The 283443-nt window shown below is 49.5% G+C and overlaps 4 protein-coding genes across 17 annotated transcripts in view; 3 read left to right on the top strand and 1 right to left on the bottom strand.

The window, feature by feature from the left end:
• The window catches only part of SYNJ2 (synaptojanin 2), an 87022-nt gene extending 31048 nt beyond the window's left edge, over positions 1 to 55974 (top strand). Inside the window, exons 3-27 of one of the 2 annotated variants that reach the window (XM_037520599.2) lie at positions 1343 to 1613; positions 4487 to 4712; positions 10218 to 10301; positions 18700 to 18761; positions 23843 to 23939; positions 26118 to 26290; positions 27183 to 27264; positions 27909 to 28058; positions 28145 to 28310; positions 30568 to 30759; positions 32240 to 32321; positions 33110 to 33250; positions 34902 to 35094; positions 37022 to 37180; positions 38169 to 38325; positions 39322 to 39439; positions 42738 to 42956; positions 43050 to 43128; positions 43699 to 43867; positions 44267 to 44440; positions 46829 to 46963; positions 48345 to 48457; positions 49610 to 49718; positions 51511 to 51662; positions 53015 to 55974. In XM_037520599.2, the coding sequence (XP_037376496.1) occupies positions 1343 to 1613; positions 4487 to 4712; positions 10218 to 10301; positions 18700 to 18761; positions 23843 to 23939; positions 26118 to 26290; positions 27183 to 27264; positions 27909 to 28058; positions 28145 to 28310; positions 30568 to 30759; positions 32240 to 32321; positions 33110 to 33250; positions 34902 to 35094; positions 37022 to 37180; positions 38169 to 38325; positions 39322 to 39439; positions 42738 to 42956; positions 43050 to 43128; positions 43699 to 43867; positions 44267 to 44440; positions 46829 to 46963; positions 48345 to 48457; positions 49610 to 49718; positions 51511 to 51662; positions 53015 to 53758 (4247 nt within the window). In that variant the 3' untranslated portion in view covers positions 53759 to 55974. The remainder of the gene's footprint in view (positions 1 to 1342; positions 1614 to 4486; positions 4713 to 10217; positions 10302 to 18699; positions 18762 to 23842; positions 23940 to 26117; positions 26291 to 27182; positions 27265 to 27908; positions 28059 to 28144; positions 28311 to 30567; positions 30760 to 32239; positions 32322 to 33109; positions 33251 to 34901; positions 35095 to 37021; positions 37181 to 38168; positions 38326 to 39321; positions 39440 to 42737; positions 42957 to 43049; positions 43129 to 43698; positions 43868 to 44266; positions 44441 to 46828; positions 46964 to 48344; positions 48458 to 49609; positions 49719 to 51510; positions 51663 to 53014) is intronic. The other variant, XM_037520600.2, reaches the window with a different exon arrangement.
• The window catches only part of SERAC1 (serine active site containing 1), a 131893-nt gene extending 31478 nt beyond the window's left edge, over positions 1 to 100415 (bottom strand). The window contains exons 1-18 of one of the 8 annotated variants that reach the window (XM_037520597.2): positions 100353 to 100415; positions 95021 to 95152; positions 93378 to 93469; positions 91014 to 91050; positions 88562 to 88698; positions 87294 to 87383; positions 85517 to 85648; positions 84137 to 84258; positions 83062 to 83190; positions 78352 to 78465; positions 75900 to 76062; positions 72358 to 72508; positions 69812 to 69953; positions 68720 to 68814; positions 66994 to 67091; positions 65705 to 65887; positions 64505 to 64648; positions 60186 to 63098 (exon numbers count right to left, since the gene is read on the bottom strand). In XM_037520597.2, coding sequence (XP_037376494.1) covers positions 62962 to 63098; positions 64505 to 64648; positions 65705 to 65887; positions 66994 to 67091; positions 68720 to 68814; positions 69812 to 69953; positions 72358 to 72508; positions 75900 to 76062; positions 78352 to 78465; positions 83062 to 83190; positions 84137 to 84258; positions 85517 to 85648; positions 87294 to 87383; positions 88562 to 88698; positions 91014 to 91050; positions 93378 to 93468 — 1965 coding nt within the window. In that variant the 5' untranslated portion in view covers position 93469; positions 95021 to 95152; positions 100353 to 100415 and the 3' untranslated portion in view covers positions 60186 to 62961. Of the gene's footprint in view, positions 1 to 60184; positions 63099 to 64504; positions 64649 to 65704; positions 65888 to 66993; positions 67092 to 68719; positions 68815 to 69811; positions 69954 to 72357; positions 72509 to 75899; positions 76063 to 78351; positions 78466 to 83061; positions 83191 to 84136; positions 84259 to 85516; positions 85649 to 87293; positions 87384 to 88561; positions 88699 to 91013; positions 91051 to 93377; positions 93470 to 95020; positions 95153 to 100002; positions 100179 to 100352 lie in introns of those variants that run through there. The other 7 variants (XM_037520598.2, XM_037520592.2, XM_037520595.2 and 4 more) reach the window with 7 other exon arrangements.
• A 129-nt stretch (positions 100416 to 100544) lies between these two features.
• GTF2H5 (general transcription factor IIH subunit 5) lies at positions 100545 to 115315 on the top strand. The gene is made up of 3 exons (XM_037520589.2): positions 100545 to 100602; positions 101440 to 101512; positions 114885 to 115315. Exons 2-3 carry the CDS (start codon positions 101478 to 101480, stop codon positions 115063 to 115065), a joined length of 216 nt encoding a protein of 71 aa, XP_037376486.1. The 5' UTR covers positions 100545 to 100602; positions 101440 to 101477; the 3' UTR covers positions 115066 to 115315.
• Positions 115316 to 124984: 9669 nt separating this feature from the next.
• TULP4 (TUB like protein 4) lies at positions 124985 to 283176 on the top strand. Of its 6 annotated transcripts, XR_008552818.1 has the most exons (17): positions 134921 to 134983; positions 181581 to 183773; positions 228523 to 228651; positions 234379 to 234540; positions 246623 to 246803; positions 249153 to 249287; positions 252558 to 252724; positions 262808 to 263032; positions 263169 to 263403; positions 267015 to 267159; positions 267550 to 267694; positions 268835 to 268928; positions 271457 to 271600; positions 273663 to 276106; positions 277529 to 278125; positions 282304 to 282537; positions 282877 to 283176. XR_008552818.1 is itself a non-coding variant. In XM_054697930.1 (16 exons), the coding sequence occupies exons 3-16, from the start codon at positions 183522 to 183524 to the stop codon at positions 277643 to 277645; spliced, it is 4575 nt and encodes a 1524-aa protein (XP_054553905.1). In that variant the 5' UTR covers positions 124985 to 125444; positions 131064 to 131115; positions 181581 to 183521; the 3' UTR covers positions 277646 to 282295. The 6 variants fall into 6 exon arrangements, 5 of the variants coding, with proteins under 5 accessions (XP_054553905.1, XP_054553904.1, XP_037376485.1 ...); XM_054697930.1 differs by lacking the exons at positions 134921 to 134983; positions 282304 to 282537; positions 282877 to 283176 and adding exons at positions 124985 to 125444; positions 131064 to 131115 and having other exon boundaries at positions 277529 to 282295; XM_037520588.2 differs by lacking the exons at positions 282304 to 282537; positions 282877 to 283176 and having other exon boundaries at positions 181581 to 182131; positions 182944 to 183773; positions 277529 to 282295.
• The last annotated feature ends 267 nt before the right edge of the window (positions 283177 to 283443 follow it).

The raw sequence follows: 283443 nt of genomic DNA, 5'->3' as shown, positions 1-283443 counted from the left end.
GGCCTCCCAGCCCCCAGCAGGTCTTCACTCTGGGCTCCCCGGCCTTCTCTTGGCTTCTGCTTCTCTTGCTTCTCTTGACTTTTCTTCGGCTTCTCTTTCGGCTGCTGCTGGCGTCCCCGTGACGCCGCCCTTAAAAGCCCAGTCTCAGCCCAGGTGGATCCCATCTACCTATGCCCACACCCTCCTCCAGGTACCCGCCATCAGGCATGCATTCAGGACCGCAAGGATCCATCATCTGTCCTGATGGCGGGAGGGCAGAAAAGCCTGACATTTTTCCTTACTCTACATGAGGGCTCAAAGCACTTGAGCTGCGGAACACAGCCTGTGAGCTGCTGGACCGTGGTGTCGTATGTGGGTACAGGTTGTGGGCAGGGCTGGGCGGGAGACCCTGGGGAGTGGAGCTGAGGGAGGATTTAAGCAGAGGAGAGCGCACTGCCGTCACGCAGATCTAGAAGGTCACTCAGTGAGCCCTTGGCGACTGCCCCTTGGAGGGTTGGGGCTCTGAGCCAGACAGCAGCTGAGGGTTCTTGGGGAGGGCAGATCTGAGAAGCTTTTGTGATAGAAACCTGGGGGGTGGGGGAGAGGCTGGGAAGGCTCCAGGCAATCCCAGACTCAGCTAGCAGCAGTAGAGCCCTGTGTGCAGAGGGCTGGCTGGGCTGGGCATTTGCATTTCTGACCTCCCAGGTGGTGCTGATGCTGCAGGGCAGGAGCTCTGAGATCCTGGGCCTGGCTCTAGGTTCAGGTGCAGGTCAATCGGGGGTGGGGCTGCCACTGGGTGTGAGGGCCTGAAAAGTGAAATGGGGCTGTCTACGCCCCTGCGTTACAGCAGGTCCTTGAGTCACGTCATTTCATTCCATGTCCTATCCTTATACTGTTGATGAGGAAAGAAGTTGGTTCTAGCTGGGGGCCACTGCATGTGAGGGGCTGGTCCTCACACGTGGGCTCCTCCCACGTCCCAGGGATGTGCACCTGGGGTTGATTGGCCTATCGCCGTCATGCCAGTGGGAGTGAGTGTGGGGTGTGATGCTCTCCGCCATGGGAGGGGCCGTCCAGGGTGGGGCCTCCCTTGACCCTGAGCTGCCGGGAGAGGTTCTGGCCCCCCATCTCCCGAGAGCTCCTGACCAGAATAAGCAGGTGGGAAAATGAATGAATGAACGAATGAAGACAAATCATTGTTTCACATTAGAATGGGGTTTTTATTTAGAAGTTTGGTGACCTGAAAAATGCCTGCGGAAAGTAACTCTTGCTTACATCAACTGGCCCGGTTTCCAGGTGCCCGGTGCACGGCGGGTCAGAGCCGCCCCGCCCTGCCGCATGATCACCAGTCTGGCTTCCCTTCCAGGTGGCGCCTCCCTGAGCTTCCTGGTTTTGGTGACAGGCTGCGTCTCCGTGGGCAGAATTCCAGAGGCTGAAATCTACCAAATCACCGCCACCGATTTCTACCCCCTTCAGGAAGAGGCCAGAGAGGAGGACCGCCTGGCCGCCTTGAGGAAGATCCTGAACTCGGGGGTCTTCTACTTCTCCTGGCCCTGCGACGGCTCCCGCTTCGACCTCACCGTCCGGGCGCAGAAGCAGGACGACGACAGCCATGAGTGGGGGGACTCCTTCTTTTGGTGAGGCCCCCAGGCCCACGGGCATGGGCAATGATGGGGATCTGAGCCCGGGACCCTGGGGTACCCCTGGGAGCCAAGGTGCCGGCTCAGCACAGTGAGGAGAAAACCGACCCCAGTGACACCCTGTGCCCCTCCCCCAGGGTCAGGGCCCCCGGGTCCTCCTCCTCCAGGGCCAGGGGTCCCCACGTCCCCTCCCCAGGGTCAAGGCTGTGTTCAGAGTCATCTGATGTAGAATTAGGAAAGGAAATCACCCCCTGTCTCCTGCGCACCTGGCCTTACCCCGGGCAGGGGGATTGGCCCTCTGGGTGCTCCCCGCAGCCTCGGGCATCCTCCTGTGGACAGATACTCGCCCCTGGCGTTTATAAAGCACCCATAGTGCGGGCGCTGCTCTGAGCTCTTCACGTAACTTCATGGTAGTGGGGGTGGGGCCGGTTCTGGACAGATAAGGAGACTGAGTCCCCCATGACATTCTGGCTCCAGCTCCTGCGCTCATATCCCAGAGCCCCATCCATGGGGAGTGCCTGACCTCCAGTTGGAGAAAGGGGAGCAGCATACACCCCACCTGTCCCCCCACCTCCTGCCGCCAGATGCTCCTTGTTTCTCTGATGTGGCCTAATGCACGTGGCCCCCTGCCAATCCCAGTGCTGATTCTGATTCCACAAGTGCAGCTCAGGGCCCAAGAACCTGCATGTCTGGCAGGTGCCGTGGTGTTGCCGAGGCTGTGGGCGTGAGGCCCACACTCAGGGCCAGGCCCGGGTGGTGTTTCTGTGAGGCACTGGCTCCACTCTGCAGGGACCAGCTGGCCCATGTGCCCTGGAGGCAGCCGAGCTTGGGATCGTGGCTGAGCACTAGGCGGGGCCTCTGCGACGGCCGGCCACCACTGCCAGCCCTGACCCCGGACGCGGAGGCGAGGGCTCAGGCTGGGACATTTTGGGGGAACCCCTGAGCACCATCTGAGCATCAGGGTGCCTGGGAGCTTGATTGGCCCCACACTGATGTGACACCCCTTTTCAGCCTCCCCCAGCTCTGTGGGGGCGATTCGAGGCAGATGGGAAACAGTAAGATGAAGCAGAGGACTCAAGGCGTCTGAGGAGGAGGCCGCCAGGGGACTCCGGCCTGAGGTTGAGGGGAGGAGGCAGTTCTGGCGGCGCCAGGCTGCTGGCCGGCTTCACTCCAGGGTGTGGTGTTTGGGCTCAGGGCGGGCCCCTGGAACTGACCAGAGTTGAGTCAGCTGGGCCTAGTGGTCATGGGCTTGGTGACCATTCACAGTCTGGGCCACGTCTGCAGCCAGAGAGGTCAGTGCTGAACGGGCTGGAGAGCGAGCACGCAGGGCTGCTGTCGCTCCGCCATGGTGGCTCGCGGCCATCACATCCGGGGGGAGACGAGGCTGCCTTCCTGTCCGGACCCAGGTCGCCTCTCCCGACAGGGGCTCTCTCCCCAGAGGGTCAGGGCGGTGTAACTGTAAACAGAACTTTTTCCACGTTGTCCTCCTGACCCCGGTGATGAGGGCCGTCACAGTGGCTAGAAGACAGGCACGTTTGGCGGCTTTGCCAGGACATCACGTGAAGGTTTAGTTGACTGTTATTGCAGCTGCTTTATTTTATGTTTAGAGGGTGGTGCAGGAGAGGGACGTGTGTCCGGGTAAAGCTGCGTGACCATGTGCTCCGGCAGACCGTCGCCGTGGCCTGCAGGAGCCGACAGTCGACAGTCATAGCTTGCTCCAGCCGTGAGGGGAGCTGGCCTCCCAGAGGCCAGCGGGGGCAGGGATGTTGCTGCCTTTTGTAAACAAATAGGGGCACTTTGTGGTCTAAACTCACTTGGTGCCCTGCCCCCGAAGGCCCCCTCCCTGGGCACTGGTTAGAGGCCTGACTCTGGCATTACTCAGGTCCCCTGGGTGCACTGTAGCTTGCAGTGTCCGGATGCCCACGCACCCCCTCTGAGCCCTCCTCGCTCCTCAGAGTGGCCACTCACCCAGCTCAACAGACCCGAGTGGGCGTCAGGGAACCCGAAGAGGGGCAGGTGCGCCTTGCACAGGCAGGGCCTCACCAGGACGGGCTAGGGCTGGGTGGAGAGCTCAGATGCTGAGCGCCACACTGCTCTGTGACCTTGGCCACATTCTTTGTGTTTCTGTTCTTGGTTTCTTTATCTGTAAAATGGGGCAAATGAGAATACCTTTTTCATAGAACCACTTGGAGATGAAGTGAGTCAGTCCATCCCAAGGCACTTAGCATGATGTGGGGATGGGTATCAGCCCCGCCCCTGTCATTGTCGCATGGACACCAGGGGTCTCCAGAGGCCAGAACCACCCCCTGATATGGGGAGGAAATACTACAACTTGCTTCTATTTTCCTGTCATCCTTTTAACTTATTTGGGATTGCTTTGTGATGCTCTAATTATATTCACCTTAAGGATCGTGTAGTTAGTTTAAATAAGCACGCATATATTAATGGGATCGTTATCATTTGTCACTTTATTACTTGTTGTTATGATTTAGTCACGAAGCAGGATTGTTTTTTACTGATGGGATTTACCATCAAAAACCGTGAGGCTGTGGGTCTAAACGGAGGTTCCCTGAGATTCCCTGACAGCTGTGACTCCCTGGCTACACCTGGTTTCTATTCCCTGGTATTGATGCCCGGAAGTAGCGCTGGGGAAGGACTCTTCCCTGGCAGCCCTGCTGTCCGGGTCCTCTCCAGAGCCCAGGCTGCCCCATGTCCTGAGTGCAGAGTTTGCAGGGAGCCCAGCAGGGAGCTCCCCTCGTCCTAAGCAGGCAGCTGGCCCTGCGGGTGCCTTGGCCCCGCCCCGCCTCCGGACACTGATCTCCTTGGAGGATGGGACGCCATGGGAGTCGCTCTGGGGTTCTGTCTTGCAGGAACCAGCTGCTGCATGTGCCCCTGCGGCAGCACCAGGTGAGCTGCGGTGACTGGCTGCTGAAGGTCATCTGCGGGGTGGTGGCCATCCGCACTCTCTACGCCTCGCACAAGCAGGCCAAGGCCTGCCTCATCTCCCGCATCAGCTGCGAGCGCGCCGGGGCTCGCTTCCATACCCGCGGCGTCAACGACGATGGCCACGTGTCCAACTTTGTGGAGACAGAGCAGGTCAGTGCCCAGGCCATGGCGTTTCCCTTCCGGCACCTTCTGGGTCCCAGCTTCTGACGCCAGGTGCAAGCGAAGGGGCCACTGGGCCTCTGGTTGCAAGTGCAGCTCTGGGTTGCAGGTGCGGCTCCTCTGATTCACTCCTGCCTGGGAGGCGCTGCCTCCCTGGTGCTTGTTTGGGTCTAAGTGAGCAGGAATTTTTGCTGTGGTCAAGAACTGTGACAGCAGCTCAGAGAGCAGCTGGTGGGTGAACCAACAGGGCCTGAAAATACATTTTTTAAAAGATTTGTTTATTGTTTATGCATTCAAGAACCGGGGTACAGGCCAGAGATGCAGGTGGTGAGAGGATTCGCTAGAGACAGAGTGGGGAGCAGAACAGGCAGATTGACTGAAATACACTGTTGAGGGGAGCAGCAGACGAGTCAGGAGAGGTCTGCTGCGCCATGTGGGTCACCTCCCTGGCCGGAGATCGAACTTGTGCTGCAGAGGCTGTGGAGAGCTTCATAGGTTGCGTCTTAATCCCTTGTGCCACCAGGGAGGCCCTGAGAATATTTTTTTTTTGTAAGATTTATTTATGCATACAAGAGCTGGGGTACAGGCCAGAGATACAGGGGGTGAGAGGATCCACCAGAGACAGGGTAGGGAACAGAACAGGCAGACTGACTGAAACACACTGCTGAGGGGAGCAGCGGGCGAGACAGGAGAGGTCTGCTTCGCCATGTGGGTAGCTCCCTGGCTGGCCAGGGATAGAACTCATGCTACAGAAGCTACGGACAGCTTCACAGTGCGGTGCTTAACCCCTTGCTCCACCAGGGAGGCCCAACCTGAATATTTTTAAGACCTAAGCACGTGGATCGGTAATGGAGAGTGAGAGAGGAGGCAATTACTGTTCATTCTGAACCCGCCGAGGCTCTTCCTAGAAGCCCGTCTTGCACCTGGGACGTGTGAAATCTTGGGCCTCGGTGCCTCCAGCGCCTGTGGAATACAGCCATCTGCTGAATTCTCGTTGATTCTTTTTCTAAATTCTGTCTCATCCCCAGAAATGCTGTTTTACAACTGTTTTTCTCCCAACTTGCAATCTGTGGAATCCTGCCCCTGTGTCAACTCACAGGTATTATAAATCGTGAGGCTGGAGAGCCCCATGAGCACAGGTGCGACCTTGCTGTGCTGCAGGCTTCACGTGACCTGTGTGTGCCTGGTGGGAGGTCCGCCTGCCCCAGCCATGAGTGGTGTCCCACGTGGACGGCGGCCCCTTTAGATCAGCACCTGCCCTGGCGTGAGCAGCTGCTTGCTCGGGCTTCCCAGGAGTGCCAAGGGGAGGGGTGGGCTTCCCGGGGACACAGGGGTGAGGGATGGGCTTCCAGCCTCATTTCCCCCAGCCCTGGACTGGTTGCCACCTCACCTCCACCCTAGCTGCATCACCCCTTTCCCTAAATTGTTTGGGGAGGCAGGAAGAGCAGAGGCGGCAGAGCGCAGCGGCTGCTCCCAGAGCCGGGCGCCCTCCTCTCTCCCGTGGGGTTACGTGCGCAGCCCTGCTGTCTCTGCAGTCATGACCATTTTGTTTAGGACTCTATATTATAGGGGTGCTGAGGTTCACCTAAGGTGTTTTTTTTTTAAGATTTATTTATTTTTATGCATACAAGAGTTGGGGTACAGGCCAAAGGTGTGGGAGGGTGAGAGGATTCACCAGAGACAGAGTGGGGAGCAGAACAGGCAGACTGACTGAAGTACACTGCTGTGGGGAGCAGTGGGTGAGACAGGAGAGGTCTGCTGCACCATGTGGGTTTCTCCCTGGCTGGAAATCGAACTCGTGCTGCAGTGGTGCTGATTGCCTCATAGGCTGCTTCTTAACCCCTTGTTCCACCAGGGAGGCCCATCTAGGGTGTTTTGTAAACACAAAATTCTCCCCTTTGTGGTATATGTGCACCAGGTGCTTCTGCCCAGCGGCTGTGCCCACGCCCTCACCCCTGCTTTACATGGGGAGGAGGGGTAAGGCCTGGCAAGGATCCGCCTACAGGTGTTTTCGAGCCCGGGAGCAGGCAGGAGGGTGGACGTGCTGTGTGAGCGCCCATGCGTGCTGGACCACGTCCGCGTGCTGGCTTCACCTGCGCTGAGGACGGGAGCTTGGGGGGGCGGCGGCGGGTGCCCAGGGTGTCTGACGCCTGTGAGTTTTCAGAGACACAGGGGTCATGCTGTGGGATGGAGGGCACCCTGGGGTGAAACAGCAGATTGTGTCAGCCTGCTGAGACCTTTGATCAGCATGAGCCACTAGGAGAGGGGCTAATGGCCGTGCTGGCTTCCTGACGTCTGAAGGCACGGCGGCCTTTGGAGCTGGTCTCAGGGTGCTGGGAGCAGGTGCTGAGCCCCAGGGGAGGAGGCCTCATGGTGCAGCCTGCCCCTCTGGGCCTGGACCCCCGCAAGGAACAGAGGTTCTTCTTCCCAAGCCTTGTAGGCAGCACGTCCTTCATGCACACATGGTGGCGTTAGACAGCGCTGGCCTGTCTGGACCTCGGGTGGCAGCGCCTCTCCTAAAGAGGGGTAGGGAGCCAGGAGAGGGAGGCCCTCTCAGCACCAGCTCCTTTCTGCCTCCCTGGAACATCTTCCCACAGAGGAATGAACACCCCTCTGAGGGGGGTGGGGTGGGTGTGTGTGTTGAATTAATCAGGCTTTTTTTGCCTCCGTGGCTATCACCTGCAGCCGTGATTATGCTAATGCAGCAGGTGCTTGGGCGTGGGCACGTGTACCTGTTTGTGGACACTTGGTGTGTGGTGTGCACACTGGAGCCTAGAGTCAGGTATATAAGGACAGCATCAGTCGGGATGGCTGCGAGGGGGAGACAGCTCTGAGAGGACAAGTGACTATGACAGAGGTGAGACCACGAGAGCATACCAGAGGAAAGAAAGTATTGAAGATTCATGGTGGGGCTGGGAGGCTTGGTTGCTGTCAGCCTCCCGGCGCCCCCGCCCCCGTACCTGGCCGCCCCACTACAGCATGGTGTGTTGTGTACCTTTGTGTGTACACGTGTGTATATGTGGCGTATGCTCATGTGTTTTGTCTGTGCCTGTGTGTGCCGGTGTGGACGGCAGGTCCCTGGAGAAGGAGCCTCGAACCTTCCGCCCCTGGAGTGAGTCACATCTGTTGGACTAGCTCCCAGCCGTGAGCCTCACTGTGTGCAGAAAAACCCACCCCAAAAGTCCCCTCAGTCCACCGAAAGCAAAAAGGACACAAGATAGATATTTGGCTGTTGAAGGTAAGGCCACAGGTTAACCGAGGGAGACTGGAGAACGGGCGTCCGCCCCAGAAAGCAGGCTTGGAAGGAATCGGCCTGTGAATCCCTCATCCAGAGTGAAGTTCCACAAACACCGGAAATGAAAGTGCCCTCCAGCCTCGAGGACCCCTACCAAGCCCTTTCATGGTGTTGGGGTTTCTGCAGCCACTGCCCTGTGAAAGGGGCTCAGAGGTGGCAAGTCCAGGGGGACTCCAGGCTGCTGCACCCCACCTTTTGCCTCCGCCTGTCCTGCCATCAGCCCCTCCTGCCCTGTATGACCACTCCCCCCCCAGTGTCTCTTCCTCTTTAGTGCCCAGGCCACATCGTGGGGCAGCACTGACCCGTGAGCCTGAGCTGAGGTCTTCAGGTCTTCACCTCTCTGTGTCCAGGTGGCATTAATTCCATCGAGGAGGGGACACTGAGGCCGAGGGTGTTATGGGAGGTGCCAGGGTCACCCTGCTGGTTAATGGAATCAGGCCCAGGCTGCCTTGCCCTAGTGCCCACACATCAACTGCACCCTCTCCCCTGGGAACCCCAAAGCCTCCTGTTAAAAGTACATCCAGAGGTGACGCATTGCATCCCCTGCTGGGGTTAAAAGTCGGGTTTTTCCTCCCTGAAAGGAAAGCACCATTATCCACTGCTGGTGTTTGAGGATCAGATTATGTCCTATCAACTTGGTGACAAGGAAGGTAGTCCTGTTTCTAGGATGGGACGGTGTTTTCATGTGGGAAGGAGGAGCTCAGGAGTTTGAAGGCACGTTTCCTCTGTCGCCCGGTGAAGTCTGAGCAAGGGCTGTGTCCATTTCAGATGTTGATTCTGTGTGAATTCAGCTCGAGGAATGTGGTCTGATGCTGGAAAGGCACTGGGAGCTGCTATCCCCTAGGGCAGAGGGTTAATAGTTGTGTAGCTGAAATCAGATCCTGGGCTCTGTCTTTATGTAGACATGGTGGCCAAGTGGGTTATTTCTCAGCCATCTGGACCCGAGCAGGCAGCTCAGGGCAGTGCATTTAATCTCCCTGTTGCCGGCGATACCCGCAAGAGGTTAAACAACCAACTGCTTTGTCCTGCAGGCTTAATAGGAGAACGGAGGGTAAACAGATGTGCTGGTGGTCGATATCTGGAAACAGACAGCAAGTTTCAAACCTAGTGTTTTTTCCTTTGGAGATTCAAGGATAAAATTTCAGCTCACCAGTACCGATACCAGGATCGTGTCATTCCTCTGGTCCAGGCAACCTGCGGGTCTAATGTTCAGGTCCTCCACTGCAGAATTACTAATGCATGTGAGATCTGAGTGTGATCTGGCCGCTGTGGAAAGCTACCCTGGAGGGAGCAGGCTGGTAAGAAATGGAAAGGACCCGCAGCATCGCCTAGGCCAGCCCTGCCAGGCCAGGGTAGAGTTACTCAGATAAAGGGCAGAACATCTGATCCTTGCCTCAGTCCTCCCCTCGTGATGCTCAGGACTGTACTTTTTGTCCTTTTAAAACTCCCTTGCTCTATAGTATCCCTAGGGGCCTACAGACAGGGATGTGATATATCTGAGATAATGGGGGACCAAGGGACGGGACGCATGTTTAAAGTGTAAGTAGCACCTGGTCTGTGCAGGTGCCCCATCCACCACACTGGAAGCTCAGGGACACTGTTGTGGGTGTTAACTCAGTGGCATGTTTAAGAACACAGGCATGGGGTCAGGACCAAGTTCAAGTTCAAGTCACATCTTGTTTTACACAGTCAAGTTCAGGCCTAATCAGTGCAGCCAAGCAGGTCTTTTGGCTCCAACCCGTTCACTTTGTCCATGCCATCCTTTCCTGGTAACTGCTGCCCAGCTAGTTCACAAAGTGAAGATAGATGCCTCCTAGGGGTCTTCATGAAATGCCCAAGCACACTTGCTTCTATTCCTGAAATGGGGTTAGGAAGCATTACAAGCCTTTAAGGGAGCTGGGTAAGCTGGTGCCAATCTCCAGCCAGCTGCAGCAGACCCAAGGATCTCAGGCCTGGGAGGCCCCGTGGCTGCAGCCGTCACCCGCCAGGCTGGTCGGCAGCCAGCAGGCCTGTGCACTGGGCCAGCTGTGGGTCAGGGAGCGGCAAGGCCAGGCTGGGGAGAGGAACAGAGGGCGCTGAGGGCCGCGGGCCGCCTGCGTTCTGATGGTATCGGGTCTCAGGCAGCTGGATCCCGTTACCAGCCCCAGGACATTCAGTCTCATTGAAGAATACCCTTCTCTTTATGTCTCCTTGTGGTGCAGACCATTTACCTGGATGACTGCGTGTCGTCTTTTGTCCAGATCAGAGGCTCCGTTCCACTCTTTTGGGAGCAGCCGGGGCTTCAGGTAGGTAATAACAAGAAAAACATATGTCCGTGTGTTGTTTCTCTTCTAAACAATGTGGTTTGTGGCTTTAACCTCTTCTCTTTTGTGGCACACTTTCTGGGTTTCCCCCCCGCCCCCGTCTGATTGTGTGGAGCTAAGCTGTCAAAGTGCATGCTTGTGTGTGTGCATGTGTGCACACGCCTGCATGTGTGTGCTTATATATAGGAAACACGTATAGTGGGCGCAGTTCTCTCATGATGAGCTCACTGTTGACGCAGGTAAACAATGGGGTGGGTCTGCTGATATGGGAGACCCGCAGTGGAGTGGGACCTCTCAAGCCAGACCCCAAGCGCAGGGAGTTGAAAATGTGGCCAAGGGCAAAGATTTTTGGGAATTTCAGAGCCCTCTCCCGAAGGGAGAGGAGGTTTTGGGAAGTTTTGGGGGCTCTTGTGGCCATGCAGCAGGACTGGTGTTTGGAGGGGCCCCGTGAGAATAGCTCGGCGCTTTCCCATGATTTCTAAAAATACACCTGGCTGTCCAAAACTGAGCTCTGGGCAGTGCCAGCGGCATTTGGCATCCTGTCTCCTGGGAAGAGTTTAGGGTGCAGGGCCCGGTCCAAGGACACATTTGTCGTCAGTGGGAGGGCGTGATGCTTCACTCGAGGAGCTCCTCCCAGGGGGGTCATGGCCGAGTGGGCTTGGCGGCTCCTCGGTCCCGGATCTGCTTCTGGGTCTGCTGGGCCTTGTCTCTTCACTCCTCTCTGAGGCCTCTGTGTCTTGGCACCTGGGTCCACAGCAGTGATGGAGAGGCTCAGGCTGGGTCTCACCTGCCCTTGACCTGCCCCGGTGTTCGCTGTAAACGCTTTGTCCTCATAGGTGTCTTCTTGCTTCACTTGACTGTGGTTGGCCCGGGAGGGATGAGCGGAGGAGAGTCTCACTGGGCTCGAGTTCTCTGGGAGGAGAAAGCCTCACTGGCATTCAGCCTTCCCGGGGAAGAGCCATCGGAGGCGTGTGAGGCTGCGGCCGCAGGTGGAGACGCCCTCCTCGGGCGATTGTCACCTGGATGATTCCTCTGGCGTGCAGCCCAGACTGTTTTTTAAAGAATTCTATTGATGTAATTTACATGCTGTAAACATCACCCCTTTAAGTGTGCAAATCAGTGATTTTTCGTGCACTTACAGAGTTGTGTAACCATTGGCAGAGTCTAATTTTAGAACATTTTCTTCACCAACAGAAAGCCCCTCTGCCAAACTCCATTTCCTCCCAGCTCCCCCGAAGCCTGCCAGCTGCTCTGTTTCTGTTTCTCTTCTGGACATTCCCAAGGGGGTTTGAAACTTGGTTTTCATTAGCTTGGAGTGTTCATTCCGAAGTGCTGTATTGAGGAATAAGGAGCAAAGATGAAGTGCAGAGGGTACAAAGGAGCCAGCCTAACGGTGCGTCACATAGAAGCGTGTCAGAACGTCAAAGTGTGATCACGGAGGTCGTAGAGCTTGGGAAGGACCCTTTAAAGTCGTTCCCCACACCCCTTCAGGGGTCCTTCTTCCAGGATACCTGCGAGGCTGGCCTCCAGACATCGCCCTCGAGGCCCTGACCTGGGAAAGCTCTGTCAGGGAGTCCCCACCTCTGTTGTCCACGCAGTGACCCAGGATGCGCCAGCCTGAGCCTAGTTCTGCAGGTCTTTGGGGAGGACACTCATGGTTCTCCCTTTATTTTGTCTTCTTTAGGAACTTCCAGCCCCTACCCATCTTCTATCATATTTCTAGAACTTTCCCTGTTCTGGTCTCTCCAAAAAAAGCCATTGTCCTTCGCCTCCTTAATTTTGGCTCCAGCCTGACTGCCTTACCACTCCAGACGTGGCCTGAACCTGCCTGGGAGCAGCCATCTCTCTGTTTGACAGGGGCTGTGTCCGTGGGACATGGGTACCTCGGTAGCACCGTTTAGATGCCCAGCACGTGAGCATCTCTGCTGCCTCCATCAGAATTACGTTCCAAAAGGCATTAGCACTGGTTAACCTTATTGTGGACTAACTAGCCTCTGGGCCTGACACCCTTGTTTATCTCTGAACACTGTCCTCTGCAGAGGGGGCGAGGGGGTAGTCTGCAGTCTCCCTGCCAGAGCTGCCAGTAGCAAGCCCGACACATTGACTTTCTCATTTGGAACCTTTTTCCTTCTCCAGTTTAGTTGGATGCAAAGGACAGGTCTTTGGGTAAAGAGCTTGCATTGTAAGTTGTGACGCTGCCTCCTCTTGGGGCTGCCCCGGGGAACCCACGAGCCTTCCAGGGTGGGGCTGGGGCGCTGAGGCGGGCAGAGAGGACAGTGGGGTGATGGTGCGTCTACAGGTTTGCTCAGGGATGGTACCTTCATTGCCGACAAGCACGGCCCTGTGACGGGTCCGTCTTCCCCTGCAGGCGGCCACGCTGAAACCTTACCCTCCCTTTCTTGCTATCCTGTGAGCTCCAGCATCTGTTTTTTACGCCCTGTGAGTCTGCTGGAGATTTTGCTCCCCCCCTAATATGCATTCACGTCTTGTAGAGGTGAGTTCCGTGTGTTTTGAAGCTTCCTGTGACTAACCAGCTAGGGGAGGACGCTGAGCAGACAGCGCCAGGCCCGCCCGCTTTGCCCGAATTCACCGCCCCCGTGTCAAAGGCTGTTCCCTGAGCTCTTGGCTACAGCCTCTGCTCGTTTTGGTGGCTGCAGGTCCTTTCCACAAAGGATGGGAAGCGGCTTCTGGTGCAGCCATTTCAAGAATAATGACAAGGTTGCCGCAGCCAGGGTTCAGCGGCACCCGCCGGGCACCCGGGTCTTTGGGGGCTTGCGGGGAAGGAGCATCACGTTTTCTCCCTGCAGCCCTCACAGAAAGAAACCCAGTGGTGGCAGCTCCTCCTGTGGCCCGGAGCATAAGCTTTGACATCACCCCTCCGGGTTCCAGATCATGAAATAGCCCCTCCACCCCACCCCCGCTCAGGAACCAGATGCTTTTGAGAAGTTCTTTATCTCAAAAAAAAAAAAAAAAAAAAGGTCCTTATTTTGCTAAGCCTTAGTTTCCTTTTCTGTGAAAGGGGCTAGCACTGCCAACCTCACAGGAATACAGGGAGGATTAAATATCATCTCTACGAGGAGCTGGCATAGGAGCTAGGGACTAAAAAGTGCTGGAAAATGGCAGCTGTTAGGAGTGATAACGTGACAAGAGGCTGCTGTGGGACACGCGCGCAGGCTGCACCAGGACAAGCGTGTCTATCTGACAGCTGTGCTCCCCCCAGTGTCCTAGGCCAGCCCGTCCCCCAGTCCTGGGCCTGCAGTAGTCCCTGCCCCCAGATCGGGCTGTGTTGGTCCCACAGACCTCCTTGAGCACCTCGGCCACCCCCAGGCTCCTGTGGTCAGCTTAGCCTCTCCTGCTTGGAGGAAGCGGCAGGGACGTGGCTGGGTTGGGTGGTCGGGCTGTGCGAGAGGAAAGCCAAGAGCTGGCGAGGGGGCTCCTCCCCGAGGCTGGGAGGGAGTGGAGCGGCCCCTTCCCCAAGCAAGGAGGTTAATTACAGAGTATGTTTCACCTGAGGCCGAGGCGGCCACCCCTGAGATCACCCGTGGTAGGCTTGGGGGTCCTGGCGAGAGGCGAGGCCGGGGAGGGCCAGATCAAGATGTGCCTTGTTACCCCAAGCTCCTGAGGGAGCAGCGCCCACATGTGGCCATACCTTAGACTCACCTGGCAGCTTAGAGCCCCAAGACCAGGTGGCATGCCTTCCCCCTAACACCACATCTGGGGCTGAGCCAGGCAGCAGGGCTTTGAGGCCCCCAGGTCACTCCAAAGTGCAGCAAAGCCCGGGACCTCAGGTGTGCCGGGGCCGGGAGGGTTCGTAGCACTGACCATTCCTGGCCAATTTCAAGTAGCCGGGTGACGCCCCTGCCCTTGGTGCTGGGGAGCGAGTCAGGCATCGGCTTGCAGCTCAGCACATGCCGCGTGCCACGTCACCCAAGGGCCTCAGGGTGGCTGACGCCCTGACACATGCAGGTGGCAGCTTTGATTGTGGGAGGGAAAGTACGGAAGGCAGCACCCCCGGTGATGACCCACCTGGAAGGTGCTGGGGGCCTTCTCTGGGTGGGGGCAGTGGGAGGTTGGGGTTTCCTCGGTGGCCATGAGCTCTCAGGTGCAGGTGACTACTCTGCCCGGCACAGCCAGGCCTTCTCCCCGGCTCAGTCGGCCGTCAGTGGGCTCGAACTGATGACTCAGAATGGACAGAGCGGTTGGCCAAGGGCCCCCTGCACTGGCGGAGGAGGAGGAGGGAGACCCAAGGTGTCTCGCTGTGCTCCTTCCAGCCCCACCAAGGCTCCTAGTTGAGGCTTCTGATGCTCAGTGGCCTCAGGACTAAGTGACCCAAGGCAAGAGAATTGTGTCCAGATCCAAAGAGGAGGCAGGGGCCGCAGGAGGTGAGGCCTAAGGCTGCTGACCAAAGGGATGCCCCGATGCTAGAGGAAGGAGAGGGGTATGCAGCGGAGGCTGTGACGGACAAAGCAGCCTGGGCGGCCTGGGCCTAGCCCTGGCATGCTGCTCGGTTGACCAGGTATGGACTCAGGCCTGCAGAGCCGCTCTGCCTGCTGCCTGCCCCTCACAGGCATCTCAACCTGAGCAAAGGGAGCAGGGGAAGATGAGTTCAGGGTCCCAGCCTCACAGGGACCCTGAAGATGAGTTCAGGGTCCCTAGCAATTTTCATTTGTTTCGCCTGGGGTAGGGCCCAAGAATTTGCTTGTCTGACACGCTCCCCTGGGGGTGGGGACCTTGCTTTGAGAACCCCTGGACTTGGGGCTCCTTGGCACCCATGTGCTGCCCTGGTCATTCATGGCAGTTGGTGCCCTTGGCTCTGAGCGTCCCCAGGACGTTGCGGTCAGCAGTGACAGTGGGCTCATGCTGTGTCCTGCCCTGCCCCCCCACATACAGTGGTTGTGGAAATCGGAGAGGGAGACCAGGAGCTCTGAGCCGGTCTGGGTTCTGGCGGGTCTGGGTTATGCCTGCCTGCTGCTCCCACCTATCCCCACCCCGAGCCCCACCGACGTGGTGAAGCCTCTGCCTCCCACCCTCTCGAGCCCGCGCTCAGCACATCGGTGTGTGTGGGCACTTCTCCATCTGTCAGCGTGCACTTGTCTTGCAGGCCTGTCAGAAACATCCAAGTGTGTTTCTAGGTGTTTCCGCAGTGATCCATTTGGGCAGGAATCGTGCAGGGCCGAATGCCAGGCCCCCCCCCCCTTTGTCACTTTTCCATAGAATTGGGTGCTGTGTCGAGGGGCGTCTGGGTGTGCTCACTGATCCGTCAGAGGTGCCATTTGTAGGGCGACTTAGGTCTGAGGCAGAGTCTGGGCACTCCTGAGTCTAGTCACCTGAGTCTAGTTTCTACCTGCTCAGGAGTAGCTGCGGGTCACGCTCAGAGAGTTGCGTGTCGTGAGAGACTAGTCACAGCTGGACACCAGCCTTCTGAGCCCTGGACTTTTTTTTTTTCCCTCCATATTTCAAAATTAATTTATTTGTTTTTAATTGAGGTAATATTAGGATCCCTCATCAGGCATTGCCACTGTGGCACCCCCACCACCAAGTCACCCATAATCCACCAGCAACCCTTGTCTTCTAGTCTCTTCTTTTTTTTTAAATTTTTTATTTTTGTGTAGAAGAACTAGGGTATAGGCCAGAGGTGGGGCGGCAAGAGGCACCACCAGAGACAGAGTGGAGAGCAGAACAGGGAGCTACTGAAATATACTGCTGAGGGGAGCAGGGGGTGGAGCAGTGTGGAGATAAGGAGAGGTCTGCTGTGCCCTGAGGGTCAGCTCCCTGGCCCAGATCAACACAGCCATAGTGGTGATAGCTCTGAGACTTAGCCCCTAGGCTAAGTCTAACCCCTAGGCTGCCAGGGAGGTCCCCTTCTAGTCTCTTCTTACTATGTTCCCATGGGAACAAGTCTCAGAACAGCTGCAGCTTATCCCTGAAGCTGGGACAGGCCCCTGGCTAGACTGACCCTACCACACCAGGAGCCCTGATCTTGGGTCTCAGCCTTGGGACGCTCTTGGGGGGTGGCTGAGAGGGACACAGACCCCCTTCTTGGGAACCAGAAACCCTCCTTGCAAGTTCAGAGGACAGACAGTTGCTGACTGGCCTTGGCTGTCTACCAGGCAGCCTTCTCCGAACTTAGGGGATGTACAAGTCTGGAATTGAGTGTCTGATGTCTCTTCAGTCAGGTATTGAGGCCACGAGGAAGGAGGGCAGAGGAAACCAGCAGCAAAAGGAAGGCGTCCTGGTTGAGACGATCTCAGGAACACCCACAGCTTCTTGGGACCAGAGGGGATTTGAAATTCTCTGGTCGAATCACTTATATGGACAAATCTATCCCCAGTAACTTCTGAATCTGTTGCTGAGAAACTGTCATTTTTCTAGATGGGCACTTCTGTTGCGTGTGAAAGGGACAGATGTATTCCCTGTGGCAAAAAGACTCACAAAATAGCACATGACGCATCTTCTGTGACACCCACATCTGGAGGTGGGAGCCCAGACCTGGAAACCATGCCCAGGATTGTAAGCCAGCGTCCTCTCCAGGAGAAAGAACATAGTAAAAAAAATCAGCCGGACAAATTAAAATAATCGATATTTTTAAAAAAAAAAAAAAAACCTCCGTCTGTGAATAGGGACAAATCCAAAGATACCACTTTATTTTTTTTTTAAGTTTTTTTTTTAAGATTTTATTTATTTATTTATTTATACAAGCACTGGGTACAGTCAGAAGTGCGAGGGGGTGAGAGAATTCACCAGAGCCAGAGAGGGGAACAGAACAGGCAGACCGATGAAATACACTGCTGAGGGGAGCAGCGGGTGCGGCAGGAGAGGTCTGTCATGCCATGTGGGACCCTCGCCTGAAGTTGGGGATCGAATCGGTGCTGCAGAGGCTGCGGGCAGCTTCACAGGCCAGTGCTCAACTGCTGCGCCACCAGGGGAGGCCCCAAAGATACCACTTTAAAGACACTCCATAATGAGCAAAACTAAGTCCTACCTTCCAAGAAACTGGAAGTCACTTCAGACCTCCTGGAAGGCTGTAGGACGGTGGGGAGAACCCTCGGTCTGAGCCGCTGCTCCGAGCCTGCCTCCATGCGTTCTGCTGTAACAGGGTGTCCTGTCCCTCGAGGCTAGGGTTAAGGTTTTTGTCTCCAGAGCTGGTCTTTCCTCTGCAGTACGAGGCACAGGTCTGGCTCACACACTGGCCTGCAGCCCACGCCGCCCGGTAATGTCTCAGCGGTGACCTCTCAGCCTCCCCACTTCACACCAGGGTCACCTCCTGGCTGTGTACCTGTTCTGGATCAGTCCCGCGCCGTCCTGTCTCTCACGATACCGACACTGGACAAGGCGGCCTTCTTCATCTCTCAGCTGCACATTCCTCATTTGGGGGTATCCTGGTGTTTCCTTGTGATAGGATTCAGGCTCCAGATCTCCAAGCATGACGTGACTCAAGTGACCCCATTGTTTTGAGGTGCCCCCCTCTGGTTCCACTGTGCTCATCTCCCTCAGGGGTGTGGCTCATTTTGAGTGGAGTCACCCACTGGAGACACTGAGACCACGTCCAAAGCCGTTTCTCATCCAGCTTGCCCCTCGGATGTGTGATGAGCGGACGAATTTTGCAGAATAGACTTTACTACAAGGGCTGCAGACTGGTGGTGTCCCTCCAGGGCTGCCTCCATGTCCTCAGTTGATTTCCTACTACGAGGAGGGTCTACCCCCCACCCACCCAGCCACCTACCTCTCTACCCGTCCCCATTCCCCACCCCCCTCTGGCCATCTGTCCCCCAGCCAGCCATCATCTTGATGGAGTCATGGATTCCTATTTTATTCACTGGATTAGAATCCATTACCTCCTTTCCAGAGACCCATGCTCAAATCATCCCCACTTTGTCCAGAGAGAACCCTTTAAGCTGACCCCAAGAACAATGTGCAGTTTGAAGTTTGTTTTTAAACTTGCAGTGTTAAATAGGTAATTGTAAATAATAAAGCAAATTAGTTTGCCAGTATTTACAGCAACTCCAATTTTAGGAGTGGTGAAGATGCCTGAAGAGACGGGGAGGCTGGGGAGCCTTCTCTCTCTCCCCCACTGGCTTAGCTGCTTCTTTGCACCTTCAAAGGGTTTGAGGATCTGACTCAGGCTCATGGTCTCACCCTGAAGCGTCTCTGCTAGTGGTGGAAGATTCCACTCAGCATGGTCCATGCTGCAGTTAGGACTGGGCAGCAGCAGAGCCAGAGTCCAGCCTCAGGACCAAGCTCAGAGCTTGGCCTTGCAGAGCTGTCTGCGCCGTGGAAGGGGGCTGGGGGGCTGCCATGCCCACCTGGCTGCCAGTGACAGGTGGGGAAGCCAGGCTTGGCAGAGCAAAACGGTTACATGTGTTTCTCCTCTCGGCTGTAGGTGGGTTCCCACCATCTGAGACTCAACAGAGGCCTGGAAGCTAACGCCCCTGCTTTCGACAGGTAGGAACTCTGATGTGCCCCTAAGCCACTGACCCCACACCTAAACCTGCCTTTGACTTTGGGCCTTTCTGCAAGAAGGGAGTTTACAAGATGGGGTTTTGACCTGCCCTTGGGTTTCCCTGAAGGTTCATTAATAAATGCCCACTTAATGCTTTTATCTTGTTTTAGCTTAAATAAACTTCTCTAAATGGTCAAGTATTCCATCTTGCCATTCCTGCTTCAAGGGCACTTTATGCATTAATCCTGGTCACTAGGGGGGTGACTAAATTATAAAGTACTCATAGCTGTATGTTTTGTTTTAAAAAGAATATATTCCCAGAATTTAAAAAGTCACAATGTAGAAGGGTATAAAGTGAAAAGTAAAAGTGCCCTAACCCCCAATTCCCACTACTACAGGTTTTATTATTTATCAAGCCATATTGTTTCTTTATATCATTCTGGGGAAAAAAATTGGCATACATATGGTTCATTTTTTAAAACAAATTGGATCATAACACAGTTTTGCAACTGGCTTTAAAAAAAGCCGTAGCTAAGCTGAACTACATGTACTTGAAATAGTAAATAGTTTTTGAAATGTTTGCTTTTTAAATCTAGATGTTTTCAGTGATCTTAGTGACTGTTATAAAGATTCTCAAGAGTAATTTTTTAAGTGGTTTAATCAGTCTACCCCAAGTTTGACTTGGACTTTGAATTCACTTGGACCTTTTGTTTATATTCGGTGACCCTAGCCCCGGGCCCCTCACTTACGCAGCACAAATGGTGGCGTCTACTGTAAAGAGAGGTATAAACTACATGCACTGTTACTGCCTCTTTTCCAGAAGACTCTTCATGTGTTCTCTGCAGTGTACATGTGGAGTTATTTTAGTTGACATTGATCTCCATTTCTTAGGAAATGGTAAATTTAACTGAATATGAAATTTTTCCTTGAACTGACCAGAAGCAAAAGAGAAGGGGCATGCTGGGCTTGTTTAAAACTTTCCTATGTGGACGAGTTTATTTGCTTTTTAAAGTCCTGAGCGCATTTACAAAGACTTAAAGTTTTTTTAAAACCCTGTTGAGAGAGAGAGTAGGTGTGTGTGTGCCTGTACCTGGACGCGTGTGTCTGTGCCCAAACAAATGAGCCCTCTCTCTTCTCACATGCACCCCTTCCAGTTAGATCTCTCCTGCAAACCACCCAACAACTTCCTGAGCCCGTAAGTCCTTTTACGGGCAGCTGCTGCTTGCTGTGGCCGACAGTTTCTTTTCTCATGCTTCCTAACCTGAAGTTTCATGAGAGGGGTGTATTCTCGTGTGAACTGCCCATTTTCGTGTGCATGGCTGACCTGATGCTTTCATTCAAGATAAGTATGCAGAAGTGAGATAACAGCTTGTCTAGTAGAACAGGAGGGATGCTCACGGCCACCAGAGGAGCAGGGGTGACATCACCTCCCAGGTGCCCCCCATCTCTGGACCACCATGGAACTCAGGAGTTTTCCAGTTCTTTAACAGGTTTGGGCCAGAGTAGATTCCTCTTTCCCTACCCTACCCCCTTTACACAGATAGTTTTATTACCCATAGAAGGAAGCCTTGTTTTCCAGTGTCAGCATTGGACAGGTTAGTGCTGTTGCTCTTTGACTATCTGTCCAGTGTCTGCAGGAGGCAGCTTTGGAGCAGACCTTTGGCTGTGGCTGATGATGGGCATCTTGCCTGGCTGAGAAGTGGTTTGATGGGGTGGTTTCTGGTCTCTCTTTGTGGCACAACGAAGCCCTCCAGTCACCCTCTGTCATCTTGTAAAAGTGCTGTGTCAGATCCTAATGTGGACATCAGGGTGTGTTTCATTGCTGGCCTCCCAGGATGCACCACAGATGAGAAGGAGTGGGCCAGGTGGAGGTGTGACTGCTCCATACTGCCCCTGCCCCAGTTTTCTTAGGCACTCTGTGTGACAGTAACAGATGGGCAGAGAGTAAAAAGTCCCTCAAAGTACAGACCACCAAGGCAGGATGAATCTCCCTGTTAGAGGGCAACCCCAGAAATAAAAGGGGGTACCCCAGTTTGTGATTCCTCACTAACGTACTTAAGAACATGGGACAAGACCCAAAAGCAGATATATAGAGAGAAATTTTAAAAAGGTTTATTTGCAAGAGGAGTAGAAGAGGGAGAATATATAGAGGTTAATTGACCAGAACATGGCTCGATGCTGTCTGTGTTTCTTGCAGCACCAGGATGTGAATAGGAGCAGAAAAAGCAAGAGAGCCAGACTCATCTTTGTTTTAAAGGTCCGTCTGGCTGCTCAGCTCCGCCCCTAGTTCCCAGCACCTGCCTCCCTTATGCTGGGAGTTGCAGTCCAAGGCGCTGAGATTGCATCTGCATGGAATCTGTTCAAGATGTCTTTCGCTGGCTCACAGTTTGCTCCTCACTGTTTCTCTGACATTCCTCTTACTAACCTTGTGGTGGATGTCCTGACTCCCTCAGAGCCCATGAAATGAACCTCTTAATCTACCAATAATAAGTATAATATCTTATTTTTAAATGGAAAGAAAATCCAGCTCCCATGTGCAAGTGCTGGGCGTGCCCCTGCTCTCGTCTTTCAGTCCTCTTGGCTATTTGCAGGAGGATGAGCCACACGGTGCAGGTGAAGGAACTAGCTCAACAGCGGTGAATAGTTCCATCAAGGGTGTTTAGGGCTGTGACGTGACCAGTGAGTCATATCGCTCCCCTCCCCTCTTTGGAATCTGGAGCCTGTTGAGATGCGAGTGCAAGCGTCAGACACAGGAGTTCAGATATCAGCCTCATTTCTGATAAACTGTGTTGTGGAGTGTGGCTTGCTTGTGTGGCCATAATGGGCTCCCCACACTTCACCCCCGAGTCAGAGGTACTCACTCCATGACAGACTCCCCCCTGGAGCAGAGCCTTTCACATCTGTAACCAACATTTCACATCCCAGATCAGGACTCCTTCTCAGGACAGGCAGATCCAGAGCTGCCCAGACAGGCTGAGCTACGCATTGGTCGATGGTCCTGGACCCTTGCCCACAGCTGCCTCTGCCTAGCTCTGGGGACATCTCAGTGACCCTGATTTCACCCAACTCTTCCCTGGAGGAGGGGCCAGGGGGAAGGTGCATTGCTCCAGCAGAATTCTTCCACGCAGAGACAGGGTCTAGGGACAAAGCACAGAGGAACCTACTAGGGGTGGGGGTGGGGAATACTCTCTTAAATTTTTTTTAAAAGATTTATTTATTTTAATACAAGAGCTGAGGTACAGGCCAGAGGCGCAGGAGGGTGAGAGGATTCACCAGAAACAGAGCGGGGAACAGAACAGGCAGCTTGAGTGAAATACACTGCTGAGGGGAGCAGCGACAGGAGAGGTCTGCTGCACCATGTGGGAATCTCCCTGGCCAGCTGGGAATCGAATCCATACTACAGAGGCTGTGGACAGCTTCACAGCGCTGCGCTCAACCCACTGTTTTTGATAAAATTTTGTAGAATTGTTCACTAAAAATAAAATGTCCACAATCATTAGGCAGAGTTATTAGATAGTCAAAGTGAGGTTTCAAACCCAGCTAACAGTCTAACAGATTTTACTCTGTGAGAGCTGTTCCAATAAACACAAGTTCGAATTTAGTTTATATAGGTAAGAACAGTGAATCATTCAGAGACATGAATAACAGAATTCTTGACAGGAGAGGCTTCCGGTTCTGAGTTGTCCTGACCTAGAGGTGTGCTGATGCTGGAGGAGGGCGTTGCAGGAGCACTGCAGGACTTAATCTTCCTCCTTTCTAAAGCATGCCCTGCAGAGATGCACAGGCTGAGCACCTGTTGTTAAATCTTTACCTGGCTCCTTGGGTACCAGTGAGTGTGAAAAGAGTGACTTTGCCTTCAGGTAGCTGATTCCTGTATACAGGATGGAGGCCATGAGGATGGCTCTCCTCTCTCACCTGCTAGAGGAGGTGGAGGGTGTCTCAGAAAATTTTACAGTATGTCTACTAAAGAAATGTCATTGTAGAAATTTAGAAAATACAAAAGTATTCAAAAGAGAAAAGAATTTTCAGTCACATAAAACACCACTTTTAATATTGTGGTGTATTATCTTCTAGCCTTTTTTCTATAGACATAAAGATCACATTTAAATGCCAACTTTATGCCAATTTTTTGTATTGCCTTCCAATTTTTAAAAAAATTTATGCATACAAGAACTGGGGTACAGGCCAGAGGTGCAGGGGGTAAGAGGATTCACCAGAGACAGAGCGGGAAACAGAACAGGCAGACTGACTGAAACACACTGCTGAGGGGAGCAGTGGGCAAGCGCCTGGTGTCACCAGCTGTCCTGCCGCGCCATGTGGGTTGCTCCTGGCAGGCCGGGGATCAAACTCGTGCTTCCGTGGCTGCAGATTGCTTCATCGGCCACGTCTTAACCCCTTGCGCCACCAGGGAGGCCCTACCTTTTCCAATTTTTTAAAATTACGTTTAAATATTTCTAACATTAAAATTGTAAAATTACTTTTCAAGAGCCAAGGATAAAGGATACAAGAGTCTCTTCTAATATTTCAATGTACATATTTTAAAACTAGTTTGATAGACGAGTATTTTCCTAAAGCCTGAAATTTTTTTTGCTGCACCTCCTTGTCTGGTTTACGTGTAATGATGTTGGTGATAAACCGGACCCTGAGATGGCTAGAGCTCCTCCTGGTCTTTCTAGTCTTGAGGAGGACGGTACCAAGTGACATCAGCCCTTCATTACCGCGGGGACCTGGGGCAGCTGCAAGTCCCTGTTGGTGGGGGGTCACACTGGCTCTTTCGGGTGCACGCACAGTGCCTCAGGTGTCAGGCTGGCGAGAAGGCGCCTTACAGACAGGGCTGGCCTGTTTCCCCGGCCTCGGCGTGGTGAGCAGTGTGGTGGCTACCGGATTGGTTTTCTCCCTCCCCAGTGCTAATTTTCCCACATTTTGGGTTTTGGGGAGCTGTTCATCCAGCCCTTGAAGGTCCCTTCTGTACCTTCCCTGTTTCCTGGTATCTGGGCCCTCAGGGTGCTCCTGGTCCCTGCCCCTACTGCACCCTCCCCGGGCCCCAGAGCCTGGTGTCATGCGCTGTCCTGCCCCATTGCAGGCATATGGTTCTTCTGAAGGAGCAGTATGGCAAGCAAGTGGTTGTGAACCTGCTGGGGAGCAGAGGCGGAGAGGAGGTGCTCAACAGAGCCTTCAAGGTAAAGGATCCCGCGCTGTCTTCTTCACGCCTGGGAGGGGCAGGGGGCCCTGCTGCGGGGCGGGCGGGGGTGGGGTTAGGACACACTCAAGCGGTATCTGCTCCCCTTCCTTTGGGAGCTCCCCCATCAGTGCTCCAGCTCACATGGCTGGACTCCTGAGGCATGAAGACTAATCCTTATGAACTCATCCAGACAAAGCATCTCTCATCTCCTGAGGTGTTTGGGGACCCAGGACAGCCCCACCCTCCCCTCTGTCTTGGGTGGAAACAGAGACGCACGACCACACGTATGTTTGCGCTTCTCCCTTTGCATCTCTGCCCTGCTCAGGAAGCCCGAGCTCCCCCTTCCTTCCTTGCTCTGACTCACCTTGGCCAGCAACCTCCCAGCACACGCAGGGCTGTTATGCTTGGAGGCGGGTAGGGTGTTAAAGCCAGGAGTCGTACATGATTTCCTCCTGCCTACTTGGAGCCTTCAATTCTTCTATGCTCGCTTGGGCTTCCCCCTGAAGCTGCTCCCTGTACCTGCTGCACCAAGCTCCCCAGGGCGCATAGAGGGGAGGTAAGGAGGAGAAACCCTAGACAGGGGGGAAGCCACCAACAGAAGCAGCACCTGCTTGGAGTCTCCTCTGGGGTCCCTCCTGTTCCTAGTATTCCGTGCACCACTCAGTCTGCTAGGGAGGAAGCTCCAGAATGAGCTGTGGGCACCTCCCATTCCTCTTCCTTTTGCCTCTGTCCCTTCTAGAGGAAAGTCCTCTGGTTGTTGGAGGCTCAAGGAAGCAATTACAGAGAGGCAGCAAAGTCAGACTTGACCGCTGCAGGGAGAGCCACCCCAGACCCCTGGCCCTTGGCCAGCTGTTGACTGCAGCTGATGCTCTTCTCACTGTTTAGAAGAGCCACATGCCAGAGCAGGCACTGTCTGGTTGCCAGTTTCATTTGGCCAGACCTGCTTTTCCTGTTTGGTTTGTTGCTACTAGCAACAAGCTGGGGAAGTATCTCCCTCCCACCCACATTGGCAAAAATGCCAGCAGCTTATTTTGAGGAAGCAGAAGAAGAAAATCCAAGAATCTTTTTCCTCTTATTCCTTGAGTTATGCGGAAAGGATGCCCTCAGCCCCCCTGTGGGCTGGCGGGGCCCTGTGGGGGCGGGGAGGGTGGCCGGCGCAGGAAGCGGGTAAAAGGAGGACCCTCTACCCAAAGAAGCCCTGATGGGGTGTCACATGGAACAGCAGCTCCCTCTGCCCGTGGCTCTGCCACCCTCGGGCCCATGGCCAGCAGCGGAGTCATCAGGCCGTGGCTGGACCAGGCGTGGCCCCAGAGGAAGCCGCCAAACCACACTCTGTTCCCTTCAGACGATTTCTTTCTCGTAGCAAGACTTTCTGGGTGATTTGCTTTCTGGCGCCAGCATCATCCACACACCAATGTCTTTCTGGCCCTTCTTTTTAGTCAGTATTCTCTGGACCAGTCTGGCCTGGGGCAGTGCAGATGGGTGAGGCCTGAGGCCGGGCCCCCGAGGCTGCCGTCCACCCTTCCCACAGCGCTCTCTGGGGAGCGTGAGTTGTTGGCCTCAGTTCCTCCTGTGGGAGGAGGTCCCTGTGAGTTGCATCCCACTGCCCAGTGCCCACCTCTTCACATGTCCTGGCCACGGGGGTCCCCCCTCCCAGGAAGGGTGGCTGAGTGTCCTGCACCCCTACTGAGGCACAGGCCAGAGGACCTGGGCTGGAACAGGGCAGCACAGAGCACTGCCACCAGAGGCAGGCTGGGCAGGGTGGCATGGTTACCAGGGCAACGGTGGCTGGATTATGAGCTCCACAGCTGGCTGCCCCGCTCTATCCTGGCAGGCTGGCGGCACTTGGGTGCCTAAAGAACAGAGTGGGCCCTCCCCATCGCTGCCTCCAAGAGCGCTGTAGAAGGTGATGTCCATCCTGGGCTGTGGGCTGCCCAGGGAGCCTCACCTGCTCTGGCTTGTCCTGTGCGTGAGCTAGGCCTTCTGCCCTCTGCAGGCAAGATGCTCTTGTGGTTTTGTCCCTGAGGCTTCCCTTCCAGGATGAGGTCTGATAAGCTGCTAGGACCCCCCAAACCTTGACTCTAGACCGTGTGCTCCAACAGGCACCACGGTTAACCCCTTGGACTCAAGACATATGAGGTTCACGACCCTGCCTTCCTCCTTGTCTTCCTTCTAGAAGCTGCTCTGGGCTTCTTGCCACGCCAGCGACACGCCTATGATAAACTTTGACTTCCATCAGTTTGCCAAAGGCGGGAAGCTAGAGAAATTAGAGAACCTGCTGAGGCCCCAGTTGCAGCTGCACTGGGATGACTTCGACATCTTTGCGAAGGGCGAGAATGTGAGTCCACGGTGAGTCAGCGTGTCCCCACCTCCCTCCGCCGGGTCCAAGTCCCAGCCCCCCGGGCACGCCCCCTCCCTCCCCACCTGCTGCCTGCTGGTTCCCAGGCCCAGGCTCAGGTGCTGGGCTTCCTGGGACCATCCCACAGCCACTTGTGTATTTGAATTTTGTGTTATAGATGGGAAAGTGTGGTTTTCTGGCAAAATGAATCTGCTCAAGAGACCAAGTAACTGTGGAGTCGGGTGACTGTATAGCTTTTCATCCAAACGGATAACCCCCTGAGAGTGAAGGGGGACAGCTGGCCTGCACCCCATAGTCCAAGAGAATGGGGATGTGGCCACCCCACTCAGCTGAGAAGGAAGGGCAGCTCCTTTGGGTTAAATACCCTCAGTCTTCATTATTCGCAGGTTGAGTCTGGACTAATCTGCCCACTTGCTAAAACATATGTGTGCCCCTCGAGCCAGTGCTGGTGGGGCCTTGGCTGTCATTCCCAAGTGATCTCAGAATGGAATGACCCGAGCGGGCCAACAGGTGTGTCCCGCTGAGGGGGCCCAGGAGACGGCCCTGTCCCAGCTCCTCCCATGACTAGTGTCCTCGTCACCCGCCCTTTCATGCCCCCCAGTTCTCACGTGTGTGCAAACTATTCGAGGTTGGGCGGGTAAAGATGCCTCCATGCACAAGCTCAGAGGCTGTGGCCACGCGCCTATGGAGAAGAGCACGCTGGCCGTGAGGTGGGTGTCAGTGAGCGAGGGTAATGTCAAATGGGGTGTCGCTAACCAAGCACGCATGCGGCGAGTTGCACGTTGATTAGCTGGTGGGAATGCACAACGGGCTCCCGGAACGTGACCCGGCATTCCCAGGAGTGTCGATCTGCTAACTGTCCTCTGCAATTGTTTTCTGAAGCTTCCAGAAAGGCACTCTGCGGATGAACTGTCTGGACTGCCTGGATCGAACCAACACAGTGCAGAGCTTCATTGCCCTCGAGGTCTGTCCTGCCCACCCCCGGGCCACTGCGCCCCGTCTGGGCTCCAGCGGGCCAACTGGGCTCCTTTGACTGCAGGGGTGGGCAGCACCCAGGCACTGTCTGAGTTGGGGGTGGGGGCCCACATGGTTTCCCTGGCGACCGGCTTGCACATGCCACCGTTTGCCTCCAACCTGTCATAGGCACACTTTTTCTCACACTCTTTGGGGCTCGTCCCAGGCATGGGGCCCCAGAGTGACAGGCATCGGCATGAGAAACAGCAGTTCTGTGTAATGGTTATTGTGAACATGCGTTGGGCAAAAGCAGGGTGAGGCTGGATTTGAGGCCCAGGGGAGACCCGAGTGCCTAAGTGGCCACTGCCTGACTGACCGCTGCCTGGTTGGCCTCCCACGTTAACTGGGAGTGGGAGAGACTCAGGGATGGGGTCAGAGGAGGCCATGTGAAGGGCAAAGTGAGCTATAGTTGGGGTCCACTCTGTAGGAGCCCCGTTCTGTGCTACAAGGGCTGCCGTTCTCTGGAGGACACAGGGTGACCTGCAGCCGTGAGAAGGAGCTCACTGGCAGGGGTTGCGGTCACCCCAGGCAGCTGGGGTTGGGGGCCGCAGCTTCTGGTGAGAAGTCAGTGACGGCTGTCCCTTCCATCACCAGGTCCTTCACCTGCAGCTCAAGAGCCTGGGGCTGCATTCGAAGTCCATTGCTGACCGCTGCGTGGAGTTCTTCAAAGCCATGTGGTCTCTGAACGGGCACAGCCTGAGCAAGATGTTCACGGGCAGCCGGGCCCTGGAAGGGAAGGCCAAGGTGGGGGCCGGCCGCAGGGGTCGGGGGGGCCTGGTGGTGGGCGGCCTCCTTGGCTCTTCCTCACAGCCTGCGTTCTGGCTCGGCAGGTGGGGAAGCTCAAGGACGGGGCCCGGTCCGTGTCCCGCACTATCCAGTCCAACTTCTTCGATGGCGTGAAGCAGGAGGCCATCAAGCTACTGCTGGTTGGGGACGTGCACAGTGACGAGGCCGCCGACAAGGGCAGGATGCTGTTGGACAACACGGCTCTGTTGGGTAAGGGGTTGCGACATCTCCTCTTGGGGACCCAGGATGGCAGGGCACACACACCCCTAAACAGCAAGGGGCAAGCGGGTGCCCTGGACTTGCCCCTGACCTCTGCATGGGCAGTCTCTTGGGCTGACCAGCTGACCTAAGCAGCTTGCAGCTGTGCTTGCATCTTGTGAGCTGCGCTGTCAAGGGCGGCCACGAGAGGAGGCAGAGAACAGTCTATGGTGCTCACAGGTCCTGCAGGCGGGAGGCAGTAGGGCTGAGTGGCAAAGGCTGGCGGTCAGGAGGCAGGGAAGCTCTTCCTGGGGTTACTGGCGGGTTAGCAGTTTAGGACTGGCCAGATGCTTTGGGGGTGGTTGGCATCTAGCCCTGATGATTAGGTGGAAGGATCAGGCCGCCAGGTGAGTGGCCAGGTGGAGGTCAGTGGCTCCGATGGCCTGTTTGCATTTCAAGGGCACTGGGGTCTCTGGGATGAAGACCCTCCTCTAGGGGCAGGACCTGTCCGCTCCCTCCATTGCTCGCTCCATCATAGGGACAGGGTGGTTTTCCACTGAGATGTGATTGACACATAACATCATCTTCCTTTCGGGTTTAGACCCTAATGAGTCACTCTTAGTACCTGTGGTGATGCGATCCTGGCAGCTAGTTGCCATCCGTCCCCTCACAGAGCTTCCTCGCTGCTCTGTACTTGTCACCAGAACTTCTCAGATCTATCTTCTCAGCAGTTTTCCAGCATGCCACACTCCTGCCCCCAGGGCTCACCCACAGCTGGGAGTCACAGTTGCCTCTGGCAACCCCCATCCCTTGTCTGCATCTGTGAGTTTGAAGTGTGCTTTGCTGGAGAGGGGACTGGGTTTGTTTGTTTGTTTGTTTGTTTTAAGAACCTGAAGAGTGTTGACATTACAAAGCTCATGGACAAGAAAGGGAAGTCTAGCATTTTCTTACAAGAATGTTGTAAGAAATTTGTTCCAGAAATTTTTGGCATTTTTGAAAAATTCATTGCCCATGGCCCTTTTCTGTGGTGGCATAGCCCTTTCTGGCATCATCTGGGAACTTCTGTTCAACCTCTAGTAATAGGTGCTTTTTTTGTCCATCCTGGAACTGAGACCACTTGGTCAAAGCTGAAAGCAGCTGAGGACTAGTGAGTCTTAGTGAAGGCAGGAGAGTTGGGTGAAGTCACTATTCAGACAGGAGCATGGATTTTGGATATCTAGACAGTGGACATGGTTGAAAATGGACAGTGGAAAATGCAGAGATGGGCAGGTCCGTGCTCATTTCCAGGGTGGGGGCCTTCCCCACCACCCAGCAACACTCCAACACCAGCTGGTTGCCCTACAATTCCCCGCCATTCTGACACTGCCCCCCCAGACGTAGCCTCAGTCCTGCCAGACTTCCCTGCCCCCTTCAGACACCAGTCCCGGTGGCCATAAGACTATACGTGCCCACTTCCCACCACCCCCTCCTCGGTGTGATTAATTTGCTCTAGCAACTCACCCAGCTCGGGGAGATATTTTCTTACTGCATCACCAACTCCAATTAAAGGATTAAGTCAGAAGCGGACAGGTGGAAGTAGTCATAGGGCAAGGCCTGTGACTTGGGGTGTGAAGCTTCCCTGCCCCACAGGGGGGCTGCTCTCCCTGCACCTCCACATGTCCAGCAACCCAGATGCTCTCCAGACACCATTCTTTGGGCTTTATGGTGGCCCCACAGCAGAGGCAGGATGGATGAGCTCACTGGTTACTGGTAACAAGACCCGCCATGCTCAGGGTGGAAGGTGTTCAGAGTCACCTTCATGGTTCTCATCGTTGGGAAAGTTCCAGGGGTTTTAGGGACTGTGTGTCAGAAGTGGAAGGCCAAACTGTATTTCATACAAATCTCAATATCCCAGCAGGCATTGACAGTTTAGATGCACTTGTCTAAACACATCCACATGTGTCAGAGTTAGGTACCGTGTGTGTGTCGTGTTTGTATCATATATGTATCACGTATATATTCTGAAGTTGGGAAATTGCAGGTAGTGTCCCCTCCTTGACTTGAGGGCTCCCTGTGGCCTCACAGCCTTGACAGCTCTGGTCAGGTCCTACATTTTTACACAGTCCAGGGGATGTGACAGTCCCGGGGTGTTAGCCCTTCTTGTCTTCCTGAGGCGTTTGCCTTGCTCCCTAGCTCTGGGGTCAGGGCCCCCTGGCCCTAACAGGCGGCCCGTGCTGGGGGCCTGGGGTATTGGAGCCCAACCAGATGAGTGCCTCCCATCTCCCCCCAGTGAACCCCCAGATCCTGAGAGCCATGCTGGAGCGCCAGGAGGAGTTCACGAACCTCCGGCAGGTCCGCGTCGCCACGGGCACCTGGAACGTGAATGGGGGGAAGCAGTTCCGGAGCAACCTCCTGGGCACGGCGGAGCTGACAGACTGGCTGCTGGATTCGCCCCGGCTGTCGGGGGTGGTGGAGTCCCCTGGTGAGCGGCGCCGGGGGCTAGGTGGCTGGGTGGCAGGGTGTTCACACCTGGCATGTTGGGAAGCACTGTCCTGACTTCCCAGCAAACTCCCGGCACCTCGCACTGCTCGGAGGGGTGGCGGGCTGGGTTCCTGACGCCTCCATGCAAGGCATGACGGGGTGTTGCGACGAAGCGAGCCTGGCGGGATGGTGTCCGGTGCCTGTGGAAGGGTTCGCAAGGCAGGGCGCCTCCATCTGGCAGGTGTAGGGCCTGGCCTGAGAGCCTTTTGTCAGGAGGAAGGTGCGCCCCAGAGCCCTGTTCCCGCCAGGAGCTGATGCACTGGCCTCGCCTGCCCCTGTCCAGCTACCTCCACTCACTTTCAGCGGCCCTGAGAACCTGTGTACATTTGAAGAGTAAATTCATTCCAAGAGTAAGTTAAGCACCTTACAGGGCTTATATCATATGACGTAATACTTAATGGCCCCAGAACCCAGGGATTGAAGGGTGATGTACATCCAGTCAACATTTTTTCAGAGGCTCATTCGTTTTGTTCTTGAAGAGACTGTGAACCTCTTCTTGGTCTGCTGATGTGCAGGGGTCTGTGCTTGTACCCCAGGCCTGCCCTGCTGTGCCCTGTGCACTGTCATAGCCCCTTGCTATCAGGGGGGTGGTGTGTGCACCCCCTTCCTGCCTCAGGCTAATTAAATCCAGTTGGGGTCCCCAGTTTCTCCATGTCCATGCTGACCCTTCTAGCACCAGAACAGACCCTGGGAGCCCTGAGAACATCAGGTCAACTTGACTGGAGAAACTTGAGCTCCTCTGCTTGCAGGATGGGGGGTAGCCTGGCTATGTCTGCAGGGGGGCTGATTGCAGGGGTCTTAGTGGGTGCCGGCTCACCTGTGTGTACATCAAATCTGAAACTCCAGATTCCAGGAAGGAAGCCCTGTGTTACTGTTGTCAAGTAGGTCAACCCAAGAAGCAGGTGTTTTTTCTTTAGAAAAAGAAAAAAGAACCTTGGAAAGGCCTAAGGTTTCCTCCAGGGAGGAGGAGTCACTTTCTGCAGCCCCTGGGGCCACGCTGGGTGGGGGGTTGGGACAGGACTGAGAGATGAGCGAGCTCTGATTCCCTGGAGAGGGACAAGGGGGGGCGGGCCTCCCCTTTGAGCTGCCTGCTCCCTGCCAGCTGGGCGTTTGCTTGGCCAATTTCATCAGAGTGGACCCCAGGCAGGGCCACTTTCCCTGCCCTGTCCTCCAGTCCCCTGGGGTGGGACCTTAGTCCCGCATTAGTAGGGGAGAGGGGAAGTACAGTCCTTGGAGGAGAGGGCACTGCCCCATGGAAGTTACCAGAAAAGCGAGGCACACAAGGTATTTCCAGGCAGGGCAGGGACTTGATAAGTATCATCTGATTGATGCTCCCCAACCCCCACGGAAGGGTGGGGCTGTGGGCCTGGGTCCCTGCCAGTCAGCACTCAGGGGTGCCTCACTCCTGCCTTGCTCCCCAGATGACAGCAGCCCAGCTGACATATTTGCTGTGGGGTTTGAAGAGATGGTGGAGCTGAGCGCAGGGAATATAGTCAATGCCAGGTAAGTGCCAGGGAGTGGGGGTGCAGCGTGGTGCCCTCGGACCCCCCAAGCTGTCCTGAGCTCCCTCTGAATCTAACCTTCTGGCTCTTCCTTTCTCTGCTGAGGAAGGCCCTGGCAGGCGGGGCGGCCCTCACTACATTCTCACGGCTGCCTGCCTGGAGCTGGATGCTGGGTGTGAGCCTGGGGGGCGGCACCGGGCGCCGGGCGGGAGGCTGAGCCACTTTCCTGGGCGGGCGAGAGAGCGCGAGTACCGGGAGGAGGAGCTGCTGTCCACCAAGTGCAGAGGAAGGAAGCCCGCGGTAACCTTTGGTTAAAGTAACGGAATTTTTCTTTCCTCAACTTGTTTTTCATTCAAGGAATTTTGAACAGAAAAGCAGAAGGGCGCAGCTGGTGCCAGGCAGGGCGGGGGTTTTCATACCAATGGGTAAAACCGATTCTGTAGGTGTTTTTTTAAAAGATTTGCAGACCAGCGAGAAGTTTCTAATTGGATTTTTATGGAGGTGATGTTGGTTTACAGCGCCATGTATGATTCAGGGGTGCAGGTTCACACCTCGCCAGATGGATGCGATGGCGTTGCCAGGAGCCAGGCCCTGGAGGGCTGGGGGCTGACCTGTGACGTGTGTCACCCAGACAGAACCAGATGGGGAGCCCAGGGCAGGAGTGAAGACGGGACACGAGGAGGGGAGGGCAGGCAGGGTGACGTGGTTCTGTGACAAGAGGAAACAGGCTCAGGGCTTCGTAGAGCCCCAGCTCCCCACACATGCCATCCTCTTTCTTCTCATTCCCAGCACCACCAACAGGAAGATGTGGGGTGAGCAGCTGCAGAAAGCCATCTCACGCTCTCATAGGTATATCCTCTTGACCTCTGCACAGCTGGTGGGCGTCTGTCTCTATATCTTTGTGCGTCCCTACCACGTCCCCTTCATCAGGTAAGGCCACGCAGTCTCTGGACATTTGGGGGGACTCCGGGTGCCTCCTCCAGGGCCTTTGTTCTGAATTCCTCCCCACCCCTCCTTGCAGCAGGAATCACGAGCTGTCATTTTCCAAGGGCGATGTTCCAGTGTATCAGGGAGAAAGGAGGCTGAATAGAATATTGTCTAGCAATTCAAGGGCCACAACAGAACCTTCTAGCTCAGGAAGCTGAATGCTTTGGGAAGGAGTGTTTCGTGATTGTTCTCACCCATGCTCAGCTTTGCTCAAGGAAAGGGATTGAAATTTTAGACAGGAAACCTCTGACCAAGAGCTGAGTAATTCACCAGGAAATGCCAACTCTTTTGTCTTTTTTTTAAAGAACTCAAAGATTTGTGGGCAGAAAGCCTCTATCCTGTCACCCCATAATTATGTCTCCTCAGTGGCAGCTTTGTGAATATCGGAAAGGGAAAAACTTAGAGAGTCATATCCTTTTAGGAAAGGGTCTGTGTGTATATGTTTATGTGTGTGTGTGCACAATTTGAATGCAGAGTGTAACGTGTGTACATGAGTGCATTGTGTGTGCATGGGTGTGTGTATGAGAGCATGTGTGTGTTTGTGTGTGTGCAGCATGAATGCATTGTGTGTGTGCATGAATGTATGTGTGTGAGTGTGTGTGCAGCATGAATGCATTGTGTGTGCGCATGAATGTATGTGTGTGTGTGTGCAACATGAGTGTCCTGTGCGTGTGATGTGGTGTTTTAAGCTTGGGCGGCGCTGCCCTCCCCTCCAACACAGGCGCCTGTTGCCCCCAGCTTACACTCATTCACTAGAATTCCCTCTTTGTCCTCATTCCGCACTGTCCAGATGGGCCTCCCAAGCTTAGGTAGTCATACCTGAGCGAGCACCCCCAAGTCTTCAGGGGACCACAGCGGCCCCCGGCATACTTGGAGGGCAAGAATGCTCTGTGCTCATGACTCTCTTCTAGGATTCCGGGGGAACAGTCACATCCATCTCCCCGGGTTGTGTTGTGCTGGCACTTTGGCTGTGCCCAGAGCGAGGGGTTAGAATGAAGGGAGGGTTAGGACGAGGGTCAGCTGAGGGGAAAGGTACAGATGAACCGTGAGAAAAAGAGCCGCTCACCGTCCCGGGTGGATATCCGTGTCCTTGACCTCCCCTCTGGCCCTCAGCTGGCTTAGCCCCCACCCTGTCTGCTGATGGGACCCCCTGGCCAGGCACAGGTGCCGTCCATGGCAGGCATAGCACACAGGACCAATGCTTCTGTTTCTAGAATGTGCTAATTCCCTGAAGGTGCCTCCTGTGTGGCAGGAAAGTGGGTAGGGGGTGGGCAGGTGGGGTCCAAGCTGCTGGTGTGAGGACATGGAACGGAGCCCAGGGGTGGACTCTGAGATGCCACACCAGAGCCCCGGAGAGCTGTAGCCATGCAGCTCCCCCCAGACCTCCCAGCAGGCAAGGCCCACAGAGTAAGGGGGTCTGGCGGGGACTTGCCAGCCTGCCCGTGGGGGAGATGTGAGTGACCAGCCCTGAGCCGAGGCTTTCAGGGTCCTCAGAGCCACAGCCCCCTGCTGCCCCCGCCTTGCTCTGCCTCAGAACAGCTTTCCGCTTTTCCTTCTCGCCACGAAGATGACGCCTGTGCGTCCTCTGTTGCAGGGACGTGGCTGTGGACACGGTGAAGACGGGCATGGGTGGAAAGGCTGGCAACAAGGGCGCCGTGGGCATCCGCTTTCAGCTGCACAGCACCAGCTTCTGCTTCATCTGCAGCCACCTGACGGCCGGGCAGTCCCAGGTGAAGGAGCGCAACGAGGACTACCGGGAGATCACCCAGAAGCTGAGCTTTCCAGCGGTGAGCCCCGTGGGGGTGGCCGGCGCCGCAGGGGGCCAGGCTGGGCGTGTGCACCCTGCCCCGTCTGCCCCATCTGGCTCTCTGGGCTGCAGTGGCGTCAGGCCTTGGGGCTGGGGTCGTCCAGGGCCCCTGCCCTTGGGGGCTCAGCATTGGGGGAAGGGGATGGCCTGGACAGTGTAGTGCAGAAGCTCAGAGGGGTCCAGCCAGAGTGTTCTGCCCCCTTGGCTCTGCACACTTCCCCCACGCCCTTTCCCTGGTGGGCTCGGGTGCGCGTTCTGATTTTCCGAGTCAAATCAGGAGAATGGAAGAAAACACTGAGTCGTGCGCTGTCCAGGCTGGGCAGAGCGTCTGAGTCCAAGCGCTAGAAGCCTGGTTTTTCTTGAGATTCAGTCTTTTCTGTGTGCGTCTGTGGCTGCGACAGGAATTCTCACTTTCAGTTCAGGGAATCCTGCCTGACCCGGCGCCAGGTGGTCAGTACCGCGCCTCGCGCTGCCCTCTTGTGGTCAGAGCTGATGGTTTTCTTTCTAAATGAAGAGCTGAAGGTTCTCCCTTCTGTGCAGAGGTGGGGGCTGACCTCACACTTCAGCCTAGACCGGACCGCCTGTGTCCAGCCTCGAGGGTGGACTCCCGTGGTCCTTGCCACATATCCAGCATTGCCGGGGACCCTCCCAGGGGTGCCGAATCCCCTATGAAGAAAACCCTATTTCCTATGATGCTTGTAGGGCAAAAACGTTCTGGTTTGAATAAATGCCATAATCCTTGTTTGTGTTTCTTGGATTAAAGAAGAAACAAATAGTCGTGTTGGGAAGTTCACGCTGTGCAGTTTCCCAGACCGTGTGGGAAGACAGCGAGCTCTTCCCTTCGAGCATATATGCAGCTTAGAAAGTCCACCCCCCCTGCCCCCCACTTAAAACGGGCTCTTTTGAAACACTAAACTTGGGGTATAGTCAAAATAATCACAGCACGTTTGGGTTTGTAACAGCTCTTTTCAGCACAGCAGTGCTGAGGGCCTGCGTGTTGCTCTGTGTGGCGCTGCCCAGAGGTGGTCACCACACTTTGCAGGTGCCCAGCGGCCACATGAGGCTGGTGCCTCTCGTTTCATTTTGCCAACGAAATTTGATCTTCTGCCCAGGTTGTTGTGGGTCCAGGGCAGGGGAGAACTCCAGGACTAGGACAGAAACAGCTTCCAGAGCCAGGCAGAGCTGTGTTCCAATCTCGTCTCCATGCACTCGGGGGATAACCTCTAGCAAGTTTTTCTGAGCTTTTTTTGTGATGGAAAAGCTGGGTGAGTGCTCCCCAGGGCTGCTGAGGTCCAGGTTCCCCGGAACAGCTAGCCCCGCTGAGCTGCTAGGTGGCAGCTGCCCCAAGGTCATGAACCCTGGGGTGAAGTGGGCGAGGATCCCCAAGCACTTGCAGGCTACCGTGAGGGACTTGGACAGGGTGACCTCAGAGTGACTGGGGATGGTCGGGGAAAAGGAGGAGAGACAGTCTGATGGAGGGTCCCTGGATGAAAATGAAGTCCATAAAGTCCCACAAAGTTGCATGTCCTGAGAATTTGTAACTATTTTCCTAAACCTCATTTGTCCAACACGGAATGCGTGGGCAATTTTTAGGAATCAACATCAAAGCAGGAGCGTGGTCAGCTGGGCAGGGGAGATATTGATGGTCGTGCTCCCTAGTGAGATCTAGGGCTTCCTCCAAACCATCTTAACAAACACAATTATCATAAAAAGTGAGCCATGAAGAAGTTCCTCAATGGGTCTGTGGGGTTAGTGAAAAATGAGACACTCTTCTAAAGGGCTTTTCTCTTAAGTAACGCTGTAGGAAAAATGTGTCTGCTGGTCATCTGCACGTGAACTTGCTCTCCCCCCTCTGCCCCCTTCCTGCAAGATGAGCCAGAACGATGATGCTTTTCTTTCCACCTTAGGGCAGAAACATATTTTCGCATGATTACGTGTTTTGGTGTGGCGATTTCAACTACCGCATCGATCTCACTTACGAAGAAGTCTTCTATTTTGTTAAGCGCCAAGACTGGAAGAAACTTCTGGAATTTGATCAGCTACAACTACAGAAATCAAGTGGAAAAGTAAGTTGTGCATTTAAAGCACTTCAGCAGCTGCTGTAATATAGAACAACTTCTGCTAAATATGTGCATTAGAGTGTCCAGCAAATTAAGCTCCGTGAGTGGACTTCACAAAGTCTCCGATGTGGTGGAAAACACATGGCTTGTGAAGTTAGAGACACATGTGTTTCCAGTTGCTCTTTGGATGAGCTTGTGTGGTTTTAGACTCGGGGTTCATGTGGCTTTCTGTGGCCAGAGGGACCATCGCTACGTGAAAGGACGTTGGCCTCTGCCCACTCCAGTGCCTGTGGCCTGTGCTTGGAAGTGGGTGTGCTGCCCCTCCCCTTCAGACTAGCTGGGCCCTCTGTCCTGTGTCCTCCCAGCCTAGTCAGCCCGAGTCAGAACTGCCCACGAGGACCCGGTCAGCATCTGGGCACCTGCCATGTCATGCCCGCAAGGCCAAATACCTTGAGGTCACATGTCTGCTTTGTAGGGGCAGCTATATTCCAAACAGATGGGACCATGAGGTGACACTGAATACTTTATTTTGGTGACAGCATGGTTGCTTGTTCCTGAACATACTAACACACTAACATACCTAATGTACTTTACACTCCAATGTGTGCTTGTAATCCTCAAGCCCATCCTACAAGTTAGGTATTATACCCATTTTATGGATAAGGAAACCAAGGCCAAGGTCAAATAGCTTGTTCAAGGTCACATAATCCCCAGAGCCATGAAGCAGTCCAAGACCATCAAGTTTCAGGACTCATAGTTGGCCCCTTGATGCCCCAGGAATAGATTCTTAGAGACTTCTTAGGCTTTGGCATAATAGGAAAAATGCTCATTAAGTAGCGCACATATGTCCAGTTTTTGGACACATTTGCAAATGCAGCTCAGACCCTGACTTACTAGAAGTGAAGCATGTGGCTTTTTTATGTTTTGCTTTTGCATGTAATGTACAGAATCTAGGTGGACTAAAGTAGCCTTGGGACTTCTTTTAACCCCATAGATTTTTAAAGACTTTCATGAAGGTGCCATTAACTTCGGACCCACCTACAAGTATGACGTTGGCTCTGCTGCCTACGACACCAGCGACAAGTGCCGCACCCCCGCCTGGACAGACCGTGTCCTGTGGTGGAGGAAGAGGCATCCCTTTGACCGAACAGGTGGGTGGGACAGGTGCGCTCTCAGAGCCGTGGAGGGTGAACAGTCAGCACCACGGGGAAATCACCTGATTTGGCCCAGTGCTTTTTGCTGTATAAATAACAATCATCTCCATAACCCAAAACTGCACAAAGTCATCCCACTTGTTAGCATCCCAGCTACGGAAGTGCTCCCTGCTGGCCTCTTTCTAGGGAGTCTGATCTGCAGATGACCCTGCTCCTGCCTCCCCACCCCTGGATCAAGGCTGTCCCTCCACAACACCCCAATGCTTTCTGTTCCCAGTGGGGAAGGAGCGGAGAAGCCTCAGCTTTTCCTGCAGCTCCGCTCCCCATGTGCTCCTGCACTGTATGCAGCCCTTATGTTCGACCAGACTCTTACCCACTTAAAATCCCAATTCCAAGTCAAACCCGAGCGAGACACCATAGAGAATAGAGTTGTCTCATTTGTAATCAATTAGTAGACTAATCCGTTCTGATGCCCAGCCGGGAAGTGCAGTCTGCTTCAAATTAGAACATCTACATACTAGAACATAAACGACTTCACCCTCCTGGCGACCTGTATGCTGAGCTCTCAAGGCCAGGAAATCTCACATTGAAAAGATGCATTTTTGTGCAGCTCCTGTCCAGTTGTGGACGTCTGATGACCCAGACCCCAAGGTCCCCCTGCCCTGAGCCTCTGCGCCACCTCCTGTAAGGGGTGCAGGCGCCACTCCTGCCCAAACCCCGTGCTGCGATGTCAGGTCCCTGCCCAGTCTGCCCACAGGTGAGGTGTCCACTGCTCTGGCCTCACATCCTGGGGTTATCGTGTGGAGGCATTTTTCCCCCAGGCTCCCATGGCACCTTGGCATAGTTGCCAGGCCACGGGGTAGCGAGATGAGTCTGAGACAAGTGATGCAGGTACAGCGGTCCCTGTCGTAGAAGTCCCATCAGTGGCGTGTTTATATGTTGATGCTATTTTGTGTCATGTGTGGGTCTCTCAACTGGAATCCCTGTGCGTAGCTGGAGAGCTCAACCTCCTCGACCACGACCTGGATGCCGACACCACCGTCAGACACACGTGGTCTCCCGGCGTCCTCAAGTACTATGGCCGCGCCGAGCTGCAGGCATCTGACCACAGGTAGGGTTCTCGCCATTGCTGGGTGCTTTTCCTCGGCAGAGGAGGGCACAGCAGCTGCTGCTCACAGCCAAGGGGGTCACAGCAGCTGCTGCTCACAGCATGCTGGCCCCTGGGTGTGTGCACGCATGCGCACGTGTGTGTGAGCCAGGGCATATTCTGGCCCCTGGATGTGTGCACGCTTGCACATGTGTGTGAGCCAGGACATGCGCTGGCCCCAGGGAGGGTGCATGTATACACATGTGTGTATGAGCCAGGGCATGCAGTGGCCCCTGAATGTGTGCATATGTGCACACATGTGTGAGCTAGGACATGCGCTGGCCCTGGGGGTGTATGCATATGTGCACATGTGCGTATGAGCCAAGACACGTGCTGGCCCCTGGGGAGGGTGCACGTGTGCACACATACATGTGAGAGATAGGGCAGTGCACTGTTCCCCCAGTGTGTGCTTGCTTGCCCGCCTGTGTGAGTGTGAGAGACAGAAGTGTCAGTCAAGGGCAGAGAGCAGTGCTGTGCCTGTGTGCCTGTCACCAAGGACGGGTTGACGCCAGCATGTTTTGTACCACATATGTCATTCTTGATGAAAATATCAAAGACAACCTATTGGATTTGCCAGTTAACATCTCCTAAGTGTGTCACTGGGCCTCTTGCTTTGCGTTAAACGTTTGAAATGCCATCATGTTGATACTAGTGATCTGGCTCATTCATTTATCCACTATCCAGCGTTCTGTGGATTTTCGACATTCACCTACTGATGAGTAGTTTTTCTAATATTTTGTAGGGTGTCTGGGTGTTGGATTGAGGACATTGAAATGCTCTGAACTGTTGCCTTGGCCTGGCGTGTCCAGCATTCAGCAGGGGTCTGTGAGCTGGGGCCGCCCGAGGAACACCTCAAGGGAGGGAACTTCCTCTGTACTTGGGGGTGTAGACAGGGCAAGTGTGACTCTCCCAGGCTCCTGTCAATTTCATCCTTACAGGGAAAGAAATTATGAAGACTTGGTGGGTGTCTTTAGGTGTAAATTCTTTGGAAACCTGTTATCACAAATACAGTTAGACATGGAGTTGGGGGTCTTGCATCTGTGCCCCCAGGTGTGCTGGGTCAGTCAGTGCATTTAGAAGTGTTCATATAATCAGTGTCTGTCAGAGGCCTTCAACAGCAAGCCCAGCTTCTGGCCCTGAGGGTGCACAGTGAACAAGACAGAAGAGGCCGTGCTCTCATATGGAATTTTCTAGTGAGGCAGACAAACAACAAGCAGAGAAATGCTACGAAAGGAAGCAAGCAGCGGAAGGCTCAGACAGGGGTGCGGTGTCTGCACCCAGTGTCCAGGGAGAGCCTCTGATAAGAGGACCTGGAGTAGGATCTGAAGGAGGCAAGGCTGGGAGCCATGTGGAGGGGGGGGCAGCATTCCAGGGCGGGGGCCTGCAGCAAGCACGCAGGAGTCTGGAGGACAGACGGCTGGAACTGAGCTCAGGGAAGTGTCCTAAGGTGATGAGATGAGCAAGAGACCAGGCTGGATGGGAGCCCACAGGCTTTTGCTCATTGCTGAGGAGCAGCATCATGTGACTAAGTTAACAGAGTCAGCCCGTGAGACCAGGCAGGAAGGCAGCCAAGAGGCCAGGGAGGAAACGGAGTCGGCTTCAGGCCAGGGTCAGGGTTGGGGTGATTAGCATTGAGTGGATGTTGTAAGAGGAGCGAGCAAGCCCAGCTTCCCTTGAGGGTGCGCACTGGGTTGGATGGGGGTTGGCTGATGGGTTGGATGAGGAGTGAGGGAAGAGGACTTGAGGGTGACCCCAGGATTTGGGGTCAGCAGCTGCTTGGCTGGGGTGACTGGAAAGTGTGCATTACACACGCTGGTTTGGGAGGCACCTCAGACACGTGTTGGCTTTCTAGTCACGGAAATGGCTCATCTAGGTACTGACAATTAGGGAGAAACATGTCCATGAACATCAGGCAAATCATCCACAGCCCTGCCTCGGAGACAGCGTCAGAAGTGGCCTGTTGTCCCCTCTCCCTGCCTTCTCCACCCCATTAGGAGCTTCTACCCCAAAGTGTAACTGTGTGTGGCGTGTTCGTGTGCACATGCTTGTAGACGGGTTATTATCATTTGCTCTTCTACTTGCTACCTTCGTGTTCTTTAATGAAACGCGTTAGCTTGGGATGATTGTAGCTCACATGCAGTTATGACCTGAGTACCCTGCACCCGGCGGTCCCCCGTGTTCATGCTGTCCATCTAGTACGGCGTCCTGACGATGACACTGGCGTTGACATAGGCAGGAGGACACAGGGGGCCTGTTTCCCTCGCCCACCCCTCCCTAACGCGTCACCCCTGGTCTTTTCTCCCTTTGCGTCATTTTGTCATCTCCAGAATGTTCTCTCAGTGGAATTAGGAGACAGGCTTTTCTCAGGCAGCGTAACTCTTGGGTGATGCAGTGGTTGGGGTCATAGCGCCAGTCTCCCTGGGTGACTCCAGCGCTGTCCAGCTCCACAGCCGCTCTCCAATACGAGGGCTGTCTCCAAAGTTATTATGCTAAAGGAAGTTTTTAAAAAACTCAGTCATGCAGTTCCTTCTATCAGATTTTTCTTTGTCTTTTGTTTTGCTTCTACATGCAAAAAAACTACCAACAGTAATATAAACCCGGGGGCAGGGGCTGACTACTCATAGTGTCACCCGTGTCTCTTAATTTTTGTAGCATTTCCCAGCTTTAAGGGTTGTTACCATTTTGTATATTTTGCGCTCTACTTGGCGTTTCTACTTAAAGTTGTAAATGTCTTCAGTCAAGATACATTATCTTCCTAATAAAGTTCCTATAAGCACCTGTTCTTATGTCAAAATTGCGGTGATGGCGCACCCTTTCCCTCCGACCTGGTGTGTGTCCAGTACATTTCCACAAGGTTACCCTGGATGGCGCCAGAGCGTGTGCCCCTGTGGCTGCGTCTCAGCTTTCATCCTTTTACAGAAAAGTCAGACTGTTTCCCCCTCTGTACTCCCACGAAGGTGCTGGCAGCATCTACCGTGTATGTAAATCTTTGACTCTGGTCAATTCCTCAAAACAGAGTCCTAGAACTGAGGTTGGGAGGGCCAAAGAGAGGAACGTCCTTTGAGAATCTTAACACAAATGCCAGCCAGCCCCCTGAAAGGCTTGCACCCCTCGCCACGGGAGACTGCCCCTCCAGATGGTTTGTGGGATGGTTTGTGCGAGCTCTGGAGCCCCAGGCAGATGGTGAGACTCTAGGCCAGCCCACAGGAGGGGCGTCCGCAGGGCGTCTCACCTGGGCTCACTCCCACCCGTGTCGCTGCAGGCCTGTGCTGGCCGTCGTGGAGGTGGAAGTGCAAGAAGTGGACGTGAGTGCGCGGGAGCGGGTGTTCCAGGAGGTGTCCTCCTATCAGGGCCCCCTGGACGCCACCGTGGTCGTGGACCTGCAGTCGCCCACCTTGGAAGAGAAGAGCGAGTTCCCGGAGGATGTGCGCACCGAGCTCATGCAGACGCTGGGCAGCTACGGGACGATCGTCCTGGTCAGGTGCCGCGGCCAGGGCCTGGGCGGGTGCATGATGCGGCCCTGGGTGCTGCCCAGTTGCCATGCGGTTGACATGGCGAATCTCGTTCATCCCAGGATCAACCAAGGACAGATGCTGGTGACTTTCGCCGACAGTCACTCGGCCCTCAGCGTCCTGGACGTGGACGGCATGAAGGTGAGCGCGCTGATCGCCGAGATACAGGCTGCTGGCCCCAGGGCTTGCTTGAGCTCTCCTGGGGCTGGGTGAAGGCGCATGAGGGGTCCCCTCCTTCATGCCTTTAGGGGCGGGAAGCTATGGGATCAGGAGCAGGGATGCCCCATTCCCTTATCTCATTCTGCAACGTCCAATGAGGTATCTAGTGTGTGAATTTAGGAGAAAGCACTTTCTGGAGGGCGGCGCCCACCACATACTGGCCTGTCCCCGCGCTCACGTCCATGTGGGAGCACCTTGCCTCCTCCTCTTCAGACAGCATCGTCTGGAACATGTGGATTCCATCGTTCCCATCTTGATGATGATTCTGATTTCAAATTCCCGTGAATGCAACCGGGAGACGAGAGCTCACCTCCCCTTTAGGCCGGGTGGGAGCGCACTGAGTGTGTCTGGGCCCCGACCCTCAGGTTTTCTTGGCAAAACGTGATGATGGGCATCGCTCTGGTGATGAGTTTGCGCAAGAAGTCCTTGGAGATCAAAGGGAGTGGCCGTGCCCCCTGCATTGACCCTGGGGTGGCCCCTTTGCCCGCACAGGTGAAAGGACGTGCCGTGAAGATTAGACCCAAGACAAAGGACTGGCTGAAAGGCCTGCAAGAGGAGATCATCCGGAAGCGGGACAGCATGGCCTCCATGTCGCCCACTGCCAACTCCTGCTTGCTGGAGGAGAACTTCGACTTCACGAGTTTAGACTATGAGTTGGAAGGTGAGTGGCTCTGGAGGGTCCTCCCAGGTGTGGCGAGGAGGGCAAGCAAGGAGCTGTCCTGGAAACTGGCAGGGGATTTTCACCATCCTCCTAAGCCCTGCCCAGTGAGGCTTTCGAGGCTTGAAGGCAGGGGAGGTTGTGTAGGCTGGGCTGGGCAGTTTTCCTGTGCCTGAGATGGTGACGGGACCTGGCCTGGATGGCAGTGGCTGTGAGGACTCAGGGCTGCGGGCCTGGTCAGGTGTGCCTAGACTTGGGGACCAGTCACCCCAACACGTGGTGTCTGTGGGCTGCAGAGGGCGTCCTGACTCGAGTTGTCATTTCAGTGCTGAAACAAACCCACTGGCAAAAGGCTGTGCTGTTTGACCCTAATTGTTTGCTGTGACTCATTTCCTTCTCAAGGGGATATCATTGAAGATGACGAAGACGATCTGGTGGATGAGCTGAGTCAACCTGTGATCTCAGATGGCGAGCTGGGGGCAGACGAGCTTTGCGAAGCCCCCTGCACCACGGCAGCAGCTCCCCTCAGCTGCTCACCTGCTCTCACCAAGAAGAAGCAGCATCCGACCTACAGAGGTAGCCGGGACCTTCCTCTTTCCCTAGCCCTGGTGTCGAGGCCCCTCTCTCAGCTCCCGGGCACCAGAGCTCAGTCACAGGCTTGCTGCCCACAGGGGCTGCTGCCAGGTGTTGAGAAAAGAAAGAGGCAAATCTACTGGCAAGGAGAACAGATGATGAACTCAAATCCGCCATCTTGATTAAGAGAGAGAATGCAGTTAAATAGGTTTTAGGGACCAGGGTTGAGAACAGAGGAGCTCTGTTTTGTTGACTACAGAGTGGGCTGAGGGCCAAGAAGCATGGCCTTGGCTCAGTGGCCAGTCAAGGGCAGTTCCTACATGGACAAGTATGAAGAGGCTTTCTCCAGATAGCTGGGGTGTGAATTTCCATTGGTGGCCCCCCAGCTGGTAGCCCCCCGCCTCTGCATCTGTGTCTCCCAGCTCCAGCCGTCCTGGCTCAAGATTAGTTGAAGGCTAGTCTGAAGGCGAGTCCTTCTACTTGCTTAGGTGCATCATCTGCAGATAAGCTCCAGTTCTGTGAAAGCAAACTCGGGGAGAAAGTTACTTCTTCCTTTTGTGCTTGAGGGTTTGAGAGCAGTTTGAACCTATGCCTCAGTTACAACACCACCAATTGGGGCACAGATCCCGGGAAGGGCTAAAATGGGGGCCCTTGCCAGTGGTGGGGCTAGGCCCCCAGAGGCTGACTTTCTAATGGTTTTAATGTATATATTTTTTAGAACTGGTACCCCTAAAACCTACCAGCTCATGATAATTCCTGTCTCCTCTGTATTTCAAATGACCACCTTTTTTTTTTTACATTTCTGAGTATTATTTTTCCTCTCTAAAGTTTTCTGATTCAATCCCATAAGAGACATTTAATTTCAATGCGCTGACTGCCAGGGTGATGTGAGAGCCCTATGACATATTATTACACAGTAATAGCCTGCATCAGTGTTGTCGTATATCATTGTAGATGTAGGAGCTGAAGGTCATGTGGATTGAATAGCAGATGGCCTGCTGACTCTCAGAATATGTTTTAGGCCCACCTAGTTCTATGAGCTGGATAGGACAGGGTTCATATTTCCTTGGGTGCAGCCCCGTGGCCCTGGCCCGCCTGTCCTTGGGCCTCCCCATGAAAAACAGCTATGATTGGCAGGTTCAGGTGCCGCCGTACATCAGGATCCTTTGAGCTGGATCTGAGAACAGACAGCAGGGGTGAATGTGAATTAAGATGCCTGCAGGGAAGCCACGTTGAGAGGTGCTTGCTCAGGCCCCCAGGACTGTCTCCTTGTCCCACAGCTGGGCTAGAGCCTGGCTGTCTTGAACCACCTGGAGCTTTTAAGCTTAGAGCTTACTGAGCCCCATCCTGGAGATGTGGGCTTGGCAGGGCGGTCTGGGGCCCTGGAATTCTGGCATTTCAGAAGCTGCCCAGGTGACAGAGAACCACAGCCATCTCTGGGGGCAGCTGCCAGACCCAGGGATGGTGCCTCGGCCAGCCAGCCAGCCCCAGGTGGTCCTGCACGTTGCTTGTCCAGTGGGCAAAACCCTGAGGTTGGCAGCTGAAGGGACATGTTCCTCAGACAAGAGGTGGCCCTTTCTGTGGCAGTGCCAGTCACTCAGGCAGCCTCTTGGGAGCAGGGCCACTGAGAGCACAAATCCTCTTTGGATGAAGTTAATAGAGCCCCGCGAGGTTACATGGTGGGCACTGGGGGAACATGGGGTGCGCTCCATGCCGTGGATATGTGGACTTTCCCCTTAGAAAGGTAACTCTTCTGTCCAGCTCCGCCTCAAGATACACGGGGTTGGATTTGAGGGATCGGTGGTGTCTGAACCAAGTGAAATGAGTCAGGCTGTGCTATACTGCTGGAGAGAAGACCTAAAATTGTACTGAATTGACATGTAATTCAGTAATTTCTGTAACTTATATGTGTAATAAACAGAAGCAGTGCCCTCCTGCCCCCGCTTTGGGACTACCTTAGAAGGTATTTGCAGGACAAATCAAGATGGCGAAGGCATGGGACGTGGCTGGCTGCTACCTACATATGTTGGACTCAGAGCAGGGAGACGCCATGTTGGGAGCTGGCAGAGAAATGAGAATATTCTCAGCTTCCAAAATAGTTGGCCCTTTTCAGTGTGAGGAATTAAAAATGAGGGACTCTGGTTTCTGCTGCCTCCTCCCCTCTGTGCAAGTGTTGTTGATTATTTCAGAAGGAAACAGAACTACACTCGAACATACCCCAGTGTCTCTCTTGTCCGCACGACAAGGCTTCCCATGATGCACTGACTTCCAAGCAGGCATCGGTGCCCCCAACCCCACACCAGCAGAGAGGGACGAACGGCTGCCCCGGGAGCTTGCCTCCCCCAGCCATCCTCCTTGCTGACCTGACTTACATCCCACCATGTCCTCCAGATGACGCTGACCTGGTGGAGTTAAAGCAGGAGCTGGAAGCAGTTGGGAATCCCCGCCACCGTTCTCCAAGCAGGTCCCTGTCGGTCCCCAATAGGCCTCGGCCACCTCACCCACCGCAGAGACCCCCCCCTCCAAGTAAGACTTGCTTGCTTTCAGCTTGCCGCGATGCCTGCTGGGAATAACAGCCTGTTTCCTGCTGCTGAGCCGTGGCTCTCCACCCCTGCCACCTAGCCTCAGCCCCTGCACTGCCTCCTCCTCGGCTCCTTCTTATTTCGCATCCAGGACGGGCTCGCGATGAGAGATAGTTGGGTTGCTCCTGGCAAATGAGGTGACTCGTCTCTGGGGCTGTCCTCTGTGCTCCTGGAGCTGTTTTGCTTTAAGCTGCTTTTAGTTTAAGGACCCAGAGGATGGAAAACTGGGGCCGCACAGCCAGGCAGGGATTGTTTCGGCTCCTTCCTCCCCCTGGCCTGCAGCATCTCACAGCATCCTCTGCCCTTGCCCGCGACCTGCCTTTTTCCGACTCGTCAGGACTCACGGAGCCCACGGGCCCCTGTGAGCAGGCACGTGCGGGCTCTGGGCCCTGACCTGCAAGCCTGGGCTTCCTCCTCAGGTAGTGCTGCTCTTCCCAGCTTCTAGAAAATCGTGCCTTGTCTATCACGTTGTGCCTGAATCAGCAAACGAAGTGAGGACATGCTCTCCACAGATTCTGTCCGCCCCTGCTGTGTGCTCCTCTCTGGGGGAGGCCCATCAGGCAGATTCCCTCAGACCCAGGACTGGCCTTTTTCCGACCATCTGGCTTACATCACAGGAGTGGAGAAGGGAGCACATGGCTTTTTCAGCATATTTCTTACTCTTCTGAGTTGAGGCTCAGAAAATAAAAAGATAAATCAGAAAATAGAATTTGTCATGGCTAGAAGATTTACAAAAATAGATAAATATAAAGAAGAATCATGATTTAAAACTCATTGGCGATAGCAATTGTTAAAAGGCATCAGCTCTTTTCTAATTATACATGCATCTGCGCAGTTGTTACTGTGTGTGTTTGGTTTGGTTTACAAAATCAGCCCCCGTTTTGCTTGGTCATTGTCTTTCATGTAATGTCTTGTCACTAAATTGGAAAAATGTGATTTGTTAATGGTCGCAAGTATAATATCATTTATTCCCAGATGTTTAGATTCTGTCCACAAACATTTGAAAAACATAGTCCCAATAACATTGGGGTATTTTAAACCACTGAAAAAAATTAGTTCGCTGATCAGTTTCAAACCTCCCAGGTTCAGGATTTAGATTAAAATTTATGTTCAAATGATGTTTGACCAGAGAGTCTCCAGTAACAGGTCCAAGCAGTTAGAGCATCAGGAGACAGTGGCGTGGATGCAGGGCGGGGTCAGTCACCCCCTGGCCAAGACTGGGGCCAGCCTCGTCTGCCCTGCTTGCTCCCGGCTGCTTGAGCATCTGCCCCAGAGCAACCAGCGACTCCACTGCGGTTGAGACACTCCCTCCTTGGTCTTTACAGCTGGCTTAGTGGTGAAAAAGTCGGCTTCGGATGTGTCCATCTCCTCAGGCACCCACGGGCAGTACTCGATTTTGCAGACAGCAAAACTTCTGCCAGGAGCCCCTCAGCAAGCGGTGAGTTCTCTGTATTTCAAACCCAAGGATCCGCTCCTTAGTTCATCCACCACCTGAGATCACCCGGAGCCACCTCTGTTCTCTCTCTTCAGCCCTGTGACTATCCACCTGCTCATCCCCAAGCCCCGCCCCTCAGGCCCAGGACTGGCCTTTTTCCGACCATCTGGCTTACATCACAGGAGTGGAGAAGGGAGCACGTGGCTTTTTCAGCATATTTCTTACTCTTCTGAGGTCCCTTATGGGGCTTTCAATGGCCTATAGGCAATGAGAGAGAAAAGCCACCTTGATGGAAAGTTCCAAGTGCCCCTGCAGGCGGGGCTGCTGGTTTCCTTCCTCACCTTCTTGTCTCTCTTCCAGTGCTTGGCTGTGACCTTGGCAAGGATTGATCAGGGGAAAATAGGAGAAATTCAAATGTCATAGGAGAAATTGGGTGTATTGATGAAATAATGAGCTTTCCTGGGGTAGAGGTAGTTGAGAGAAGGAGCTGAAAGGAGATCTAACGGGCCTAGGTCAGGTAGCAGGACACCCTGGGCCTGGTGACTCCGCAGATAGTCAGGGCCGTGGTGGACTGGAGAGGCGGGGCTTGAGGCAGACATGGGCTGCTGAGGAAGATGTAGGTGGGGATCCGAGGAGCAGGAGGGAAAGAGGTGTACCAGGAGGGCCTGGAGGGTTGGGCCCTGCCCAACACTTACCATTCACAGCAGTAGTGGGCACTGACTAGATACCAGCGGTTTACAGTAAAGAAGACCGCCCATCAAAGGCGACCCAGAGGTTTGGCTCCAGAGATAAGAAGGAGAAGAGCTAGAAAAATCACTTTTGAAGAAACACACCGCTCCTTTGGGGGGTAGAAGGTGTGGCCGCTGATGGGACTTTCTGGTTTTTCTCTGGTTATTGAATTAAAGTCAGAGGATGGCTTGTCCATATCACAAAACTTCTGACCACTGGGAGATGAGGCTGGCAACTCTGAACAGGATGGCATTCCTCTTCTTGGCATAAGACCGCCTGGGATGGGGAGGCAGGAGGGAGGGATCGAGACTGGAGTTTGCGCTGGATCACCTTCCGGTGGAGCTCAGTGGCAGCCGTGGCTAATGCGCCGGGAAGGCTCTTTTCCTGCGGGTACTAACACGCTGCCCTTCTGAATCTGTCCTCAAGCCCAAAGCTAGGACTGGGATCAGTAAACCATATAACGTCAAGCAGATCAAAACCACCAACGCCCAGGAGGCGGAAGCAGCCATCCGGTGTCTCCTGGAAGCCAGAGGAGGTAGGTGTCGCGTGGGCTGCCTCCCCGCGGGGAAAGGCCACTCTCCTTCCCAGCCAAAGGGGCCTAGGAGTGAAAATAACTTTCTTCTTTTCCCCAGAGGCAGGATTAGATGAAAGTGCCCTTCAGCAACATTTTGTAAGATTCCACTAAGATTTGTCTATTTAAAATTATGTTTAAAGTTCAATAAGTACATAAATATAACCCCAGGGTTATTAAGCAGCACTTAAGGGAGAGACTAAAGTGAAATAAAAATGAATTTTCAAAAAGGTTCATGTTCTAGACGCTTAACTCATTCTGTTCTGCAAAAAGAAAAAAAAAAAAAAAGAGCAGCGAGACTGAGGTGTGCTCGTCCTATTTCAGGTACAAAATCTACTTTTTAAATTTAAGGCAGGGACCTCTTCTCCACTGTACCTTTTCATTTCTTCTGTAGTTGTTACTTGACTTAGCCCATGTTAACCATGTTTTAATATGGAATCTTCCCCATACCTTCAAAGTCACTGGTAATTAACTTTTTTTTTTTTTGTAGTGGGCTCTCTTTTTTAAATTAGTTTTTTGAGGTAACTTTGGTTCACAAAACTGTATGATTCACACCCACACCAACATACCATGACCCTCCGCCTCAGTCCCTGGGAGACTGTCTTTTGAAGCAGGGAGATTATGCCTCTGAAAAGCCATGTGCCTGAAAAGCCTCATTAGCTTTTAGGCAGGATTTTAAATTTATTTCTAATTTGAATAAATAGTATTTAATGAGGGTATGGATTAGGAGGTTGTGAAACACTCTTGAAGGGTAACACTATCACAAGTGGTTTCTTTATGGGAGGAAAAATCCCCTAGAGTTGTATGAATGTAGCAACCCAAGTGCCCTTCAACAAGCATGGATAAGCAACATATGCAGCTACAGTGGAGTGTTACTCAGCCATAAAAAGAACGAAGTTCTAATACCTGCTGTATCATGGGTGAGTCTTGATAATGGTATGCAAAGTAAAAAAGCTAAGAAGAAGTACCTCCCTGGTGGCACAGGTGGTTGAGCACAGCGCCGTGAAGGTGAAGCTGTCTGCAGCCTCTGCAATGCAGGTTTGATCCCTGCCGGCCGGTGAGAATCCCACATGGCACAGCAGACCTCTCCTGTCTCGTCCGCTGCTCCCCTCAGCAGTGTATTTCATCAGTCTGCCTGTTCTGTTCCCCACTCTGTCTCTGGCTAATCCTCTCACCCTCCCGCGCCTCTGGCCTGTACCCTGGTTCTTGTATGGATAAATAAATACATCTTTAAAAAAAATGAAGTACCTAGAATAGGCAAATCCATGAAGAGAGGAAGCTGTTAGTAGTGCCTAGGCTGGAGAGGAGGAGACGGGAGCAGGTGGTATGGGCACATGTGTGAAGATGTTCTGGAATTACACAGCAGGGATAGTTGCGCAATGCATATTTATTAAAAACCACTGAATTATATAGTCTTAAGTGATGGATTTCATGGTATGTGAATTGTGTCTCTGTAAATATATAGAGATTAGAAGAGGTTTGAAATTTGAAATCTCCTCTGGGCTCCAACTTCACATTTTCTTGGTCATGGACCCTGCTGGGTCGGGGCCATCCTCGGGGCCATCCTCGGACCCCCATGGGGAAGACAAGAATGAGAAGCTAGGACTGAACCTCGCTCAAAGACTGCTTTTTTATAAACAATGAAAGACATTGCGCTGACTCATTCCTTCAGAATACAGATGGGATGGTCCCAAGACTAAGTCCCACAGCAAATTGCCTGGTCTTTTACACTTGAGCCTGCAATTGTATGTTTCAGGTGCCCTAGGGGAAGCCCTCAGTGCCTCAGCTCTGAGAGACCAAGGCTCCTCCAAACCAGAGCCACCAGTGGGGGTGCCCCCCATCCTGCCCCGGCGCCCTCCACCCAGAGTTCCTGCCATCAAGAAGCCAACCTTGAGGAGGACAGGAAAGGTAAGAACCTTCCGGCCGAGCCTCCTCCTCCTGGGTTGCCCCAATGTCCTGTTGGCCGGCACTGTCCCAGCCAGGTTGGGGCCTGTCCACGCACCTCCCGAGTCCCAGATACAGCCCCGCCCTGGCGCTTTCCCCTGTGTGTCCCTGCTGCCCTGGCTGAGCAGGAAAACAGGACAGGAACAGCTTGGCGGTGTCACACTTCCTTCGTGTTCTGCTTCTGTCCTGAAATCAAGCCACGTGGGTGCCTTTGTCCAGGCGTCCCCATGCGTGCATGGCCTGTGTCTCGTGCACACGGCTTCTCCTGGAGATTTTGTTGGTGTCAGAGAAGCAGTCATGCTTGCTGGATCAGGGTTTGATGGCCCTTGGTGACCTTGGACGCTGGGGCTGTTCTTGCCACTTTTCTTGCAGGTTGTCTTTCGCTCTCACGCCCAAGCCCCCCAGCCTTGCTTGCTGCTTCAAAGGCATGAGTTGGTCAGGACAGTGGCCGCCCACAGAATGGCGCCCGTAGAGACGGCTGGCTCTTCCGTGTGATCTCAGGGCTCTAGTGGCGCGACCCTCGGTAATGGTGCGCGGCCGTGGCGTGACCGCGCTCCTGCAGCCAGTGTGGGCTGCCGTGGCTGCTCTGTGATATGTTGCTCCTGCCCATCTGTCTTCCTGCCTTGCAAAATAGGCCGCCTTCCTCCTCCGTTTCCTTGCGCTTGCTGTGTCTTGGGTTTTAAAAGCTGGGGCAGGAATGGACCCACCTGTTGGTCCCACCGCAGGGCCATTTGCTTCTGCAGTTTGTTTTCTAAAGAGTTGACAGACAGCGCCCTGGAGGCTGAGGGAGGCTGCTGCTTGCCACCTGTGCGGAGCTGCCCTCCCCCAGCACTGCTGGCCTTGGTGCTGGTTTTGAAAGGGTGACGTTCCAGGGTAAAATTTGCACCTTCTGTATTTAAATAGCGAAGATTCAAGGAGCAAGTGTCTCTGCTGCTCCTTCCCTTGCTTCACGCTGTCCTGTAAGTTGTCAGGTGCTCCGCCCGAGCCTGGTGCAGACTCTGTTACCAAAGCGGTGGCCTCCGGAGAGGTCTGTTTTGAATCGGGAGAGAACATAACCCCATGTCTTAAGGTAACAAAGAAAAATGTTGTGATTCTCTGTGGCCCTGCTTTTAAAACGTCCATTGAGCGTGGGCGCTGTGGTTGGTGCACTTGCCTGTGCTTCTTCGTTCCGAGTCACGTTTCCGCCTCCCAGACATTGTCAGATCTTGAATCTGGGAATGTCGGCCCGGCTCTGCCTCCTGGCTGACTGTCACATGAGCCCTGACTCCCCACGCTCTCGGCCTCACACTTACACTCTCTGTCATGCCCTTTCTCAGCCCGAGTCACCAGAAGAACAACCCGCTGTCCACTTTACCATCGGGCCCCTGGAGACCAGCCTCGAAGCCCCTCCTGCAGCTGCTGTCCCTCCTGTTCCCAAACCAAGGACACTGCAGCCTGGCAAAGGCTCCCAGCGGAGGCCCAGCGGCGGGAAGCCAGCGCCAGGCCACGGTCCTCTTGTGACCGGAGCCACCACGCCGCCCCCTCTGGAGGTCCCACCTCTTGTACCCCGGGTCCCCCCCAGGAGGAAGAAGTCGGCCCCAGCGGCCTTCCACCTGCAGGTTCTGCAGAGCGGCAGCCAGAGCCTCCAGGGCCTTCAGCACCCCCAGGAAAGGGGCAGCCCCAGCGAGGGTCCCCCTGCCCACCAGCCCTCTGGGGGCGCGTTCTTCCCACAGCCAGCTCCTCCTGGCACCTCACCTGCTACCAGCCCTGAAACTGATGGCCCCACGGAGACCAAGCCAGGGGCGGCCTCCCTGCCCAGCAGTCATCAGGATCCTTTCTGGAACCTTCTCCAGCATCCGAACCTGTTGAATAATGCCTGGCTGTCCAAGAGCTCCGAGCCCTTGGACCCGGGGAGCAGGCGGCTGGGAAGAGCACACACAGTCCCCCTGCAGGGTGGTGCCCTGGCCACTGAGGACCGACCGCCGCAGGACAGGCAGCAAGACTCGGGTCCCTGGGTGACCATCAGCGACAACGACAAGAGGACGGTGCTGCAGGTGTTCGACCCCCTGGCAAAGACATGACGGGCCAGCAGCCATGCTCTCTCAGGCTGTCCTTGTTCCCTCAGGCCTCACTTAGAGGGAAGATCCCATGGGCCTCCCCGACCCAGTCAAAGAGACATCTATTTAAAGGCCCTGAAAAGACCTGCCCACTTGTCACTCTTTGTAGTTTACAACAACTGGGTCTCTTATTCAGTGAGATTGTGACTCGACACCAGGATGGGTTTCGCTCCAGGGTTGTGCCTCTCACGGTTCCCCTCGGGTGGGGAGCCCCCGTGAGATCAGGTGTGTGGCTGAGAGAAGGCGGGTGCACTGAGGACGCCCACGAGGTCACGTCTGTTGAATTTAAAAGGCTGCTCAGTTTATGTGTGTATGCGGTGGCGTTTCTTTTGCATTTTGTTTGTGTTACGGATTTGGGATGACTTTTTGATGGCACTGGAGGCCAATGCCTACAGCAGGCTGGTACTCAAAGGCACGGCAGCTTTCACATCTGGGTTGGGCCCACTGACACCAGGTTGAAACAGAGCAAGTGGGTCAGCCAGACGACTGGACCGTACATTCCCATGGACCCATGTTCAGCAACATGGGGTGCAGTGACCTCGAGTCTGTGTACACCCTGGGGACTGCTCTCATGTACTGGAGCTTCTACCTGTAATTTACTCTGAGCTTACCCAGCTAGATTCCCGTACACGTCTCTGACATTCATTGCATGCCACGTAAATCATGACGCTCCCGAGCTGGAGTGCTACTTAAGCCAACGTTTACACTCTGTTCCCTGTCCAGTGAAACCTCGTGGATTCTTTGTTCCCCTTTTATTCCATACCCGGTAAATAACCACACAGCATGTGAAAGCTCAAGCTGGTCCAGAATATTGATCCTTCCTGGTATATTACACAAAGAATATTTCTTTCTCCTGGCCTGCCTGGCTGTAGCTTCAGGGAAGAGCACCCCACGGCCCTGTATAGAATCCCCCCCCCACACACACAAGGCAGCTTCTCAGGTTTGCTTATCTGCAGGTTATTAGGCTTAGTTGTTATCAATGTCTTTCCTATACATTTCCAGCACCCCTTCTTGCTTACTCAATCACTGAAAAAGACATCACCATATTGCTTTACATTTTAAAAGGAGTGTGACAGGCCTGCAATGTGTTTGCAGAAGAAGATAGCGTATTTTTGCTAGTAAATTCACTGGCGAAATCTTAGTGTGTCACATTTAGTAGTATTTAGTAGTCCTGCGTGTTGTTGAGTCATGCAGCAGTCTGACCCTGGGTGGCTGGCACTGCTGTGTGGATGCAGGTAAGGTTGGCGAGGAGCCTGGCCCTCGGGAGCATCGCCTCTCCTGGCCACACTCTCGGGGAATTACCTCCCATCGCCACTGTCAAGATACGTGGCAGATGAGTTAAATCTGGTGCACAAAACTCATCACTTGGTTGAAGTTCAAGACATCTAATAAAATTCTCCTGCCATGTATATAAGCATAAGCAAAGTAATGTATTAAAACACTCACTTTATAAAGAAGCAATTTCCTTAGAAAGGAAAGCTGCGAAAATGATGTATTGGGTGACTAGCAATTAATGAAAGCCCTGTCATGTGTATTTGAAGTGATAATTTATACTGAAATTGTAAAAAGTGCCTATTAAATGTTGTGTTTCTTCTTAATTTGACTAATTTATTTTCAGATGTGGCGAGAACCTTGGGTACCTTCTTTGGCTAGCCTTCTGTTCTGGATGAAGTGTGATGACTACTTATTCTGCTGAGTTTTTGTTTAGGGGACTGTTTTTTAATCGTCAAGCTAAGTTGGAAAAAAAATACAGAAAATTAATAATTCGGTTAAAACGTATGACTTAAAAGCTGCCATTTGAGACCACGACCCCACCCTAGATAATAACCTTATGCCAGTGTGTCTTTAAGACTCCAGAAATGCCGAGTTCATTTCTCCAAGATCTTGTAGAGAACTTACGAAGGCTGCTGTGGTTTGAGTACCTTCAACCCAGAGGCAGGAGAGGCGCACATGGCCTTCAAGTTGTGTTCTGGTTTGTTCTTAGCGGATTAGCTCAGTGCAGGTCCTGAATGTTCTCAATGACCCCCAGGAGGGAGGACAGCTAGTCCAGGCAGCCCTGGGGGTTGCATGGGAAGAAGGACACTGCCGGACCTTCCCTTTCCAAGGAGTGAAGAGAAGGGTTTAAGACTCCCTCTCAGCAAGGCAGACCTGTCTCAAGGTAAGAGCACAAATGACCAAGCGGTGAGTTAACCGAGGGTCAGGGGAGATGGGGTGGGGGTGGGGGAAGAGGGTTAAGAAGCTGATAAGTAGCACAAACATTCATGTCCATGGAATGGATGCCAGCCAATGCGAAAGAATTTTCGAGGACTTTACAGAAAGAAAGATAAATACCGGATGGTCTCACTTATGTGTGGAATATAGAGAAACCCAGCAAAAGGTCAAGAAAAAGACAAAATTTTCAAGCTGACCACAAAGTGAGGCACACAGGGGGTTGGTGCGGGGGGAGGCAGGATCAAAACAGGGATGGAAAGAGCACAGGGGCCTGTGGTAATAGGTGGCAGGTGACGTGGTGGCAGCAGAACTATGGGGTCTACACCTGAGGGGAGCAACCAATGACTGCACAAAAATGCACAATGTTGTAAGAAAATTTAAAAAAAGAATTTTAGAGGACTTTAAATGACAAGGATTTTATTCTGTCAGCAACAGAAGTAGCAGGTAATAGAAATACCTAAATAAATCTGTGTTAGATTGTTCTTCAAAACATCTGGAATGTTGTTTGTAAGTAGCGTGAGGTAAGGGTGCAACATCTTCGTGAGGGGTAGTTAGAATATTCCATTTACTAAGGAAGAAAACCATCTCTCACTTCCTTCACTAGGTTCTTAGTTTCATAATTAGGTTTCTCACGGGTTATTCAATTTTATTGGCATTTTCAAATAACACTGGAATTTATATATCTTTTTCTATTTTTTTAACACTTTTCATTAACTACAACTTATCTTTAATTTGCCTTCCATTTTACCTCTTCTAGTTCCTTTCATTTTTTAAATTAAAAGTTGCACTGGGTTTCATTATATTTAGTCTTCACAATAAAGATATTTAAAATTATATGTTTTCCCTTGATAATAACTAACTGCACTTTAGACATTTTGCCATGAAATATTCTTTTAATTTCTGGCTTGTGGTTTGCTGTATTTTTCTCTTTGAGCAAAGCAAGGCTGTGTGATTTCCCGGAGAGAGAGAGGAGAAATCTGATAAGACCCCTCTGTATCCACGGGGGGCTAGGTCTTTCCTCAAGGTAGATTGTGGGAGATTGGTTCAGCCTCATGAACGAGCTCAGTAACCTTCTACAAGAAACCCACAGTGAGAAGCTGCCGGCTGTGATCCACCCAGGAAGAGAGCCCTCTTCGGGGCCCAATGGTGCTGGAGTCTTGATCTTGGACTTTCTAGCCTCCAGAACTCTGAGAAATGAATGTTGATGTTGCTGGGCCTCACAGCCTGTGGTGTGTTGCTAACACTGCCTGGAATAGACTACGGAGGAAAGCTTACAACAAAATTATGACTCAGCATCTATTGTGAGATGCAACCCAGTTACACAGATTTTAGTTAAAATACTTCTAATGTGCTGGGGCCTCCCTGGTGGCACAAGGGTTAAAGTCTCAGCGCTATCAAGCTATCTCCAGCCACTGCGGCCTGAGTTCGATTCCCAGCCAGGGAGCTGACCCACTGTGTGCAGCAGACCTCTCCTGTCTCACCCTCTTCTCCCCTCAGCAGTGTATTTCAGCCAGTCTGCCTGCTCTGCTCCCCATTCTGTCTCTGGTGAATCCTCCCACCCCCCCCACACCTCTGGCCTGTACCCCAGTTCTATGCATAAATAAATCTTTAAATAAAACACTTTTAATGTGTCTTAGAGTTGATAAAATATGGTATTTGGAAATTTTTTTGGATTCTTTTGAATAATCTGCAAAGTGGGTTTTATTCATTATATTCCATCCTTGTGTCTTTCTTTCTCTTGCCTTATCAAGCTGGCTAGAGTGTTAGCACTGTGTTGAAATGTTGCTATTAGGCATTCTTCTGTTATTTTTTTCTCAAACAGTATTAATATTTTTGCCATTAAATTTAATGTATATTTTTTGTTCTGTAGACACCCTCTCTTAGATTAAGGCAATTTTCTGACATATAAAATTTATCTTTTCTATGAATGGTTGTTGACTTTTATGAGATGTTTTCTGATGTATTGAAATTATTACAAATTTTTCAAAACTACATTGATGGACTTTTTGCACTGGTAAATACAACCTTGCATTCTTGATATGGATCCAACTTGGACAGGTTATATTGTCTTTAAAATATTGCTGGATTTGTCAATATTTTTATTTAGGATTTTTGCAACTATTTTAAATGAGATTAACCTGTAACCATCCTTGTATGTCTTGGGTATCAAAGTTACACTAACCTTATGAGTGGGGGGACATTCTTTTCTATTAACTATAAGAATTCAATAATACTGGCATTAGTTCCTCTATTAGTTTACCAGAAAAGTCAACTCAATCTATAGTTTCTTTGTGAGAAGACTTGTAATTGCTGGTTCTTTTTCTTTTTTTTTTTAAAGATTTATTTATGCATACAAGAGCTGGGGCACAGACCAGAGGTATGGGGGGTTGAGAGGATTCACCAGAGACAGAGTAGGGAACAGAACAGGCAGATTGACGAAATACACTGCTGAGGGGAGCAGTGGGTGAGGCAGGAGAGGTCTGCTGCGCTATGTGGGTAGCTCCCTGTCAGGTCGGGGATCGAACTCATGCTGCAGTGGCTGCGGATTGCTTCATAGTGCGGTGCTTAATTCCTTGTGCCACCAGGGAGGCCCTGGTTCTGTTTCTTTAATAGTTAGGGCAAGCACTACATCCTGGATGGTTCTCCCCTCCCTGCCCGAACAAGCTGGGTAAGCTCTAGTATTCGTGGAATTGTCTATTTCACATAAAATTTATGTTGGCCTACAAGTATTCAGAACATCTTCTAATACCTGCATTGTAATGATACCACCTTTCTTTCCTCACACCGGTAACCTGCACCCTCTCTTGATTGGTCTCACTACAAGATTGTCAGTTTTATTGTCCTTCCTAAGAATCGACTTCCAGTTTTGCTGAGACTCTGTTTTCCTTTGTATTAATTTATCTGTTTTTGTTTCTTCTATTTTTTTTAAAAAAGATTTATTCATATAAGAGCTGGGGTATAGGCCAGAGGTGTGGGGGGTGAGAGGATTCACCAGAGACAGTGGAGAGCAGAGCAGGCTGGTTGACTGAAATACAATGCTGAGGGGAATAGCGGGCGAGTCAAGAGAGGTCTGCTGTGCTATGTGGGTCAGCTCCTTGGCCGGGGGTCAAACTCGTGCTGCAGTAGCTGCCAATAGCTTCATAGTGTTGAGGCTTAACCCCTTGTGCCCCCAGGGAGGCCCCAAGTTTTCTAAGTATGTAAAAAGTCTTCTTCCAGAGAAATACCGTGAGGTGAGCAATTCTGCTGGTTAGAAATGCTGACTGAGCCTTGGGGCGTAACCAGTCCTCTCAAGCTCATTAAATGCTTTAATTTTTTGCTATGGTCTTGTGGTTTTAGCATATGCAAGTCCCTATAAGTTCCAAAGCTAGGTGTTTTGTTCATCTGTCCTTCAGATGGAAGTCTTAAAAATGGGGGTATCAGATGTTGGGTGCAAACCCTTCATTCCTCAGAGAGAAACTGGCAGTTTTAAGTTCCCTTCCTGTGGTATCTCATGTGCAAGGGTGGAGCTTATGGGGAGAATTTGTCTTAGCCTGTCTTCCATGTTCCAATGTGGGCATTTTCTCATTCACCCAATGTGTATAGTCACTCAGCCAGATTCTGCATTTCTTTCAGGAGATACTGGCTCCACGTGTAGCTATAGACTCGGTGTCTGTGGAAGCAGGTGAGTTCAGTAGACTGCAACGTCACCATCTTGGACCAGAACACTTAAAAATATTTTGAAATCTAAATTACAGACACTTACACGACGACACCCTTTTATGCTTGGAGATTGCATTCACATCCAGGCCCTCTCGTGGTTCTCGGTATCAGTGCATATCTGGCTTTATTCCAAATTTGACTTAATGATCCTGATGTGAAGTCTGCATTAAACTAACAAACACTACTTACCTCAGCGTCTCCCTACTGGGGACCAGAACATGGGCTCTGTGACATTCTTTCTACACTCTGCAGCAAAGCTGAAAACAGTATAAGAACTAGAACTTTTACAAGAATGGCTTCTTCTGAATCTGGGGGATTTACTTTTTGGATGTTACACTGTCATTTTATGTCTTCTACTTGATTACCATAATTTATAAAATGCCACTTTTCATAAAGCAAATTTCCAATCGATTTTAAGTGATTATCTTTTGGGAATGCTCAACATCTCAATATAAGGGCACAATCAGTGGTATTAAGTATTTCAAAATGACATTTATTCAGCTTTTTTTTTCATAGACATAATATTTTATACCAAAGGTCAATAAAAACCAAGTCATACACGAATATATTCAATATTACAAAGAGATGAAAATTCCAACAGGTGTGTCTAAAACTCAAATCCCAGGAATTAAACTTTAGGGAGATTGTAAATCATGAGCCAAGTTCCAAAGAGACATACACACCACTTCATTACTGTGCTGTTTTTCTCACTAGGAATCGGAGCTGGAACCCCTGCCTCGGCGCAGCCAGCCAGCAGAGCTGCTTCCTCCCTGCCTCAGCCTTTGGTGGAACCTGGGTGAGTGGCCGAGACAATATGGAGAAAGGGCTCATGGCCCTCTGTTTTGTGTCTGACTCTCTGTAGTGACATTTAATCGCTGGGGTAAAGTGGGATTCAGTGTCCCTAAGTTTCAGGGTTAACAATGTGATCTAAAAGGTTTGGGGCAAATGTGATTAAGGAACGAGATTTATAAGTAAATATAACTATCTTCACTTCCAAATGAGTTTTATTTACACTTGGTTTGGGTGATAGGCTCTATAACACCTATATTATGTTTAATTTCTTCTTGAACAAGATCATTTAAAGAGACTTTCACATAGAGGAAAAGCAATATGAGGTTTCATTACAAATTTTTTTCCAGAAAGGATATATAAATAAGGCTGACTGACGTAAGAAAACCACTTTATTGATGGTCTAAGTTTAAAACTATTTCAAATACTTGTTTTTCAACTTTGTGTCCACAAACTGTTATTCAAGTGAGGATTATTTTAAAAACATTATTGACTTAGATCTCAAATTGCTGAAGTAATGCGTGCATTCTATCCATTTCACAGAGAAAAAGGAATGTTAAATGACTTGCAAGAAACACTAGATACCTTTGTGATACACAGGCTCTCTCTCCCAGACCTTATTTTTAAAGAATAGTTATCATGACGACATTAGATTTTAAGGAATGGTGATTCATTCATTACTCTGTTAAGTGAACAGTCATGTCAACAATGATTAATCCGTCATGGTTCTTGGCAAATAGAACAAGAAAAGGAACCAGCATGTTTATATGATCTCCCCATGTCATCCCAATAGCGAGCCCCCATTGTTGTTAGCTACCATTACATTACTAAATCTACGTAACAGATCACGTGGTTACATTACCTGTGCAATATGACAGGACTTACTCAAGACCCCTTTTACACTGAGATGCTGTGCTCCAGGTGTACTTTTGACCTATCCCTTCTACAGATGTCCATCACCTTCCAAGTAAGCACAAGCTTAACATGATCCGGCAACCCCACTCCTAGTGTATACCCACAAGAATGGAAAACACATGTCCACACAAAAATGTGCACATAAATGTTCAAAGCAGTGTTCATAGTAACTAGAAAGTGGAAAGAACCCAACATGGCCATCAACGATGAAAACAGACATAAATGTGAGTCCACACAATGAAACATCTGGTCATAAGAAAGAATAAGGTGCTGATGTACACCACATCCTGGAGGAGCCCCGAGACATCATGCTAAAAGCAGCGGCCAGACGCAAAAGGCCACGTGGCGTATGATGCCATCCCTGAAATACCGCTGCTGGCGTATCCCCACAGAGCTAGGTCAGTGTCTGCCAGGGACGGGGGTGGGGAAGTGAGAATGTCCGCCAGCAGGCCTGCGCTTATCTGGGGGATGAAGGTTCTGAACTTGGGTAGTGTTGATGTTATACAGCTCTGCAAATACACTAGAAATCAAAGAACTCTACATTAAAAGGGGAGACTTTAGGGGGGTGTGAGTTATGTCATCAGTAGTGCTGTATTTATTTTTGTAAAAGGCCTCAATAGATGTTCCTATTTCCTACATGCTGGAGGTCAGTTATTACCACCTTCAAATGGGCAAGGTATCCAGTAAGTCCTCACTTAATGTCCTCGATAGGTTCTTATAAACTCGGATTTTAAGTGAAATGACATATTATGAAAGCAGGTCTTTGAATAAAGTCATTTCCCAGAGATTGCTTTTTTCCTCATTAACCTTATAATAAAAGACATGGAACTAATAAAAATTATTCAAGGACCTGACCAACTTTATTTAGAGAGAATCCAAGAATCTTGATACTAAATGCAGCTAACACAGACAATGGATTAGCTACTTTACCTGGGAAAATAACAACCGTACTACAGGCTGGACAGAATACAGGCTAGTTTTTTTTTTAAAGAGAAATATTTGTTCTCAAGCAATGTGAAAATAAAAATTCATGAGGAGGTGACCCTCACTGACAGCAGGCCTGGCAATGCTAACATGCTGGGCTAAGATGACGCGGACATGTTTTTCAAAACACAGGGAAGCCCAAAACAAAAAGTCTTTTCAGTCCCAGTTCATTCTCCTCCATCCCAGGTGCTCTCCAAATGGCACATGGATGGGGGCTGATGGCGGCTCCTTGTAGAAGGCCCCTGCATGCCCCCTGCATGCCCTCGCACGTGACAGGCCAAGATGACACAGGTCCTCCTCCACCCGCACTGCTGCTCCTGTTGCCAGGGGCAACGCTGCAGCAACAAACAGGCACACACGGGAGTCCCTTTAAGACAGAAGAATCCAGTCCAGGTCTTCCATCTGTGTCAAGCTGTGTTTGTGCTGTACAGGACACATGCTGCCGCCTGCACGTGCTCCAGACACACTGGCGTCCTAGTGAAGGTGCATGATTGCTGAAAGCTTACAAAAAGAACGAGAACGCCACGTTTCTTGCACTGTCTTCACGTATGAAAGACAGAAGACAACTGTCAGTTTTCAAGGTCTTTGGCTAAAGTTTCACGGATGAATTGTAAGGTGCGTTGGTACAAAAAAGCATCCTTTCTCTTTGGCTTACAAATGTCCAAATGATTAACATCCACAGGAATTAGATCACCAATGCCTATATCTGAAGAAAAGAAAAATGTCAAGAAAGTCTAATAGAAGGATCCCCTCTGTGAATATTGAAAGAGGCCGAAGGGGTAGTGGCAGGTGCTGACAGGGCTGAGACAAGGGGCTCCCGAGAGATAAAGGACTTGCAGTTTGCGGCTAAACTACATTGCACTGGCCTGACTGCAAGGACAGATTCTCAGCAGGAATAATTGTAAACTCAGGCGTTTCATAAACTCCTCATCTATGTCTGCATACCTTCCTAACAGTGAGCAGAGCCGGAGCACTATCTTCTTCAAAACCTTTACACATTTTCTCTAGACTTTGTATTATAAACCTCACCATGAGCTCCCGTGCTGATGACCTCACATGGGGTCCAGTCTGCCCCTGACAGACCCTGGCTCCAGGGTCTCCACCAGCAGTTGGGGGAGACGATTTTGCACTTGAAAGATGTGGTGCATTTCTGCTGTTTCACCTAACAGTGCCCTGGGGGCAGCGCAGGCGATGGTTATGAAGGAAGACGCGCCTCCAGGCGGCCCAAAATGGCACGACAAGTGTGTCATTCCAAGCAGTTGGCCCACAATGTTACCTGCATTTGCTTTAAGCTTCCAAAGTCCTTTGTTTTTTAAACATCTGTAACCCAGTAACTCCTACTTAAGTTTCCATACAGAGTAATAAGTCCTTTTCACTTTATTTAGATAATACATAATGAGTCAGACGAGACTCCCTATGCAGCCTGAAGAACTGCCTGGTGCTCCAGGGACCCCGAGACACAGTGTCCCTGGCGGCAGGGAGCTCTCAGGATGGCAAAGCGCTACCCCATCAGCAGCCAAACTGGCCTCCGAGGTGACAGGCAGAGCCAACCAGGTGAGGGAAAAGCATTTCAGGAGTGAAGTGTAGCGCCACCTGCCAGGCACACAGCAACAGAAGAGGCTGTAAGAGAATGAGGCTCTGGGCAGGGGTAGGAGGTGCTGGGTATTTCCTCCACCTGGGATTATGAAGAGGCTGTTCTTTAATACTAGTTTTCTCCATCGGCAGCTCTGTTGTTTGAATATTCCCATATATCTTCCATTTACTAAAGTGTCCACACTTTAGCTGATTGTTTGGGTCTCCACATTCAGCTATCTGTTAAATGCCCCTGTCAAGCCAGCTGAGGAGGACTTCCTGCTCTTCAGCTCTGCGGCGGAGTCACACTGATGTCAGGCTAACTCAGAGCGAGCCAGTTAATCTGTGCTCAATTCCGTGAAGGCTGTGGAGGGGCAATGCAAGGTAAGCTATGGCTGAAAAGACTAACAGAATTAGAATCTAGATGTTAACAAAACTATCTTCTAAAACAATATAAAAACGGATGTTTACGAGTCAGCACTAGGTACCACCAACCAGGCATCTCACAGCCAAAAAGTTTCCGAAGAGGGAATTGAGTACCTGCCGACTCCACGGGCACCACGTGGAGTTTAATCATGCTACCAATGCAGGTTGGCAGTGTCTCTACAAAGTTCAGCACCTGGAAGTTTTTGTCTTTAGCCAACTCCAGAAAGTCATCATGTAGTGTTTTAAGTGCAGGAGAATCTGTTAATTATAGAAAACAAGACTGTGACCAATTCTGTTGACCTGATTCATTTATAGAGAAAAAATTAATGATCTGATTCAGAATGGTAGCTTGTTTATTTACCCCCTTCCTAGGAGGCCATTAGGATGAGGGCAGAGGCTAAACCCAACTGAAACTGAAAGGCGGGCACAGAGGGAGACTTTTCCCACGTGGCTGACTGACAGGAAGCGGTGCCCAGGGTGTTTGGTGTGTGGGGACTGGGGGTCCCTCTGTTGGCCGCCACCCCATCCTCTAGCACTCACAGAGTGGAGGTCCTTCCTGTCCCCAGCCTCCACCAGGAAATGGAAGCCAAAATCAGAACCAGAGCAGCGGAGGGGAAGCCACGACCTGAAGACAGACTCACAGCTTAGCACAGAGAAGCCCGAGCACGGGAGAACCAGGGCGAGATAGAAAGGGCGAGATAGAAAGCAACTTTGCAAAACTTCTAATTAGTGTCTTCAGAATAATTTGAAATGACCATCTCTGATAATGGGTCAGAGAAAAAGGAAAGCTTGTAGAAAATAAAATTTGATGGCAAAATAATAAAATTCAAGAAAAGATTTAGGAGACAGTCCAGTAGCTCTCCATAAAGCAGAACAGAGAAAATATGAGCAGAAAGACAAGGGCAAGTTACAGCCCAAAGCAGGAGTCCAGGTCCTAATAAACAGGTGTCCGGAGAAAGAAAAAAGGCTTTGTCACTGATGTGCTAAATATCTTAAAAGTGCGTGTATATTTTAACCACTGATAATTTTACAAACCCATAAGAATAAACAGTTTACTGGTAATTTGGAATAATGCGTAAAGCAAAATATTAAAATAATATTAAAATTATCGCCACATTTGAGCAAGCAATGGCTCACCAATAAAAAAGAGGAAGCATCAAAGAAAAATCAAGCCCAAACCAAAATATGCCATGATAGTCTAAACACAATTCTTATGCAAATGATGACATAATCAAGTTAGCCTTTTCCCTCCTCCAGTGTTACTCATGTTACTACAACCCCCGTTTCTTTCATGACAGAAAGTAAAGTAGTTACCCTTGCTGAGTTCTTTGACTTCCAAAGAGGGAAAGAGAAGATAGCGAATATTGACAGAGTATTCAGCCAAATGGGATCCGTGATGAGGGACGCTGTAAAAAATCATCCCTCGGGTATTATTTATAACCGCATTCATTTCTGGCTTCTTAGAGGCTTCCAGCAGCATCTTTTTGACAAGAAGACCTAGCCACAGAGAAGAAGAAAACGCATAAGCAAGCTATTTCCCTTCCCTCTTCTATTCTAAAAACAGAGGCAAGACAGGAAATTCAGAGAAAGGGATGCCTTCTTTAAAGACGCCTAAATGCTAATTCCCTATAATCTAATAAATGAGGCTTTCAGTATGGTGAATCCTCCTGCTCCTCCAGAATGTACAGTACAAGCCTATCAACAGAAGAAGTTCTAGAACTTGTCTGTAAAGCGGACTTTCTCTCAGAGCTTCCCTGTCCATACAACGCAAGCAGGGTGTCCATCCCCAAAGTGAACATGCAGCAGTTGGGTCCCCCTGCTGCCCACACAGGACACCCCGTCAGGACAATGCTAATCAAAATCCAGCCCATGGAAAACAAAGCTTCTGTGGAAAACTGTACCTGAGAAGGCACCTCATCTTCTGCCCACCCCAACCCCCACCCTCTGGGCTTGGAACCCAAACTGAAACATGAGGACCAGAGATGGCCACAGTATGTCTTAGAGGACACGGGACTGTATCCACCTGTCTCAGCAAAATGGCCTGACTCAAGCCAGCATCCTGAGCATTTCATCAGCTAAGACTGGGCCAGGGGCTTAGCAAGGCCCTCAAGGACCAGCCTGGGGAGAGGGCCAGAGGGTTGGTATGTCGCTCAGCAAACAAGCATTAGGGCCTAAGGTGTGGACACCAGGGGTCACACTACCTCAGCAGGCTCCCAGCCTGCCACCCCACCCCCCTTCACACTGGAGTGATAATGGACTCTCTGATGTGGGGCAGGGAAGAAAGGGGAGCCCCTCAGCAGCCAGGAATGCTGAGGGATATTTACAAGTTAGGCTAATGTAAGCAAGGCTGCTGTTTGCTCATTACCACTTGAAAGCACTAAGCCACCCACTCATACCCCTTTTATGTGGTTTGTTACTAGTCATTCCCTTGGAGATAAACATGGAAGGAGACCAGTAATGTTTAACCCCCCTGTTCATAGTCAAAAACATTAAATTAAGAGGAAAAAGGGGCACCATTAAGTAAAACAGCTACAGTAGCTTCAGGAGCCCAATGGTGGACGATACACTCAGGTGCTCGCTTGGCAGAAATGAAGCAGACTTACCCCCCATGCTGTGGGACACCCAGATCACCGGTCGGTCCCCGACTCCAGCGGCTCTGAGCTTTCCTAGAAGTTCGTTGCTCCTGTATGCAATGGATTTCCTGGACACAATGAGAGCTGGCGTGAGGGAGGTTGCTGGCCACCCCGCTGCCGCCCAAACTGCTTCCAGCGAGGCAAGGGCTCTATCGGCCCGTGCTGGGCCTCCTGGAGGAGTGTTCCTACTCGCTTGCTGGGCCCTTATTTCTAATAGTAATCGGCATAAATAGGAACAGCTACTCCCAGACAGAGCCTTCCATTTACTAACAAACATCATTTGAGCATTTAATATGGTCTAGCAATTTCCACAGGTCCAATTTGGAACTCATACCAAGTGCCCCCAACACTGGCAATGGAGACCAGGCTTTTGTGAGTTCACCTATGTGAAGTCAGCTGTCAGTGCTATTTAGTTCTACTTGCATTTATGCCACCAGCACTAAGCTTTTGACATTTTTTTAAAAAGTTTATTTATTTATGCATATAAGAACTGGGGTATAGGCCAGAGGTGTGTGTGGGGGAGGTGAGAGGATTCACCAGAGACAGAGTGGGGAACAGAACAGGCAGACTGACTGAAATACACTGCTGGGGGGAGCAGCGGGCAAGTCAGGAGAGGTCTGCTGTGCCATGTGTGTAGCTCCCTGGCCGGGGATCGAACTCGTATTGCAGTGGCTGCAGATAGCTTCACAGGTTGCATATTAACCCCTTGCACCATCAGGGAGGCCCTAAGCTTTCACCATTTTGGTTTGTTATTTAGAAATACTAGAAACTGGGCCTCCCCTGGTGGCACAGCGGTTGAGTGCTGGACTGCGAAGCTGCCCGCAGCCTCTGTAGCGCTGGTTTGATCCCCGGCCGCCGGCAAGGGTCCCACATGGCACGCAGACCTCTCCTGCTGCCCGCTGCTCCCCTTAGCAGTGTACTTCGGTCCTTCTGCCTGTTCTGCTCCCCGCTCTGGCTCTGGTGAATTCTCTCACCCTCCCGCGCTTCTGACTGTACCCAGTGCTTGTATGAATAAATAAATACATCTTTAAAAAAAAAAGAAATACTAGAAACCTGTTAAAATCAGAATTCAAAAGAACTAATGCTCACACTAAAAGGGAACTTCAAAACTGTCTCCTCTGGTAGTTTCAAACTGTTTAGCTGTAGAATCCTTTCTTCAAAATAAAGGCTTGTCAGAGCACAGGACAATGGCAGGCCCCGGGGCCTGCCTGCGGCACTGATTTAGCGCAACTCTGCTGCCAGGCTTCCCAGGCCATCAGGTGGTTTGTCTTAGATGGTACAGTGAGGCCCATGCAGCTCCGGCTACAGTCTGGGCTGTGGTGCCTAGAAGGTCAGTGTCCTCCTGTATTCAGCTGGCACATGGGACCTGCCAGTGCCCTGCAAAGCTCATTGTGTTTTCTCTGCTCCCCTAGTGGGTGTGACGGGACATAAAAGCAAGAGGCTCACTCTGACCCTGCCATCAGGGACACTGTGCTGTGGTCACCAGGGTCCACTCTGTGAGCGGAGCAGGTTAGGGGCCTGACTCCAAAACTCTAAGGCTTACACTATCCCACTCCTGGAAGGAAGGAGAAAGGCTAAGTCCATTTTTCATATGAAAATCCTGTTTGTGGCACCAAAAGACAAAACTCCCTTCATCCCAGGCACCCACTGTGGCCCAGGCCCTGGCCCTCCCTCCTAGCCCAGAGCCCCCCATTACCTCTCCATAGGGCACCTCGCTCTCCAGTCGCTCAGGCTGGTGTCATACTCCACAGATATAATTCGGAGAGCGGGACAGTCTCTTGCTAGCCATGTCTAAGTCGAACGGAGGTACAAAAGAACACATGAATTTCCGACCCCAAATATGTCCAAGTAATAGAAATTCGTCACAAAGGCCTCATGCAATATGGACGACTACTTAAAGATCCCACTGGAATAAAGTTTGACAGAGATTAGAAAAACCATTTCAGCATTTTGTATTTTTATCTCTCTGGTCACAAGGAGGATCAATATTTATAGCATAAGGCCAATGCAGGTTTAGAAGAATATTCTGTGTTAGTCTGCTAAAGCCAAAAGCAAAAGCCTGTTTGGGGGCCTAGATCAAAATGGGTTTTTGAAATATTTCATGGAAAGTTCCGCCCTCAGGTCAAACAGCACAATCAAGCAGATTCGGCCTGAGGACGCAGGCACTAGTGACACTCTCAGTACTGTCCCTGTAGACCAGGGTCAGCTGTCATCACACACTTCACTGTCACCAGAGAGAAAGTACAGCCCACTCTTGCTGCTCGCGGAGGCTTTGTGAAGGTGACTGAGCAGCAGGCAGCCAAGACCTGGAACTATTCACACACATGTGCAGCCTCCGCTCTCACTGACTTGAGGTAAACTCCGTTCAATGACTTCCTCCCAGAGTTAAGGCTCTTTAGAAGAGAAAATGTCAAGGAAAGCCAAAAACGAATTCTTCATGGACTGTTTTTATAATTATTAAATGAGCAAACTATTATAAATGCAATGCATTATTTGTTGTACTATATTTTTAATGGAAGTGAACTATTACTAGCCCTTGCCCCTGTTTCTATTTCCTGGAATATTCTTTTAGAATCTTGACCTGTGGCCCATCTGGAGGTTCCAGCACCGGGTGGTGAGCGCAGCTGTTTGTGTAACACAATATAGGTGTCCCAGAGAGATGGGAGCACTGGGTGAGAAAAAAATCAACCCCAGTCCAAAGTGAAAAACAAGCAAGTCCCAGTGAGGCTCCATCTGCCAGAGGCTGCGTGTGGGGACGCGGGTGGCCTGCCAGAACCGGGCTGCTCACCTTGGGCCAACACGTTGTATACTTGGCTTCATCCTCCGAAATCTTCTCAAGCAAAGTTCTCTCATTGTCCTGCTGGCGCCATGTTTTGAATGCTGCTCCCATAAGGCCATGAATAAAAAGGACATCTGCTTTAATGGGCTGACTGATAGGGGAGAGAGTTTTAAAAAGAAGCAGAATAAATGCATTATTGCTCTGGTAAGACTCTGCACAGCATTCTGTGGTTGGCGCTTAGCAGGCTTATATGGCATAAAATAGAACTTGACTAAGGCAGGTTTTATAAGCACTGATTGCTGAGGAATCCTATCAGGAATTGTTTCAAAGACTTAACAGCACGTGCGCTGCTCTCTAGACACAGAGGCATAACTAGCCAGACGGACCAACCCACGGGAACTGAAATGCACGCAGCAATGGTGATGTGATGGAAGCCAGAGATTACTCTCCACTGAATCCCTGAGAATATTCCCCAAATCCATACACATATTTCAGAACTTAAGTAAGAACATGTTTAATAGTTCCCAAATCTGTATGCACGAAAGAGACTTCAAAAATTTATCAAAGAAGGGTCTCCCCCGTGGCGCAGCGGTTGAGCGCTGGGTTGCGAAGCTGCCCACAGCCTCTGCAGCCCCGGTTCGATCCCCGGCTGCTCCCCGGCCACCGGAGGAGGGTCCCACATGGCGCGCAGACCTCTCCTGCCGCCCGCTGCTCCCCTCAGCAGTGTACTTCGGTCCTTCTGCCTGCTCTGCTCCCTGCTGTGGCTCTGGTGAATTCTCTCACCCTCCCGCGCTTCTGACTATACCCAGTGCTTGTATAAATAAATAAATAAATCTTAAAAAAAAAAAATTATCAAAGAAAATTGAAAGTAATACAAATGACATTTAAAAGTAAACGCATCTAAAAATATTACCATATTAGTTTATTTACAAATTTGAGTTATTCAGGAATCCATGTCTCAAATTAGAAGGATCTGCTATTTTCTGAGGTATTATTTTAAAGTCTCTGACAAAAATCTAAGAACTCTAATACTTTCATTGGGTTCCTTGCTTTTCTATTTACTACATCAGCAATGATACAACTGGAAACAGTGACTGGAAATAACCATAAGATGCATGAGTCAAATTTATCACAATTTAGGATTTGACTCAACAGCAACAAAAACAAAAATGAAAATGAATGAGAAGAAACATCAAATATTTCTGCAGAGTGAAGGGAATCATCAAAATGAAAAGCTACCAACTGAGTGGGAGAAGATATCGCAAATCAGACCCAAAAAGGAGGTCATATACAAAATAGGAAAAGAACTCATAAAACTCAACAACATATATGATTTAAAAATGTTAGATGATCTGGACGTTCACCAAAGAAGACACACACAGGGCCAGCAGGCACATGGAAAGATGCTCAATATCACTGATTATAGGGAAATGCATATGAAAACCACCATGAGATTCCACCTCACACCTCAGAGAAGGCAAGGAGATGGAGAACAGGGAACCCTTGTGTACTACTGTTGGGAATATAAACTGCTGTAGCCATTGTAGAAAAGAGCCTGGAGAGTCCTCAAAAAGTTAAGAGAAAGAACATGTGATCCAGCAATTCCACTTTTGAGCATTATCCAAAGACTATGAAAACACTAATTCCAAAAGATAATGCATCCCTATTTTCACTGCAGCATTATTTACAACCCTGAGTGTCCATCAAAGGATGAATGGATAAAGAAAATGTGATAAATATATGTTTATACACACATTTTTATATATCTATACACACACAATGGAATACTACTCAGTCATAAAAAAGATTACATCTTGCCATTTGCAACAATATGGATGGATCTTGAGGGCTTTATGCCAAATGGAATAACTCAAAGACAAAGATTATATGATTCCATTCATATGTGGAATTTTTTTTAATGAAAAAACAAAACAAAAACTCACAGAAAACAGACTGGTGGAACCAGAGGGAAAGTGGGGTGATAGGGCAAGATGGGTAATGGGGGTCAGTTGTATGGTGACAGCTAGAAACTAGTCTTTTGGTTGGAAACGTGCTATAGTGTATAAAAATGTGAAATTATAGTGGTGTACACCCAAAACTCACATGATGCTGTACACCAGTGTTACCTCAATTAAAAAATCTTAACTTTTTTCCCCCAGTGCACTGAGTCCCGTGGGTTCCAGGCCCAGGCTCATTCGGTTGCCTGCAGAAGATAACACCCTATTCTCCTTCTGTTTGACAGATCTCTAGCTCACTGACAGATCTACATGAAAAATGCAGTGAAGCAAGAAATGCTCACTACAAAGTTTAAGCAGGACGCGATATAAGAGTGAATGAAACCTCCCTGAAGGTAAGTCTTTCGTGTAAATAACCTGAATGATTACCTTAATAATTTAACTAGTTCCCATTATCACGAAAGCCTTCAATTCTTCTGAGGTTATTTCAGACAAGTTGTTTCAGTAAATATGCCACTTGGCATCTTTGTTAGGTTTGTAACTTATCTAAATGATACAAGAATGAATCCAACCCCAGGAGGAGACCCCTTGTGCTCTCACCTGGTGCGGTACTGGGGGTGCAGCACATACACACCGTCCGGGTACTTCTCTCGCACGGTGTCTCGGTCCAGATTAGCCAGGGTCCTGGCAGCGTGCGAGGCCTCCATAATTTGGGGAGATTTCATGGCTTCTGCCAGAATGGAGACCCAGCCTGGTGAAAAGCACACACCTAAATAGCAACACTTATCCACCTCTGATTGGTGAGCGGCTCCAGGCTGAAAATAACGGGAGCCAGGAAAGCTCAGCAAGTCTGTCTACACAGAAGGGCCAAGGCACTCCAGTCCCATCTGTCTTGGGGCACACTGGTCCCATGGCACAATGTCATGGTGTCCCCAGCCAGGTCCCTCAGTGGTCTGATGGAAGGTAGGGAGTGTTCAAGAGCCATTTTCTTTAAATAATCTAACAAACTTTGCAGTTACTAGAAATTGGGTCACAAGAGGTCATAAAATATTTTGCTTTAAGCAAGAATTATTAAACTCAGTGCATTAAAACACTGTATTTCATCTGACAGGTAGTCACAACAGCAGCTTTTAATATACATGAGGAATTCTTTCTTAACAATGAGCTTGCTGAAGAGACAGAATTCTTCTTGTAAAACCTGAAGTTCAGAAAGGAAAACTATTTCTTAAGGGAGACAAAGTATGAGTGCAATTTGAGTCCATTTATTTTTTTGTTATTTAAAACTCAAGTAGTAGAGCAAACATTACTGAAATTTGTATGAAACCACGAAAGATCCTAAATAGCTAAAGCAATCCTGACAGATAAGAATGAAGGCACTACACTCCCAGACCTCAAATTATACTACAAAACAATAGTATCAAAACAGGATGGTACTGGAATAAAAATAAACACACAGATCAGTGAACGGAATTCAGAGTCCAGAAGCAAACCTACACTTACATGGGTTGTTCATTTACAATAAAGGAGACAAGAACATACAATGCAGAAAGTAAAGACTCCAACAAATGGTGCTGGGAAAATTGGACAGCCACATGCAAAAGAACAAAACCAGACCACTCTCACACCACACACAAAAATGAACTCAAAATGGATTAAAAATTCATATGTAAGACCTAAAACCATAAAATACACACAAGAAAAAATAGGCACAACACCCCATGATATTGGCTTCAGGGATGTCTTTGGGGACTTGACTATAACAGCCAGGGAAACAAAAGCAAAAATAAACAAATGGGGCTACATCAAATTGAAAAGCTTCTGCATGGTGAAAGAAACTGGCATTAAAATAAAAAGACACCCTCCCGAATGGAAGGAGATACTTGGACATGGTACATCCAACAAGGGACTAACAAAATCTACAAAGAACTCATACAACTCAACAACATGAAAACAAGTCCACCAAGAAACAGGCAGAGGAGGTAACACATCGCCAAAGAAGATGTACAGAAGCCAACAGGCGCAGGAGAAAATGCTCATGGGCACTTACCAGGGAGATGCCAGTCCCAGTAAGATCCCTCTCCCCACCCACAATAACGGCCCACAGCATTTAGACCACACACAAGTGTTACCAAGGATGTAGGGAAAAGGAACCCTCAGCTACTGTGGTGGGAACAACGTAGACTGGCCTAGTCCCTGCAGGAAACAGTATGGAGGGCTCTCAAAACATTACACACAGATCCACCAGATGATCCAGCAATCCCTCTCCTAGGCATCTACCTGAAGAATAAAAACACTTTCATTCAAAGGGATGTCCGTGCTCCTACGTTCACTGCAGCACCACTGACAGCCATGCTATGGAAACCACCTCAGTGCGCAAGGACAGATGAGTGGACCGAGAAGATGTGGTGTATAGCACAATGGAGTCCTACTCAGCTATTAAAAAAAGATGAACTCTTGCCATTTGCAACAACGTGCATCAACTGGAGGGGATTATGAAAAAAATTACATCAGAAGGAAAAAGGCAAACAGATGATTTCACTCATTTTGGAATGTAAAGAAACAAAGCAAAACAAACTCTAGAAATCTGACTGCAAAACTAGTGTACAAGAGGGGGACGAGGGAGCAAAGTGGGAAGGGGGTCCAATGGACTATGGAAGAGAACTACTGGGGCTCTGCTGCTGGGTGTAGTATGGTAACACACGTTTGTAGAGGTGTGAACCTCACCCCTAAATCATACAGTGTTATAAACCAATCAACATGATTTCAAATATCATGTGGATAGAAGATTCTGGTAGAGAACAAAACCAATCACGGGGAAAAAAGCTTGAATGAGAGGAGGAGGGTCAGAGAGTAAAGTTGCTGCTCTGTTTAGGTGAAGGGTTTCAGGCGATGACTAGGCCCAGGGCATGGCTCAGAAGCAGAAGGCCAGCCAGGGGCACAGGAAGGGGTCACCAAATATGAGGAAGTCAGGGACTGATAGGACAAGGTGTACAGTGGGCGCTTGGTAGCGCTGAAATACCCAGGGAGCCAGGTTTCAATTAAGGGAAAGGTGAATATTTTTAATATAAAATACTGACTTGATCAAGTCTCTGTTCTGCTTTGAATCCTATCAATGAACTTGAAAACAGGGAAACAGAAATCACTTAAAGCTAAGCACACAGAGCAAAAACATATAGTGTCTCAATGACTCATGGAATTAAAAAAAGAGCTGTATCATAACTGAAGTCTCTGAAAAAGAGAAGAGAGAAAGGAACAGAGAAAAATATGTGAAGATGTACTGGCTAGAATGTTTCCCAACTGGACGAAAACCTCAACCCACAAGTTCAGTTAGCTCAGGGGACCCTGAGCAGGTAACTATTTAAAAAAGACATCTAGGCAGTTGAGAGTCTAGTTGCTGAAAACCAAACATAAAAATCTTAAAAGAAGCCAGAAAGATAAAAAGGTACATTCCCTATTGGAGAACAAGAGTGGGAATAAGAAGAGACTTCCCAACAGACCACAGTCTTTAAGGAGAGAGTGAAATGAATTTTAAAGTGCTGATGGGAAAAATAACACAGAATTATTTATTCTTGGGGAAAAAATCTTTCTCTGGATAATAAAAGGGGAAGTAAAAACATTTTCAGAAAATAAAATGTGAGAGAATCTTACCAGTAGACCCAGGCCTTTGGGCTGATGGGAAATGATTTCAAATGCAAATTTGACATATAGAAAAGAAGGAAGAACACTGGACATTATAAATATGTAAAAAAAAAAAATCAAAGTAACTTTTTCTAACCTTCTTTAAATACCACTTGAATGATACAACAGCAATAAGATAGCACAGTCTGTAATAAATGCAGGAGTAAAATAACCAATGACAGCACCACAGAGGATGGAAGGAAGTGAAAATTAAATTATACTGATGTAAGAATCTTCATGAAAGGGTATAATACTCATTCGAGGTAGACTGTGGTAAGTTATGGACAGAACCACTACCTGAGTGAGGCATGTCCACGTCACCAACAACTCCTTGGCCCTACTAACACAACATGCTCTGAGAACCCACAGCTCCTGGAAAGAAAGCCTCAGTCTATTCAAACACCATCGGCACGGGGAGAGGAACAGGGGACTGGAGCCAGCCAGTGAGTTCAGAAAGGCATTACCTGAGCAGAAAATAGTAGAGTGGAGATGCTCATTCAGGGCCATATTTCCAATGATACGCAGTATATTTCTCTGGACGCTGGGGCAGTCCTTGTGAAGCCGGTACAGCCTCTGCAGCAACTGCAAGCCTCCACGTGCTTCGATCTGATCACAGTGGGTGGCTATCTAGCACAACAAATTAACAAAAGCTCACTCGGTGCTGCACAAATTCATGCACCGGGTGTCACAGTGTGCCGATGGGCAGAGAAGCAGGGAGAGAACACAAAGCTCTCAGCAGCTTAAATAAACAAGCAAACCCCCACTGATCTGCACAGTCCACCAAAATCACTGAAAACAGGCATAACTTACCAGGACTTGTGAAATTTCTATTACGTTATTCTGCTTAACTCTTGGTTGGATATAACCTGATAATGTCATTATTACAGAATTGTTAACATTTTTTTCCTAAAGATTTATTTATTTATGCATACAAGAACTGGGGTACAGGTCAGAGGTGTGGGGGGGTAAGAGGATTCACCAGAGACAGAGTGGGGAGCAGAACAGGCAGACTGACTGAAATACACTGAGGAGGGGAACAGCAGATGAGTCAGGAGAGGTCTGCTGTGCCATGTGGGTAGATCCATGGCCGGGATCGAACTCGTGTTGCAGTGGCTGCGGATAGCTTCATATGTTGCATCTTAACCCCTTGTGCCACCAGGGAGTCCCCAGAATTGTTACAATTTACAGTGATACTTTGATTGGCGTGAACAACCTTAGAACAGTGCGCCCTGAGTCTGCCCCATACAGAAGAACACACACTCTGCCACACACCACCTTACACAAGCCCACAGCTGCCAGGTGGGCTGAAAACTCAGGAGGTAGAAAAATTTTTAAAGAGAAAGATCAAAGGAAAAAGCGTGGTGGTGGTCGGGGTGGGGGGCGGGTGGTGGTTGAGTTTCTAATAGAGAAAAAGAGATGGAGGAAAGCCCAGGGAAACTGGTGTGTGGGGGCAGGGGGAGGGGGCAGGTGGCAGTGAGTCATTCCAGTCCGTCAGTCATCGCAGGCCCCACCTTGTCCCATCACCTGCTTTACTATCCGACTTGACACCATGGCATGTATATGTGATGACTTTCATGCTGAATTTTTTATGAAATTTTGTCACATTTTAAATACAATGAAAAGAATGCCTTTCAGATGTACAGCAAGTGAGTATAAAACTTGAGAGGTTTGTGGAGAGGTGACTTCCATTCACTGAACTTTCTCCTGGAGATGCATCTACTGCTTCAGAAACTAGTCGTAAGTCACTTAAATCCACTCTAGTTTCTGAACTACAACACTCAGCTGACTCTGCTTTGTGCACAACTCCTCATTCCACTGTGGGAACTGAAAATGGCAAGAAAGCACCTCGCTTCTCAGCCATGACCAATGATTCCCAAAATCCAGCTGGAGAACGTTGCCTCTCTGAAGGCCAGTGCTGCTCAGGACACGCACCGACCCCAGCAGGGATGCCTGTTAAAAATGCAAACTCCTAGACTCACTCCACATCTGCTAAATTTAAATTTCTAGAAGCAAGCAGGAAATATGCATTTTTAATATGCTTTCTGGCTGATTTTTATGCACTGATGTTTGAAGCTTCTTTTTCAAATCAAACTGTGATCATGACTGGAAAGTTGTCACAATGCCAAAAAGCTTAAAAGTCATTGATAGTGGCCAGAGTTAAAAGCCAAGAGTATGGTCATTCAAATATTTCCTTTCTTTTTGCTATCTTGCGACATCCACATGTTTTAACTGGAATTTGCTGCCTGACATTACTTGTAAAAGTGATCTGAGAGGTAGACGACAATATAACTGAAAGGTAAGCGCATATTTAGACAGCAGATTGCTTTCTTTATGTGCAACCAAGATTAAGTCCATTTTAAGAGATACTTAACAAAGTGAAATGCATGCATTATTATCCCTCATAACAATTAAATGGAAGGGAGCAGATATTCTGCAACAAGCAGGAAGCTTTTTTTCAAATAATAAATGAGGGGCCTCCCTGGTGGCGCAGCGGTTGAGCGCTGGGTTGCGAAGCTGCCGGCGACCTCTGCGGCGCCGGTTCGATCCCTGGCTGCTCCCCGGCCACCGGAGGAGGGTCCCACATGGCGTGTAGACCTCTCCTGCCGCCCGCTGCTCCCCTCAGCAGTGTACCTTGGTCCTTCTGCCTGCTCTGCTCCCCGCTTTGGCTCTGGTGAATTCTCTCACCCTCCCGTGCTTCTGACTGTACCCAGTGCATGTATAAAACAAAACAAACAAACAAATAAATAAATAAAAACATGCCTCTATAAATTAAAAAAAAAAATTTAAAAAATAAATAAATAAATAAATAATAAATGAGAATTATTTCTTTGAATAATAAAGGAGGGTTATTTCCTGGTCTACAATTCTTTCCATGCAATCATAGAAAACAAACCACATTTCAAAAATGTAAGTTACCTCAGAATGTTTTACTAAAGCTTCTAAACAGAACATTTCCACTGTAACTGAAGGAACTTCTCCAAAACTTTCGGCATAAGGAAGTCCATTTCCTCCAAAACACCATAAGCCACCCTAAAAGACAATTAAAATTTTTACTGAAAAAAGTGACTTTTGTTTGACAGAAAAAAAATCTCTGCAGGGTATACAGAATTAGGAAGGATTAATATGTAGCCTTCAAAATGTTTTGGAAACTTTCAGGCTGGTTCAGTATATAGCAGCTGCTGCTTACAAGGACAGAAAACATGGAGTTCTACCCAGAAGAGAGAGTCTCGCTCAATTCCTCAATCTCTTTCCTGTTTACTCTTATCCAGAAGCACAAGACAACACAATTTATCAAGTAAGAAAAATCCAAGGTTGGTCATAATGCTCTGGTTTCCTATAACTTTCCAAATTATGCTAAGAGTCTACTTAGTTTATTAATCAAAATAATAAGAAAAAGGCATTATTGGAAAACTTTTAAATGCACACAATGATTGATTATGATCACAGAACTTTCCAGTTCTTCCCATCTTGAAATTTAAGTTCATCTGGAAAAACCAACAAGAGGAGTTAGGAAAATTGTGAAACACAAGAGTAGTGGAAACTATTCCTAACAGATGTCAAAACATAAGAATAAACTTCAACTCTTAACACAGATCAAGCACTAACACCACATGATGCAGTAATCACCCACAAGTCAGTGATACAAGCCCCCAACATCATTTTGGGAAAATAAGCAACAGTTATAAACAGAAAGTTCTGAGGACAAGAAGCAGAATGCATCTACAGCGTAGGAAACCTCACCCTGTGCTGCTTGTGACCAGAAGCCACACGAAGGAGGGATACAGCTCATCAGTCAGACAGGTGGGGAGATGAGTTTTTTTAATCACTGGCACCATCAACAATGCGACTTCTGTGGAGCACAACCTAGCAGCTGCCATCAAAGTCACAGGCCCCATGACCTTCAACCATCTACCCTCCAGAGACAAGCATGGGTGGAGTCTTACACACACACACACACATGCCTGTTCACGGCAGCATTGTTTGTAAGGACAAAGGATAGAAACCATCCAGTGTCCACCAGTCGGGGATTGGTGGAATAAAGATGTATATGGATGCTAGGACAATATGAAGCATCTGAGTCCCTTCATATGTTGACACATCTCCAAGGTAAGCCCTTGGAAGGGGCAAAGCAGCATGTGTGGTGTGCTGTCCTGTAAGTGTGTTTACAACCGTGCATGTGGGTTTGGGGGATGGATGGGTACAAGGAAGGCTTACTACTGTGTCTCCTTTGCTTTGGACTTGAACCAGAGTCAGAGCAGTGAGCATACAGACTACCTGCCAGTACAAGAGGGCAACCACCAGGCAGTTTCTCAAAAAAAAAAAAAAAAAAAATTTTTATATATATATATGAGGCTCAGTGAACCTAGTAAATGTTCACAATGTTTAGCTACTCAAGAATTCTTCATGTCTCCTTCTCTGATACAATCTTTTTCCAAGTTTAAACACTCTTGGATGATAACATACATCTGAAGTGGTGTGAACCTTACCTCTGAGTCATACACAGAATTGTAAACCTATGTTACTGCAATAAACAAAGTTAAAATGCTTGAATCTCAGAGACGCACACTATTTATCAAAACAGAGGGTCTGAGGGGAGCTGCACTGACAGCCCCTCCCTCCCCCAGCAGGGCTCAGGGTATATAGAGCCTGGTGGACTTGGCGGGGTGGGAGAAGAGGAGGGGACTCTTTCTTAAAGATACATCACTACAACCTGCCCCCCTCCATACCCTCCCCATCTCTGCAGTGGATGGAGAAGGTGGGATGGAGCAGGAAGAGGGCCATCAGTTGGGGGGGACCTGTGACACAGACCCACCAAACCTCTTGGTACACAGCCTGGTTGTAGCCAAGATGAGACCATCACAAGTCAGACTAGACCTGCTGAAGCTGAGCCTGTGTTTCCCTGGCTCCCAGACGAAAAGCCTGAGAACAGAAGGGAAGGTTATAGATTTAGGTAAGAAATTACTCAGGATGATAGATCCGTGGCCTCTCCGATATGATATCAATTGCACAAGCAACAATGAAAAAAGAAATAAACACAGACTGAACTTCATCAAAATGTAAACGGCAAAAGACATTATCAAGAAAGTAGAGTGGGAGAAATATTTACAAATCGTATATCCAATAATTGATTTGTATCCAAAATATATAAAGAGTTCTTACAACTCAACAACAGAAAAACAATTATAAATGGGCAAGGATTTGAATGGATATAAGTAACATATATAAATAACTAGTCAGCAAATAAAAAGATGCTCAATATCACTAATCATTAGGGAAATGCAAGTCAAAACCAGAATGAAGGTGCTACTTCACGTTAACAGGAAGACTGGAATATAAACGCTGAACACTAACAATTGTTGGCAAGTATATGGAGGCACTGAAACCCTTCTACATTCTGGTGGGAATGAAAAGTGGTACAGATGCCAAGGAAACGGGTTGGAAGTTCCTCAAAAATTTAAACACAATCAGCACATAGGCCAGCAGGTCCACTGCTAGGTATACACCCAAGAGAATTAAAAACAATACCCACACAAAACATGGACACAAACACTCAGACCACCATCATTCGTAATTGCCACAAAGTAGAAACAACCTAAATGACCACCCACTGATGAATGGAGAAACAAGATGTGGTCTAGCCACACGAGGAATACTGTTGGCCAAACTAGGAGGTTATGGCATGGATGAACCTTGACAATGTTATTCTTACGTGAAAGGAGTCAGGCACAGAACAGAATGTACTGGATAATACTGATCACTCCATGGGTGGGGGAGAAGGGGGTGTAGAATGATTGCCATGGGTTCAGGTTTCCATCTTGGCAAGATGAACATTTTCTGGAATTAAACAGTGGTAACGGCTGCACCGCTCTGTGAGCACACTGAGGCCCAGTGAATTCTACATTTTTACAGGGTGAATTTTATGAATTGTGAATTATAGCTCAGCAAGTCTGTTGCCAAAAAAAACCCAGCCGAATTAAAAACATCATTGTGAAATTGAGGCCTAGTTAAGAAGGTGCTGTTGTGTTCCATGACTTAGGCAGCTTGGAGTGGGGCCCACCTACTCTGCCTCCAGGATGAAGAATGCGTGTGCACCTGGGTTTTGGATCTGACGCTACTTTCACTAAGAGGAACCAAATCTGGCACTCATGATGTAGAACAGAAACTAGAGGAGCCAGGGACATCTCATCATGAGAAGATGAAGATGCTTTCACGGCCACCCTGGAGACAGAATTAAAAGGGGTGATAAGGGCACCCACAGGAAGGGCTCCCGAGCCAGGCAGTGGCATCTGAGCACCAAGAAGAAAACAATGACTGTGGTTCCGGAGCGATTCCAAGAGGAATATAAAAATACATGAAGTATAGCAGAGAGGTCACATCTACAGATGGGCCCCTAATTTCTCATTAAAAAGATAATGAAAAAATATAAATTACTCAACTGGGGAAAAAAAGGTAGGATAATATGACCGAAAAATTTTTACTGAAAAAATACTTTCCCCTCACTGAGTAGATTAGTTATTGTATAAGTGACGGTCATTTGTTTTGAATTTTCTCAGAGACATGAGTGTCTTAGGAAGAGTGCCCTTCCATTCACGGGAAGAAGCCTCTGCCGGTGACCGGGGTTGGGGTAGAGAGGGGTGCTGTCTGCCAATTATTGCCACTTGTGAACAGGCCCAGAGATGAAACAGCGGCAACAGGAGAGGCCATGGGAGCGATGTAAAAACCCTCATCTGCATGACTTTTCACATCTGAAGACATCTTACCCCAGAGAAGGGGGGCAGCACAGTAGAAGCCTCTGTGAGCTCCAATAAGACAGCACTGCAGCATGCACCCCTCATGACCAGGCTCTGGCCTCCTTTGCCACGCAGCCAACTCTATCTCCTGCAGTTGTTCCTGCTGGCACCTTCTTGTTAGTCTCCTCACTGACCCAAGGGGCAGGCAGGCTGATAAACAAGGGCCTGCAAAGTCTGGATCACAACATAAGGGGCTTGGATTTAAATGAACGTGTAATCTGGAGGGCTCTGAGCAGAAGCCCTGACCAGATCCGTGCTGTGCTGTTTTTTTTTAATCGTTCAGCTGCTGTGAGCTGGAACAGAGGGACGAGGAGGAGTCTGCTGCCGCGCGCCAAGTGTCAGGGACGAGAAGAGAACGGCTTCTGGATCCAGCAGGAGGGTGAACTTGGCTTCAGGTGTACCCCTCCACGACAAAAACACAGAGATGTTTGATAAAACATAATAGAAGCTATTTTAAAACACAGCCAAGCTGTTTAAGAAAGAAAGAAGGAATAAACGGGACCCATGGGTGCTGGAGTAGAAAACAACATAGAGCGGGGGCAGGAAGCACACGCCGATGATGGAAAGGCCCCTCTCTGAAGAGGCGCCAGGAAAACCAGCCCAGGAATGCCTGCTTCAGTCTGGGACTCTGGGTGAAAAATTACAATCCTAAGGCAATGTTTGTGTTTGCTTCTGGTGGAAACCCCAGGAGCTTCCCCGCTAGCAGACTAGTTTTTATATGAATTCCTCCGTTTGGAATTTCTGCAGCACTGAGTAGAAGGGGAGACCCCTGTGCCCCAGAGAATGACCCGGGAAAGAGGGTGCACAAGGACATTCTCCAAAGGCCCGAGCTGACCTTCTGAGCAGCGAGACTCTGGCTGCTCTCGCTCAGAGCCAACGATGTAAAGTACTGGATACACTCGTCGAGGTCTGTTTGAGGCAAGGAAGACAGCAACTGCCGGAGTTCTTCTTCAATACAATAATCCTGAAATAAAAAGAAAAGAAATTCCTGCTGAGTACAACAGAAAGTACCTGAGGAATCAAAGGGAAAAAAATTAGCAGAGATAAATCAGTGCATTTAGTCTTAAAAATAGTCACCACGAGGGTAAACAGAGCTGCCTTCACGCTGACTTCCAGAGGCTGCGCTGCTACCTCCACCTAAGAGGCCGCTGGAAGGCCAGCTCTGGCGTCCCCTTATGCGTGGTGACATGAAGTACACGACCACACATTGTGACAGGGTGGGCTTGTTAACCCGAGCTCACCACAGCGTGCTCTTCTCTAGTAACTTACTCCTTACACACTCATCTTCTGATTAATTTAGAAACGGATAGCAACTTTTCAGACAGGCGTTTTCTAGCCCAGGAAAGGTGCTCAAGAAATGTGCTCTAAGAGACGCATGGCAGAGGGCACCAGACATCTGTGCTCGTGAACACATTAGCATCCACATGCAGGGCTCTCCAGCTGCTGTGCTGCACCCAGGGAAGCACTGTGCACAATCCAGAGCCATCTCTGGTTGTGACAACAGGAAGGGAAGAGGGGTTGCTATCGGCATCTAGCGAGTAGAGGCCAGGAACACTGCTAAACTTCCTACTATGCACAGGACTGTTCTCAGCAACAAAATATAATTTGGTCCAAAATCTCCAGTGTTGAAGCTGAGAGAAACTGATGGCAGTGGCTACATACCAATTCACTCTGAAGACCCTCTCTGCGGTCCAGAGACTCCCAATTCCCAAAAGGTGGGAATAATAACACCAGCATCTCCTGAGGAATCAAGACCTCTCTGAATGAAACTACAATTTCAGGTTTACATCCTTGTTTAACTGCTTGTGAAAAGTAGCCAACAAACTGCTTTCTGATTGCTTGTTTTGCAGCCAAAGTGAAGATTCTATTTTAAGCTATTTTTCACTCACTGAATTGTTTTATTTACTTACTTCTTTTAAAGATGGCAAAGGAGGTGGCGGGAGGAAAAAGCGAAGATCACTCTCTTTGCTTCGTGCCAAACCAGTAAGAGTTCTCAGATCTCCGGCCTGAGCGATTATCTTATACTGGTAATCTGTCATAAGAGTGTAGTGTTAGCACCCAAACTAGCCTGGAGCTATTCCGAGGAGTAAATGAACAAACGACTTCAAAGCACTCTAAGTTTTAAAATTTGTAATTCAAAATTTCCCAAGCATTTTTCACAACTTCAGCTGTCCATCATTTCCATATTTGATCTCACAATTCTCAGCATATTATATTGGAGTATATCACAGTCTAACCTTTTCAAAAAAATGAATCTTGAATGTGAAAATTGATAGGTTACATTCAATTCAACTTTAACTTCAGTAAAATAATTCCAGCTGGTAAAAGCCGTTTTGATCACCGCTCATGAAACCTTGAGGCTGCATCCTAGGTCTATGTCCCCAGGTAACAGCATGGTGCTGTGGCGTCACCTATGACGTCGTGAGTGGTCTGAGGTTCCACAGGACGGCACATGCTTTGGCCTTCATGATGTAAGTGGTCCAGTCTTTATGGAACGGAACATTCCATGAATGTTTGCGTCCACCCAAAATTCCTATGTTGAATGCTCATCCCCAAGCTCTTGCTATTTAGAGGTGAAGTCTTTGGAAGGTGCTAAGCCAAGACAGTAGAGGTCTCACAAATGCTATTAGCACTCTTACAAAAGAGACCCCTCGTTCCTTCTGCCTGGGAAGCAGAGTGGAAGGTGGCAGGCTCAGTGACAGGAAGCAGGTCCTCCTAGGCACCAAATCTGCTGGCACCCTGACCTTGGGCCTCCCTGCCGCCTGGCCTGTGAGAAACCAAGTCCTGCCATTTACAAGCCACCACTGGGGGTATTTTGTGTAGCAACCCCAAAGGACTACGATGTGCATTAAAAACAATATTTCCTCCAGTGGACAGACATTCTTTCCTACCGTGGCCTTTCACAGCCCAGGCTATGACCTTCAGGGTCAAGTGGTGAACTTCTCAAAATACAGATGCCAGGCCCAACCCCAATTTTTCTGATAAAGTCAGTCTGAAATAGAGTCCTAGAAGGCAGATTATGAAAAAGATTTCTATTCTACCTCTCCACAAATGCAGAGGAAGATTGTATTTACCTTATAAATTATAATAATTATCATCAACAATCAACTAACTGACTGGTACGGGGGACAGAAGGTCATTTGGACACTTTTCTTTATCACTGGAGTTTCTTTTTGAAATTTTGGAAAATATTTTTTATCTATATGAAGATGGCCCAATTGATTTTCCTTAGTTTCCTTCTCTTACTCAGAAAAGAGGGGTTGGGGGGACATTCTGGGAGCTCCCCTCACCATGCCAGTGGTGGACCTGGGACAGCTCCTGCACAGCCTGCGCCCGCACTGCCTTGTTCCCCGCCCGGCTCCTCCTCAGCAGCAGCCAGACCGCGACCTCATGGTCTTCCACGTCCACTGTGCTGAAGGTATCTTCACATCAGGTAAAACAAAAGCAAACTGTCAGATGCGTGAAATAGTTTTAAAATAACATTCCTGCCCTCACATTTATTTAAGGTGGTAACTGGCAAATCCTAGAATCTGTAAGAGCAGAGTCAGATTTGCTTCTAGGTATTGATAAGGACTGATGTTTGTCCTCAGTTGTCATATTATTTTCTTATATTTACTTAGTATGGTATGTATATTCTTTTGTTTAATGCACTATTTTGCTTTTACTAAATGGTCCTTTTTTTCTCTTTTCCTTAAATTTTTTTAAGGAAATACATCAACACAATAGAAGAATTAAAAAAGTGATGTTAATATCCACATGGCTACCAGAGCTAAATTCAATAACTTATTATTTTGCTATATTTGCTCAATCTATATGCATATTTTTTCCTAAACTATGTGAAAGGAAGCTGCAGACATAACATTTCACCCTCCCACGGCTCAACCTGAATCTAAGATAAAAGCCCAAATTCCCCTACAACATGCCATTATAAACTCCAGAACACTAACAAAGATCTTCCAAAATCATCTAAAATCCACTTTAGATGGATTTTATGTTTCATATTCAAATTGCTCCAATTGCTCCAAAAATTATCTTTTGAGCTTCGTTTTAAAACCAGGGTTTGATTCTCTCTAGTCTCTTTTAATTTTAGAAGGCTTTCCCACATTTTCAAGATGCCAACTTTTATTATTTTTTTAAAAGATTTTTATTTATTTATGCATAGAAGAGCTGGGGTGTAGGCCAGAGGTGCAGGGGGTGAGAGGATTCACCAGAGACAGAGTGGGGAGCAGAACAGGCGGATCTACTGAAATATACTGCTGAGGGGAACAGTGGGCGAGGCAGGAGAGGTCTGTGGGTCAGCTCCCTGGCCGGGGACCAAAGTCAGACTATAGCCATAACAGTGCTGAGACTTAACCCCTAGGCCAACAGGGAGGCCCAAGATACCAACTTTTTTTTTTTTTTTAAAGATTTATGTATTTATTCATACAAGAACCGGGGTACAGGCGAGATGTGCAGGAGGGTGAGAGGATTCACCAGAGACAGAGTGGGGAACAGAACAGGCAGACTGATGAAGTACACTGCTGAGGGGAGCAGCGGGCGAGACAGGAGAGGTCTGCCTCGCCATGTGGGACCCTCGCTGGCTGGCCAGGATCCAACTGGCGCTACAGAGCCTGCTGACAGCTTCACAGTGCGGCGCTCAACCGCCTGCGCCACCAGGGGAGGCCCAAGATACCAACTTTTAAACAAGATCAGGTCAGCACTTTTATAGCCTTGTAGATTTGCCTGATTGTGAAATCTACATTTTTGATGCAATCTTGTCATTGTTAGAAAACACAGGGGTGATTTTCTAATACATTTTGAACTCTGAAAAGCTCATCAGGAGAAAAGGGTATTTTTAGTCTGAATATTTATTTACAACTATCAAACTACAATACACCCACAAAGATGAAAGGAAGAAAACTGTCCAAAGCATGAAGGCCTCAAAAATTAAATATCCCCGAAGAACAGCACTAAACTGCCCACAGCTATAGTGAGTCTGTCAGCGTAAGAAGGGGGAAAGAGAGTCAAGCTGATCAGATGACTTCCAGGTCACTGATCAGGATTCCAGGTTAAATATTTGATACTTACCAGCAAATGGACTCCGAAATATCTTGGCTGATGTTGCCAATATTTTTCTCACTGCTTTGTGAAGTTCTTTTCTTGCCTGGTAGGTGATTCCTAAAATGATTACAAACTTAATACAGTCAAAATGTATACTCTTAATTCTGTAATATTTCAGAGAGAAATGCATGAATTAAACTTAATGCAATTAAGCCTCATTGTGTAGATCAATTACAAGCTATAAAAATTATCTGTGTAATTGAAATTGGAACACACCACAAAAGCAGGGTGAATATGGGAAGATGAGGGCATGATCAATAAGAGCAGGGTGTAGTGGCGGCATGCCCACCAGCCCTGCCCAGCTCAGGGAACACGACATGTGAACAGGCATGTTATTCTCGCTGGCAGTGGAGCAACAGGCCGGTGTACCCAAGGGTGGTGACTCACCAGGCTTCCCTTATCTTGATGAAGAGATAGCCCTCTGCTCTAAAATTTCAGGTTTACCAAGCAATCATCTGATTACTCATTAGGTTTTCATGTGACCTAAATGTGATGAAGGGAATGTTTTGACTAGTAAAGACAGGTATTCCAGTCTTTGTTAGAGGTTCTTCCTTGTGTCAACAAGTTGGTATTCACATTTATGAATCCATCTCATGAATAAATCCAGAACATAAATCTCTCTCAGTGACAAAATCATGTTTTTATGCTTGCCAAACAGAGGGCCAGCCTCTGAACTGACCGCCCAGTGTTAATCCAATTTAGACTAAACAGTTGGCTGGTCTTCACTTTGTTATTCAAGAATTGCAAATTGGATTTAAACAGAAGTCTACAATTTGGTCTTCAGTTAATGCTTTAGGAACTTGGTTGTCACAGGATTTGGTGATTTTCAGGGTGAGCTGTACCTATCTTATTTTGTTTTAAACATTCATTTTTATTTTTTTTTTTTATTTTTTTTTTTAAAGATTTATTTATTTATTGTATTTATTTATACAAGCACTGGGTACAGTCAGAAGCGCGGGAGGGTGAGAGAATTCACCAGAGCCAGAGCGGGGAGCAGAGCAGGCAGAAGGACCGAAGTACACTGCTGAGGGGAGCAGGGGGCGGCAGGAGAGGTCTGCGCGCCATGTGGGACCCTCCTCCGGTGGCCGGGGAGCAGCCGGGGATCGAACCGGCGCTGCATAGGCTGCGGGCAGCTTCGCAACCCAGTTCTCAACCGCTGCGCCACCGGGGAGGCCCTAAACATTCATTTTTAAATTCATTTTCACAGAGATGGTATTACTTTCCCATAAACTTACCATAGTTTTCTCTTTTATCTAAAGAACCAGTGGGCGTATATATATATGACTTCATTTTTTCTCTTTCTACCACTTGAGTGTCTAATGTCAAAGACTTCTTCAGGGCCAGAATTTCATATGTAAGAAATAAAGAACCGCTTTAAAAAAGAAACAAATGAAAAAAAAAAAACAAAAAAAATCATAAATACATTATCTATATGTAACACAAGAACCAACCTTTCTTTAATCAAGTTTTTTGAAGTCAACTTTTTCTTCCTTTTTTATTGGGGGACATAATAGATAAACACAATAATGTGCATACAACAGATATTTGCATTTGTATGTATAAATGCATACACGCAATTCAGTTTAACAAATCATAATAAATAGCAACATTACCATATCCAGCAGAAACAATATAGGGACAGCAGGCCAGACAGTGCAGTGTGTCTCTCCCTTATCCTGACCTACTCTCTATTTTGACTTTTATGATAATAATCTATTCATAGTTTACCACCTATACAGCCTCCTTTAACAAAGCTCACACTTGTCTGTCTGTGAACTTCTTATAAAATAAAGTGTACTGTATATATTCTTTCTTCAGCCTTCAACTTGTTAGATCCATCCTTGTTGTTCCATGTTTCCGTAGTTTATGTACTATTATTTTCCTAAGGTATGTGATTCATCTATCATCTGGACATTTGGATATAGCACAACTTATAAAGCTTGTATTTGCATATACATATGTACACACACACACCCCCTCCCTATATTTGGATCTAGAACCTCCATTCTGCCAGTGATGAGTATTTAGGGAGCTCCTAGCTTGAGTCTATTAAAAACAAGTTACCTATCCTACGCATCTACACTGCATACATGTGTGTATATGTTTCTCTAGGACACATAACTAGAAACAGAATTACATACTTTCTGACAGTATATATATTGTTCAACTTCACTGGATAAGGTTGAACTGTTTTCCCAAAAAGATCAGCCATTTTATACCCCCATCACTAGCCTATGGAAGTTTCTCTTCTCCTGAGAGCTACATCTAAAGTCAATTTTTTTTTTTTTTTTTTTTTTTTTTTTTTTAGAACTGGGGTACAGGCCAGAGGTATGGATGGGGGTGAAAGCATTCACCAGAGACAGAGTAGGGGACAGATCAGGTGGACTGACAGAAATACACTGCTGAGGGGAGCAGTGGGCGATCAGGAGAGGTCTGCTGCACCATGTGGGTCGCTCCCTGGCTGGGGGTCGAACTCATGCTGCAGTGGCTGTGGATTGCTTCATACATTGCATCTTAACCACCTGAGCCAACAGGGAGGCCCTAAAGTCAATTTTTCGATGTGAAGTTCAGTGTTGTTTATTGTGTTCCCCAAACGGGAAGTTTATTCCCAAACAGGTTGACCTCCACAGTCCCTAAGTCCTCACACAAAGTCTGCACTCTCTCTGGACTCAGGGCTTAGTAACATTACACTAGGCGGCTTTCTGACCTTTCCACCCCAAAGCAAAAGCAGTTTAGAGAAGCAGCCAGACTCTGGCCACTCACAGAGGACCTGGAGAGTAGCCCTGAGTCCCCTTCCTGCTCGAAGAGGGATCTGAGCAGCCAAAAAGAGCAAATATGCTCAGCAATTTCATCATGCTTCCCATGAAAGGTAAAATTCTCCACTAGAAACTCTGTATTTTCACTATATTCCTGAACATAAGTATGATCTAAACAAATGGCATTCCAGAAGAGCATACTTTTGTCTTTTGCCCAGAATGAGTCAAAGGGGTAAAAAATCATCTAAATCTGCTTTGCCTTATATTACCTGGAGAAAAGCATGTTTTGGGTAAAATTCCAAAGATATTGCCTTTCTCATTTTAGCATGTAAGAGTTGATTTTATATTTATATTAATAATAATAATAATATTATTAACAAATTCAGTAGAGCACTTAGACATATATTTACATCTCCCTAACAACGGGAACAAGGGAGCAAAATGCACCGTTCAAAGAGAGACGGCACCGTCACTAAACCAGGCTCTGACGTGAGCTCAGACGGCCATGTTGTGTCTCAGCCTAATTTCCGTTCATGAGAGTTTTATGGTGATTTAAGGGATTTTCAAAAATAATTTTAATTACAATCATTTTTTATCTTCTTCACCCACTTTAGGACCGAAGCAAGAGCTGGTGTTCGGTGAGTGAAAGTGCATGCAGTGAATCCTCCTCTGCACGTGTCAAATGTTCCTCATGTAACAGCACAGCGTTAGGGGAGCCCCATCGCACACTCAGGCCCAAGAGAAAGTGCTCAGAAGGCAAAGTAACTGGATCGAGACAATGTTAAGGTGGTAGAACAGCAACCAGTGAGTGATCCACATGTCTAATTCCAAAGTCTCCACTTCCACTGCCTCATGCTACCTGTAAGCCACTTCCACTGAGATTCCCAGTAGTAGTATAAGGAAACGAAAATACTTCACAGCTGATACTTACCCTAAAATAAGTGATCCAGTAAACTTTATTATATTTCCTTCAAAAGAAAGGGGAAAAAGGGAATCTGATAAATGTTAAGAATGTGACAGGAAATAGGCAAGTGTACATCTCAACCCACAGCACATCATCAGGTGAGGAGTTACAATATTCTTCTGTTTAATAGAATCAGTTGCCATGACCACATGGCTTTCTGGCCTCAGACACAAATGAACAACAAGCACTGTCTTCAAAATATACTGTTTCATAGTCATCCTCACCTTGTAATCATCCTCCCTTCCCCCTCCTTCACCCCCATGCTGCCATCCTCCAACAAGTCAGCAGTGAGCCTCGCTCCTCTAGGGGTATCTGCAGGCCTGCAGGGCTTCCTCTGAACATGATGTCCTGGAGGCTCTTCCCTCTGACTCCTCCAGTTTACCCCCAATTAGACAAAGGAGCAGGGAGACTTCTGTCACTGCCAGGCCTATATGGGGGATGCTGCTTGTCAAGTGGGGACACAAAATGACCGCTCCCAAAGTAATTACATTACAGTAGTTAAGTGCCCTATGTAAGTTTCAGTCTAAACCTTTATTTATGAATTTCTGTCCGGAATTTGGAAAACTTTTTTTTTTTTTTTTTTTTTTAATTTATACAAGAGCCGGGGTATAGGCCAGATGAGCGGGAGGGTGAGAGGATTCACCAGAGAATAGAGCCGGGGAACAGAACAGGCAGACTGATGAAATACACTGCTGAGGGGAGCAGCGGGCAAGACAGGAGAGGTCTGCTTGCCATGTGGGTTGCTCCGAGGCCAGCGGGGATTGAACCGGCACTGCAGAGGCTGCAGACAGCTTCACAGCGCTGCGCTCAACCGCCTGCGCCACCAGGGAGGCCCTGGTAGTGAGTTGCCTACCTGATATATACTCCTGTCATGTAAGAAAAATGGAAAAAAGTAATAAGCAAAGTAAATAAAGATCTATAGAGTACTTAATGAATCATTATCAACACCACCTGATTACTATCCCAAAATATTCAAATTCCCAGACTCCTCTGCAGTTGGGGGGTGGAGGGAACGGGTTGTGCAACACAGGTGCAGTCACTCAGAATTATGCAGAAGTTTATTGGGAGGGATCCCTATGCAAATAAAAAAGACAAAAAGAGGCCTTCTGGCCTCTCTGCCTTCTTGCTGTCCAAAGATTCAGCAACCATGTTGTGACCATCAGGGCAATAAAGATAAAGAAGCAGGATGACAGAGGCTTGATAAACTGCGATTTCTGCCCTAAGTAGTCTCTATTTTGACTTCCTGCTATGTAAAAAAAAAAGAAAATCCTACTAATTTAAGCCACTGTAGTCAAGTATCTGATATGCGCTGAGCACGCTCTTAACTGATATGTACCCATGATGGTCAGGAATAGAGGCTGGCCCACACACATCCATGCAAGCTATAATTTGGTGGGTGATGGGAGGTAGCCCTTTCTCCTTCCTACTGAGGGATAAGAAACTCTTCTCACATCAGGTAGAGGAGGCGGGCATTCCTCCCAACCCAGGACTTTAACAGTGGTTGCAGAGCAGGGCAGAGGATACGCCTGGAGGTCTGCAGGGATGAGGTCAGAAATTGTGGCACGAGTCAGTCGAGTTGTCTCCTTCTCTACTGCTACCACCCACCACTTCTTCCTGCTTCTTACTCACCTACCGCCCATTACATTCTTCACTAGAATGTCTCTTTTTCACAAAAGACTCATGTGAGAGTAGTGTAGTCAGAAATGGTTAAGAGAAGAAAAGCTCCCTTTTCTGTCCCCATGTATCTTTTCATATTTAAAATACAAAATCATAGCATTTTCTAGATGAAAAGGATATATCCCCCAAGCAAATCTATGTTAAAAATCAAAAGGATGTTCCATGAGGACTGAGACTTTTTCAAAACTCTCTCCTCAAGGCCAAGAATAGTACCTGGTACATAGTAGATGGTTAATAAATGTTTGTCAAATGAATTAAAGATGATCTCAGCCAATCTTCTAATTTTCCACATAAAGACTGGTAATAAGTTAGGTAAATAAAGATCGATAAGAGCGTGCATCTTCCTTACTCACCACTGAGTTCTCAGAATCAAATGTATATGCCGACTCTGTTTAACAGGCGCTTACTACATATTGATAGGTGCTGAATGAGAAGCAGTGATGGCAGAATTAAGAAGGATCAGCATGGATTTGACATAAAACAAAGAGGGAAAAGAATGCCTAAGAGAAAGGAGTAAGTATGGCCCTAGACCTTCAAATTTGGGGTGAACCCGAGTATAGAGAAGACAGAAACAAATCTTGAGATTTATCAAATGTCTGTGGATCACCCTAGAAACATAACCATAACTCAACCCCTTGCCTGAACAATACTCACTGACATCTCTCCAGTACGTGTTCCTTTCTGGCGGAGGAGTTGAAGTTCCTACTCTTCTGCAGCAGATGACACAGTATGCAGCCAAGGACATTCTGTGTATTTAGAACAATTATAACTAATTTAGCATCTAATCAGAAACATTTCTTTTAACTGTAAGAACATGTCACAATCACAGTGGAGTGCCCACTAGGACCAAAAATAAAAATTCTTCCTTAAAGACCTAGAACAGACTCATTATAAATAATAGTTTGCTAGAACTCTGAATATTCTTCAAACTGAGTCCAGCTGTGAACAATGATTAGTAGGAAAAAGGATATTTTAACTGTTAATAATCAATATGATTATTAGTCAAAATATCAGTATTTTTAAAGTTTTAATATCTTTTTTTAAAGGTACAGATAGATAGAAACTTATATTTATTGATGACTGAAGGCCCACAGAAATAAGAATCGGCTCTGAATGGAAGATATGCTTGGAATTCACGGAAGTATTTAGCTTTTCTATAGAGACCCTTCAGGATGGTACCCAACATTGTTTAAAAATCTTTGAAATTTAATTGTTGATTGTTGGCATCCTTTCAAAGGAGCACTGTTGCTCATCTATTTCATCAAGAATGATCTAAATAAACAGGAATCTAGAAAACCTAAATATGGACCAGGAAAAAGAATATAAGAGAAAAAAATCAAAATCAACAAACAACTATGAACCAGAGACACTCTTTGGGGGAGGGGAGGGAAGGAGGGATTGGGGTCAAAATCGGGCTTGCAATTGTATGGGGAATATAAAAATAAAAAATAAATAAAAAGAATTATCTAAATATGATGCAAAAACTTCTAGAACTCAGCATTCTAGAACCATGTCAGATTGTCTTCAGATGAGACTTCATTTTTATTCTTTTCTTTTGTGATAAGAGAAAGGAGGACGATATCTTGAGGGACTCATGACAGTCTGTAGGTTCAAAATACAAAACAATCCCTGACAGCTTTGCAGGGAGTACAAATGTCAGAACTATCTGTTAAAGAGATAAAATGCAAAAAAACACCCAGAAACAAATGGCAAAATGGCAATAACTATCTATCAATAACTTCCTAAATATCCTGGACATAAGAATCAAAATGCACAAAATGGCTGGCTGAATCAGAAACCAAAACCCAACTTTTTGCTGTCTCCAGGAAAACCATCTGAGTTCCAAAAATGAACACGGGTTCAAAGTAACAGGTTGAAAACAATCCTACAAAGAAAATGATCCTGGCCGCACTGCATCTGCCCAACAGTGTCTATGCAGGTGCCTCTTTCACCAGCTCTCTCCCTCTGCAGGGCAGCAGCTTCCTACCTGTCCGTAACCTGTCAAGGCCACCCGCCTGCAACCATGCAGGCTTCTCTTAGCAAACCTATCCCTTCTGGGGCAGCTCTTCCTGCCCGCTTATGTCTATGCAAGTGTCTTTAACTTTTTTAATCCCTTCCTAATAAACCTGCCCTTTAAATATTAACAAAAGAAGAAAGAAAATGATCCCCTTAAAAAGGCAGAGACAGCCACACTTACATCAGCGAAATTGACTTCCAGCTAAAAAAAAAAAAAGATAGGGGTGGACACTATAGAACAGGTTTTATATATTATTGTAATACAAAGAGCAAGGAACAACCTACGAGCCAATGGGTGGCCAACTTGATGGTAGAAGGTGGAGCTTTCTGGATTCCACCCCAACTTCCTGTGGAGCTGATGGGAAAGAAGGGCAAGCTGGCACTTTTGATAGTTAAATCCTGGCGAGGAGTATCTGTGGAGAAATTGCCAGTTTGTTACGTGCTGCTTTGGCTTGGAACCTCAGTCTCTGCTCAGTGGACACAATCTGAGGTAGAACAGACATGGCCACATGCCAGCCAGTAATTTTTCTCCTTTGCTCTCTTAGCTCTCACTTTTCTTACTTCCTATGTAAATAAAACCTGTTATTGTTCTTTCTCCCCACGTGTCTGTTTTTGAGTTACGGCCTGCAGTTGCAAGTGTGTGGGTGGGGACCCACCAACTGGGTCAATCCCAGTCCCTCAGATTTGTCATTTCAATGTGCTGCCCAACATGGGACAGACACCATGGTAGGCCAGCCCAGGCGACCCTCCCTTGCGTTGGCAACCACAGCACATTGCAATTGCTGGACACATGGCATCTTAAATTGTCCCAGGTAATTAAGTGTTTTTTCTAATAGTTATGATAAAACTTCCCAGAAATCTAAAATGTTTAAAAATTAGTAGTCTTTTCTGTTTGATCAGAGAAAATTTTATGGAACCTCAATAGAGCTCCTAAGACACCCCAGAAAAGTTCTCCTCCTTATGGGAGACAAATTCAACCTATTTGGTACTTATCTGGTAAATTGGAACCTAATGGAAAGCAGTGTCACTTGAAAGTAGTGTTTCACCTTAGTGGTCACATTAATATTAATGTTCTAAAAATTATGATGTGAGACTTGAGTGTCTGATATGTTCTGATGTAAAATTACTTGTCAGTACTGGTTGTTGCTATTTTGGAATGTTGTAAGTTCTTTAATGTTGGTGATTTCAGAGTTGTGACATTTGCAGAAATTGTTTCTGGAGAAATGAACAGGATCAAGACCTCAATAATATTTTAAGACCCATACTAATTGACAAGAATTCAAGACTGAGAGTTTTCTACAGAAGACTAAATGGACTTAGTAATTTTCTGTTTGAAATATTATTTTTATTTTGATTCAAGAAAAATTTTAACTGATCTTTGCAGCATTGTTAAAACTACTTTTTTTAAAAAACTACATTTTGTAAGCAGAACTAAACTGTGTTAGCATTTTCTCTTTCCTTGATGCCATTATAATATGAAAAAAAAGGTAGTAAGCTTATTACTCATGGCAACATGTCTATCTTTGCATAATTTCAAAAAGGAATTTTGTTTCTCTTAGAGAGTTGGAAATAGGTTACATTGCTCACAGTTTGATTGGAATGTCACAGTTAAGACCTTGAGCAGTATTAAGAAGAGTCTGCCATCTTGCCTTGGGTTCCAGACACCTCCTAGGAGAGTAGGGAGGCTTACCTCCATTGAAAAGTCTGGAGACCCCAGAGGGAAAAAGTCTTGGGAACCTTAAGAAGAGGAAACCCACCCAAGGGTACAAATGTTGCAGGAAGAGGCTGGTGAGACATACTGTGGCATGGTTCCCAAAGTCTAGATAGGTCAAATATTGAGAGTTCCATCTAAGATCCCTTAAGGAACCAATAAAGCCAATTGAAATTCTACTTGGTTATTCTGTCCCATGTACAAAAATGTAATTAGATTTAGTTTACAAATACATTTTTGCTGTACTATTTGATAGAACTGGGATGAAAACAGAAAATGTTTTTTTGTTTGTTTCTTTTAAGATTTGTTTTATGCATTTAAGAGCCAGGGTGTAGGCAAGAGATGTGGGAGACAAGAGTAGGGAGCAGAACAGGCAGATCCACTGAAATCCACTGCTGAGGGGAGCAGCAGGCCAGACAGGAGAGGTCTGCTGCGTCATGTGGCTCACCTCCCTGGCCAGGGATGGAAGGCTTGCTGCACTGGCTGCGGACAGCTTCATAGTTGCGTCTTAAACTCTTGAGCTAGCAAGGGAGACCCCAGAAAAGTGTTTTAATGGTAACCTCTCTCAACTATTTTTGAGATTTCTTTTCACTTTAGGTGTGACTATTTTCTAGAAATGGAGGACTCTGCCACACTGGCTAGGCATGGACAATGCCTCATGATGGATTGCTATTTCCTTTTAATATGCTGCAATCCTGGGAAAACTGTCTTCTGAGGCCACACCCCAGCACCAGACATCTGATTTTCATCAGCACTGAAAACCTGTTCAGTCAGTGCTGTAAGATCTGAATACCTACCTGTTTTCAGTGATGAAAATGCTAACAAAAGGGAGAAGCAATCTCTGAGCCAGTGGGAGGCTCTCAAGAGTCAACTCAAAGATAGAAGGCGGAGCTTTCAGAACTCCACCCACTAAAGTCCTGCAGGGCTGCTAGGAAATAGGGGCAGAGCTGGTGCTTTGGCAGTTAATCCTCTGGCAAGGATTAACTGTGGGGAAGTCACCAGTTTGCTGTGTGTGGTTTCAACATGGCCTCTGGTCTCTGCTCAGTGGACACTATCTAGGGTAGGGCAAACAAAATCTGGCTATTTGCTGGCCAATAATTTCTCTCTTTCTAAGTTCTCCCTTTTCTCATTCCTAAATACACCCCATCATTGTTGTTTCTCCCCTTGTGTCTGCCTTTATTTATGTCCTACAGTGATAACGCCATAGGTTAGGACCCACCAACCGGCTCGACCCTGATTCCCTACGTTTGTCCTGTTTCAATTTTTTTAAGTCTTGGTTTGTTTTATGCCCAGAATATGATCTATCTTGCTGAGTGTTCTATATGCACCTGGAAAGGATGTATATTCTGTTGTTGTTGGGTATTCTATATATGTTAATTAGGTCAACTTGGTTGACAATGTTTTCAGATCTTCTTTTCATTACTGATTCTTTAATCAACTCATTCTATTGATTATTAATAGAGATGTGTTGAAAACTGGTATTAAGACTATATCTCCAAAGCTGTAAGATCTGAATTATTATAGCTCTATATTAAGCTTTGGTATTTGGGTGGAAGGAACACTGATTTTCCTCAAAAATGACAGCTATTCTTGGTCCTTTGCCTTTCCACATGATAGATTTAGAATATCAAATTCCATGCAAAACCATACAGGTATCCCCTGCTTCCTGAAAGTAGAATTCCTATTTGGTAGGTTATTTTGGGGGGTCCGCCAATGTTATTACCGTTAATTTGAGTGGGAAAACTTTTGAGCATTTCCATACCCAAAATATACCAAATCCTGCCAAATAGGAACATTATACTTTGATAGCAGGACAAACATACGTAGCAATTTTAAGTGGAATTCCACTGAATTTGGAGAATTAAGGATTTGTCATCTTCATAACATTAAGTCTTCCCATCATGAATTTGGTATACTTCTCAGTTTATTTGGTCTTCTTTTATCTTTCAGTAGAGCACTATAGTGCTCTATAGTGCTATAGTGCTATAGAGCACTACAACTATAGAAAACTATGGTTTTCTCCCTAAATGGTTATACTGCTTTATTTCTAGATACCTTTTGTTTTAAATATTTCATGTGTAGTATCTTAATAACTGAAATTCCGGGCCTCCCCGGTGGCATAGCGGTTGAGCGCTGGGTTGCCTCTGCGGCGCCGGTTCGATCCACGGCTGCTCCCCGGCCACTGGAGGAGGGTTCCACATGGCGCGCAGACCTCTCCTGCCGCCCGCTGCTCCCCTCAGCAGTGTACTTCGGTCCTTCTGCCTGCTCTGCTCCCCGCTCTGGCTCTGGTGAATTCTCTCACCCTCCCTCGCTTCTGACTGTACCCAGTGCATGTATAAACAAAACAAAACAAACAAAAAAATAAATAAAACATGCCTCTATAAAAAAAAAATAACTGAAATTCCTATTTAATTATTGTTGGCATAAAATATTTAATGTTCAGAAATTTTCCTGAACGGAAAGCCATTATTCCCCCCCCCCAAACATTTACTGAATAAGCCTTCCCTTCTCCACTGATTCGAGAGCTATCCTTTTACCTTCTAAGTTTGTTTACATGTACACACACATGCGCTTTTTCTTTTCTTCTTTTCTTTTTGTTTCTGGGCTGTCTATTCTGCTCCCACTAATCAGCCTCTTGCACTAGCACCACAACGTTTTTAAATGCTACTGCTTTATAATATATTTTCATGGCATGTCTCCTCTCCGTGGCTTTTTATGGTAGTCTACTCTTCCAGATAAACATTACAGTCATTTTGTCAGAAGAGCCCATCTCAGGCACAACTAAGTTATATAAGGGGGGGGGGTACCTGACAGCCATTTGTAACACCCTCTAACTAAGGCTGCCTTTCTAGCCATTCTTTATCACATCGCCATCTGATACCTTCTCCTTGACAGATTTTAGTGCTTCTCTGCTCCCACTGTAATGAGTTGCTTGTTTACCATTGTGTGAGCCACATCAGATGCACGAAAATGTTTACAGAATAACAACAATAAAAGGATGGAAGTTTGAAATCTGGATTCCAAGAAACACAGGCAGACAAGGTTTTGACGTGAGGGGGAACTGAGAACCAGTTCAGCTGGAGAAGTGGAGGTTGGGTCAGCCACAGGTCATTAATGCAGTGGCACCAGGCCCGCACCCGGGGCCCAAAAGTGGAGGTTCAATGTGATGGAACTGATGAGATGGTCGGGGGAGAAAGCATGCAGGCAGAGTAAACATACCTGGGAAGAACGATACTCAGGGGCAGATAAAAGAGGAAGACAGAGCTGGCAACAATATGGAAACCATCGAGAGGAAGCCGATGAGGGACAGATAGAAGCAGGGGAAGCAATGGGAGAGCTAAGTTTGCAAATCACACTAACTGGCAGAGCAAAAGGCAGCAAGAGCGTAATGGAGGAAGTACAATTTATCCTAAGAAATGGGAAGCAAGAAGCTCCTGCCTCCTCTGATAAAAGCAATCAGAGAAAGAGCGAGCGCTTGGTTCACAAATCAGAATCTGGGGGACAGAGTCCTCGCAGCGCGCTGCAGGTCTTCCCCTTGAGAAGGACCGTTACCGGGTCTGGAGACCGATCGTCGCTCCATGAGCTCGACCCCCGGGTCAGGGCAGGCGGCAGGGGTCGGGGAGGTTCGGGTCTGAATGGGGGGACCGCGTCCTCCTCCGCGCCAGCATCCTGGGGACACCGGCGCCCGGGCCGTGGTGCCGGCAGGTGTCCTGGGCGCCCGGGAGCGGAGCCAGACACCGGGCGCGACCCGGGAAGAGGAGTCCGGCCGCCGAGGACCCGAGGAGGCCCTCGAGACGGGTCAACGGGTCAGCCCCGGGCCGCGCGTCCTCGCGAGGCACCCGGCCGGCTTCGCCGCCCCGCCCCGCCCCGCCCCCGGCCCCCCGCCGCCCGGCCCGGCCTACCTGCTGGATCGCGTGCTCGGCCGCCGCAGCCGCACGGCGGACCCCGACGGCGGGGAGCCCAGGCCTCGGCGGCTGCGGCCCGCGCCCTCCCCGCGGCGGCGGGCGGCACGTGACCCCGCCCCGCGCTCTCGGCCCCGCCCCCTCCCCGCCCCGGCGTCGCGCTCCTACCGCGAGGCGCGCCGACGTGTGACGTAGCTGCGCAGGCGCACTCCGTCTGGACGCCGAGGCGTCGCTGGGTGTGCGGGCGGAGGTGTGTAGCGTCTGCTCTCCGGACAAAAGGGGAAAGCGGGGTGCGAGGACACCCGAGGGGTCGCGGAGGAAGAGGGGAGGGGCCAGAGACCCAGGAACCTGTCCTTCGGGGGCTGGGGTGCGGGGCGCCTCCCGCACCCTGGCCGGGCCGGTCCTGACGGGGCCCGGCGGCCTCCCTCGGTGATTTAAGGGATTTCTTCTCGGGGGGCGGGGGGGGCGCCCCGCCCCGCGTCCAGGTGGCGTTTAGGGGTTTGAATGGGCGAAGCTGAGTCGGTTCTTTTCCTCAAGCTCAGATGCTGGGGAACGTGGTTTATTTAGTGCGGGAGCGCGGGTGCGGGGAGCCGGCTTGTACTTTTTTTTTTTCCTTTTGCCCGGGCTGTGTCTTCATCTCTTGGCTCGTTCTCTGTAAAACGAGGTGATCGGATTCTCTCCTGTGTATCATTTTAAGGCCCCTTTCTAAGCTACCATTCTGTGAATGCCAGCCTCCCAGGAGCTTATCTTTTATCATACTCCTGGGTAGGAAAAGAAGCCCTTTGGCTCGTGGACACGTTTTAGAGCTGGGGTGGGCGCTGGGGTGTGCAGGTAGGCCGCTGGCCTTCGTAAGAATTTCCAGTGGGTCGATTTGTTTGCAAATAAGATCTATACACTATTAATATTCCAAGTAGGCTAATACTGATTTTGTTCAAAGATAAAAATGTATGTTTTCTAAATGTTAGCCCTATATCTCTTATGCTTAAATGATTAATCTTGATATTGGATATTTTTGCATCATTTCATACGCATGTCACCAAGGTATATTGAAATTGATGCTTTTGAATTTTATGTCACCTTTTATTAGCTTTTTTGAGGCCCTCTGCACCTTCTGACTGAGGAAAGATGGTCAACGTCTTGAAAGGAGTGCTTATAGAATGGTTAGTAGTTTTGATACTCAATGATTTTTAAATCTCCTTATTGAATCTTGATTTACATATGTACCTCTCCTAAAGTCTTTTTGTTTTTCTTAGCTTTGATATCTGAATGCATTGAATTTTCCATCTTTGTCAGCCAGCTTTCTTATATATAACAAGTGGAACAGAGTTTGTTACTAAGTTTCTTCCTGGTGCCAGATTTCACCATTTCTGTTGAATAAGCATAACTTCCCAAGTTTTGGCCAAGGGTAGTCTATTTGTTTGATTAACCCTTCTTTTTTTTTTTTAAAGATTTATTTGTTTATTTATTTATACAAGCACTGGGGACAGTCAGAAGCGCGGGAGGGTGAGAGAATTCCCCAGAGCCAGAGCAGGGAGCAGAGCAGGCAGAAGGACCGAAGTCCACTGCTGAGGGGAGCAGCGGGCGGCAGGAGAGGTCTGCGCGCCATGTGGGACCCTCTTCCGGTGCCGGGGAATAGCCGGGGATCGAACCGGCGCTGCAGAGGCTGCAGGCAGCTTCGCAGCCCAGCGCTCAACTACTGCGCCAGCCACCGGGGAGGCCCTGATTAACCCTTCTTAAAGGAACAGTGCTTGTATTCTCAAAACATTAGGGATTGACTAGAATTTTAGTCTGCGATGTCTTCACCATAACAAAGTATGGCCTTGAAAAAGAAAAACAAGAGAAGGAGTTGAAGGTTTTTTAACCTTAAACTAGGCACTCATTCCACAGGAAAAATTAGAAACCTTAATGGGTAAAGTTTAGTTACCTCATCTGAAAACCTGAGCGCTCAATCAGTCTCCTCTCCACTTGTCTGTTTGCCTCACCAGTAATTATTGGTCACCGGGGAACCCCGCCTCTTGAACACTCTCATTGTCTGAAAATATTAATACCACTGTCTACATTTCTGAGCCATTATGTGGATGATGTTTTACTGTGATGGCAAGGCAGGGGGAGGAGGGAGACCAAAGAGCAGCTTTGTCCAATTGAGACCCAGCGCAAGCCACATACATAGCTTTAAGTTTTCTGTAGCCACATTAAAAAGTGAGATAAAATAGAGAAAATACATTGTATTAACACTGTAGATCCCAAATACTTTAACATGTACTAAGTCTTCAAAGTTCGTACTAAAACTTCAGAACTGTGGTAGGTCCTTTTCACATACTCAGGCTTCAAACCAATGTTTATTTTACTTTTACAGCATATCTCAGAGTAGCCACATTTCAGGTGCTCAGTTGTGACATGTGACTAGTGGGCTGCCTTAATGGTAGAGCAGATTTAGAATTTGGATAGAGGAGATTCCAACAAAGGCTATTACGAAAAGGGTAGAGGAGGAGGGAAGCAGGAGGAGAAATGTGGAGTGAAGGTAAATAAGCCCTGTCGGATGGTGATGAGAAGTGGAATAAGCTGAAGGTAAATGGGAGTGCCATTGTTTTTTATGGGAGCTGTTTCAGTGGAGAGGAGGAATAGATGCCAGACTGGGGTACTTTGAGTAGGAAAAGAAGGCGAGGAACCAGAGACTATATTAAGTTTTGTTGTCATAATGAGCAACGGAATAGAGCTATGGACTGGTTGCTAAAGAAGGATATATTAAAGAACTCTGGTTCTCTTGTTGCTCTTGTTTTGATGTTAGAGGCTGGAATGTGTGTTGATAAGAAATCCTTAGAACAGTGGGCTCCCCTGGTGGTGCAGTGGTTGGCTGTGAAGCTGCCTGCAGCCTCTGCAGCCCCGGCCGCTGGCGAGGGTCCCACATGGCGCGCAGACTCTCCTGCCTGTCGCCCGCTGCTCCCCTCAGCAGTGTATTTCGTCAATCTGCCTGTTCTGTTCCCGCTCTGGTGAGTTCTCTCACCCTCCTGTGCTTCTGACTATACCCAGTGCTTGTATAAATAAATTAAATCTTTAAAAAAAAAAAAAGTAATCCTTAGAACAGAGCTGTTCATTTGGGAACAGGGGATGCAATCTAGATCCTGGGGTTCTGAGCACTGCTGACTTAGGGTTTGGGTAAGACTACTAGACTAAATTTTGTGTTTTAGTTTTCTTACTACTTTGTCAGAATTATTAGAAATATTTTTCTCATTGATCATTTAAATTTTTATTAATGCAGAGGGTATACACAGTGTCTGATATCATTTTTTTCCCTTTTATTCCAGTTCTCCTAAATTTGCCTTGGGTTTGATATTTACCTCTCTTGTAAGGGTTTTCATATTTCATTTTTTGTTAGTGTTTTAAGTTTCATTCAGTTCCACTGCCCCTACTACTCTTTTTTTTTTTTTAAACTTAAGATTTATTTATTTATTTATTTATTTATTTATGCAAGCACTGGGTACAGTCAGAAGCGCAGGAGGGTGAGAGGATTCACCAGAGCCAGAACAGGGAGCAGAGCAGGCAGAAGGACCGAAGTACACTGCTGAGGGGAGCAGCGGGCGGCAGGAGAGGTCTGCGCGCCATGTGGGACCCTCCTCCGGTGGCCGGGGAGCAGCCGGGGATTGAACCGGCGCCGCAGAGGCTGCGGGCAGCTTCGCAACCCAGCGCTCAACCGCTGCGCCACCAGGGAGGCCCTGCCCCTACTACTCTTGCAACCTCTCCCCGCATCCTCTTTGTCATTGGTACCTATTATAGAATAGCCTTGGGATAATTTAGTCTAGCTCCAAAGTAATCCTTTTGGAATGATGGTTGTGACTGTATTAAATCTGTATTTTAATTTGAAAAAAATGAAGGCTGGACAACATTAAATGAGTCTGGGAAACTCATTAAAATCTCTGCCATAGGCTCTCAGTTTAGCCTTAAGGACAAAAGAACTGATTTGTAGAGGAACTGAGGTGTTAGTTTCTTTTCCCAGTGGGTGAACTCTGCCTGATTGCAGTTTTTCATTCAGCCCCTTGGATTTTACCTGTGCTCTGACGGCCCTCATTTCTCAGTGTGATCCCCAGACCAATACCAATAGCATCATATGGCGCTCATTAGAAATCAAAATCTCAGCTCTCCCACCACATCCAATAAATCAGAATTTTGCATGCAAAGGCTCTTGTTCATGGCCTCCCTGGTGGCACATGGGTTAAAGTCTTCGCCCTATCAAGCTATTGCCAGCCACTGTAGCATGAGTTTGATCCCCAGCCAGGAAGCTGACCCACATGGTGGAGCAGACCTCTTCTGTCTCACCAGCTGCTCCCTTCAGCAGTGTATCTCGGTAGTTCCGACTGTTCTGCTCCCCACGCTGTCTCTGGTGAATACTCTCACATCCCCTCCCCCTCCACACACACAACACCTCTGCAGCTCTTGTATGCATAAATAAATAAAAATAGATCTTTAAAAGCAACAACAAAAGCAAAGGATCTTGTTCAAATACATTTAAAATTTGAGAAGCCCTTTAGCAGTTTAAGTTTGATAGTTCCTCTTTAGAGTATTGGTTTGTACCAGAGCCACCTAAAATTTATTTTGCAGATATAGTCTCCTTGCATTTTTACCTTCAAAGTGAATTCTAAAGCATAGTCCGCACAATTTTTCAAAAGAATAACTATCTTTACAAAATTATAAATCTTCCCAAAAGACTCCAGGCCTCAGAATCAACAGATTCATAAAGGGCATGGCCAGGGCCCTCCAAAATCAAGTGCATGTGTTGGGATAGCAAGTGGAAAAGTCTCTGGGTAGGGGACTCGTGTCTGTATTTGATGCCAAGGATTGTTAATTATATGGTATCAGCATGTCTATTGCCTCATAATACCTGTTAGGTATACTGGGATACATAATTTGATAGGTCTGGAGTTTATATGCAAAGCACTCAACAATCTCCTAAGACTCCTTCCAGTGTCCCAATGATTCTCTCCTAATTCCAGCCACATAACCCTACCAGCTCATCTGTAATAACTTGGATAGTGCTATTCCGCATACTCACTTCAAGCAGCCAGCAAAATACTTCTCGGTCATGTATGGCCTAGTTCAAAAAGGGAGTCTTTTAACATGGTACCTGTCATAGAATGACTTAATTTACTGCCATAGTTAAATTCCACGTCTGTCAGTTCCTTTAAATTGATACTGAATGTACAGCAAAGAAGCCAAAGTATAACGGTGGCCATTTAGACCCAACTATCAGTGAATTGAAAAATCAAAATACTTGGATATAATACATTTTTTCCTCCCAAGTCTTATCAAATAGCAAAATCCTAAGCTAAATTAAATTTTTTTGCTTATAAGTTTGTATTTTTTGTATCAGTGAAATTGGTGAAAGCATCTTCTTCATTGGGATTCACCCACTCAACTGCCAGCCTCACACCATGCATTTTCCCAAATCTAGCCTACCATGGCAGTTACCAAAGCAAGAAGCTCACACCCAAATGCCTGTCCAAGTCCAGGTGCTCCAGCAGCCCTGTGGTGGGCCACGGTCATGGTCAGATTGGCAGGTGCTCAGCGGGGAAGATCAATGGCAGAAGCACAAACCCAGCCAGTTCACGGTGCAGTCAAGTGTACTTTCAGCCTAACTCCCAGGCTATTCTTGTTCCTTTAGAGCTTTTCTTTGGCCACAGTGAAAATCAGAATGGATAAAAAATAGGTTTTGAAAAACTGGATGCACATTTCAGTACAAAAAAGGCTTGCACACTAGATTTCCGTTTTGGCAGATTACATCAAAGTTACATTTAAAGGAAGTAACTGCAGTCCCCAAGTCGTAGCTTTTATAAAGCAGGCTCTCACCAAACTACCCACACAGATGCAGGAAGTGCAGTCTCAAGCAGCTGATCTAGAACACAAATTGAGAGTCCTTTTGAGCTTGGGCTTTAATACATTTCTTGACATTTATCCTAAGGCACAAAGTATCAGAACTGCACATAAAAATAGAGATAGTTGAATGTGATAATAAAACAAAGTTGATTTTGACATTTTAGTAATCAAATAACTTTCAGAATATTTGAAAACATAAGTGATGAGGGCAATGATACCACATAGTATAATGTCAAATGAAAAGGGCTGGATACCTTTAATAAATGAGACCAAGTGTCTTACCAGAAAATACACTAAGCACTTGGTCAGATTCATGGTAGCCTTACAAGGTATAGGCATTAATGTCTTCATTTTATAGATCGAGAAATCAAGGCACAGAGAAATTAATAATCATGCTTAGAGTTACATAGCTCCTAAGTAAGCTGGGATTTTAAACCGTGGTATTCTGGTTCCAGGGCCCAAGCTATTCTTAAATAAGCTGTCTCTCCACGAAACAGTATAATATTGTGGGTTGGTTTTTTTTTTTTAAAGAATGTATGCATTGTCTTAGAATAATACTGTAGGTATTACAGGTTAATGTTTTTATAATAGAAACATATCATTTAATAGAGATAGAACTGTGAATTTTTAATCTCTGCCTACATCTTCCCACTCACCCAAATCCTCTCAGCATTTTAATTGCTGCTTGAGTATCTACAGCGAGCAAGATATTTCAGATACTCTCTAATCCAGCAGTCCTGCAATGTTAGTGATATTATTTCCATCTTAGGAGCCCAAGACGGCAAGAGGTATAGTGACTTTGTATAACATGGGTATTTGATTAGCTGAGCTGGATCTTGGGGTTAGACTTCTGAATCCGGTGCTCTCTTGTGAGTCTTGAGTCTGTGTGGCAGTAAAACCTATTATGTGTTGTCATGGAAATTGAGACTTGTTATTCTGTCTAGCTTAATGTTTCCAGTGGTGGCCCTTTCTGTCTCTTAAGACACTGCTCGAGTAGCAAACTTTATTGAGTGCCTACTGTACATTGGGCCCTCATTTAGGCACCACCTTTATTTGCGGCTGGACAAAACCCAAATTCAGAAAACATTTTGGAAGATATTTATAAAAGGGAAAACATTCCAGTGTGCAAAACCATTTCATATTCAATAGCAATTCTCTAAAACAATGTTTTCAGAACATACTGAATTTATGGGGAAATATTTTTTAATATCTGTTAGGTAATTATTATCAGGATGGGTATTTTACCATTGACTAAGCGAAGATTTTCTGATGGGATGGACATGCTGACGACTATCCAACTGACTGGTTAATTTTTTTTTTTTTTTTAAGATTTATTTATTTATTTATTTATACAAGCGCTGGGTACAGTCAGAAGCACGGGAGGGTGAGAGAATTCAGCAGAGCCAGAGCGGGGAGCAGAGCAGGCAGAAGGACCGAAGTACGTTGCTGAGGGGAGCAGCGGGCGGCAGGAGAGGTCTGCGTGCCATGTGGGACCTTCCTCCCGTGGCCGCGGAGCAGTTGGGGATCGAACCGGCGCTGCAGAAGCTGCTGGCAGCTTCGCAACCCAGCGCTCAACCACTGCACCAACGGGGAGGCCCCCAGAATCCTTTTGTGTAGGATACACTAAGGTCATCTAGGAGAGGGTTAGGTGATGATATCTGCCATTTACGTTTCCAGGGCAAAGTCATTTTTTCCGGCTCACTAGCCCTCACCCTAGGCCTTGAACCAAGTATGTATATTGGCCCCTGGGTCTTTTCTTGCCAGCAGATTCTCCTAGAGACACTCTCGAGGTAGAAGCCTGTATTAAAGCTAAATATTCCAGGGGCCTCCCTGGTGGCACAGAGTGTTAAGACACAACCTATGAAGCTATTTGCAGCCACTGCAGCACGAGTTCGATCCCTGACCAGGGAGCAACCCACATAGCACGGCAGACCTCTTCTGTCTCGCCTACTGCTCCCCTCAGCAGTGTGTTTCAGTTAATCTGCCTGTTCTGTTCCCACTCTGTCTCTGGCGAATCCTCTCACCCCCACACCTCTGGCCTATACCCTGGTTCTTGTATGCATAAATAAATAAATCTTAAAAAAAAAAAAGCAAAATATTCCAGGTCATCATTTCATAACAAGATGGTCCTTAAGCTCTGAGTGCCTTTTTGAATCCCTACAGGGTATATTTCATTGTATTTCAGATAATTCTTACAGATTTTATTTCAAATTGACTGCTTTCCATTTCCTTTCAAAAACTTTAATTGAGGCTGTTGATATTAGAAGCCATTATTTCTGTGTCTCGCCAACAGATGTCTCGTGACATTCCCCAGGTGTGCCACGCACCACTGGTGCTTGGGATGATTTGAGTAGAACACAAAAGTACTTTATGTGACCAGTTTAATTTATTTGAGGGGAAAAAAAAAACCTAACACTTTAAAATGACTGGTGACTTTGTACTGGGGAAGTTAAGCTTCAATATAGAGGCAATTTAAAGAAAAGTATTATGTAAATGTAAATGTAATGCAAGAGATGGCCAAGATGGTGAGTGGATGGCAGAAGTTTGAAAGCACCAATTGATTTAGAGCTCAGATGTGTGTCCCCTGGCACTTCTTGGTTTCTGTTGAGCTTTTACTTCATTAGAATGATATTAATGTATTTCGTTTAGACAATTTCTGGAGTATAATACCAATCTTCATAACCACTTAACCTTTGCTACCTCTGAGACCTCTTAGAAGCTGCCAGTTACTGCAGCGCATTGGTGTCATCTCTCAGCGTACTGTGCTCGGACAGTCACGGCAGATCAGGCAGGAGTGTTTCTGATGTCCGTGTGTGTCCTCATGGATGTGTTACCTTTGGACCCAAAAACTATGTTAAAGGGTTTATGAAAACTTGTTTGTGCTTTCATGTCAAGTATATTCTAGGAAATCTCAGTGTGATTTTTATAGAAAATAGATTCTTGGGGAACCCTCAAGTTGTCCATCCAGGACAATAAGGGCCTGGAGGGCGAAGTGGGCACCAGGGGTGGTCGTGAGTGAGGCGAGTCCGCCCAAAGCAGGTGGAGCAGCCTCACAGAGCACGGAGGTGGGGGGCTTGGGTCCGTCTCCCGCCATCCTCATTTCTCTTAAATAGCTTTTTCATTCTCTACCCCCATTCCACCATCCCCACTCCTCTTATTCATGTAGGCAAGGAGGAGTGAAGGGTAGCAGCTGAGCTTTTTAAAAGCATCCAAGCAGGAAAACACTGATTTTAGAGACGCAAAGCTCTGCGTTCCCTACTCCACGGGCCTCCTCATTGCCATTTCTGTAATAGTATCTGGAAAGAACCCTGTTAAAGCTGCTTTGCCACCCCCAGGTTCCTTCTGGAATTGCTCTTGAAGCTCTTCTTAATTTTGTTTCATGATCTGCTTGTCAAAGATTTTTTTTTTTTTTTTTTTTTATAGAGGCATGTTTTATTTATTTATTTTGTTTGTTTGTTTGTTTTTTGTTTATACATGCACTGGGTACAGTCAGAAGCGCAGGAGGGTGAGAGAATTCACCAGAGCCAGAGCGGGGAGCAGAGCAGGCAGAAGGACCGAAGTACACTGCTGAGGGGAGCAGCGGGCGGCAGGAGAGGTCTGCGCGCCATGTGGGACCCTCCTCTGGTGGCCGGGGAGCAGCCGGGGATCGAACCGGCGCCGCAGAGGCCGTGGGCAGCTTCGCAACCCAGCGCTCAACCGCTGCGCCACCGGGGAGGCCCTGCTTGTCAAAGATTGATAACATTGCTTACCTTGGTGAGATTTTTCAATGGGCAATGTTGCTGCTTTACAAAAAGTTCTTATTTCAGTTTTTTTATGCAACTGCCAAATTTAGGGAACTCATATTTTCATATGAAATTCAGCACTATCTTTTATCTGCTAAGTCTGTGACCTTTACATTATCTTTGTCTCTAAAAGACCCCTTCTCTCGGGCCTCCCCTGGTGGCACAGCGGTTGAACGCTGGGCTGCAAAGCTGCCCGCAGCCTCTGCAGTGCCGGTTTGATCCCCGGCCACCGCGAGAGTCCCACATGGTGCGCAGACCTCTCCTGCCGCGCCCGCCGTTCCCCTCACCAGTGTATTTCGTCAGTCTGCCTGTTCTGTTCCCCACTCTGGCTCTGGTGAATTCTCTCACCCTCCCGCGCTTCTGACTGTACCCAGTGCTTGTATGCATAAATCAATCAATCAATCAATCAATATTTAAAAAAAAAAAGGAAAAAAGACCCCTTCTCTCACCCACCCTTCTCAGGCCATTGCTGCCATTCAGTTTCATGTCTTTATCTGCCTGGAGACCCCTATTGTCCCCCTTGTTCTTGCTTTTGCTCTTTTCAGTCACCCCAAATGCCACAAACATCCAGGCTACCCTCATCCCATGGGCTCTCCTGAGCTCACAGCTCTGCATCTGCTTTGTTCATCCACTTCGTACCCACACCTGTTCCTGTCCACTTTGCCATCCAGATCCTGCTGAGATATTAGCAACAGAACCCCTGTATCCTCAGCCTCTTCTCCAGACTCGCCCTCCTCCTTCCCTTGCTGTAGTAAAACCTGCCTTTCTTCTGAGCACACTACTTCTCCCCTATCAAGTTGTAACTTTTCTCTGATACCTCTGGCAGCTTTGGGCCAGGAAAGTGGATATCTTGGTCCTTGTTGCCACTCCCAGAACCTCCTTCTTGCATAGAAACCCCAGTGCTCAGACTAGACCACCCACTGCCCTCTTCTTACCATCATCTGCTAATGCCTAAATCTCCGCTTAAGGTTTTCCCCAGAAGGTGACCTGTCGCTCTTCAGTAGCTTGCCTCACAAATTCTCTGGGGTTTTCTGTGGATGCTCCTTTCAGTATCCTGCCCTCTCAGCTCCCGGACCACCACTTCCATGAGCTTATCCTCTACCCTGTTGTAGCCACTCTCTCACCTCGGCTACACCTGCCTGGCCCCAGCCCCACCCCCAATGCCTTCATCGTGTTAGAATCTCCATTTAAGATGTCTGCCTGGTCACCAATACCCAGAGGCCATAAATAGCTCCCCCAAGCCTGGCATGTTTGATCCTCCCACCCTTCCCCTCTCCTTCCCCTCCCCTCCCCCCATCCTCGCCTCCTGGCCCAGCTCAGGTTTCACAGTCATCCATGTATCTTCTTTCAGAGACACTCAGCCACCTGCGCTCTCATCACACCAAGCAAATCTAGTTGGATCCAGCTTTCCATCCCTCCGAACCTTTACTCCACAGCTCCGAATGGAGAAAAACCAGGCGTACGCACTGGTCTCACTTTAAATTCATGACTACTGCTCGCTCTTGTGGGTCCTCAGTCCTAGCAAGCTAGTCCATTCATTTGCCCACGTTCCTAGGAAAGCGGTTATATTTCACCAAATCTAAGATGTCATCCTGCCACTGATTTTTTATTTTTTATTTATTTATTTATTTTTTTGTGGGACCCTCTCTGGCGGCCAGGGAACGAACCGGCGCTACAGAGGCTGCGGGCAGCCTCACAGCCCAGCGCTCAACCGCTGCACCACCAGGGGAGGTTCCCTGTCATTGATTTTAAGATGCATCCCAATTATGGAGACATTAGCATGTAGGGAAACTGCATCTTAGAATGGCTGGAATACGATAGTTCCTACCATCATCTTGTCTTACCTCAGCACGCCGCCTTGTCTTCATTTCCAGCTGCTTACCTTGCTTCCTGTTTCACTGAGAAAACAGAAGCAATCAGAAGAGAACTTCCAGAAGTTTCCCACAAGAATCTGTGTCCATATATACTCTTCCCTTCCTGCCAGTCGCTTTGCATGAACCGAACCGTTCTCTCTAAGCCAGCCTCTCGGGAACTGGGCCTTGCCCCTCGTACCTGTTCAAGGATACCTTTGGAGAAGTTTTCCCCCTTTTCTCTTGCTGTAGCAGTTTTTCATTAGTAGATCCTTCCCATCAGTGTTACAGACTCGCTGTAATTCTTACCCCACGGGGGCAAAGGCTTGATTCCCACATCCCTCTCCAGCCCACTCATGTCCCCACTGTTTGTAGCAGAATTTCTCATAAGACTTTCATGTATTCACTTTCTCTCATCGCTCCTCTCTCATTCTGAAAACCACTCCAGTCTGGAGTTTTCCCCTGTGACTTCACCGAACTGCCCTAGACAAGGTCCAGTTCTTTCTGAATCCAGTGGCCAGTCCTTATCTTACTGACCTGCTAACGTCCTTGGACACAGTTGGGCCATTGTCTTCCTGAGTAGCCTTTGTTCACTTAGCTGCCAGGACTCCCTGTTCTTTCTCCTTGGCGGTTGCGTCCTCTTAATCTGCTTTGCTGATTCATCCTTCTTCTGACCTTCGTCGCTGAGGTGTCCAGGATTGGGTTCTCGGGCTCTTCTCCATAGCTGGGCCTGCTCGCCTGTGGCTCTAACTGCCCTCTAGACATTGATGACTGATGTGCTTTCGGCACTGAAATCCAGAGTTGTAGCCAGCCTTCCACTCGTGTTCCCTTAGGTGCCAGTAGGCATCTGACGTGAAGCGTGCCTAAAACCGAACTCCTGATCTTTACTACAAACTGTTCTCCCTGTGTTTCAACTCATCTAGGAAAGGCTTAGGTTTATTAAGATTTAAAATATTTTGAACCCTACTCCTTAATCCTGTTTGCTCAGACTGAAACAACCTCAGGGTCTCCTGAATTCCTCCCAAAGCTCTAATCTAGTTTTAGCGAGTTATTTTCGCTTTGCATTTGATAAATGTCTTCAGCCACTTACCTGTCAGTTACCACCTAGATCCAAATCCTCATGTCTCCTGGATTGTTGCAGTTGTCTTCTAATGGGTCTCCCTCTTTCCACCCTGCCCTGTGTCACTCAACCCAGCCGCCAGTATGAACCTTACTTTTAAATGTTAAGTTAGTTTGTAAGTTAATCATGTCATGCGAAAGAGGCCAGGACCTCTAAAATGACCTCTACCGCCTGTGGGACTGGACCCGTTAGAACTTTCTGATCGCCTCTCACTCTGCTCTCCCCTTCACTGCCTGCTCCTGCCCTGCTGGCCCTGCTGCCCACACTGCCCGGCTGCTCTTCCACCGTCACCAGCGGGTTGGCTCACTGCTTCCCTCTGCTGTTTGTTCAGATGTCACCTGTGCAGGGGTACCTCTCCTGCCGCCCTGAATTAGACTCACAAGATCCTGTCCCTGTCGTCCCTGCCCTTTCTCACCCTGCTTCATTGCTGCGTGTGTGTCTCACGGTGCTACCGGTGGGGTGGACGTGCTGTGGCAGGAGTCTTAGTTTTTCTGCTGCTGTGTCCCAGGGCCGAAGCAGCGCCCACACATGACATGTTCTCAGTATTCACTGAACAAGGGACTGAAAAAAATAGAAAACGCATTACTTCTGAATATCTCGAGTCTGCTTTCTAGACCCGCGACCTTAGAATGTAACTGACTTTGAGAACTCTAAGCGGATGAATGTCACCAGACTATATTTACAATCTCTGACATGTGCACACATGTTTAGTCACATGATTTTGCAGCAAGGAAAATTGTTAAATCATTTTAATGGTAAGTTACTGAGAGTAACTAAGAAAGCATCTCAGAAGGGCTTCAATTTAGTAATAGTATAGCGTGAACCCTACTCAGTTAATGATTGAAATAAACCTTTCACTTTGCTAGTTTCATTTATATTTATACTAGAAAGAAGCAAACCATATTTTCAGTAAATTATACCGATCTCTTGAATTAAATTGCTAAATTTATAATTGTTACTAACATTACTCCAGAAACTAAAAGAATATATAATGTTAGTTTTCTCTAAGAAAGTCTTTGTGGAAGTTGGCATTTTACATTCATCTTCTACTCCTAAGATCACATCATTGTATGTTACATCTATAGTGTCCTTTGTCATGCTTCAGGGTTTTTTTGAAAGAGACATTTCAGTAAATCCAAGAAGGTGTATCCCTCTTTCCCTTATGACTATTCTACTCATTCCAAACTTAAAACCACGGGATATAGAATTGAAATTAGATCTCTACTTTGAGCTCAGTATTCTCAAAGAGATTTTGTTAGGATTTCCTTGAAAGATTCTGAATTATAGTTCAGATTTAGAGGGTTCAAAATTTAAAGAAGGGAAAAAAACTGAGTACCTACTGTAATCCAAACATCCTTGGCATTTATCTCTATTAATTTTCAGAACATTTCTGTTACGTAAGCTCACTGTAGACTTTGGGAGACTAAGGACATAGATATCACACATGTAAGTGACAGAGCTGGGCTTGGATCGGTCCCCGACTCTTGCTGTGCACCTTGCCTTATCAAAGTGACTTCAACTGCTTTTGTAAATGAATTTGTCACTGACAAGATAGTGCAGAGCTGTTGGCTTCTTAAATGTAATGATCGTGGACAAGTAATGTTTTTAAAATTGGTTAAGGAAGCTCTGAGTCTAGGCCTATTAACTACAAGCTTTGAACATTATGTTTTCATTTGTCATTGACTAATTATTCTTTTAAAAATCTTACTGGCCTCTTAAACTTGCAACAACAGCACTAAAATGAAGCTACATCTAAACCGTTAACACTTGAGGCAGAGGGAGTATAAAGGATTGAATGACTCTTTGGAACTTAAAAAAAATCCTAAAAATTCCATCTGCTCAATTCTGATTGCTCAGGTCTCTGATATAATTTGACATCAGGGTGTCTCATCACCTGCGTGTATCTCCACAGTGACCCCGCCATGAAGCAGTTTCTGCTGTACTTGGATGAGTCAAATGCCCTAGGGAAGAAGTTCATCATTCAAGACATCGATGACACTCACGTCTTCGTAATAGCAGAATTGGTTAATGTCCTCCAGGAGCGTGTAGGTGAATTAATGGACCAGAATGCTTTCTCTCTTACCCAGAAGTGAAAATATGGGATAGTGACCATCTCGGAGTTATGAGTCACATATGTGAGAGGCCCCGACCACCTGGTAGCCTGTGGACTGCGTAGACTTAGAGAGTTGCCTGGAGCTTGTACCCAAAAGACCAGAATTTCTTCCTGTTTCCTTTAATGTATGTACCCCAGAATTTAAAAAAGGGGGGGGTTAACAGTTGGCTGTAACTTGGTTTTTATTATCCTTTATTAAAATATATTATTAAAATACAAGTTAAGTGTTTTTTCTATCTTTTTAATACCAACTTGGTGCATCAATAATAGAATGTTTTTACGTGATCATCAATCTAACCAGGATATTATTTTGCTTGTTCTTGTTAATAATGTGGGTTTTGTAATGTGTGTGTGGTTTGTTTCGTTTCAATTAGAATCTACACAGATCTACTGTTTAAATAAATTTGCCAAGGTGGGGATTTCGCTGATACTTAGGTAGTTTGCACAATAGCTGCAGCCCAGCCAGCTTAGTGGCTGAAGATGGGGAGAGAGCCATAGAATATCAGTGTAGTCTACACTTTACATCTGCCTGAAAATATCTTTTCAAAGTGCAGAGGGGAGAAACAACCCAGTAGAGGAGCTACAAGCTACTCTGCACATTTAGTTTTTCTCTCTTCAGACTTTGTTGGTCACATTTTCCCATCAAGACAAGGCTTCTTTGTTAAGAAATCAGTTTTGCTTTTGCTTTATTGCCTATGAGAACCCTTGTTTAAACCGACCTAAAAGGGAAGGTAGAGACACAACAGCACACAGTCAGTCTGCGGCAGGCCAGGTGGTCAGGTTAAAGTAGCTTGCGCGGACAGACTGCAGGCTGAGGTCTTCTGACGGCCCCGAGGGCCTCCCTGCATGGGGTTGCCAGGGAGGGAATTTCCCAAGAGAAAATACTTCCCGATGTTGTGTGGAATTATATCAAAAACCCCATTTACTTGGCTCCTTAAGGTTTTCTAAGGCACCTATGTACCATTTGACTCGCGTACACCTACATTACTGGAGCTGGAAATGTTTCCAGTTCACTGTATTTGCCGTGATTCCCACCCATCGAACACAATCTGTACACCTTTGACTCCCATGTGACACTGCAGACAATCATCCTCAGTTATTGCTGCATTTGGTTCTAACACTTACTGAACAGGGAAGTCATTTCTTCCAGATTTTCAACTGCACTGAAACATTCAATCCTGTATTTCAGTCATATTTAAATGAATTTCTAAGCTGCCTCAGGCATTTGTCACCTACTACCTTTTATATTAACATGAAACTTGGAGAAAAATTTTTTTAGAATCCCAGTGTTAAAAATTATGGGAAAAAACGAGGCCTTCTTGATGGCCTACGGGTTGTCTCAGCACTTTCACCACTGCGACCGCCGTGGAACTGACCCACAAGCGGCAGCTGACCGCTCCTGTTTTGCCCTCTCCTGTAGTGTATTTCAGTAAAATCCGCCTGTTCTGCTCCCCATGCTGTCTCTGGTGAATCCTCTCACATCCCGCTCCCACCTTGCCTACACCCCAGTTCCACGCAAGAAAAGTATGGAAAAAACTATTTTGGACGGTGACTGATAAGAGTGTTCAGTGAAGGAAAATCTAAAATCTTTCTTTCATTAACTTTTATTTCTTTAAAAGTTGAGTTAGAGTAAATGGTAACTGCTGTCCCCTGGGCGCTGCACTGGAACTAGGGGACAATGTGATGACTGTGACGCTTTGCTCAAAATCACTTAGTGGACTTGTCATCTCACAGAGGACAGAATACTCACATGACATCTTCTGCTTCTTGGAATCAACAGACATTATACTTACTGTCTAGAAACTAGATGTCTAGACAAGAGCTACTGGCTGCTTAGTAACGAGAAATTTACTTCATTATTTTTTTAAGATTTATTTATTTATGCATACAAGAACTACATTACAGGCTAGAGATGCGGGGGGTGGGGGTGGTGAGAGGACTCACCAGAGATAGAATGGGGAACAGAACAGGCAGACTGACTGAAATACACTGCTGAGGGGAGCAGCGGGTGAGACAGGAGAGGTCTGCTTTGCCATATGGGTTGCTCCCTGGCCAGCCAGGGATCGAACTTGTGCTGCAGAGACTGCGGATAGCTTCATAGTGCGGTGCTTAACCCCTTGCGCCACCAGGGAGGCCCTACATTTTTTTTTTTTAAACAAAGTCTTAAATGTTCTGAAACATTAAATTTTCTTAACTGCATAAAAGAATCGATTTTTTTAAAGATTTTATTTATTTTTGGGCCTCCATGGCAGTGCAGGGGGTTAAGTCTCAGCACTATGAAGCTATCAGCAGCCACTGCAACATGAGTTAGATACCCAGCCAAGGAGGTGACCCACATGGGTCACCACCATTTCTATCAGCAGACCTCTCCTATCTCCCTGCTGCTCCCCTCAGCAGTGTAGTCAGTCTGCCTGTTCTGCTTCCACTCCATCTCTGGTGAATCTTCTTACCCCTGCACCTTCCGCGCACCTCTGGCCTATGCCCCAGTCTTTGTATGCATAAATAAATAAATCTTAAAAAAAAAAATTTTATTTTTGCACAGAAGAACTGGGGTGCAGGCCAGAGGTGTGGGGGTGGTGTGAATATTCACCAGAGACAGCGTGGGGGGCAGAACAGGCAGATTGAAATATACTGCTGAGGGGAGCAGCAGGCAAGACACTGGAAGTGGTAACAAAATTGTTGACTATTATTGCTCTTAATATTAGTTGCAACATGTGACCTGTCATAATTGTACTACTTTTCTGAAAAGTTGGTAAATAATGTACTTTATTGTATAGTTACACAATAAACCTCAGCCCTAAAGAAATAAAAGATTTGACATAATACCTTCTGAAGAAAATTAGGTCAGTCTGTCTCTTAATCTTATTATCAAGTAGGAAAGGGGTTTATTATAGATGAAGATATACTGTAATTTGCAAATATGTTCAATAAATACTCTCAGGTGCAGCTCTGAATACTCTCAGGTGTAGCTCTGCTTCATTTGCCACTCAGATACCACTGAAAGTTTGGCTGGTGAGATCACTGAACCCTTTTTTAAATACTGTTCTTGCTCTAGGAAAGGGATGATGTCTAGGATCCCAGAGCTAGTAAGCAAGAAGCTGATGTCTGGGTCCAAAGGTCAGCTTCCTGCTTACTAGCTCTGGGATTGTAGACATGTCACTGAATTTCCTCTGATACCTATCCTTAAAGTCTGTTGGCAAGACTATAACTTAACGCGTGTGAAAAAAGGGCCTTCCTGGTGGTGCAAGGAGTTAAGACGCAGCCTGTGAAACTGTCCGCAGCCTCTGCAGCACGAGTTCTATCCCTGGCCAGCCAGGGAGCAACCCACATGGTGCAGCAGACCTCTCCTGACTCGCCCACTCAGCAGTGCACTTCTGTCGATCTGCCTGTTCTGTTCCCCACTCTTTCTGGTGAATCCTCTCACCCCCCACACCTCTGGCCTGTACCCCAGCTCTTGTATGCATAAATAAATAAATCTTTAAAAAAAAGGTGTGAAACAAGTTCTGAGATTGAATTATCTTTATGCTAAAAGAGCATAGTGAAAGAGGGGGAAAGACCTTTCAAGCACACAGAAACAGAGATCTATTTTCTCACAAGTCAGGGAAAAAGCAGATGGGTAGAGAAAAAAGAGCACAGGTAGATATTTAGCAGGGACCACCCTCTCCCTTCATCTCGAAACTAGCTCTGAGCCACTTTGTTAAGAAAAATGTCTGAACAGTCAGCTTATCTGAGGCCGTGCCAATCTGCCTCCATTGCTGACTGATGATTCATCTTCTATAGAATTCCAGGTCACCAACCATTTCTATCAGCACTGAACCATTTTTCTCATCCTCAGACGTTTACTGACCAGTCCAGTTTAGATTTTACTCTTTCGATCGACTTCCTACTTGGATGACAGCAGTTTTTTTCAGCTCCTCTGTCTTGCTTTCATACCCTTTTCTTTAACTGATCCATTCTTAAGCAGTCCCTACCTACCTCCCTCTTTGTTCCTCTGCAGTGCTTATTATTTATTTGAAAAATTGCAACTTATTCCAAGTGTACATTCCTTAATTTTGCCTGAAATATGTGAGCCTTTCTGAGCTCTCAAAATTCAGTGGCTTTGCTTATTTTGTTTTGGGGGAGGATTCTCTTTAGTTATTAAGTGAGCAAATGTTCTGTTACAGCTTTGACACCTCTATTCTGGTTGTTTTCTTTAGAAACACCTATTCATTAGTTAATTCTCCATGATTAACACTTTTTATGTGATTGTCTCATTTTCAGTGGTGTTTTTTTCCCCTCTGTCCCAGGATTGCTTTGCAGATTTGTCACTAAGCTTGCTATTACTCTAATTAAAAGCTGCTTTCTGCAGCCTCCAGCTTGGACTTTATCTTGTCTGCTGCACTTGGGGTTTACACGGCCCCTCAAAACACTTCCTTTTCACAGCCTGTTTTTGTTTAAAGATGATAAGGGCCACTGGTATCTTTAATTTTTAATTAATTCAAGTTATCTCTTTTTTTAATGAGCAATACACATATAGGTGTATCAGGAAAGGAAAGCAAGTGAAGAATTTATAACTCACCTGGAATCCCATCTCTCAATCACACTTAGAATTCTGATGACAATCTTCAAACCTTTTACTAAGTATAAAAACAGGCTCCCAGCCCAGGGAGACCACCTGCTTCCACACTTACTTTCTTGCTAAATCTCTTGTGAGCTTTTATTAAAAACATGAAGTATCATTTCTGTTTCAAAGTGAAGCTTTTCTTCTTAAACTCATTAGAATTAAATAGGGCGCTTTTAAAAAATATTGATGCCAGTCCCCTGTTATCCCAATTGATTTATTCTGGGATGAGATTTCTTAAAGGTTTCTCTGGTGTGTCTAAGGTGTGGCCAGAGTAGAGTCCGGGGGCCAAGTGTGTGACAGAGACTCGGAGCAGGAGATCTTGTTTGGAGGTCTTGTTGGATTTCAGCGGGCAGCCCAGCGGCACAGCTGTTCCTTTTACTGCCAAAGAAGAGGCAGGGCCTATCAGGAACCAGCTTATATAAAACCCACTAATGAGATAACTGATTCTTCAATTTAGTCACAGAATGTTACTTATTGGCAGTAGTTACTTTGGTTTGGAGAGTCTTCAATAATGTATTTACTTCTTTACCACCTGGTAACATTTTTTAGTGAGACAAACTGTTCAGCTATGTCAGTGTATCAGTTTTCAGGCAGGGTCTTGAGGAGGGGGTGGGAAGGATCTATACTTAATCAATTTAGGTAACCCTAATAGTCACTGTCTCCCCAAGGCCCAGGTCAATTTTAACTAAAATCTCAGTGTACACATTAGTACATTAGTTACAAAATAGATGGGAGATGTGATGTGGAATTTAAAAATGAGCAATTAATGTGAATTTGTGACTTCTTGAATACATGCGACCCCGTGTTACATCGGTTAAGGTTTCCTTCCAGTCCCGACCCGGAGTCTGGAATCGCGGTGCTGAGTAAGTGGGGCCAGTAGGGGGCGCTCTGACCACGGCGCTCGCCTCGGTGCCCACTTGGGGATCCAGACCTTCAGTAAGCTAGAACCTGCCAGTTCGGTGCTCCCGGTGGCTTGTTAGTGAAATGAAATGCTGCTACACACCATATGTTTGTTTTTTTTAATTTAAATATTTTATTTTATATAATTCTTACATCTTTTTTCATCTTTGCACGATTATGCATTTTCATTTTGGTTGTATTCCCCATACAGTTGCACCCCCCCCCCTTATTTTGACTCTAGTCCTTCCTTTCCCTGCCCCTCCCTCCCCCCCACCCCGTCTCCCCCCCACCTGTCTTCAAAGCAATAAGTGAACTTGGTTTGGATGTCAGAATTAATTTTATCGGAGAAATAATGTATTTATCTTGCATTGGCAAAACAATTTTTAAAAGTAACCTAAGTTTATGAGTATCCACATTTGGGGATTACAAACAGTGCCTTTATAGATTTTTTTTTCTTCTTTTGAGAACTTTGTATAAAAGACTTTACAACGGTTTTCTTGACCTCAGGCCTCAAATTTACCCTTAGGCTCAGTGTTAGCCCTTTACTATTTAAAACAAACAAACAAACCAACACACCGGATCTGGAACGCTGTTTCCACCAACAGAACCTTTGTTTTGGTTTTGTATTCATTTTTATTATTATTTGGAATAAAATATTATTCCAAATATTTTAACTATTTTTTTTTTGTTTTGTTTTGAACCTATAATGAGAAAAATATATATAATACCGAGCTCAAGAACACTTGTCTGGTGTCACTGGGTCAAGGGCCAGAGACACAAATAGATACGACACACAAAAACAAGGTGCACACGGTCACGGAAACAAAGGCTGCTCGCCTGGCTCTGTGAAGCCTCTGTCCCCCAGCACTCAGCAGCAGGCTGGGACCTCGCGGCTATCGGCTATCGGGAGCCAGACTGCGGGCTCTGCAAGGTGCCCCCCAGGACGTCCACCCACGCGCATACGGCTCAGCTGTCTTTGGGCACTTCGACCAGATGCAACGCGGGAATCACCGGCGCCAGGAAGCCGGGGTTACACTCCACAGGGTTGACGTGGACCTCGGGAGCCCTGAGGCGCAGAGGGGCTGGGGCTGGGGCTGGGGCTGGGGCCCCGCCCCTCACCCAAGCCAGCGCCCCAGGCCGAACCTGAGGGGCCTCATCCCTCTTTCCTTTTGACTTGTTCCGTACCTGTGTAGTCCTTAAAGTGCAATAGTTTTGTTTTTATTGAGGTATATTTGACCATTAAGAATTATATAAAAAGAATTGTGCATTTATGAGGTATATATTTATATTTAAGTATATAATTTGATGATTTGATATATATTGTGAAATAATTACTATATTTGAACAAATAAATCCATCTCTTCAGAATGTTATCACTTTAACATAAGTCATTTTTAATAAGCTTAATCGCCACAGAGAAGAGAGAGATTATTCCAGGCTAAAATTACTGTTGTCCAAACTAACATAACAGGTGGACCCCGCGTAGCTTTGTTCCTAAAGCTCATCGTGTGGTGTTAGTATGATGAGTTTTCACATTTGTCATGTATCTCATGCTTGCCCTTGAAGAGTTTGATTTAAAAGTCAATGAAAGGGATGCGTCTTACTAATTTCAGGTTGCTAGGCAACTTCTCCACAGCATCACTTCTGTTGCTCAGGAGATGCAGGAAACTTAGCGGAATGAATGTACCATTTAAGATATAAAAGCTCATGTATATACAGGTGCATATGTATATATGACAAATACATACTTATATACCATTATAATATATTTTTAAAGATTTATTTTTATTTATGCATACAAGAACTGGGGTACAGGCCAGAGGGGCAGGGGTGAGAGGATTCACTAGAGACAGAGTGGGGAACAGAACAGACAGATTGACTGAAATACACTGCTGAGGAGAGTAGCAGGGAGACAGAAAAGGTCTGCTGTGCCATGTGGGTAGCTCCCTGGCCAGGGATCGAACTCATGCTGCAAGTGGCTGCAGATAGCTTAATAGTGCTGAGACTTCACCCCTTGTAGCACCATGGATGCCCTACCATAAAAACATTTTTAGTAGAATCATTTCTAGGAAAACTAGTCAACCTGTGGATTTTGTGGGTTTTTTTTTTTAAGATTTATTTATGCAAAAAAAAAAGATTTATTTATGCATACAAGAACTAGGGTACAGGCCAGAGTTGTGTGTGAGCGGGGGGCGGGTGCGGGTGAGAGGATTCACCAGAGACAGAATGGGGAATGGAAAGGCAGACTGACTGAAATGCATTGCTGAGGGAGCAGCAGGTGAATCAGGAGAGGTCTGCTACACCATGTGGGTCAGCTCCTTGTCCCAGGGGTCAAACTCGCATTGCAGTGGCTGCAGATAGCTTCATGGTGCTGTGACTTAACCCCTTGCGCCACCAGGGAGGCCCCATGTGTTGTCTTATTTCTTAAGCAAACTTCCTATTCTTTCTCCCAGTCTTAATGAAAAATAAAATTAATATTTAGAGTTAACTTTAGAGAATTGAATTAATGTAGGTATATATTTTCTCTCTTATCCTCTGAATTTTTTTATGTAAGATCTAAATTTTCTTAAAACTACTATCAAAAGCAATTACATTCTTTACTGCCATACCAGGTTGCTATTCTTTGTGTTACTATGTATTTAGGGTTGCAAGGCCAGAACTCCAAAAGCTTAAGATTTCCTGTTGGGTATTTGTCCTAGAGTTCTATGTTTTGAATTTATAATATCTGACTATATTTTATTACAATGGTCACAAATGCTTATTTGGATATGCGATCTGAAAACTGTGTAGAGACAGTGGATTTCTCATATATTTTTCTTCTTAAAATTACTTAACCTAAAAATAGGGCCTCCCCAGTGGTGCAGCGGTTGAATGCTGGGTTGTGAAGCTGCCCGCAGCCTCTGCGGCGCCGGTTCGATCCCTGGCTGCTCCCCGGCCACGGGAGGAGGGTCCCACGTGGCACGCAGACCTCTCCTGCCGCCCGCTGCTCCCCTCAGCAGTGTACCTCGGCCCTTCTGCCTGCTCTGCTCCCCACTCTGGCTCTGGTGAATTCTCTCACCCTCCCGCGCTTCTGACTGTACCAGTGCTTGTATAAATAAATAAATAAATAAATCTTAAGGGGGAAAAAAAATTCTTAAAAAAAAAATAAATAACCTGAAAATACTACTCACTATTAAAATAGTTAAATATGGGGCCTCCATGGTGGCATAGGGATTAAGTCTCAACTCTGTCAACATGAGGGTGCACCACAGGCCTGAGTTCGAGCTGACCCACATGGCACAGCAGACCTTTCATGTCTCCCCCGCTGCTCCCCTCAGCAGTGTATTTCAGTAGAGCCACCTGTTCTGCTCCCCACTGTGTCTCTGGTAAATCCCCTCAATGCCACCTCTGGCCTATACCTCAATTCTTCTATGCATAAATAAACAAATTTTTTAAAAATAAGATAAAATAGGGCCTCCCTGGTGGCGCAGCGGGTTGAGCGCTGCACTATGAAGCTGTCAGGAGCCTCTGAAGCGCGGATTCAATCCCGGCCGGCCAGCGAGAATCCCACATGGCACAGCAGACCTCTCCTGCTGCGCCCGCTGCTATCCTCAGCAGTGTATTTCAGTCCATCTGCCTGTTCTGCTCCCCACTTTGTCTCTGATGAATTCTCTCACCCTCGCTTGCCTCTGACTGTACCCCAGTTCTTGTATAAATAAATAAATCTTAAAAAAATAAAAAATAAGATAAATTAGTTAAATATGGGATTCTTAGCTAGTGTAATCTAATCATTTAAAAATATCAGTCAGGTCTGAGACTGACTTAACCCCTTGCCCTGGTGGCGCAAGGGGTTAAGTTGCAGCACTATGAAGCTATCTGCAGCCACTGCAACATAAGTTTGATCCACGGCCAGGGAGCTACCCACATGGCGCAGCAGACCTCTCCTGCCTCTCCCGCTGCTTCCCTTAGCAGTGTATTTCAGTCAATCTGCCTGTTCTGTTCCCCACTGTCTTTGGTGAATTGTCTCACCCCTGTGCCTCTGGCCTGTACTCCAGTTCTTGTATGCATAAATAAATAAATCTTTAAAAAAAATAATCAGAGTCAAAGTAGTCCTTTATGTAAAATTGTCCAGACTTAAATCTATCTAATATGTAAACCTTTTCCACAAATATTTAAAGTTACTTTATTCCAAACTGTTACATTCTTCACATGAATACCTAATGTATGTACCCATCGTCCATCCGTCCATCCATCCGTCCATCCGTCCTTATGTCCATCTAGTCATCTATCTATTCACCTGTTTATTTATTCATTAAACTATCCATCACACATTGAATCACTACCTCTCTGTTCTAGGTAGTAGAGAGGGAGATGCAATAGTCTGAGACTTGCTGCTTTCTCTTTTTTCTCAGACCTGCTCAGAACGTCAACGTTTCAAGGCAGCCTAGCATCTTCGCGAACACGAGCTGCAGTTTTCAGAGGCTTCACAAAGCGAAATTTGCTTTGTGCTTCTTGTTGGCGCTCTACTCCCCGCCACGAGAGATTCAGAAACTTAGACCCTTCCCATCTGCTGGCTTTGTTCCCTGGGGCCTCGACTTCTTGGCATCTCCTTGGCAGCCAGGGGAAAGGAGAGGATGGAAACCAACACCTGTTTCTCAGCTGCCTTGGCTGGAAGTGACACACCTCACGCCTCATACCCCTTTGGCAGACTTGTGCTATATGGAGGAGGAAAGGAGCGCAGGAATTGTCCCTTGCTGGGCAATGGCTTCCGAGTGTCATCCTTATCATACAGAAGGGATTTGGGTGAAAAAACCTCTGCTACAATTACCCACATCTTGCTTTATTTTGAAGCCATGAGGAAGGTCACTACAGTGTAGGTAAGTCATTGCGGGCACTGATCTCGTCTGTCATCTGATACTTAAATGAGATGTAACTACTCATAACTTTCAGAGATTCTCTTTCTCCATCTGTTTTTTTTTTTTAATTAAAAATATTTTAAAATATTTATTTATGCATGCATGCAAGAACTGGGGTACAGGCCAGAGATGTGGGGGGGTGAGAGGATTCACCATAGAGAGTGGGGAGCAGAACAGGCAGATTTAGTGAAATGCACTGCTGAGGGGAGCAGCGGGAAGACAGGAGAAGTCTGCTGCGTCATGTGGGTTGCTCCCTGGCTGGGGATCGAACTCATGCTGCAGTGGCTGTGGATAGCTTCACAGTGCTGAGACTTAACCCCTTGTGCCACCAGGGAGGCTTCTCCATCTAATTTTTTTACAGAACAAAAGTTATAGAGTATCTATAAGTGATTTTCTTTGGTGTGATACCCGATTATATAGGGGCCACTTGATGTTTGTACCCACTGACCCTGCAGTAAACACCCCTTTCAGGTCCGATTCTCAGAATTTGCAGTTACAAAATCTGAGCTTTTAACTGAGTTACAGTGGAAATGGCTAGCATTCACATAAAAATGAACAATTTACAAAACAGAGAGTATGATGTCTTAAGCATATAGTCCTAATTGGGGGGGGGCTTGCTTTCCTAAGTGGGTGGGTCTCCTAGTATCACCACGCTTTTTCTGTTTTTTGACATCAGCATTTTTAGAGTGCTGATGAGTTCCATTCACTTCATAAATGACAGCCTTATCATCTTCATTCTGTGCATTTTTCTTTTTTTTTTTTATAAGTAAATCTTTTCTTTTTATTTATTTATTTGCTTTTTTGTTTGTTTTTTTTATACATGCATTGGGTACAGTCAGAAGCATGGGAGGGTGAGAGAATTCACCAGAGCCAGAGCGGGGAGCAGAGCAGGCAGAAGGACCGAAGTACACTGCTGAGGGGAGCAGCGGGCGGCAGGAGAGGTCTGCGCGCCATGTGGGATCCTCCGCTGGTGGCCTGGGAGCAGCCGGGGATCGAACCGGCGCTGCAGAGGTCGCGGGCAGCTTCGCAGCCCAGCACTCAACTGCTGCGCCACCGGGGAGGCCCCATTCTGTGCATTTTTCATGTTAACTCTTTATTGCCTCATAGCATGTTTACTTCTTTCTTTTTTTCACCAGCTCTATTGAGATATAATTGACAGATAGCACAGTACAAATTCAAGGCACACAGCATAAGGATTTGACTTAGGTGTTTGTGATGTGATTACCACCATAAGTTTTGTCAATAGGTATGATCTCAGGGCCCTCCCTGGTGGCGCAGGAGGTTAAGCATCAGCACTATGAAGCTATCTGCAACTACAGCAGCACCAAGTTCGATCCCCGGCCAGGCAGGTGATCAACATGGCACAGCAGACTTCTGTCTCACCCTCAGCAGTGTATTTCAGTGGATCCACCTGTTCTGCTCCCTACTCTGTCTCTGGTGAAGCCTCTCACCCCCTGCAGCTCTGGCCTGTAACCCGGTTCTTGAAGGCACAGATAGATAAATCCTTAAAAAAAAAACAAAACAAAAAAAGGGGGGTATCTCAGACAGATGAAAAGAATTCCTGTGATGAGAACTCCTAGGATATATTCTTTTAACATTTTTCATGTATGCCATGCAGCAATCTTGACTATAATCATCATGTTGTATATTATATCCCTAGTATTTATTTTATAACTGTGAATTTGTATGTTTTCACCCCTTCATACAATTTCCCCTCCTTCCGCTCCCCTCCACCTCTGGCAACCATAAACTGGATCTCTTTACAATGAGTTTGGTGCGTGTATGTGTGTGTCTTAGTCTCCGCGTATAAGTAGATGATATGGCATTTGTTTTTATCTTTCTGATTTATTCCACATAGCATAATGTCCTCAAGGTTCATTCTTGTTGTCACAAATGACAATATTTCCTCATTTTTATGGCCGAGTAATATTCCATTATATAACTGGAATATCTTCATCTATTTGTCCCTCCATGGCATGGACACTTAGATTTAGAATTTCCATGTCTTAGCTATTGTGAATACTGTTATGAAGACGGGTGCAGACATCTCTTTGACATAGTATTTTAGTTTTATTCAGATATATTCCCAGAGGTGGATGGCTGGATCATATGGAGATTCTACTATTTGACTTTGGGGGAATCTTCACTGTTTTCCATAGAGGCCATTCCAATTTATAATCCCACCAACATGCACAATGTTCCCTTTTCTCTGCATTCTCATGAGCACTGTCACCAGCACTGCGATTTACTTCCTTCTCCGTGACAATCATTCTCATAGCTGTGGGCCGAGCTCTCATGGAGCCTTTGATTTCTGTTTCCCTGAGGACTCATGATGTTAAGTAAATACCTTTTAATGTCCCCAGTGGTCATTCTTATGTCTTCTTTGGACATATCTATCATGTCCTTTACCCATTTTTAAAGTAGATTATTTGCTTTTTGCTATAAGTTGTATGAGTTTCCTGTATATATTTTTTAAAAGATTTATTTTATTTATATATGCATGCAAGAACTGGGGTGTAGGCCAGAGGTGCAGGGGATGAGAGGCTTCACCAGAGACAGAGTGGGGAGCAGAACAGGTGGGTCAACTGAAATACACTGCTGAGGGGAGCAGCAGGTGAGACAGGAGAGGTCTGCTGGGCCATGTGGGCTTCTCCCTGGCCAGGGATTGAACTCGTGCTACAGTGGCTGTTGATAGCTTCATAGTGCTGAGACTTTAACCCCTGCGCCACCAGGGAGGCCCCCACTCACATATTTTAATGAAAAATAGCTATGTTTTCCAAGACAAGAAATCTGAGAAGAGTGGCATTACTTTTCCTTTTTCCACACTGACTGACAGGAGAGGACAGGTGGGCCCTCCAGTCTGCCGTTGCCCCAGCTCCTTCTGCTGGGCTCCCAAAAATGACCCCCAGGAAAGCCGGAGGGCATTCCTAAGAGTGAAAGTGAAAAGACAAATGTCATCATAGTATTGTCACGAACCAGTGAGACCCCAAAGCTCCCCTGCAGAGGGGGTAGCATGCTTCTTGGTTGAGCTAAGGTGCTTGTTTCCAAAAGGCTGCCACACATGCAGGGGACCCTGCAGAGTGACCCTCACATGCAAATGGCTAGTTTCAAGCAAACTCAAGTTGACTCCTGCTGGGGATTCTTTTGTGTGGCTCAGACTCACCTCAGGGAGTGTTAAAACACAGGTGCTCACCAGGTCTGAGAATGTGCATTTTTAGTACTGCTGCTGGGCCTGGTGCCTTGTGTGGACTGCTGGCCTAGAGCAGTGTGTGTGTGTGTGTGTGTGTGTGTGTGTGTGGCTGGGGAGAGGGTAGGGACAGCATGCAGTTGGCTTCCTGGGATGTGCAGGCCCTGGGCAGTTGAACAGATTGGGTTCATTAGCCAGCAAGAGAGGAGAAAGGCTGCTGGTGTTTGCATTACTTCGATTCTGGAAAGGTGTGTGGTAGGTCCTCCAAAATAGAGAAATGCTTGGATGCTTAGCCTGGTCCTGTTGTGACTTTTTTTTTTGAAAGATTTATTTATTTATACAAGCACTGGGTACAGTCAGAGGTGCTAGAGGGTGAGAGAATTCACCAGAGCCAGAGCGGAGAGTAGAACAGGCAGAGTGATGAAGTACACTGCTGAGGGGAGCAGTGGGTGGCAGGAGAGGTCTGCGCGCCATGTGGGACCCTCCCCCGGAGGCCGGGGATCAAACCAGCGCTGAATAGGCTGTGGGCAGCTTCGCAACCCAGGGCTCAACCGCTGCGCCACAGGGGAGGCCCCTGTTGTGACTTTTTACTAGTCATTTTGTATATCTTAGATTCAAGGTTAAGGGTGGGGAAGCATGAGTGGGAGGAGGCACCAACAGGGAAAGGGTAGGATTGAGAAGCAAATTTAATTTTTAAAATAAATTTTTATTGAAATAGCATTGCATTACAATATATATGCTTCGGGTATGCATCGTCACAAATTCACATTTGCATATACTACTTTAAGTTTGCCACAAAAAGTACAAAAATGGGGATCTCCCTGATGGTGCAAGGGGTTAAGTCGCAGCACTATGAAGCTATCTGCAGCCACTATAGCATGAGTTCGATCCCGGGCCAGGGAGCTGACCCACATGGCACAGCAGACCTCTCCTGTCTCACCCACTGCTCCCCTCAACAGTGTATTTCAGTAGATCTGCCTGTTGTGCTCCCCACTCTGTCTCTGGTGAATCCTCTCATCCCCCCCACACCTCTGGCCTATACCCCAGCTTTTATATGCATAAATACATAAATCTTTTTTTAAAAAGTACAAAAATGCCCTGTCTTTTTTCTTCCTCTATAGCCTTCCTAGTTGAACGATCCTAAATTGGATTAATTTCATGTGAAGAAACGAAATGTATCTAGGAAGGTCTATCCCTTACACACTGACTGTGCTACTTTATATTTTAAGAAGTCTACTGAGGAATAAAACTGTGTGCAGCCAAGTCCCATGTCCCCTTGCAGTTAACCTTGTTCTTCACTTCACATAGCTTAGTAAAAGAAAATATTCCTTATAGCAGGTTTGGTATAAATATTCAAACCAGAGAGAAGCCATGGGTTAGGAAAGGGTCCACTATATTTCTCTCCATTAATTTCATTCAAAAGCTATAGAAATTTAGAATTAGAAAGGATCAGGGATGCACATGCCCTTCCCACTTCATAAACTGAGAAGCGAAAACTGCAGAGGTGGAGAGATGAGTCCACCCTGTCACCAGGTGGCGGCTGGGATACTACACTGGCCCAGTGATGGCTTTGCTCTTCAGAGGTTCTGACAGGTGGTGGTGGTGGTACAAACAACAGGACACACAGGCAGGCAGGTTAGCAGAACAGGCCAACAGAGAAGACAGTGGTTAAGAGCTTTAACCTTTGAGCCAAGTCTCGCTTCTGCTTCAGCTCCAAGCCTGATACCCTTAGATGCTTCAGGCGCAAACATTCTAGCAACCAACTCCAAGGCTCTCATCTCCAGTAGCTTCCCCAGGAGCAGCCAGCCCCTGAGGTTTTGGTCAAAACTGATGCTCGCACAGTGTGGGAAGTGCATGAGGCTTCGCTTGGATGCAGCCCCAGGCGCAGGCCCCCATCCTGACTCCTCTGTTTCAGCAACTCCAGCTCAGAGGCCACCAGCCCCAGGCCTGCCTGGCCCTGCCTGGCTTTCACACCCAACCTTAAAGAAGAAGGTGTGGGGGTCACTCTTCTCTTTCATAATCACTCCTTCTCCCCAGAGGCCTATTTTGCATATCAAGACTTGAGGTAGTTTTAGGACATTCATTTCCACAAAAGCAAAATCTGTCCAAGACAATGGCTTTTTACCAGTTGCTTAAATCAGGTCACTTCAGTATCTTTTGGGAGACCATTGTCTACCTTGCTTCTAGAAAAATTTGTGCTCAGGTAAATTCACCAATGGGGAATTCTGGCCAGAATTCAGGGCTGCCTGAAGGGCCAGGTCAGCAGTGCAAGGATGGGAGGCAGGAGGATTTGGCAGCTGCTGACTCCACTCTTGCATGGGAAGAAGGAGGTGACTATTCAAGTACTCTCTTTTTAAAGCCATCTTCTCCTGTTCCCATCTTTTTTCTTCCAGGTGAGTTGAGCATACTTTGTTCCAGAGAAGGTCCAGGAGGCCCTGGTGTATGGTAAGTGGATTGATCAGGCCTTTTGCTCCACTACACTCTGTGGCCTTAATGGTGCTAATGCAGGAGGCACTTGGGAGCATGGGGGCAGGGGCACATACCCCAGTTCTTGTATGCATAAATAAATAAATCTTTAAAAATAAATAAATCTTCCCATGTTTGTAAAACTGAGCAACATTGGAATCTACCTTCTGGCATCCTCGCCATCCTGGTCACGCTGCACAGTTGTGCTGTCCTTATCAATGTCTTTAAAACACAACCGTGGGACTGGAGAGGAGCACTGGCAAGGCCCCGCTGCAGAGGCACCCCCCTCCCCAGGCTCCACTTCTGCAATGAAGTCAAAGCTTCCACTAGCATTTTTTTTTTTAAGATTTATTTATTTATGCATACAAGAACTGGGATACAGGCCAGAGGTGTGGGGGGTGAGAGGATCACCAGAGACAGAGTGGGGAGCAGAACAGGCAGATTGAGTGCAATACACTGCTGAGGGGAGCAGCGTGAGAGGCAGGAGAGGTCTGCCGTGTCATGTGGGAATCCCTCTGGCTGGGCGGGAATCGAACAGGTGCTGTGGAGGCTGCGGACAGCCTCGCAGCACTGCGCTCAACCCGCTGCACCACTGGGGAGGCCCAGAGGGTGACTTTTAAAGAAAGGTCATGTGTCTCTCAGGTCTCTGGGTAGCTGGGTCAGGTTAGTGAGAAATTTTTCTCAAATATGAGCCTAGAGCTAAAGGACAGTTAACAGAGTCAGGGTCAATTTCAGACCCTGAATGTCATATGAGACACTTTCTTCTAGTAATTATCACTTTAACAATTATTGCTTAAATTTCTTCAATGTGCCACCAAACTTTCTAATATGATAAACTGAGAAACATCGGCCCAGTTGGATTTCAAAAGCCAGTGCAGGAGGCCCCACGAGCAAATCTCTTTGCGAGTGGCTCCCAGCTGCCTCAGATTTCTAGAGAAGATGCAACCATGTCATTTTATAATGAAATTTATAAAAAACACTTAAAATGCAGTTTTGCCACAGATTTAATATTACTCAACATGAGCCTCCAAGTGAAAATGTCTTCAGGAAAACAAACCATGAAAAGGCAAAATGTGAGACTAGATCTGGGTGCATGTGGGTGGGCCAGCTGGGGAGTGAGGGTGCCCACCGAGCGCACTGAGGAACAGACAGAACAGGGAAGAGGACGCGGGAGGGCCAGTGATTGGCCGTTGGGGCGTCAGGCTGTGTCACGCATTAGCTGAGGTATAGTCATTGATTATCTATTGTGTTATCAGGCCCCCACTAGGGATTTTCCAGGAATGATTCCTCTCAGTTCCTTGGGCAGCCCTGTGAGGGGGACAGTTATCTCCATCTGGATACATCGCTCTTGTCACCTGTTCATTAGTGGTAGGACTGCCCCGAAGACACTTTCTCCAAAGACCCTTCACGCAACCACAGCCACCGTGGGAAACCTCGCAGACAAGAGAAACTCAGGGCCTTGCGGCTGTGCTGCTGGCTCGCTGTTCGGCGCCCCAAAGTGCTTGCAGGAGAGAGACACACACAGTGAGCCTTAAGGAAAACAGTGGTATTAGAAGTGTGATTTCAAGGTTCATACATTTCATTTTGCAGAACGATATTTATTAAGTGATTTTTTTTATACCGTTAAACAGATTGCCTTGGTCAGGTCAAGGGAGTTCTTCAAGTGCATATTTTCTTCTTTAATGCTTTTTCTGACAGGCAGGGTCAGAGTTTTCATAATTGGCTCCAGGCCCTGCTTGCTGATAGGGGTGGGGCGGGGGTGGGGGGGTGGGTGTATGTGTGTGTGTGTGTGTGTGTGTGTGTGTGTGGCTCCAGGCCCTGCTTGCTGATACTAGGGGTGTGTGTGTGTGTGTGTGTGTGTGAAGTAGTTGTGTGGAGACTGCACACTTGGGCCACACTGTAATACTGTTTACTTCCTTTAGGTCCCCCTGGGATTCAGCATAACGCTGGGTCCTCCAGGGAAACACAACACTCGTCACACTGAATCGAGGGCTATCTTTCATGTTTACGGTGCTCTAAGGTTCAAAAGTTTCACAATTCACTTAACGGCTGCCGCTAAGGCCCTGCGAGCCAACGAGGCTGACACTGCCACTTCCAGCAGCCGCACGGGGGCTGGGGAGCCCCGAGGAGGCACGGCAGGCCTTGCCAGAGGACCTTTAGAAGCACTCTTAGTCCCCCTTTTTATTTCCTCTGACAACCAGAAATTCACAGCAGAGGGATTCTTACACCTGAAGCCGAAGTGCAAAATCTGGCAACTAGGCACTGAGAGGCGAGGCCGAGCCCCCCGCAGTGGCCCCGACTTACTCACCCAGGACACCCCGCCCCGCAGGGAGCCAGAGGGGTGCTGTCGCGTCTGTTTTTTCATAGCTACCTAAGCGTGAACGATCACCCCATCGCTCGGCAAGGCTGTTTCTTTGCACTGGAAGGAACATGAAGGACCGACGCATCAGTTTTCCATTCTCAGCATGGGAATCAGGGGGGGAAAGGCGGTGGACCCCTTTCCCTGGGTGAGTTGGAGACACTCCCCGCTCTTTCTCCGTCACCCCCCTGGAAACCGAGCCCGCCCCTGCGCACCCCATCCCAGCCCCTGCCCCGCCGTCGGCCCCGAGCCCCGTGGGCGCCCGCACGGCCGGCCGGTCTCCGCGGCTCTCGGCTCCGGACCCCGCGCGCGGCCGCTTCCGGCCCGACCCCGGCGGCGGGGTCCCCGCGGGCCTCGTCACGCAGGGCGGGCGGGGCTCGGGGCGCGCGGGGGCCGTTGGCGGCGCGCGGGCCGGGGCGGGGACGGCGGGGGCGCGCGGGGGTCGGGGCGCGGGGGCCGTTGGCGGCGCGCGGGCGGGGTCGGGGCCGTTGGCGGCGCGCGGGCAGGGGTCGGGGCCGTTGGCGGGGCGCGGGCGGGGGTCGGGGCCGTTGGCGGGGCACGGGCGGGGGTCGGGGCGCGCGGGCGGGGGTCGGGGCCGTTGGAGGGGCGCGGGCGGGGGTCGGGGCGCGCGGGGTCGGGGTCGGGGCGCGGGGGCGGTTGGAGGGGCGCGGGCCGGCCGGGGAGGCGCCTGCCCGCCGCGCCGGGTCACGTGGCGCGGTCACGTGGCGCGGAGCCGGGCCCAGCGGCGGCGGCGGCGGCGGGAGGCGGAGACTCGGCGAGACGCGGGGGGAGCGGCGGCGGCGGCGCGGGCCGGCTGGGGGCGGCGGCGGCGCGGAGCAGCGCGGGGCGGCCGCCGGGGCCGCGCGGAGGTGAGGCGCGGGCGCGGGCGGCGGCGGGCGGGGCGCGGCGCGGGCGCCCGGCGCGGGCGCGGGGGGGGGGGCGCGGGGGGCGCGCGGCGGGCGGGGGCGCCGGGGCGAGGGCGCGGCGGGGCGCGGGCGGCGCTGGCCGCTGTCCTGCCGCGCTCGCCTTTTGTTTCGGCGGGGAGGAAAACGGGGCGCCGGCGGAGCCCGGGCTGTGTGCGCGTGTGCGCGCGCGCGTGTGTGAATCAGGGGGCGTTTGGCTTGGAGCCATTTTCCCTGAATTGTGGAGCCAGCGCCCCCGAGCGCGGTCCCCCGGGGCCGGCGCGCGCCTCCTCCCCCGGGGCCGCGGGCCCCGCGCCGCCCGCCGCTTCCCCTTCCTGCCGGCGGCCCGGCGGGCGCGAGCGGGCGTCTGCGCGGCGCGGGTCACCTGTCGTGCAGCTGCCGGGGCGCGCGGGGGGCGCCGGGCCGCCCGCGGAGCCGCGGGGCCCCCCGAGATCCCGCCCCGCGGGCCGCCCCGCCTCTGCGCCCCGCGCCTCCCCTCCGGGCGCGCGGGGCCGGTGGAAGTTCGGCCCGCCGGGGGGCGAGTCGCCCCCAGAGCCGCCGGGCGCACCGCCTCAAGGTTGGAAAGGTGAGGGCCGGCCCCCCCGAGGGAAGGAGACGGGGTGACACAGACCTGCCCGGGACCGGTGTGACTTACGCCTGCTAAATTGCCATGGTGACCGGAAAGTCGGCGAACACGTCTCCCCTGGGGACCCAACGCTCCCCTGGCGGGAGAGCTGACTCCCCGGTTTCTCTGTCTGGGGGCTCTCTTCCCCTTGTGTTTTGCGGTAGTCCCGCAGCGTCTCAGGCACAGCCAGTAGGTAGGCGCGGGGTGTGTGTGTGGAAGCACAGGATGATGATTTCCTAAGGTTTTGAGTGATGTGAAAATCCGTCTTTGGGGGGACCCTTTCCCGGTCTGGCTGGAGTTTGCTGCTTGCAGGTGAGGCCCCTGGGAACGGCGCTGTGGTCCCTGCCGGCGCATCACCGGCCCGGCACAGGGTTGCTGGGGCTGGAGGTGTGATGGCTGTGAAGTGACAGGGCACCTTGCACACCGCACAGCCACAGAGCCCAGCCAGGCAGGACTCCCGGCTGTCTCCTGGGCTGCTCGCAGCCGGACCCCCTTATTTCTTGAGAACTTCTTGCTATGCTGGGAAAGACTATATGAATAAACCGTCAGTAGTCAGAGCCAGTGTTTAGCTCCTTAGTTTTAAGAACCGTACTCAATTTGTATGGGAGTTATTAGTGTGTGAATTTCCTGTAAGTACTGTGAGTGCTCTCCGTGGGGGCTGTGAAAGTGGCCGTGTGTCCACGTGACGGGAGAGGCGGTGGTGTCCTCTCCAGTTAGAAGTATCCAAGACCAAGTGCAGGGCGCCACAGAGGAAACACATTTCAACACAGCAGAGCCTCGGGTCTCCGGGAAGAGTGGAAGGCAGGACTCCACCTGTGCCTGGGAAATAACAACACGTACTCGCTGCTGTAGCTCTGGAAGCCCTGCCTGCCTCAAGAGAAGACGTGCCACGTTGAGCTGGGGGAGCAGGCTGTTAGAGCGAGTTTGGTTATTCACACGTTTTTCCCCACCAAAACTCTGAATAGGAAAAAGTCTTTTTAACCCACTGGTGCTGAGATCCCAAGTGATGAGTGAAGAGTAGAGAGAAAGTTCAGCTCTCACCAGCTAGTGCAGACAGGGCGCCAAGCCCAGGTTTGCTTTCAGATTTGACCTCAGATTCACTGACAGGGTGTGGGAGCTGGGGGGTGTTTATGGAGAGCTGTGCATCCGAAGGTAGGCCCAAGTTTTCCTCCGTCCCACTCATTTATGTGTTGCCAGTTAGTCTTTCTCCTCATCTCTTCTGTGGATGGAGAAAGACTGAACTTAGACTGAGTAGCTCAGCTATGCGTGTGATTCATAAAATGCATTAAGACATCGACTAAGACTTTCGTTGTGAAATACCTTGATTTAGTTATTGCATTGGCTCCTGCTAAGGATTCTGTGAAGTGTTTCCAACATTACAACAAGGCTTGCAGAAACATCTCCTCCGCCCTCAGGGAGATGTCTGAGACTGCAGGGAATATGTGATCAAAATGTCAGATTTCTCTTAATCTGGCTGGGATGTTAATAGTCACTAAATTTTAACATATTAGATGTACCGTACTCGTTTTTGTGATGAAGTATACAGAACAACACTTGCTGTCTTACCCACTTGTAAGCGTACAGTTCAGTGGCATTAACCACATTCACACTTCTGCAACTTCAACCACCATCCACCGTCATCCACCGTCAGAACTTTCTCATCTTCCTACACTGAAACTTCTTACCATGAAGCACCTCCCCATCCTCTCCCCCCCACCTCTATCCCAGTAGCCCCCCTTCTGCTTTCTGTCTCTGATTGTGACAGCTCTAGGGCCCTCATATAAGTGGAATCACAGAACTTTTCCTTTTGTGACTGACTGATTTCATTAAGCATGATGTCCTCAAGATTGGGCCGTGTTGTAGTGAGTGTCAGTGTTTCCTCCTTTTTTTATTTTTTCAAAAGATTTATTTATTTATGCATACAAGAGCTGGGGTGTAGGCCAGAGGTGGGAGGGGTGAGAGGATTCATCAGAGACAGAATGGGGAGCGGAACAGGCAGATTGACTGAAATACACTGCTGAGGGGAGCAGCAGGCGAGTCAGGAGAGGTCTGCTGCGCCATGTGGGTCAGCTCCCTGGCGGGGGATCAAACTCTTGCTGCAATGGCTGTGGACAGCTTGTAGTGCTGAGACTTACCCCTTGTGCCATCAGGGAGGCTCCAGCAGTTCCTTCTATTCAAGGTTGAACAATATTCCTGCACACGTATATGCTATGTTTTGTTTATACTACCAGGGTAACCTCATGATAATCAGAATCTCTCTGGAAATTATAGATATTTTTGTTTAATTAAAACAGGCCAACAGGGCCTCCCCGGTGGCGCAGCGGTTGAGCGCTGAGTTGCGATGCTGCCCGCAGCCTCTGCAGCGCCGGTTCGATCCCCGGCTGCTCCCCGGCCACCAGAGGAGGGTCCCACATGGCGCGCAGACCTCTCTTGCCGCCCGCTGCTCCCCTCAGCAGTGTCCTTTGGTCCTCCTGCCTGCTCTGCTCCCCACTCTGGCTCTGGTGAATTCTCTCACCCTCCCGCGCTTCTGACTGTACCCAGTGCATGTATAAACAAACAAACAAACAAATAAATAAATAAAACATGCCTCTATTTAAAAAAAAAAAAAAAAAAAAAACAGGCCAACAGATTAGCCATGACTGAAATGACTGAATGCATGTACCACCACGGGGGCTGAACTAGTACAGTGGCCCCCGCTCTCATGAGGTCTGTGTGCCAGGACTCCTGTGGAAACTGCAGACAGCACCAAGTGCTGCGTGAACCACGTTGGCCCTGTGTGTACATCCTCGTGATGAAATTGAATGTATAGTTTAGGCACAGTACGAGATTGGCAGCAACAATGATAAAATACAACAGTTAGAACTGTATTCTGTACTAATAGTTCCTGTGACTGTGGTCCCCTGTTCCTCTCAAAATGGCTTACTGGGTGTGTGTGATGTTTTTGGACCACGGCTGATGGAGGCAGAGCAGCACTGGGGAGCGGGGCTCCCTGGGCCCCGCCATTCCCTTCCTGTGTGGACAGAGACATAAAGCCCATCTTCAGAAATTGGCAGCAGGTGCAGATGATGGTTTTGTTTCCTGGGTAATGTTATAATGGCGGTATATTTTGCTGCATGGGAGAGTACATGGGACTCACCCTGAGGTAGAGGTGGTTTTGGAGGGTGGGGAAAGTTCCTGATTCCATCACTTTGTTTACCACTTTTCAAAATAAGGTGTGGGCGCCCTCGCATCCTCCAGTGGTAACGGGTGAGGGTTTTTTCATTTTGAGTACCTTTTTGAATTCTCTATGGGTGTCAGTCTCTTTCAGCTCTTGTCCTTTTAGTGCTCAAATGGGCCTGCCCTTTGGTGGATAGATCTCCCTGGTTGCACTCCGAGTCCTGACGAGCGCCGCTACTAGTCCTGCAATAGTGTATGGTGTGGTGAGATGTTCCAGACTTAACCTTCCTGTTCCAGATTTGGATTCAGAAAAGAAAAATATATGACAAATAAATGTTAAAATATTTAACTTCACTACTAGTTATAGAAATTAAAGTAAAATGGAGATACCGTTTGTTATGGACTGAACATGTCTCTCCAGTATGACAGTGTTTGGTGCTGGGAGGCTTGGGGGTTAGTTAGAGTTAGATGAGGTCATGAGTGTAGAGCCCTCATGATGCGGGAGTGCCCTGTTGAAAAACACCTGCTGACACCCCCCCAATAATGTACAGAGGAAGAGGTTGTATAAGACCTAGCCTGATGGCCACTGCCTGCAAGGAGGCAAGGCCTCGGCATGGAACCTGTCTTGCCGGCATCTGGCTCTTGAACTTCTGGGCCCCTAGCATTATGAGGAATAAATGCCATCCTGTGGTAAGCTGTCGGCGCCCGTGCCCATTGAGGTCTGGTCTTCAGTCCTCGCATTGGGGATTAGATCTCAGCCTGTGAGCTGGTTGGGTCACGCCTAAGTAAGGACCTCCTTACTGTGATCACGGCTGCTGTTCCTTCTCTAGTCCTGTCAGGTATCTCTCAGATTGGAAGGAGAGTAAGGATGGCGCAGCAAACACGGAGGCTGTGTGTGCTGTCGGCGTCTGGAGGAAGGGGTGGGTGTGCTGGTTCTGAGTAGCTGCTCTTTTGTATCAAAGTGTAAAACGTGCATTGCCTTTTTCCCAGAATGTCAGTGTTTAGGGATTTATCCTAAAGAATTAACAGGAACACAGCAAGGCTGTACGTATTTAGTAAAGAGCGTACTGTTTACAGCTAGATCGTAAATCTTATGGAAGGAACTGATGACATGATCACGGTCCCCTCACTGCATGCGGCACTGAAGGAGTGAGGGTGGACACTGACCAACGTGGGAAGACACCCGTGATGTGTGAGTGCCCAGGGAGGTTCCGAACGGCAGGCCTGGCACTTCCTGAGTGCAGGCACAGAACATGCTGGGCTGCTGGACCTAGGAGGCCAAGAACAGACTTCCAAGGCCCTACGCTGCAGGACGACCTGGTGGGCAGTCTGTTTCAGTCTCCCCGACTCAGAGACCTCCCGACTGGGTTCATTCTTCCGTGGGAAGATTTGCTTTTCCTGGAGGGTGAATTTGGCTACTTTTGGTAATTTGGTGTGTGTTTAAGATGCCCTCAGTTGACAGTCCCATTTGGAATGGGGAGGCATCCCATGGAGAGTGGGGTGCTTTTTACTGAGGAAGGGGATGGCATTGTAGGACATGAGGGGCGATGCCCAGTGTGGATTTAATTCTTTGGTTAGAATGTTGCAAAGTTACTGCCAACTCTGTTAAATGTGGGCTTTCTTTTCCCTTTAACGTCCCTTTCTGGCATGTTCTTAGGATCTATCCCAGAGGTTCCACCTAGTAGGTTTCTTGCTTCCCTAGAAAATGATGGATCAAGATTAAAATTTTGGACTCTGCATGGATTAAAAAAAAATTAAACATTTTCCCCCTTTAAATGCAGTAAATTCAGGATCAGTGTATTTTTTTGATGGCAGTAAGTGGGTTTGGAGGCTTACACTTATGGGGTGTCAGGGTCCCCACCCTGGAAAGAGTATTTGAGGTACAGAGCTGAAGTGCGCGGGAAGTGATGGCTCGGTGGCCGCCGAGCCCGGAGGCACCCAGGCGTGGAGGCCGCGCGGACAGCAGGCACTCGCTCACCACTTCGCTCTCTGACTGTTTTTAGTGACAAGCACAGTTAGAGTCACAATGGAGGTGAAAGAGCTTTGAGGAGGATAGCGCAAGACATTAAAGTCAAGACATTAATTTCTCACGTTTTAAACATTAAAGGCTTAATTTAGACCTTAGTGGATGTGAAAGGGTTTGGCGTCGCAGCCCCTCATAGGCCCTTGGGGCTTCTCGGTATGCCCGGCCTGCTGTCCGGTGATGCTGCCAGGGCCCCTGGAGTGGGTGACTTCTCTGGTGGAGGCCTCAGCTGTTGACCCTGCCAGGGACTGGTTGGGACACTTGCTCTCAGGCCTCTTGGTGTCTGATTTCAAACACTTGCTTGGTGTCTCTGAGTTCCACTTACATGTTATGGACAGACGACACCGGGTGCAGGATTTTTTTGTTAATCTTACTGAATTTTTCTTTTACCCATTTTTGTTTTTGGCAAGTGACAAGAGGAAGATTAAACTTCTGAGGCAGTTACTCCTGATGTGTGTGTGTATCATTTCCGTCTCTGCCAAGAGAGATGAAAGCGTCTTGTGTAGAAAGCCCTTCCCCGTGTCATTTCCCCTTTGACCTTTGCTGCTGCTTTGGCTGTGAGGAGAAAGGGCTGCCTCCCAGGCTGTGCTCAGTGCCGGTGGTTGGGGTGTTTCTGAACAGTGGGTGAGCGGCGTTGTTCCTGAGAGGGGGTGAAGGGCCTGTCTTAGCACCTCTTCGGTTCCTAAGGGCACGGCACCTCCTTAGCCACAGAATCAGTGGGACAGATCCAGCTCCGGGGGACAGAAAGCGACGCCGGCTTCATCAGAAGTCAGGCTTAGGCCGTGTGTAGAAACCCCGGCCGCCCAAAGCTGACATTTTAGGGGCCAGACTCACTGGTAAAGAACCAGAAGGAATTGACATTTGTCCCACGAGAGAAGTCTCATTCCCAGGGCCAGCCACCTGGACTGGAGGGAGGGTGGGGGTCAGGCCACGCGGCCCCGACCCTCCTTGTTCCTGTCCCCTCTCCCCACGAGGTGCGAGGAACCTGGTCTTGTGCTTCACGTGCAGGAAGTTACCTGAACTGATTTTCTAGTCCTTGAATAGTTAAGTAAATTCGGTGGTATCTGAAATGCTTGGAATAAAACACAACAACTCTTTATGAAAGGTAGAGCACTCAGTTGGCCTTTCTTACTCCGTCAGCCAGTTTCTAGCACTGTGTGTGACGTGAGCAGGGGAGAGGTGCGGCTGTCTGCTTGCCGGCTGGGTGCCGAGGGGCCGGGGTGATTTCAGTCGTGGAGCATTGGGGCGCTGCCCGGAGCTCACTGGAGCGTGGGTTCCCAGCCTTTCTGGGCTTTTGGCTCCCCATTTGTGTCTGGTTTGCCTCCTCTTCCTCTTCACGTTCGCAGGGCCACCCAGCCGGCCCTCAGTTATCAGAGGCGGGGCGTGCTGACGGGTGGTCTACACACCATAGCCGTGATTCAGTTTTTATGTGGTTACGGCAACCTTTACTTTTAACTAATCCCTGCCAAACCTTTTCTGGATTGTTAGCAAGCTGCCTGACTGCATTGCCATATGGCACAGCCTTATTTAAGTTTTCGATCAATTAAAAATAATGTTGTTTTGAAAAATTTTGTGATACAGTTAGTGACTAGGATTGTATCTGATGCGAATTTATGTGCAACAAACATGGTAGAGAAACGTCAAGTAGCATTACTGGCCCCTCCTCGTCTCAACATGCTTTTCTTTGCAGACGTCTGCGTGGAAGTCTCTGTGGCGGTGCTCTTCGGGCTGCTTCGAGATCAGCTGCCCGTGATTTTAACAGTTTACTGTAAATATGTAGAGAAGTCTCAAGGTTGGCCTCATGACTCAGAAATGGCCTTGTTTTCTATCTCGGAGAGCCTTGGGCTAACCCCACTGCCTTTCCTTCCCTTTCTTAGCTTTCTGTGTTTTGCAGTAGCTGGTCTCCCAGGCCATCGCAGTGGAATCCTTGACAGCCTTTTCCCATGTTCAGATGGTGAATTTCTCTCTCTCTCTCATGTCCCGCTGGTGTGTTCAAGACCGCCAGGACTTTGTGTGAGAGATGGTCGGGTGAGCCCCCGTCTCATGGGAGAGACTATTAATCTCTGGAGGTCAGCTTAAGCCAATTACTCCAGCCTTTTAATTTTGCTTAGTTATCACCAAACCTTTTACTGGATTGTTAACGACTAGCAGAGTGGCTTGAGTTGAACCTCCTTTGGTGCTAATGAGCGGTAAAGTGGATCCAAGGTGAGATGTCTGAAGGAGGAGGCATCCTGGGGAGTCAGGAATCATTCACAAATTAGATCATGAATGTGCTTCTAGAAGGTAAGATTCGGTTTGATTCCCTTCTCTTTGTTTTATGTCTACCTGACCTTCCATTCTTTTACCACGTTATGTTCTTTTGAGAAGTGAACCGTGTTCTAATGGAGAAGACTCCTGATGAGCACCCCGTGGGGGCCTGCAGGGAGAAGGGGGTGACCCACCAGCAGGTGGGCTTGCACTAGTGAGTTCCTGGTCCTGAGGTTTCGCTCATGCTCTCACCCTCTGTTCTGAGTCAAAAGTCATTGTTTCTTCACTTCCTTACTGTTGCATGAGATTTACCACTTTTTGCTTCTTAATTTTGAATGTAACATGACTAATGTGATTCTAATTCTGACAATATAAACTGGATGTTTGCAGGGACATCTTGAAAGAAGGATAGTCTTTCTTCAAATTCTCTGGCCTCCTTCAAATTTTAAAAACTGAGGCACAGCCAGAACCAAAAATTCCCTAAGGTGGGTTAGTTCTCACATAAGCTGCTAGTTGAGTTACTTCAAAAGATGCTTTTTAGGGGTGTGGGGGGACTATGTGGGTCCCTAGAAATCCCAGTAAGTCCTCCCTCCAGGTGGGAGGTGCCTGCCTCCCTGGGTGGTTGCTGTTGTGTTCCTTTTCCCTGGCCCCTTGACTGGAGGGTGCTGCAGCTGAGACCCAGTGTGACCCTCAAGGGCTTTGCACGTGTGGGTCTCTCCTCAGGCCCCCCACTCTGCTTGTGGCTTGACCTGCTTCATTGATGTGGGCACCAGGGAGCTAATTTTCATATACTGGGCCTGTAAAGAGGGAAGAGTTTGAGGTTCTAGAAGGAGACGGTGCTTAGAAGTTAGCTCTTCTGGGGGCAGCTGCTTTCTTAGGAGGACTCCCTGGCAGGGGGACTGGGGACAAGGAATGGAACGGGGAACCTGTGGCCATGGGAGCCTGAATACAAGTGGGGACGTGTCACAGGCTGAATTTCCTGACAGTGCTTGCAGCAGACCTGCAGACAGAGGCTTTTTTGTTTTTTTTTTAATAAAAGGTTAAGTACAAATGGCTATTAACCCCCTGTGTGTATGTTCCAGCATCCCCCAGTTTGTTAGTTGCCTTTCAGCTCTCAGCTCTGTTCCTGACATATTTTGATGTACAAACGTTGATATTTTCTGTGTGGTCACGTCTGTCAATCTTTTCTGCATAGTTTCTACTTTGATGGTTTGCTTGCAAAGTCTTTTTCCCATGGTGTTCCCCCCCCCCCCTTTACTTTTGCTCTCTGTCTTTGAAAGCTGACGGGGTGGGGTTTTACACTTTTTAAAATGTGCTTTTTTATTTTGGAATGCTTTGGGGTTTACAATGTATGCAGATAGTACAGAGAGTTCCCAGAGGCCTTCGCTCCACTGCTCTCCTGGTGACTCCGGAAATTAATGCGGGTGCATTAACTCTAAGCTCTAGACTCCATGCGCATTTCCCCAGTGTTTTTGTTGACATCCTTTGCGTTAACTGGGTGGTTTTAAAAGAGACTGCGCCGTGAATGGCGACACACTCTGCAGAGGGCCGCGGTGCTCGGGACGCGGCATCTGTGTGGGCCTGGCGGCGTGGGTCCTTCCACACGCGGAGGTTCAACATGGAAGACGCTTCCTTGAAGTTCAGCTTTGGTGTTGACTGACGGGACCATCTTTGCCTGACAGAGAACTGCATCTAGCATTCCCACGTACACACCAGTCTTTGTCCTCAGTGGTCACTGTTAGGTTCCTAGGAATTGTATCATTTTTTCTGTCATTGGTCTTTTCCGGCACGTTTGCCCCTGGGCCGGGTGTGTCGCGGAGGCGCTGTCTGCGTGCGGGGCCCTGGCACCCTGGCCCTTACCTTGCCGCCAGTGATCAGGACGGCCAGTTTCTGCTTCCCTTAAACAGTCACTGGAGTTGCCCACTGTGCCCCTGTGCTCTCTCTGCCACCTTGTTCTTCGACTGCCAGGACCAGAGTGGACAAGCCACGAGATGTTGCTGGTTTTAGGTCTAGGAGAACAGGCCTTCCCCGTGAGGATGCTTTTGATGTTCCTAGACATCAGAGCAGGCCCAGAACAGCGCCCCTGGGCCCGCCAGAGTCTTGGCGCTCAGATGGCCAGTCTTCCCACTTGAGCGTGTGGACGAAGTGTGCAGTGTCCAGTGGGAAGAGATGCTCGTGGTGCATATCTTTCTCACGAGGCGGGTTTGAGGATCTCAGTGGTTTCTTGGCCTTTACGTGGAGACTGATGGTGGCGCTATGGTGGGAGACAGGAAGTGGGCAGGACAGAAGCAGAGTCTGTGGCCCCAGGCCTGTGCTGCCGGGTGCGGATGCGCCCGCTGCAGCCCTGCTCTTACCCTGCAGGCCCCCCTCCTCACCTCGCCAGCGTGAACTACACTGAGCGTTCCGAGGGGCGACCGGTTGCTTCTGATGGTGCATTCAGTCAGTCTCCCCTCTTCTAACTAAAACACTTCAAGACTTTCTTGGCCTCTGATGGCTTTGTAAAACCACCACCCTGCTTTCCAGAGAAGATAGGGTGGGGCGATGCCGAGGAGGGTGCCCTCCAAGCTGGGTGTCTGCAGACCTGTGCTGCCGTGTCTCTGGTCACTGTCCCGTCCTGCCAGGAGAGCGGCCTCGATCGCACTGGAGTGTCAGTCTGCCAGCAGATGACAAACCAGGCAATAGAAATACGGTTGTTAATGCAAGTGTCTTTTTGTAGCTGGTACCTGCTTCAGTTTGACCAGGTACGAGTCAGACTTTTGGAGTTTTTCTTGGTGGCTTGTGACTTTTTCCATTGCAGGTACTAATCCTTGCTTACATGTGCAGTTTGCAAGGCATTTTCTCACATGTGCCATTTTACTCTGCCTTCACGGCGGCCTTGCCTGGAGGCTAGGCATGCGCAGTAAGTGCTCAGCTCACAGTGTGGCCTGAAGCTGCCACTTAAAGCGGGAGGGGGTGTAAGGAAGCAGGTGCTTGAGTGGCACCATTGCCTTCACCCTTGGCAGGGGAGGTTGGGTAGCGACGTGATTCTGAAGGAAATGACGTTATTCGAGGGCCTGCTTTATTTTCTTATTTTACGAGACCACCGGGCCCGGGGTTTGAGCGTGGGCCCCCTGAGCCGGAGTCTGGGGACTTGAGTCTGCACTCGCAGATGCTGAGCCCCACATCCTGCCCCTCGAGTGGTCCCTGCTGGTTTTATAGCTGCACCTTGTGCAAGGCTGGTGGAGTTTTTCTCCTGGCAGCCTCAGACAGCGTTGGCAATCAGAGCATCTATCCCAGATGGGTGATTAGCAGACTCTGTTGATTGCATATCTAATATCCTTTCTTCCCTTCTTCCTTCTTAATGGAATTGGGATTTTGTTCAGATCTCTTTTCAGCTCCCATACGACTGTGGGGAAGGTGATCCATCCCCAGTACAGGGACGAGTCCTGATTCAGTTCAGCCAGTCATGCCAGCCTCCTTTGTAGAGATGATTGTGGAGGGTAAGTAGGAAACCTGCTTCTGGCCAATGCACGTGAGGGGCAAACTGCCAGGAGGTGCTGGGAAACTTCTCAACCTTAAAATGACAACACTAGAGAAGATAGTCCTTTTCCTCTGAAAATTGTGATGTCTGGATGTGGCGCCTGGGCTGTTATGGCCACCTTGCTGCCGTCTGAGCCTGAAGCCAGTGCAGGTGAGAGGGCAGAGCCAAGGACCAAAACAGAAAACTTCACGGAGCCCAGCCCCCAACCTGCCCATGGACTTCTCATGTGAAATAAATTTCTGTGTCTTGCTTAAGGTGTTTTCATTTGGGATTACATGTACCCAGAGACAAGACTTGCTAACGGATGAAGTAGCTGTCAGGTGGGTGGATGGATGGATGGATGGATGGAGGGAGTCATTCCATGAAGAAGCAGCACATGGTCTAAGGGTGGACTTGGGTCTAGTGAGCGGGTCAGACAATAGCTTCCCCAGGGAAATGCAGAGGCTTGGTGAGAGAGATCCCTTTTCCTGCTGAACCTTGTAACTCATGTTGAAGGGTTTTTGTTTTTATTGCACGAGCAGAGCCAATGAGGGGTTTACATAGTGGGTACGGCAGGAGAAGAGCAAGCTCTTGCGTCCCTGGCTGAAGAAAACCATGGCTTAACGTTCCAAAGGGTTAAGTTTGATTTCCTGAATAGGAGAGGAAGCCTGGGGCAGGGCTGCGCCATGAGCAGGTGTGCACAGAAAGCACAGAACAGCTCTGCTATGAGTCCAGTGGAGTAAATGATGTAGATCCGTTTCTTCTGCACACACACACGCACACACATGCGTGTGCACACACAGTCACAGGCGCACACACACGCACCTCATTCATGTTTTCTAACTTAGGTGTAGTTTGTAAGCAATTTGTCATTGTCTTAGAGTTTGGTCACTAAATCAAAAAATTGCAGCCAAGAAATATATCTTGGGCCTATAAAATCAGGAGCGATGGTTTCTTTATAAACAAGGATGTATTCATGTGTCTGAAATGCAACTTTTAGCCGCTCCAAAGGTTTTTCTCCAAGTTTGATATCAAAGATGTGCCCTGATTCTCGTACATACGGATCTATTAGCAGAACTGGATTCCATCCCAGTGTAATCAGGCAGGGAACCTGCCCGAACCTTAGTGTGGAACAGCGGTGGAAGCTGCAGAATTCCTGTAATTATATCAGGACGTGATGCAGTCCTCCCTACGTTTATTAATTAGTGCAGTTGTAATGAGACTTCCCCCCAGGCCTTTCAGGATGCTGATCAGTGGGCGTCTGGGCAGGGTTTTAGTTGTGTTTGGGAGCCTTCTGTGTGCAGGTAGGAGGGATCCGTGTTTCAGGTGGCGGCAGGTGAGCCTCCCGCCGAGTTGGCAGAGAGGGAACAGGACTCTTCTGGGTCGCCATCTGTTTGTGGCTGATAGGAAACCAGCAGTGACTTCTGAGGAGTTTATGTTGAGATGCTTAGGAATTAGGAACGCTATGACCATGCTGACTGGTGTTAGGAGGTGGGGGGTGGGGGGATAGTCCGTGTGGAATGAATTTTCATTATTACTCATTTCAGGAGACAGCTGCTTGGGTTCAACAGCTCCCACCCCTAGCCCCCCAAAAGCCACAGCTCTGTCCTGCCCATCACACCAACCCCTCTAGCCCACCCGGGTCTGCGCTGCTTTGCCTATGAACATGTTATTTACGTGGCTGTCACTTGTGACACTGCATGGTGTCTGCTGCTGAGGGGTTCAGTCTGCCTCTGTCATTCTTCTAATGTATCATTTTAAAAATTGTTTTAAAGACTGTGCTAAAATATGCATGACCCATTTTACCCTTTTAACTCTATATAAAAAGTACACAGTCCCGTGGCACCGACACATTTGCACTATCACAGGACCCTCATGGTGGGTCACGTCCCAACCAAGTGCTTTTACGTACTTGAAGACAGTGACTGCATCCTCCCTGTGTCTGGACATGTTCAGAAATGACCAGCACGCTCTGGCAAATGTGATGTCCTGTTGGGTTTTCAGCTTGGATTTGCTTCCTTTCCATTTGGGAGATGACGGTAAAATGGAGGTGCGGTGCCCCCATTCCTGGGTTCAAGTTGCTGCTCTTACTGTCCAGGGGCAGTGGTTTTTGGGGGCACCCTAACCATGGCTCTGCCTCGCTTGAGCTTTAAAGCCCTGGAGTGAAGTAAGGGTGCTAGTGCCGCTGTAGCCTGGCGTGACCAGTGGGCTGATGAGAGCAGCGGTGCTGTGGTGGCCGGGACCCACCTGTGGCTGGAGTCACCCTGCTAACCCCTTGGCACAGATGTGGGTCCTCTGGCGCCTCTCTCGAGGTCTGTCTGTACTCTTTCGAAGCAACCCTTGGAAAGGACCAGAGTTCTTCTCTTAGGGAATTCTTAGCTCCAAGTGAAAGAGCCCTAGCTGATGAGAGACACCAAAGGGAATTTATTGGAAGCGTTCTGGGGTGTCTGCTGCACTCCCAGCAGGGGTGCAGCTGGGCCACAGACCAGGGCCAGGACCCAGGGATGGGAGCCACTACCTCAGTGGGCCTTCGCTCTCCTCTCTCTTGGCTTCACCCTCAGCATAGACCAGCACCCCCTGCTCCTTGGTCCACACCTGTATTTTCCATATTATGACCCAAGTCTAGAGAGGGACCATGTTTTCAGGGGTGACCTGATGAGTGAGGTAGAAAGTGGTGATTCCCACGGTGATTGCGGGGGATGGGAGGCTGTTGACATTTAGCAGAAGGGCCATCCCTGCAGCAGAAGAGGCCACTGACAGCGGTGCTGAGGGCATTCCCCCAGTGGCTCCTACATGGGAAGGGACCCTTGGATGTGAGAACTCCCAAGCTTTGCATTAAAGATTGAAGCAAAACAAAGTAACAAAATGAAAAAAGCCCATTGCTGCCCCCACCAGTGCCAGCAAGAGATCCAGTGCTGTGAGGATTGGACTGCCCCAGAAATTCTGGAATTAACTCTAAAGTTAAATTTCTTTTTTAGTAAAGTAAACTACAACCTACTTTCATATCACTTTTGCTTGAGCTCCGAGGACTTGTGGCTCAAGTTTAATTAAGCAGGATAACTTGGGTTTGCATTCTTGCAAAGCTGAGTATAAATAAAATAGTTTCCATTGAATTTTTGTTTTAAATGCACAGGGAAAACTTGCTGTCAGAAGGACGCCTTTTGTAAATCTTTTCCTAAAAAGATTTAGTTGGTATATTTGACTCCATCCAAATCACGTTCACTTAAATCAGGGGGTGCCCGTGGACTTTCCTCTCTCGTTATCATCTTCTGGCCGGACTCCTGGGGTCCCTGGCACATGCATCCTCCACTGACTTCTCAGACTCTGAAAAGTGGTTGCTCCTCTTTTGGTTGCTTGAACTTGGTCCCCTGTGTGAAGTTGAGACTCTCTGTGAAATCAAGTTGCATTGGGATCGAATCCCTGGGTGTATTGTCAACCTGTGTGCCAGGATCTGAGGAGATTTGAAACTCTCACCTGATTGCAAGGTGAAGGAGGAGCAGCTGCAGATTCTGGGAACTGGTGCTCCCAGAACGGGGTGGGGGGGGCCTTTGGGCACGTGCTGGTGTGTTGTCGCAGACGTCCGGCCCTGCCATGTGCCCTTTTACTTACTTGTGCATTCGATTTAACACTCAGTTTCCCCTCCTCGGTGCGTGTGAATTGTGTGGAAGTGGACACACTACTTGAGGGGAAGGGCGCAAGGAGTCCCCGAACGTTGCCCGCAGAGGACACGACCCTGACTCAGCTGCATTTCCTGCCTTCAGAAGGATAGGAGCGTTCTGCTTTACCGCACTTAGAAGCCAAGTGGTATTCTAAAACAGAGCTGAAAGAGCCCTGCTGGTGGATGGAAGTGGGGGTGCTGCATGAGGTGGTGGGAAGCCCTTTGTCCCGTGTGACCTCTTTCTTCTTCCCTGGGCCTCTTTCCCCCTGCCGTGGGGGATGCCTGTGGAATGTCCTGTCTTACGTAGGATGCTTGACCTCTCTCATCAGAAATGCAGCGCCAGGGAGCTCTGAGGGCTGGGGAGATTCGGTGCCTTCAGAACCACAAGTTGGAAGCAATAAAGTGGAAGCAGAAAAGCAGGAGTGACCGGCCAACTCAGACTGGCCTCACAACATCACAGAAGGTTGTCGGCCGCATGGGGAACCGTCCTTCAGCCTGTGAAGCGAGTTCACTCTTCAGAGGGGGCAGCACGGTGCCCTCATGAATGGGAGTCCCCGCTGCTCCCCACTGGGTTCTAACTCTTAGGCACAGCAGTTTCCAGAATTCTTTTCTCACATAAATTTTTTTAAGATTTATTTATTATTTATTTATACAAGCACTGGGGTACAGGCCAGAGGCACGGGAGGGTGAGAGAATTCACCAGGGACAGAGTGGGGAGCAGAACAGGTAGGCTGATTGAAACACACTGCTGAGGGGAGCTGCAGGCGAGCCAGGAGAGGTCTGCCACGCCATATGGGAATCTCCCGGGCTGGCGGGGAATGGAACCGGTGCTGCAGAGGCTGCGGACACCCTCACAGCGCTGCGCTTAATCCACCGCGCCACCGGGGAGGCCTCTCCTATAAATTTTTCTGTGGTTTTAATAATGACTACAAACACTTGTAGGCTTTTAAAAGTTTCATACAGCATAAGCATTTTTCATGTTTCTCTATGGTCTTCCTAATTATACTTTTTTGGAAAAAGTTGTGGTAAAATATGTATAGCAAATTTATGGTTTTAACCATTTTAAATTGAAATTGTGCAGTTTGGCGGCATTAAGGACACGTAGGTGGTTTTGCAGCCATTATCTCCAAATTTTTTGTTTTCTTGAACTGAAACTCTGTGCCTCTTAAACAGCAGTTCCACACCCCACTTTCCTGGCCCCTGACCCCCACCTTCCCACTCTGTCCTCTCGGGTGTCGCTACTCTAGGTGCCTCATATAGGTAAAATCACACAGAACTCGCCCTCTAGTGACCGGCTTATTTCATTCCGTGTTGTGTCTTGGGGCTCATCCGTACTCTGAGTTTCCTTCCTTTGTAAGGCTGAGCGATGTCCCGTTGTGTGTGTGTCGCGTAGTCTGTTTATTCATTCACCTGTCAAGAGCACTGCGGTAATTCTACTTTTTTGAAGACAGTCTGATGTTCCATCCATCATAAGCCATCGTACACTTCAGGGTTTGGCTGTTGTGTGTTGGGTGGCTTCCAGTTTGGGACTCTTTAAAGTAAAGAGGCAAAAAACACTGTCCTGCAGTTTTATCTTTCTGGGGGGTTTCTTTCGAATGGACCATCCAAATACTGGAGTTGAGTTTTGCTGCTGTTTGCAGATGCGCCTCGCCTAGTGATGAAGACGGTTCCAACACACCCCGTGGGGCGTGTCTGTGGCTGTGCTGCTGCCGTCCTCCCCCCCCCCCCACGCCTCGCTGAGACCCCTGGAGCAGCCTGCGGGGGCCATCATGTTAATGATGAGCCACGTCAGCGTTAAGCCTAGACGTGTAGATGCAGATAATTGGGGTGTGTGCTGAGGCTGCTCTGATTTGGTGGGACCTGCTCGTGAGGTGGGGACAGGCCCTGGAGGGACTCCTGCCCTGTTGGCAGTGGAAGAACTGACCTGAAGACCGTCTTCAGGAGGAGCCGGTGACTGACTAGATCACACTAGTCTCTGAGACGGAAGTGTGTGCGGTGCCGAAACTAATTTGTACAAGACTTAGTGGTCACTCTGGGGAAAAATTGGTATTTCCGTTCCTGTTTTCATTGTTATCAATCATTGGCATGTCTGAGAACAAAGAGCTAGGGGGATCCTGTCCCTCAATGACCTTACAGCCAGGCTGGTGTGGCAGCACGTCACATAGGCAGAAAACCAATGCAACTAAACGATGAGAGAAATGAGCCTGGTTTACCCAGGTGAGCAAAGGCAGGCTCCTCAAGCATTTTAGACCGAGATTGGGGAGGGGAGGCCCCAAGAGCGTTCCGGAAAAGGGTATTTGTACTTGGGCCGCTGTGTACCATCTGGTTGGCTGTGAGTCTTCCAGATCTTTAGAGAATTTCACACCTTTGCAGGCTGACCTGCACCCCTTCCACTCAGCCTGGTGCTGTGGCCCTTCCGAGTTAGCTAGAGTCGCTCCCTTGCCTGGGGTGGCGGGCAGGAGGGCCTGCCAGTTCCGCTCCTGCGTCCGTCCTGGCCCAGGTGGACAGCTCTCTGCGCAACCCCCTGTGGCTGAGGGTGCCTGCCTCTGTCTGACTGCAGGTCCTTGGGTACTTTTCTATCAGTCTCATGCCATCTGCTCCATACCTTTCAGAAATTCCTCATGGGCTCATCATTGGTAGCTGTCTGTTTTCTGTAGACTTTTTTTTTTTTAAATATTTTTATAGTTGTCTGGCCATTTGTGTGGGGAGTTTGGGAGAGGGTGTAGGTAAACACACAGACTCATCCACCATCCTGAATTTATTCTTGTGTGTTGCATTTTCCCATTTTCCTGAACTCTCTCAGTAGTACTAATTCCATTCAATTTCTGTTGGGTTGTCCAGATGGGAAATGTTATTTGTAAATAAGGGTGATTTTTTATTCTTTCTGTTTTATAGCAGCAAGGAGACTGTTCAGCCATTGTTGATCACACGTGATCACTAAGTCAGATGTCCCTCTTTTCTCCTTGGAGGTCAGTGGGGTGGGACAAAAAGTTCCAACCCTCTAATCATACTGGTTGCTGTCACTTCCCCCCAACCAGCCTGATCCTGGGTGCTTTCAGGAAGTCACCTCATTCATGTAACAAAAGACACCTTACCCTGCCCTACACTTGGAAAATTCTCTGGGATTTGGTTTGGGGAGTAAGTGGTGCGCCAGGAACTGTGGAGGAGGACCAGATGTGTGTGAGAACGATATTTCGGTTGTTTGAATGACCAAAGCTGTATTTTTCTTATAAATGACACTGCAGGCTCCAGTCCCTCTGTAGCCCACTGGGATTCCCTGGCCTGACTTACAAGCCAGGCTGTCTGGGTACTCAGGCTTGTGACTTTAGTTTTTTCCTCAGTCCCTCTGCAGCTCCGTGTCACTGCCCTGATGGATTCTTCGCAGCCACTTCAGCGGCAAGTGCTTTTACTTTCCTGAGTAACTAATGGGGTACCAGGAAATGTGCCTTATGGGAATTCCTGTGGAGCAAGCAGAACGAGGGCATTTGGGGAACCTTAGAGAAGCAGTAGCTGCTAGCACATTCATGAACTATTGTTTGTGGTTCTGTTGTGGATGCAGAGGTAATGCAGAGGAAGTCTGTGACCCCGTGACCTGCAAAGACCCGTCCTTCGGGAAAAGTGGTGAGGACGGGAGGGCATCACATGCTCGCCAGGCTGGAGCGGATAGTCACGTCCTGAGCAATGGACACTGAAGGGTAACTGGGACCCCACTAATGACTGGTTCCACTGCTCTTTGCTCACGATTGGGCAGGAAACAGGAAATCAGTTGCCACAGCCCCAGCCGTCGGACCCCCTTCGGGAACACAGCTCTCTCTCTCAATAACTGGGCATGGGTGGGGGAAAAGCAGCGCTGTCTCCTCTGCGCAGGTGCTGCACGCTCAGGCTCTGTAGATGTCCTTTTGCCTGGTCTGTCACTGGCTTGAGCATCACCTGTCACGGCCCTTCTGTTGGGAAGCCAGGGGGTGATGTTTCTTCACAGACCTTGAAGAGCATGGAGCAGGCACTGCAGTGTTCTGTGTGGTAAAAGCCACTTTTTGGGGACCAGTCTGGGTGATACTGCTTATGACATCCTTCTTCAGAACTACTGCTTGAGGGCACTGAGCAGTCACGTGGAGTATGGAGTAACTGGGGACTCTTCTGCTGGTCGCCTGCCCTTCCCTGTGCTCTGCCGCTGCCCACTGGGGCTTGTGCTGAGTCTCTGCTTCCCTGGTGGCCTGGAGAGTAACTTCTGACTTTTCGAGACTGCTGTCTACTCTGGGTTTTAAGAATCAGATCTTGGGACACTTCTCGGGCCCTGGAGAGTTCACGTCAGTGAGGCAGATTTCCTGAAACGACTCACTTCTTCCTGCCACTGTCCCAGGTATGTGGGTACCAGAAACACCCCTCCTTCTTTTCTCTGGCAGTAGTGGTCTTTCTGGGCCATCTCAACCCCTGTTGTCTCATTCCTGTTCCTTTCTCCACTCCCTTCGGCCTGGGGCCTGTGGGACCACCCCACACCCTCTCGGCGTCTGTGGGGCCTCCCTACTGCTGTGCGAATCCTGAATCACCAGCACGGGCTGGAGTGTCAGCTGTAGGACCCTGATGCCTTGGTTGTCAACCAGGTGAGCTCACCATCCCGCTTTGGATGAAGCACTGGGCAAAGCAGGGCTGCATCTACAGCGCCTGTGAGACTCTAGAAGGTGTCCAGGCCGGGCGCCCCGTTGACTCCTGCGGAAAGCTTCCTAGAAAAGGAACCACATCTAGACCCGACCTTTGCCCTGTCGGGTCTAGTTGTTTTGATATTGTACATTTTGGAGCATTTAGAAAGAAATGTAGAATAAGAATGTTTATCTTGGCCCCTTCTTTTAAATGTAAATGATCCAGTGCCTTCTGAAAGATGTTTTTATTATTAGAACTAAAAGATGGTGTTTATGCTTGTGTGCAATGATTTGATTGAAATGCAATCAGCATGTGCTTAGCTCTTTCCTAGGGAAAAATGAAATGTTACTTTGATAACACTTTTTGTCTGATTTAATTTGAGAACATTTTCATATCTTGGGTTTAGACGCACAGTTGCTCTGAAAGTAGTGAGTTTATTCTTCTTAATCATTTTACCTGTTTTATTACTTTGTTTTCTTAGTGATCGGTCTTCAGTTTTTCCCTTTGAACATCTAAGTGAACAAATACTTTTGGGTGGCCTTTCTGCGTGGGGTGTGAGTGGTGTTTGGAGATTGAGACATTGGTCTCTGTCTCTGTGTGGGAGCTGCATCGGGGAGGTTAATCTTCCTTTATGGGGGGGCATGGTTTTGTTAATGTAGAACAATTGGTAATTGTTCAGATTTAAATTTTGTCTGTTTTCTACCATCTAGCTGAAACTTTTTTTTTTCAATTAATTAATTCATTTATTAATACAAGCACTGGGTACGGTCAGAAGTGCGGGAGGGTGAGAGAATTCACCAGAGACAGAGCGGGGAGCAGAACAGCCAGACTGATGAAATACACTGCTGAGGGGAGCAGCGGGTGCGGCAGGAGCGGTCTGTGGCGCCATGTGGAACCCTCACTGGCGGCCGGGGATTGAACCAGTGCTGCAGTGGCTAAGCGCAGCTTCGCAGCCCAGCGCTCAGCCGCTGCGCCACCAGGGGAGGCCCAATCTAACTGAAACTTTCTAAAGACACTATTAAATCTACATGTAAACTGCATTAGTGTTTATGATGAAACTCTCTATTTTAGTTCCATCTCAGAGTGTCTGGGGAGATGATAATAGAGAGTTTGGTACTAACACATTTAAAAGAAACGTTGAGGCCTCCCTGGTGGCGCAGGGGTTAAAGTGTCAGCTCTGTTATGCTATTTGCCAACTACTGCAGCAGGAGTTTGTTCTTGGCCAGGGAGCTGACTGACCCACATGGTGCAGCAGACCTCTCCTGTCTCGCCCGCCGCTCCCCTCAGCAGTGTATTTCAGTAGATCTGCCTGTTCTGTTCCCCACTCTGTCTCTGGTGAATCCTCTCATTCCCCTCACCTCTGGCCTACACTCCAGTTCTTGTATGTATAAATAAATAACTCTTTAAAAAAAAGATACTTCCTAGAGTAATGATATATAAAATATTTGTGTATGTATGTAGCATAATTGCATATACCCATGTGCCTTAAACTGTGCAAAAATTTGTTTAAAATGACTTCATCTATGTTTAATCAGATAATTTCATTAAAAAGAAACAACCTGTGCCTCTCCCAGTCATTTGACACCAGCGTCCCTGGGATGGTCCCTCAGCCTGTCTTTTACCCCCCCAACCCCCTGCCCAGTGCGGTGGGTCTCCCTGGTTCTTAGGAGACTTACAGCTGCCTTTCTTTCTGGCTTATTTCATTGAGCATGACTGCTCAGAATCAGCAGACAGCGGTGAACCTTGATGCCCATTTGATCTGAAATTTAGCACAGACCCTCTGTAGCTGGGAAGTGGCTGCCTAGAGTGGTGGGGTTCTGGGTGGCCTTCTTCATGACCCGGCAACATGTGAGGCCCCAGCTGTACGTGGCAACGGGGCTGCGTCCTGGCAGATGGAGGATTGTTGACGTTCTCAGCAACTGGGGAGTCAAAAATTGACAGTTCAGTAAGTAAGGAAATGGCATATTTTCTTCCACATTCTGTTTTCCTTGTATTTATCGACTTGAGTGTGTGGTGTTGAGAGGTGGGCCTCAGTGTGAATTTTAATTGGAATTGTAGTGCAACATTAATTTTGTGGCAGCAAGACTAGTGTGATGTGAATGCACTTAAGGAAAGGAAGGCTTCTGTGCTACAGAGCAGGTGATCAAAGCTGTTGAGGTGTGTGAGGCTGCACTTTTTTTATTTTTTTAAAGATTTATTGATTTATTTATACAAGCACTGGGTACAGTCAGAAGCGCGGGAGGGTGAGAGAATTCACCAGAGCCAGAGCAGGGAGCAAAGCAGGCAGAGGGACCAAAGTACACTGCTGAGGGGAGCAGTGGGCGGCAGGACAGGTCTGCACGCCATGTGGGACCCTTCTCCGGTGGCCGGGGAGCAGCTGGGGATCGAACCGGCACTTCAGAGGCTGCGGGCAGCCTTGCAACCCAGCACTCAACTGCTGCCCCACCAGGGAGGCCCTGCACTTTTTTTAATATATATTTTTTACATCATTTTTCATTTTTGTACAATGTATGCATTTTTATCTTGGTTATAGTCCCCGTAAAATTCCCACCCCCCCCTTGTTTTGATCTTATTCCCTTCTCCACCCCCCCCCCGTAGTGTATCTCTGGTTTACAGTTGCCTGTTGATTTTGATTTTTACTTTATTATAGTCTTTTTCCTGATCCTTTATTTGGATTTTCTAAATTCCTGCTATGAGTGAGACCATCCAGTATTTTTCTTTTTCTTTCTGGCTTATTTCGCTGAGCATGATCCCTTCCAGCGCCATCCACGTTGCTGCAAATTGCATGTGTTTATCTTTTTTGAATGCTGAGTAATATTCCACTGTGTATATGTACCACATCTTCTTGATCCAGTCATCTATTTTGGGCATTTGGGTTGCTTCCATAGCTTATCTATTGTAAATAGAGCTGCAATAAACATAGGGGTGCAGGTGTCCTTTGGTTAGATACCTAGGAGTGGAATTGCTGGATCATATGGAAGCTCTATTTTTAGCAGATTGAGGGACTTCCACACAGCTTTCCATTGTGGTTGGATCAGTTTGCACTCCCACCAGCAGCGTAGGAGAGTTCCTTTTTCTCCACATCCTTGCCAACATTTGTTTTTTGCTAGTTTTTTTAATATTTTCCCTTCTCGCTGGTGTAAGATGGTATCTCATTGTAGTTTGGGTTTGCATTTCCCTGATTACAAGCGATGTTGAACATTTTTGCATAGGCCTGTTGGCCATTTGCATTTCCTCTTTGGAGAAGTGTCTTTTTAGCTCTTCAGCCCATTTTTTGACTGGGTTGTTTACTTTGTTGAGTCTCGTCAGCTCTTTGTAGATTTTTGTGATCAGTCCTTTATCATTAGTGTTTTGTGCAAAAATTTTCTCTCAATCAGTGGGGTGTCTCTTTGTTTTGGTTACTGTTTCTTTTGCTGTACAGAAGCTTGAGGGTGTACTTATTTGCCACTTGTCTTTTTGTACTTGATCTTAGCCAAAAGGCTGAGAAGTGATATGCCACTGTCTTTTTGTTTAATATGCTTATTCATTTCTGATACTTTGCATTGGTCACTTATTTTATTATTATTTTTTTAAAAAGATTTTTATTTATGCATACAAGAACTGGGGTATAGGTCAGAGGTGCAGGGAGTGAGAGGATTCATCAGAGATAGAGTGGGGAGCAGAACAGGCAGATCTACTGGGATTCACTGCTGCAGGGAGCAGTGGATGAGACAGGAGAGGTCTGCTGCGCCATGTGGGTAGCTCCCTGGCCAGGGATCGAAATCATGCTGCAGTGGCTGATGAATAGCTTGATAGTGCTGAGATTTTAACCCCTGCACCACCAGGGAGGCCCTTCCATTGGTCATTTTAAAACAACTTTGTGAGGTTATACAACTCAACAAAAACAAAACAAACAATCCCATCAAAACATGGGCAGAAGAACTAAAAAGACAGTTCTCCAAAGAGGAAATGCACATGGCCAACGGGCATATGAAAAAATGCTCAACATCACTTATAATCAGGGAAATGCAAATCAAAACCACAGTGAAATACCACGTCACACCGGTGAGAATGGCCTGTATTAAAAAAAACTGGCAATGACAAATGCAGGTGGGGATGCAAACTGGTACAGCCACTATGGAAAGCGGTTGTGAGGTTCCTCAAACTACTAAAAATGGAGTACCATATGACCCAGTGAGTCCACTTCTAGGAATTTACAAAAGGACACAAAAACATTAATTCAAAAGGAAACCTGCACCCTTATATTTATGGCAGCACTATTCACAATGGCCAAGATATGGAAACAACCTAAATGCCCCAAAATAGATGACTGGATCAAGAAGATGTGGTACATATACACAATGGAATACTACTCAGCAATCAACAAAGATAAATGTGTGCCATTCACAGCAACTTGGGTGGAGCTGGAAGGGATTATGCTCAGTGAAATAAGTCAGAAGGAAAAAGAGAAATATCGGATGGCTTCACAAACCAAACAAAGGGTCAAAAATAAATAAAAGGACAAAACTTTTGGGACCGGAGGCACACAGCAGGGCAGGGGGAGGGGAGAGCACAAGGGGCTGAGGTGGTGGGAGATTTATGGGAACTACCCCTGAGAAGAGACATCAGATAGTGTACAAAAGTGAACAGCAATCTAAGAAAATAAAGTCTAATCAATAAAGTAAATAAATAAAAACATCCCTGCCTCCTTTGTCTTCCCCAGGAACCCATTTTCTTGGCTCGAGTCTGGCGCCCTTGGCCACATGGCTGCTCTGACACAGCTGCTGCCTGGCTCTTTGGACTAGTGGCTGCTGGGATGTGGGCCTTATCTTTCTTATAATCAATTCCTTAGAGAATTTCTTCAGTGGAAATGAGAACCACACACAAAGGAGAAGGCCGGGAGGAGAGTCCCGCAGTTTGCCGCTGCCTTTGGGGACTGCCTCTGCCCTGCGCAGGGGTGAGGAGCTGGTGGGGCAGGGAACCTGGAACCTCCCCTTTTCCTGGGGACCACCCTCTCATAATAGGAGAAAGAAACAGCATCTCATTGCGTTGCCTGCAGTTACTGGTGTCTTTGGACTCCTAGTTGAGGGCCCTGCCTTTTCTCCTGGCTGCAGCTCTGGCTCACCTGGGGGTTGTGGCCGTGTACTGTCGGGGGAAGGTGTGTACTCTTGGGGTGAGGTGGGAGGTGCGGGATGGAGGAATTCACCAGAGACAGTGGAGAACAGAAAAGATGGATTTATTGAACAACGCTGTGAGGGAGTAGGGGGCCAGACGGGAGAGGTCTGCGTGGGAAGAAGGGCTTGGTGCTCCCTTTTATAACCTGTTTTCGTGGGCTTTGTCGTGACGGGGTGTAGTGGCAGGATGGGCCAGTGAGGATCTCTGTGGTTGAGCAGACAGGTGAAGGAGGAGTCCTGGAGCCCTCCATGGCTTTTTCAGGCTTTTATTATGTTTACCAGGTACACAGCAGGCAGGGGTGCTAGGGGGCCGGGAGGATTCCCGGGAAGATTCCCTGCAAATCTTCACTCTTTCTGGGCTCTCTGGCATTCTCCTGTGGCCTCTGCTCTCTTGGTTCTCTTCTGCTCTCTCACTTGTTCTCTCTTTCGCTCCCCTGGTGTCCCCATGACGCCGCCCTTAAAAGCACAGTCTCAGCCCAGGTGAATCCCATCTACACATGCCCACACCCCACTCCAGGTGCCTGCCCTCAGGCATGCATTCAGGACCATGGGGATCCATCATCTATCCTAAAGGCGGGAGGGCAGAAAAGCCTGACAATTATTTACCCTACATGCGGGGTGGGGGGGGAGTGTCAGTCTCTGCAGTTTGTTTTCTGCTGGGACATCAGGTTTAGGTGGTTCTTCTGCACAGGAGGTGCCCTGCCAGGCCTGCCAGGTTCCTTTTGCCTTTTCCCGCATGTCTGGGAATTCTCCAAAGCTCCCTATTGGTCCTGTGGCCAGTTCCCATGGCAACTCTGGGTTTCCGATCTCACCTGGTTTGGGTCTCCCAGCATTGCTCAGCTGAGCAAAGTGAGAGACTAAGTTGTAACACGATTAAATGGTACCTGACAGATGATTTTTAGACCCACAGTTGAAGGTGCTAGATGCTTGAGTGTGGGTCTGTAGCGGCAGGAAGGCACAGGGCAGGAGCTGTATGATCCAGGCAGACGGGGTAAAGGCGTTCTGGAGCCCTCAGTGTATTTTTCAGGCTTTTATTGGGATTTACCAAGTAAACGGCAGGCCGGGGTGCTGGGGTGCCGGGAGACTGGCAGGCCTCCCAGCCCCCAGCAAGTCTTTATTCTTTCTGGGCTCCAGTGTTCTCTCGTGGGCCTCTGCTTCTCTGCTCCTTTTGCTCTACTGGCGTCCCCGTGACGCCGCCCTTATAAGCCCAGTTTCTCAGCCCAAGTGTACCACCTATGCATGCCCATACCCTACTCCAGGTGTCCGCCATCAGGCATGCATTTAATCTAATGGCAGGAGGGCAGAAAAGCCTGATACTTTACTTACCCTACAGGATCCCTCCCGGAAATGAGGATGAGAAGTTCCAGATAACCCTTGGGTAAATTCTAGAAATCACCTTGAATATAAGGGAAGAGAGGGAGAGAAATGGGGAGAAAGAAAGGAGAGTGAGTTTTGAGAGAATGAGACACTTAAAACCGAGTGAGGGGCCTCCCTGGTGGCGCAGGGGTTAAAGACAGCGCTATCAAGCTATCACCAGCCACTGCAGCACGAGTTTGATTCCCAGCCAGGGAGCTACCTACATGGCGCAGCAGGCCTCTCCTGACTCGCCCACTGCTCCCCTCAACAGTGTATTTGTAACGGCAGGAATGGCACGGAGCAGGATCTCTATGATCCGAGCAGACGGGGTAAAGGAGGAGAGAGTCCTGGAGCCCTCAGTGGCTTTTGCAGGCTTTTATTGGGATTTACCGGGTACACAGCAGGCAGGAGTGCTGGGGGCCCGGGAGGCTGGCAGGCCTCCCAGCCCCCAACAAGTCTTCACTCTGGGCTCTCCCCATTCTCTGCTTCTCTGCTTCTCTCATGCTTCTGCTTCTGCTGGTGTCCCGTGACGCTGCCTTTTTAAAAAGCTCAGTCTTAGGCCAGGTGAATCCCATCTACCTATGCCCACAGCCTACTCCAGGTGCCCGCCATCAGGCATGCATTCAGGACCACAGGGTTCCGTCATCCATCCTAACGGCGGGAGGGCAGAAAAGCCTGATACTTTTTACCTTACCCTACAGTATTTCAGTCCATCTACCTGTTCTGCTCCCCACTCTGTCTTTGGTGAACTCTCACCTCCTGCACCTCTGGCCTGTACCCCACCTCTTGTATGCATAAATAAATAAATCTTTAAAAAAAAAAAAACAAACAAAAACCGAGTCAGAGGTGAGCACAGAAGGCTGGGAAGGCTGGGACCGCTGCTGATCCCAGGGGCCCTCATACAGGGAGACCAGAGGGACTCTAATTGGAACTCCTTTGTTGGGCTATCCTGGGGGTGTGGTGGGGAAGAGACCACTCTTTGGCAAAGGGAAGAAGCTTCTTGTTAGATTTTTAAAGTCTCTTGAATCTGTCGGGTTTGGGGTTTGAGTTTAGGCTGCCTTGCCAGGCCTGGAAAACTCCAAGCTGGGGAAGTTGTCTAAATGCGCCTGGGTCCATAGAGCCCAGGGCCATTGCAGAGACCAACACTAACTCCTTCTGGAAGAAGGCCACGTTCAACCCACTGATGCAGCACGCTCAAACACGAGCAAGCAGTGGACACCTAACTAGACAGCCAAGGGAACGAGCCACTGTGACCGGTCCCTTTATGGTCTAATGTTCCATTTCAGCCGTTCATGCTCCATTCGTCCTCCCATTTTTTATGCATAACTCACTGTATTCTAGGCTGTTCTCAGTGCTGGCATTATAATAGCAGCTTAATCTGGGGAGGTGGGTAGGGGGCTATTGCCCAGAGGGCTGTTTGGCCCAGGGCCCTGCCCACTGGGACTCCCAGGCACTGCTGGGAAGCTTGGTGCTTTGCTGGTCCCTGATTCAACTGCTGATGTATGTCAGCTCCTTTAATTTGCAGATGGAAAAGCAGACCACAGTGGTTTGGTTCCCTGCCCTAGGTATGAACCTGTCTGAAGGGGCATAATATCTACTTTCTGGGGGTCACGCCTGAAGGTCAGCAGCACGTGGCCTGTGCCTCCTCTCCCTCCCTCCCCTGGAGGTCACAGGGGTGGTGGACTCATGCTAAGTGCTGGTTGGCTCATAACCAGGTATAACCAGGCAGTGCTCAGAGGGGAGGAGGGAAGCTCTTTATTTATGCCCATGGGCCCAGAGGAGATCTTTCTCCAAAGTCTGAGGCGGAGTAATTAGGCAACAGAGTATTATTGCCTCAGCAGGGGTCCCCTTGCACTCTAAAAGCAGCAGGGAGTACAGAAGCAGGACATTCCTACTGAGTTATATGCAGTGCATAAGTCAGATTTGTGGCCTTGAAAACATTTATCAGTTTCCCTGAAACTTTCAGTCTACATTGAGGCTTTGTCTTAACATAACTTTAGCTAATAAACAGGTCAGCCTGACTTTTTGCACTTCAGTAAGATCCTTGGTTGTTCCAGCCCTTGCAGAAACCCCACACTCCCACACTTAATTCTTCTCTGAGTATTTCATGTGAGTTTTGCTTCCACAGCCAGATAGTGAACTTGTAAGTGCAGGGCCAGATCTTGTATTTTCACATTAACTTTCTGTCATCTAGTCTTAGGCTGGTCGTTTGGTAGATATTTTTATAATATTTGTGTTTGCTTGATTAATGCCTTTGTAATGAGGAATTCAAAAGAATTTCTGGCCAAAAAAGCCAGGTATGGTCATGAGAGTTCTGGCGAGGCAAGAAAGGCCTTTGTTGGCTCACTGTGATGTCAGCCTCCATTCTGGTCTCTCAGGCTCTTGATTGATGATTCCCACCTGCTTTCCTGCTCCGCCCTCCCTGCCCCCCAGGGCTGATCACCCATCCGGGACCAGGGAGTCTGTGAGTCTGGGGACCCGGGACCACTGCACCACTTCTGTGAAGCCCCAGTCACATGTTAGGGGGTGGAAATGTGGCCATTTGATGGGCGCAGGGCCACGGTCAACTCTGCTCCCCACTTCCCTGCCCTTTCCCCCCAGGCAGTGGGCTCACTCCATGTCTGCCCTGTTCATCTGCTGGCCGCGGGCCAGCACCCTGCCTTGTGTCAGAACTGGGAGGAATCATTTGGAAGTGATGCCTTGGTGTCTACCCAGCTGAGCTGGGCCGTGGCCAGGACTCCGTGCTGGCTGCAGGTTCAGCTCTCCGCTTGAGCCCTTTTTATATGAAAAGCATGAAAATATCGGGGGATAATTTTTCCAAGTAGAAAAAGAAAATATTTGCTCATTCTGATGTAGATTGGTGTTTTGTTTTCAATGTAGTTTAACGATCTATAGGTGCTCGTGAAATTGGCTGTAAAAAATAAACTGTGAGAGTCTTTGGAAAGACCTTCAAATTATAAGTTAAAGAAAAATTAACTCGAATTCATGTTGGTATTAAAATGAGCGAAAAAGTATTACATAATATTCAAAAGATATTTTAAAATTCAGGTTTGCGTTACCCGCTGTGCCTTTTTGGCGCAGTCACCGCTTCCCGGCGTGTGGAGTATGGTGGGACTGGTGCACGATGGTTTGCCATGTCCTTCATTTTTCTCTGACAGTTCCTTATGGCTTCCTCCGCTTTGTGAAGGGAAACTGCTTATACTTTGTCTTTCTGTGGCAGTGACCAAGGGGCTGTCTCGGTTTCTGCACTAACCCGCATGCAGGTGTGCGGGGCCACGGCCTGCCGGGGTGGCTATGTTGCGTGAGCGGGAGGCGGGAGCTGGGGTCTCGAGCTGCGTGGCTGTGTCTACCAGAATGTTCTTTACTATTTCCAGACCGGGCTTTCTTTGCGCTTATAGTCGACATATTTGCTTGCTCTGGGACAGCAGTGTGTTAGGTAACTGGAATTAGTTTTTTTAGAGCCCCGATTTTCAGCTCTTCTAGTGGAAACATTTCCAAAGTATACTGGCCCCTTTTTAATTGGTAACCACCACTCAGGGTGGTGGTTATTCTCCGCCAGCGAGAATACCCAGTGATGCTTTTTGGAAGAAGTTTGCGTGTTGGGGCTTCTCTCTACGGTTACTCCTCCTCCATTCAGCAGATACTGAGCGCTTCCCAGGACTGTTAAGCCATGCCACGTGTTTCCTGCCCGGAGAAGGCTCACAGTGTGCTTGGAAACAGACCAGGTCCAAAGTCTTAGGGAAGGAAGGGGGGGTTGGGGGACCTTCCAGGTATGGGAGTCAGACAGTGGGTTCAGATGTCAGTCACTCGGGTCATATTAAATTCTGCCTGGCATTTGCGTGGCAGTTATGTGTGTGCGAGTCATTTCGTCTCTGCCTGTGGTGCGGGGAGACTTGCCCTAGTTCGCTGGTACGTGAGGCAGTGCAGTTTTTATGACGTGGCTGGGAAAGCATCCTTAGTCCTACCTAGGATCATTCTCTCCTGGGGGAAATTTCTGTTAGCACCGCGTTGGAGCTTGGAGCTGCCTGGTGTCCACGCTGCGCTTGGTGTCCTGACACCTGGATGTCCACATGCAGGCCACCCCAAAGGACAGGCTGATGCCTGTGACGTGGTGGGGAAGTGCGTGAGCAACTTAAGAAAAACAATGTGTGTGAAGATGGAACCGCAGCAGCAGCACTGGGGAGAGGCCGGCGGGCCGTGGTCCCTTGGCAGGGGCTCGCCCAGCCAGCCTGGACGCGTCCTCTCTGGGGTGAAGCCCCCCTCTGCACCAGCGCACACTCTGCCTGCTTTCTTCACAAATGACTTTCATTAGATTGTGTTTCCTAGGAGTTTGTTTCATATGTTATCAGACTTCTCAGCACCAGGTTGTTCCTGATACTCTTATGGCTGTGTGATCCTCACTGCATCTGCGTTCCTGTCCTTCGTGCTTCCCCTGTGGGGTCTGGGCCGGCTTTTCCGGAAGCGTATTTTGCCTCTGTTTGGCCTCCTTAATGTTACCTTTCCCTGCGCTCACGAATTTCTCTTTTTATCCTTATTATTTCCTTCCTTTGTCTTTTGGTTTTGCCTTTTTCTAAGTTCGTGTAAGTTGAGCACTTAACACTTTAATTGACACCATTTCTCCACTTCCAATGCAAGCATTTAAGGAAATAAAATTCCTGAGCCAGTATTGCTTTTTCTGTAGGCTACTGGTTTCTGTAAGTAGCATTTTAACTAATACTCAGTATTTGAAAACTTTCTTTGTGATTTCTCCTTTGTTTCATCGGTTATTTTAAAAACGGGCCTGTTAAAAACTTCCAACAGTTTTAGAATTTGTGTTTCTGTAATTGTTTTTAACATAATAGCTCTAGTCATGTCAGGGAGCCACTGTTACTCTTTGAAATACGTTGAGACTCAGTTTACAGGGTGCTTCTCTGAATTGTTACATGGTCACTGAGGCCAAGTGATGTTCACATCTGCTAACTGTTTACTTCTCAGACCCCCAGCTTGATCTTAAGTAGAGAGAGCTCATTGAAATAACTTGGTGGTGATAACTCATTTTTCCCCATCAATTTTGTTTTGTATACTTGAAGGTTATTTTACCAGGTGGAGTTGTGCTGTGCTCGGGATGAAGAGGATGGTGCATCCCACTGCGCAGCTCGCTGTTCTATTCCGTGTTAACTGCTTTCGCTCAAAGTGTGTTCTATTCAACCAGCTCTCATTTGATTTCTATATACATGCATTTCTTCTGTTTTTATTTTTTTAATTTTTTTATAAGCCCACACTTTTTTTTAAATTAATTTATTTATACAAGCACTGGGTACAGTCAGAAGCGCGGGAGGGTGAGAGAATTCACCAGAGCCAGAGCAGGGAGCAGAGCAGGCAGAAGGACCGAAGTACACTGCTGAGGGGAGCAGCGGGTGTGGCAGGAGAGGTCTGCGCGCCATGTGGGACCCTCGCCCATGGCTGGGGATCAAACCGGTGCTGCAGAGGCTGCCGGCAGCTTCTCAGTCAGCACTCAACCGGAGGCCCTTCTGTTTTTATTTTTGACTTAATTTTATGTTTCATGTCTCTCTTTTGTGAGAACATACTGTCCCCGTGTACACCCCACCCCCGCCATCTGATATTCTGAACTGGCAAGTACAGGTCTTTTGATCATTAACCTGTTGTCATTACTCCTATATTTGCGCTTCTGCCATCTCTTGTTTCCCTTTCCTTTTGTTTCCTTCGCCTCTTTCAGGCTCTAATTTGAGTCCTCCTCCTCCATTGTGGCTCTGATTTGAAGTTGTATACTTTGTTTCTGCTCTTTTAGCGATTGCCCAGTAAATTTCCGCCCGCTTACCTAAGCTAATCCTGTGTAAAGTTAATGAGTATTTTAACTGCCTTCCTGAACAATATCATGACCTTAGAGTACGTTAACTCTGATCAGCCTTCCTGTTCACCTAATTGTCTTTTTTTGTTCGTTCTCTGTAATCCTAAGTAGACACATTGTAGTGGTTAAGCCCAAGGACTGGAAACAAGTAGCCTGGTTTGAATCTCAGCTCTGCCACTTGCCATGTGACTAGTAATACTGGGCAGAGTGCTTAGCTCCTTGGGCTTCAGTTTCCTCGTTTGTAAGGTCTGGACAATAAAATAACTTTTCCCCTGAGAATGCAGTACCTTACAGCACGTAGGGCTGTTCCCAGCAGTTAGAGGTGATGTAAGTGCTCTTGTTGCTCTTTTTTGAACAGGCATTAATTTTACCATTAATTTTTATGTGGTTAATAGTTTCTGTTTTAACCATTTCTTCTTTTACTCTTAGACCTTCTTTCTGAGTCACTTTCCTCCTACCTGAACAGTGTTCTTTACAGGAGTGTTTTTTGTGAGGAGTTGCTTTAAAACTCAGCCTTTTCCTTTAAAAATACTTTGTTAGGGCCTCCCTGGTGGCTCAGGGGGTTGGGACACAACCTATGAAGCTGTCTGCAGCCACAGCAGCATGAGTTTGATTCCTGGCCAGGGAGCTATCCACATAGCACAGCAGATCTCTCCTGACTCACCCGCTGCTCCCCTCAGCAGTGTATTTCAGTCAGTCTGCCTGTTCTGCTCCCCACTCTGTCTCTGGTGAATCCTCTCACCCCCCACACCTCTGGCCTGTACCCCAGTTCTTGTATGCATAAATAAATAAATCTTAAAAAAAATACTTTGTTATTTTGCCCTACTCCTTAAAGGATGTTTTTTTCTGGATAAACTTTTTTTTCCCCCTGTGTGTTCTGTAGCCAGAACTTAACCCTGTATCATCTCTCAATACTGGGAAGATTCGAGTTCTTTGATTTCTGATAGCTGCTGCGGGCGAGAGGTGGTTTATTGATTTAATTGCTTTCCTGGGGCCTGTCTTTTGCTTTTGGCTCCCTCTCACCAATCCTTTTGGGTTTTACAAAAGTGTACCAGGCATCTGGGGCACAGTTTAGGAGGTGGGCAGCAGCCACTCCAGGATTGCGGGCAGTTGCACCTGAAGTCCGCGTCTCAGCACAATGGAAGCAGGCGCCCCTGGCCACCCTGAAGAGGAATGGAGGACACTGCCAGGGCTTGTGCTTTACCTTGGCCCTCTGTCTCCTCTCCCTCTGTTCCTCCTGGTCTCTGTTAAAGGAGAAAGACCTGGGAGGAAACACTCAGGAGGCTGTCTAGTGGCTAAGTTGGGCCAACTGCCAAATTTTATCATTTCCTCCTAGTATTCATTGCTGCCTGCAACATGAATTTGTCCTTTAGCGGGGTCTGGCCCTCATGAGAATCGGGGTTGACATGGGTGTATTTTTTGCAATGGCCTCCGTTGAACGGTCCCTGAGACCGTGGACTTTGATCACGGCCCTGCACAGCCTCCGAGACGTCAGTACAGTTGAGGGGCTTCTGTGTTGCTGCTTCCGTCCCTCGGACTATGCGCTCCACAAGAGAACCCTTAAGATCCGTGGCCCTCACCATCACGGTCCCATCTGGGGCCCACAAGGGGCACTGCCTGAGCCCCTGAAGGGCACTAGCGGGGCTTGGTCTTCATGGGCTGATGTGTCTTGTGCCCCGTATCCCCCTCCTGACCACCGCTCTTGACACTCCTTGCCCCAGATGACATAGTTTTAGTCAGCAGTAACATCTTTCTAGTCTAGAGCCACCATCATGGCCAAATTGGAAAAGATGTCCAGGGAGCGATCAGGGCTTTCAGAATAGCATCCCGGATCGCTGTTTACATGCCGGAGTTGGCAAGTGAAATAGGAGTGTAGATCTGGGTGACACCCAGAGCTCCATTGAGGACGTCCTGGACTAGGATTAGAGAAGATGGGCCAGCAAGTGCAGAGACGGGGGCAGGAGCCTGAGACTCAACCCAGGATAAGGGGTGTAGGGTCAGGATACGGACCTGGAACAGGGGTTGGAGGAGGTTTGGCTATCACTGGGGGAATCTGAAGGGCGCAAATCTGGCAAAGGTCAGGTCTATCTCTTAGTGCAAAGAAGAGCTGACCCTAGGGAACCCCCGTTTGCTTTCCCTCTTTCACAGAAAAGGTCTAATTGGAGTGTGGTCTTGTAATGAAGGGACCCCTCTGGCGGCCATGACTCCCCACCCTCAAGATGTTATTGGGGCCATGCTCATCAAAAGTAGAACAGGAGGGCCTCCCTGGTGGCGCAGGCGGTTGAGCGCAGTGCTGTGAAGCTTTCCACAGCCTCTGCAGCTCCGGTTCGATCCCCCGCCAGCCTCGGAGCAACCCACATGGCAAGCAGACCTCTCCTGTCTCGCTCGCTGCTCCCCTCAGCAGTGTATGTTGTCAGTCTGCCTGTTCTGTCCCCCACTCTGTTTCTGATGAATATTCTTACCCTCCCGCACATCTGGCCTGTACCCCAGTTCTTGTATTTAAAAAAAAAAGTAGAACAGGAGGCGAGCTCCCAGCTTAGATTGAATGTACCATCTGAGCAGAAAGGAAGGATGAGATAGAAAGAAGAAAGGAAAGGGAATCCCACACAAAGTCCCCGGTAAGCCCCCTAGGTGAGCAAGTCCCAGTAGGTGTCCCTTGCTGACTGCGTCTCACCCAAGCTGCTGTGGAGACAGACCCCAGGCATCCCCAAGGTATCAGTCTCGGCACCGTCAACAACCAACCATGGGCGCCCCTAGGCATCAGTCGTGACCCCCCTTGCACTCTCACATGGAGACGGGGATGAAGCCTTTTGCAGCCGTGCACCCCTTCCCATCTGCGACCTGGCTGGTGAGTCAGGCAGCAACGGGAAGGGGAGCGAAAGTCTGGAGAAGAGCAACAAGTATGGGGGCGCGCCCTGGTCACTCGAGCATGAGCATGAATGTCTGTTCTGATGGTGTGAGGGATGGAAATAGTCAGAGACCAGTGAGGATTCCCAGGAAAGCAAGTTCTTTACAAGGGGAGTCGGGATGGTGAAAGGGTGACACTTGCAGCCTGAAAGAAGCCAAAGGGAGTCCCGCACTGGATTGTGGCCCCAGTCCCACGCCTCTAAGAGCAACAGCCAATTGGTGGCGTCTTTGAGGACGCGAGGTGACCAGAGGTAGGAGGCTGGGACCCACAAAGTGATGCGTATCCAACCCGAAACTGAGGAAAGGTTCTAATACCATGATGGTTGCCAAGCAGAGGGCCAGAGACGCCCCTGGATGGGGTCACAGTAAGGCCTAAGTTCTGGGGTTGGAGAGAGCCTGCAGGACCAGGAGGAAGCCCAGGAGGGAGATATGGGGAGCATGGGAAGACCAAGGTGGACACAGGGTCACGTAACCTGCCAAGCCGAAACAGGAGCCGGGTTTTCAGGGGAGAGGGCATGTGTCCACGCGTGACAGCTACACAGTGACCAGGTCAGCTTCTCATGCCAAGTTTTGGGTTTGAATTTAAAGTTCCCCATGGCCCGCCTTCCCAAGGGGGACAAGCAGCGGTGCAGCCAGTGACGCTGCCCCTCCACCGTGAGGCCGCGAACCCAGTGGCTGCAAGAAGCAGCGGGTTGGGAAGGGAAGCCTCCGGACAGACAGGCCAGGCAAGATGAAAAAGCAGCAAGATGAAAGAGGTGTGAAAAGTCTCAGTGTCACCTAGCCCTGTTCACAGAAGGACGCAGGGAGACGGTTTTGCGCCGGCTCACCCAGAGCCGCACCGTCTCCCCGGGCGGCAGGCGCAGAGACAGAGCAGGGCTCCTGTGGACCAACATTCGGGCCCCGTACTCGGGAGCTGGGATGCGACCGTAGAGATCCCCGGAAACTGTCACCCGTGACTTGAGAGAGGCAGCCACGCTAGTTTTCTTAGACCGACGGGTGCCCTTGTGAAAATCTTGGCTCTAAGGATAGAGCAGGAGCCGTAGAATCTGGGTGCGGTCTCACCTTCAGAGATATCTTCAAGATCCCCGACTTCCCAGCCCCACACTGGGTGCCAGATGTTGCCAAAGGGGTGGGGTTCTTGTGTTCGAGCGATTAAGGAATAACCCCTGACACCATACTGAAGACTGGCAAGCTCAGGTTCACTGTAAGAGACTCCTGACAACAGGAAGGGGCCCAAGGGAGGAGCCTGGAGTTAGGGGGCTGGGTTCCTTTTTATAGGGCTTCTGGGGCTTTTTCCTTCTTTGGGGACTTTTCCACTGCCCCACTTTGTCTCCTTGCCCCCTTCTTCTGACCCAGAGGTGTGAGGCGACCACAAGCACTGTTCTTTGCCCACACCTCTCTAGTGGCTGCCCGCTCCGTGGCTGCCAGCTTTGTCCTCTAGCACCGCCCACCCCCCCCCCCCCCCCCCCCCCGCCACCATCCGCTCCTTCATTATTAGTCTGGTTTTGTTGTGATGTCTTTATCTGCCTACATTATGAGGGCAATGCTGGCCTCATGCTATCAGCAGAAAGTATTTCTCTCTACTTTTCTGATGACAGAGGTTTTAGAGAATTGGGGTAATTTCTCCTTCAGTATTAGGTAGCGTTCACCAGCAAACCCACCTGGACCTCCTGCTTCCTATTTTAGAAGGTAACTAATTGTTGACTCCATTTTAATAATAGATAAAAGCTGACTTAGATAATCTGTTTCTTGTGTGAGCTTTGGCACATTATGTCTTTCAAGAAGTTGGTTTATTTCATCTACATTATTTGTGGGCATTAAGTTGTTCCCTGTATACCTTAGTTATCCTTTTAATGTCTGTGAGTTCTGTATTGATGCTTCTTCTCATTTCTGATGTTGGTAATTTGTATCTTTTCTTTTTATTTATGTATCTTTAAAAAGATGTGTTTATTTATGCATACAAGAGCTGGGGTATAGGCCAGAGGTGCAGGGGGTGAGGATTCACCAGAGACAGAGTGGGGAACAGAACAGGCAGACTGACTGAAATACACTGCTGAGGAGAGCAGCGGGCGAGGCAGGAGAGGTCTGCTGTGCCATGTGGGTCAGCTCCCTGGGCAGGGATCGAACTCGTGCTGCAGTGGCTGTGGATAGCTTCATAGTGCTGTGTCTTAACCCCTTGCGCCACTAGGGAGGCCCTTTTTTTTATTTCTTAGCTTGATTTTTTTTCCTCGAAGAACCAGTTTTTGATTTCTTTGGGTTTTGCTCCATTGATTTGTGTGATGATGTGGTGAGCTCCTGTGGGTAAAATTCACAGAAGTTTAGGGTCCCCACTGCCTGGATCACCCTGAAATCTCTCTCAGATCCGCTCACACTGAGCCTCCAGCAGTTCTTCCGTTACTGTTCAGGTCTCCCTGCGTTAGTCTAGTTCCCACGAGGTTCCTGCCCCGGGTGTCTAATTCTTTGAATTTGCTTTTTGGTCGCCCTGACTGGGGGCTGAGTGGTGTGCCCTGTAACTCCTCCTATAGGTCTAAGAAAAGTTGATTTTTCCAGTTGATCAGCTTTTTACTTGTTAGAACTGAGGGTGATTCCCAGGCTTCTTATCTGTCAGGCTGGAAATGGGACGTCAAACCTGATCTTTTTTTTTTTTTTTTAATTGAGGTAGCGCTGGTTTACAACATTGATTTTCAGGTAAGGGGTAACCCCCTTCAGGTGTATGTCACCCGCCACCCAGGCACCCACCGTCCTCCACAGTCCATTGTGCCCCCACCTCACCTCGTTCTCATCCCTCGCCCTCCACCTTTGGTAGCAGTAATTCTCCTGTCAGGTTTCTAGGGGTTGTTACTGGTTGGGTTTTATCATATATTTTGTTTTTCCACATTCCACACTAAGTGACACTATACAGTATTTTTCTTTCTCCTTCTCATTTATTTTGCTCAGTTCCATCCATGTTGTTGCAGAAGCCAAGAGTTTATCTTTTTTTCCAATAGCTGAGTAGTATTCCATTGCGTGTGAATAGCTATTACAAGTAGTGCTGCGGTGAATGCAGGAGTGCATGTATTCCTTCACATTGGTGTTTTTGTAATCATCGGGGGAACTACCCGGGAGTAGAATGGCTGGGTAATATGGCATGCTTATTTTTAACAAGAGATTAACATACAGGGGCCAGACCAGTCAACATTCCCACCAATAGAATAATTACTATTGCTTTTGTTTCTGGATTTTTTGATGTGGACCATTCTTACCTGGAGTGAGGTCATATCTCATTGTGATTTGGATTTGCATTTCTCTGACAATAAGTGATGATGAGCATTTTTTAAAAATATGTGTGTTGTCTTTAGAGAAGTATCTGTTTAGTGCTTCTGCCCATTTTTCGACTGGGCTTATTTGTTTCCTTTTGTGCAGAGTTCTTTGTAGATTTTGGATATCTACAAAGCTGTACAGTGTGCAGATATTTTCTCCCACTCAGTAGGGTTTCCTTTTTGTCTTAATTATAGTGTCTGTCTCTGTGCAGGAGCTTTTTAGCTTATATTCACTTTTGTTTTTCTTGCCGTAGAGACAAATCCACAGACATTACTGCAGCCTATGTCTTGCATTTTTTTTTAACCTGTATTCTCTTTGGTGTATTTTATGGTTTCACGCCTTACATCTGAGTTTTTGATCCATTTTGAGTTAATTTTTGTGTATGTTGTGAGATGGTGGTCAAATTTCATCCCTTTGCATATGGCTATTCAGTTTTTTTTAATACCATTCCTTGAAGAGTCTTTCCTTTCTCCAGTGTATACTTTTGGTTCCTTTGCCATGGATGAACTGCTGATAGATGTGGGGGGGTTATTTCTGGTTTCTTTCTTCTCCATTGGTCTGTGTGTCTGTTTTTGTTCCAGTACTATTCTGTTTTGATTACCATAGCTTCGAATGTAGTGTCTCCATTCTATTTTGGTCAGGATTGCTTTGGCTGTTTGGGGTCTTTTGTGGTTCCATATGAATTTCAGAAACGTTTGTTTTGTTTCTTGAAAGAATGTCACTGAAACTTTGATAGGGACTGCTTTGAATCTGTGTGTTGCTTCCGGTGAGGTGGCCATTTTAACAATGTAACTTCTTCCAGTTAGCAAGTGTTTCTTTGTGTCCTCTTCTGTTTTCCTTCACCATGCCTTATAGTTTTCATTATGTGGGTACTTTCCCTCTATTAAGTTTACTCCTAGGTATTTACTTCTTTTTGATATGATTTAAGCGCGATTGTTTCCTTGATTTCTTCCTCTTCTACTTGTTTGCATATAGAAACACAACTGATGTTTGTGTATTGCTTTTGTAACCAGTGGCTTTGCTGAACTGATTTAGTGGAGTCTTCAGGGTTTTCTGTGGACATGCCATCTGCAAATGATGATAGTTTTACTAACCCCAATTATTTTAGATTCTTTTTATGTTCATTTTAATTTCTCAAGATTGGGACTCTAGATTTATTGTTTCTACCAAAAGCATGTGATGACTTTCTTTATATGTTTGATCACTTTTGATTTTTAACTGATTTTTGGTCGAAGCTAATTTATGGGAATCCTTTGGTCCTAAACCAGAACTGTCTCCTGTAGACAGAATTTGGATTCGGTCACACCTGCAGCTACAGAATAGTAGAAATCTGGGTTGGCTTCTGCCTCCTTTCTGGGCCTTGCTAAGTATATGTAACTCAGTCTCGCCACTTGGAAGCTGGGTGGCAGTTTGGCTCTCTGGTAGAATGAACAGCTGTCTGGTTTACTCAGAACTGAGGTGTTTCCTGGGTATGGGACTTTCAGTGCAAAAACTGGGAACTTTCTGGGCAAATTTAGATAATTAGGCACCCTAATTCTGATGCCAATGCTTGTATCAGCATTTGTCCTGATAAGTCAAAGCAACTCTGTATCTTATAACTGCGTCTGCCAGATCACTGGCTTTCTCGTGTGTTTGTGTGTTTGGAGATTTATTATATTTTCCTGCAAGTTCAGCAGAAATTATGTTTGTAATTCACACAAGATTGAGTGGGCAGCCCCTTCAGAGCATTCTGGACATGTAAACGTGTCATTTCACTTTTTACTTATTGAGAACATGAAACCATGTTACTCCATAGTCTTCACAATATAAGTGCTAGTGGTTACATTGGATTCTGCTTTGTTCCGGATGCACCAATATCCCGTTGTGGACATGAAGGCTAGTTGTTGAGAACTTTCCCTATTTATAATGCTATGGTGGAAATACTTATAACCAAGTCTTGCACAATCTAAGATTCTTTCCAAGAGTGGAGCTGCTCAGTCAAAAATTTTTCAATGTTTTAAGTCTTTTGAGTTACATTAGCAAATTGGTCTATCACTTCTCTGAATCTCTTCTTCCCACTCCTTGCAGCCTCCATCCTTGGTAAGTGAAATGCTCACCCTTTGAAGTGAAGGCTCCTGACGTTTGCTACCAGCATCCATGGTACTTGGCATCCAGGTTTCAGGTGTCGATTTGCTCCCTGAAGTACTGCGCTCCAGCTCTCTTTCAAGCTAGTAATCAAGTTGTTTGTCTTGCAGCCTCCAGGCCCCCCTCTTGGTGCATAATTAGATGTTCATGTTCTCTGTGCTGCCTCTTGCAATCATGCACGGAAAGTAACTAAGGAGTAACCTTCCCTGAAAGAGTCTCTCTGCTGTCCCCTGAACCCACATCAGAGCAGTCCCCCATGAGCTCTCTGTCACTCGGCTTCCAGGCCTGTAGCCTTAGGCTCCCAGGAGACCGCCTGGTGCTGCCCCTGGGTTTGTATAAAGAACCTCCGCAGTGGTGTTTGCTGCTTCCCTTTTAAAAAAAAAATCTATTTATTTATGTATATAAGAACTGGGGTACAGGCCAGAGACTGTGTGGTGCTTTGTGCCACACTTAACACTTATTGATTAAATGCAGTCCCGGTGGGTACTGCGTTGAGATGAAAGCTGGAGTTGGAGTTGGTGGCGCAGCAGGTGTGATGAGCCCACAGCAGATGCCGTGTGGCAGCAAGGGGGCCCCTGCGGTGCTTCTTACCTGTTAGCGGGCATTTTCTTTTGTGGCCACCGCCTTCGTTCCAGAACTAAAATAGCATCTTTGATACTTTGTTGGGATTTTCTGTGTCAGGGAGTTCTCATCAATGTTGGAAATGATAATTTAAAAGTTCTTTCTTAATAATTGGTTTACATTCTCTAAAATGCCAGAGGATGGGGCCTAATGGAGCTCACAGCTCGTTAAGCCCATTCCTGTGAGATGTGCCAGGCGTGGGGAGGGATGTGTCAGACAGTAGAGAAGATTAATCAAAAGCAAGCCCCTGGGAAAGCCACCCGGATGAAGATGTGGGGTGTTGCCAGCACCCCGGGGACTCACGTGTGCTCCCCTCCATTCAGTCTTCACCCACCCCACCCCCTGCTGACCGCAGTGCTGCTTTGTGTTACATTCCCTGGCTTTCACAACTGCAGACTTCCTACCTGTGCAAAGGCTCAGCGTCTGTGTTTTGGTCTTACTGCCTGTGCACAGTCCCTCCCTCCCGTGATTGATCCCTGTGGTCCACCCCCCCTCCTCCCCCTACCAGCTGGATGCCCCAGATCTATGGTCAGCTTGCTAGCTCTGACTTCTTATTGGCCTTTTGTTGGGTTTCTCTATATTCCATGTAAAAGTGAGACCATCCAATATTTTTCTTTTTCCTTCTGACTTATTTCGACTAGCATAATCCCTCCAGGTCCATCTATGTTGCTGCAAATGGCACAAGTTTGTCTTTTTTGATCATTGAATAATATCCATTGTGTGAACATACCACAACTTTTTGATGCATTTGTCTGTTTTGGGGCATTTGGGTTGTTTTCATGTCTTAGCTATTGTAAATAGTGCTGCAGGTTTCCTTTTGAATTTCCAGCCATGGTTTGCCCATTGTCTGTCCCTGGAGCTCCTGTGAGAGTATGTCGTGCACATTTTCCGGAGTGGAATTGCTGTTTGCAAAATATTCACATCTTCAGTTGCAGTAGTTAATAACAAAGCTCTCCAAGTGGTAGCATTCTCACGACTTTTAATGACTATATTCTTATCAAAATCATATAAATGGAAACTATCTCCCCTAATTTATTATATCTCCACTAATTAAGATGATTAAATAACCCAAAAAAACAAAAGTGGAGTTTTATACTCCCTCACCAGTAAATTTTACCCAGGTTGGTGCAAGTAGAAAGAAACTCACTCTAGTAAGCAAGCAGACACTTTAACTGGGGATGAGAGGCAGGGGTGGAGCGCAGGGCTCTTGCTCTTGCATAATGGATTTTCTTTTGTCAGCCAGGCGCCATCCTCGCCCTCAGTTGTACTCCCTGAATCTGGGGCTTCTGATTTGTCACTGACCTGGCTGGCACAGAAAGTTAAGAGTGGGAAGCACCATTTAAGTGTCCTGGCTCCCTGGGCCGCTCTCAGGTTATTAATTCAATTAGGCACATGAATTACTTGCTCTGAGATTGTAATCTCTTGAAAGCAGGAATGGGTTTTTCAGTGACTTACAGGAATAGTCTGAAAATAAGCTGTAATTACCAGGAGCAGGTTTGGGGCAGAATTCAGAGGTTCAAAAGGTTTATTCCTAATGAAAAGCTAGTTCCAGGCATGGCTCACTTGGGGGCTGAGCTACAATGCAGAGGGGAGAAGACACATTGCCAGCCTGAGGATGATTTGCTTTTCATCTGCTATAAAAAAGGCCTTGTATGAATAGTGGCTTCTCTTAGTTTACCTGACTTTTAAAATTGAGGGGAAGCACACATATCAGAATTGTCCCTTTTTATCACAAATTCAGTGACCTTTAAAGTCCATCCTGTAACTTTGCAGCTGCCCCACTCCCTGTCTCCACATTTTCTAATCATCCTGACCTGAAACTCTCTGCTCACTAAGTAGTGACCCCTGCCCTCCCACCCCCCTAGGTGCTACCTGTAAGTGGGGCCACACACTCTGTCCTCACGTGTCTGCCTTGTCTCGCTTAACGTGTGCTGACTCCAGGGCCATGCGCGTGGCATTAAGAGTGTTATTGCTTTTGAAGGCTGAATGAAGTTCCTTGGCACGCACACACCGCAGTTCACCCACCCACTTGTCTGTGTGTGGACACACGTGGTCTGTCCCAGCTTCGGCCGCTGAGGAGGGGGGCACTGTGACCGTGAGGTTGTGCGTCCCTGCTTTGAATTGAACAGCTGCTCTTTTACCTTTTCTTCCTGATTGATTTGTCCGTTGGCGTCCTCCAGAAGCTCGTCAGTTGGTGATCCTTGATTTCCTATCAGGACATGGGCAACCCCACTCTGTTGGGGTGGTTCCTGGGCAGGCCCAGCCTGGTCACCAGGACGCTGCGGCTGTAGTTGGTCACTGTTAGATTTTTGTTCCCATTTATTCGCTTGAGTCATGATTAAGTGGCATGTAGTTTTTTTTCTTGAAATGTCTACCTTATTTGTTGAACATATGTGGTGCTTTATAATTTTAAAAGTTTGGTTAAAAACCATTGCAACAGGGGCCTCCCCTGGTGGCACAGGTGGTTGAGCGCAGCTCTGTGAAGCTGTCCGCAGCCTCTGCAGAGCAGGTTTGATCTCAGCCGACCAGCGAGATACCTACATGGTGCCGTAGACCTCTCCTGTCATGTACGCTGCGCCCCTCAGCAGTGTGTTTCAATCAGTCTGCCTGTTCTGCTCCCTGCTCTGTCTCTGGTGAATCCTCTCACCCTCCTGCACATCTGGCCTGTATCCTGGTTCTTGTGTGCATGAAAAAATAAATCTTAAAAAAAAAAATTGCAACATATATAAAATGAGACTCTTGTCTTGCATTTACTATAGAAATCCTGCTTTTAGAATGTTTTTTTAAAGGCTTCACATTTAGGAGAGTTGGCATGGATCAATAATGTTCAGACTTCTCGCCTCAGGGCCCCTTTATATTCTTAAAATTTTTTTGTAGATCACAAAGAGCTTTTGTTTATGTGGGTGTTAGCTATTGATATTTACCATATTGGAAATGAAAAGTGAAAAATTAAAAATTCCTAATTCACCAACAGAAATACCAGGAGTAATATATTTTATGAGAAGTCACTATATTTTCTAAAGAAAAAATTTGTTGAGAATGACCTTATTTTATTGCCTTTTGGGGGAATATCTTAAGTCTGACTCACTGGATTCCCACGTCTGCTTCTGCCCTCAGTCTGTGGAACGTGCTGTTTCTCTAGAGATAGTGGAGACAGTCTGACCTCACCCAGGTATGTAGTGGGGAAAGGAAGTGTCTTCTCAGATAATCATGGAGCTTTTTTCTCTGATACTGGATCCCAAACCCGGCAGGTGGTTAGTATCATGAAGGTTAGTAGCAACATGGAATTTGTACCACATCCTGATATTTTTTTTGTTGTTCTTGTACCTTGAGTGGTTCTTTCACCCAAGCATACTTTGTATCATCACCCATTGGTCATTTTGAAAAATACTAGTCCACCAAAGTATGAGAAGCTTCCAAATTTTGCCACGCTGTGTGTTATGAAACACAGTGTGAAAGCATCACTTTTTACCAGTGCCCCCTCCGGCCGCACATGGAAGGTCTAAGTCATGCGGAGCCATCAGACTCGGGGATAGAGGTGCTTTTCCTAAAATTCTGATTTTAACTTGAAAGCTCAACTTTCATCATCACAACCAGTGCTGCCCGTGGTTCCCCTCTGCTGACCGGCTCACTTGGGGCATGTTGAAGAGCTGCCTGCCAGAGAGAGACCCAAACTGAAACCCCACAGTCTGCTCTTCTCTCCAGGGCACGTGGGATCCCCCGAGAAAGTACCTGTTGAGCTGGCAGGTCACAGCTGTGACAGTGCCCCCTCTCCCCCCCCCCCCCCCCGACTCGCTGGACGGCTGGAGTCCAGGACATTAAACGACTGTTTACTTAAGGATCTAGGTTAAATAAAATTATTGACTCTTCCTGCTACATCGAGAACCTTCTCATGTGAAGCTGTGTTTATTTTAATCCTGCGAGCACGGCAGCTGGGCCCCTGCCTGGCCCCTCTCAGAGTGCTGCAGCCTGACTCTGACTGGTACCTGCCGTGTGGCTGTCACACGGCCGAGAAGAGTATGACGTCTCAGTGTCTCCGGGAAAGGGATTTTGACCTTACAGGCCCCCAGGAAGGCTTCGGGGACTGAAAGTTTACTGCCGTTTAATGAGGATGCTGTAATGGTTTTAAGGCCCAGGTGTCTTAAGCAGCCACGTTTGTCTTCCCCTCGGGGACACTGCCCCGAGCGGACGGGGCCCTGGCGGTGTAGCCTCCTTGGCTTTTAGGAGAAACAACAAGGCCTTAATGTGAATTTCACAGCTTTTGTTTTCACTTCTCCCCCAAGTCCAAGTGCTTCCTGAGAGAATGAGTGTTTGGATTTGTAGGCACATGTGGAAAATATGCACGGGGCCTCACCTGCATTAGGGCATCTCGAGGGAATTGTGTGTGACTGCTGCCTTGGTCCCGCCTGCCACCACCTCCAGATACCTGTTGAAAACCTAGAATGTGCTGGGCCCTGGGCTGGGGGTATGAGAGGCCGAGTCCCCGGGGCAGGGGAGATTTTGGGGAGCGAGCCGCCAGGGTGGAGATGTGAGGGGAGGGAAGGACACAGTCCTCAGGGCCCCGAGAGAGGGGCCGGCTGTGCTGTGGTGACCCCGCTGGGCGAGGGGGGTGGTGGGAAAGGCGCACAGGTGCAACCCACTTGTGGTCTTGCTATGACTCGGCCCTGCAGGCTGGGGCTCCCAAAGTCTGGTCCCCAGGGCAGCTGCCTTAGCATCTCTTGGGACTTGGTTTGAAATGCAAGAATCTTGACTCTGCTTCAGTGTCAAGTATTTTGGGGTGGAATTGGTTCACTAGCCCTTTGGGGAACTGGGGAGTCCCTGCCCAGCCTGGGGGACAGCATGCCAGGCTCTTCAAACAGCCTCCAGGTTTGCTTTTTTTGGGGTAAGTTTTATTTTTACATTGGAAGAACCTCGGTTGATGACACTGCTGGGACTCAGAGGTATTGGTTCACGCTTCTTCAGGTGTGCTAGCTGCACCACGCCCGCTGCCATCCTCATAATACCCACCCCCGCCCACTGTGGCCCACCGTCCTTCCCCTTCTGGTAGCCTCAATTCTACAATCAGATTTCTTGGGTTGGTTTTGGTTTGATTTTGTCTGACCCTTTATTTTGTTTCTTGATATTTCACACCTGAGTGAAACTATTTTTTTTGTTGTTGTTGTTGTTTTTCTTCTGATTTATTTCACTTAGCTTCCTCTCATCCTATCCGTGTTGTTACAAAATGGCAAGAGTTCGTCATTTTTTATAGCTGAGTAGTACTCCAGTGTGTATACATGCCCCACCTTCTTGGTCCACTCCTCTGTCTTTGGGCAGCCAGGCTGTTTCCATAATGAGCTATTGTCAATAGTGTCGAGCCTTCAGTTTTAGAAAGATCATTTTGAGGGCCCTCCAGAAATTGGGGTGCTGTGGGGAAGTTAAGGACCGTGCCGTCCATTGTCTTTGCTGATAGGCAGTGGTCTTGGACCAAAGATGGCAAAAAGGAAGAGAGGAGGGCTTTGTTGGAGGGAGATTTTCTCGGACTTTATTGCTGGTAGAGGACTTCAAAGCTGAGAGAGCAGCTGTACCTCACTGTGCCAGCAGGTTCCGGGGGTAGGATGGCCCTGCCACCTTGCGTCTTGAGGATTCCCTTTACTGACAGTGAAAGCTTCAATTCTGGCCACTTGCCAACTTGCCCAGGCCTCCTGTGTCTCCCTTTTGGGGATCTCTGCTCACCCCAGGATGAAGGCCTTTCCGAGTCAGGATTTAGTCTTTAAAAGGGCAGTGCTGTGTGGAAGAGGGGAGCTGGGGGCCTCGTTCAGCTGGGCTGCGCCTTGAGCAGGTCTCGTGAGGCGTGCCTGGCGCTCACAGTCTGTCTGTATGTCACATGTGTCTGTAAGGGGGGGGGGGCGCGTGGCCTTTCACCGTGTGAATCTGTGTCGCATGTCAGTGTAGAGGTGGGTCTCCAAGTGCACTGACAGCCATTATTCTGTGATAACCTGTGTGGAGTACTTTAAGGTGTTTTTAAAAATAGCCTGTTTTCTTTTTACAGATTTGTAAGACTCCAGGGCCTTCAAGCTGTGATCCATCAGACAGTTCCTGAGATGCCTGGGAGGGCACCCCTTGCGCCTGCCAGCTGAGGAGTGTGTCCATGCACATTTAAAGCCACCTCCTTAGACAGACACATCGACACAGAAGACGGGCTCCTTCTTGCGCACATTGGAAGAGCTTTACAACTGATGAAAATTAATTTAAGAATCAGATGGAGCAGCACGGCACCTCCGGGCTCAGGTGCCCGGGGAGAGAATTGCGGCAATAATCACCAGCTCCCCATATGGGCGTCACGGGTGAAGAAAGTTTGTAAAAAGAAGAGAAAAAAAAACTTGCACAGACCAAGCCTCAAAAATACCTCTCCATTTTAAAGCGAGGAACTCAGTGAGAACGTGACGGGGAGGAGCGTGGCTTCCAGCTCCGCAGCGGGGAGTAGGCAGTGATTTTGCACTTTATTTTTCAGTGGGTCTGGTGATTTGGACAGATTTTAAAATTCTGGACTTAAAAGTCACTCTTGCCATCGGGGTTCTGACTGGAGGAAAGCGAGTTCAGGTGTGCTGGGGCACATTTGGGTGAAAAACTGATTCCTTTGCCATTTTTTAGTTAACTGTGTTTGAGAAGTTTTAATCTGTCTCCCTTCTCCTTTCCCACATCTCTAGGATAATCTCTTGAGGCAGTAAATCAGACCGATAGTTATAAAGTAGACAGCAAAGAGACCTGGGCAAAGCTGCTTGGCCTTGGCCTGTCCATGGGGCGTTTGGAAAGAGTCCCCGAGGGTGGGCAGGAGCAGGGCTGCCGCCTGGGCGGGGCCCACAGACTCTGTGGGGAGTAGTCGGGGCAGGGCCTGCTCTTGCCTGTGCTCTCGTTTTAATGGATTCTCTTCCCGGTTGAGTCCAAAAAGATTTGCCCATAAGAGGACTTGATGGACTTAATTCTGACGTTACCATTTTCCCTGCAAGATGGAAACGTCTGATCCTTAGGAGCAGGAAAGGGAGAGCGTCTAGGGGAGGGAGGAAGGGACTGGAGGGGCCTGGGGCTCGGGGCGGCAGGAGGACCAGGGCGTCCTGGAGTCAGCACTTGGCTGCTCAGAACGCTCTTGCTCTGTGTGGTAAAGGGCTCTCCCGCCCCATGGCACTGAGGGGCGCTCGGGGCTGTGGAGGGGCAGTCGGGTGAGGCCCTGCGCTCTCTGGGGACACAGCCACCGGTGGGCAGAGCAGGCTGGGCTCTGAGGCGGGAAGTTTCTGGTTCTGAACAGTAGGGAAAGTTGTTTTTTTTCCTTCCTAAAATTTGATTGCTGTCTGCACAAACTCTGGCCTGTTCTGCACGATTTGTGTGCCTTTCTTCCCTTATGCAATCTTTTTCAGCTTTGGCAGCAGAAATTTGTCTAGTTGAGAACACCTGCCAGAGGGTGGCCTCGGAAGGAAGATGCCCCGTGTGCTCTGTCTCTGCATCTGAACTCGTGAATTCCAGCTCGAGGGATTCTTAAAGCCTTAAGTTACTTGAAATCTATGTATTTGCAGCCCTCTGTCTCTGGAACCCCATTCATTCTAAACTGGAATCTCAGGCTGAATGAGAATAACCCAAGTCGAGAAAAAAAGAGGAGAACTCAGTCTTTCCGTCGCCACTTATCTCCAAAGGGTCAGCCCTCTCTTCCTCTAAGGACTTGAAACTGAAAATGGACCCCACTTTTTTTTAAGCATTGCCTTTTCTTAGCAGACTGCCATCATCTTTTATAGAGGAATTTTTTCACTATGCACTTGGTGGATCTTTATAAAACACTGACCTTCTAATTAGCTTCAGGTCAGTCCTAATTAAAGGCGGTCAGGGAAAGCAGCGCCAGCAAACCACAGAAATCAAGCCCGTTGCCCAATGAAAGGAATAGGTTTAGGGTTTTCGGCATTTGGCGTTGCTGCTTAGGTGGACGAGCCTGGTGGCGAGCAGCATGTACGCGGCGGTGGAGCCGGGACCTGTGCTCTGCAGCGACTCCAACATCCTGTGCCTGTCCTGGAAGGGGCGTGTCCCCAAGAGCGAGAAGGAGAAGCCGGTGTGCCGGCGGCGCTACTACGAGGAGGGCTGGCTGGCCACGGGCAACGGCCGGGGTGTCGTGGGCGTGACGTTCACCTCCAGCCACTGCCGCCGGGACCGCAGCACCCCGCAGAGGATCAACTTCAACCTGCGGGGCCACAACAGCGAGGTGAGCGGGGCTGGCTTCCTGGGGTCTGGGTCCCCAACCTTTCGGGGCGTGGTCTTGAGTACCCCCTCCCCGGGGTGCAGGCTCGCAGCTGAGTGAATTGTGTGTCCTGCGTTCCCTGGGAAGGTGTTCAGGTGACGTGGCTCCTGGCCCGCATCCTTCCCTGTGTGTGGTGTGTTTCTCGAGCATCCTTGTCCTCCTCTCCCAGTAGGGGGTGCTTCCTGGCGGGGGCAGGGGTGGGAGAATGGGGGGCTTTCGGAGCAGGGCCAGAGGTGGGATGAAAGTCCCTACCCACCTGTCGCAGGCTGGACTTTGTGCAGTCCCTGGGCCCATGGCTGAGAGTCAGCGGTGGTGGAAGGGGGCCGTTGGCCCCGCAGAGCCGGCACCTGCTTTGCTCTGATGCTGCTCCTGCATGGGGCTGCGGCTCTTTTCCGGGCAGGTGCACAAAGAAAGGAGCTGGACAAAGGTGAGAGAAGTGATCCACTGGGCCAAGCGGCAGTTTTCCCAGCTGTGGGGTATATACTGTTGAGACCGCTATGCGGTGCAGATGTACACAGCCCTGTCCAGGCTTCTAAAATATGAACAGTGTCTATCTCTGTGAAATTCACGCGTCGTGGCTGTTGTGGCTTTGGCATGGGGTCCCCAGCCTAGACCGTCATCGGTGTGCGGGCCTCACAGTCACTGGCTTATCTGTATTTTCTGATGAAAAGCACATCTGGACATCTGACTCGATGGTTATTGACTGTTAAAAAGGAAGCAGAATGGTTGCGAAGTGCAGCGTATAGTGAATCGCACTAGTTTTAAGTGTACACTTCAAGGCTTATTTTACGGACATGGCCGCATCCTCACCCACATCACCTCCAGCCAGATCAAGTCAGAACATTTCCATCGCCCTCACTGGGACCTCGTCAGGCTCTGCACCCCCCAGACAGGTGCCCCAGCATGCTGTCCCCAGGGGTTCATCCCAGTCGCTCTGTATCCAGCTCCCCCCTCTCCACATGGGGTACACGAGTCCCCCTGTCTGTAGGTCTGTGCTTGTTCCTCTTAATCGATACTGGGTTCCCCTGCAGGAAGAAGCCCAGTTTCCCTGATTCTGTTGGTGGGCTTTGGGGTCACTCCTGGCCCCGCTGCTCGGGCCCTGCCTGCGGTGGGCATCTGTGTGCATGTCTTGGCTCTGAATCATTGCACGCAGAGGGGAATCTCTGAGTCAGGCAAACAAGCCTTTCAGCAAGAGCGGCCCAGCTCTCCCGAGCCGTGGCGTACTTCACGCCCCCCACCAGCGCGGGCGGGTTTCAGTTTTGTGAGAAGCTTCTTTTGAATTTTTCAGGTAAAGATGGGCTTTATGTGTGGAATTACGCTCTTTAGACACTTGCCGAGTTCCTGTGCACGCCCGCAAGCACATGTACATCCGCGTACCTGTAATTTTGAAGTGGGTGCGCTCTTTCAAGGTATCTTTTTCTAATTCTGTACAGTGATTTATAACCACACCCCCCACCTTTTACCTCCCAGAACCGGTGGTCTGGAGTCTGGCTTGGCGTGGCTGGACCCTTGCTGGGGTCTCATGAGCCCGGCGAACGCGGTGATCAGCCAGGATGGTGGTCCCGTCTCCGGCTGGTGGCAGCAGTCAGCTCCTTGCCCTTGCAGCACTGAGGGCCCCCCGGGCTGGCCCTGCCACTCACTCAGCAGACCGCTGTGTTGCGGGGGTGATGCTCTGCTTAGCCGTCTGCTCTTGTGGTTTGGTCACACTCCCCGGGCTTGACTTGCTTACCTCCCATTGTTTAAAATGTCATTTAGTTAGTTTTATTTCCTTTAACTCCTTAGGCCACCTGCCTGGCCCCTTCCCCACCATTTTGCTGATGCCACCGGTGCCTCATTTACACCAAAGCAGTGTTCCTGGAGCCCCAGGGTCTCAATCCTGCTTGGCGACTCGGCCCCTGGTGGAGCTGAGGTGCTGCTGTCTCACTTTCCCGAAGACCACGCGCCCCCGCCTCTCCTCCTCCCTTTCTGACCTCTGCTTTCCACCCTTTCTCATCGCTGCCTCTTCCCGCCTCATCTTCAAATGTCGGAGGGCCCCAGGCATGTCTGGTTTTCTGCACCGTCTCTCCAGGTTGGCGTTAAACCCGGCTACATGCTGCGGGTTCTGAGTGTGTGTCTCCTGCTGGCCGCCTCCCGGCCTGAGGTCCCACGCCAGTGGGGTACGTGGCTTCTGTCACGGAGCACCGGAACCAGGGGGCTTGCTCTCCCCCCACCGGCCTGTCCAGCCCAATCTCTTCTCTATCTCAATGGGCACCCGAGACCAGCCAGGTGGGCTGTTAGTCAGATGCCATCTCCATTGTCTTTCTAAGGAAGAATTAAGCCCTCAAATTTCAGGCTTGCATGTCTGTAGTGCAGGCAGCAGGGCGGAACCGGCAGAGGAGAGTCCTGGAGCCCTCGGTAGCGTTTCCGGGCTTTTAATTATCTTTCTACACCACTTGTAGTGAGGTAACCAGGGTCAGGGCAGGCAGGGGAGCTGGGGATGGGCAGGGTGGGAGGCTGGCGCATCCTCCTCACCCCCCCTCCCCGCTTCCCTGCTGGGTCCTCGTCCTCTGTGACCCGGTCCTATATACCCAGCCTCCAGGCCCAGGTGCGCCCACGCCCACTCAGGCATGCCCATACCACACTCCAGGCATCCACCTTCAGGCGTGCCTGCCCCAAGCCCATAGTCCCAAGCTGCAGGTGATAGCCACAGAGGCTAGCGGTGCAAAAGCCTGAGCATCTTCATTTACCCTACAGTGTCTAAAAGTATCTTAATTCTGCTTTCATGCTTGATTGATAGCTTGGCTGGGTTTAGTTTTCTAGGTTGGTTCTGTCAGAATTTTGAAGGTACTTTTCATTGTCTTCAAACTCACAGAGTTACTATCGAGAAGCATGGGGTTTAAGAGCTCGGGTCCTGAGCTAAATTCTGATTCCCAAATTTTCACTGTATTATTTATTTATTTTCTTACTAAAATCTTCTGATGTGAAATGGGGTTTCTAAGTAGTACTTTGCTCCTGCGAGGCTTGTGGTGAGGACTGAGTTAATATTTGTAAAGCACTTAGAGCAGTGCCTGGCACATCATGTTGGGGGTCTTGGTGACATTGGCTGTCCTTCTTATTTTTATGTAAACATAAAAAGTACCTGGAAGTTTTGGCATCTGCTCTTTACCCTAGATACTCTGAAATGTTGAAAGCTGTTTAAGCATAATGTATTATAAAACTGGAATCTCTCTGTGTGCATGTGTGCATGGGGGAGGGGTGTTCAGCAAATGGGCTTTATCGTGGAATAACCTGGGGGAGAACCAACTGTTTTGTTGCCACCTGCCAAATGCCGGCATCTAAGCATATTTTTCTGGGGTTGTTCAGTTCCCAGTTTCTTTAGATAAGGCTCTTCCTGCGCTATGCCTGTGAGTGCTTGTGTGTGTGCGTGTGCGTGTGCATATGTGTGTGCGTACCCATTTGAGCACGCTGGGGAGAGGTAGCAAAAGTAGAAGCAAGAGGAGGCAGGAGTGTCTTGGGGTGCTTGCTGTGCCAGACTGCCTTCTCAGAGCTTTTGCTCATCTAATCCTGATGCAGCTCTGTGATCTGACCTGCTCGTGTCTTTGTCGATGGGTCAGCTGAGGTAGAGACGCTGAGAACTCACCCAAGGTCACACAGTATAAGCCCGTATAATGCTGCACTTGACAGATCTGAGCGCGAAACTGGGGACTCTCAGGTTATATGCTCTTAACCTCAGAAAGTCACCCCTTTTCAGTTCAGTTCTTGTTACTGACTTTGTGGTGCCCGGTGTCCCCAAGACTGGCTTCTGTGGTTCACTCTTCAGGGAATATGTCGTGGGTGCCTGGTGCTGGGGGATCCCTCCCCACCCAGGGACAGCTGTACTGCTGGGAAGGAGGAAGCAGGGTCTGGCAGCGTCAGGGGCGTGCGTGCCCTGAGCCCTCCAGTTTCAGTCTGCACTGCCCCGGTCCCTGGAGCCTCCTCCTCCCGGCCCCTTGCTCCTGGCCAGCCCCTGCCGTGGAGCTGTCTCCATGCCCATCCACCCGCTGCCTCCGCGTGGGTGGCCTTGACGTGGCGCCTGCTTGTTTTCATTGCTGTGCTTTTTAGGTGATTTCTAAGAAGAGTGTAGGCTCATCTTTATTTTGATCTCTTAAATCAGAAGTCTCCTCTTCAAAGTCTAGAATATAATAGATTTACATTTTATTAAGAAAATAGAATTATCAAAACAATGCCTTTTTTGGTTTTCTTGGGTTTTTTTCTTCTAGCAGTTTGTTTTAATTTTTCCCTCTTCGTAGAAATGAATGGTGATGTTTGGAAGTAACTTGGACATATGAAAAGCATTGTCTTTCGGGGTATTTTTGCTAGAGAGACTGAGGAATGTGGGCACAGGCTGTCATTTTTGGTAATAGCTTCCCAGGGAGGCAGCTACAGGCTGCCTGGCGTCAGCATGGGCGAGAGCGGGATTTTGGGGTACTGGGCAGCGTCTCCTGGTGCTCGTGATTTATTAGCAGGTGGGCCTGTGGCTTCCTGTGCCAGGCTGCTTGCATTTGAACCCAGCCTTCCCGCGTGATTTGGGACACGTCAGCTCGCGGTGCTGTGGCTGCCATCACCGGTGATGCAGCCCCAGCCGGTGTGCGTCGGTGAGCTCACAGCGTCCTAGTCCTCACTCCTTAGCACACTTCCACCCTTGGTGTTGTACCCTCTGCGCTTCCTTTTGAGTTTAGTAGTGGCGCCGGGCTCTCTCTGCTGAGAAGTGGCCTGGGGATTGCAAAGTATGCGAGTGGAATGTGAGGTGGAGGCTGGCCAGGGGTGGGCAGGTGGGAGGTGCCCCTATTGGGAGGGAAGTTGGGCTTGTGCCACAGTTTACTTACAGGTTTGGGATTCTTGACTTGGGCAGCTAATCTGTGTCCTTATCTCCCTGGCATTCTCGACATGGTCTCCAACAGAATCACCGTCCGCCTCCCTCCACCCAGCCCGTGGCACCTGGTGCGAGTGGCTCCCGGGTGCATTGCGGGGTCGGGGTGGGGGGCCTATCGTATTCTTCTTGGGAGTTTTTGTCTACAGGTGCTGAAAGTTGGTTCTGGGATGTGGTCTGGGATGGGGGGAGGGTGTGAATCTGTTCTGCGCAATAGCTTGGTATTTCTAATTGGGGCCACCCACAGGCTTGACTCCCAACTTCCAAAACAAACACGCCCGTGCCTTTTGCCCAAGAGTGTTCTGCTGGGTGTTTTTATTGTACCTTCTGGCAACCTACATTTGGTTCTGTTCCTTGTTGTTGCTGGTTTCCAGGATTCTTACTGGCATTTGTTGAGTTTTCCCCTTGGCCTCATTAGATCTGGTCTCTGTCCTCGGAACCTTTCTTTATCCTGAAATAATCCTGCTCAAGCTTCCGTGAGACCTTCCTCTCTGCGCCCTGCGTGTCATCCGATGACAACGCATAATGCAAAACCTATTTGAGTTTTGTGGTGGCAGGAAGGCACAGAGCAGGATCTCTATGATCCAGGCAGATGGGTAAAGGAGAGTCCTGGAGCCCTTGGTGGCTTTTTCAGGCTTTTATTGAGTTTTTTACAAGGCAGGGGGACCTGGCAGCCTCCCGGCCCCTGGCGAGTCTACTCTTTCTGGGCTCTCCGGCATTCTCTCCAGGTGGTCTCTGCTTCTCTGTTCTCATTCTTCTTCTCATTCTCTGCTGGCATCCCCGTGATGCCGTCTTTATGAGCCCAGTCTCAGCCCAGGTGTGCCCACCTATGCATGCCCACACCTACTCCAGCTGCCCGCCGTCAGGCATGCATGTGGGACCGCAGGGATCCATCATTAATGCTGATGATGGGAGGGCAGAAAAGCCTGATAATTTCACTTACCCTACAATTCATTTCCTCAAGGTTTTCCGCCATACGATCTATACACAACTTTCCCTTGGCGAATATGAACACTGCAGCTATGACCCACAGACGTAAACAATACAACTGAATATATCAATGCAACAAAATACAACAGGATACAAAAAATAAGCTCGGGCTGGACACCAACCTAGTGGCAAAAGAAGATTATTGGCACCAGCAGATGATCTTACTACGTCTGCTTCCGAAGGCACTGCTCATACGAGGGAGGGAACTACTCACAGCATCTGCTGTCACACGCCAGGAACCTTCGGGCTTCCTGGCCTTCTCTGGCTGTAGTCTCAGCCACAAGCCACATACCACATCCACCCCCAGGACACGCTCACTTTTGGATTGGCAATTCTGTACTCTTTGTGGGTAATCGCCCAATGCTCAGGGTTTCTGTCTGCGGCCACTCCAACACTCGGCTGTCATGGCCACTAGTGCGACACGCAGACCCCTGCACTCAGGCCAACCCTATGCATATGGTGCGGGTATCCGTGGACACAATCTCCACATGCGGTCTCTCTTGGGCCCCCTCTTTGGCTGTGGGCTTCACCATAAGCCACGTTCCCCACCCATCCCCCAAAGACAGGTTACTCAGCTCCTCACCCAACAATGAACAGGGCATAACCTGCAGGTGATTTTAAGAGACTCACTGGCCTTCTTTAACACACCTCTGTTGCTTAACAGCCCCTCAGCACCAGCTGGTGCCTTATCTAGGTTGGCTTTTTGATACATCTCTGCCTGGCTGCAGGGAACTGGGCAAGGGCTTCCTCCCTCAGCCGATCTTGGGCTCTTCTAAGCCAGCCCCTTCTACTCTGGCCGTTGCCTCTCTGGGCTGTAGCCCAAGGATTGCTGGGCAGTACACAGGCTGCTTTTGGCCACCAAGGCCCAACGGCCATGCCTTGTTTTTCATCCCCTGTGGTGTACAAACGGTACCATCCTCCCCCAGGGTCCCCAAAACATAACATCAGCCTGCCAAAGTTTTCCTCCACCTTCTGGCAGTCCAAGTCCATCAGTTTTTTTTCCTCGGTCAGCACTGGGCAAGCTCTGGATGATGAGTCGTGGTCCTCTTTCTCCTACGATTCTGCTGCCTTGGGGTCCTGGGCTGGTCCTCTTGGGCCGTCTCCTCCTCCACTGGAGGTCTCGTCCACAGCTTCTGGACCTTGTCCACCTCCTGTGCTCCTGTAGTGTCTTTAGCTCTTCTGGAAGCTCCTGGACTCTGTTCACCTCGTGTGCTGCCATGGCGCCTCCAGCATTGTGTTGGGCTCACAGTCTGCTACTCCTCAGTCCCTCCCAAGGTCTTTAGAGGGCTCCATACCTGACTGCATCAGATCATCCTGCCGACTCTATGTCAATTAGAGGCAGGAAGGCACAGAGCAGGATCCGGGCAGATGGGTGCCCTTGGTGACTTTTCAGGCTTTTATTGAGCTTTTTACAAGGCAGGGAGTCTGGCAGGCCTCCCAGCGAATCTTCACTTTTTCTGGGCTCTCTGGCATTGTCTTGGGGTCTCTGCTTCTCTGCTCTCGTTCTTCTTCTCGTTCTCCAGTGGCATCCCCGTGATGCCGCCCTTATGAGCCCAGTCTCAGCCCAGGTGTACCCACCTATGCATACCTACACCCTACTCCAGGTGCCTGCCATCAGGCATGCATGTAGGACCGCAGGGATTTATTGTTAATGCTATGGCGGGAGGGTGGAAAAGCCTGATAATTTTTCACCTAGCCTACAAGTTTCATCTTCTCTTTCTTTGCTTTTTAAAGTTACAGGGCTTAAGGAAGAGTTAGAACAGGAAAATAACTTGGAAACAGCACTGTTTCCCGGTAGCAGAAATAAATGTTTAGTGACTTTACTTGCAAGATGCTATAAGTTAATGTTTGGAACATGGAATTGATTTTGTTCACACAGAGTTTGAAACCAAAAGTGTAAAAACCATCTATTGTCTTGGTATTCTCACAATTTCAGATGTTTATTTTTTTCCCCTCTTAGGAAATTTACCACAGATGGCAATTGGTGGCTAATTAGGGAATTAGTTAGACAACATGACCGGAGAGCACTTTCTGGTCTCCTAGGCCTTAAAATTTTTCTTTTCCCTTAATTCTACCTTAAAAAAAAAAAAAAAAAAAAAAAAAAAAAACCAAACTAATTATCTACCTATTACAAGATTGCAGTCACCTTGGGGGGTTATAAATTGACATTTTCCCCTAGTGTAGGGTAAAAAGTATCAGGCTTTTCTGCCCTCCTGCCATTAGGATAGTTGATGGAACCCTGCGGTCCTGAATGCATGCCTGATGGCGGGCACCTGGAATAGGATGTGGGCATGCGTAAGTGGCTACTCCTGGGCTAAGACTGGGCTTTTAAGGGCAGCGTCACGGGGACGCCAGCAGACTCAGAGAAGCAGAGAAGCATGAAGCTTGAAGCATGAAGAACCACGAGAGCAGCAGAGATCACTGGAGAGCCCAGAGTGAAGACTTGCTGGGGACTGGGAGGCCTGCCAGCCTCCCGGCCCCCTAGTACTCCTGCCTACTGTGTACCTGGTAAATCCCAATAAAAGCCTGCAAAAGCCACTGCGGGCTCCAGGACTCTCTCCTCCTTTACCCGGTCTGGTGTCTGGTCTGCTGGATGAGAAAACCTGCTCTGTGCCATTCCTGCCCCTATACCTAGTAATGAAATACTTGTTTGGGGAATCAACATCTCTTTCCAAAAAAGCAGTGCTATTTTGTTTTAGATCACCACTGTGTATAATAGAAATATAATAGGAGCCCACGTGTAATTGAAAAATTTCTAGTAGCTGCAGTGAAAAGTAAAAAGATGAAATTATTTTTAATACTACATATAACTCCATGTATCTAAAATATTTCAACATGTAATCACTATAAAAACCATTGTAATAATTTATATTCTTGCTTGATATCAAGCCTTTGGAGTCTGGCACATCCCAGTTCACGGCCATATCTCAGGTGCTCACCTGCCACACGAGGCCAGTGGCTATCACGTCAAACTACATCATTCCAGATATTTCTATTTTTGAGGATTGTGGCAGGTCTGCATGCTTTCCCCAGGGGGCTTATTAATGTGTGTCTTAGAAGGTTGGGTGAAAGGCATCTTAAATGCTTTTTACTTGAAAATAATCTCAAACTTACCCCAGGCTTGACTCCAAGCTTCCAAAACACACACACCTGATCTGTTGTTAACCTGTGCTCACTGCTCAAGATTGCCTGCCTCTCTCTGTCTGTCTGTGTGTCAGTGTGTCTGTCTGTCAGTCATCTGCTTACCTATCATCTGTCTGTCTTCCCCTTCCAGACCTTTTGAGAATGTACTTCTTGATCTTTTACTCTGGAATACCTCAGCATGTGCCCTGGGAATAAGGACATCAGTCACACAAGCACAGCAGACAGTTGTCAACTTGAGGAGAGTTAACATTGACTCAGCACGTCCACGTGCTGTCTATATTCAGTTTTGTTGGTTATTTGCCCCAGTACAGAGTCTACATACCCATTGTCTATACGCCCATTGATCCGCCCATAACCTGTCACCAGCATGAACTCACAGATTTCATTTTCTTCAGTGCTTATTTTTAATTTTTCAGACCAATTTTGCTCAGATTACTCCAGATTTGGCCAGTGGAAGCCCCTTCAAGCTGTTGTGTCCTTTCGATGCACCCCAGTCGACGAGGCTCCCTCTTCACCTTTAGATAGAATAAGATCTTCCAGCCCCTCTGGTACTCACCTAGCCCAGATCTGCAGAAAGCCACTCCTCTCAGGACTGCCATTGTCTTTGCGGGCGGTAGCGTTGCATGTTGCTAGGAGGTGTCTTAGCCGCTGAGCCCTTGAGTGGACACACACTTTGCCCACTCCCAAGATGCTGGGCACCATGGGAGGCCTTTCCTCGTGCAGTGCCCACTCGGCCTGGAGAAAGCTCTGCATTCATAGATATAAGAGAGAAGAACTCCTTGTAACCACAAGATATAAGGAGCCATGATGGGCCCCCAGGACTGAGGTCTCGAGAGGACCCAAGGAAGGATGAGTTCCTTTCTGACCAGTCGGCCTAGCTGGCCTGGAGCGGGTCTAAAGGCTTGTGAGGAGCAGCCCCATGGTGTGCAGTTCCACAAAACTTGTATCTAGTCAAATTTATCAGTCTTCTGTTGTATCTGGATTTCGAGCCATCATCAGAAAGCCTTTTTGCACAGCTGGGCTCGAGAGGAATTCAGCCGTGCTTTCCGTGGGCTCAGGAAGGGAGTCCTGAGAACACTGCGAGTGAGGAAGTCGGCTCCTGCCTTGTGGGGTCTTCCCCCAGGCTTCCTGACAGCAGGACACACGGTAACCAAGCACTCTTAGACTGCCCCATGGTTTGGTTTGAAACTTTTCTGCAAGTTGGTAAACTAAGGAACAGCGGGATTACTGTTCAGGTAAAGTTAGAATTTTAGGGGCCTCCCCGGTGGCGCAGTGGTTGAGCGCTGGGCAGTGAAGCTGCCCGCAGCCTCTGCAGCTCCGGTTCGTTCCCCGGCCGCCCGCCGGCAAGGGTCCCAGATGGCGCGCAGGCCTCTCCTGCCATGCCCGCTGCTCCCCTCAGCAGTGTACTTCATCAGTCTGCCTGTTCTGCTCCCCTCTCTGGCTCTGGTGAATTCTCTCACCTTCCTGCGCTTCTGACTGTACCCAGTGCTTGTATAAATAAATAGATAAATCTTTAAAAAAAAAAGAAAAAAGGTTAGAATTTTAGTCCGTGGAGAATGGAGACTCTCGCCCTTTTTCCCACACCTTGATCTCCTGCTGTTTTCAGCTAGTCCCTGAGAGGGTCACTGCTAGCTGGGCGCTCTTGGTGAAGGTGCCCTTGTCTTGCTTCCAGAGCATTTGCCCCATCTCAGCCGTGTCTTAGAGCCAGGAAGGTTACAGGCCAGGGCGAGGCTTAGCCTGTCCTCCTCGACCTCTGAGCAGACTCTGCGGTAGTAGTGCCATCTGTGGGGGCAGCCTCAGGCCCCATTCTCCGTGGGGTATCTGTGTGATTTGTGGAAGGCCCTTTCCCCACACAGCGCACTGCAGCCCAGAGGCCGGGAGCCAGTGGGTTTCCCTCTGTGGCAGAAGAATTGAAAGCAGTGCTGTAGTAATTCATTCCACAAGAAATGAGGGTGGGCTCTGGCACCCTGCTGGCTGTTGTAAATCCCCCACCCCTACCCCCAGGATGGCCTGCGAGGAGGAAGCATGGTGCTGTCTGGCCTGTAGGAGTCTCTCTTAAAACTCAGGTGCTCTCTTAGAGCTCCCCCAGCTCTAAGGTTCTAGATTCTTCTAGTTTCTTCTATTGCCTACTGCTAAAATACATTTGTTGTGTCCCCCAAAACTGCTAAGTGCATTTGAAGGACTTTTTTTTTTCTTTTTAACCAAACAAACTTTTTTGAAAAAACATTCTTGCTCTTACAAGTATTGGTCAAGTAAGTTGAGTGGTACTTGACATTTTGTCATTTCTCTTTGAGTGTGAGCTCCACGGGAACAAAGACATGGCTTCCGCATCTTCAGTGGTAAATCGAGGTTTCGTGACAAAGGGGTTGGCCTTAACAGTCCCGGTTTATCTTCAACAATATACCGGTAACTTTGCTTTGAGGGTCCTAAATTGTACCCTTCTGCAACTGTTGGCCAGAGGTCATGAAGAAGATGCATTGCTGGGTGCCGACAAGGCCGGGTCAGGGTGAGGCGCCACCTTCCATGTTCATCTCAGAGACTTGAGAGGCTCCTGCAGCTGTGGCAGTGACTTCACAGTGAGCCTGCCATCATTCTCCTGCCCCCCAGTTAGGCTCTGCTGTTTCCCTCCCGTAACAGGATTTCCTTCGTGTCTGAAGAATGGAGAATTTAATTATTAAAAAGAAAATCCATTCTTAGCTGGTCAGACATTCATTAAGAACAGCTAACTTATTTTTCTTATGTGGGAAAAAAGAGCCAACTGAATTTTCAAAGATGTGGCCAGGTGTGCTCTTGAGTCAGCCCATATCCCTTTGTCTCTGTCAACAGTACAGGCCCATTTTTGTTGCCACGTAGCATCAGCGGTCACAAGACAACTGAGTAGCATGGCGGGGCCTTTGGATTCCCTGGAGGCATGATGGCAGCTATAAATGCAAAGCTTTTCCAGATGAGACTAATACCTGGAAAGTCCACTTTTTATATTTTTTCCGAGTGAAGATGAATTATGGTTGTTCTACTATTGACATTTAAATATATATATCCATGAAGTATTTTGACCCCAAATTTGAAAAAAAAAAATCATTAAACCTCTTTATGAGCTACTGTGCAGAGCACTGTAGTGATTGGGGAGGAACAGGATGAACACAGATTTTATCAATTGTAATGTATTTGCTTGTAAGCTCAGGAAACCTCGTCTTGGCTTACGCAGTCAGTGAAGGAATGTCTTGGCTCGTGGAACTAAAACCATCCAAGGGATGTCGGGTTTGAGTCACACTCGGCCCATTGGGGCCTGGTATTGCTCCATCTCAGCTTCTGTCTGAGTTGGCTTCACTGCAGTCTCATTCTGCATGGTTGCTCTTGGCAACCCCAGGCCTGTAGACCCCAGTTCTCTTTCCAGTGAAAAAGAGAGCCTGCCCTTCCCAACAAAAGTGCCAGACTTGAGTCCTAGAGTGTACACTTAGTCAAGCGCCCAAGCCTGCCCGGTTACTATGGCCCATGGGAGATGAGGCTCTGACTGGCTAGGCCGGAGCCAGGGCTGGAGAGAGTCATCCTTTCTCCAGTGTGGTTGCTGAGAATAGGGAGTGGTGTTCCCAGGGGGACATCCTGGCTCTGCCCTGGACACACAGGCCGCAGCCTAGTGAGCTCGGGACGTCCACGGCGGGGACGGTCAGGTGTGAGCTCTGGGAGCACCAGCTGCTGGGGGAGCAGCTGGCAGGAGCAGCTCAGGACCAGCCTTTCTTTACGGTGGAAGGAGCAGCTGTCAAAACGGACACTTAAAATGACATGTTTAAAGGAAACATGGTTTGTTGAAGGGACGTGGAAATAACCTTATTTTGGACATTCTCAGGCAGCAGACCTGCTAGTCAGCGCCTGCCAGCTCTGTCTGGGCCAGGGCTGCACTGGAAAAGACTGGCTGATCTGTGAACTGCTCATCTATCTCCATATGCTCTCGTGTCCGACAGCCCGTGTGTCTGTGTAGTGGGGTAGGGTAGAGTCAGCCTTCTTCCTGGGCTGCCCCTTCTGTGGGGGGATGGTGTGCTCTGCACAGGGCTGCAGTCCTGGACCCCGCCAGGGCAGGGAGAGGGGTGGCGGGCTGGGGTGGGGGAGGGGCTGGTAATACTTCCTGGGCATGTGGCTCCTGGGTTGGGCCTTGATGGTGACATTGGCCCTTCCTGGCTGGGGGCCCCCTCACTTGTCTGTGACACCAGACTTGGGCCACATGAGGTGCTGATGCAGCCTCTCCAGACTCAGATTAACTCACTGTACACGCTTCCTTTTCTTGTGTTTCTGACAAGTAAATACAACTAGAGAGGATCTTGATGAAGCAAAGACTGTCGGCTCTTCACTAGCCTATTTTTTGGGAGGAAGAAGGAAGGTCTATTAGGACAAATGGTTTGACTTAAAAGGAAAATACAAATAAGATGAATTACATGGAGAAAGTATTAATAAATTAAGTATGTGAATTTCTGTCTTTTTTAGCTTATCAAATATAAAAAGCATCTGTAATATCACACTTGGGCTTCTTTTACTACTGAAAGTTCAACATATTGGATTGTTAAAGATTTAGTGAGGTAGAGCATTTCAGAATTAAGGCTGGCCTGGACTTTGAGGTTCTGGAAGCACAGTTCCCCCAGCCTTTCCTTCCTTCCTTCCTCAGCTGTGAACACGGCTGCGTCTTCACCCATTCCTTGCTGCTGCAGTCATCATGGGGCCGCAATTCTCTGATCTTTGCTTCATGCCGATCTGTATTGACTTTCAGTTTAATGTGTGTGCATGTTTTCCCCCAAGTTTGAATATAAAATATGGCCATAGCTGTTGCAGATGTGCAAGGTAAAGTTCATTATGAAACTCCAGAATCTAGAAATATCAGGTAGATTTTTCTTTCTGCCAAATAACTTTTTGTTGTACTTTAAAAAAAAAAAAAAAAAAGCCATTTTAATAAAATACGGTTCATACGGCTTTCAGTGAATGGAAACCTTCCTTTTCTGCACTGCAAGCATAATTGATATGACTAATCTGATCATAAGGCATTAGAGTATTCCAAAGTGTCTTCTGAATCATTAAAAAAAATTATCTTAAGCATATATTTTTAGTGCATTGCACTTTATTGCATTCTAATTAATTGAAAAGCAGAGATCTGCATATTTCACATGTAAGAACTTTATCATTTGAAAAGTAACACACAACCCATTTCCATATATATCCACGTGTATAAAACTATAAACACAGAGGTAAAAGTAAATGTGCACATTCCTACTCCAGTCCTCCAGTCGCTTTTTACCTCCAGCTGCCCGCACCCCCACCCCCGTCTCTCTGTGGTGGGGGTTGTGGCGTGACCTGAACCTCCCCTGCTTCTCCCCTGCACTTCCCTTGAGTCTGTATGGCAGCGGGACAGCTTTCCCAGCACCAGCCAGTCCCTGCAGTGCTCTGACATGACTAGCTCTTGAACTGCCTGGCCTCTGCCCTCCCCCTGCCCTTCCTGGGGCTCAGCCCTGTGCCCTGACCTCCTCCTAGGACCTGGGGCCATAGACCCCACCTTATTTAAGGTTGCTTCCCCGATCACCAAGTCATGAGCTGACCCTTCTGCAGCCTCCTGGCCTGTCAAAGTGAGAATTTTTTCCCCTGAAATAACATTTGGATTATAGTACTCGCTGATGAGTTCACACACAGGGCAGGACAGAAGGTCTGGGGGAGGAGGGGAGGCATTGGGATGTTTGGATGATGGGATCTTTTTTTTTAAATAATGGCTATTTTTTTTTTTTTTAAGATTTATTTATTTATTTATACAAGCACTGGGTACAGTCAGAAGCGCGGGAGGGTGAGAGAATTCACCAGAGCCAGAGCGGGGAACAGAACAGGCAGACCGACAAAATACACTGCTGAGGGGAGCAGCGGGCAAGACAGGAGAAGTCTGTCGCTCCATGTGGGACCCTCACCAGTAGCCGGGGATCGAACCGGTGTTGCAGAGGCTGCAGGCAGCTTTGCAGCCCAGCGCTCAACTGCTGCACCACCAGGGGAGGCCCTGGATGATGGGATCTTGATTGTGGCTATGGTTGATTGAAAGGTCCACTTTCAATACATGCATTTTATTACTTGTAAGTTATACCTCACTGAAGCTGGTTTTTAGATATTCAGGTGCAAGAGGGAACTCTGGGCTAGAGATAAGGAGACATTTGGGAGTTAGTGGGGTGTAGGCCGCAGTTGAAGTTCCAGGAGTGGATGAGATTGTTTAAGCTGAGTCTGAGGATGAAGAAAGAAACAAAGAAAAAGCCCAGAGTGCCCTGCTTATGGCCAGCGGGAGCCTCGAGGGGTCTCTGGGGTAGAGCCTGGCGCTTAGCGGTGGGTGATGGGTGATGGGTGGATGAGAAGACAGTAGTGTGATTCCCGAGGAGACGCCCATGGGAGGAGGAAGCAGACGTGACATGTCTGTCTCCAAAAAGGTGTGGAGCTAGGGCACTTGGGCTGGGCACTTTCTAGTTTGTGGCTTTTCAGTGACGTGGGGTCAGTGCAGACGCCAAGGGTGAGGGCCAGGTCCGCTGGAGACCATGGGAATGGAGGCTGTAAATGGGGCCAGAGAAGCGGGACAGGTGCACTAGGGGCTCAGGGATTCTTTTCAAAAAGGCCAGATTTTAGTTAGAGGTAGTTGATGACAGGGTCTCAGCAGATTAGAGGGTCAGACTTTGCCAGAAGGAGAGAGGTGGAAGGTGTGCGGGTGTGGGTGTATTTACACAAGGATGAGGGGTGGGAACAGGATGAAGGGGGAATCGGGCTCAGGGAGCAAGGTGGGGCTTGCAAATAGGAACCAGGCCGGGGTCCCAGCTGGCAAGGCTGCCGTTTCTCCAATACCCAGAGTTTTGGAAAAGCAGATTTCTCCCTCTCATTCACAAACAGGAGAGCCAGTTCAGCATGGTTTCTGGACTGGTTACAGGGAGGCTCTACTTTGGGGGCGTCAAATAGTCTCCATCTGTAGACCCCAGCTCTAGGGGTGCAGTGTCACCCGGGAGGGCTGGTCTCTAGACCCTTTGCTCCTCCCCCCCAGGGGCTCCCTCCTTCTCTGGAGGTAGGGTTAGTAGGGGTTGTATTTGTGGTGGGCTTTGTGGCTCTCCAAGTAAAGGTTTTGGGTAGTGGAAATCAGAGCCCTTTGCCTGAGGAGAATATGCCCCCTCACCCCCCAACGTTGCTGAGATGTGATTGACACATGATGTGTGTGGGTTTCAGGTGTACAGTGTAGGGCTCACAGATGTAACCTCTGTGGAGGGTCCCATAGTCAGGTCCTGAGCTCGCTCCTCCCAGGTCCAGCTGTGCCTAGGCTGTGGCAGGCGCCCGAGAGCCCGTCCTGGCCGCTCCCAGACGCACACTCCACGGTGCTGTTCAGAGGCAGCGTGTTGCCCATTATGGCCTCACCTCAAAACTGGAGTTTGTGCCCTTGATGACCCCCTCCCCGCAAGAATGTGCTTTCCTTGCTGAAAATACATGGATGAACTAGTGGTGGGTGTTGCAGTTGGGCCATGGCTCACATCGGGCCTGGGAGCCCGCTTAGCAGGGCCTGCAGTGGCCTTCCTGCTGCTAGAGCTGCGCTTGGCAGCTGCTGTGGGGATCCCCCTGGAGCATTCTCTCCTGGGATCCTTGCTGGCACCTGGGCACACCTGCTGCACAGAGGCTCCCCCATGTGCTTGCACCCCCAGGTGCCGGCAGCCCCCCCAGATTCGTCAAGGGCCGTGGCTTCTGCTGTTGTTTTCACTGGCTGGGCAAGCGACACCTTTTGCTGTGATCCTGTGCCCAGGACAGGAAACGTCTCCTGGAACTTGGAGTGTTTGTCTGGTGCTGAGTCTGGCCTCAGTCTGGCCTGCTGCCATTTTTCCAGGAACCCCTTGACGTCTCTGCTGCTTTCTGGACTCTCTGGCTCTTGATTTCTTGCTTTGTGAAACATAGGACCTCAGTTATGTTGTAAGTGAACGAAGCCGGGTTTCTGCCTGGAGGGGCTGTGTGGTGGGTGTGGAGCCAGGCCGGGCGTGGGCTCCGGGCACTTGCCCGTGGCAGGGCCATCCTGCCCTCCCATGGGAAGGCCCTGGGCCTTAAGCAGGAGGGTTTTAGCCAGGCACTTTGACACATGTGATAACGTCCTCAATTCAGAGAAGACCCCAATTTTCAGCTTTTCTTCGTCTTCTCTCTTTATTGTTAAATTGTTTATGTTCAGAAATGTAGCTCATGCGACCCGGAGCAGTCTCCCAGATAAGGGCCTCTGCGGCGCCATGGCCTGGGCTCAGCACGAAGCTTCCAGGCCTTAGTCTCAGGCATCCAGCTAGGCCTCTTGTTGCCTCTTCCGAAGGCTCGTTCACCCAAGGGTGAGAAAACTGGGTCCTCCAAAAGCCCCACAGCTGAGAGTTCCCCGAGGCTTGGAGAAGAACTTTCTTAGAATGAGTTAAACCCGCCTCAGGCTGTGACTCGGGGGCTGGCTGACGGGCAGAGCCCCATGGCCTGGCTCCTCTCACCTGCACTCTGGAGATGGAGACGCAGGTGCCTTTCTGAAGGAACAGACCCTGGAAACCCTGTTTTTTGTATAGCCTCACTGCCTTCAGATTTACAGAGAGAACTGGAGTTTCCAGCCTCTGGGCCCTTCCCATGCCACCATAAACCAGTTCTCACAATGCCTATAAGGCCACATGGGGGTCAGGAGGGCCGAGGAGAGTGAGACAAGAAGGTAAAGACTGTTCTAGCAAAGTAATGACATGGCCGCATAAGCTGTTCTTACAGGCAAAGGGCTCTAGACTACGTGTGCTTGGCTGTGCAGTCAGAGTGGAGCCCAGCAGCCCCCCGCACTCTCCTGAGCGTTTCTGTTGACTTAAACCAGCTGGTCAGCCCTGGCCTGGCAGGGCCCTGTGTATAGCACTTTATTTAATTGAACTGATCCATTTGGGCAGAACGCACTGACGCGCGTGGGTGTCTGGCTTGTGCAGGCGGTGAGCGCCTGTTCTGCCACAGGAGCTTCGGCTAAAGCGTTTCCCCGTGTCTTTGTGTGAGAGAGCAAGTGGGTCTTTCAGGTCTTGCCTTATGAGTGCCCTCCCAAGGCTGCCGCGTCTCCTTAGTGTCGGGTCTACCAGGGCCTAAGAGAGATGCTCTGCACTCACGAGGATCTCACTGGAGGGTGGGGGCACAGATATCCCGAGAGCTGGCAGACGCTCGGCTCACCCCCTACCGGCTGTCTCTGACAAGGATGGCAGCATCTGCCCAGGGGGTGCGCTGCTCCTTGTTGCTCTGTGTGCCTTTGGGGTCATCCTTCCAAGCTGATGCTGTTTCTCTCAGCGTTGTAGAAGATTGGGCAAAACCCAAGGTTGTTGGCCTGCGTTGGCAGCAGCTGGGATATGGCGCTTCTGAAGAATTGGATTCTGTTGCAAAGCGAGTGGGTCGTGATAACAAAAGTCAGGTAGAAGGGAAAGAAAGAAATCCCCGTGTTTACCTGCAAATGTTTGCTGCGCGTAGGTTTACTGAATGCCAGGAGAGACACGTGTGTGAGGCTCACCCCGCACAGGCGCTGGAGCAGGGAGGTAGGCGCTGAGCCCTGAGCACCCTCAGACACCACCGTCTAGCAGGACGTGGGCCCAGACCCCTCCCGGCAGACCCCGCCACTGCCATGTGTCACCGGAGCAGGATTGCGTCCGACCTTACGGTTGGCCTCGGGGCTGCCTTCGTGCCGTTTTCTCTTTATGAGCCCTCTTCTTTTTTCTTCATTTTTGTTTTTTGTTTCCTCTAATCCTTCGTTCTGGCCTTCTTTTGTGTTGATTTCTCCTCATCTGTCTTTGTAACTTCTCCGCTGGTTTTCAGTTCTGTTGCTTTGCAGTGTGGGCTTCGTGGCTACTCGCTGGCCTGTTGCGGCACACAGGAAGTGAATGTGGGGTCACTCCCCGGAGGCCCCCGGTGCATGGCAGCTCCTGGCCCAGTCCTTGTGCCACCAAAGAGGCACCTGCCTTATGCTCTGGGCGAGGCTGGAGCATCGGGAGTTTTGCGCAGACAGGTATCAGGGGTTCCTATTGCTAGTCACTGTGCAGCCAGAGCCACTGATTATTTGATTTGAGCAGCATTTAATTATAGTTTTCATAAGGTTTAAGAAAATTAATGAGCAGAATGTTTTTCTCTATTTAAAAATAGCAAAGTGTTGCCCCTCAGCAATGAGAGACGAGGCTCAGGTCCCAGAAAGAGCACCTCAAAAGCCCATTTAATCAACGTGCCAGACTGTCTGCCTTTTCATTAGTTTTTCCTGAATCGGTGGATTAGTGTTATGTTTCATTTAATCAAAAGTGAATCCCTAGCTTGGAGCTTGTTCCTCAACTCTGTTAGCATTTGAAGTGCTTTCTTCTCTTGGAGTGCAAGCCGCTTATCTTCCTTTTAAAATGAATACACGTGCCGCCTGCTGTAAAGGCTGGTGCGCTAGAGATGTGGGGTAAATGTGGGTTTCCCTCCCAGAAGGGCCATGTCAGAGAAGTCTCGAAGCCTGTGAGGAGTCGGCTGACTGTTAGCACTTCCATGTTTATTGCTGCTTTTCTTTCTAATAAAGACTGTGTACTCCAAATTATACGACTTCCTCCTGATTTTAGAGGTTAACTTACCCAGGGCCTGTCTCTTCCAGCTATTTCTCCTTATGGCTTAGAACATTTTCCAGTCATCAACATAAAAATTTTAGGTGGCTCACTCACTTTGCCTCCAGAATAGTCAAGCTGTGCGGCTTTGAAAATTCCTGTAGCACTTGAAAGACTGCCTTGCGATCGTGTCCCCTAGCCCCACGCAGAAGGCCTCCTGGCATCCTGGCAGTGGCTGTGTTGCATAACTGTCCCGGCCTAAAAATAACAGCAGAGTCTCATCAGCTTTTGCCCAGGGGTCTGAACCGGGCGCGCTCAGTTATTTGTCCTGCCTCCTGACCACAGTCTGGCTCCCAGCGTGTCCTGCCAAGTGCTGCTCTGCAGAAAGCCCCAGGCCTGACCCAGTGAAGTCTGACACCGCCGTAGTCCCCCACGGCACAGCAGACAGACTGAGCTTGGTGTCTGTCCAGGCCTGACTTGCCAGCACTGAGGAATTTCCGTGACTGTATTTATACTTCTCTGAGGTCTTCCCTGTCGGGAGTTGTCGATGGTTGTAGCTGTGCTTGATCCTACACACAGCATGTTGTCATCAGTCTTGCTCGGAAGGCATCGGATGCAGTCACGGCCTGTGTGTCGGGTCAGGTACTGTTTCGAGCTGTGTGCCAGCTGTTGCCTGTTTTATCCCAGGAAAGCTGTAGACCCTGCCCACTGGCCATGCCTGTGCACAGGGTTACATGGGTCTACAGAACCACCCTGCCGTGGGGGGCTCAGGATGGAACCATGCTGCTGGTGGCGTGACACACCTTGTTTGTACCTGAATCACTGCCACCCTCCAGGTACCTGATTGCTTTATTCACTTGACCACCAGCTAGATTTTTATCTATTCTTTTTAAAAAAAAAAAAAAAAGATTTATTTATCTATGCATACAAGAGCTGAGGCACAGGCCAGAGATGTGGGGGATGAGAGGATTCATCAGAGACAGAGTGGGGAGCAGAACAGGCGGAATGACCAAAATATACTGCTGAGGGGAGCAGCGGGCGAGACAGGAGAGGTTTGCTTCGCCATGGGTTTCTCTCTGGCCGGCTGGGGATCGAACTTGTGCTGCAAAGGCTGCAGATTGCCTCATAGTGCAGTGCTCAACCCTTTGTGCCACCAGGGAGGCCCGATTTTTATCTATTTTTACACCAAGTCCTATTTCCATTTCAATGAAAGATATGGTTGTAATGTATATAATTGGTTTGAAAAATCTTCCTTTATAAATGTATATTGAAATGGTGAAATAATGTCACATTAAGAGAAAAATGCACTGTTGTTTAGAGATGCACAGAATTCCCCGTCATTTAGTTAGAAATCATAGACAATTATGAAATATCACGTTTCCATTAGGGGGATCAACCGTTATCTGTGCTGAATACGGAGGAGGTGGAGCCCAGGCTGAAGGGCGGGGGGTTTGGTCAAGGGACCATGCTGTCAGTAGAAAGACTAGGAGCGAACTTCCCGGCACTCTTCCTCCTCACAGCCACGCTCCAGGAATGCCTTTCAATTTAGAAAGGGGAAATGAGACTGAATATTGTGAGAAATATTTTGGTAATATCTGGGAGCTGTCAACTTGTGGTTTTATATCTCACTAGAAGTTAAAATATGAAAATGTGAACTTGAGCTCAGAGGCAGAGAGCTAGCTGAGAGGAGGGGCTACAGGGTTGGGAGTCAGCGCTGGGTACCCCGCATCAGGGACATGTGAAATCTAAAACCAGTCTTTTATCCTCTTGGCTCCTTGGGTCACTTCCCTTCCCTTTGTGTTTTTAGATTTATTTTTACTGAAGTACATGTCCTCTAGCGTCTCTGTGCTAGGTGTCTGCAGGAGGCCCGTCCATGCATGGTTAGCCGTTGCCCCAGGCCCCTCGTAGAACCGATAACAGGGTCAGGCTCCTGTCCCACCCTTGGCCAGCTTGGCCTCAGCTCTGGCTGCTGCTACTCAGGGGTGCTGTGCTCCTATGGGTGTCAGCTTCGTCTCAGAGTGTTCCCAGCGTGGTCAGCCCACCGGCACAGAGTGCTTCCTCTAGCTATGTGGCCTATGCAGCCAGGGCTGCCCTGAACCCTTCGCCCCAACTCCAAGAGCCGACTGGCCCGCCATGCACCCCACCCCCAGCTGGCCCTGCTCTGATGGGCCGGGCTGTGGCCTCCACCCCACTTGCCAACCTACATTTTGGTTCTACGTGTCTAGTTTCTCTTGCTGGTTAACATGAGTTCCTCCCTCCCTCCCTCTCTTCCTAAAAGTATTTGATCTATCACTGCTATTGTTTGGAGTAGTAAGTGGTATTTAAAATCTGAACTCACAAGGCATCCTGCCCAGAAAATCTTTGTCTTGACTGAGTAATCCTGAAGGTCCCTGCTAACTCCAAGAGCTCCAGCCCTGCCCACGCACCATCCCTGGCCTCCCATGGGGTCAGGTGTTTGGCCTCACTGTGACCCAGTGACTTTGCTGTTGCAGGTTGGGGCCAGCAGGTTCACAGTGGTCCTTGACACTGAAGATACCCAAGTCCTGTGGGCCTTGCGGAAGCATTTCCAGTTGTTATTTGCCTCCCCAATTATTGTTTTCCATACTGGCCTCTGCTCTTGCAGGAAAAAACAGAAACAAAAAGCCTTTTTACCCCGCAGGAGCCACGCCTGGGCTCCTCTGGGCCAAAGCCCATGGCTGTGGGGAGGTGCCGTGGCCTCTGCTGTGGGCCTCTCCTTCCCCTGGCTCGGCTCAGAGACCCGGGTGCTTCCAGAAACAGCTTCTTAAGAACTGAGGGCTTGTTTTCACTTCCTACTAGGAAGTAATGATAGGTTGTTCAGCAACCTGACTGTTCTGGCAGGGCTGGAAAGGGCCTGGGGGAAGGAGAGGGGCTGCTGTCGGAGGTGGAGTGTACTTTTTCACAAGCTTCAGAAGTCTCTTCGTGGGTGAGTGCTAGAGATGTTTATGTTTTACAAATAATGTTTAATAAAGAACTGCCAAAATTGCAGTTAACTTTTTTTTTTAAATAAATAATTTAACAAGGAAGCAGCCATATGGTATCTGTTTAAAACTGGAGGTGCAGCCTATTTAAAAAAAAAGACCTAGAAAAAGTCTAACACAAACTGAAAAACTCTCTCTACTTCCATAACAACAGTATTTAACCATTCGTGTTTAAATTTTAAAATTGGAATTAAGAATTTAAAACTTTTACAAATAGCACATTAAATTTGCAGGCAGAAATGCTGAGGAAGCACATGTTTGAAATATACATTTGATCAGGCATGGTGGTTCTCAGTCATTCTTTACTGTACGTCTTCTATGGAGAAGGAGGAATTACAGGTGACTGCAGTTTTGGGGAGCCAGGTGCTACTCGGGGAGAGTGTGGGGACAGGGCTCGGCAAGAGGAAGGAGGGTCAGGAAGCAGGTGATAATGAGGGGAGAAGACGGTCCTGACCCTGGGCCTGGAGGACTGCCGTGCCCTGCGTGCCCCACATGCCCCTGGTCCTGGACTCGGGCAGATCTGTAGGCCCTCAAGACCAGTGTCCCAAGCGGCAGCTCAAGTCTCAAGTGGAAGCTGGAGCCATCCATGCAGTTCCTGTGCTGACTCCGGTTACCTCTTGACTGGCTTGTAAAATAAAAGGGCCTGAAGTCATGGAACTTTTGCATGAAAAATTAATGCTGAAATGATTTGTAATGAATTGAATTGTTCTCTTCAGCTTAACAGCTTCATTGTGTCATGTCTTAGCCCCTTTGGACAGCGTCAGACAAAAGATAGACCTCTTGCCTTGTGCTTCAAGCCTATCAAGACCCCATCCCTAATTGTCTTTGATGGCATTTGTGAACTAGGCTAATTAATTAGCTCAGTTGATTAAAACACTGCTGAAGAAAACAGCATATTGCTCAGCCACCGCTTCCTCATGCGTCCTGAGCACAGAGCCGTGGCCAGAGGAGAGGACTGGACCCCCAGGACCCCGTTGCTGCTGTGAAAAGACTTCAGGGAGCGGGACTCCGGATAGGATGTGTGCGTCAGAAGCACGTTTTATTAAAACACACACACACACTTTTTTTCTTAAGTACATAAAAATTATGTAGCTGCTGTTGTTGAGATAATTTTAAATAAGTTTTCCTCTCTGCAGTATTTTTAGTGTGTAGCAGGTTATTAGTTTCTTTAGTATAGTACAGAGAACCCTTGTTATGTGGTTCTGGGTCTCTTGTGATCATAACCTGGCAGAAAAGAGTGCCATGGTGAAGCTGTATCTGTTTTGAAGGGATTGTCACAATTACTTGGATTTTATGGCTCCAGGAGCTGTTCAGTGCCGAATTGCAGGAAGTATCTCCAATCGTTTTCAAAAATACAAATAGGTTTTCTTTGAAAGGCTGTGGTGTCATCCACAGGATCACTCTGGTTTTGTGTGGCTTTTGTTGCAGTGGCTTGTGAATGTCATTTTATGGGGGAAGAAAATTTTGTGTCTAGAGATGCTGAGTTAGGTAGGGCCTTGGGAGGAGAGCCTGGCGTGGGGTCCTGAGGCTCTGGGCACCCACCTGGATGGGGACTTGATCAACAATCTGTCAGGACAGCCGAGCCAGAGATTTTTCAGAGGTGGAGCACCCAGCGAAGGGGCAAAGTGCAGAACAGAGGACACGGTCGTCTGGGAGGTCCTGACGTCTCGTTTTCCTCTTCTAGATAATAGGGGATAGGGTAGACAGGTTACTTTTGATGTCCAGTATCCATCTACCCTTCAGGCCAGCCTCCCCTTGCCTGCCAGGGTCGTGTTGGGCTTCCTGTGCAGCTGCGGAGGGTGGACTGAGGACCCAGGACCTAGACGTTACATTTCCCTGCCCAGGGGCAGCAGGGGCTGGCTCCAGAGAGGGGCATGGCCTCAGTAGTGCCAGTGAATCTTGAGATGTGAGCATGTCTCAGAAGGAAATTCTTGCTTTTCCCCACTGACTTGAATGAGAAGGTGTTTAAAGCAGCAGGAACTGCAGAAAATGCCACCATGGAAGGAAGCCTGCAGCCCAAGTGATTGCAGTTGGCTTGGCTGAGACCCTGGCTTGGCTTAGCATCTTGTCAAGTATGTCAGGAAACAAAGTCCCAACTGGGGTTGGGTGGTGGTCGTCAGGTCACTGGGTGATTAGATGGCCCAGGACCTGTGGTGAGAAGCCACTCACACGTCACTCTCGACTAGTTCTAAGGTGAAGCTGCAAGAGGTGAAGGCTGCGTTCACCCCGGAGCACAAACGGGCTCGACTTCTATCCAAGACCCAACACTCTCGGGTAAAATACGTCTCTTTGGTGGATCACAACCAGGAGGCGCTAACTCTGCTCAGGTTCTGCAGCAGATTTCATCCCCTGTTGTTTTCTAATTGCAACAAAAAATACAATACCAGTCTGCCTGCTCCTTAAAAAAAAAAAAAGAAAAAAAAGAAAGCTGTGCTGGATGACTTTAAAAAAACCCAGGGGCTCAGCACCTGCGGCAAGACCAGCACTGACGAGGCCTGCGGAAGACGCACCTCCTGGCTGGGCGCTGCTGCCCTTCCCCATCCTCCAGGCAGAAAGGCAGGAACAGGTGCGTGCACAGGTGGGAATGTTTTCTTTCTTTTTTAAAGCCGAGTTAACATTGAGCCGCAGACCCCACTGGGCCACATAAAAGAAACATCACTGTTGGTTTTCTGACATCTCAACGCTCTCCTGAAAGTGCCGCATGGCATATTTTTTTGAAGATGAAATTGAATTAGAAGTCAGTTTCTATTTTGAGAATTTGAGTAGTGTGAGATAATTGCAAAGGCCCTGGAGTGTTTTAATAATGGTTGAGAATCATTGTTCTTAATAACAGACGTGTACTCTGAAATGACAAGCATTTTATACACTCTAGCTAACCTGATTTTTAAAATAAAAGTGTTTCTAATGTGTATGAATATGGAACATGGGGTCCCCATCTGCTACAATCTTGACACCACCCCACCCCCGACGTCTACACGATCATCTCATCCCAGACACCATTTTTCTAAAGTGTTGTCTTTCTTACTCTCAGCATATACCACATAGAATATATGGGCTTTTTATTCCCATTTCTGCTGCTGCACAACGTCCATGTCCTGAAAAAGCAGCACACACGGCGTGGCCTATCAGTCAGGCATAAGCACCGAGAACCAGGGAGTCAAGCTTGTACTTGGAGCATGGAAACTGCCGCACATTCTGTTCAGCAGAAACAACCTGAAGGTGGCCTCGGTGCAGAGTGAAGGGAGCGGGGGCAGAGCAATGAAGAAATGCTGAATCGGGCTCTCACAGAGAAAGTTCTTCTATTATAGTGAAAACATCACGTCTGATGGTCGCTGTAGGAGGAATTCCAGCAGCGGCGTTTGCACTTCACAGCTCTCATGTGTCCCAGGCCTTAAGTTGTTGGCTCCTCCTGCAGCCTGTGCAGCCGGTGCCAGCCCAGCCAGCCTGCAGTGCCTGCGGCCATCACCTCAGGCTGGGGTGCCTGCTCCAGGCTCTCGCCACCCCTCCCGTTCCTCGACCACGTCAGGTGATGCCCTGAAGGCTCTGGATGGAGAGCGGGGCCGCACCTCAGACTTCCTCCTCAGACTGCTAGGCATCTGTTCCGCACTTGAACGTGGCACCAGACTTGACAGTGTGTGAATTCTTGAGAATCAGTTGCTTCATTCCCACATGTAGTTACGGAGTTTACCTCCACATGTTGATTCTGTCCTAAGGAAATCCAGGATTATCTTAGATTAAACAGGTCACGGCAACACCAGCTGAATGTTTGGATCTTCCCCAAATCTGCCTTTAAGTTCCTCAGTCCACACGCATTTTCCCTTAAGACTTGTTCTCAGTACTTGTCGCACGGCCTGTTGGCAGTGATTTTTCATGGAGACACCTTCCACAGCGGGTTGCGGCTACTAGAGAGAGGATTCAAGAGCACCCGGGTGGAGAGATGGGACACGGCTCAGTGCAAGCAGCACACGTGGTTGTCAGAGACCAGGGAGATGTACTTTTCTGTGTTTTGTAAGATTCGCCAGACTAAGAAACAGATTCTCCACGTTGACACAGCCTGTTATTTGGGAACCTCGGTTGAGAAGAACTCTCGGAAACAGAGTCCTCAGTTTCTGGACTTGAACAGTGCCATTAGGATTGTTGACTGGAAATATAATCTCGAATAAGAAAGTTTAGCTAGATAATCCAAGTGAGGATTTGGTGCAGTACCAGCCCATTCTACTCTGTGGGAGTTGCTCAGTCAAGGAGCTTGAACAGATAGGAGCAGTGAGCCATTGACATTAAGAATCTATTCTTTTTTTTTTTTTTTAAAGATTTATTTATGCATACAAGAACTGGGGTGCAGGCCAGAGATGGGGGGGGTGAGAGGATTCACCAGAGACAGAGTGGGGAGCAGAACAAGCAGATCTACTGAAATACACTGCTGAGGGGAGCAGTGGGTAGACAGGAGAGGTCTGCTGCGCCATGTGGGTCAGCTCCCTGGCCGGCCAGGTATGGAACTCATACTACAGGTAGCTTCACAGCGCTGTGCTCACCCCTTGCACCACCAGGGGGGCCCAAGAATTTAATTATTCTTGATGGAAGGGGCTTCTAGTTGTTCCCACCTGTGGACAGGCTGTATGGATGCTGCAGGGGCTGTGTCGGGTGTGGCCTCTTTCTAAAGCACGCCCTACAGAGATGCAAAGGCTGGATAACCATTGTTCAGACTTTTTTCCTTTAATCTGAGAAGACTGACTCTCTGGTAGCAGGTGCCTGCTCAGGGATATACAGCCTGTGCAGCTGGCCGGCTGTGTGCTTGTTTGCTAGATCAGGGGCGGGGCCTCCAGAAAAGCGCATAGTATGTTTACACATTACAGTTAATGACACAGAAATGCAGAGGCCTATCTAGATGTAAATGCCAATTAGAAGTAAAGAGCAGAGATTTTTTTCCAACAGTGAATTGGGAGTGCAGACATATTGCAAATGCAGATGGTATTTTGTGGGTTACATTGATTGTCCAAAAATGGGGAAAAATCAGCGATGAAACTCAAAGATGACTACTTTGTTAGTCTTCTAGATCAATCCCCAATTTTGAATTTTTTTCCTGGGCGCTCTGCCAGGAGGGACCAGGTCTGGTGGCTTGCCATCAGCCTGCTCCTGACTCAGGCTTATTCCCCAAGTTCTCCCTGGAATCCCAGACGTTGTTCACTGTCTTGCATTTTAATGTTGCAGAAGCAGCCAGAGTTGTTACAAGAGCAGTGTCCCTTCCAGCAACACCCACCCCAACGCGGCAGACGTGGCCCCTGGCAGTCGCCGTCTTTGCGTGCGACCTCCGCCTCTACTCTCCAGCAGTGAATGTATTCCTGGGCGTCACCTCCCAGGGCTCATTATGGTTTTGTTTTGAAACAGGTCTCACATACAACGTTCCCCTAAAGTCTCTTGTTAAGGGTATCTTTGGTGTATTTGTGTAGTTACTAGGCCGTTATTTCTGTCTTCAACACCGGCCTTGCTGCTGTGCTCGCTACTCTAAGTGTTCAGGGCGGACTTACACTTGTGCTCTGGGCTGACGCTGGAGATGCCTGTCTAACCTCCGTGTGGAGATGTCCAGTCAGCCGTTTCTTAAAGGTTCTGGAGTTCCAGGAGGAGATTCAGGCTGGAAATTCAAGTGTGGAGCCCTGTATATAGCTGGTATTTAAAACCACTTTAAAAAAGCCACTGGGTTGGGTGAGGTCACCTCAGGCTACTCTGACAGTGATAAGGGGCCGGGGCAGGGTGGTAGTGGGAGGAATAAAGAATGAGAAATTCAGGAAATAAAAGAAGAATGGACAGACTTGGTGATAGATACGAGGCTGTAAGAAAGGCAGGATCAGACATCTGGATCTCTGAAGATAAAGCGACAGGCTTCTGCTGTCCCTCCCTTTAAGGTCTCGTCTGCATAGGGCTTATTTTCCTGTCTGCTGTACATGGAAGCTGTGGTCTGTGGGTTGGAGCATACTGGAGACCCTGCACTTGCTCGGCCAGCTCCATGCTCGCCTCTCACAGGTCCTGGGGCGCTGGCCTCTGTGCTTGGCAGGGGCGTGAGCTGAGGAGACAGCCATGCTGAACCAGCGCTGCTCAGCTCAAGTGGCCTCTGTGTTTCGCCTCCAGCCCCAATGATAAGAGCCTTCTGTTCTGTCTCCTAGTGTCCAAACAAGACAGAATGCACCTGGCGCAGGTGGGCGGGGTGGGGCTCTGAGGGGTAGGACCCTTCCTCGGGTGAGCTGTTTGTAGCCAAGGTTGGGGTGACTCCACGGAGCCCAAGTGATTTCTGTTCGATGCAAACCCTGGCTTGATGCTGGGCTCCAGAGAGAAAGACAGAGATGAAGACAAAGACAAAGACGCTCTTGTCTGCGGGGGAGGAGGAGGTGACATGGCGGTGGCACGTAGGACGTGCCAGCCAGCGGGGCCTGGAGAGCCCTCGTGGTTTGGCAGGCCACAGTCAGGAGGGCTTCCCAGAGGTGGTGTGTTGGAAACCCCTTTGTACATTTTTCTCTGATTCTTGGTGATTCGGGGGCATGACTGCAGACAGATCAGTACTTGTTTTTTTTTTTTTTTTTTTTTTAACTTGACAGCGAGTTTTCTCTCTCACAGCAGTGTTCCTTTAATTTCTGACTCCAGAAGACAAATTTAGCATTCCAGTTTTATCCGAGACTGTGTTTAGGTTCTGAGTACTTTGGCTTTCATGGTGTGCGACATACAGCATGCAGAGGCTGGGGCGTCACCCGGGGTCACGGCTCTCCCGGTGGAGTGAAGAGAGATTTCATGGGCCACGGCCTGTGCAGAGCACATTTTGTAGCCAAATAAGTCAACTCAGGTTTTGCCATCAGAGTCAGAAACATTAGATTTTCTGGGCATAGAGCTCTGCTCTTTATCTCCTTCTCATCTTGTGCACGTGACGTTCCTGATGGTTGTGCGGCGTGTTTGAAATAGGGGGGTGAAGTGACAGCTTGCGACTAGCTGTGCAGGGTGAAATCTGTGTTCTGAGTTGTAGAGTAAGGGAGTCGTGTGTGTCAGGGAGCTGAAGTGGGAAAACAGACCTTCCAAGACTGAGGTCTCTGCAGAGATGTCTCCCTACAAGAGCCCGGCGGCATCTCTCGTCATCATTTTCTGCCAGGCGGTGGAGTGGGGAGAAAAGAGCTTTGGAGTCCAGCCAACTGGACATTGAATCCTAGAACTGCCATCCCTTCCCTTCACTTGTCATTTTGGTGAAATTACCTTAAATCCCCGAGGCAGGCTCTCACCTCTGAAATGAGGAAGATTACTAGGTTAGGCCTGCAGCAAGGATGAAATGAGGAGCTTCCAAGACTCGGTTAACCTGGATGGATGCTCACTCCCTTTCATTGCTGACCATCCCACTGTAAGTCAGGAGACGTGGCACTCACTAGCGCTGGCATTTATCTGACAAGTGGAGCTGTCATTGCAGTGAGGGTTGACATAGTAATTAGAGCCATGTCCCTTTCACATAAGCGAATCAGATACCATAATAAATTCCATTAATCTTGGGAAGCCAGAAAGGAGGTCCTGAGAAACTAATGAGGCACTGCTAAAAATGGAATGAGAACTCAGGTTCAAGAATCAAGGTCACAGACAATTTAGCCACCAGTAGGTCATAAGAATCCTTTGCTGAAGTAGTTCGGGGTAGGGGTATCTTGCTGAATCTGGGACTAAATCCAACCTATCTCACCCTAAACCATTCCGCCCAGCATCTACCTTGAAATAGCGCGGCCACTAATATGTAGCACCTCGACTGGAACCCTGACTTGTGAGTCTGTCTCCGGGCTGCTTCCTGGCGCCCTCTGCCACCTCGCTCTGACTTAGAATGACCCCTGCCTAGTGGACATTCACTCAGTGCCAGTGATGGTCAGAGCATTAGCTTGGGAATTGCCTGCAGCGGGGGGATGGTTGTATCTACTTCTGTGGGATGCTTCAAGTAAAAGTCGCAGCCACATCAGCTTACACAGGTGGTAGCTTTGCTCACGGTGTGGGTTTATGCCGTCTGGGCTGGGGTACTGTCTGTTCTCAAGGTCCTAGATAAATAATCTGGAGATGAACCTGGTGAAGGTGAGCAGAGATGTGCCATGAGGATTGTAGGATGACCAGTCACTTACCTACACCTGGGGCGGCACCAGTGAGTCCCTGATGGCCGGAAACTGTGCCGTGAGCAGGGCTGGAACAGGGGTGTTGCAAGCAGGAAAGCACGGCCAGCTATCCTGAGCCATCAGCTGGAGTCAGAGCCTGGGGGTGCCTTCCCAGCGCACAACGCACGCACGTGGTGGGGGGGCAGCCTGGGGACCTGCCGTGGGAGTCGTGCGAGAGCTTCAGGCAGGGTGACGACTCACTGGGGCTGACTGGGTGGACACACCTGGTGACCCCCTTGTAAAGAGTTCCTAAGGCAGTGAATGCCTTCTAGGAGTTGAGTGTGGCCTGGATAAGGCCTCGGAAGGGGAGGAGAGTTAAGAAAATGGCTAGACGTGGCGGGGGTATCGTGGTGGAGGAGTCACGTTTAACCTAAGGCTGGCCAGGGGAGGTAACTAGCAGTGACTGCCAAGTCCGGTTGTAGGACGGGGATGATTTTGGTTACGTTCCGTGAGCCCTAAATAGTCATCTCAGATATTCTGAACACAGTTACTTTGCTAGCACATAAAGCCAAGTCTCTTATTCCGTGGAAGCAGTACACATCATGACGAGGTAATTTAATTTTGAAAATTTGACTTTAGTATAAGAACTATATATGCTTGTGTAGCATTTACTTCTGTGTTTGATATTAGTTGGCGGGCTCTATCCTTCCCAGAGGCCAAGCATTTTAATTTGTCTGGCAGGTCACTAGCCAGCTGTCTGGATGGGGTTGAGGCACCCCAGTCACCCCAGCAAGGATGGCCTTTGTTGGTTGTGGCTGAAGGTCTCGGGGAGCAGGCTGTCTGGGCCTTGGGGGCCGAGGGGCCCGCTGGCTCAGAGTAACGTTAAGGACTCGCCTCATAAATGCTTGGAGAGTGTTTAGCACGAAGACGCTGCACAGCCACAAAGCTTGGAAAACTTCCCGGAGGCAGCTTAGAGATTCTGAATCAACTCCAGACTGTATCTCCCAGTACCCAGCTCCAAAGTCAGCTTTCAGTTGGCGAAGAGCTGGCCGGCTAAACTAGACAGACGCTTCCATCCGGGAGGCTGTTGCTCCCGCCGGCCTTGGGCTGCTGTTGTAAATAGACGTTCCCTCTTGAGTGTGCCACTCAGTGGCTACAGAAAAATGGGGAAAGGGCTCCCACTGTCTGGGTAAAGACATCAAGATCTTAATGATGAGAGACTGGCCAGCAGCCTGGCTGACCTTGTCTTGCGTCCAGCCGCCACGACGTTGCTTCCGCAGCGGGGGCCTCCAGCTGCAGCCCCTGCAGGTGGGACGCCCTATAGACGATAGCCACGGTTGTGGTTTAGGTCCAAACCAAAACAAAAAAAGAGGCAGAAAGGACATGGACTCTGGAGAAGGCCACCTCTGACTTAAGATCCTGCCTTTCAGTGCCTGTGTCACCCTGAGCAAAGGGTGCTTTCAGCCCCAGAGCCTGCCTCAGAGTCATGAGGATAAGGAATTCATGTACTCAGTGACGCACAGTGCACACACACACGACGATACACATGCACAGACTGTAATTATTTATGTGTCAGAATGTGCACGATCTGAGTAGCACATGAACCAGCAGTTTTTTTTTTTTAATAATAAATTTTATTTTTATATTCCCCCATACAATTGCAAACGCCCCATTCTGACCCCAATCCTTCCCCTCCCGCCCCCCACCCCCCAAAAAGTGTCTCTGTGAACCAGCAGTTTTTCTACCTGTTCGCTGTGTGGACACTGTGGTGGTTTTCCATGTCCAAGCCATGTGCTGCCTGCTGGGGAGGGTTCCAGTGGGACTTCAGAGGTTCTTACATACACACACACACCTACAAACACAGTTATTGTTTTTTTTCCCTAAACAGTTTTATTGAGCTATAATTCACATAACCATATAACTCACTTATTTAAAGTTTTGGTGCACAACTTAATTTATTACATGCACCTTTTATGTGCAGGGCTTGGAAAGGAAAACGGGCAGTGCATATACACTCTGGAGTCTCAGCTCTAATTTTTTACAGTTGTAGCACCTTTACTTAATTAAATTGCCTTTATTGAGTCTTTGCCAATTTAACTTAGTTTTCATAGCTACATTTGTATTCACAAATGTGTATGTGAACAGCTCCACTAACATGAGTTGTGTGATCAGCTCGGCTGTCATACTCGGTGTATATTAACATATGTAACCTGTGTTACAGTGTTATTGTAAAATTGCTGCTTTCACTCTCTGAAGGGATTTAGCTAGAGTAAGTAAATATAATCATGTCTTTTGTTTTCTATTATAGCAGATTGCCAAATTCTATCTAATTCATACATGATAGGAACTAGTAATTTCTATGCTTACCCAGCACATGATTAGCCTTGAAATTTTGTCTGTATAGAAGACTGGCAATAAAATTGGTCTTATTTATCATGTAAGATGCTTGCACAAAAATAATAGCCTGGTTTTCTGATGGATCAAACAAAGCCCTCATCAGAGATACAGTTTTTCTGTACAGGTACACTCATTTAACGAAGCAGTCACCTGAAAAGTAAAATTTCCCTCTTAAAAATTTGTTTTCTGAGGTCATAAGGTTGAGAGAGCTCTGTAAGTGTCGTGGTCAGTCTCCTCACTGACATCTGAGAGCTGCTCCGCCTGGCCCGCCCAGGCCACCTCACAATCTTAAGTCCTGTGGTGAGAGCCCAGGTGTCTCCAGAGACTTGTGTGGAGGGTAGGGTCTTACTGTCCCCACAGGTGGGAGTCAAATCACAGCAGGGGAAGGGGGCAGACCCAAGGCAGCAACGGCAGCCCATGTGCCAGTCCTGAGAGGTCAGATGCCTGGGTCTAGGAAGCTCCTAGATGGGTGGCTTCACAGAAATGGAAAGCTCGGACTGAAGAATGTCAATCAGTTGTTTTATTCTGTACAGATACTATGTTCATTTTACAATGGGAATAGACTGGAAGTACTTGAAATAGTACATAGCGCAGGCATGCTTTTGATGTCATGGATTTTCTTGGGGAGTGTTTAGGTGTTCATATTGGGGAGGGAATGAGAATGTTGCCTTTTGGGGGGTCAGATTTCAAACAAAAACCATACAGAAATATTTTATGAGGAAATGGAATGATGTGGACATCACTTGAAATATTAATACATACAACTCTTGTATACAGCAAGGCTGCTACTTTTCTGTTTGCTTTTAGCAACTGCCCTTACAGAGCGTGCATCGTGCCCGCTGCATGGGGTAGAGAGCTGTGCCCGAAGCCAAATGAACCATTAGCAATAGTTTATGGTCAGCTTTAATTTATGAGGCTTCTCTTAGAAAATTTAAACACACACAGGCAAGTTTGGCAAATATTTCTAAAAGCATTTTTCTCTTAGTAATGACATGTTTTTCTTTAAGATAAAATTTTAAATAGAATAGCAATAATGGTTGGCAGGGCTTCCAAATGAATTTCCCTGACCTGTATAAAAGACATGTAATTCCTGGATAAGGGCTGTTTAGAGACATGTGACTTGCTTGATTTCTAATACAGTGTTGTGTTTGAAGGTAACAGTTTTATCATGTCTTTGCCAACATTGGGTATTCTATTTTATAATAACTTTTGGTCGTTACTGCTGCTGAATAGATACTTTGTGTTATCTGTATTGAACAAGCTTGCTCTCCTCTGTGGTTCAAGGGGGCGCTATGAGACCAAGGCCTTTTCTCTTTTGCTCCCTGTTTTGGTAGAGTCTAGGCCTAAAACATGGTAGGGCACTCAGTGAATATCTTTTGGATGAAGTAACAAAATCTGCCTAACTGCAGCCTATACAAATTGGAATTTGAATCGCATAATAGGAAGCCCAGAGGCAAATGACTGCTGCCATTTTTCAGGAGCTTGAGACAGCATCTCTACAATTCAGTGGCCTTTTCCTCAGGACCACAAAGTGGCTGCTGCTGCTCCCTCTACCTCATAGAATTTTAAGGCAGGAGAAAGCAAGTTAGGGCAGATTTCTGCTCACATGTCAGTGGGCAGAACGTCACATGCCCAGACCTGACTACTGGGATTGAGGGAGCATGGAAATCAGCAGGAGCAGACAAGAAGGTAGCGTGTAGGGATTGGATGCTGGGTAAGCCATCTGCCGTCCTACACTGCCACTGTACCTGTGTGTTTAAAGTCTTATTTCTTTGCTCACTAGGGAAACTGAGCATTTCCGTTCATTCATTTGTTATACTTGATAGACACATTTCCCCTAGTTTGTTTTGGCCTTTTAATTTTACTGATTGAGTAATTTCATCTAGTATTAAACACATTGATCTCAAGCAGTGAATTATTCCAACAACAAAACAGATTTATTTGAAAACTTCCAATAGACAGAATGCAGATTGGAAAACGCTGGTGGTGAGACCCGCGTGCACGATGTCCCCAAATCCAGGGCTGAAAGCCCCTGTCTGATCCTGGCTGGGCTGCCCCTCCATTCTGCCCTGGGGAGGCAGCGTCGACTGCCACGGGAGACACTAGGCGTGTTGGGTCCTGCAGCTTGCTGGCTGCAGCGCACTCTCCCAGCTGCCCATCTCATTTAGATAGGAGTGCACTGTGTTGATGTTCACAGTTACATCTCTTGCTTCCAAGTTGCATAAATGCCCCTGACTTGATCATGTGTGAGGGCAGAGCAAGTAAGTGAGAGTGGGGGAAAGGTTTCACCATTTTGCCAAGCCCAGTCCAAGGCCAGCGACACCCCCATCTTCAGCCACCCCGTGTGAGCCCTGGGACTGAGTGGCTGAAGGCCTCACCAGCTCCCAGCTCTTGGGATGCCCCGACTGGGAGGAGTGCGAGTGGGTACTTCTGCCTGTCTCTTGGGGACTCTTTGGATCATCCTTCCAGGGGGCCAGAAGCTGCTTCTCTTAACACTGGCCTGCGTCTTACGCCCTCAAGTGCCGCCCCCTTCTTCCAAGGGCCTTTCGCTGCAGGCGCCACTCAGTGTGGATGCTCGACTGATGGGCCTTGCCCCCAGACACAACAAAACAGGGTTCACTTATGAGACCTCCGTTCCCATCGGCACTTGTCTAATATTTTTGTTTTTAAATGTCTTAACAAAAATCACAACACCATCATGGCCCCTCAGGGACCTGGCTTTGATCGGATTTGGTCATGACACCCTAAGTGACGAGCAGAACATCTCTTTCAGGCAGGTCCTGTTTTTCACTCACCTGTCAGGTGAGTGTGTGCCCAGTGGTGTGTGCAGGTGCGTGCAGGTGTGAGCCGTTGCCAGTGTCTGCACCCGTGTTCTCTTTTGAAGTAGATGTCTCTGCCTCCGTTTTGCAGCTGTACAGAGGAGTCCCTTGGTGGGGATTTGTTTGGTGAGAATCTGAAAGGTTGGCAGTTTGTTCTAGGACTTTGAGCTCACAGCACAAAGGGCAGCTCACAGCACAAAGGGCAAGAACTCTCTGATTTCCTTGGGCTTCTGTCAGGCGAGCACAACCTTAGGGACTTAATTAAACGTGCTCCCTGAGCCATCTCGAGTGGGTGTTTTGCGGACGCTGAGTGGGTCATGCAGCGGCACCTTCCCGCTGCGGCTGAGCAGCCCCAGCACCCAGTTCTCCTGCGCACGTGGCCTCCACCGAAACCTCATGGGTGAAATCCTCTTGACAGAGATTCTGATCCACGGGACTGGGTTCCCCGACCTTCGGCACTTGAACAAGCTCCCAGGTTGGGCGAGGGAGCCCAAGGGGCACCCGTGGGGCCTGGGGTGGGGGATGTGCCGTGTGGACCTGAGCTTGCAGGCTGGCCTCGGGGCAGGGGCCCAGGGACGCCAGGCCCCCTCCCGCCTGGGGGACCAGCGCTGCACGAATGTCACTGTAAGAGACACCTGAGCTGGCCCAGTGCTGCTGTGTGCCCAGGACTTGCCAGGGAGCGACTCACACAGTTCACTCGTGACTGCTCAGCCCACAAGCCAGTGCCTCTGACCCGAGAGCCCTGAGCCGCTCCCGGCCCTTCATCACTCAGCCACTGAAACCAAGGTGGCTGCAAGTTCTCAGCCCCTTCCCTGCCCCGTGTCCCGCTTGCCCTTAGCCCGTGACGCCAGGGGTCACTCCAGCCTGGCTCTCACACACGTCTTCCAGCTGTGATTTAGCAACCAGCTTGCTGTGCAGACCATAAGCCACATAGCAGGGTGGAACGTCCCCAGCATCCATTTACTGAGAGTTGCTATTTTGATAGTCTCTCAAATTAGTTTATCTGTAAACCTTTTAAAATTTGCTGAAGTGATTTAATCTTAAGACATTTTTCTGCGTAGACATGATCGACACACTTTGAACACATACCCCTGTCGGTGAAGTCATAAGCATGTACCCTCCAAAATGGCATGTTTACTTACGTTCCATAAAATGTACATACACTGTAAAATAAACACAAGAAATGGTGAAGGCTGAGATGTCAGGGCAGTAAAATGGAGCGTGACAAGGTCTGGCCGGGCTGGCAGGTTTGCTCTGCCGGGAACAAACTCCGTGTAGGCGGCTGTCGTCACTCACGGCTGTGCCCGAGACCCCACCTCCAGCGGTCTTGTCATTCCTTTCTGGCAGCTGGAAACACAGGCCACGTCTGGTCAGATTTGTTCAGGTGACCTTTGTCCTTCCCTCTTGTCTTGGCTGCTGGCCGTCTGCAGCCCGGCACCCCATCCCCGTGTGCGTGTGGGTTCAGCTTTTCCTCTGAGTGTCTGGCCTGTCACTTGGCTTGTATCGCCCTTTTGAGTTAGGGACCAGAAGCCCCTGCTATCATCCGTCCATCTATTGACTGTTACTCAGAGTTCCCCCTTACTTGTAAGCAACTGCAAACTGAAGTGTGTTTTCTGCCCACTTCCTGATGGCCTCCTTACGCACACCCGAGGGGGTCTGATCAGTGGGATCCTCCACCTCCCGAGTTCTGTCACAAGCGTTCTCACTCTCACAGCCTCCCTGGAGGAAGCAGCTTCTGTCCCTGGTCCCAACCCCTAGGCTGTCCCTGTGGGGATGCCAGCCTGTCCCGCCACTGACCTTTACCTGTGAAGGGCACAGCTCCTGCAGATGCAGGCTGGGTGCTGCTTTTCACCACAGCCTGCGAGCATTTGGCTGTGTCCTCTGGGACAATGACCTCACGTTCTAAATGGTCAGCTCTCCCCAGGTGTGCCCTGCCGCCTCCCAGGACCAACCTTGGGGCCCACCGGTGACGGCGCTGTTCAGCCTCGGCAGCTGCAGACGCCCCTTGGCTTCATGTAAAAAGTTCGTTGTACAGAGGTCGTCCGCTTTTCAAGCCCATCCTCTGCTCTTACCAAAAGATTTTCAAGTGAATCGCCCCTGTCTTTCCACACTACAGAAGTAGCTGCATACCAAATACGAGTATGGATTTCGGCTCCACTGCCCACGCCCTTGAGAACCCCCCTACCCTAAGCACTTGGTAAAATCCAAGTTTGCTTTTCCAGACCTGGAGCTGAGCATCGTCCACTCAACGCACACGGCTGCTCCCTGCTTCAGCCGGCACAGTATGTTTCCAGGCTCACAGCCTCCCGGAGAGCGTGCTGACAACATAGACGTGGCCCCAGCCCAGACTGGGGGCCTGTCGGGTAGATGAATTATTCAGGCTTTTTGTGCCACTGGCCTTTGTGTCTATCACCTGCGGTCTTGATTGTGTTAGTGCAGAAGGCGTGTGGACATGGGGAACATGTGCCTGATTGTGGGTGCCTGGAGCATGGGCATGGGCACGTGTGAGTGTGCACACCTGAGCCTACACAGGCATAAGCAGTGTGATCACAGAAGAGGTGAGACTATGAGGTGATTCAAGAGAGAACGTCAGAGAGAGAGCACAAAGATTCGTGGGGTCTCAGTCGCCTGCATGCCTCCCAACCCCCCTGCCTGGCCCTTGCCAGCCTCCCTGCATGCCAGCCTCCCTGCCTGGTGTGCTGTGTGCTTGGCTCCCGAGAGAGCATTAAAGCCTGTAAGATCCACTGAGGACTCTGGGACTCCCTCTGTCTGCCCGAGTTGGTAGTGAACTTGCCCTGCACCTGCCCCAGAACTTGAAACACTTGGTCTGTGGGGACCTGAGAACATGCATTCCTCTCAGGTTCCCAGGTGACTGAAGATGGTCCTCATCACCCCAGAGAGGTTTTGTGTGAGGATTTAAAGGGCTAAGTCTGGAGAACCCATCAGATGGTCACTCCAGAATGAGCGGTAATTGTTCTATGTGGCGGTCTCTCTCTGCAGCTATCCCATGTCACAGATGAGGAGACTGAGTCTTGGGGACGAGCCACACGGCTGTAGATGGTGTGTCCCGGCTTTGGGGACAGAGCTCTTGGTGGGATGGACTGACTCTTGATTTTACAGTTTAGAGGAGGATGAATTCTTTGACTAGAGCTGTCTTCGAGAATTCCCCTTGAAGAGATGCTGTGTGCACCGGTACCAGCCGTGGATGTGTGTGGAACAGTGGGTGCTTCCACCAAGTGGGCGCTTGACAAGCTGTAAGGACTAGTAACATACCTGAATGCAAATACAGAGTCGCTAAGAAGGAATTTAGGTTAAAGAATTCAGAGTGCCCTTCAGGCAATTTAAGCTACAGACTAAGAGCCAACATTAAGTTAGACTGCACGTATACAGAAAATCCAGTACTGAGCAGTATCTTGACAGGGGAAATCCTAAGTGTTAAATATGTTTGGGAATGTGTGATTATAATTTTCTGTTTGCAGCTGTTAATAAGCCCACCCCAATTTTCACTCTAAAAGGGGAATGCTGGGCAGAAGGGAAGTCTCTTGCCTACTTAAGGAATTCTAGATAATTAGTATTTTAGCAGAGAGTGCTGGAGCTCCTTGGCACTGAGTGTTTGGAGACATCTGAAAATACCTTTCTCGTAGACGCGGGTGACTAAGGATGACATTCCACTCTGTCTGCAACGCGTGCGGGCTCCCTCCCCGCCTGTGCTCTAGCCAGGTGCTCAGCTCAGTGTTGCATATTTGCTTACCTGCTCATATGCAGGTAAGCATATGAGTGCCTCTTCCTGGGTGCCTCTCCGGTGTGGGAGCCAAGGGCCATGCTTAGCTGTCTCTCTGGCTCCAGTCTGGTGTCTGGCAGAGTAAATGTTCAATACATGTAACCAGTGCCTTTGGGGTCCCCCGGATCTCTCATGCATTTTCATTGGGTCATAGCCCAGAGTCAACTAGTTGACTGTTAATTCTGTAGTCTAGCCAACTCAGTACTTTTTGTAAATAATTGCATTGTTGGAAGATGACTTCCCTCATCCCAGGAATAGTCTTGGTAATGCAGAATTTCATTTTCTAGCCTCGCAAAGTATGAAAGGATCATAATTGAGTTTGATAAGAAACACAGCTGGATCTTCCCCCAGCCCTCCGTAATTTGTATTTTGTGTATTTAAACCTCTCATCCACAAAATTGTCCGGGTGTCCTGCCACAAAACTGTCACTCTCCATTCATGCCGTGTCCCTCTTCAATTTCCCATGGTCAGTTCATAATGTCCCCAGGTTATTATAGGCCCTTAAAGACCAGAATACAAATTGTGTTTCATTTAGCATCTCTTCTGAACAGAAAGATCTTCTGTGGGTAATCCTGACCCTGCTGCACAAAAACTACATTGGCAATGGAAGATGGTAAGAGAGGGGCCTTAGAATGCCAAGTGTGCTCATCTGGTGGTTGGGGTGGGGAGTTAACCTCAAAACAGTCATATTTCAGAAATTTACATGTTTGTTATACATTGACAGACTTTATATTTCACTGCTACTGAATTCCAAGTCACAAAATCTTCCAGATGACCTTGAATGAAACTGACATCTAAACCCTTAATTTTGAGCTCTCCTTCCATTAACAGTGGAATTTACTAGAATTTCCCTTCTGCATTATTTCTAAAATTCTAAGAAGAAACTACTAATTCATATACCCAGAGGCCTACACATAAAGTAGTGCACTTACATGAAGCTAATACACACTAATACCAGTGGACTGACACCACTTGTAACCCATCAGGTACGTTATTGTATTTCAGTAAGCCTATTCCTTGTATAAATTAAAAAAAAAAAAAAAAAAGATGGCTAAAAATTACACAGCCACTATAATATTCAGGCTATGGGAATTCTCAGGCTTTTGCAATGTCAGATGTCTGGTCGGAATGAGTTCTGTTCAACAAGGAGACAGTAGATTACGTGATGCTTATAAAACTGCAGGATCCCAGCTTCAGTGCATGGCACCATTTGAAGTAATGCAACGCACCTCCCAGTGGCTTCTGTTGGGATGGAGCACCTGCCAGGGGGCGTTGCAAAGGACAGGGTGCAAGTCACAGCTCTACTGGCCTGGGAGGGGAGTAGGTGGCCAGGAGAGGAAGATGCTTGCTAGTGGACCAACATCTTGTTGTTTTTCTTTCCACCGTTTCTGTTACTGATGTGGCTGCATTCACTGTTGAGACAAACCGGGAACTGGTTTCGGTTGATTCCTGTAATTCTTCACAGGCATCTAGTACTTGTATCAGCATATGATTGTTGTCCAGAAATTGATTGTCTGGATAAAATAAGTGATTACCAATGAGAATTGTGTTAGATAGAATAATTGCTCTCCAGAGACACCCGTCTTAACCTCTGAAGCATGTGAATATGTTGTATTACATGAGAAAAGGATAATGTTCAAAGACCTGAAAGTCAGGGAGATTTTTTGATTATCCTTTGGATCACTGTCGTCACCTGAGCCCTTCCCTGGAGAGGCCTCTCCCAGCTGCTTCAGGGTACGGGAGCAGCGCTGGACATGGCCGCGGTTTCGTTGGGTGTGATCCGCTGGTCCCCAACGTCTGTCTCTTACAAGATGCCACCGGCTTAGAAAACCTGATCTCCATTGGGTCTCTTCATTGCTTACATGTCGTGTGTTACCCCAAGGGGCGTGTTAGGCAGCTTATTCCTCTGAATTTATCTTGAATATAATGCTGCGCTTGCTTTTGCCCTCCTTGTGACAGTTTCCTGTGCTCTTTCTCCTGTTTCTCAGAACGCCCGTCTCCTGTAAAGCCCACTGACTGAAGAAGGAGACCCTTTACTATTTCCTTTCTTGCAGGTTTCCTGTTGGTGAATCTTTTAAGTTGCTGTTTGTGTGGCAGTATCTCTCTTTCATCTTTAATTATGAAAAAAATTCCTACAAGGTGTAGAGGCCAGACTGGTTTTAACGTGTTGCAGACACCTCCATGGTGAGCTCTTCCCACTGGTGCTTCTCATAGGCCATCTGAGCGAAGCATCTGTGTGACCACTCTTATTTTGAACATTGGTGATTCTGGTTATTCACCAGGTGATTTCCTTCTATTTAAAAAAAAAATATTTATTTATTTATACAAGCACTGGGTACAGTCAGAAGCGCAGGAGGGTGAGAGAATTCACCAGAGCCAGAGCAGGGAACAGAACAGGCAGACTGACGAAATACACTGCTGAGGGGAGCAGCAGGCACAGCAGGAGAGGTCTGCGTACCATGTGGGACCCTTGCCAGCAGCTGGGGATGAAACCGGTGCTGCAGAGGCTACAGGCAGCTTTGCAGCCTAGCGCTCAACCGCTGAGCAACCGGGGAGGCCCTGATTTCCTTCTGTTCCTGTAAAGTATAAATTGTATTTATGTCTATTAAGACTGTTCCTGCCTCAGAGATGAACATCCATGAGATGGGTCAACTAACACTGGCTTTCATCTCCTCCAAAATAGTCGTGGGTGTAGGAAGTAGAATAGCTTATTTAGGGCATTAGGTTGCAGCCCAGAGAGGCTCTCAGCAGCCTTGCCCTATCTTTCTAGTCTCGATTTCTCTAATAGTTCTCAATAAATACTTATAACAGTAACTGACAGACCATGTCTTACTTTGGAGAGGGTGACAGGCTTGCATTTTTTTTTTAATAATCTAAGGCCTAGATCTAAGCTTAATTGTCCTCTGTCATTTTAGTAGAACAACAACACCCTTAAATGCTAAATCCTTTTGCTCCCATTTTTCTTTAAAAGGCTGAAAGCTGTGCCTTTGAATGCCTGGGCACATGCCAGCTCCCTGCCACCCTCACCTTGTGGCTGGCAGCCCTGCTAGCCCTGCTGCTCATTCCTCAGTGCTCTGGTATGTCCTCGCTTTGCCAAATAACTGGAAGATTTGGAGAACAGGAAATAAGCTGCTGGGAGATAAGGCGGGCAGCTCCAACTGGAGACGAGGAAATGAGAATCCCAGCCAGGCAAGCGACATTAGTAGTTAGACTTTATTTTTAAACCAAGAATCACTGGAAAGTCGTCCCCCACACACACACACTCCCCTGCGTAGGGGAGCAACCCGCCCATTCAGTCACATGGGTTAGAACTCACAGCAAAGAAGTGTGCAGACGGGGCTGCATTTCTGTTTCCTGCCGCATCACAACCTGTGACGAACTACAGGAAGGGCACATGGAGTCCGAACTTACCTGTTCAGCATCTCCTCTGTGTTGTCAATGGCCCGGAAATCCTTAACACTAGAAACGCCTTCACGATACCTGCTACCACTGCTTTGTGATCATGTGGGGCTGTGACTGTGCAGGCGGTTTTTATGAAGGTGGGGGGAGGTGTCTATGTTAAGTGACTGTGCAGCTGTCTCCAGCCGTGGGTGGGAAGGACAGAAAGGCGAAGGCCAGGGAAGGTGACTGACCTCTAGACTCCAGCAGGCGAAGGGAGCCCTGGTGCGGAGAGCTGGTCATGGAGTCCAGCACAGCCTTAGTTGTCACATTTCACCCCATGGAGGCAATTCTGAGGCACACCTGCCATCCTGGCCATCGCTGGCAATGGTGGCTGTGGGGGCTTGACTGGCCGCGTGCACACTGTGCCCCAGGGCACTCAGCTCAGGCCCTTCCCAGACCTGAGAGGAGCTCGTGACGCTGGTGTTCATGGACCCTCAGAGCCGGGGACTGCCAGAGTGCCCTGTGCATCCGTGGAAGTTGACTTTGGCCTGGGACTGTCAGCCAGATCTGGCCTGGCTGGCAATAGCCAGGCCTCCAAAGATGGCAACCGTTCTTTGATTTTTGAAGGTTTTTAAAAAGCACTGTAGTAGCCTTACTTCTGAAGTGGGTGATAAGTTCCTCTTGGAAAATCATGCTCTTGCTGGCTGACTAAGTCAGCTGGTTGATGCACGCCCATCGCTGTCCATGTATCCAAGGGTGTCTGACTCCAGCTGGACTTCTGGCTTCCTGAGGCCTCATCTGCTCCCTCTCCGCATCGGCCATGTAGCACCTCACATGTGACCCCAGGGTGACAGATGGTGTGGCTGACTTCATCGGTACCGGTCACCAGCAGGGCCGTGGGTGACACTCATAACCTTTGCTGTGTGCTCCCGAGCTGCAGGGCGGGGGGCTCCTGGCCTCTGGGGGAGCCACCCCTCAGGGTCCTGCGTCGTTTGATCCCACAAAGCACCTACCAGAAGGTCTGCCTTTCAGATGAGGGAGTGACTGTTCCAGGTTCAGGAGTTTTTCAAGTTAAGTTTTTATATACTCAAAATTTTTGAAGCTCAATGTTTCTTCGTGTGTCTTCTGTGACAAACCTGAGAAAACCTAAGATATTTCCACTGTGTATATGCTGAATTATTTGGAAGTAAGATAATCTAGAAAAGACAGAACATTTCACTTAGGGAGAAAAATGAAATCAAATAGACCCTTTGCCAGAAGCACCTCGGAGGATCCAAATTGAACATGGAATCACAGCACCGAGCATGTCGACCCACCCCTTTCCTCTTCTGATGAAATAAATGTGATGCCCTGATTAAAGTCATAGCAGAGTGTGTGAAAATTGTTTTCCGTAACGTGTACCATCGGCTCCTTGCCCTGATGCGAGGCCGGGCCGGGCCGGGCGGACTCTGACTCTGTGTTTCTAAGGCTCAGGCATGTGCTGCGTGACAGAAGCCGTGTCCTGTGGGCCTGCCCCTCAGCGAGCCCCACATCTCCCCCGGCCTCCCCGCCACCACACGTCCTCCTTGCTCCCAAGTGGTCGCTCTGCAGCGGTGGCCGCCACCCCCAACCCGGTCTCTGCTGGGGGTAACTGGCCTCGCTGTCTTCCAGGTGGTGCTGGTGAGGTGGAACGAGCCATACCAGAAGCTGGCCACGTGCGACGCAGACGGCGGCATCTTCGTGTGGATCCAGTACGAAGGGAGGTGGTCGGTGGAGCTGGTCAATGACCGTGGTGCCCAGGTGAGTGCCCCCCATGGGGTGGCCGAGCGGGAGCGCAGACCCGTCATCAGGGGAAAAGGAAACTCTTTCCAGAAATAAGTAAAATTAGAATCCCGTGTTTCATCCCTTTTGAGTTTAGCACTAGATAAAAAGAGGAAGCTCATACTTGCTTCTCTTTAACTGCGCTGCTGTGGTGAGAACTCTCCAAGTTTTAAGCCTTAATTAAATCTGTGAAATCATCTTTTTGCCACTCAGTGTTGTGATTACATGTTAAATTTGGATCCTCTGAAGTGCTTCTGGCATCTCACTTTTTTGCTCCCTCTTAAAAGGTATTTTCCCTGCGCTGTGATCTCGCACAGGGACACCACATGACTGTTTCTTGCAACCTCCTCACCAGGCTGGGTTTTTAACACTCTCTTCTATCAGGTTTCAATTAGCGTGGCCACCTGTTGTCAGCCCTTCGCTCTTCCGTTCCGATACCAATTGTCACCGTCCTGAGGAAAACAAATGCTTCAGGGCCGCCCTGTTGAGTGGGGTTATTTTTACAGCTGCCTCATGGATCCCTATGGTGTGTGGTCCAGCCCCAGCTCTTCTTCCCACTGGAGGCCGGGGCCCCTGGTGTCTGGGTCCCTGAGGGCTACTTCTCCTGCAGTTAGGGACACAGGTCCTGTCCTGGGGCTGTGATAGAGCTGCCTTCAGAGGCACATCCTCAGGGGACCTTCATTGATGAGGCATCTTTTAGATTCTCTTTGCTCTGCATGAGGACATTTCTGAAGGACTGGGTTCTCTCTGTTGCTTAAATAAGCCTTGAGCTTCTCAGCTTTGGAAGGTACACACCAGGGACGGGACAGAAAGCAGCCAGTCCTGAACTGTGGTCAGCAGTTCCTGTTAGCCAACTAACAGGCATCAGCACATCGTGAGACATCAGCACAAAAGACAACTTCTCGGGTGAGAGCAGTTGTTCCTTTGTGACCGTCTGGCTGGGTGTAGGTAACGGCATTCAACTGGCTCTGGAAAGGCCTGGTCAGCTTCCTGTATATCTCTATGGAGGGGCAGAGGAAGTGACCGGGCTTCCTCCATGATGACTGCCTCGTCTTTTTGAAAGTAAGCTGCAGATGTGGGGATCTCGGTCGCTGTGAGACATTTGGCAACATCAGAGTTTGAACCCTGGTTTGAGATGGAAATGCCTTGTACCACACCGTCTCACCCACGTGGGAGACACTTCTCATTTAGTGCCAGTGCCTGTATTCACACTATATGCAAAAGAGACATCCTTCCTGGAGTTGGCCCTCCTGCCCACCGGCTTGGCCACCATGCATCTCCCCTGTCATAGCCTCTGAGGAGGAGACTTCTGACACCTGCACGCGGCTGCAAGGCCCTCAGCTCCTCTGCTTATTGAGCGTGTGGTACAAACAGGATGCCAGAAATAAGTGAGGATGAATCCAGACTGGGTGCTGAGTGAGCAGTCATGGTCTGTAGAGCCCCTGGAACCTCACGCATGCCTCTGCCCTGCAGGCTCAACCAAAGTGACCACTGTGTCGAAGTGACCATCTGTCATCCTGGAGGCATTAGAACCCACCAAGTGGTTGTCACTGTTGAACACTAGCCTTGGGGAGGTTTTTTTAGCTTTTAATTGTGTGGGAGTCTGATCTTATCTGAGACAAGAGACATGGAAATGATGACCCGCTGGTTGAAGGAGTTGGGGCTCTGGGCACCTGAAGCCCTACCTGGTGGAGGAGGGACAGAGGAAGAGCATCTTTGAAATCTGCACTGAGCAAGAGAATACTTATACAAAAAAAAATCACAGGGGTCCTGTTCTAGAGGCTGCCTTTCGTTGTCACAAAGTAATCAACCTTTTGGCAAAAAGCAAAGCGATGCTTTAACAACGTCTTTCAGGAAATGGTTGTGAGTCCTTTGTTTCAGCAGAGAGCCTGGAACACGCAGGCCTTGTGTCTTGGTGTCAGTCACCCCGGGGTGGCTGTGCCAGGCACGCGCTCCCGGGGCGGACTGAGAGGAGTGGCCATGGCGGTGGGCCAGCCAGGTCTCTGTCCAGTGGCTGTGCACCCGCGTCTGTGTACCCTCGCTGGCCCTCAGTACCTGACCACCAGAAAGAAGGGGCTTTCTGCTGATTCTTTTCATTGATACTTGTTTTTCCAGATGTGACATGCACTTATCACTCTGTGCTGATCTAATTTAATAAACCCAATTGGTTCATGTAAACATCCCCTGTTATTTTTGTGACAATAAGATTCATGGTGTCTGGAAGAACCTCCTTTTCAGGGCTTTGCACTTTAACCCCCTATTAAGGTGTTTTTTTCTCTTTGTACAAACCTGTTCAATGACAAGTGAGTTAACATGCATGTAAATAAGTAGTTTCATCTTTGCAAAGTGAAAGGAGGGTTGACATTTTTTTGCAGAATGCAGTATATTGTCCCTAAAAAAACGTTTTAGGTTCGTCATAAACACTAGGTAATGTAATTGGTGGAAACGCAAATCAATGAAACTAAGGTTCTGTGTTGAACTATGGAAACAGCTTTTTCCAGTGACTTTAGTCCCGCTGTTGGAAAGCTGTCTCACATATCCATCCTGAGGTCGTGACGGTGATGTGGCTGATCCCTCAACATAAACCGTGACCCTGGTAGGAAAACACCCAAATTTCATGTCTTTGGGGTGTTTGTTCATTTTATCATCTGAAATGTGACATATCCAGTAATGTACAAATTTTAAAGAAAGTTTAACTTTTCTAATTATAAGCAATAATGAGATAGAGTTTTTTTTTTTAGTTAGAAAAGATAAAGAAACAAAATATAGTGCAAACTGAAAAAGTAAGTTAAGGTGATAGAAATGGGACCAAATATAGCAACAAATAGGATAAATGCAAAGGACTAAATTTACCAATTAAAAGATAATACTTGATGAATTATATTTTTGAAAAATACAGCTAGGGTGAGTCCTTCGAAAATGTCATTTCATCCAGCATCATTTTATTATAATGTTGGTAAGAAAAAGACAGTTGATTCCCCACCAAGGCCATGTCTGTGTGGTCATTCTGGCACATTCTCCCCCTTGTCTGGGTGGGTTTTCTGGTCCCCTCTCATGTTCTAAGGATGTGCATGTAAGAGTCTTTGGTGTCTCAGTTGTCCCTGCCTGATTGTGTGTGTGTGGGTGCATGAGTGTGTGTGCATGTGTATGCGTATGAGTGCATGAGTGTGTGTGAGTGTATATGTGAGTGTATGTGAGTATGTGCATGTGTGTGAGTGTATATGAGTATGTGTGCATGTGTGTGTGTGTGAGTGTGCCCTGCTGTGGAGGGTGTTCTGTTCAGGGCTGGCTCCTGCCTGTGCCCTGAGCTTCTGGGGTGGACTCCAGCCCCTTCTGACTCTGAACTGCAGTGATCTGGTTTGAAAACGAATGAATGAATTCAAATAATTGTTTCACATTAGAAGTATTTTTGGTCTTTATTTGTAAGTTTGGTAATGTTTTGTGAGCAGAAATATGCTGTAGGAACTTAACTCTTTTTTATATTAATTTACACATTATAAAATTGGTTCCTTACTAAATGGTTTAGCTTAAAGTCACAGTTTCCAAGAACCTATCAACTATGTTAGATGGGGACTTATATATTGCTATTAAGAGCTACATGTAAAACTTAAAACATGTAAATGGGACATGTTTTAAAAACATGTAAAACTTGTATGTACAAGTGTAAAGTGAAAGGATGAAAAAGGTAATATTGGACAAATAGCAAGGAAGAAAGAAAGATAAGGCAGCTAGTATTTTTATCAGATAAAACTAGCTTAAGGACAGAAAGCAGCTTGGTTTATAGAGTGTTAGCACATAATAATAAACTTGTCGTTTACCAAGAGAATATTTATTTTTCAAAAAAAAAGATTTATTTATTTATGCATACAAGAACTGGGGTGTAGGCCAGAGATGTGGGGTGGGGGGTGAGAGGATTCACCAGACAGTGGGGAACAGAACAGGTAGATCTACTGAAATCCACTGCTGAGGGGAGCAGCAGGGAGACAGGAGAGGTCTGATGTGCCTGGCTGGGATTCAACTCAGGCCATAGCGCTGAGATGTAACCCATGTAACCTGGAGGCCCCAAGAGATTATTTTAAATATGTATCTATCTATTAATAATAGCATCAAAATAGATGAAAAAATGAGAGAAAAGTTTGATAAGTTCATTGACATGCTCAGAGGCTTCAACAGCAACAAAGATCACAGAGACACAGGACAACCCCCATAACAGACTTGATCTAGTGGACTTTCATGATTTGAATCCATCAATTGGAAAATACACATTTTTCTCAGATGCAGACATGACATCTACAGGCGTGCTCTAGGGCTCCACAGGCTGTGGAGGACGTGTAGTACATATGTGATAGGACGTGTAGTACATATCTCAAATTTTGTAGACTAGGAGCTGAATTTGAGGGTATCATGTAACTTTATAACAAGAAAGAAAACACGTTTCCAGAAAACTTTTATTAGTGAAATTAAAAACCAAATGGACACTACAATTAGAATGTCGTGTTATTTCACACCTGGCAGAAGAGCATTGTTCTGTTGTTACTATTTTTCCCCCCTAACCATTTAAGCCTGTCCGTAGCATGCAGACTCTGTGAATACAGGCGGCAGGACAGAGTCACCTCAGGGACCACACTTTGCTGACGCCTGTTTTAGGGCATAAATAAAATCTGAGCAGAGCTCAGGTGGTAGGTGCCGTGATTTCTGAATACAGGGCAACTAGGTGGAAGTTAATAACAAGGTGCATGAAGACATTCTTGCATATTCGTTAACTTTTTAATGCATTGTTAAATAGCTTGCAGGTTAAAGAATAAATTTAATGGACTTTGCATAAACCTAGCCCAGATGATAATGAAATCATGTCATAATTTATGAGCTATAGTTAAAGTGGTGACATAAGAGAAATACATGCCTTAATTATTTAGATTAGAGGGGAATAAACTAATCATTCGTCAGGTAAGTGTCAAATCTAATGAGGAAAGTTAGAAAAGGTAATAAAAATAAAAATGGAAATTAATGTAGTAGGAAAAAAGTGATTCAGTAGAGATCAACAAATTCTTCTATGGAAGCAAGCTAACAGAATAGATAAACTGCTGGTGAGACTGATTAAGAAAAAAAAGAAAATACCTAAAATGATTTTGTGAATGAAAAGTTGATTTTGAAGGGAATTAGTAAATGCCTTGGATAAAACTCAATACCCAAGTTTAAGTAATGTTTTCCAGTTAGAGTTTTGTTTTCTCTTTGTTGGAGGGTATATTATTAGACTGAGTAGGGCTTATCTCCAGAAACAGAGCTTTGTTGCTTTGATAAATGACCAAGAGACTGATGGCAACTCTGTTACTCTCCATAGTGGGAGGCTGCCGAGCAGCGGCTGGAAGCAGGGATCCTGGAACCCCAGGGCTCGGTCAGTCTTGGCTGTGCCCCTCCTCCATCTGTTTTCTCTGTAAACGGGCATGATGGGGCCTTCGGGGAGAGGGCGGGGGGCTGAATTATGCGTGTCAGGGACTTAGTGCTGCAGCGACACGCACTTTTCCAGCACTCTTTCATGTTGTATGTTAGTGCTGTGACGTGTCGTACATTGCACATGGGTTTTGTGAGTGTTCTTCCTAAAGCCATCTTGGGCTCAGCCAAGGCTAAGCTGGTGATTGCATCTAGTCTTTGGTAGCGATGTGTTTCCTTCCAGATTGACTTCTTTCTGTCTGTGTGTGTCTCAAGGTGAGTGATTTCACGTGGAGCCACGATGGGACCCAAGCGCTTATTTCCTACCGAGATGGGTTTGTCCTGGTCGGTTCTGTTAGTGGACAGAGACACTGGTCATCCGAGATCAACTTGGAGAGTCAAATCACGTGTGGCATCTGGACTCCCGATGACCAACAGGTAACGTGGAACCCGTGAGTGTTGAGGAGGAAATGAGTTAAATCCCCTCCCCTGGGGGATGAGGGGGCTGGAGGGGCAGCTGCTCAGGAGCCTCTTAAAGATTCAGAGAGGGAAAGACAGTGAAAGTGTCCAGGAAAAATTACAAGGGAAATGTGAAATGAACCGTAGGCTGGAGAAATAATATTTCCCAGCTATCTGGTAAACGTCGAGTTAACGTTTTAATTATAGGAAATGTTCACACACCTTCTCTTTTGAGTCTGTGAGTGGGTGGAACCAGCATAAACAGGAACAGCATAAACAAGCCAGAGAGGCCGGGCGGTGCGGAGAGAACGGGGATGAGATGGGCCGGAATGCCCAGCGCAGGCTGGCGCTTTTTGGCGATGACCCCCTGGGTAGTTTTTTAAAACCTCATTTTAAAATTTTTTCTCAGGTGCCTGTTTTACTTTCATGATAATTTATATAATCACCTAGTGAGGTTATTTATTGATTAGTCATCTTTTAAATATAAAAGTTGACTAGTTAAATCCTTCTAAATAAAAAGCTCACGTTTTCCCAGCACACCAGAACCCACGGGCTGCCAGCGCGCCCAGGACCTGTCTGGGTGGAAGCCGGAGTGCCGTTGGGCTGGGGCTTTGTTTTGAGTGACTTTCCTGTTTCACTGAATTGCTTTCTTCCTCCAGTCACTACATGTTTCTTTCTTTTTTTTTAATTTATTCATGCATACAAGAACAGGGGTACAGGTCAGATGTGTGGGAGGGTGAGAGGATTCTCCAGAGACAGAGCGGGGAAGAGAACAGGCAGATTGACTGAAATACACTGCTGAGGGGAGCAGCGGGTGTGACAGGAGAGGTCTGCCCCACCATGTGGGTATCTCCGTGGCCGGCAGGTATCGAACCAGCACTGCAGAGGCTGCGGACAGCTTCACAGTGCTGCGCTTAACCACCTACACCACCAGAGAGGCCTAGTCAGTCACTGCATAGTTCATGTTTTTATTTTTTTCAAGTAAAAGTGGTCAATATTTTTTTCTCCTCTCAAAATGACTATTATGAAAATTACAAAAAGGTTTTTTTTTTTTTTTTTTTAAAAAAAAGATTTATTTATTTATACATGCACTGGGTACAGTCAGAAGTGCAGGAGGGCGAGAGAATTCGCCAGAGCCAGAGCGGGGAGCAGAACAGGCAGACTGATGAAAAAGTACACTGCTGAGGGAAGCAGCAGGCACGGCAGGAGAGGTCTGCGCATCATGTGGGACCCTCACCCGGTAGCTGGGGATTGAACCGGTGCTGCAGAGGCTGCGGGCAGCTTCGCAGCCCAGCGCTCAACCCCTGTGCAACCAGGGAGGCCCACAAAAAGATTTCTTAACCCCAGGCCTTCCTTGCCCCCTCACTAGGGTTGTGAGCATGCGATGCCATTGGGTGGATGTTTCACGGAGGTTTATCCACAGATTCTCTCTGCCACACTATCTCCTCCAGGGGAGGGCTCAAGGTCCAGTAGGTAACCTTGTGGCCATCACCTCTCCCCACTGTGACAGGGTGTGCATTGTTTCCTGCCTACTTCCTAGGGCTTTGCAATGATCAAACAAGGCAGCAGCTGCTTAAAGACACTTCCGTGCACAGTGTGGCTTTGCATCCCCTTACCTGGGGTGGAGGCTTATGCCCCAGTTCCCCTGATGAGCCAGGTCAGCCAGTGTTCCCACAGACTGCACACCCGGAGGTGACAGGCTGGGACCCAGTGATGCCAGGGGTAGGATGTGGCCCTGCTTTCAGATCACAGGGTCAGGTTATGGGGCGTTTGGGACACAGACACGTGTGTCGGCGAGTCCCTGGGTAGTGGCTGACTGGTGTGATGGCTTGAGGGGCGGAAACTGGCTGCAGCTTCAAGCCCTGGATGCACTTGGACCTGGGTCTGGAGACCTGTCAGGCGGCCAGTGGGCCGCCTGGCAGGTGCTTAGTCTCCTGGCCCCCCTGCCTGTGTGCCAGTGACCACAGTTAGTGGTTCTGAGGGTTAACAGGAGGGATTTTGGGCAAGGAAAGTGCTCCACTGCCTGTAAAAAGGGGTCACAACCACTGAGGCACTGAGCCTCCCCTGAAGGGTTTAACAGAGAGATGCAGCTGTTGGCCACGTCTGAACTGAAACTTGGGAAAATCTTCCTCCTCTGCTTCAGCCATTCTCCTCTCTCTTGCTTGTTTTGAAAAAATTCTCTATGATGAAGCAGTAAAGGCGGCCTGAGGTTGGTCGTGAATCCTGAGCTGCTGTGTTGGCGGTCGATGACAGGCGGGGGTGGACATGAGGGGCCGGGCTGCTTCTGTCTGGAGATGCTCCTGCGCTTAAGGTGGGCTCAGCAGCCTCCAGGATCAAACAGATTGCCTTCTCGTGTCCTGAGATAGTTCTGCTCTCAATGGGGCTTGAGGCTGCTTCCTATCAACTTCTTAAAATACAAGCAGTGCTGACTTACACGCAGGGAGTTTGAAGTCTAGCTGTTTTCCCATTACTGTCTTCACTTTAGAGTGATGTCCCTTTTGGGGGTTATGAATTTATCAGGTGGAAGTCAGGGGCCTTCCTGGAAAAACGTGTCCATTACAGACACGGTGATCCTTGTCACTTAGGCCTGATGACCTGTCACTTTGCATAAAATTTGGGAGCTCCTAGGAGTCCGTCCACGGATTCTCTCTCTTTGGGTCTGGATCTTGATCATTTAGAGGCAATTCTTGGGGTAATTGTCCCCAACTTTCTACTGTGCACATGTTCAGATATTACAAAGAAGTTGAGAGAACACACTGTCTTAAATCCCTCCTTTGTGGTCTCTCTCCCTGTCTCCCTCCTGCTCTCCCTCCCTCTTCATACACCCACATTTTTTATAGTACTGTTTTTGAAAATAACTCATAGACATGTGTACACCTCTAAATACTTCAACAGGTGTGTCCTAAGAATAAAGCCCCATTCTCACACCTAAGAAATTAGCAGTGATATTTTCTATTCTGAAGGCTATTTTAATGTTCATAATTGTCACAAATAGAATACTGCCTTTTTTGCTATTTGAAATAGGGACCTGGTTTGGTTCCTATACAGCAGTTGGCCATTAAGTTTTTAGTGTACAAGTTTCCTCTTTTTAAAGCCTTTTGCGACACTGCCTTCTGATGAGTTCTGAGTATACCTGGTAGAATGTCCCACACTTTGCATCTGTCTGGTAGTTTACTCGTAGTATCACTTAATTACTTCTTTCTCTAGTCCCTGTATTTCTTTCTTTTTTTTTTTTTTAAGATTTAGGTTTATATGTTCATGCATAGAAGAACTGGGGTGTAGGCCAGAGGTGCAGTGGGTGAGAGGATTCACCAGAAACAGAGTGGAGAACAGAACAGGTGGATCTACTGAAATACACTGCTGAGGGGAGCAGCAGGGAGACAGGAGAGGTCTGCTGTGCCATGTGGGTCAGCTCCCTGGCTAGGGATTGAACTCTTGCTGTAGTAGCTGGTGATTGCTTAATAGTACTGAGACTTTAACCCCTATGCCTCCAGGGATGCCCCCTGAATGTCGTTTAAACTGGAAGCTAAATTTAAATTACAGTGGTATTAAGCAATTTTGGTAAGACTAGATTACAGGTGACATTATTTATACTGAATCACATTAGAAGGTATGGTGTATCATGTTACCTCACTGTGAGGGTTGCTGAGTTTGACAGAACATTTGTGAAAGCAAAGTTTTATTTTCCCCAGCATGTTCTTAATTTCATCTATGCTTGTAACTCAGTTTTTCAAGTGTTGTATTTCATGCCAGGCCAAAATGTGTCTCCCATTAAATTGCAAGAAGGGATCCAGCTTGATGTTGATATGCTAGAGGAGGACTCTTAGCCTTGGGCTGCCCGGGCTGCAGTCATAGAACCCCACAGGCTGGGCCTTGGACAACAGACTTCGTGCTCACAGCCATGGAGGCTGGGAGGTCAAAGTCAGGGTGTGTTGGCAGACCAGGTGTCTCACACAGCCCCTCTCCCAGGCTTGTGGACAGCCACCTTTATGCTGCATCCTCACCTGGTCTCTTCCTCTTAGGTGGACTCCAATCCCATTGGGTCAGGGCCCAACCTTCAGACCTCACTTAACCGTCATTACCTCTTCATAGGCCCATCTCCAAATATGGACATTAGGGGCTAGGGCCTTGACTTAGAAGTTGAAGGGAACACAGACATTCAGTCCTTATGAGACTCATGAAAATTATTTTGAATTATGGAAAATTCATTTAAGATAATGAGATAAGCTCAGTTTGGTAAGCTTGGCATGTACTTATGAATAGAATAGTGCTTGTAGGTCTTGAGAGAAAAACCAAATGATATAAATAGAAAATGTCAAAGACATGAATATAAATATAACTAGAAAAAAAATCTGTAGGTCCCAAGTTGATTAGGAGTAAAATGCAGTGGTGGAACTTCTGTGATGACTCAGAAATGCCCAGTTCCCCCAACATTCTTACGGGGTCTGTTGAGTAGCGTTTCTCTCTTGCCCCAGGAAAGTGCTTGGATCCCGCATGCTCTGAGCCTTAGCTGAGTGAGCTCTGTTTGAGAGCCTTTCGGCTGGAGAAAGGCTGTTGAGAACCTGAGATGTGGTCCATCCAGAAGGGCCTCCTGTGGCCACCCTTAGCTCCCAGGCGTGGGCACACCGGTATTTCCCGGTATCCCTCGTGCTGTGGGCGTCTCCAGTGCCCGGTCACTTGCTCTCCCAGCCGGGACACGTGGCACTTCCCGCTGTTCCTTTGGTTCGAGGCCATCGGTCGGTTCTTTGATATTTTTTTTCTTTTCTTTTTTTTTTAAAGATTTATTTATTTATTTATTTATTTATTTATTTATTTATTTATTTTAGGCTTTATTTATTTATACAAGCACTGGGTACAGTCAGAAGCGCAGGAGGGTGAGAGAATTCACCAGAGCCAGAGCGGGGAGCAGAGCAGGCAGAAGGACCGAAGTGCACTGCTGAGGGGAGCAGTGGGCGGCAGGAGAGGTCTGCGTGCCATGTGGGACCCTCCTCTGGTGGCCGGGTTGCAGCCGGGGATCGAACTGGCGCTGCAGAGGCCGCGGGCAGCTTTGCAACCCAGCGCTCAACCACTGTGCCACCTGGGAGGCCCCAAGATTATTTATACAAGAACCGGGTCACAGGCCAGATGTGGCGGGATGGTGAGAGGATTCACCAGAGACAGAGCTGGGAACAGAACAGGCAGACGGACTGAAATACACTGCTGAGGGGAGCAGCGGGCGAGACAGGAGAGGTCTGTTGCACCATGTGGGTATCTGCACGGCTGGCGGGGATCAAACTGGCACTGCAGAGGCTGCGGACAGCTTCACAGTGCTGCGCTCGACCGCCTGTGCCACCAGGGAGGCCCTCTTTGATATTTTCTTCTCCATTTTGTTTCTTTTCTCTTCCTGGAAACCTTGCTATATAGATGTTGTTCTTCTAAGTTGATCATCTGATTTAATATCCTCTCTCCCACTTCCTTCTCTCTACTTCCTTGCCCTTCTTCCTGGATGGGATCTTGAGCTGTAGCCTCCAGTTTTTCTTTAACTTTGAAAAAAATTCACACTATGTCATTTTTAATTTTTAAGAGTTCTTTTTATTTTCCTCTTTGCTCCTGTAAAAAAATACCACTCAATTCTTATTTCTTTGAGGACAGAACAATAGGAGGATATTTATGTGATGTCTTGAGGGGTTTGTCTATAATCTTCATTGTGTTTTCCTGTCCTTTCTGGTTTTGTTTTGACTTCTTTTTCATAGGAAATGCTTTTTTCCAGTATCTGATGATCCTTGGATGTCTGCTCATATTTAAGAGGTAGACACTGAAAATCAACCTGAACCCCTGTGTGGGGCGGGGTGGGGCGGGGGTGGCTGACAGCTGGGAACCTGCCCAGAGTGTCCTCCCCAACCAGCGCCGTGTCCAAATGCTACCACTGGACCTCGCCTGGTGGCCGGAGTGGGCTCACCCTCAGCATGTAGCGGCCGAGTGTCCACCACACCTTCTGGCAGTCTCTCCCCACCATGGACCTTCTGTTCAGCCCCTCCAGAGAGAGACACACACCTCCTGTCTCCGTGGTGGGAGCAGAGACCTGGAGGTGTGGCCATTCTTTCCTTTCCTAAGGCTCCCACCGAATCTCCGTTGTGATGGCGCAGCCGTGTCTTACGTGTTATGCTTGACCTTCAGTTGTAATGAGTAGCCAGTGGTTTCTCCATTGGAATGTTCTGTTAGGGGGAAAGTATCACAAACTTGGAATATTTTAAGTTTTTTGCTGCAGAAGTTAATAGTCCTAATGAAATAGAGACTATTACTGTATAGACGTCATTTTATGTGGTAGATGAAAAAAATGTAACAGAATTGACCAGCATTGTAATCACGATTATATTTTAAATATCTACATAAGGGGATCTTCCCTGTTTTAAAAAATAGTCTGTAGAAACTGCCCTTGTTTCAAAGGCATTTGTTTGGTGTGAAAGGAGAATTCTTCATGTAATACATCATTTGGCTAAACTGCACTTTAGTTTTCCGTAAGTGCTGGTAAGTTTTACTTATAAACACCAGCATTGTTAAATAGACCGGATATTTCTTTTTCTTAGGGACGACTTCAGATGGAGTAGAAAGAGTCTAGGTCCATATGGCTTTTAAGCAGCCCCAAGATACGAATTTGCATTTTTGTATCTTGCACCCACAGGTGGAAGGGGCTGATATCTCTCCTGCCCCCATACTGATGTCTGTGTTTTTTAGCCTAGGAAGAGATGAGGTTTATTCTCTTCCCTTTTGCATACACAAGGTGGGTTTTATTTTTACCATGTCTATCCTGATTGGCTGGCTGGTGTCTGCTGATGGGCTTGGTGACCCTCAGTCTATCCATGTTTGTGCAGTGACATTAAATCTTGTTGGTGCTGTGGTGGGGACAACATTGAGAAAAATGAAAGTGCCTGTTGTACCACTGGGGCGTCTATGAAATAAAAGCCATTTGTAGGTGTATATACTTTGCAAGAAATCTGACCTTCATTTCCCCTTGGGAGTGTGGCAGCCAGGACTGGAGCAGTTAGTGTGGCAGGATCCTTGAAGGGACATTGCAGTGTTGCGTCTTCAGAACATTTAATCCCAGCAGTAAAACAAGTACACATTTAAAATCACTGTACAGTCTCTTTTCAGAGATATATACTGATGAGGAAGGAACTGCCACATGCTCAAAACTTTAACACGAGTCAGTTGAAAAGAAGAGTTATTCGTTTACTTTTTAACTGTAAGGTCATGATCGAAGGACTAACACAGAGCTCAAGGAGAGCCACTAACTCCCCAGGAGCCTCCTGGTAATAAGGGACTCATTGGGGTTTTACAAATGTTTGTAATTTTAAAAAGGGATCGTAAAAAAGTTCAGTAATAGATCAGTAGTCACTGGAATGAACAACCCACACATCCGCCACCTTTGCTTTTTTGCCCCTCTCTGCTCTTTTCTTTGCTGTATTTAAAGCAGATCCCAGATGGCATGTCCTTTCCCTGGAACATACTTCAACATAAATGTCTTCAAAATGTGGCTTTTCCTTCCAGAACCGCAGTGCCATTATCACACCGCCTCTTTCCTTTGAAGACAGTTCTTGTCAGATTAAAATAATTTGTTTGGGACTTGGATTAGCCCATGGCTTTAAAGGACATCTCTTGCATGGGAGATCAATTCTGGAGCTTTTCTCTGTCTTACACTATAAGATAGGAAATGATTTATAAAGGAGGCAACAGATAACAGTGTAACTCTTTGCCTTGTCAGCTAAGAACATGTTGTTGTCATCACAGTCTTATGAATGAAAAGTAATTTACTGATACTTGACAGACGGGTCATGGTTATGATCGAAGTGCTTAAATCAGGTCACTCCTTGATAGAAAAAGTCAAACGTGACAAAACCAAAATATATAGAATCATGATTTTTTATTTGTAAGGAATTTTTTATTCACTATAAGGAAATGTCTCCTCCTGGTCCCTGAATTGCTGGTGTTTGGAGTAACTCAGCTGACTACCTAAATACCGTGTAGGTATTGTACGGGGGCAAATAGACTTTAAAATGGGACAGAATGTTCTAGCAATGGGAATCACTTAATATTAAATTCTATGCCTGGGCAGATAGAATGTCTCCTCCTCTGAAAAATTTTAAATGTAGGATATTCTCATTTTTGTGGGTTAGTTTCTATGTGGTCTTTTCTGCCCTGGAGAGATGAAACAACTTCAAAATTACATGTTCAGCCCAAAGGTACAAATTTTTTATTATAGACTTTTTGGGTGAGATTTCTTTCTCATATTTATCAGAATAAGTCTTAAAATAGCTGTTTTAGAAATCACTGTTATAGTCAACTGTGAAATTACATTTCACCTTTTTTTTTTTTTCAAATATTCTGTTAATCTAGCAATTCTGTCTGATATCAGCAACAGTTTCTCTCGTGCAGGATATTCAAATCTGTCCTTGAAGCACATTTGAAAACTAATGTTCTGAGACCCATCCAAGAGGTCATCGAAACCAAAGTGGTGCCTCAGTGGCAGCTCAGGACCAAGGTTCCTCCTGAGACATCACACTTGTCCTCCCTTCCCCCCACCGCCAGGCTGAGGCTGCTGGTAGGGATTTGTACTCACTTTTCTATCCACCCCCCCCGCCCCAGCTTCAAATCATGAAAGCAAATAAATGGAGGGAGAAAATCAGCTCCTTCTGGACTAGTCCCAGCACTGCTCACCAAACTGCCGCGAAGAGGTGAGCGTTAGGGGAGCGTGCATTTCTTGTAGTTGAAATTCCTACTCTGGTCTTTATTCAGGAGTCGAGGTTCGAGTGCCAGTGCCCCAAGATAAGGTACTGAGGAGATAGCACTGCTGCTTCCAGAGCACAAGTCTTTTGAATGATTTTATATCCTCTTCCTACCCTGTTGGGTTTGTAACTTAGTTCAGTTTAAATTACTGATAATAATTGTTATATTTTAAAATATGGAAATGCATCTAACAGTAGTAGTGGAACACACCAAAGTGAAGAGATGATAGATATTAAGTGATACTAAAAACTGTCCTGCAGTGACAGACAGATGGCCAGAGGGCCCATGGCTTCCTACCAGCCTGCTCAGTTCTTGGGAGGGCAGCTGGGGAGCAAGCGCTGTCCCCGCCCTCACAGCCACACGGCCTGCAGCCCTCGGCGGAAGCCGCGGGAGAGGCATAAGACAGGGATTTTCATCATCTGTGATCGGTTTATAGTTGTAGGTAGAAGGAAAGGTGTTGCTCATTTGGGAGTAAGCTTGAACAGAGGCCAGTGCTTCAGGCAGGCCTCCTGCTGCACTGCCCTAAGCGGGAAACTCGCGCAGGGGCGGAGCGGAGTTCAGGGTGAGCTTAGTTCTGTGGAGGCCCCAGCCTTCACGCACGATGTCTGCAGGTCTCTCCGGGACCTTGGAGATAAAACTCCCACCATGCCTGCTGGAGGAGAGCCTGGTGTGCCGTTGCGGGAAGGAGGGGCTCGTGCGCTGCTCCCGCAGAGGTCCATTCTGGGGGTGTTTGACACGCGGGTGGGTAGTTGACGTGTGGTCCGGATCTTGGGGGGTCTTGGGCGGGGAGAGGTGGGAGGGGGCGGGAGGAGCTGGCTGGATGACCAGAGTACATTCGTGACTGACGGGATTGACGGAGCGGGAGGAGAGAGAGCGGGCCGGCCTGGTGGCTGCACCGTGAGGATCGTGCCTTGTGCCTGTGACGTCTTTGGCTCCCGTTAGTCTCATCTCGTTGGCTGTGATCAGGCACGAGAGAGCTTGTAACCGGAGATCTTTAAAGTCCGATTTCATGTCGCATCAGTGCTCTTCAGTTACCTGCAACACACTGTTCCAGACAGGGTGGCTCACGCCATTGCTGCTGGACAGGTATTGCTGCTTGCGCGAGCGTGGCCCCCCCGGGACCACAGTGCCTGGGACTGCTGGCGGCCCTGCGGGGCTAGCAGTCTGTCCTTTTCTGTGTCTGTGTGACATCAGACATGGGGAGCTCATCCAGTCCTTGGTTCCAGAATAGGATGTATATGTTCTGTTGTCCAGTGTTAGTTCCGCTTTAAAGCGCGGAGGTGTGAGCGTCACCCGGGGCTCCGGTGCGTAGGCATTTTCTCCCCCTGTGACGGCCTGGGGAGCAGGGCGCGAGCAGACATGCTCTGTGTCCCCAGAAGTGTGCCGCCTGGCATGGTCAGTGGGAAGCAGCTGCGGGGCACTGGTCATGGGAGGGTCGGTACCTGGTCAGGAGCTGCTATCTGCTGACCCGTAGGCCACCATGGGCAGTCTTGGTTAGAAGCCGGAGTCCTAAGTGATGATACCCATGCCCTGGCATCAGAGCACGAAGCTGCCCTTCACCATGCCCTTCAGCAGGTGAGGTGGGGAGGAGGGGGAGCCCCTGCTGCTGGGGGTGTCGCCTGAAGTGTTGGCTTAATGGTGGGCTTGCCCCCATACTTTTTCCCTTTTAAAATATGTAAGTCGAGTCATGTCCGTTGTTTGTTACTGTCACTTATGAATGCGTTGGACACCTGCCTCCTCCAGGGCTTGAGCCGCTGTGGCCACTGCGGCCGCTGCTCCCTGCACTGCCCCCCACCATCCGTGTCGTGCAAGGTCCTGTGGGCAGTAGATCCTGCTCTCTGTGGACACCCCCACACTCCACTTGGCCCAGAGTGACTTCCCCGGTGTGCCTCATGTCCTAGTCTCTTTTTCCTTAAGGGGGTGAATACTGAGATTCATCAGCCCTGGAAATTCAATGTAGATCATGTTTAAAGGGATATTGGATAAAGCAGTTGATTTACTCTAGAGTAGCTCTAAATTCTGTAAATCCCTTACAAAATAATCTACCTTTACCATCCCATTTTGTCCTAAAGTTGCCTTTTAATTATTACTGACTTTCATGTAGCAATGAATATTTACTGTGTGCATACTGTGCACCCCAAGCTCTGTGAGGAGCCGGGGTACAGCAGCAGGCAGCTTAATGTCAAAGTCTTAAAAGCAGAAAGAGGTGAGGACCTAGAAGGCCGTCGCTGACTCCCTTGTGCAGGCCCCAGCCTGCTCGCCCTCCCGTGTGCTCACCCTGCCTGGCCTGACCCCAGCTGAGGGCTTTGTCTGCTTGCCTGTCCCCTCACAGCTAGTTTCTGCGCCTGTGAAATAGAAATAATTTGTGCCATTGTCTCAATGAGTTGCTTAGGGATAAATAAGTCCCATTCAGAACAGAAGATACTAAGCTTTTAACACGCAACCCGCCACACAAGACAGGAGAGAACATGGAAGCTCCGGGGGCAGAGGGACCCCGCTTCCTGGACCATCCAGGGCTCCTGGTTAGGGACACCCAGCTGGGTGACACCCTACCTGGCAGGGAGACCTCCAGCAGCTGTGAATACTCTTCTGCCCCTCTGATGGAGGGGTCCCCACACCCAGCCTTCCTTGGCCCTGCTGGTCCCTCTGCCTGGCCATGTGCCCTGTGCCTCGGCTGGGGCTTTCTCCTGAGCATCCTCAGCCGGGCCTCGGCCCACCCACGCTCACGCCAGCAGGACAGGCGTTTAACTCACAGGGTTGTTCTGACAGCTGGTGGGGGAAGGCCTGTAGTATAGTGCCCAGCTAAAGTAAACCTCACTGAAGCTACGAACATCATTAATACATGATAACATTAGCCGGTCATTAACACCATGCTTGTTCTCCGGGAAATAACACGTTTAACGGCTCCAAGAGCCTCTCTTCCAAGTGCAGTTAGATAATACATTTACATAACAGACACATTTTCCCTTTGGTCAAACATACACCTACCTTTTTTTTCCTTCCAAATCTGAGAAATTTTTAATAACCAACCTCTGCTGCTGCTTTCTTCCCCAGAAACAGGAGTGAGCATTCTTCCCTTCTTTACCCTCTGCCTCCAGCCAGAACTCGAAAGCAAGGAAACAAAAACGCCCCAGCAAGGAGGCAGTGGCTGAGTCAGTGTCACTGGGGAAGGCCCGTCCCGCTTTTCGGCATCTCGGGGCTCCCTGCTCCCTGGGTTACGGGCCTGTCCTTCGGCGTTCTCAAGCCCGTTGGGGCGATGCGTTTCCCTTGTCGGTCAAGGGTGCTATCCTGGTTGCAGGTGCTGTTTGGCACGGCCGACGGGCAGGTGATCGTCATGGACTGCCACGGCCGGATGCTGGCCCACGTGCTCTTGCACGAGTCCGCAGGCATCCTCGGCATGTCCTGGAACTACCCCGCCTTCCTGGTGGAGGACAGCAGCGAAAGCGACACTGACTCCGACGACTACTCACCCCCGCAAGGTAGCTCGCTCCGCCAGCGGGACCAGAGGGCATGGGAGGACAGTGACCCCACTTCCAGGAGGAATGGCAATGCCCCCGCAGTCCCCGTGCCCCGCTCCCTCCCTTCCTGGGGGGACTTCTCTAATAGGAGGTGTTGGAGGACCGGCCTCATCTCCATTCTTCTTTGACTGTGTTTTCTGTTGGGCCTTTTCCCAAACCCCCAGTCAGGTTGATGAAGCGCCGTTGGCTTCGGTTTTCCGAGCTATAAATGAGACTTATGACCCTTTCCATGTCCCTGGGGTGTTGTGGGGCTTAGCTGCTTAGTGAGAATAAAGAGAGCTGAAGATGAAAAATGCTGTGCTATTAATATAACTTAATATGTGCATTCCAAATCCCTAATGTTATTAAAGCTGCAGCCTTAGTTATGCAAGGAAGGGATTAACTCAGCCCGTGGGGAAGGCCAGGGTGCCCAGCTGGTGTCCGTGCCCCCATCTTCTTTATTTCAGGCAGACACTTCTCTTTCTCAGCTACAAAGGACACCCCCCATAAGCTAAAAGCCTCGCAGCAATATCAGCTTCGATGAGTTGACATCCAAGTTTTTTAACATTTGGACTGATAATGAAGGGTTATTTCAGACTTAGTGGGGATAATTTCAGACTCCTGCCTCCTTCACCCCTTGCAGTGTCTTACCCCCAAAAGGGATCCCCCCAAAGCAGAAGCCTTTGTTGTAAGCACTGGTCACCACCGGGGTCTGTCTGAGCTTGGTGCGGCCCACTTGGAGCCTCAGCCCATCACCAGTGCCTCGCCTTTTTCTTAAAAAGGAAGCTGAATTGTGAAATAGTGACAGGCAGCTGGCTAGGGTGCCGCGTGGCTGCAGTATGGCTGTCCTCGGCCCCATGACCACGCTCCAGGCCGTCTGGTTTCTGCCTCTCCTGGACACTGGCACATGCTCACCCTACAGTGGGCCCATTCGGGAAAGATTTAAAACTTCCTCCCCGTGAGCGCCTGCTCCAGTGGTGCCTGGGTGCATGCCTTTTGTCTTCTCCCTCCTTCCCCAGACGAGATACTATACGCACATGCGTATTTGTTTGTTTAAGGAGAAGTCAGTGTTCACCCATGAAAAGAATTCAGAGCCTTGACAGAGTTTCCAGACTGATGAGTCTGGAGAGGGTGTTCTTAGCACCGTCAGGCCATTGAAGAGGTAACGCCCTCCTAGGAAGACCCAGCCTCGAGTGAGGTATCCGTCATTTCTCCAGCCATGTAGTAAACAGTCAGTGTTTTCAAACGTTGGACATAGCTTACTTTTAAAACAGGACTTTACTAAATGGAATGTAGATTCACCTACCCCCATTCATTACTGGAAGGACTAGGATCCAGAGACCCAGTTTATAAAGCAAGTGCAGAGTGAGTCTTAAGAATAGAATTTAGTTCTGGCCGCGCCCGGTTGCCCTCCATGGAAGCAGTAGGGCACATTGGAGACAGGATTTGCTTTTCAGGTGGGGCAGGGTTTTCCTTGGTGGCCTGGGGAGTTCAAGCACAAGGTAGATGCCCCGACGACCTCACGTGAGCATAGGAGGGCATGACTAGCTCCTCTGTGGGCGAAAGGCAGGCCCCGGGGTAGTTGCCCGAGAGGAGCTCGGAGTGGGTGTGAAACCTGCAGGAGCCTCCTGATTCGCCCCAGGCCTGTGGGAGAGCCTGACTTCACCCTCTGAAACAACACAAGGCAGAATCTAGAACACGTCCCTGGTGGCTCCTTCCTTGATGCCAGTGAGTGATCTTGGGCTCGGGAAGCAGGCCTCTTCATGGTGGCTGTGTGCGGTGGGTGTAGCGTGGTTCCTCCTGAGCCACATACACCCTCAGCCTTCTCCAGATTTGGGGGCTCCTGTGGTAAAAACCAGAGAGAGAGCCAGTGGTGGGCGCTGAGGCTGCTCACTGCCTGTAACCTTCAATGAGAGAGCACTTCGTGTTGGAAAGCAGCTCGTCTCTGTTGGACTAGGATTACGAAAATATTTTCATTCCTCTTCACACCATCTGTCCACGTGATGGGACATTTAAATGATTTACCTGTATACGTCATTATAAACACAGACCACATTAGCGCTCAAGTTAATGCTTTGCACACACATCCTCCACCACACATGAGAGCCCAGGAGTCCCGCCCCGCCCTACCTGCTTCTCCTCCCGGGATTTTCTGGTCAGCATCTTCTGGGGCCCATGTGGCTCCCGGGTGGTGAGAGGGCTCCTCGTGGGGTGAGGCCCAAGTCAGAACCTGAGCTCAGAGTCAGGGAACTCTGCAGGATTGTGGCCCTGTCGACACGGTGTGGGGTGTGTGCTCGTGGCCCCTTTTTCACGCCACGATTTTGTCTGCAGATGGTCCAGCTGCGTATCCCATCCCGGTGCAGAACATTAAGCCCCTGCTCACCGTCAGCTTCACCTCAGGAGACATCAGCTTGATGAACAACTACGACGACTTGTCTCCCACCGTCATCCGCTCAGGGCTGAAAGGTACAGATGCGGCCGCTGCACCTCGCTGTCTGGCCGGGGGCCACTCCTGCTTGTCAGCACTGCCCTTCGGGGCCAAGTGGAGTCTCTTAACAAAGGTCATTTCCTCTGCTCTGCTTGTCTGACAAGGCTTGTCTTGAGGAGCCCCTGGTAGTCACCCCTTCCCACTGCGATAGGAGTGACCCTCTGGTGTGGGTGTTGGCCCGGGCGTCCACAGGCAGGGCCCGCACGGTCTACGTGTTAGGGCTGACCGAGGAGCTGAAGTGCAGTCAGGTCCCCCGCGGACAGGGCGGCCCACTTGCTGCGCCAAGGCATGGCGTGGTCAGTGGCTGGGCGTGCGGCTGCCTAGTGGATGGATGCTGCCACCACAAGAGGACGTGGGCACTCGGGCCTTTGCGGGAGTCTGCGCTTGGGGGACTCATACCCTGGGGGTCCTGAGGAGCTCTTTGGAGGAACAGTTCTGTTACAGTTTGAACAGAGCTCTCGGTGGGGACTCCCAGGCTGGCGTCAGCCTTCCTGTCACGGGGCCCCTGTGACCCCACTCTGATCTAGTGGGGCCGGACCCGCACAGCCGTCCTTCAGACCAGAGAGTGGGGTCTGGTGCTGCGTGTCCTCCCTGGGTGATCTGGGGAATCAGGTCCATGTGCTTCGTGCTGGCTGTGGCTGGACTACGCCCCCTGCCTGAGGTGCCCCTCCCCGGGCACTTCTGAATTCTATTTTGAGACAGTAGAATGGTTTTAGAAAAGCATTATACTGCTTGGGGGGGGAGGGTGTGTGCCCCATTTTGCTGCTTAGACTCTGCTGGTCGGGAGCTGCTTGCCCCCCCCCCCCAAGGGCCGTGAGCCGCAGGGAGGCGCTCCCTCACGCCACCGTGGGCTGTTGGGTGAGTGCGTGGTTTTTCTCTGAGTTCTTTTCTGAGTTGTCTGTCTTTCATGGTGCTGAACGACTGAGATGGTCACTATAAATTCGCCCATTAGAGAAGCGACAACTAAGAGGAAGAACTTTACGTGTCTAGGGCAGGAAACCAGTGACGACGCGGAGGGCCAGTGGGAGACAGGGCTCTCGCCGAGGTTGGCAGGTGGAGTCCTCGTGGGGTCTAGAGAGTCTCCCGGGGTCAGGGCTAGGTGGTCCTCAGTCATGTCCCTTTGTTCCAAGTTGGCCAGGATTTTTTCCTTCTCATCAAAGTTACAGCAAAGCAACACTGAACAAAATGATGTTATTTGAGAACCACTGTGTTTGATTTTCCCTTCATCCGTGCTAATTTGTGAGGACGTTAGATTCCAGCCCTATGGATTCAGCCTCTGCAATCTCTCACGCACGCCTCTGGCTGGCTTTGGACAGTCCGGGCTGCTTCTTCCTTGCCCGCTCCTGCGTTGTTCTCGCCAGGGCGCGCTGAGAGGACCCCAGGACTGGCGTGGGTGAAACATCACGGGACCCCACACGTGTAGCTGTGCCCATTGATGCCGCCAGGCCCCTGATGCTCAGAATAGGAGACAGCACTTAGCTGTGGGATCACACTCCCTTTGAAAGAGTGACTTGCCTTGTGGGTCACAGCCCACACAGCTTTGTAACTGAAATATAAAGAAATCCCTGAGCGTTTGTGAACGTTCAGACTCATTCTTCCCTCAGACGGACGGCACTGAGCTGGCGAGCAGACTCCCCTGGAGTGCCCAGACTGGGCTTTGTTCCTCTTCGGGCAATCTCTGAATGGGCGGCGTGTCTAGGTCAGCCCGCAAGGCAATGACCCACTTTTTTTTGGTGGGAAAAACCATCTTGTGACAAAAATTCAATGACAGAGCAGTGCCTGTAATCGCTTACCCACTGACCACGCGGGCCAGCGGAGGAGCTGGCACCAGAGTGCTGGCATCCTAGAGTGGCCGTGATGGCCCCGTGCTGGCCAGGCCCTCCCGCTTCAGGTTCCCAGGTGTCTTGAGTTTCCAAAGACACGTCTCACCGTCAGGCTTTTCACCAGAGCATGGGGGACCCCCTGGGCCCCCAAAGTGCACTCAGCTTCCCCTCTCATCTGGTAAAGAAACCTACATACCAGGATATTTCTTTCTTTCTTTGAAGTCATTTTTTATTTTCTGGTTTATGCTTAACCTTAAACCTGCCCCCCACCCAAAAAAAAAAGAAACCCACACATTTTTATTGATACTTTCACTGTTTTACTTGTGGCATTTCTAATTTGGCTTCGTAGCTGCTTCGGCTCAGGCTTCTGCCACATCCATCTCCCTGGTTTCTGTCTGGGCCTAGCTTGAGGAGCAGCTTCGCCTCCTTGGGTCTGGACAGCCAACAGGGACTGCTGTCTGCTTTTCATAGGACGTTAAGGACATTGTGACTCAGAATATGCTGGCGTCAACATCAGAGTCAGGTGTGCTCACCCACGGGTGATGGCGCTTGCAGTCACCTGCACCCAATGGCAGCAGCTCTCCAACTCCAGACCCAGCTGGGAAATGCGTCCTCCCTGTCTGAACATCTTCAAATCCCCCTGGCCTCTCTGGAGAGTCTGGGGACCTCGGCATAAGCAGATAAAGTTTCAGGGCCATGGGGAGAAAAACTATGTTGTAAATCTTATTAGTATGAATAACTTGTTTTACAAGCAAGAAATAAGCAATTTCTTCACGTTGAGCTTGGATAAACCATTTACTGGTTGTTCTGTGTCAGCACTGCAGCTGGTAGGTGGGCGGAACTCAAACAGCACTGCTCCCACAGAAGAGTTTCTCTTCCAGGCCCCCCAACATCACTCTGTGTTGGACAGAAGTCAGGGCCTCCACATAAGGCATCCCCTCACCTGAGCACTCAGCCCAGTGGCATGCAGAGGTCATGTGAATGTGAACTGAGACTTTGCTCTTGGTTTGCCTTTTACTTCACACATTCGCACGTGCTCTGAATCTCATCTGGGGGTGCGTGTGGGAAAAGCTGTGGGAAAAGCAGGTACCATGTCCTTGTAGGTTTATCCCCTTAAAGACCTGTGCTCTCCACCAGCAAGGCCCGTCACAGAAGTGCTGCTGCTGGAGAGCGATGGTTAATGTGCCAGCTTTCTGTAATCTGTGGTGTTCACCTGACTGAGTTCTGTTTTGGGGGAACTGCACCCCCAACCCATGTAACAAACCCCTATTTTCAATAGGGTGTGTATTTAGAGAAATAGCTGATGGCCGGTTTCAAAAAACAACCTTTGTTTTTCTCAGCATCTCTCTCTGTTTTGAAACTACCTACGTGGAAGCTGGGAGTGGGTCGCTGCTAGTGCTGACCGTGCTCACTTCTGTGTTTCAGAGGTGGTGGCTCAGTGGTGCACACAGGGCGACCTCCTGGCTGTCGCTGGTGTCGAACGACAGAGCCAGCCTGGTGACCTTCCCAACGGCCCCCTGCTGAAAAGCGCCATGGTCAAGTTCTACAATGTTCGCGGGGAGCACATCTTCACACTGGACACACTTGTGCAGGTAAGGATGTGTGCAACACAGCTCTGTGTCGGTTTCTCCATGAAACATGCGTGTGTGAGTGATAGACTTCGTGATTGTCTCTGACAGATGGTAGTTTAAATTTTGGGGTACAAACCAGGAGAAGTGAGGGAGACTTTCAACCAAAATACGTTATCCCATTCCCCGGCCCAAGCAGAGCCCCCGGGTGCCATCTTCAGCCTGCAGTGGAAACCACAATGTTTTTGTTATATCAGTAATGTACATCCACATTTCAGCTAAATTGCTGTTCAACAAGAAATCACAAAGCTCAAAGTTTTTTAAGAAAGCATTGACAGGGCCTCCCCTGATGGCGCAGGTGAGCACAGCGCTGTGAAGATGTCTACAGCCTCTGCAGTGCCCCTTCGATCCCGGCCAGCCAGCGAGGGTCCCACATGGCATAGCAGACCTCTCCTGTCTCCCCGCTGCTCCCCTCAGCAGTGTATTTTGTCAGTTTGTCTGTTCTGTTCCCCGCTCTGTCTCTGGTGAATCCTCTCACCTTCCTGTGCATCTGGCCTGTACCCCGGTTCTTGTATAAATAAATAAATAAATATAAATAAATGAATGAGAGAAAGAAAGAAAGAGGAGAGGCGAGAGGAGAAGAGAAAGAATTGACAGGCAGCCCCTTGTTACATGTTTTCATTCCCCAGAAACTGCTGTCCCGGTCATTCCTGGCCTGGGTCAGTCATAGGGATGAAACCCTCAGCTGCAGTGGAGACAGGTCTGGGAGTGAGCAGAGGGATGGTGGGTGATGACAACCCGGAGACACATCCTAACGCTACCCAGCTCATCAGGGGCAGGTGTGCCAGATTTGGGGAAATTTGTAAGTAGCTGCAGACATTAATTAACTCTGTGTTCTTTTTTTTAATTGTGGTAAACTACACATAAAATTGACCGCTTCACCATTTTAAGTGTACCGCCCAGCAGTGCATGCTGTGCTGCCACGTGAGCAGTCTCCAGCCCTCAGCCGGCGGAGCCGCATCCTCTACACAGCCTTACCCCACCCCCCTAGCCTCACCACCCCCAGCCTCCTTCTCCTGCTGTTTCTGAATCTGACTCCTTTGCCCACTTCATGCAAGTGCCATGGTGCAATGCTGTTTTTCAGTGACTGGCTTGTTCCACCTACCCCAGGCTTTTAAGATTCACCCACGGTGTGGTCTGTGCCAGTTCCCTGCCTTGTTGAGGGTGATGTGATGCCAGTCCACATGTCGACCACATCCGCTTGCCCACCTCCTGCCGTGGACACTTGGCTGTGCCCCCTGTGCTGTCGTGAACGGTGCTGCTACGTGTGGGGGTGTGCTTGGCGCCCCCGGAGACCCTGCTTTCAAATTCTTCTGGATAGATAACCAGAAGGGGGGCCTCCCCGGTGGCGCAGCAGTTGAGCGCTGGGTTGCGAAGCTGCCCGCGGCCTCTGCGGCGCCGGTTCAATCCCCGGCTGCTCCCCAGCCACCGGAGGAGGGTCCCACATGGCGCACAGACCTCTCCTGCCGCCCGCTGCTCCCCTCAGCAGTGTACTTTGGTCCTTCTGCCTGCTCTGCTCCCCGCTCTGGCTCTGGTGAATCCTCTCACCCTCCCGCGCTTCTGACTGTACCCAGTGCATGTATAGACAAAACAAACAAACAAATAAATAACATGCCTCTATTAAAAAAAAAAAAAAATAACCAGAAGGGGACTCTCGACCCCAGTGTTTGTGCTGCCTTAGTGTCCCCACAGCAGCTGCATATTTCACATCCCCCCAGCAGTGCAAGGCCCCAGCCTCTCCACGTGCCTGCCACATTTGCCGTTTTCTGGACTTTGGATAGACAACCTCTTCACAGTGGGAAGTGGAGTCTTGTGGTTTTGATCTGTTTCCCTGGGGAAACAGTGATGCTGAGCAGCTCTTCACGGGCTCATTGGCCATCTGCATATCTTCTTTGGAGAAATACCGATTCCAGACCCTTGCCATGGTCTTAAGTGGGTTTTCTTTTGTTGTTGAGTTGTATACATGTTTGGCAGTATGGGCTCTTGGACAATTAAGCACGTAGGTCTGTTCAAGCGTGTTGTCCGGCAGATGTTTTGGGGTGGCTGGTCCTGCACGCTGAGGGCTGGTTATGGGAATGCGACAACCAACTGCAGTGAAGGCCCAGTTCCAGTGGAAGCCGGACGGTGTGAAGGTAGAGTGAGCATCTGCGAGCCGAGCCTTCTCTCCACCCCTCAGAGGTGGAAGTACCTAGGCTGTCCAGTGAGAATTGGGAAGGTGGAATGTAGCAGAAAGGCAGCTGGAGGAGTTCAGGGGCTCACCAAGCATGCTGTGGGGTGGACAGTGTGGAATCTGGGTGCACAGGAGCTTTATGACGGAGGCTGGGAGGGGCACAGTTGTACTAAGGTGGGTTCAGGAGGAAGTGTTGGAAACAGGATGCAAAATGTGGTCTGATGGACTGGTCAGCTCCCTGTTTTAGCGGTGATATAGTTGTGAGTGTTGAGGTAGCACCGGGAAGAGCTAGAGGGCAGTACAGCTGAGGCCTTAGTCTGAGTCTGGGGTGTGTGTCGCAGGTGAACAGAGATTTCAGCATCTTGCAGATGGGGCTTGAAGGACAGATACCTAGTGTGAAATCGTGGCCCTGCAACCAAGCGTTCGCTGGGTGCTCGGTGAAGCGGGTTGGCAAATGGACAGTTGTCAGCACAGACTTCTTGAGTGCTTTTTGTTGATGGTTTCAGCAGTAGGCCTCGGACCCCTCTCAGCCAGGTCTCACACTAACTTCCCGTCCTGGCCTCACTGAAGACCGGGGTGGGGCAGCTAGTTTTCAGTTCTGCTTAGTGAGACTTGTATGTCAGTCTTTGTGACTTGAGTGCTGGAGCTCACCCCATGTGCACTTGGCGTGCCCCACGTTCAGCAGCAGTCTCTCTGGGGGCGCCCTTGCCTGACACTGCCGTGCCAGGAAGGCACGGGGCAGGTTCTCAAGGGATCCGGGCAGAGGGGCAAAGGAGAGTCCTGGAGCCCTCAGTGGCTTTTTCAGGCTTTTAATGATCTTTCTATGGCACTTGTTGTGCAGCAGCCAGGCTCAGGGCAGGCAGTGGGGCTGGGGGGCCAGGAGGCTGGCAGGTGAATCTTGCCAGCACCCTGTGAATATAGCCCCTGGTGAATCTTGACTCTCTCTGGACTCTCTGGTGCCGTCTTGTGGTTCTGCCGCTCGTAGCTGTTGTCTCCACCACACCATCTCCCCACCCCCCACCTCCCCACCTCACCCCAGCCCTCCGCCTTGTGACGCGGCCCTAATATGCTCAGCCTCCAGGCCCAGGTGTGCCCACTCACACACACCCATACCACACTCCAGGTGTCCACTATCAAGCTTGCCTGCCCCGAGCCCACACTCCCAAGTGCCTCCTGCATTCAAAGCTGCAGGTGATAGCCACAGAGGCCAGCGGCACAAAAGCCTGAGCATCTTCATTTACCCTACGGCCACCTTGGCAGGGAGGCCCATCATCCTTAATGATACCTCATCTTCCTTGGTGAATCCGCCCAGCGAGGGCAGCCCTCCTCTCCCTGGGCCCCGGCTGTGCCTGGTAGTTCTGTTTTGCCTTTTCTATCCCCCTGTCCTGTTTTCCTGATGTCACACACCTCTTGTCCTTCATGTTCCTGGTCCTCACTTGGCCGAGAATGCAGCAGAGGTGCGAGGGTCTTAACCATCACAAAAGTTATCGCCTGAAACTAACTCAGACCCGAACTTAAACTGTTTGGCGTTCTGGAGTGAGAGAGAGGCTTGGCTCATCTTCCTTTGTTGAAAAATCGTCTACGGCATCTCGGCATTTTAATAAATCTTTGGATCTCTGTTTCACTTGAGGGTCTGTTTCAGCCATTTAAAAAATTGCCTCAATAATATGAAGTTAAGTGATGATGCCATTAAAAATCAGATACAATATTAGTATGTAGCACCGGCATAACTCTTATCCATGCTGATCTCAGGCCACATGTTCTCCGTGCTACGCAGTTCAAGGCATCCAGAGACAGGGACATTTTTATAGCAGGAAGGAAGTTAGGCGATTTATTGGGCTGTTTATAAAAAGAACTAAATGCAGTTTAGATTGGATAATTTATCTCCCAGTTAATTAGATTGTAGGTTATTGCGTACGAAGCCGTTGCCCAGCACGAAGTTGCAGCAGCTGTGACTTCAAAATTGATTCTCCTGATTTACTCCTAGCAGCAATGCCTGTGGCTGAGACGCTTATAAGCAAATATACTGTCATTTATTTTCCTTTCCTTGTTGTGCTTTAAAGCCCTATGATTTTTCTCCCCCGCTGTTATCTTGACCACCTGTGTGGAATTACAGGTCTTTGTGCGGTCACACCACTGACTGAAGTTTGTAGGCCTCAGTAATTTGGGCCTAGATTTTTTTTTTCTTTTTTTCTGTGGGCTGGTTTTATTTTCCTTATGACTCTTTCTTTTGCATTGGAGGCAAGTTAGTGGGAAGGTCATCTTATATCCATTGAGGTTCAGTTGTAGATGTGAGATACTTGGGTAAAAAACTAAGGCGGAAAGAAAGAGGTTAAGTGTGTGAACAGAAACTTAAGAGGTGGTGTTTAGGGCCTCCCTGGTGGCGCAGGGGTTAAAGGCTTAGCACTATGAGGCTATTGCCAGTGACTGCGGCCTGAGTTCCATCGCCGGCCAGGGAGCTGACCCGCAAGGCGCAGCAGACCTCTCTTGCCTCGCCCGCTGCTCCCCTCAGCAGTGTACTTTGGTCAGTTTGCCTGTTCTGCTCCCCACTTTCTCTGGTGAGTCCTCTCACCCCCCACACCTCGGGCCTACACCCCAGCTCTTGTATGCATAAATAAAAAATTTTATTTTATTTTTTTAAAGATTTATTTATTTCATACAAGAACTGGGGTACAGGCCAGATGCATGGGAAGGTGAGAGGATTCACCAGAGACAGAGCGGGAAGCAGAACAGGCAGACTGATGAAATACACTGCTGAGAGGAGCAGCGGGCAAGACAGGAGAGGTCTGCCCTGCCATGTGGGACCCTCGCCAGCCTGTTGGGATCGAACTGGCGCTGCAGAGGCTGTGGACAGCTTCACAACGCAGCACTCAACCACCTGCGCCACCAGGGGAGGCCCAATAAAAAATGTTAAAAAGGTGGTGTTTATGAGCAGTGATGTCTGTGCTCCTGAGAATCCTTCAGCCAAACATATACACCTCTGGTCAAGGGTGAGCTCTGCCTGTTCCTGGGACGCTATTGGCTTGCGCTTTCCACCTGTTGGCTGTAAACAAATGAGAAGTCTTTTCTGGGATGTCTGCTTACAAAACACAGGAGTGGTGTGTTCTTGGAAAACAGATGTGTCTAAATTCTGAGCTGGCTTCTGTCACTCCAGCTGTGATGGGGACCGTGTCCCTGTGACCTGAGAGTCACAGCTCCCCAGGGCCCCACTGACACTGCAAGATAGTGAATACTAGCAGTTTGGCCTGTTTGAAAGGGACGCTTGTGTAGCCATCCCAGGCCAGGAGGCTCACTGTGGATTCGGGCAGATGGGGAAAGGAACCTTGGAGCCCTCGGTGGATTTTTACAGGCCTTTAACGTTGGAGGAGGGAACTGGTACACAGGCACAGTAGGCAGGGGGTCCAGGCAGGGGCCTGCGAGGCTGCCCCTTCCACCTCCCAGCCCCTGCAAATCTCCACGCTCTCTCAGCCTCGTGTCATCTCGTGGTCTGAGTGATGCCGCCCTCTCATCCCTCCCCTTCTAGGTCCATGTGTGCTCACTCGCACACACCTTGCTCTTTAGGCCCAGGTGTCCATCATGGGAGGCATGCAAGACCGCAGGTGCTGGCCATGGAGCCAGGTGCAGGAGGGCATAAAAAGCCTGGTAACTCCATTTACCCTACAGGGACTATTCTAGAAGACTTGCTCTTTGTACATACTCGCTCAAACATTAAGTATCCCTTTAGCCGGGTGCTAGTCAACACTCCACCTTCTTAGGGCTCTGCAGAAAGGAGGGAAGGGTGCCGAGACATTCACGGGGGCCAGCTCGACAGTCCTTGGCCCAGGGCCTCGGCCGACATGAGCTGGACAGCAGAGCCAGTTTTGACTCATTTGTTATCTGCCCACTTTAATCCTGCTGCAACAGGATTCCATATTCTCTTTAATATGGAAAGGACACCCTGCTGTTTATTCCTCTTTAATTTTTTGAGGACTTTATGCTACTTACTATGGTATATAAAAATAGTACCATAGTGAGGAAACTTCCAGTTTCAATTAAAAGATAAATAGCTCCTGCTCTCAATCAGGCCTCTGTTCACCTTCTCTACCCCACCCACCTCCACTCTTCGCCCTCACACATCTCCAGCCGTTTCTCCTCCCCTTCCACCTCAGAGTGGAAGCTCTGTGGGGGTGGGAGTCAGTTTCACCCCGTGCCAGTGCCCGACGCCCGGGTGCAGTGGCTGCTGGCTGCACTGAGCAGTGTCTACTGACTGAGGACAGCTCCGTAGATGAGGGTGTCACTGCTGGGTGCATGGTGAGTGCTAGGCAGGGGCAGGAGAGAAGGTGTCTCGTATGGCCACGGACTAGGGAAGGGAGCCCTAGATCCTAAACACATGCTCCAGAGACGAAGTGTGTTATCTTGCCCCTTTACCTCAGATTTCAATGTGGAAAATATGCCAGCTTCCCTGCGCAAAGTAAGATCGAATGCTGTCAACTTCGCAGTTCTCTCTAAAGAGTGTTTCTGTGTGGTTTGCGGAGGAGATTAGGTCTGCAGATGTGCAGCTGGGTCTTTTCCTCGCAGAACACAGCTGTTCAAACCCAATCGCAGGTCTCTAGGCACTAGTTTGTGTGCCCCAGTGTTCCTGGGTCTGCTGGACTTGAACGTGTGGCTTATTTCTGCTCCGCCACGGCAGCAAAGCTAGAGCGAAAAGCCTGGGAGGACAGTGGCTGGGCAGGTAGGCAGCCTGGACCACGGAGGGCAGAGGTGCCGGCGTGGAACGCAAGTCAGGGCCCCCAGGTGCATATGCACACGTACCTGCAGCAGGTGCACAGACCTCGCCTGATTCCCATGCTGTCAGAAACAGCAGAGCACCTCAGTGAGGGTCTGGTAGCTGCAGTGCTGGCAGGGAGTGTGGGGCCTGAGGCATGGAAGACGGGGTCGCGGGGTGTGCACCTATACATGCATGTGTGTGTAGCTTCTTTCCTGTTCTGCTGGGGTAGCTTTGACGTAGATGCTGCGCAGTCTGACTCGGTACACTTGGATGTGGCCATGTGACCACACTTCCCTCATGTGACAGCGTTCAGGTGGACTCTTCTAGTAGCTTTCAAGTATTTCTGCAGTTTTGCTCATCATAATCGCCATGCGGTGAGTTCAGTCCCACAAAAAAGGACTCTGTAGGTTAGAAGGGCTTACAGGGCTCCTGAGGGGTCGTGCCCCCACATGGTGATACCCTAGAACCTCAGACATAAGGAGCAGCTCACGCTGTTTGTAAATTCGTCCTTACTTTTTTAAGACAGCCTTAGAGACTAATACTAACATGACAAGTGAGCAGTATTCATTTTGCTGCTTTATCATCTTTCACGGCGCGTGCTACGCAAAGTAGGTGAGTGTGCTGCCCCCCACTGCTGGCATCAGCTCACTGACTTGGCATGTAAGGGAATGCTGCGCCCCGTAATACGCATCTCTGCTGGTGTTCTTGTCCTGGGGGCCTCACTCTGGGGGTCCTGCTCCAGCGGCAGTTGCCCTCAGCCCCTGCGGGCATCACCTCTTCAGGCAGACTGCTTGCAGCCCTTCCCAGGCCTAATTCCCCTCTCCTGCAACCGTGCAAGCCCTGGCACTGCTTCTGGCCCAGAGGCTCAGCCCTCACTGCTGCCATCCTGTGTCACCTCGTGGGGGCACAATCTTGGGAGCGGCCCTGGACAAGTAGTGAGAGAGACACCTAGAGAGGTCACAATATCTGGAGATGTGACCACTTCCCCCATGGCAAATCCCATGTTTACTTGGGGGTCAGATTCAGGCAAGGTGGGCAAGTCCGTGGAGGAATGTGTGAGGAATGTGAGTGATGGGGATGTGGGTCCGGATGCATAATAGTCTGGCACAAGCTAGGGGGCACTGAATAGGGACTGTTGCCTGGGAAGTGGGGGGTCCATTGTTGCTGCTGATGGAAACATCCTACCTCTATTGCCTGTTTACACTTAACTTCCTGTCAAGGTAGTCTGGCTGGTTATGCTCACCTGGCCATAATGTCTGCCTGCTGTTTTCAGCAGATATCCTCAGACCAAGTCTTTTGTCCTGTTGAAAAGTTCCCTGCCTGACTCTGCATTTAGCTTCCTCAGCAGCGACTTTTGGCACCAAGCAATATCCTGAGTACAAGGGGGCTTGGGGGACCCCACAGTCTTATGCTCAGGTAATTTCTCCCCACTTGTGGGCCTGCACAACCTGAGGATCCTTTCTTGCTGTGCAGAGTCGTTGTGGTCGTTAGCCGTTTGCTCTGTGTGAGTCCTGCTTCTCTTTGCCTTTTCGACAGACATATGAGTTTGTTTCTGAGTGAAATAGCCTTGATCAGACGTATTAAAGGGGTGGGCTGGGGGCCCTCACTATTTGTGATGGACAGACCCTGCACTTCCTGGGACTGCAGCGTTCCTAAGCGGCTCTGGTATAAGAGGGGTGCAACTGTGAAGTTGGGGTGAGCAGGAATAGCTGTCCCCACTGACCAGCAGCAAGAAGCCACTCAGCACCCTTAGGCCCATATTCCTCTGGTGGTAGGTGCAGGATTCATGCCTAGTGGTGGAGGCAAGAGGACTAGGTAGTGTCCGAGCTCAGGGAGGTGGTGTGCTGTGGGGGAGGGTGCGTTCTGAAAAGAGGGGGTGGTGATTTTTGTTATGATTGAAGGTAACTCTATCGAGGATTTTCATCCAGTTTGAAAATCTGTAAAAGGGGTTTAAGTTCCTTTGTGCAAAGATACGAAAGTACACACTTATCTCACTGATAACTTTGTGTATGATGCTCCCAAGATGTGTATCAGTGGTCACGTAAGGGTGGCCCCTATTGAAAGCAGGGTGAGGAGGGAGGGGTGGGTGATGTCAAGCTGTCCCTGCAGCCCCTCACTGTACCAGGTGGGCGGGCTCCGATGGAATGGGGATTGGGGGGAAGCGCCCGCAGAGCAGTGTTGCTTGTTACTTGACTCTGGGACTCTGAGGGGACAGGGTGGCGTTGCCTCTTTATTTTTTAAATTTTTTTAAAAGATTTATTTATTTATACAAGCGCTGGGTATAGTCAGAAGCGCGGGAGGGTGAGAGAATTCACCAGAGCCAGAGTAGGGAACAGAACAGGCAGACTGACGAAATACTGCTGAGGGGAGCAGTGGGCACGGCAGGAGAAGTCTGTGCACCATGTGGTACCCTCGCCGACTGGCCGGGGATCGAACTGGCGCTGCAGAGGCTGCGGGCAGCTTCGCAGCCCAGCGCTTAACTGCTGCGCCACCGGGGAGGTCCCCCACCTCTCCCTTTTCCCCTTGCTTTCTCTGCCCCCATCCCAGGGCCAGAGACTGACCGTGATCTCATATCTGTGGTTGCACCTGTGTGGTGTTCCCAGAAGCACCTGATGCCTCCATGTCCCTCAACCCCGACAAGAAAGGAGGCACCAGCCGGGGCTGCCACAACAGTCCAGGCCACATGGCTCACAACCCCAAATCTGGGTTGACTCAACTCTAAAATGCTTTCTGTGAAGACAGAGGGCTGGGCTCTCCAGTCTGTCCCTCACCACCTCACCCCTGGAACCTCCCTAGTTAGTTGGGGTCCTGAGAGACAGAGCTTCAGCACAGGGCATGACCTGTACCCACACTGCTTGTGACTGCCAATTCAAGTGTTTACAGAGCTAAGTTAGATTTCATGGCACCAAATAAAATGAGATAATACATGAAGAAGAACTTTGTAGACCATTCCAGTGCTCGCTTTGTACTCTGGCCTAACATTTCAGTGAAGATACTGAATTTTCACAAGCCTTTAATGTCCTCTGTTGTGCGTTTTGAAACCAGCATTGTCTGCTTGGGACAAGTGTGCGTGATCTTTCCTTGCCAACCACCGAGTGACGCCTAAGCCGGTCTCCCTTCTCCCCTGCAGCGCCCCGTCATTGCCATCTGCTGGGGCCACCGGGACTCTCGGCTGCTCATGGCCTCGGGACCGGCCCTGTACGTGGTCCGCGTGGAGCACCGGGTGTCCAGCCTGCAGCTGCTGTGCCAGCAGGCCATCGCCAGCGCCCTGCGAGAAGACAAGGACGTCAGCAAGCTGACCCTGCCCCCCCGCCTTTGCTCCTACCTCTCCACCGCGTTCATCCCCACCATCAAGGTGACCTTCCCCTCCTTCCTCGTCTGCCCACCTGTGCTGCTCCTGCAGGCTTTCAGAGGGGAGGGTGGAGGCAAGGAAGGCAGCTCAAGTCCAGGGATGCCCATGCACCCTCTTTCTTTCTGTGTCCTGCCTTTAGCCCCCAATTCCAGACCCAAACAATATGCGAGACTTTGTCAGCTACCCCTCGGCTGGCAACGAGCGTCTGCACTGCACCATGAAGCGCACGGAGGACGACCCGGAGGTGGGCGGCCCCTGCTACACGCTCTACCTGGAGTACCTGGGCGGGCTGGTGCCCATCCTCAAGGGGCGGCGCGTCAGCAAGCTGCGGCCCGAGTTCGTCATCATGGATCCCCGGACAGATAGCAAATCAGGTGGGTCCCTCGGGGACGGAGTGCCTGCTTCTCAGGTGCGGTTGTGGGGTGCTCCTCCACACAACCCCCCAGAGGTTCTGGCTGTTTGGGAAAAGTGAGCAGAGTGGCTGAGGAGGGCCATCCTCCAAACTCCACTGAGGCTCTTGGTCCTCTGAACATACCGTGCATCTCGTTTGGGAGGAAGGTGGTCGAGGAAGGTGTAACAGGCTGTTCCCCAGGACAAAGAGAGGTTCCAGGCTCCCTGGAGGGGAACTAGCCCTGATGGTTAGAGGTGGCTGGGCAGGCAGGGGCCGGGCCAGGCCTAACGTCTCAGTTCTTATCAGGAGCTGCTGTCGCTGGAGCTGCTCCCACGTGTGCGGCTTCCTGACCCCTGTGCTTGGCTTGCACTTGAGAGGCTGTGCTTGCTCTGTCCCTGCAGTGGGAAGGGGGGAAGGGGAGCCAGTCACCTACCGCCTGGCCTCCAGCACCGACCTCTCTTCAGTGCTCAGCCATTGGCTCTCCCCGACCCAGGCTGACTCACTTGTTGATGATGTGGGGAATTGGGAGTTTATTTGGGGGTGTAAAGGCCGGACTGGACACAGTGCAGGTTTTCTGATCCCATGCAGACCGGGTAAAGGAGGAGTCAGAGTCCTCAGTAGTTTTGCAGGTTTTTTATTTGGGGTTCACCAGGCATATGGCAGGCAGGGGTGCTGGGGGGCTGGGAAGTCTTCACTCTATCTGGGCTCTCTAGCTTTCGTTCTGCTGCTTCTCAGCTTCTCTTTCGGCTTCTGCTTCGGCTTCTACTGCTGCTGCTGCTGCTGCTGCTGGCGCCCCCCGTGACGCCGCCCTTAAAAGCACAGTCTTAGCTCAGCTGAATCCCATCTACCTATGCCCACACCCTATTCCAGGTGCCCGCCATCAGGCATGCATTCAGGACAAGGATCCATCATCTATCCTGATGGCGGGAGGGCAGAAAAGCCTGATATTTTCTTTACCCTACAGGGGGAATGAGGTGTTTCATTCTTGAAATTAGAAGAATGAAGACGTAGTGAGGCAACACAAATCAAGGACAGGTGCCGAGGGCCCCCACAGCCCGCGTGAAACAGTGCAGGGGCTCTGCTTCCGGGGAGTTTGTGATCTCCTGGAAGTTCAGTTAAAAAGCCAAGATTTAAATTCCTTGACAAAAATAGGAGGTGTGTCATCAGGCAGAACACACCTAATTGTGGATCGAGGCACCGGCTATGACCGGTTCGGGGGAGGAAAAGACTCCTGCCTTTGAGGAAGTGGCCGCTTCATGAGAGACTCTGGTCACGCTGGGCCCCCCCATCACTGCCTCTTGGGCTCTGGTCCGTGCACCCTCTGCGCCGAGCACCTGGGGTATTTAAGTGCAGATTCGTAGGCCTGCCCCCTCGGTTGATCCTGCTGGCCTGGGGTGAGGCCTGGGAACCTGCAGCTTGAATGTGGCTGGGTGATGGTCAGGCACGCAGCTGGCGAGCTGCTGCCGTGAACATGCTCTAGGTAACCCCGGCGGGGAAGCTTACAGGTGAGTGTGTTCATGCAGAGCAGCGGTCCTAGCAATGCTCTGAAACCCACAGCCTCTCAGAAGCAACTTGCGGTCAGAGCTGTGGACAGAGTGGTGCCCCCGCAACTTGCACTGATGCCCCAATGCCTCGTGTGACTGTGTTTCAGGGGTAATAAAGGTTAAATGGGGTCACAAAGGGGGTGCCCTAATTCAGTAGCAGGGTGACCACCTCTGAAGAGGAAGAGTGCGCTGACCACAAGCACACCCTGAAAAAGGCCACGTGGGCAGAGCAAGAAGGTGCCGAGAACCTAATGAGACTGTCACCCAGGGGGGGCGACTTCAGCCTCCATGATCAATCTCAGTCTCTCTTCGCCTTTCCCATCTAGAGAGAGATTAAATAGCTGCACAGACACATAAGTCATCGCCAGCCATCCTCTTCACTGTTCTCTGAGGAACCCTCGCTAATCCACAGTTGGTCCTGAGAAGTGGGGTGCCGCTCTAAGAAATATGGAAAATGTGGAAGTGACTTTGGAGCAGGGTAATGGGTGAGAGGCTGGAAGGATTGTGAGGCACACGCTAGACATAAGGATGTTCGGGCAATCTTGGTGAGGTTTCAGATGGAGATGAAGACCAGGTCAGTAGAAATGAGAGGAAAACAGTCCTAACTTAGGAAACGACAAGGAACTTGGCTGAACTGTGTTCCACTATTGCGTGGAAGGTAAGATGTGCAGGCAGTGAAACTGAATATTTAGCTGAGGAGATTTCTAAGCAGTTTTAAAGGAGCAACTTGGTTACTTCTGGCTGCTTAGAGTGAAATCAGAGGGGAGAGGGGTGGGCTACAGCAACAGGAACTGTTAAGCAAGAAGGAACCAGAGCTTGACGATTTGGAAAATTCTTAGCTTGTTCATATTGCAAAAAGAGAGAGAGCATGTTTTGAAGAGAATCGGCCTCTGCCTGGGCTGTCACGTAATGAGGCGCGGGGGCCAGTGTGAGTGGAAGGGCCGGGGCAGGATTGGGGTCAGGGAGGGCTGCTGGATGGCACAGTGACGCCTCCCGCTCTCAGAGAGAATCCCCGCTTCTGACACCCACATCAGCGTATGTGTTTGACATGCGCCACTGTGTAAACTTAAGGTGGAGACATGCTGCCATCACACGTAGATGCACGTAAAGCCTGTCGTTGCTGTGATAATTGGCACCTCTTATCATGCCACAGAGTTAGTGCTGTGAACACGCTGGAGTGTTCTATGGGCGTACCCGTGGGTTTGGGTCCTGGCCTGCCTTCCTTGGCCCGGGTATGTCTGAGCTAAATAATATAAAACCCTGCCCATGGCGTGTGGGCTCATGTGCCCCTTCGTTTGGTCAAACTCAAAGGCGCACCACCCCGGCTGGCTGGACCCTGAGTTGTGCCTTCTGCTTCAGTGAGCATTGTAAGAAGGGGCTGAGGTGGGTGACCCAGTTGGGGTGCCAGCAGGGAGCTGCCAGGTTGTCCTGCCTTCTCTAGCCTCAGGGCATGGCCCACTTTCTGTTTGGAAGCTTAGAGATTAGTTTGGATTAACAGACTCATCCTTTAAAATGTAAACACCCCTGTGGAGCGGTGAAATCACTCACATTCCCTACATTATTTCACTGTGATTGAATGATGCGCTTTCTGATTACCTGGCAAGGCTCTTACGCCTCGAGGGAGTAAGGCTCCCATCAGCAGGGCAGAGTGAAAAGCAAGGGCTTCCCATTGCCAGGTCAGGGTGTGAGCAAGTGGGTGAGCCCAGGTCCCCAGGCTTTTTTCTGAAAATTTATTGATGAGCAAATCCCCTGGCCCAAAGGGGATGGAGCGCGGTGTGTACCCTCAAGGCCATGTTGGCAGGAAGCCTGGTGGACCCTGTGTCCCTTCCCAGAGGCGCTCGGGCACCATCCCCCTTAGATAAGGGATATAACTGCCCGCTTTGCTTAGGAAGTGTCACGGTGTGACAGTGTAGAAGGACAGGCAGGGCCGTGCTCCCGCCCAGCTGCAGACACCCAGCCATGGCTGCAGCGCTGTTGTCCACTCGCCGCGGTGGTGACATGGGTCCCGTCATCTCGTGTCCCCTGAGTGTGCTGGTTGGTGTCCCGGCAGATGAGATCTACGGGAACAGCTTGGTCTCTGCTGTGATTGACAGCTGCGACTGCTCCGACTCCAGCGACATTGAGCTGAGTGACGACTGGGCTGCCAAGAAGTCCCCCAAGATCTCCCGAGCCAGCAAGTCACCCAAGCTCCCAAGGTAACCCCGTCTTGAGGGTGTGCTCCCTTGTTTGTGACTTTGAAGCTGTGTCTGTGCTGTGCGGGCAGCAGAGCCCCCTGGAAGCCCACGGGGAGTTGCTGGTGTAGTTACTCTCTGCCAAGGCCCTTCATAAATGAGTAGCTGATCTACTCTCAGTGCTGATGCTGATTAGAAATTAGTATTTCTAACTGTACATTATTCAGTATCCAATCTGTCCTCCTTCCTGCGTGTTCATAAAACCAAAGCAGGCTCTGGGACCTGACCGCCAGGCAGTGACCTCCATGTGCCTACACACTGAAGTGTGGGACGGGTCTGGGATCTGGCCCCTGGGCCAGGGGTGGCCTGCACCCTCCTGCAGTGAGGGGCCTGACTTAGGGCCTTGTCTCGCAGGATCAACATCGAGGCTCGCAAGTCCCCCAAGTTGTCCCGGGCCGCCCAGGAGATGTCCCGGTCTCCTCGGCTGCCCATGCGTAAGCCGTCAGTCGGCTCGCCCAGCCTGACGCGGAGAGAGTTTCCCTTTGAAGACATCACTCAGGTAATGGCTGTCCCCTCCTGGCTGGGTGCTTGCTGGTAGCTGTCCCCTCTGCCTACTCCGCGCCCATATGCTGCCGGTCCCTGCTGCTCCCCACGTGGTGGCAATCACCCTCCTCTCTGCCCTCACCCCCAGTCCATATCATCCACATCCGGCGGGATCGCCTCCCATCTTAGGCAATCCCCTTGCACCACCCGAATTGCCCCACAGGCAGCTGGGGCTGGGACATGCCACCCTTCTCACCTGTGCCCCTGCTGGGCTGATGGTGGCCATAGTCTGGCCCTGCCAGTCTTTTTTCTATTGGCACCCTTGGTGCCTCACACCCCCAAGGGGCCACCCCGCATCCTCACTATGTACTGGCCTCTCCTGCTCTACCGTGCTGGGGTCACCGGGGTCATTTGCTCCATCTCCTTGCCCCTGTCTCTGCCTGCATACCTCCAGGCCTGACTTCACCTCCATCCGGGAGCTTCCCTCCCTTGCTCAGCTGCCATAATCCCGAAGCACCGCATTACACTCCCTCATGAGGTTTCCCCAGGATCCTTGTACGCAAATGATGCTATGCCTCTTCTCCATCAGGTTGTAGGCTCTTCGAGGGGCTGTATTTTATTTGTGTTATCACTGCCCTGGCACATGCGTGCCTGCGTGGCCTGGGCACAGTGCCAACTTTTTTTTTAAGTTTCTGAAAATTTATTGATGAGCAAAGAACTAGACGATTGGGCTATTTCTGGATATAATGCTACCAATGCAGGTGACATTTTCAGGAGAAATGCCAGGGATAAGAATGGGTTCAGAACTAGGCGCTCTCTCTCCCCACTGACAGGGAGAGGGCGAGATGAAGATAGTGTCCCCCAGTCACTTGTGGTGCTCTGCCTGGCACACCTGTGGGCGCTGGGACACAGCCCCTCGTTCCCACCTTGAGAGGCGTGACAGGTGAGCCCCTTTTAAAAACGGGCGCCTGACATACTGTAGTTCACTTCTAGTGGTAAAACTGGCAGAATGATCTAGAGAATGAGTAATTATGGTCATGCCCACCTGTGACTTTCAAAGCAAAAAGCATTAAAGCATTAACATTTTTCTTCAGTGATTGCTAGAAAATATAGAAATAGATTGTGATTTTTCTTCCTGTTTCTTTTCTCTCCACAGCACAACTATCTTGCTCAGGTCACGTCTAATATCTGGGGAACCAAATTTAAGATTGTGGGCTTGGCTGCTTTCCTGCCAACCAACCTTGGTGCAGGTAAAAACACATCCTCCTCTCTGCTTGCTCTCCCTGTGGGGGCTCAAGTCCAACGCTTTCAGTTTCTGGTGGCTTAAAGCGGAATGTGAGCTCAGAAGATTAGCCTGAATATAACAAAGGGTCCACTCTGACTCTTAGCTACTTAGAGTTCACCAAAAATTGCATTGTCACACAAATTGATTTTTTGCCAACGACGCTTTCATTATTTTAATGTAAACTCTGGCTTATATCTTATAAAAGCTCTCATAGGCTTCTGGTTATTTTTGATTTCTGGACTTTTTACTGTGGGCAGGTTTTGGTACCAGCACCTTTAGGTTCTTGAGTCAAAGAAACTCCCGAAGAAAGTCAAGAAAAAGATGCTACAGACTAACAAGTTGGCTGGCTGTTAGTACAGTTCTTAGACATAAATCAGTAGAGAGTTCATTTCTTGTACCAGATGGATGTCCTGCCCATGAGAAGCCAGGGATATGGAAGAATCTGGAACTGGGAGTACAAGCTGGTCGGGAACTGAGAATTGCCTTTCCACTGGTTGACACCCCCAACCCCCCAAAAGCATAGTTCTCACTTGCCATCTCTTCTCAGGGACAGGGGTGGGTGCTGGACCCCCTGCTGGGCTGCTGGGTCATTTAACATTGCCCACAGCTTAGCCAGGCAGGGCTCATCTGTGGCTGGTGGCACCATCTTGAATGTACTCTGTGTGACCTACTAAAAATGGTTTTTGAAAAAATTCTAAATCGGCCTGTTGTTTCAGACACATATCCTTTGAGATAAATCTTGCAAAGCAGGTATTAAGAAAGACCTGTTGCTGTGGCCGCATCTGCAGAGACTTGGTAAACGTGCTGCATTTGGTTTTTTCATGTTGAGCTTTCTCAGGTCCAAGAAAAAGAGGAATTAAAGTTTAACATAAAAAGCGACAATCCCTACCCAGAAAGAACTCTCAAAATATTTTCCATGACTTGGAATCCCTCTTATGCCCAGTAGTGCAGTAAAGCCCGATGTCTGCGGTGCTTGCAGTAAAGCCCCAGCTCTGCGGGGGTATCTGCGTGGTGAGCGCTGGGGAAGGTGTTGCAGTGAGCATTTACTTAATGCAGCTTTTCATTCTGCCCTTATTTCTTGAATGTTGACTAGACCCACCAATAAATCCACCAGGACCTTAAGAGATGGGAGTGCCTGGGGGGCACGGGCTGCCCAGTGGAGCACCCAGGGACACGCTTTTTGCGGAAATCTGGCCCCTCCAGGGTCTGAGTCCTTGACCTTTTCAAAGAGTGTTTCTGCTCTTACCATTCTTTGTCAAGCTGGGAGACTTTTCCCCTTGCTCCTACTAGAGAAAAGACATTAACTCTGGGGTTCTGGAAGGTATGTTACATATGGCGCCCTGACGAGCATTCACTGACACTGTAGATTTAAGAGGGACACTGTTCCCACAGTGGGTGATTTGTTTCCTTCAGTTAGAATGATCTGACCCGTGAATGTTTTGTGTTTGATATTTATTTTGCATTTCTTGATTTTAAAGACATGGAATAAATTGATTGAATTTACTCTACCCATCACCTATTTTTCTTTCCCCCTAGAGGCAACTGATATTATTTTAAGCCCTCCTGAGATTTTTAAACTTTATTTCTCTGTCGATCTGAATGACAAAGAATAGCATTTTAATTAAAGCATTAATTCTTGAGCTACATGAAACCATCCAGAGTTTTTAAGCCAAAAGTCATATTCTCCTTCTCGGACATGAAATGTGAACTTGTGAGTAAGCCCGAAACGACCGAGCCTGGTCAGCCCAGCGCCAGTGTGAGTGCAGCCCCGGGGGAGGCTTCCACGGTGCCTGCTGTGCCCTCACCCAGCGGCTACAGGGGCTACTGCGTGTGGCCCGGGGCCTGGCTCCAGAACACCAGCACCACCGTCACAGCTCCTCAGCACTTCAGAGGAGAGAACACTAAACGGAACCGAAAATGAGGCCCGTTCATCCTGATTTTAACCCACTGTGGATCTTAAATTCATGATTTCTCCATGTGTTCCCTCCCCTGAGTGTTCTAGTCACACTCCAGACCTTCTCTTTAGCGTCCCTATTAATGCAGTTAAATCTTAGTGTTCAGAGATCATGCGGAAGTTCCCTGTATGTGTCTAGCCTGATCATGACACTGAAGTGGAAGGTCAGCAAGAGAAGAATCCAGTCCTGAGTACAAACTGCATTCACTCCCGCCTGGTCCAGACAGCTCGGATTCCCAGGGTCATCACAGCTGCCCATGGCACTGTGGTCATCACAGCTGTTTTCACTAAAATGATCTGATTGCAAATGAGGGGCTAAAAAAAGTGTGTTTATCATGCCCCCACTTGTTCCAGAAGAGTCTAAGGTGTAAGGTAGGTGTTTCACGCTGAAAGTGTATGCGGTTCTATAGATGAGCGCTGGACTCCAATGAGAGCTTGAACCCAGACCGTGAGCAGGGCAGCTCTGCCCCTCCTCCCGAGACTCTGGGCACCGCGGCTCTTCTCTGGCCTCTCCACTAACCCAGCTCTCCTCCCCACAGTAATCTATAAAACCAGCCTCCTGCATCTCCAGCCGCGGCAGATGACCGTCTACCTCCCAGAGGTTCGGAAGGTTTCCATGGACTGCATTAACTTACCTGTCTTCAACCCCAATGTTTTCAGTGAGGATGAAGACGATTTGCCAGGTGTGTCCATACCTGCCTGTGGCGAGTGGGTCGCGTTGGGAGCTCTGGTAGTCACCCCGGCCTGCTGCCCTGACGGGGAAATGCTAAGGTCCCCGGGAAGGTGGGTGGGTGTGGTGGCATGTCCCAGGAGAACGTCACCTGCTGTCACTGGTCTGGAGTGGAGGGAGGGGAGCAAGGACAATGAAGGACACAGTGCCGCCTGTTTACATAATCCTCGGGCCTGTGCCTGGACAGAGAGATTAACAGGACTAAGCAGGTCTCAGTAAAATCTGAACCCAGACCCAGTCTCCAAAACCCTGGGTCAGCTCTCATCCTTTCAGTCCTGCTTGGAAAGGGCGTCACTCCCGTGACCCTGGGTGCCCAAGAGCCCAGTCTCAAGCTTCCTCCCTGTGCAGGACATAAAACCTTTACATTTAAATACCTCTCCCGGTGCGCACACAGGGCACAGCAGCCGAGTCTGCGGTGAAGGTTTAGTCCTGACACATGTTTTGAAAATCCCAGTTTACAGTCTTAGAATATCTGTAGTATCTTAAGTGTTTCATGGTGGGGGTGGGGGGTGGGGGGTGGCCTATTTTGATTAATAGATTACAATGATTTCTAATTAATCTGCCAATTATTTGCATATAATTGTTCTCAGAAGTGTTTTGAGTCCCTACAATTTTAGAGACTCCTCTCATCACAAGCAAGGATCTCAAAGCACGCGGTTTCTTAGCCAGGAAAACCCTATGATGGGGCAGGGAGGGGCATGCACCCCAACTTGAGCTCTGAACTTGGAGGACTTGTTTACCTTCTCTCAGTCCAGTTTTTCACCTGTGGCACTGCACTTTGGATAGGGGCCTGGCGATTCTCGGGTGCTGTGCCTCCTTGCAGGAGTGGACATTCCAGGCCTGAGGCGGCCCTAATACGCTAACGTGCATAGAAACGTGCAGTTTGGTGAAGCCTCACACGTTTGAACTTTATAGCACACCCCACCCCCCCCCCCCGGTTCAGAACCTCCCAGCCAGTTACAAGTACCTTCTCCACTCCCCTTCATGCCCTCCCAGTTCTCCCAGAATGTGATTAATGAAGCTCTCGCTAAGCTCAACTGCTGCTGGGGCTCCTGTCTGGGGTTCCTGGTGAGATGGTGAGAGGAGGGAACGTTTTGTCTTGGGGTTCTGGGGACTCAACAGGGGGACTCTTCCCTCCCGTGGGGAGGGCACCCCCTGTCAGTAGCACACACAAGGGAGAGAAAAGCGGGAGGACAGAAAACCTGAGACAGAAAACCCACGTCCCTGCAGCCCCGAGGTGGGTCTCACTAGGGGACCCAGGGAAGTGGCAAGAGCCGGCCAGACACGGGGCTTTGCCTGGATAAGCTAGCTGGCCCCTGGTGTAGTGCCGGCAGGTCAGCCAGGCTTTGCGGGGGCCACACATGCGAAGACGGACAGGAGCTGAGCGGCACCTGCCGGAGCAGAGAGCTGGGGTCGAGCTTTGCGGTGACCTGCAGCGCGTCTGCAGGCTGGGCTCCCGGGGTGTCCTTGGTGAGGGTCGACCTCACCTAATACACAGGCGAAAGCAGGAGTGAGATTTGCTAGGGGAATCCTTTCATTGGTTTCTCTACTGCATCCCACATGGATCTATTCACAGAAACTTAAGTAAAATTCCAGATATCCGTGTGCTGCGTGACACCCCCTCGCTAGGCCCCCGCCAGTCCCCGAGGAGGGCAGACCTGCCGAGTCTTGCAGGAAGACTCGATGGCTTCGTGTAAAAGGCATCTTCAGACATTTAATGGAGTAGCTGCGCTGTACCCGGCGGCCGCGCTGCCACACATCCTCAGTGTTCGCTGGAAAGTGTTCACGGGAAGGCTGACCTTGCCCTTCGCCAAGGACATGCCAGGCCGCCCTCAGATCCAGCCAGGGGCCCTTCCTAAACGGAGAAACTGTATAAACCGAACAGCTCAGCCTTCCCCCAGCAAACACCTCTCCTCCGTAGCCGTTGCATCTTGCTCTGGAAAGGGTCCGGAGTGGGCGCGCCCCGTCCGCGTGCTGCCGCTCCTTGTAAGCAGGTGTTTCTCGTTTCCTTCCAGTGACCGGCGCGTCGGGCGTCCCTGAGAGCAACCCCCCCTGTACGGTGAACATCCCCATCGCCCCCATCCACAGCTCGGCCCAGGCGATGTCCCCCACGCAGAGCATCGGGCTGGTGCAGTCCCTGCTGGCCAACCAGAACGTGCAGCTGGACGTCCTGACCAACCAGACCACGGCCGCGGGCGCCGCCGAGCTGGCGGGGGACGGCGCCGCCGCGTTCCCGGTCTCCAGCCGCTACGCCAGCCCGGGGCAGGTGATCTTCGGCGGCGTGGAGCTGGGCCGCGTCGTCCCCGCCCCGGCGCCCCTGGCCCTGCCGCCCCCCGCCCCGGGGGCCGCGCAGCTGCCGGCGGGGGACCCCGGGGACCGCGAGCACGAGCCGCTGCAGAAGGCGGCCAAGGCCCTGCGCCCCGGGCCGCCGCCGCTGCCCGCCGAGGGGGACGCGGTGGGCTTCGGCGCCCCCGCGGAGGTCCCGGCGGCGAAGATGAACCCCCCGCCGCCGTACCCGGGAACCATCCCCGCCGCGCCCACCACGGCGGCCCCCCCGCCGCCGCTGCCGGCGCCGCCCCCGCTGGACGCCTGCGCCAAGAGGGGCGACTTCGCGCCGCACCCCGCGCACTACCAGCCGCCGCCCGGCTACGAGCGCATCACCACCTTCGACAGCAGCGGCAACGTGGAGGAGGTGTGCCGGCCGCGCACGCGCGCGCTCTGCGCCCAGAGCCCCTACACGCTGCCCGCGCCCGGCGCCGCGCTGCGCCTCGCGCCCGCCGACAGGAAGGGGCCCGCGCCCGGCGCCAGCGCCACCCTGACCCGCCTGAGCGCGCCGCGCTACGCCCTCCCGCCGGGGGACCCGCCCCCGTACCCCGACCTGGCGAGCCGCGCGGCGCCGCGGCCGGACGGCCTGATCCACGCCACGCTGCGCAGGAACAACCGCGAGGCGGCCCTGCGGGCGGCGCAGCTGCTGGAGCCCCCGCGCGCCCCGCCGCCGCCCCCGCACCCGCCGCCGCCCAAGCCCAAGGGCCCCGCGCCCTTCCCCGCGCCGCGCGCCGCGCCCGGCCTCTACACCTGCAGCCAGTGCAGCGCGGGCGCCGGCAGGCCCGAGCCCGGCGGGGGCGCCGCCGCGCTGCCCCCCGCGAGCCCCTACGGCCTGGACGGCGCCCGCGACCGCGACCGCGCCGACTACGTGAACTCGGCCTTCACGGAGGACGAGGCGCTGGCCCCGCTCGGCCCCGCCGACAAGCCCCTGCGCCACCCCGCGCTGCCCGAGGCGGCGGGGACCCTGAAGCGGCCGCCCCCGTACCAGTGGGACCCCGGGCTGGGGGAGGACATCTGGGTCCCTCAGGACAGGACAGCGCCGGCCGGGGGGCCCCAGCCCCTGAAGCTGCCCCCGCTGGGCGTGGGCCCGGGCCAGCACCTGGACGTGGCCCGCGGGCCCTTCGTCTCCCCCAAGTCTCCCGCCAGCCCCACTGCCACTTTCCAGCCCGGCTATGGGATGGCAGGGCCTTACCCAGGAAGCTATGCCGCGCCCCCTGTACCCGGGGTGCAGGCCCCTTGCTCCCCCAAAGACGCCCTGTCTCCCACGCCGTTTGCACAGCAGGAGCCCGCCCTGGTCCTCCAGCCCGCCTACCCGCCCAGCCTCTCCTACTGCACCCTGCCCCCCATGTATCCAGGAAGCAGCACGTGCTCTAGTTTACAGCTGCCACCCATCGCCTTGCACCCCTGGAGTTCCTATGGCGCGTGCCCGCCCATGCAGAACCCCCAGGGCACACTCCCCCCCAAGGCACACTTGGTGGTGGAGAAGCCCCTGGTGTCCCCGCCGCCGGCAGACCTCCAGGGCCACCTGGGTACCGAGGTGATGGTGGAGGCGGCCGACAACTTCCAGGAGGTCCTCTCCCTCACGGAAAGCCCGGTCCCCCAGCGCTCGGAGAAGTTCGGGAAGAAGAACCGCAAGCGCCTGGACAGCCGGGCGGAGGAAGGGAACGTCCAGGCCATCACTGAGGGCAAAATGAAGAAGGAGGCTCGGACTTTGAGTGACTTTAACTCCCTGATCTCCAGCCCCCGCCTGGGGAGAGAGAAGAAGAAAGCCAAGAGCCAGAAGGACCAGCTCAAGTCAAAGAAGTTGAATAAGACCAACGAGTTCCAGGACAGCTCGGAGAGCGAGCCGGAGCTCTTCATCAGCGGGGACGAGCTGATGAACCAGAGCCAGGGCAGCAAGAAGGGCTGGAAGAGCAAGAGGAACCCCCGGACGGCCAGCGAGCTGGAGGAGTTCAAGTGCCGGAAGGCCAACGAGAAGGAGGACGGGCGGCTGGGCAGCCAGGGCTTCGTGTACGTCATGGCCAACAAGCAGCCCCTGTGGAACGAGGCCACCCAGGTGTACCAGCTGGACTTTGGGGGGCGGGTGACCCAGGAGTCGGCAAAGAACTTCCAGATCGAGCTGGAAGGGCGGCAGGTAAGAAAGCAGGGGGTGCTCCGGACGCCAGCCGTCCATGTCCCCAGCCTGGCAGGACCCGTGGCTGCTGCCTGGTCCCTGCTGCCCCGTGAGGGTCTGGGGCAGCTTAACAGCCGGGCCAAGGCTGCGGTGCTCTGGCCTTGCGGGAGCCCGCTGGGGCCCTTGGAGACAGCGCAGCTTGCTCTCCTTGGCGTTTCTAATCACAGCCCTGCAGCCACTGGTCTTTAAAGGCCACTTGGGCTGGGACTCCCAAGAGGAAAACTAGCAGGCCCCTGCCCGCTCCCAGCACCTGCCCACCGCGGCACTGCTCCCAGCTCTGCTTGCTTGCTCCTGGCACCTGCTGCCCTGTTGGAAAGAACATGCTTCTATTCCTTGGCATCTTCCCAAGGAACATGAGCCCCATTCCCAGTTAAGTCAGCAGCCATCATGTACCTTCTCGTGCCAGTCAGTGTGATGCGGAGCTGCGTGGCGTGGTTAACCAGCAGTGCTTGTTCTTCTGCACAATTCTTGTCTAGATTTTCTCCCCTAGACTAAATAATTGCTTTTTTTTTTTTTTAACTAATTTGCTCATTTCTCTGTTTATTAAATCATACCCCATTCTCTGGCAGCATGCGACTCTCCTCCCGGTACAGACACACTTGGGCAATGTGGCAGTTCTGCCCCAGCCTTGAAGGGTGGTGGGGCCCTCTGCATGGCCAGTGTGCTGGACTGCCTTTCTCCACGGCCCTGGCCTTCCCTTTGCCTCACAGACCTCAAGTTGCATTTTCATTAATTGGCTCAACATACACTCCCTGAGCATCTGGCCAGTATACCTGGCCATCCTCTGAGCCAGGAGGCGGCAGATGGTGGCCCCCAGACCATTCTGGCTGCTGCTGCTTTTTATGGCCTCAGCCATACCTGTGCACTGCGGCATTGCCACGGCCGCTCTGCCCTTCAGCAGCAGAGTTAAGTAGTTGTGCCCGCAAGTGCGTCCCCTAAAAGCCTGAAATTCTCACCATCAGCTCTTAACGAGAGCTGGGCCACCCCTACTCTCAGTGCTGACGCTAGAGCAGTGAGGGAAGCAGACAGTCCTTGTCCTAGGGATCTGCAGAAGCTGGTAGACGGCTATAGGCGCGTGTCACCTGACAGTGCCATAGGCTGGGGCCATGGAAAGTGTGAGATGACAGGGCGGGCTGGGGGTGGAGCCCTGGGGGAGGCCCACTTCGTTGGACCCGGAACTTTGCACGCTGAGACCTCGTCTCCCCACTGTATTGTCCAGCGTGCTCCTCTGACCCTTTATTTCCGACAAACTTGTAGTCAGCTGAGAAGCTTGTTCAGAGTCACTCTGGGTGGCAGACATCTCAGCCAGCGCTGCTGCTCTGTGGGGCCGGCTTCCGCCTAGTACCTTTCATGTCTTTGCTTCACCCCCTCCCACACCCCTAGGTGATGCAGTTTGGAAGGATCGACGGCAACGCGTACATTCTGGACTTCCAGTACCCCTTCTCAGCCGTGCAGGCCTTCGCCGTGGCCCTGGCCAACGTGACGCAGCGCCTCAAGTGACCAGACCGCATGGAGGCCGAGCGGCGGCCCCGGTCCTGGGCTGGAAGACAGGGCGATACTGGAAGAGGCTCCGCCCGGGAGAGGGCACCGACCTTTATTCGCTGTTGTTTGTTGGGTTTTTTATTATCCTTTATTGTCTTCTTTCTTTTCAAACAAAAACACAGTGCAGGAGAGGGTTGTTTGCGAACAGAGGTGCGAGGTGCCCGGGCTGGGTGGGAGGGCAGCTGGGCTGCAGCTGCTGGGCCTGGGAAGGAAGGGGCTGCGCGTGGCCGGTGCTTTTCACCTCCACATCCTCGCCACGGGCGTGAAAACAAAACCCTTTTCGAAAAACAACCAAAAATCCGGAAGATCCAGGCTCTCCTGGGGGGAACGAGATTTAATTCACACACACGATGTCGCTCCCCACAAGGTGACTTGCGGAATGAAGGGCATCTGGGGAGACCACTGCTGGGCTGGTACAAGTCACAGGTGCTAGGGCAGGTGAGAGTGGCTTGCTCCTGAGGGCGTGGGAGAGGGCATGGGGGTGGGGCGGGGCAGGAGGAGCCCAGGCCGGTGGGAGCCCCTCTGTGAAGACACTCACCCTGAGGCCGTTAGTGCCCACTGGGTGTGACCACTCGGGAGGAGGCGGGGCAGGGGCCCAGCTCCAGTGCTGGGGGAGCAGCACCAAGCCCCTAGATGTCCACTGGCCTAGCAGCCACCTCTGTTCCCCTCCCCCATGCTGTTTCCTCCGGAAAACGTCTTTCCCGTGAGGAAACACCGACATTTTGTCTCCCAAAGTGCTGAGGGTATCGACTGGAAGTGTTTCCCAGTAGGTTAGAAGTGTAACCCAAAAAATGTAAGCATTTGCCAGGGTATTAAAAGAGTCCCAGTTAACTCTGCAAACCTCCCGCCATCTTCTCTAGGAGAAAAAGTTGTGTAATTGTGCAGGCTGAGGAGGAAAATTTGTTAAAAGTAGAGTGCTTGAGCTAGTCTGCCGGCTACTCTCAGCTGAGAGGTAAAAATGCACCGAGACGCTGTTTCTCCCCTCTCGTCCCGGGGCGCCGAGGGCCCAGAGCGCCAGCTCACTTGCTCCCGGGGATGTGTGAGGCAGGAGCCTGGGAGCTGAGCTCAGGCGCCTCCATTTGGACTCCTTTGGAAAGGAGAATAGCGGAAGACACCACAGGGAAGTATTTTCAAAATAATTTTCTACTCCCTTTTTTTGGTTTAAAAATTAGAAAAGAACCCGGCCCATTCCTTCCGCAGCGCGAGGCGCCACCTTCACTCAGCTCTGCCTCCGGCCCCAGGAGAGACAGCGGGGAGGGCTTTAAACCTGGGGAGGGGCGTCTCCAGCTGATTCCAGGCTCCCATTTTATATTTTAAAATACTGGACCTGATTTTGGTGGGCACGTTCTTCCAGAAAGAATTTAGCAATGTTTTCGGAACTAAAGGATTCTTTCATATGAGTGTCTATAGCCTGATAAGATGTTCCCGTGCTTATTATTAGTTGTGCAATAATGGTTATAGCCTATTTCTGAAACAATAATTTAAATGCAATTCCTGTTTTATTGCCCAAGAGTTAATTATTTATCTTGCTTTAATAGTGTTTTTAGGAGTTATTTTGTTACTCTGTATTGGTGAGTTATGCCCATTTTATTATTTATTTAGAAAAATAGTATGGTTTGTAACGACTTACTGGTAGCAGTATATTTTGCTGCAAGAAATAAAGAAGATATGATAGAAGGCTTTTATGCTGGACAATTCATGACTTTTCCTGATGGGGAAAATATTTCTATTGATCCTTCAAAGGTTTGGTTTTTTGTTTGTTTGTTTGTTTGTTTGTTGCATTTTGCTGTATTGATTGTATATAAAGGAGATTCCTTTGAGATAACACATCCTAAAATAATACATCTTTTGAAAATTTTTTAATTGGAAATGAAAGGTGTCATGAAATGAGGAAGGGACTGATTAGGACGAGAGTGGCAGAGGAAGGAACTGCCAGGTAGTTGGTTTCAGGTTCCAACATTCTGACCTGGGTGTTGGGATATAAAGGCCATGAAAGGGTACACTTTAGAAATTTCATAAGAGCGAATGTAGAGGGGCGAATGCCAGTGTGAAGAAGTCTCTGTAGAACATAATGAAACTTCCTAAACTCTCAGCTCGCTGCCTTAGGCGTCTTCCCCATGTTGAGAGTCTCTTGTCTCGGGTGTTTCGCACACGAGAGTGACCCCAGGTGAACAGCAGCTGCCTGCCCTGCTCTCCTGGCCCCAGCGGCCTCAGGCCACTCAGGGTCTGTGGCTGGAGTGATGCAGGGTCTTCTGAGTTACCCATGACAGTTTTACTTGAAAATCTGTTTTCATCTGGCCTCTGTTACTGCTACTCAGTGCTAGAAGTGGCAGCCTTTTATATACTTTCTAGTTACTAACAGCAATTTATGACTATTAAGATACCTCATTGAATCCCTAAATTTAAAAACAGCCCAATGAGCAGCTGTATAGAGAATCCATGCCTGTTTGAGGGAAGCGGTATGTTAGTGACCATAAAGCCCAATTTTAGGTTTGTTACAACTCAGCCCTCATCAAACCAGAGCCCTCTCTGCACCAGGTGCCCACGAGTAGAGGCCTGGAAGAGCTGGGGCGAGGGATGCAGGAAAGCCGGCACCTGCGGCAGTGTGTGTGAGGACTCGAAGGCGGGGGTCTCCCCACAGCCACTGCTCCCTTGTCTGGCGCGCCAGGGGGTCATGTAAAATTGGTGAAGTCATCTGAGGATCGTGGCAGGTGGCCAGACAACCACCCCATGCCCAAGTACACTCTGCCACAAAAGGGACTCCATTTGCCCTTCTCAGTTGGGCTTGGACAACCTTGTAAACCCCATCCAGCTGGAACAGGTGGAGGGCACCTGGGATGGCACCACTATTCTGGGAAGGTATGTTCCAAAACACAGCCATTTGCAGAAAAATATAAACCAGTGCATTTAAAACAATATCTTTAGAAGGTTCCCCTCTAGAAACAAATGCATTTGGAATCACATGTGTGCTCATAAGATCACACAAAAGCCCTGACTCCAGATACAATGGAGGACCCTCCCTATGAGTGTGCCCTGCTCGGCGGGCGCCCTGGGAAACGGCCCTAAGCTAAGACACTCCTTGCCCCAAAGAACAGAGAGCAGGTTGGAAAGGAGTGAAGGGTCCTCCTGGGCTGCGGCTGCCTGCTGCGCTGACGGTGTGGCTCTCCAGGTCTGCAGGGGGCGCGCCCACGCCCCAGTGGAGTCTGTCCCCTGGCTAAGGCAGCAACCCTGAGCACAGTGAATTGGGACAGGTGTGTCGGGCATGGTGTTGGGGTGTTGGGCCACCCCTCCTTGGCGCACAGCTGGAGACCATGTGCCTGTGTGGTCTCCGCACGGCTGATAGAACCCTGAAGGGTTGAGGCTTATTTTGTTTCCATTTCTTTGGCTCTGTGCAATTTTCTTGTAACTTTACTTGTACCTGTATATTTTCTGTTTACAAGTTCTTTTAAAGGGGAGGGAAGGGGTCTACAATCTCGTCGTTTCTTGTAGATAAAACCTTTTTCGTGTTGTAGAAAAGCATGGGTTATGCGTTTGACTGAAAAAGGCACTGTACTATTTACCAAAGGGGCATTGTCTCTGCATTTGTTTATAAATGCATTATTTTGGTACTGTAAATTTGGACATAATTCCTGAGTTTATAACTACTGGCGTTTCCTTTCTCCCTTTTTTTTTTTTTTTTTCCTTTTTTACGTTTAAGCTCTAAGTGCGCGACGCAGGTGCCCAGGCCCCAGACCAAACTACACCACCAGCATGTTCTCGTCCACACCGGCCTGGCCCGCTTGTGTGCCTCCGGCTCTCTCATGTGGTTTGTTGGTTTCCAATTCAGCATCCTGCTCTGTTTACTTTCCAGCCAAGATCTGTTGAGATTCTTGATTGCATTCTAATGAGTTTACCCTGATTTGCCTCTCTCTCTTCTTACGTATTTTGTGTATTAGATTGTGCGGGAGGTGTTGTAGAAGGCACTCATGGTTTGCATTCAAAATGATGATGTGGTTTGTCCAAGTTATTTTCTGTCTTTATCACTGAGATGGATTAATCTCATGTTTTTTCTTGATTTGAAGTTGTAAGAGTTGTCCAGCTATTGCTTAATAAAATTTTGCAGATCAAAAAAAAAAAAAATAAGTTACTTGTGTGCAGAATTGAGGCGGGCGGTGCCCAGAGAAGAAGTGGCACCTCCCTCTACCTCCATCCCCCCACCTGCGTCACCTCCCTGTGACCCTTGGGTGACCTGCGGCCGGTACCACATTGCTCTTTGGAGAGGTCAGAGGCTGTGCTGTCTTCTTGATGAGTTGGTTTGAGTTTGTGTTTGTCTTTGTTTTTTTCTTTTTTTAAAACCGGATTCAGGCTGCATCTGTGTAGCACCTGCCAGACCAGGGTAGCTAACCCCACGCACACTGTCTTCATTACTATGTAGGGAACTTATTAAAACCAGGTTTTGAGCAACTCCACCCTCAGTGCTCACGGAACTCAACACTTGTGCATGCCCTCCCCTGTGCTGCCCCAGAGTTCCCCCTGACCGCAGGAGGCAAGGAGGCTGGCACTCGGGGACCACAGGGGTTCTTCGGTAAACACCGAGTCACGTGCACGTTTATAGACCTGCCCTCTTGCTTCCGTAGACAGAAACAGACGTGATCACTCAGGCTTTCGGACACAAAAGCCACGGTCAGCTAACACGTCCACGCATTGGGCTTTGGAATAACCATCGGCTGTATGCGTGTGCCCGAAAGCACAAGTCACGAAGGCTGGCTGACCTGAATGGTGTCTGCATCAGAATGCCTCTCGTTGAGAACATTTGTGAAGATCACGTTACTATTTGTTTTCTTCATCGCTCTATGTAGCAGAGAGACCTGGTGAGAAATAAACCCACTCTCTCTTCCCCCCAAAAAGCAAGAGACCCAAAACCTGAGAGCTGGGCTGTGTCTGGGTCAGTGTCCAGAACCCACGTGAAGGCCCCTTTCTCCACCCGCTCCCCAGGCAGCTTCGGGGCTGTTCCGTGTGAGTCATTGTCTCCAGAGGGCTTTATTTTTAAAGCCCTTGGTTCAAAAACAAAAACTTGAGCAAATCCCGTTGGTTCTACAAACTTAATGTTGAAAAAGATGCATGCTATTTTTATTTGGGTGTTGAGTATTCTTTACTCGGTTACATTAAAAGAATAGGGAACCAAATCAGCTCTCACATCTCACCCCCAGAACCCACTGCCGAAGAGAAATGAGCTGCTCGTGGCGCTTGCATTGCAGTTTTCCAAGAATGCCCAGCTCCACCCTGCACCGCTGTGTGCCTTCTGCCTGCCTTTCCTTTCAGAAGAACGTTGAAGCCTCGAGATGTTGAGACGATTTCTGGATTCCATAGACAAAAAACGAGCCTGAAATAGAAGCCAGGATTTCTGGGTCACATTAAAGAATAGACCCGTGTTTCATAATGATTTGCCAGCTATGAGCTACCTAGAATTAGTCATCTCCCTCCAAAGGAGGCTTCTTGGGCGGAGGGGAGGGGACCTCTCCTGCAGGGGAGCTCAGGGCTCCTCAGCTGAGAGGCTCTGAGAGGGTCTCGAGTTTCAGGAGGCGTTTTCAGGAGGCGGGTGTGATGTGCCCCCAGGCCGCGCCCCAATGCAGCCTCCCCAGGAGCAGTCTGCAGAGCTGCTGCTCTGCAAATCCTGGAATCTGGGCCCTGACCCTTGCCGCCACACAGCTTCAAGCCAGAGAAGGAGCCTGGCAGAGGAGCAGGACTCCTGCTGGAAGCTGTTGGAGGTGAGAAAG

The sequence above is a fragment of the Talpa occidentalis genome, unplaced genomic scaffold (genome assembly GCF_014898055.3).
Source record: "Talpa occidentalis isolate TD23 unplaced genomic scaffold, MPIMG_talOcc4v2.1 talOcc4.2, whole genome shotgun sequence".
Classification (NCBI taxonomy): Eukaryota; Metazoa; Chordata; class Mammalia; order Eulipotyphla; family Talpidae; genus Talpa; species Talpa occidentalis.
Note: the sequence above shows the minus strand (reverse complement) of the source record. Positions and strands in the feature narration are given on the sequence as shown.

Bases quoted from the DNA above. Each gene is read 5' to 3' on its own strand.
- TULP4 (XM_054697930.1), top strand. From the start codon at position 183,522: ATGTACGCGGCGGTGGAGCCGGGACCTGTGCTCTGCAGCGACTCCAAC. The intron at 246,804-249,152 runs GTAGCTCGCTCC...TTTTGTCTGCAG, and splicing joins CGACTACTCACCCCCGCAAG to ATGGTCCAGCTGCGTATCCC. The intron at 252,725-262,807 runs GTAAGGATGTGT...TCTCCCCTGCAG, and splicing joins CACTGGACACACTTGTGCAG to CGCCCCGTCATTGCCATCTG.
- GTF2H5 (XM_037520589.2), top strand. From the start codon at position 101,478: ATGGTCAACGTCTTGAAAGGAGTGCTTATAGAATG. The intron at 101,513-114,884 runs GTTAGTAGTTTT...GTATCTCCACAG, and splicing joins AAAGGAGTGCTTATAGAATG to TGACCCCGCCATGAAGCAGT.